The sequence below is a fragment of the Polypterus senegalus genome, chromosome 2, assembly GCF_016835505.1.
Source record: "Polypterus senegalus isolate Bchr_013 chromosome 2, ASM1683550v1, whole genome shotgun sequence".
Taxonomy (NCBI): Eukaryota; Metazoa; Chordata; class Cladistia; order Polypteriformes; family Polypteridae; genus Polypterus; species Polypterus senegalus.
Window position 1 is genome coordinate 80280313 of NC_053155.1, and position 288358 is coordinate 80568670.

Here is a 288358-nt window from a genome sequence, read left to right on the forward strand (position 1 = left end):
ACACAAAAGCAGCCCAGAACCCTTCACTGGCTTGTTCAGAAGAGGCAATCTGACCTACCAGTTTCACAGGCAGGCTTAAGCCTAACGAAACCCAAAAATGGAGAGCAGGCTTTTAAAGTACAAAATTACATGAATGTCCCAAAAATAAATGAAAATATCAAAAATGCCTTGTAAGGTAGGGAATTAAAAAAGAACCTTGGCTTGTAAAGAAAATCTGAATTGTTATAAATGAAACTTTTATTACTAGAGGAAAAAAAAGCAAAAATGCTCAACTGAGCAAAAAGAGATTTTCTTGAAAGTAATTGGAAGCAAACAAATCACCATATGCAATGCAATATCAAAAATCCAAAGACAGAGCAGAATAATCACAAAAAACTTTCACATTTAAAGTAATACTTAAACAAAAAAATGGCTTAACCACACTTAATGAACTACTGCTGGAACATTTATTTTGGCTGACTTATAAAGCCAGAGTTAGGACTCAGCAGCAGTGATGTCAAGGTGGATCCGTGTCATTGGGTATCAGCAACAAATTATACAGAATGGCCACACATTTAAAAAACATAGACATAAAAACATAGTCCATAATTAATAAATAATGAGGAAAATGGATAGAAATAACACAAAAACATGAGAGAAATGAGAATTAAAAACTGACAAAAACACCAATAAAACAGAAAATCAACATAAAGCCAGGGAATAAGTTCTGGCTACTACATAATAGTTAGGAGTCCAGGCCACCATTATGCCTAGATAACCTGGTGGCTTTTCATCTTTGCATGAAGAGTCCTTTGTTCTTATTTATAGTTTATAGTGCTTCTTATCTGCCGGGTGGTCAATAGCACTGGTGTAGCCGTTGGAGTGTATGGGGTAGAGGGGGTGTCCACCCCGGGTGGCACTTTTTTAGGGGCACACTTTATAATAAACTTCAGTACTAGACTTTTTAAACTTTTTTGATAATTTTGTTTGATAGGGCTTTGGCAAGCTAACATGTGTTATCTATTTCAAAGTATTTAATGTTTAAAAACTACAAATACATATGTTGCAAAGTTATATTTTACAAATGCCAATCTTGACCAATTCAGCAACTTACTCCAACTTTAGACTCTTTCCATCGACTTATTCTGACTGAAAGGGATGAACCCTTCAGTCTCATTATTAATATTTTACTATTCTCTCAATCTCAAGATGAAGCTAACAAAAGAGAGTGGTACTGCTTGTAGCTGCTGGTAAGTAAGGCAGGATCAAGCACGGGTCAAACGCATGCAGAATGAAATCTCTCAGTCCAAAAGTTTGTTTTAAAATATTTAGTGAAAATTCAAATCAAACAGCCCACACAAGAGTAAAGAAAAAAGGTTGCTACACACGTAGAATAAAAAGCAAAAAAAATTGGAAAAAATGTCTCTTCTATAAACTTGTCAAACTTCAGTTATTTCTATACTTAAAGATGCTTTACTTCACCTTCAGTATGCTCTTAACGTATGGCACTGCACATTCAATAAAGCAAGTTGCGTTACATACTATTGAGCACGTAAGGCCAGGTTTGAAATCATATGCCCTCCATGCCTTATTTACAGCAAGGCAGGTCACTAACTGAGACTAATTTGTAGTCAGAAAGACAAGAAGCAGTTAGAATATACCAATTCAATTCAGTTTGTGGAGTATATAAGAACCTCCCATAGACTATACACTAATATATAGGCAAACATCTAATATAACTTAGCAAACACTTCTATCTACTTGACATAACCTAAATAACTAGCCTTGGCTCTTATACTGCTTTCAGAAAAAAGAAAAAGGCAGGGGAAGAAGAATTTAAAAAGAATGAGGGGGCATTATCTAAATACCTCAGCCTTCTTCTTCTTCTTTCAGCTGCTCCCGTTAATTAATAATTAAAAGTTTAGTTTAAATTTTTGACATTTTAATTTTTTGTTTGATATGAATTATGTTTTATTTAATAAGTGGTTTTGGCAAACTCAAAGGCCATCCCGGGTGACATAAACTCTAGCTACGTCACTGGTGAATAGAGCAAGGTTCTCCAGTATGGGAGTCCCAGAATGGCATCAATTCCAAAAAGCACTTCCAATAATGCCTGTTAATGGGGGATTTATCATCAAAACCCTGGCTAGACACAAAAAGTCCCTCAAGGAATCTTTATAAAATAAAAGATTTATCTTTCTATTATAAAAGGAAATCCTGGGATGAGACTTTCTCTGAGCTAATTTCATCTCCCGGGAGAGGTAATTTCAGGTCCTGCAAGACAAGACTTTTTTGCCAAGAGATTTTGACATGTCCCGCCCTCCTCTCAAACATTTACAACCACGCCCACGGTCAAATCACTTTTCATTCATGTGAATGCTATTGTCAGACACAGCTCCAAGCAGGGTTGGAAATAAAAGACAAAGAGTAGAAGACAAAGTAGAATGTCATAAAGAGGTTCAAAATCATTGGCGTGATACGCACGCAGAGGTTAGAGATTATTAAAATATTAAAATTTGAAAGTCTCAAAAAACTGATAGTAAAGGTAGAATTAGCGCTAACAAATGGAAATTATTACTCAGTGAAATAATGGAACAGCAAAAAGAGATATATGGACATAGGTGATATGACAGATGTATGTGGATATTGTTTGGCTTTAAACGTTAAGTCAGAGACTTGTAGATCATCTAATTCATGTTGTCATCAGGGAAAAGTAGTGTTCCTTCCCAATGAAGACGCTTATCCTTCGAGAATTAAAAGATTATGCTTGGTGAAAGTGAAATCCACATACATGAGTGGCTGGGGCGTAGTGCAGCCCCCTAGTTTTTTACAAAAATCTGCTATGAGGAGCACAGAAACAAATTGCTTATACTGTCCCAATATAGAAATCAAAAACAAAATAAAAAATCCAGTATACTTAAATGGTATAAGACACAATAAAAACACAAGTACAACGAAAATAAGTACTCTACTCCCTAGTGCACTTGAATTGAACCACCAGAAACTATTTATAGGGCAGTTCCTGGTGATGATCGGCAGGTGGACCTGCCTCTTGGGGGGACCACCCACAAAACACAAGGGACATAACCGAGACATAGATAAATAGACAAAATGAAAAACAAAGAATACAAATATTAAACACGAGCAACATTAACGTAAAAAAAAGAATTGAAAATGAACAAAGATTTGAATCATGGCCAGAGCAGGAACACTGGCTGCAACATGACTGTTAGGTCAGAGAGAGTCTGGTCATTCTAGTATATGATTATAAACTTAGTTAACAATATAAAGGAAGTGCCTTCTTTCAAGCCACACATTCAGACTCATCCTTTAAAGGCATTGTAGAGACATTTATCATAAATGCTTGATTTTACAAATATACAGGAACAAAGTGAAACAACAGCAAAAGAAAAATTAAGAAATCAATGTTTCAGAAAACACATTTTGTGCAGTCCTTAACTCAGTTGATTTTTCTTCATTCCTGAATGTAATTTTAATTCCCATTACAGATATCCATTAAAGCGATGAATGTCTTTTCCTAAAGAAAGACAACTCAACTCAGAAACTCCACTTTTGTGTTGTAATCTATGAACTTGAGATTGCTTGCTTTTAAATACTACTAGTGGTCCTCAAATAAAAGACACTTGAAAAATGATAAAGTTGAATGTGACTTGTGAACATTATAACGTTGCTGGTCTTGTGTGAAGTCAGTTCTGAAATACTTTGTAACTTCCTGAATGTGACTGTATGCTTTTAATGTTTTTCTTATTTTTCAGCTTGTCTCATATTTTTAAATGCTTGAGCGTAAGGATTGTTATCGTCAATTAAATCTTGAAGTGTGTGAATTAAATCAGGACAGATATCTGAATTTTCCAGTCTGGAAAGTCTCTGCCTAAGGTCTTCATCAGGGTCTATAATGTAAAAGTTGGCATAGGCTGGAGGTTGACTTTTGCTGGGGTGTAATCCACCAGTATAATAATAAACTTGATAATGAATTCTGAATATGTAGGCATCACGTCCTTTGCATTTTGGCAACATAGTCTTTTGTTTTTCCCCCTTTGTAAATATAGCCCAAAAGTGAGGACATACAGTAACTGATCCAACTTGACCAAGTAGCGTCCTGCTAAAAAACATTGGGTATGACTGGTGAATAGAGACAGCCAATGTTGAAATGCGAATCCCGGAGGTTACACGTCCTGACGTCACTACAGTGATGTTTTAAAAGCTGGCTTCACACACTCCCGCTCATCCAATATTGAATTCGCAAAAGAAAATAGTGTTACTTTTGAAGATTATTTTTTCTGTCCTCTGATTAAGATTTATGCCTCGTGTTTCTTGGCTTTGAATAAAGGTATAATATTTGGCTAACAACTTGCAACTCTGTCCGTTGACTATGATTCCTGAGATTTGTTGATTTAACTAATGTCTCGCCGGTTATGACCCCTGTGTGAATGTCTCTACCATCTTTCAGATTCTGTTGTCTCTCAAAACTAACGTGCAAACAATACAATCTGTTGGACTTTTGGCAGTTACGATTGGATTAGAATGGTGTTTTGCTTTGGCTCTTGTTTTCAGTGTATAGACCAATGGAACTGTTAGAAATTTATTTTGAAAGGACTGGGAGAAAATCATAGTCAGGAAAGAACAAGGCAAGGTCAATAATAGAAGATGATAAGAAGGTTTAGATTTTTATCAATAAACAAAAACCCAAGAAAAAAGTAAAAAAAGATGGCAAATCATAACATTCAGGTTTTCAATTGTTGTTGTTTGTTGGTTGTTTTTTGTGTGACATCCTCTTTCTTTTTATTCTTTTGTTTCATTTTGCCTCTCTTTTGAAAATTGTTATATTTAGTCATCTTAATTTGAATTCAGTTCCTTTTGAAATTTGGGAAGATTTTTGGGAAGATTTCTGAATTTTTTTTATTGTTTTGGACTTCCTTAATTTAATTAAAAATAATTTAAATATTAATAGCATTGTGTTTGGGCAAGATGTTTTTCAGCTGTTTTGTAATTTCTTGTCAGATTAAGATCATAACAATCATGTAATGCCATTTCAAAATCATTTAAACAAATTCAGAAAGGGTTCTGCGCTGTACTCATTGATGTAGCCCCTGTGGCCCTGAATTGAAATAATTAAATTTGAGAATATTATATTATGTTAGACTCACAACAGTCGTGATACGTATGCTACAATGGCAATACTATGGTGCCGTAGCAACTAAAAAAACAACTATTGTTTAATACTTTTCATCTGTCATACATAGAGCAGTTTAAAAGACAAAGCCTAAAAGGTCTGGGTGTAGTTAAAATAGGTAGGAGGTAGAAGAAGACAGCATACAAAATGAATGAACAAATAAAATAAAGATAAGAGACCCACATGCTGCACTCATGCCCCTTTAAAGAAAACCAAAAAACATGATACCAGTAAGAAAAGAAGAAAAAAAAAAGCAGGTCCTTAACTCATAAGAAAATAAAACTTGGTGTGAAAGCGCTTCTGTGTTTTTGAAATATTGTCAGCTCCAGTGATCGGGGTCCAGATACTGGCCAGGTGACTGTCTCTACCGATCGCATGTTCTTTCTTTGGACACTCAGTTTTCTTTTAACATTCTAAAGACATGTGAGGTGTATTATGGGACATCTCCAAAGTGACCCGGTGTAAGCAGGTGTTTCACGCTGTGCTGTTTAAAACCGGACACTTTCTGGCTCCTTTCCCATGCCTCTGAACTTGGTTCAGTGGGTATGATTATATATGGAGAGAATACATAATCTAAGGGCTAAACTATGTACTCTATTGGCACGTGTGCAATGAAAAGGGAACTGCATTTCTTTTAATATAATAATTGACACATTAACTAGCAAGCAAGACATGTGCCAAGAAGCAAAACTGTTCAAAAACTTAATAAGTAACAGTGTTTCTAAAGGGCTAAATCGCAGTGGATGTTCATCGACTTGCAAATGATTTATTCATCAGTTCCTTCCACTAAACGGTGCGAAGCCTTTCTGGTAATCACACACCTAATACATTATGTTTTAAGCATTTAAATGTGTAAGCACACCAAGTCCCGGTTTGCCTTTCATCTGCAAGAGGAATCTTTGCATATCTGGCTTGTCACCAGAAGTAAATACAAATGTGCCAGCACACTGATCTCTTTCTTCACTTTGACACTTTTCATACTCTTTGTACTTTGTAAATACACCCCCTCAAGAGCAGTGGGTTTGGATAATTTTTTGCTAGCATTACAGAAGTGTAGAAAAAGACAATTGACATCACATATCCTGCTATTGAAACAAATGTCTGTCCTGCTAGATAACTTTTCAGTGAATCTGAAGCTAAATCAAAGGTTACCTTCTTAAAATGAGACACGTACTCATTCACCCTGCTCTTAGTTCAGAATGCACTGAAGGCTCCCAATCACCAATTTAATAGAAGCTAGCTGTACATGTTGAAATGTGTGATGGTGCAATCTTTATATAAACCATGTAAAAAAAAAAAAGTAAAACTGAGTAGTAGTGGAAGATGGAAATGTTTCCAAGGTTAAGAGGAATGAACATGCTTTAGAAAGGCACCCTCGTTGGTGTAGACCTTATTAGTCACGTGAGCCAATGGGCTTCTCTTTTGGCTTGATTGGCTGTGATGGTTGCTCTTTACTCCAAGCACAGAGGATGCAACATAGACTCTCTTCTTTTTGATTCACCCTCATAAATGTATGGCTTAGGTTGATTTCACTGTCTTTTTATGTAGCAAACAATCTGGGACTCAACTTACATAAACAGAAGTGATTGCTTGAGGTGGTGGCATTCAGTAGGCCACATTTTTTCAGTATGCTCTCTATCTCTGAGACTTGGTATGAGTTTATTTTAAATATAATAAATGAGACATATCTGCATCCAGCTTCTGGAGTTCAGTTCCTCTGACACGTCCTAATAAAGAATGGAAAGCCTCGGATCCATCAATAAGCAAGCTCTTGCTCCTCTCTTAGTGTCTTCTTCAGTTTTATCAACTTAGGCTGATGTTGTGGAGTTACATTGTTCATCACAACTGGAAGAGGAATGACTTTTTCAGGTCTCAGACTAGAAATGGACCTTCATGGATGCAGTAAACTTTCTAATACTCTCAAGAACTTCCATGCGTGTGTCCTTCTTTAGCGATTTCTAGTACTTTCCTTAAAAGAGAGAATAACATTTTGAGGCATCTATAGTTCCTCATCCTCTCACTCTGGGTTTTTCCTGTGCTTTTAACTCGAACTCACTGGAAAATGGAGCGAATTGTGACACAAGCAATAATGGGAGCAAAAGAAAAACCCTGGCAAAAACACATTAAGTAGTTACCAAAAAAGCTATGCTGACAGCTTCAATTTCTTACATGTCAATGGTCTTTCCTTTCCAAGGTGTAGACAAGAAGCAGAAGTCATTTCTGTCCTCATATAAAATACCAATGGTGATGCTGGTGGCTTAAAATACACTGATACTATCAACGGTAACCACATTGCCAACAACTGCAGCAAATATAAAATATAAACAAAACTAAGATTCAACAAAACTACTCCAAAATTACACAAGTCACATGTGAATCATGACAGTGACTTTACTCAAGTTCAGCTCAGCTCCACTGAGTACAGGATCAGAGCACCTATACAAATGTAGAAATATAATGAGGCAACAGGAAATACATACCCTGTGATATTTACACACACCAACACACATATCTTGAAGGATACAATACCACAGAAAACAATGGGATGGATTAAAAGATATCTGAAGGCAAGGCAGAGGACATTCCAGCTAATAAAACATGTGGTGAATTGGCAGTGGAGGAGAGGAATACATAAAAATCTCATTCACAGGACCCCTGCAGAAAGTAAACCTCTAGGCTGACGTGTGCTTTGCAAACGCTAGAGTCTGTTGAGAGTGTTGGTTTGTTCTGTGGTGTGAGATTTAAATAAAAATATACATTTTGCTCTTAAAAACTTGGGTTTTGGTTGCCTCTAAGGAACCGTGTGGGAATTTTTAAAGCTTTTTTTCCCTTTAGAAGGGTTTTTTTTTTTTCGCCCGCACAAGAGCAAAAGTAGCTGGGTGTTTGGAAGTGCGCTTGGAAAAGTTATTTGTACTTGTTCTTTTTCTTGTTATCTGTATTTGAATTAGCATCGAGGCGGCAGGGTAGAAAGCAGCAGTAACTGATATCGGCATTTGTAAATAAATAACCGCGTCGTCGTAACAGCGATTCCTTAGTTTAAAGGAAAAGAAAAAAAGGCCGCGGCTGACTTCAAAGCAGTAAAAGGTGGAAACTCAGTAGTGCGCAGGTAAGCGGCCTGCGTTAAGACACCGATCAGGCACAAGGAGCAGTAGGAGCAAATAAGGTAGTAAAGTTTTATTTATTTGTTTATTTTAGATTAAACAGTCCTTAGCGGTCCAGAGGCAGAACAGTTAAGTGGGCGACAGCGTATTGGTTCATTAATACGGGGGAATACAAACAGTGCGAGTGAAGAGCTTATAAGTAAGAAGAGCGCAAAGCTAGAAGAGACAGAGAAAAGTAAAGTTAACCTCATAGAAAGGCAGGCAGCTGAGAGGGAGAACAGTACAGGAGCTTAAGGGGGAAAAGGTGTAAAATATCTGTAGCAGATCTTAGTGTTACCATTTAAGTTAAGGAGCAGCTGAAAGAAGAAGAAATTTAATTTTAAGAAAAAAAAAAAAATATATAGTTAAGGCAGCTTAGTAATCCCAAATCAAATTTTAATAATGAGGCCAGTGCAATGCAAGTCCTGTTGGATGTTGGACTTTTTAGATGATGGTTTGGAAGAGCCAGTTGTCTATGAGGGCTACATCTGCAAGAGATGCCAGCTGATCCAGCACCTCGAGCTCAGGGTCGCTGAACTGGAGGAGGAGTTGGCTGACCTGCGTTGTAATAGAGAATTGGCGGACTTGGCCCAGGTGTCCTTTAGAGATAGTGTGCACCCCTAAGGTGGCGGGAGGAGATTCCAGACCAGACAGGTAGGAATAGGTGGGTCACGGTCGCAAGGCGTAAGGTAAAGGGTGCACACTGTCCGGGGGCATCAACCCCAGAATTAGAAGTGTCTAACGTTATCATGGCCTGGCGGAGCTGGACGGTGACTCTGATAATTCTGAGGTGGTAGGCAGGGTTGAGGAGCCCCAACGGGCCACCTCAAAACCAGTTCCCAAAGAGAGAGGTAGTGATAGTTGGGGACTCAATCATTAGGGGATTGAAGCGCAGGTGTGCTCCAGAGAGAGAGAGTCTCGACGGTGTGTTGCCTTCCGGGAGCACAGGTGGGAGACCTCCTGGAAGGGTGGATAGGCTCTTGGCCAGAGCGGGTGGATCCAGTTGTCATTGTCCACGTTGGAACAAATGACATACATAAGGGTAGTCTGTCAGTTCTGCGATCCAAATTCAAAGAGTTAGGTACCAAGCTGAGGAGCAGAACTGACAAGGTAGTCTTCTCCGAAGTTCTGCCTGTGCCACGCGCCAGTCCAGGTAAGATTGAGGAGATTAGAAGGCTTAACGCGTGGCTCAAATCTTGGTGCAGGGTAGAAGGGTATAGGTTTATGGGGCATTGGGACTCCTTTTGGAACAGATGGGACCTGTTCCGCCGTGACGGGTTACATCTGAACCGGAGGGGCACCAATGTATTGGGGAGGCGTATGTGTAGGCTAGTCGAGGATTGTTTAAACTAGGGAATGGGGGCAGGGAGTTTAGGACAGGCCAGATTTAGATCTATACATGGAAGAACAAACAATGGTGTAGAAATAAAAATGCATAGTAATGTAAATTTTAAGCAAACACGTAAAGATAGAAGGATTAACACATTAAAAATAGCTTGCCTTAATGCTAGAAGTATCAAAAATAAGGTAAGTGAGTTGGAGTTGTATGTAGCAGAGCACAATTATGATATTATAGCAATAACGGAAACCTGGCTAAATAACAAAGATGGGGATGAGTGTAACATAGAGGGATACACATTTTTTAGGAAGGATAGACAGAACAGAAAAGGAGGTGGGGTTGCTGTTTATGCCAAACAGGAATTAAATGTAAGTCATCTTCAGTTGGATGATGAGCCCCATCTTAGTGAGGACATGTGGCTTCGCCTGGAAAATATTAGGGAAAAGGTCTTATTTTAGGAGTGTGTTATAGACCACCCAATTCAGACAGTAATTTCAACACACATCTTTTTAGTAATATCAAAAAGGCAAGTTTACAGGGGATATTATAGTCATGGGGACTTTAATTATCCAAATATTAACTGGGATAACCTTACAGATGGAGGAGCACAAGAGCAGGAGTTTTTAGAAGTAATCGGCGACTGTTTTTTAACACAGCATGTTAAAGCACCAACAAGGGGTGAAGCCTATCTGGATTTAGTATTCTGTAATAATCAGGATAGAATTGAGGGTGTAGAGGTGATTGAACCACTAGGGTCAAGTGACCATAATGTAATACAATTCTCAGTATTTTGTAAGAGTACAGATGCAAAGACTAAAATTGTTAAGTTGAACTTTAGTAGGGCTAATTTTGAGCAGATGCGACAAAGTCTAAGTAGGATAGACTGGGATAAGCTTTTAAATGTGGAGACAGTCGAGGAGCAGTGGAACAGGTTTAAAATGTTTTACATGTAATGCAGGACAGATACATACCTAAATTTGGAAGTAATAGGAAACTAAAAAAATCTCCACGATGGATTAATAAAGATTTAAAAAGAAGTTGCAAAGGAAAAACTGCTGTATAAGGCATATAAGACTAATGACTGCAAAGAGAACCGTAGCGTATGAGAACATGAGGGCAACCATTAAGAAGGATATCAGAGAGGCTAAAAGACAGTTGGAGAGGAATATAGCAGATAAGGCGAAAGAAGACCCCAAGAGATTCTTTCAGTATTTTAGTAGTAAAAGAACAGTTAAGGAGGAGGTCAAGTTCATCAGGAATAGTAAAGGGAATTAAAAGATACAGACAATGAAATAGCAGATGCCCTAAACTTACATTTTTCTGAGGTGTTTACAAGTGAGCAAGTGGATAACCTGCCAGAGGTAAACACAACTACTAAGGAGGTACTGAGGGATTTGGAAATTGTAGAGGGAGAAGTGCTGCTCAGATTAAATAAGATGAAATCAAACAAATCACCAGGCCCAGATAATATTTATCCTCGTGTTCTTAAGGAGGCTAGTGAGTACATATATAAACCCTTGACACATATTTTTAGGAAGTCACTGTGCACTGGAGAGATTCCAAAGGACTGGAAAATGGCAAATATCATCCCATTATATAAAAAGGGTGACAGGGCAGATCCAAGCAACTATAGGCCAGTAAGCTTAACAAGCATCACAGGAAAATTAATGGAAGGAATTATTAAGGATAAGATTGAGCAACACATGACAAGGACAGGAGTTATTCTGAACAGTCAGCATGGGTTCAGAAGGGGAGGTCGTGTTTTACTAACATGTTGGAATTCTATGAGGAGGCAACAAAAGGATACGATCAAAGTGGAGCTTATGATATTATTTATCTGGACTTTCAGAAAGCATTTGATAAGGTGCCACATGAGAGGTTGGGCATCAAGTTAAAAGAAGTGGGAATTCAGGGTGATGTTTTTAGATGGGTGCAGAATTGGCTCAGACACAGGAAGCAGAGGGTGATGGTGCGAGGAACCTCATCAGAACTGGCTGATGTTAAGAGTGGTGTTCCACAGGGGTCAGTGCTAGGGCCGCTGCTATTTTTAATATATATAAATGATTTAGATAGGAATATAAGTAACAAGCTGGTTAAGTTTGCAGATGATACCAAGATAGGTGGATTAGCAGATAATTTGGAATCCGTTATATCATTACAGAAGGACTTGGATAGCATACAGGCTTGGGCAGATTTGTGGCAGATGAAATTTAATGTCAGTAAATGTAAAGTATTACACATAGGAAGTAAAAATATTAGGTTTGAATACACAATGGGCGGTCGAAAAATCGAGAGTACACCTTATGAGAAGGATTTAGGAGTCATAGTGGACTCCAAGCTATCAACTTCCAAACAGTGTTCAGAAGCCATTAAGAAGGCTAACAGAATGTTAGGTTATATAGCACGATCTGTGGAGTACAAGTCCAAGGAGGTTATGCTCAACCTTTATAATGCACTGGTGAGGCCTCATCTTGAGTACTGTGTGCAGTTTTGGTCTCCAGGCTACAAAAAGGACATAGCAGCACTAGAAAAGGTCCAGAGAAGAGCGACTAGGCTGATTCCAGGTCTACAGGGGTTGAATTATGAGGAAAGATTAAAAGAGCTGAGCCTTTACAGTTTAAGCAAAAGAAGATTAAGAGGTGACATGATTGAAGTGTTTAAAATTATGAAGGGAATTAGTACAGTGGATCGAGACTTGTATTTTAAAATGAGCTCATCAAGAACACGGGGACACAGTTGGAAACTTGTTAAGGGTAAATTTCGCACAAACATTAGGAAGTTTTTCTTTACACAAAGAACGATAGACACTTGGAATAAGTTACCAAGTAGTGTGGTAGACAGTAAGACGTTAGGGACTTTCAAAACTCGACTTGATGTTTTCTTGGAGGAAGCAAGTGGATAGGACTGGCGAGCTTTGTTGGGCTGAATGGCCTGTTCTCGTCTAGATTGTTCTAATTTAACTGTAGTATAATTAATCAACTTTTAACTATTCATTTCTGAGGTTCCCAATCACTCTGCTATGTTGATTCGTTGACAGGAAAAGCATCTGGTCAAGCTAGAAGTTGCAACAGGTTCTAAGCAGGATGCAGAAAATATATAAAAAAACTGAAACATGTAAACAGTTGCAAAAGTTTTGCTTTGTTTCAACCAAAAAAGTTTTAGGCAATGTGAGCAGCTACTCAGCAGCTTAAACAGAGTATGCTGGACTAAAGTAGAGTCTTCAGCCTGAATTTAAATGCCGAGACTGAAGGCGCATGTCTTATACAGACAGGCAGCCTGGGCCCAGGGCTTTGAGTCCTGTAGCTGAAGGCACAGCATCTCATGGTAGTTTTGTTTAGCCTTAGAACGTCAAAAAACATTAATCTTACTATCATAATATGCAGTCTGGAATGTATTAATATATTTTGTTAAATAGCAGGTGGGCAAAGTCCTTTAAAGGTTTACATGTTAGATGGAATCTTTTGAAATTGGGCCTAAAACTAACTGGAAGCCAGTGCAGAGCTGTAAGCACAGGAGTTACATGGTCTTACTTGCTAGTTCTAATACAGTAGCACCTTGTGCCCAGAGGGGACTGGGTGGTCTCATGGTCTGGAATCCCTACAGATTTTATTTTTTCTCCAGCTGTCTGGAGTTTTTTTTTGTTTTTTCTGTCCACCCTGGCCATCGGACCTTACTCTTATTCTATGTTAATTAATGTTGATTTATGTTATTTTCTTACTGTGTCTTTTATTATTCTATTCCAGGGGTCCTCAATCACGGTCCTGGAGAGCCGCAGTGGCTGCAGGTTTTTGCTCCAACCCAGTTGCTTAATAAAAAGCACTTATTGCTAAAGTAACACTTCTGCTTCACTTTAGTGATTTTGAGCCCTTATTGCTTAATTTTGTCTTAAACAGCTATTTTAATTGCTCCTTATTATCAATAACATGCAAATGACAAGAGAGAGCAGCATTTCTCCATTTAGCTTATTTACATTTACACCTGTGTGTATTTATCTGCACTATGTGGGTTTAATTAAATACTTGGAAGAAAAATGAAGAGAAAAAAGTGAAGGACTGAGAATTACTCGTCCATTTTAGCCTTCAAATCATTTGCATGATAGAAAGGGAAAGAAAATCTAGGATATGAGAATGACCTGACATAGCAGAGTTAATTTAATTTCATAGCTTGTTAGTGCTTTATTGGCAAGAATTGCTTTCTAATTAAGCAACCAGGTCAGAACAAAAACCTGTAGCCACTGTGGCTCTCCAGGACTGGGATTAAGGACCCCTGTTCTATTCTTTAATATGTAAAACACTTTGAGCTACATTTTTTTGTATGAAATGTGCTATATAAATAAATGTTGTTGTTGCTGTTGTCTTACACAATTAGTAAATTCTAAGGAATGGCATTGTTACAGTTTGTGGCACCACTGGTCAAGCTTTCTCATCATGGTAAGCAGTAGCCCCCAATAGCAGGCTGAGCTCACCCTTGTCTCCCTCCTTCTACTCCCTCCACCAGATCGTTTCACCACACCACCGCACCTACACACACCACCAGTTAAATGCAAGTCACAAAACCACTTGTTTTAGTCTAGGAATTCACTTTGTGGTGCCTCTTGCCTAGTACTGCACCTCAATCACAAAGCAACAACCTTTGGGTTTCCAAGACGCAAAGCTGCTGTCTCATCATGGACAACAACAGGAGAACCCCCATTCTCCTGCAGATGAAACAATTTTGAAGCTCCTGTGTGAGCTGCCGGATGGCTTTAAGCATATAGTGGAAAAATCATGTACAGTAAAATTTCCCAAGGCAGTCATTCACATAGCGTCTACATTACAAACAAAACCAATATGTATTAATATCAGTAGCTCTAAAGACAAATGCACATCAACAGCTTTAAACACAGTATACCTGTGCACAGTAAAATTATTTTAGGACCGATTCAGGTTCCAGGCATGAGGCTTCAATAGAAGCAGGCCTAACATCTCTTTTAAATCAGTAGAACAGAAGACTATTTCACAAAAATCCCAGTTAGCCAGACAAGATCTACGTATGAGAAGATCCAATGTGAGAACATTGAAGGAGTATGTCCCACTCTTTCGTAAAGCAACATGCATTGTGGTGAGCGAGACACAGCAAGAGTACAAGAGGAGAGCATATTATACTTATTTTTGCCGTACAAGAAGAAAAATTTAAAAATGTTCTTCTTCATTTTCCTTCTTTTTCACATGCACTGTTAGTTTGTGGAGAGCTGAATCCTCATAAGACGAGGTAGCAATGTTCCTTGTGGCAGCATTTTAAATTATCTGAAAGTTAGAAATGCAATGATTTTAGTAGCCTGTGAATAATGTGCACAGTAGTCATCACTGCTGGAAATACTGTAAATGCAGGAATTCACTTCATTGCATCCAGCATAATAAGTAAGCACCTTAGTTTTCTGTGTATCTCTTACATGAGAGAAGCAGTTCTTGGGCTGTACAGTAACAGATACTGTAATGTGAAAGACAATGCTCATGTTTCATGTGATTTAGAAAAAAACTGATGTCAGGGTACTCTGAATTAAAAGGTGACAGCATCTTGACATTGTCTGTTTCACTGTCTATTAAAAGAGAATTACTTACTACTCATCCAGCATTCTAACTGATTCAAACAATTAAATGAAGACACAATAGAAATATTTAGTTCAGTGGCATTCTTTACTGAAGAAAGGCTTAGAATGCTTCCATGTATTTACAGCTATAATGCACGAATGGTACATTATTACACCATGCTACATCTATATATTCACTGTATATCTATGTAACTTTCTCAAGCCAAATGAACTCAATTCATACGCACAATTTCTTCAGAGATTTTTCCAGTAACATCAGGAACCAGACCCAGATGGTGTGCCATTCTATTGCAGGGTTCACACATATCCACACTCACATTTGGCCAGTTTAGGAAGACCAACAGACTTAACAGGCATGTCTTTGGGAAACATGGGAGGAAAACCCACATAGACACAGGGAGAAAGCGCAAACTTCATGCAGAAAATGACCAGACTGGAAAATGTTGGGGCACCAGCATGGTTATCTCTGTTTAATTTCAAACAAAATATTTGATATTAACTCAATGGAAATTAGATTCGCTATGCATACAAACAGAAAAAAGCTTCCGAAACAAGATTGCTGTCAGGCTAAGTAACAGAAAGGCAGTTAGGAAGGAACTCTGCTCTGTGCTAGGCTTGGTGAAATGCTGAAGATCTCCTCCTGGCAGGGTCATCTTAAAGTATGGGCACTGGTGGAAGGCCCCAGGAGCATAGGGGCCCGTGGTGTTTCTGATGCCTATGTATGCTTCTGTTTTGTTATCAAAACAGGGGCCCCAGTGCACTACTTTGACCAGAGGCTTATGATGCTGTTAAGATGGCCCTGCCTTCCACCAGAAGTGGTTGTCAGTTGAGGGAACAAGAAAGGATAAAATTAGTGTCAGCACCCCCTCTCGACCCAGGGCAATATTACATACTTCAGATGAACCAGAAGGGTGGTCCGCAGACATGCAATTTTTTTGTCATTAAAAACACACAGTAAACCACTGGGGGTAAATAGTTAGCTATAAGAGAAAAACTCATAGATCTGATAAGGTTGACCAACTGTCAGACCCCTACCATCTGATCTCTACATCAAAAGTGTGCACTGGACAGCATAATAAAAATACTCATCACTTACTGTTTAATCTGCAGGCTCCTAGGTCTCTGATGTCACCTTCCATGGATGGGAGTAGCAGTTTGGCTTTCTCTAGTTCTTGCACTAACAACACCAATTTATTTCTTGTATTGTATAAAATCACACAAGGAATGCCTCAATGAGCTTTAAAAAAGACCTTTTTTTAAGAAAGCCTTGACTAACTCCCTAAGAAGAGAAGAAAAACAAAAAACTTTTAGGGAAAAAAATAGAAGAAATCTTGGGAATGGCAATTCAGAGAGAGACCCCCTTCCAGTGGCTCTCATTCACAAAACGTGAGCAGAATGAATTTGTTCGTAAAGCGTTCATAGAGGGAAAATCTGGTGTTGATCAAGGTTTTGTAAAAACAAACGAATCTTACACATGCTTAGGACCAAGCGTAGTGCATGTGTAAATAATAAAAAGCATGATCTATGAATGTCATTTGTGCAAAATAACACATTTAAATGAATAAAATTAAATAAATGCTGTATAAATATGTGAATTATAAATTACAAGATATCACATCCTTCAACGAAATCGCTGTAAAATTAGCTGCTTAGCCTGATGAGTATTCAACAACAAAGGGGCCTTGCTTTGTTTTTCAGTAAACACATCTCACAGCTCTGTACATAATTGAGTTTATTTTCCTATAAACGGGCATTGATTTGAACCTGATTTGATTGAACGTAGCAGTGGCTGATCTCGCACTCCTGCATGATTTGGCCCATCAGGGCTCACTGAGGAGACACTGTAGATTCCAGGATCGCGCTGATGTGTTGGCAGAGAGTGATGAGTGGTTGATTACCCTACTCAGACCCATTCTGCTTCATTTATCCACCATTATGGATTCTGTTTTGAAAACAGCAACAAGAAGAAGCCGTGCCATACCTGTATATCCATATCTCCTGTCGATACTTAGCTTTTTGGCTACAGAGACATTTCAGATGGAGACTGCATGCAGGTCTGGGATTTCTCTGCCATCTATGAGCTGCATAACTACCTGCAGTACTTAACGGCATATTAACACTAATGTGGGATTATATCCAGTTCTCGCATTTGGGAAAGGCAAGTGGAAGTTAGTCGAGGGTTTTACGAGCTGGCCCACCCACCAATGTCAGTGGTTCCACAGACTGCACACCTGTACTCGTCAAAGCTCCATCAAATGATGCGTTTGCATATATGAATAGAAAGTCCTTCCATTCTATCAGCATGCAACTTACAGTATGAGTAAGCTGTTTATACCCATAGGACACAGGGCTTAACCATTGAAGACAGGCTCATGAGATGTCTAAACAACCCATACACACCACAGGATTGAGTTTATAAGAATGCACAGGCAACAGCGAGGGCTGTAATCGACCTCACATTTGTTAAGTTCTGTTAAAAGTGCCTCGATCTCCGCTTCTTTGGAGTTTTTTTTGATATTTTGGCAGATCCTGTGCACTTGTCGCAGTACATCCTTATATGGTAAAATTTGGGGCATTGATGGGAGTGGATTATGACAATGAACTGGCAAAATACACGTGCCTGATTTACGATCGATTGGTATTTATGAACCTCTTCAGGGTTTTAAGAAAAAAATCACAATTTTACTGTTGGTTTGTGAGTGTGGCGTAAGATTTTAGGGTAAGTCATGGGTTATAACTTCACTCCTTGACCCAGATAGTTCTTGTGAAGAACTAAGCTCAATAGTGATGGCCTTTTAGATCAGTGATTCTTAGCCTTTTTTGAGTCACGGACCCCTTTAAGAATCTGACGAAAGCTATGGACCCCTTCCCCAGAAATATTCACATAAACACAACTATGCATGCAATTAATATAATGTACTTTATTTATCAAGATTTGATTGTCTCATACATATATGACGTTCACAAAGTATTGTAGTGACCTCCGCGTCAGAAAAAAACAGATGGATGAAGTAAAGCTCACAAAACAGTTTACTTGAACAATAAAGAAGAAAAAAACACAGGGTTGTAACAGAAAAAAAATGAACGTCTTTGACTTTGAACTATATACAGTCTCCTATATTTCTCTCATATGTGTGGTCCTGAGATACACCGTTAAAGAAAAGCAAAAACAGAAAAAGAAAAACACTGACTTTGTAACCTCACAACACAACCTTGTAGCCCCTTCTCCAATCAACCTCTCCACCCTCCTCCTGTCCCGGGTAGCCCCACCCCTTTCCACGTCAATCATACCCCCGCTGTCAGTCCTCCGCGCTGTACTCCGCTCTCCCTCAATCGGACCCAACAGTCACTCCAAAAGGCCTTCAACCTGGTTGGGACGCTACAGTATTAGTAAACTTTAAAGTAAACAATCTAAAAAAACACTTGTTTATGCAAAAAGTAATGGCCACTCTTTATAATTATGAAATACAAGCCTCTTGTGCAAATTAAAACAAATCTACCACTACTACCACATCTGCTCTAAATCAACAGTATAGTGTATAGTGAATACAAATGTTAATTTTTATCTGACCCTCACGGACCTCCTGAAACCCATCCATGGACGCCCTAGGGGTCCACGGACCTCAGGTTAAGAACCCCTGCTCTAGAAGTTATACTTAACGACATTGGAAACTTCGCGACAGAAGTAATGTTTCAAAAGTAATTACAAATCAGATTTTCCGTATGTTTTATCTTGGTAGAGTAATATATATTGCTCTACTTTCCCCTATTGTATTATTAATATGTAGCCTTAGAATGCCTAATCTCACAGACTTACCACTGTATATAACTTATCCCCACCTTCCCTTCTATATCTATAACCTCAGGCAATTAGATGTAGTAAAAAGACAAGCAGGAGTTAAGTTACACATAAAATAATGTATTACTGATAATATTCATAAATAATAACAAAATGCAAAGTACATTTGAATATTGGCAACCATACAACCTGATAAACTTGTAGTTACTTAAAATGTCTCTAGTTAAGGCATCATTGGTGCTCAGCTTTCAGCCACATGTCTGTTCAATATGGCTGCTGAGCTGTGCTCTTCAATGTGTTGTCTTCATCCTCACAGGTTAGCAAGAGAGATGCTTCTTCCATCATATGTTGGTGAGAGAGAGAGAATGTGGTTGAGCAAGCAGATTTATAGGTTTTCTGTCCAACTCCCTACAGCGAATAGGATATCATGGTACTTGAAGGCCTCTGAGACAAGCCAATTCCAAACAGCCATATCTCAGACCAATGGGTGAAATAGAACATCTTATCTCCTGCCCCCCCAAGACCATATATTACACTAACCTGGCTTTGTGTGGGGGATGGGAGAAAAGACTTTAGCAAAGAAACACTCATCAAACTGGTTTAAGACACATCCCCCAAATCCTGTCGTAAAATTACAAAGAAAAGTCGTAAACATGGGGGGGATAAACAAGAATGCCTCTCACCAAGGTACCACTAAATTACATTGCTTTGCCTAAATTATAAATAAAGACATACAAAACATTTATCAAGTTATATGCAAAATCTTACATCACAACACCGTATTCTTGTTTTTGTTTTGTAAATAAACGAATGTAAAAAACAATGACGTTTTTCTCTTTTTCTCTGTGCCTGTGGTGTGGTTTCATTAAATTTGCCTTTTATGCGCAAATGTGCTCGTTAATTTACAAATGTTTCATGGATGAAACCCACAGTTTGTTAAAAATGCAACAGAGTGCTTGTCACTCTAAAGATGGGCGGGTTCTGGACAGGTGATTGACAGCAGGGCATTCATAGGTTTCTCGTTATACCTTTGAAGTCGAAGAAGGCAGGCGGAGACTCCAATGACATTATTTACACAACTTTGCAGATAATAACAAGGGTAACTGGGGAAAGGGACACGACACGAGACGCTGGACGACGATCGGGAACACTGCGAGAGTGGAACAGCCTGCCTAGCGAAGTGACTGTTATTTTTACAGGGCTTGTGCCAGTTTCATTCTGCTAGATGACTGCTGTAAATTACTTGTTGTTAGTGAGCTTAACTTCCTTTCGGTGTGTGTCTCTGTCTTTACCATTTGGTGTTCGTTAAAATGCCATACAGAACTATCACATGTAAGGATGCAGATTTGTTTGAATACATCAAAATCAAAGTAGAAATGAATGAACAAAACTATGGAACCACAATATTTGTAAGTTATTCTTTAACTCTGTTGTTATGTATTTAGAATTATGTATTTAGTAAGATGCTGCAGATGTTCTACCAGACGGTTGTGGCGAGTGCCCTCTTCTACGCGGTGGTGTGCTGGGGTGGCAGCATAAAGATGAAAGACGCCTCACACCTGGACAAACTTGTTAAGAAGGCAGGCTCCATTGTAGGATTAAAGTTGGACAGTGTAACATCTGTGGCAGAGCGACGGGCACTAAGCAAACTCCTGTCAATCATAAAGAATCCACTGCATCCACTGAACAGTGTCATCTCCAGGCAGAGGAGTAGCTTCAGTGACAGACTTTTGTCACTGTCCTGTTCCACTGACAGACTGAGGAGATCGTTCCTCCCCCACGCTATGCGACTCTTCAATTCCACCCGGGGGAGTAAATGCCAACATTAATTTTATTTGAATTCTTTTCATTTTTATTATTATTTAATTTAATATTGTTTCTTTGTATCAGTATACTGCTGCTGGATTATGTGAATTTCCCCTTGGGATTAATAAAGTATCTATCTATCTATCTATCTATCTATCTATCTATCTATCTAGAATAATAAAATTCTTAGTAATGGTCCACGTACAGAGTCCTGTAAGACACCACACCTAAAAACAGATCATACCAATCGGGTATAATTGTATCATTTATATTCATATTTGATATGTATGAGGCAATGAGGCAAGCACAGTGCCAGAGAGTCCAGCTTCATTTCCAAGTTTATGTCTGGTCAATAGTGTCAAAAGCTTCAATGAAATTGAACAGCACAATAACTCTATCAGAGAACATGAGGATGTCTTTGGAAAGACAAGTGCTGTGACTGGTGGGGAAGACTGAAATGTTTTAAGTAAGTTCACATGCTTCACATGCGGCTGAAGCTGCACTGTATACTTATGAAGCAGATTTAAATCCATATCTGATAGGCTCAATAAACATGTACCGGTAATGATTGCCTCTTTTAATACCTCATGTGTTTTGCCTCTCCATTAAGAATCTGTTGATGATGTTAAGAATGGGTGCTGCAAAAACCATAATTATCTTCTTAAGTTTGTTGTGTCTATGTCTCAACTTTGGTACTCAATTTCAGTTTAGAAATCAAAAGTAGAATTCTCTGTACTGCTAATATTAGGTAGCAACATTTTTGTACGTGACCCTCAGCACCTTGGAATGTGAATTGCTTCCTTAACAAAGGAGTCGCACCACTGTGGATGTATCTGTTTTCCATCGGCTTTGTGCCTCTAATGTACTGTATTCACATGCTTTCACATCAGACATAATTGGTTTCTACCAAATAGTTCTCTTTATTATCCATACTATAGTGGAGTTTTCTCAGGGTTTTTGTCTACAATGTTTCAGGAATTGGAAACGTCACCGAACATGAGTTATAGAAACGGAAGTAAAGAGCAGTGGTAATTTTGCCATGAAAATTCTGTTGAAGCCACATTGACCTTAGAGAGATGCTGCTAAGGCATTAACAGACCATCAAATGGATCAGAACAATCTGGATGAGTTGGCCATAAAAAGAGTCTGGGAAAAGGCTATGTGTGTGTGTGTGAGAGAGAGATAGAGAAAGTGAGAGATGGCTGAGCACATTAAAGAGCAGCGTTTATGAGACCTGCTTCGCTACATTGTTTTCTCCATTTCACTGTTTTGTGCTCATCGTTTACAGCTACTGGCTCAGTAAAGGTCATGTGCGATTCATGTCATGTGATGTGGCAGCATGCATGTTGTATGTTGTGCTCACATGTTTTCGGACAGACGGTAAATCCTAGTCCGAATTTTCACGTGAACACCCTATGAACTCTGGGCCAAAAGTTTGACAATTCAGAGAAAACATAGCTACCCTAATTCTCTGAGCTGGAATGCCATGCTGACCTTTCACTTTAGTCAGTTGTGTAGAATGAAAAATATAATCCGGTTTGCCAAAAATGACTTTTTGTGGTACAATTGCATTTGAAGTAAAGTTTCATTGATTTCTTGCAGACCAAGTAACAAGCAAATAGCAAATGTTTCTTTCTCTGAATAGTTCAACCAGCAATTGGTGTGAATGAAAGAATCACAAGTCGGAGCTACGAATATTCCAATAGGACATGAATGCAAGATTAATATCCTTACTTTGGATCTCAATTTGAAATATAAAGTTTACAGTAGTGGTAGTTGGGCATAAGAAACCAAAGGCAGTTTTAATATTTTCTGATTTTGAATCTTCACATGTTGGACTTTCTATTTATTTTGGTCTTTTTGCTTTTGATCTTTGCTTGTCTCATGATTACTAATCTGTCTCTTCACACTGTTGGAGATCTGGTCCTATTTTCTGATCTAAATTACAGGATATTCCTTCACAATGTCATTAACTGTCTTTATCCTTTTGATAGCATTTTGAAAGATGGTGTAACTTTGGTGGGTCTGATGTTGGTGCTTCTCTCTGCCATTAGATGGAGAGGGGCAGTCGGAACGTCCCAAAATGTTATATCAGTGATGACTGCACCTGCATTGGGTGATTCAGTAAGATGTTCTTGGTGATAATTGATGCCAAGCTTAAGTGATAGTGAAAGATTTAACGGACAGGGTCAAAGGGTCTTCATCTGTGCTAAATATCCTGCTAGAAGCTATGATGACTGACAAAAAAACATGGAGTTTGTTATATTTCCTAAAATGCATTGTACTGAATAATTAATCTTTGTGTGAAGTTTCCTACTTTGCAATTAGTACTTTATACATTCTGTAGTGCTTGATCTCTTGTTAAAGTAGAAAACATATCCAAAATGAGCTAAAATGAGGAAGTATGCTCTTAACAGATATGAAAAAGAATTGCAAAACAGGAAACTCTACAAGTTGTAATTTTGTAGCCTGTAACTGTCATTTTTATGTCAAAATGGATATAAAAAAGAGATACTGTAAATGGACATGATGAAAGAAAACACTGCCCGACCTCCTGAATAGTGAACCTGCAAACTTGGCATGTGTCTAATGGAGACCTGTTTTAAAGGGCACCAGGGATTGGAGAAAAGGCTTGAACTAGTAAATTCACTAACATTTCCGTTCATATCCCCAGGCACAAGGAAATCACACTTAAGGAACAACGATGCTTGAAGTGAAAAGTTTTTTGGTAAAAATGAAGAGTGCAGCACACAGAACCATAGTCAGATGGGAGCAGAGTATCCAGAACAGAGTTGGCCAACAGTAGGGTATATGTGGGGCAGACAAGAAGTCAAAAGGATAAAAATCTTTAATTGGGAGGTTGCAGAAGGGGAACATGGTTAAAAATTTTTCTTAAGTTGCCAAAACAAAAGGTGGAAATGAAAAAATGAAAAAACTGGAAAAATTTTTAAGCCCCCAAAAAAAGAACCAAAAACCAAACCTTTCCCCCCTTTAAACCCTTGGTTTTTAAAAAAAAACTAAATTTTTTTAATTTTTTTAAAAAAATTTGGGTTTAAAATTTTTTTTTAAAAAAACCTTAAAAAACAATTTTTTTAAAAACAGAAATTGAAAAATTTTGGGGGAAAAACCCCCCCCCAAAATACCATCCCGGGCCTTTTGGGAAAAAAATAAGGGGGTTTTCCCAAAATCTTTTACCCTCCAAAGTGCCCTTGTTTTTTGGGGAAAACATTAAAAAAGGGGGTTTTGGTTCAGGGCCCAGGGAAACCCTTTTAAAGTTTAATTTTTTAAAATTTTTTTAAAATTTTAAAAAGAATTTAATTCCCCTTTTTAAAAAAAGGTTTTTCCCCTTTTTCTTTCCTTAAACCCCCATTTAAAACCCAAAAAGGCCTTTTTTTCCCCCTTTTTTGGGCCCGTTATTTTTTTTTACCAAAAACCCATCCAAAAATTAAAATGAATAACTTTAAACATTTGCTTTTAAAAACATGAAAAAGGAATGGTTAACTTAAATTTTAAAATCCCTAAAGTTGAAAGTCCCAAATATGGGTTTTTGGAAAGGGATTTTGGGGGGGAAAAAAGAATTTTCCCCCGGGAGCACGAGAAAAAAAAGAAAAATCCCGGGGTTTAATGGATTTAGGAAAGGGTTTAAAAGCGGAAAGGAAATTTTTGGGGGGGGGGTTTAATTTTTATTTCCCTCCTCTGCAAAAAAAAGCCCAAAACCAAACTTTAAAAAAACCCCCCCAAGGGTGATTTTTAAAAATCCCCCAAATTTTTATCCCAAATACTTTTTTTTTTTGGGCCCAAAATTTTAAAAAATTTTTACCACTCATTACCAAAAAAAATTTTAATATGATTTTTAAAATTGCGGGCCCGGTTTTAAAACCTGAATTTCAATTTTTTATAAAACGTTGGGGGGGCTTTTTTTGGGGGGGGGGGACATTTTGGGGGTTGGGGAACAAAAAAAAAAAATAAAATTAAAAAAATTGGGGCCCAAATTTTCCCAAAATTTAAGAAAAAAACCAAAAAAACGGGTCCAAAGGGCGGAAAAAAAGGCGTTTGGCCCGTGGGCCCCAAAAGGGCCCTTTTGGGGGGAAAAAAATGACACAAGGGAGAAAGGGGGGCCAGGCCAAGGGGAAAAAAAGAACGCAACCCAAAACCCCCCGCGTCTAACAAAAGCCCAAGTTTAACGTGGGTACAAAATTTAAAAAACCGTTTCCAACTGTTTAAACCCCCCGGGTCAGAGTCTTTGGTTTTCCCCCCAAAACAAAAATAAAAAGTGGAAAATTGCCTTTATAAGTGAAAAATTTTCCCCCAACTTTTTCATTTATTTTTAAAAAACCTGGGGGTTTTTTGGGGTTTTAAACCCCTTTTAAAAAAGACTTTTGAAAAAGGGAACCCTTAAAGGAAATTTCCAAATATTAAAACTTTCAATTTAAAAATTTCCCAAAATTCCCTCCACCCCCACCAAAAAGGCCTGTTACAAAATCCCGAAAACACAGGGAAAGGGAAAAAAATTGGGGGCCAACCAGCTGGGAAAACCCAAAACCCCCGCGTTTGGGGAAACCTGCATTAACCAAAATTTCGGGGGGGAAAAGGGCCCGGAGGAAACCCCAAAAAAAAGGGGGAAAAGGGGAAAAAAAAAAAACCCCTGGCACGGGGGCATGCCCCGGATTTTAAATGTTATGAAAAATTTTTTAAGTAAAAAAAGGTTTGGGGCGGGGGCCCAAAAAATATATGGTGGCCAACCCCCTAAGGGCTAAAGCACCTACCGGGGGTGTTAAAAACAATTTTGGGGGGGGGGGGAAAAAAAAAACCTGAATATCTTTTGGGTATTTAAAAACTGCCTAGAGTGGGCCATCCCCAAAACCTGAGTGATTGTGAAAGAAGAAGACTAGTGGAAGAGGCCACCAAGAGACCTATGGAAAGGCCGAAGGAGTTACCAGCTATACTGGATGAGACTGGAGAAACTGTGCATTGTGGACTATGGTCGGCCATTCATCCCGGCCAAATACACCCAGGCCACCAGAGGGAGCACTTCCTGTGACATGGAGATGCCACGAATTCCAGCAGGGCATCATGAACTATGGAGTTTTCCTGTACATGGTTAACATCGGGACCACCAGGGGTCTCTGCAGGGAGACCCAGGGACTATTATTTGCCCTACGCCCTGGAAGTACGTCCGAGTCACATGGACAAGAGGAATGACGTGCTTCCGGGGTGAAGAAAAGGACTTTTTATCTGATCCGGAAGTGATAAGGAATCATGGACTGAAAGATGGGAAACACTTCCGGGTCAGGGACTATAAAAGACTTTATAAGGAACACCAGAGCATCGAGCTGAGCTGGGTGGAAGGGTGGCAATGCGTCTGGGAGAGTGGAGGAACTGATTATTGAGAATTATATTTTTATTTATGAGTATTGTGGAGAGGAGGGTGCTTTGTGCACTGCTTAATAATAAAAAGTCATATATTTACCTGGTGTCTAGAGTCAAGTCTGAGGGTTCAAGGGAGTGATAGCGCCCCCTATCTGTCACAGCATACAACAAGTGCTGCCCGAGTGCTTTACCATTCACAACTTTATGGAAGAGCTGCATAAAGAAAGCTGCTTTTAAAAATAAAAACACACATGACATATCTACTAGAGTTTGCCAGTAGACACATGAGAGACTCTGAAGTCAGCTGGAAGAAGGTTCTGTGATCTGATGAGATCAAAGCTGAGCTTGTTGGCTAACAGACTAAACACTATGTGTGAATGCTGCCCATTATCAAAACACACCATCCCCACTGTGAAGCACTGTGGTGCCAGCAATATATTGAGGTGGAGGCTTCTTTTCAGCTGGTCCTGTAAGGCTTGCGAGGGTTTAGGGTCAAAGGATTGCAGCAAATACAGGAAAATCCTGGAAGAAAACCCGCCACAGTCTGCAAGAAAACAACTCCTTATGTGAAGATTTGTTTTCCGGCCAGACAACGGCCCAAAGCATTAAGTCAAAGTGCCACAGCAAAGGCTTAAAAACAACAGTAAATGTCCAGAAGTGTCTGAGTTGGAGTCCAGATCTCAATACAATTCAGAATGTATAACTGAACTTGAAAAAGGCTTTTTACTCACGATCCTTATGCAACCTGACAGAGCTTGAGCAGTTTTTATACAGAAGAATGGGGAAAGAGTGCAGAGTCCAGATATATAACGCTTATAGAGACCTGTGCATGCAGATTCATGGCTGCTAACATTTCATCTACTAAACAGTGACTTGAAGGGGTGAATACTTAAGTGATTTGTGGTTTATATTAATTTAGACCACTTTGCCAAGATCTGTTTTAACTTTTGTATCAAAGACTCTTTTTCTGTTGAAAAATGGCTAAAAAGTGAAATTAAATCACCCGTCATTCAATGCTGCACAATAATAAAATGTGAAAACTTTTTACAGACGCTGTATATGATTTAAGGGATCTGCTCAGAGTCACACAATGAATCAGTGCCAGGGACTGAACTGGCATCATTATGCAGTCCAGTCCAGCACACTTATGTCTTTTAGAGTTGGCAATCTCTGAAACCTGAGAGGGAAAAAGGGACGAATGTGACCACTGCATACACAAACCTCACGGCTGGGTGTTAAACCTGCCAGTGGGAGATTTTCCAAAAATGCACGTTTCCTTTGGACTTAATGTTTGGACAGTTTGTTTCTCTCAACTTTTCTTTCTGAACCAGAATTTGACTAAAAAGTGAAATAGAGAATAGAGAATGATAGACTTGGTGCATAATTGGGATCAGTTTTACCTTAACATTCAAACTGACGGTTTAATGAAAAGCTGGTGGGTTTTTTATGACACTTTTTAAATCGGCATTACAAGTTTTACATAATTCAGAACATCATGTGGTTTATTCAAAGTGAAAAAAAAAGTTTTAATTGTCTAAATGATGAATACCCCGGATTTTTAATAGCTTTTTGTTTGTAATGAATACAAAATGTAACTGTAAGGTGAATTTTCATGGCATATTTGATGTTTTTTGTTTCTTTGCAGATGTGGCGTTTTCTCCACCCCAGCCCTCTTCTTATAAATACATTTATGCTTTGCAGTGTTTTGGCAACACTTATGAATTTTTAATTTACATTTATCACATTTTATTTTAGAGTGGTTTGAAGTTTTTTTTTTTCTTGAGTACACTGCTAATGTGGATTTCAGAGTGATAATGTTGTGTATGTTAATTGGTGGTTTTTATTGTTTTACAAAAAAAAAAAAAAGATGAAGAACAGAAAAAAGAAATACACACCTTTGGTCCAGCAGTCACTTTGTCTGTATGATCTGGTAACACATTAACACCAAACCAAAATAAGTTTGACAAAAATACCACCAGCTCTCCCCAATGCCCAGGGAACAGTGACATTCTATAGTGCAGCACTCGCCTCACACATGGTGGCACACACACCTCAGAGGGGGTTTCTTGTTAGTTCCTTTCACTGGTGAAACTCACAGTGTCACCATCTTTCATTTTTATTTTATGTTTTAACTATCTTAACAGTGTTTAAAATACATGACTGTAAACTACAAGGCTGAAGGTTCACTAATCCCCAACATGCCAATGCTTGGTGTTCTTCTCTGCCACTATAGCTCCAGATTCATCCATTTTCACAGTTTAGCATTTTCTCTTCCCAACATCAGACTGTTTTCAGGCTCCTCTAAATAATATTGCTTGCACCTTTTATTTGTGCTATATGATACACTCAGTGCCAGTGCTAGGTTATTTTGCACCCGAGGCAAAGCTTATTAATGCGCCAAACAACTGTTCTGTAGTTAACTCGTGTGACTTGGTTTTATGATGTGCACCCAGGGCAAATGCCCAATTCACCTTAATGGTGGCACTGGCCATGGATACAGTTCAGGTTGAAATCTCACAGGGGGCTTACAGGAGGATGAGAAGTAAGAATTTGTTGGAGATGGTGGAGTTCTTACTGTATTATTCTGAGTGAGGAGTGATGGTGTTCACAATAAGGCAGGATTCTCATGAAGGATCTTGTCATGTTCATTCACAATCTCACAGAGAAGCAATTAGTCTTTCAGATATCTTAATTTAGGTATTTTACCAAATCCAGTGTGGTACCTTAAAGATCCAGTGTCATTGTCCTTGCAGAGCTTGCACATTCTCCCAATACCTGTTGTAAGTACCCTAAGGGACGGACTGGCACTCCATCAAGTCCTGGCCCAGATGGGAGGCCATACTGGATGGACACTATATATGGAGTCATGACCAATCCAGGTTGGTGCTAGATTATTTCCCAGTTGGGGTGGAAGATTAATGAAGGGACTGGGGGAAGTTGTCAGTCAAGAGCAGTTCGTTCCGCAGTAGTATAGATGGCAGTGCCCATCTGGAATGGCCACATTAAGGACACCCTTAGGGATCCATGGGATTTGTAGTTTTGAGGGACAAACCTGTTGAGGTCCTTGAGTACCACCAAAGGGTGCTGCAGAGAGAAGAACTCTCTGTTTTGTGGGGCTTCCATCATTCAGTGCTACGGCAGTCCTCGGTCCAACATAAAAGAAGCTGCTTGACCTCATGTTGAAGTCAGGTGGAAGAAGAACAAGTCTCAAAAAGAAAGGGGAAGAATATGTGTGTTTATGCCACTTTTGAAGCCTTTCTGTAAGGTATTTGTGCAAATAAACCTTTTATTTAAACCAGGACTTGTGTCCATGTCTGGGGTTTGGGGTGCTGCAATCAATGCTCCCTACTGGTCACACTGTTTTTCTCCAACATCCCCAAAAATGTGTGTATGGTCAGTAAATAAGTGATAGACTGGCATCCTGCCCATGGCTGTTTCTTATCTTGTGCCCTATGCTGCAGGCTTGAGACACTGATGTTATGAAGAGGGTCCGTGTCACTATCATGTCAGAGCAGGTCATTCATGAAGCTAAGTATGTTCAAGGCAGACCAGTACTTGGATGGTAGACCCACCAGGAAAAGCTTGGGTTGCTGCTGGTAAGTGGTGTTATCTAAGCCAGAAGGGGGCACCTACCCCGTGGTCTGTATGTGAGTCCCAATGCCCCAGTGCAGTGATTGAGACACTGTGCTGTAAAAATGCCGTCATCCTTTGAATGAGATATAATAGATAGATAGATAGAAAATGGCAAAAATGGCTGCCATTGCATCATCCAGGGGGATGCTACACATTATTGGTGGTTGAAGTGGCCCCCCACTCACTATGTAAAACATTTTGAGTGGTAAAAAAAGTGCTATATAAATGTAAAGAATTATTATTATTATTATTATTATTATTATTAGGAGGGGTGTGAGTTTGGTTGCACGCAAGTCAATAATGCACAAATCCCTTACCTTTCATATTAACAACTCAAATATGTCACACCTCACTCAAACTTTAAAAAAGTGCACAATACACTCTGCAGCCACAACGTGAATCATCACACACAAAAAACAAGCAATATTAAATACCATAAACATGAATACATACATAATAAGCAGTAGTGCAGCGTTTCTCAACTTTTAAGTATTTGCGACCCGACTTTTCATAACAGTTTTAATCGCGCCCCCCCACAACATTTTTTTGAAATGTAGATGCATATTTTATTATACTTAACTTTTATTGACATATTTATTTATTGTTCTAGTATCAGAATATAGTTTAAGTTAATTTGTTTTGGTTTCAACAGATGTTTTTTTCATAATTTTGATTCTCGTTTTCTTTTTTTCACATCTTCAAGCCCCTCAAGGGGGGCCCACCTCACAGGTTGAGAACCACTGCAGTAGCTAATATAACCCTGCAGTGTCTTGCATGGGATGAAAGGACAAACAGAAACACTGGGACACAAAGCAGACCTGGGCTTAGACCTGTAAAGGGCTCTCTTTATTGAACCAAAGCAGCAGCATCTCCCACTGATCCAGCCTCAGGAGACACCATAAAGAAAGCAGCACACATGTGCTTAAATCGCTCATACTGTTTCCCCAAGCAATTCCACTCTTGAGCACAGCCTCCACAGACACTCGCCTTCCCAACATCCCGACATTAACTGACACCACGACCTTCCTGAGGGCTCCAATTTAATGTCCTTATCCTCCCTCCAGCCTCGTCCCAGATCTGTGGTACTGGCTGTCACCAGTGACTCCTGTCCATCAAACACCTAACAGTGTCAGTAAATTGGGTGTAAGTGGCACGCTTGGCTTGTACCTTAGTAGTAAACTGTGATGACATTTAATGTTAGTGAAACATACACTTAGTTCTTTGACATCTTCTTTTCTAAGACAGCTGTAGTTGTCTAACATTTTTACTTAATAAATTGACTGCTATTATTTAGACTTCTGGAAATGATGAAGATGGGTGTGTCATGAGTAGACTTCAGTGATCACAAAGTGCAGTTAGATGGTTTAGTCTAATAATAATAGACGTCCTGTTAGATATTGAATAGTCTAACAAAACTGCAACTAGCACCTGCTATTGAATATTGAGTTAAACTGCGCAGTTCTGGAATCACTTTAGCTTAGGTGTCAATGATTACGCTGTAGTTACTATGTACAGTAATTACCTGCATAATTACAGAGTAACTAGGTGTTATTACCTTGTACTTACTGTGTAATATAGTTAAATGCTATTATTAAGTACTCAGTTGTAAATTTTATTACATAATTTTTATAAGTACGTATATAAATTGTGAAATAACAATTACAATTGAGCACTTAAGTATAGGGTTCCACTGCATTACACAGTAAGTACAATATAATAACACATAGTGTAATAAGAGACAACAACAAACATAATGGTTTGGGGATAGCGTCCCTGTATACTTGAAGAATGTGATGGATTAATAACGATCTTTACAGAATGGAGTCCAAAACAGAACTGAGTGTGTTAGCAAAAATGGCGGATTTATAATTGAGGAACAGGAAGAGGAGGGATCTTGGGGATGAACTGGACATGATGTCATCAGCCTGATGGGAGGTGGGTTCTTCTGATGGACTGCAGAAGGTGCCAACTGCTGGTTTGTTGGAGAAACAACTTACAGTTGAGCCTGCAAACCGTCTCCTATGCGCACGTGTGTGACACTAGTTACTCTGTAAGTATGCAGGTAATTACATAGTAAGTACACCGTGTTAGGAACACCTAAAGTAATAATAATCAATATAATACACAAATTAGCTGTGATCTTGTAACTAAACCATATTTGATCTATGCTTACTTAGTGATCATTTATCTTTGTATTGTTTTATAATGTTTATTGTCTACAAATTATTACGTTCCTGCAATAATTCATGTGAACAGATGTGGTTTAAAACTCATAGTTCATATTGTTAGTCATAAAAAAAATTATTTGATCTCATCGCAGTTATGATAAGTTGTATGTACTGACCTGGATCAGGTGCCATTGCTGTCATGGTCAATTGAAAAGGGACCTGCTGTGGTGTTTTTCATCAGCACAGATGCCAAGACTATGATTTACCCTTTCAAATGTTGATACCTGAGTCTGTAAGACACCAAAGTTGTTCCAGCTAAAAATCCTCGGCACAGCATCAATCTAAACTGTATGTACTCCTCAGATTTGAAAGAAAGGCTACAAACATTAGTGCTGTATCACAAAAGCTAGTTCATGTTGGTCTTTTTTGATGGCTTTTATCAAATTCTCGCCTTTGTTTCATCAGTGATAATGGTGGGTAAAATCAGTCAAGGAAGGTTGTATTCCAAATTTGAACATAGAGAGACGCTATAAAAGCTCTTGTTTTGTGATTCTGTCATTGGAAAACTCATCAACACGCCAACCAGCAAGTGCAAAAAGGGCTTGTTTCTCTACAATAACATCATGTCAAGTTTTGTAGGTCCCTAAAGTCCTTCTTGTCCACCACATTGAATGCAGTGAGTTCCCTGCACAGTCAATGTGGAGAATAAATGACAGCAGTTGGGTTGACTGGGAGGGGAGAAGAAGATAGAAAGTTGAAAGATGGAAAGGGCAGCAGAGAAGTTAGAGGCCAAGCAGAGTTGAGCAGTGATTGGATATCACTGCTGACATGCCAGGGTCAAAATGCCTGATGAATGCTGGGTTGGAGTGACAAATAAAAACTGTTGTAGTCACTGCAACCACTGACAAAGGAGTGCATCCACAGATGTATATAAGAAGTAAACGTGTGTTATTTGAGTACTAACTCTTTTCATTCTGATGCTATATTGTAGTTCTTTATTTGTGATCAAAGTTTTATTGATAAAATGAAAAGGAACACAGTAAAAAGAAATCAACAATAACAACAACAACATTTATTTATATACCACATTTTCATACAAATTATGTAGCTCAAAGTGCTTTACAAGATGAAGAAAGAAAAAATAAAAATAAGATTAGGCAATACTAAGTAAAAAGTAAAGTAAAGTAAAGTAAGGTCCAGTGGCCAGGACAGAAAACAAAAAAAAAAACAAAAAACTCCAGGGGGCTGGAGAAAAAAAAATCTGCAGGGTTACCGAGGCCACGAGACCTCCAAGCCCACTGCCCACTGGGCATTCCACCTAACATCAATGATGTCAATCACTCCTCATGGTTTACAGGCTTCACATGGAAGAATTAGATGAAATAACTTAATTTTGGTCCACCACCAATGTCCTCCCCCCCATCTGTTCCTTTTAGGGGGCGATAGCTCCCCTAGTTGGAATAAGTTCTTTTGTAACTGCGGCATTTTAAGTAACCCAAAACTATATAGATATAATGTGAAAAAGGCGATATCCCTCCTATAGTGATACAGCAGTAAAAATCACATAAGAGAAAATAACTTAGCTTTCTTTAATGCCGATTTACGCGGCATAACAGACGAGGAAGCCATGACAACACTTTGTGTATAGTTTGTCATCTTCGTCACTGTGCTGAAAGGATTTTCAGGACAGATGACGTTATCACCAAACTGTCCATCGGCTTTAACTCTTTGAGGGCTGAATATTGTTTTCTGAAAAGCAAGTCAAACGTCTGTTGCTATGTGCTGCGGCTGCTGTTGACACATGTTCGGCATCTCTGGCAGCAGTGGCTAAGCAGGGTGCACCTCGATGGTCAGCAAGAATGCACAGAGGGGAGAAAGCGTGGCTGTCTTCACACATCAGGTGGGTGGCGGTGGAGGTCTCAGAGTGACACAATATGGTTTGTACTTCTTGTCATCATAAGAGGTGGACCTCCCAGGAAAACACTGCTTTAGGCACATCAGCTACACGAACGTGTTCAGCACCACAATCAGCTGGGGACTGATCAGCTGATGCCAGTACCTCACTTTCATTTTCGATATCCATCTCCAGATCACTTGCATCAAACTCAGAGTCCGACAAGTCAGAGTCCTGTTCAACGAAATTACGTAAAACATCCATTGAGTATTTTGCTTTGCACATTTGCTTTGGTCTCTCACCAGATGGCGATGCCATTGTAGAGGTTGTTTGCTCTTCACTACTCCTGCACGCATAGGGAATCGAAGTGAAATCAACAAAGCTATGTAATTTTCCTTCTAGCAAAGAGATTTGAACTAAAACATAAGGACGAGTTTTGTCGCAGTTTACAGCTGATTACCGTCCTCCACCCCTGAATTATGACAAAAGTCGACATCAGCCCTGAAAGAGTTAAAGTTTTTGGCTGATGTCCAAGTCTTTTATACTGGTTCCTCCACATGCAGGCCCCCACGTCGGCAAATAGTTAATTTCCAAACAGGGAAAGAAGATTTTGTGCTGACTTTTAACAGAGGATAAAATAGTATACACGTGTCTTTTGGCTGACTATACATTCCTCCAACTGTCTTTGTCTATCTTGTCCTATGCTTGGCCCAGCAATTCTAAATACTGAGAGCCCCTGTGTGCTAACTTCGGCCTGACCTGTATATGTGAGTGGATTTATAAAATTATTTTTGTACAGAGCACAGTGACATTAAACTTATTTTCTGATTACACCATCCCACCCCACCTGAGATTGCTACATAAACAGAAACACAATAAGAAGAAAAAAAAGAGTCAGCAGGTATGCTAGTGCACACACACACCTCCCATATTGGAGTGCAAGGCTAAGTAAGAGAAAAAAAAAAAGAAAAAAATGAGGAAGAGTGGACAGGAGAAACTGCCTCATGGAGCAACCTGTAACCAGCTCTTTACTATCTGAACAGTGTGAAGCCAATTGTGGATAACGGAGCCCAAAGGGTCGCTGATCCGAGATGCAGAAAGTTCAGGAAGGGTAACATTGTGATATGAAGACTTCCGGATTGCAGGAGAGATGAGGCCAGGAGATTTCCAGTAAGATGCTAAAAGCAACTGAGCTGTAATTGTTGCAGTCATTAAAAGCCTCTTTTGGGAGAGTGAAATGGAAAGAGAAAAAAGGTCTGAGAGGAGAAGGGCTTGAGGGGACAAAGGAATAGGGAAAGAAAGAATTGAAAAGTGTGTTGCAGTTCTGTTGTTCTATAGAGTTCCTTGTTATGGTGGATACTGTGAATAGAGGTTAGGAGCACGCACTGATACAGCACATTGCCACACCGACCACACGCCAAACCAGCTCAGGATCCAGATTAGCACCCGAGTGCAGCCATGCAACGGGTGACACCTCAGCACCGCACTAGCTCAGATGGAGTGGGAACAGTGTGAGGTTTCTTTGGTGGCTGGAGTGTCAATTCTGCCATATACCCCAAGATTTTTCCCTGCAGGTAGGAGGGCCTAAATGCAGGGCTGGATGAAGGTTAATGTCATACCCAGGGCCGAGCAATTGCAGGTTAAGGGCATTGCTCAAGGGTCCAACAGAGCAGAGTCCCTTTTGGCATTTATGGGATTCAAACTGGCAAACTTCCGATTGCCAGTGCAGATCCCTAGCCTCAGAGCCACCACTCCGCCCATATGTAAATATCATTATAAAATGCAGATTGATAGAATTACTGAAAGAACATTTTCTGTAAAATCACTAATCTGTCCATTTTATAACCCTCCATAGTCCACCTCTAGGTCAAGGGGGCTGGCACATGGCTTGTGTGGAGTACTGTGAAGTCAAGTCATGTCACTTGTCACATCACTTAACAGAAATGTACAGATGAGTGCAAAACCTGTTTCCGAACTCCTCAACTATAACAGAGCAGATGCATTACAAACACATTTAAATATCAATACAGTCACATACAGTACACTCTTAAAAAGAATCGTTCTTTAATGGCATTTTATTGTTCTTTACTGGGTTGTGTGGTTCCTCGGGGGCTCCATTGATTCACAAAGAACCATTTCACTCTTTGCATATGAAGTTGAAGTGTGATTTGAAGAACATCCTAATATGCAGAAACCAAAACAAAATCTTTCATGTATGGCAGTCTGCTGGACACTCAAAAGATTAAGAAAACCGGGCCTGTGTTACTGGTCACATGCAGTATGAGTCCTTTAAAACATCACGAGCCATTGGTATTTCACAAATCTGTTACCATCCATTCACGGTTGTTTACTGTATGGAGCCTGTTATGGATCTTGGTGTCATTTTTGATTCCTCCCTTTCTTATTTAGCCCACATAAATCACATTAAGAAACATTCTTACTTTCACCTCTGTAACATATCCCGTGTTCGCTCTTTTCTCTCCTTTTCTGATGCTGAGAAACTTGTCCATGCTTTTATCACATTCCACATCGATTATTGTAACTCGCTGCTGGCAGGTGCCCCTTCTAATCTTATATCACAGCTCCAGCTTATTCAAAACTCAGCTGCAAGAGTCCTTACTCGAACCAGCAGCAGCGAGCACATCACACCCATCCTGCTCTGTCTTCACTGGCTCCCTTGTGTCTTACAGAATCGAATATAAAATCCTACTAATAACCTACAAAGCCTTAAATAACCTCGCGCCAAACTACATCAGTGACCTTCTCCATCACTATGTGCCTGCCCGCCAACTACAGTCCTCTGATTCTGGCAATCTTGTTGTGCCCCACACTAATCTACACTCCATGGGTGACAGGGCCTTCAGCTGTATAGCACCGACTCTGGAATGACCTACCAAAATTAATCAGATCTGCTGACTCCATGAATTCTTTTAAAAAACAACTCAAAGCTCATCTGTTCAGGAAGGCTTTCAGCTCTACCTGACTTTATTACCCTTCTCTCGGTTTTCCTCTCTGTCAAGATGCTCATGTAACCTGTGTGCGTGTGGTAGATCATCAATTATGTTGTCTGTTAGGCTTTTCCTCTGAATTTACTATCTTACTCTTCTTTATTTATTTATCTGGTTTAGTACAATGCTATATACTGTATATCCTACCATTCTTTCTTAAACTCTGTGAAGTGCCTTGAGCATGGGAAAGGTGCTATATAAATAAAATGTATTATTATTATTATTAAATAAATGTTTTGTTTGGGGTCTTCATATGGATGGTTCTAAAAATGGTTCCCCTAAGGCAGGGGTGTCCAAACTGCGGCCCCTGGTCCATTTTTAATGACCCGCAGCTAATTCTAAAAATATAATGAAATATGGCCCACACACGAAACTTATTCTCAACTGCATTGTACTTTTTAGGTTTAACACAAAGCGGAGCTACTGTCTTGATCAAGGCAGCATCTTCACAAACAAGCACAACCAAAGAACAATTTTTGCTATGGGTGACCAAAAATGGCAGAACCAAAGAAATGCATAATAGCAAGAGGGTACAGAAAATTTCAAACACAGTGGGAAAATGAATATTTCTTCCTAGAGGTCAAGGGCAAGTGTATCTATCTGATTTGCAAAGAAACTATTGCAGTGATGAAAGAGTATAATGTGTGTCGACACTACCAAACCAAACATCCAACCTACATGTCCTACACTGGTGCCGAGTGAGAACAGAAAGTTAAGGAAATGGCAGCTAGTCTGCTAGCTCAATAACAGGATTTTTTCCATTCTAACAAAACACAAGAAAATACCACATTAGCCAGTTACGAGGTAGCACAACTCATTGCCCGTCATGGGAAACCTTTCTCAGATGGTGACTTCAAAAAATAGTGCCTCACTGAAGTCGCAGGAATAATGTTCTTGGAGAAAATGTAGGAATTCCACAACGTTTGCTTGTCCAGAAACACAGTCGTGTGGCAAATTGAAGATTTGTCAGCTAATTTAAATCATCAAGTGTCACATAAAGCTTGTGCTTTTGATTTTTACTCAATTGCATGTGATAAGACCACTTTGTAAAGTATCTATCTATCTATTTTATAATACAATAAATGAAAACCCATTAATGGAGAGTGGTGATGCTGTTTTTTCTTTAAGCATATTCAATTATGAAGCATAATTTACCTACTGTATATTTGATTGATTTTGCTAGCTTAATACACATGAAGTGATGCAATATATCTCACCTCAAATGGGTGGCCCATCCCTTCATTTATTTCTCTGTATGTGGTCCCCAGTTTGGACACCCCTGCCCTAAGGCATTGCTCTGAAGAACCTCTCAGGCACCTTTATTTTAAAGAGTGTATTGTGAAAAAATAAACACATTACATAAGCAAACACTTAGAGCTCAGCATCATAAGAAATAAGATGTATCCGATTCTTGTGGTCTGGAGCACCATTTTACAGTAGATAATGATGTGAACAGTTCACTTCTGGGGACACTGATGATTTTCAGGGCTTTCTTTACACATCGCCAGACACCTATGACTTATAGGTTAGGAACCACACCTGTAATGATTTGTTAGGTACAATGCACTACCCTCTGCAAGGCTTTGAGATTGAGGGCAGTGAAGTTCCCATACAAGACAATGATGCAGGATCCAGGATGCTTTCAATGGCGCAGGTATATAATAACCAGCACAGTGTCATACCAAACCTCATCAACAGTCTGAGATAACAGGTATTTCTGTGCCTTCTTCACTACGTCTTTAGTGTGAGCAGTCCACGTTGGGTCTTCGTTGATGAGCATGCCGAGGAACTCAAAACTGCTCACCCATTCCACAATAGTTCCATTAATGGTGATAGGGGAGTCTTTGTTGCTTGGTTCCTGAAGTCCACTATTATCTCAATGGTCTGTGGCCACACTGATGTTGAGACAGTTTTCCTGGCATCTGTGGGTCAGGGCTCTGATTTTGTCTCTGTATTTAGTTTCATCACCATTGGAAAGAAGACCCTGCACTGTTGTGTCATCTGCAAATTTCAAAATGATGTTAGACCTGTTCCTAGCCATGCAGTCATAAGTATAAATGTATTTTTTTTATTAATATAAGCTTATAAATAACTACAAATAGAAAGGCCTGGCAGTTATGCCAAGAAGAAAAATAATAATACAAGCAATACATTAAGGTAAAGTTTTGATTTGTATGTTTCTGAGTCATCTGTTTCTCCATTTGCAAGGTCACTATGCACTTGTCCTCCAGACTTTTTTTTTACCAGACAGGTATGTTTTTACATCATGTATTTACTTATACTGAAGGTTAAGGCCTTATAATTACAGTGTATTTTGCTACTGGCTTCTTCTGTTATAAGAATGCTTTCAGAGGGGCAGACATTTGCTGTGGTGACTTGTGCACTCACATATGTGTTTCAAATAAATGGTACCTGGATGAACTGTGGGTACTGTTGTCAATATTCCCTGACACTTGACAGCATTGGGCTCAAAAGCAGGATGCCTAGTCCATTGCAGTAGTTTAGAAATCTCCATTTTGTCTTCCTGAAAGCTACCCATGAAGTCCCCTCTCCTCTGCTTTTCCCTCCATATTTATCTTTCCTCAGTCCTTTTAAATGTGATCTGTTGACTGCTGTCCTCTAATCATATTTCATAACAATCATGATGTCTTTTTCAGCTCCTTTTCCTCATAACCACCAATAATGCAATAAAGTCGCCAGCAACAATTCTTTCCTCCTTCGTATTTTATTACGTTTGATGTCTTCAGTAGCTCTAGCCCCTCATTTTTCCTGTTTACGCATTAATGATGTTATGTTTGTGCCTTGAGGTTTTAAATTTAAAATAGCTTCTGTAGGTAGCCTTGAATAATTGTTTCAGATTGGTGAATACTGAATGAATTATTTTTCATTATAAATTCTCTTCTGTTATCTATATTTGGATCTCAAAAACATTTTCTTTACATCTCATTCTGTTTTTCTACATTTAGAATACAGATCTGTAAAAGGCAGATGTCACATTTCTGAGATGGTGACCAGCAGGAAAGCAGCAAGTACACCTGCGGCGTGGGTATCCCAGGGCCGACCTAACACCTGCGGTAGCAGACCTGTGTGACAAAGAGAGCCACTTCAGCCATAGGGCGGCCCAGTACTTACCGATGTACAGACACAGGACCACCAGCACGTAGTACACTGTATGCGTGCTGTGTGTCCAGCACAAGGGAGAGTGGCAGAGAGATGGCCTGGGTAAAAACTTGCATTACTCCCCACTGTGCCCAGGACTCTACATGGCAGGAGGTGCTGGTCTTTTAGATGAAGAGAGACTGAGGCCAGGAAGGACATGTCAGAGGTGGCAATACATCTTGGTAGCTAGAAGGCCCAAGATCTCAAAACTAAACTTGTGGGGCTGTGCTGTTCTTCTAAGAGCCAGTGTGGTGGGGTACCTAGACACGTACATGCTGCAGAAAGCACAAGAAAACCAATGGCTAGCTGGGACTGACCCCAGAACTGATAACAACGTGTGTACTGAAGTGATCCTGGACGTTGTTTAAGCATTATGGACAGAAGCTTATTGAATCTGGAGTTAGAATGAGAGAAGATGGATACTCATTTCCCAGGAGGAAGACAGGCCAGGATCTGGAGACAGAACGACAAATAGAGAGAGAGAGAGGGAAAAGGATGGGTATAGAAGCAGCTGCTTGGGAAATAGTTTTGAGTTTTACAGTAAGTCTGTACCGCTTCCCCGGGAGAACAACTAAACCCCGGGTTACCGCACGATTAAAAAACCGCTGGTGTAAAGCAGTTCAATATCGAAAATCTATCGGGCAACGTGTCTAACGCTCGTCCTTTTATTGACCCCTCATCACAAGTCCCAACTCAGCATTAACAGCAAGCCATATCACAAAAAAGAAGAAGCAAAAGAATAACACATATATATTTTACATTAAAAAAAAAAAAAACCAAGCAAACAAATACATAACAATCGAAACCCCCCTTCTTGGTTTAAGTGCGCGATGTTCATTAATACATAAATAAAGAAACCAGTTTGTCCAAATGGGTTTACTGTCCTTATTGTGCAGGGCAAAGAGAAACCCTACTGGAATACAACGGCCATCAAGCCGATATCAACAAAATGAAATCCTACCGGTCTAAGTATTCCTCAGAGAAATCAAAGGAAAAAAAAAAAAGTCTGTCTTTAGAGACACGTCTCCCTTGTATCGCCGAGTCTTCAAAAAACAGAACTTTTTCCAGCAGATCCTTTACTTGGCGCTACCTCGTCTCTTCTCTTTGCTCCACCACAAGATGTCTCTCTTTCTCCCCTTCTTTTCCGTTTTTTGAGTTTTTAACCTCAACCTCCCTGACTGAGTTATGACCTCCCCCTTAAAGGTGTATTTACAGCATTCTTCTTCCCTGCAATGCACCCAAAGAGGCAGCAAACCGCCCACGGAATAACAGCACACGTGGCATCCTCTACAAGTCTTGTGTAGAAACCATGTTTTTCATGTCTGGATATGCATCCTTCTTGAACTATGAGAAATTTCTCCAGCCACAAGTTTTACATTCTAAGGAAACACAACCATTTTTATTGACTCAGTGCTCCTGTTTGCCAAAGACCACATCCAAGTATTGTATTCAAACTTGGCTTTATTCTTTTCACATCTGTCTCAACTAAAACACTATAACTGAACGCTGTCTGCAAGGTTTGCACAGAGACTTTAAAAAACAAACAATATGCCAGGTTATATGGTAAAAACTGTTGAATATAAATCAACGTGTGTTATGCTCCCGGGACTTAAGGACATGTCCTACTGTGACAGACGTAGACAATCAAACCTGTTTAGTCTCGAGCAGAGGAGACTGCACGGGGAACTAATACAGGTATTCGTAATCCTCAAAGGCATTGATAAAGCACATGCAGCATCATTCTTTCAGCTTAAGGGTTATTCACGCACTCGAGAACATCAGTTGGAAAATAAGGGTAAGTGCATTTAAAACTGAAGCCATGAAGTACTTCTTTACACAAAGAGTTGTGTAAATCCGGAAAAAACTACCAAGACATGTAGTTGAAGAAGAAACATTGGCAACACCTTAATAAGAATCTGGATGAAATATTGGGACAGCTTCGCTATTAGCTGTACAAACAGGCTTAACGGACTGAATGGTCTGCTCTCATTTGTCAAATTTCTTAGGTTTCTCAGGCTGAAAAGACAAAATAAAAATTTAAGTTGCCACTGAGGTCAAGGCTTATCTTATCTTTCTTTTGTGTAATTACATATTATTTTCAAATTATTGTTGAGCCAAAAAGGGTACATCAAGGCTCGAAGGTGCTGTAACAATTTTAAAAACATACTATAAAAAGATCAGGTCTTTTGAAATTCTTTAAAGATGTATCTGCTAGATTAGAATCTTAGTGTTCTGCTGCAATTGACTAGGACAGGGATTCCCAAACTTTTTAAAGTTGAGGTCCCTCAAAACATTGTGCCAATGGTCAGGGTCCCCCGTAATACACACCCAATGGTGCAAAGTAGAGCCTGATCCTGGATTCTTGGTTAATGCTAATAGCAGTCACACAGTATGATTTTATGTAATAGTAGACCTAGTAATCAAAATAAATACAGTAGACCACTGATACATATGTGATTAAATGTTGGGTGATACCATAGGCCAGGGGTTCTCAATCTTTACTCTTGGCAAATACCTCTAAAATATCACAATTTGCTCAGTCATAAATTGTTAAGTACTTTACTCTTATTGGGAAAAAACAACTAAAGGTGACATGTCTTCATTCCCCTATTCTTAATATTGAATTTTGGGATTTTAATTGATAGATTTTTGTGTGGGAGTGCATTTTTTAATTTTTTTATGTAAGACAATTGCTTTTCTAATGAGTTCTTTTTTCATTTTATGGAAGTTATTAAAAGCAAGTAACAATCCATACAAGCAAGTCAAACTTCAGAAAACTAAATTCAATTCAACCCCCACTCATGATAAAGAGTGGAAGGCCAACAGCCAGAGTAAAACTTAAAGAGTTAAAAAAAGGGGTTGAGAGAATCCTTTTCCCCAAAGTGAGAATTTTTTTTTTTTTTTTAATTTCAAATAGTATATAACAACAGTTAGCCACTAGCTTAAAAGAGGAGAGTTAGGATTCTTCCAGTTGAGCAAGGGTAAGCCTACGTGCTAATAGTGAAGTAAAGGCAATTACAGTTTGTTTGTCCTTCTCCACTCGAAGCCCATCAGGGACTACACCAAACACAGCTGTTAATGGGTTAGGAGGGATTGTGACACCAAGGCTGTCTGAAAGGCGTTTAAAGATTTTGGTCCAGATTGATGTTAATTTAGTGCATGCCCAAAACATGTGACCCAATGAGTCTGGAGCTCGATTGCAACATTCGCAGGTTGGATCTTGACCTGTAAACATTTTGGACAATTTTAAATGAGAGAGATGTGCTTGATTAAAGATTTCAAAACGAATAATTGTATGCTTTCCGCATATGGAGCTAGAGTGAATTCTGTGCATGGCTGCCTTCGACTCCTTTTCTAAAATGGTGAGTATCAGATCCTTTTCCCACTGTACTCTGGGATCTTTGAAAGTTCAAAATGTTTTTATATTACATATTACAGAAATGCTGTCCGAGTCCTCAAGACTGATTAATATTTCTTCCAGAATAGAAGTAGGTGGGAGGTGAGGAAAACTGGGCAGATTTTGTTTAGCAAAGTTTCTAATTTGGAGATAATGGAAAAATTGTGTTGATGGGAAGCTACATTTGGAGTGGAATTGTTCATAGGATGTAACGATATTATCTGTGTACAAATCTCTAAGTGATTTAATGCCACATGTCCCATATATTTTCCAAACTTTAAAAACTATACAAGTTTGAGAGGGTGGAAAAAAGGTGGTTATCATTTAGAGGTGCCACAGATAAAATATTCTCTAACTTGAAGTGCTTCCTACATTGGTTCCATATTCTGAGTGAATGAAGCACAATTGGGTTGTTAGTAAATTGACATAACTTGTATTTACTGGGGCACAAAGCAAGAAATATGAAGAAGTACTGCAGAATTTTTTTTCTATTGTAGACCAAGCTTGTGTGTGTTCATCTATTTGTATCAGTGACCAGGGGCCTCATGCATAAACGATGCGTACGCACAGAAGTGTTGCGTAAGAACGTTTCCACGTTCAAATCGCGATGTATAAAACCTACACTTGGCGTAAAGCCACGCACTTTTCCACGGTACCTCATGCCTTGTCGTACGCAAGTTCTCCACTCAGTTTTGCAGACTGGCGGCACCCAGCGTCAAAGCAGTGCTACAGTTCCTGTGTGGTTACTCTTTATTTTCCTGACACGGCTTTATAAATACACTGAAACTAACCGCATATTGTTTATTAGTGTAATGCATCTGATTGCAATTAACTTGTAACAATATAATGGTCCAGGGAACACCCATAGTATTCCAAATACCATAACTGCTTTAGCGTTGTTACTCTCACTGCACCATCTTCTTCTTCTTTCAGCTGCTCCCTTTAAGGGTTGCCACAGCGGATCATCTTTTTCCATATTACTCTCACTGCACCACTCAGAGTATTTATATCACTGTATCTGAGTGTGAATCAGAGCAGCAGCTGATCAGAAAGAGAATTATCAGTATTACAGCATCAAGCACACGCTGCCTCAGCCACGGCAAAACATTTCAAAGCCTTTCCTGTATGGACCTCGCGGTTCAGAAACAGTTTCATCCCAAGAACTATAAACGCACGTACTTATAAGTACAATCACCCCACTGTAAACTTGCACTACAGTTATAATATTGCACAACCTGCCCCACTTTATAAAGCGCGTATTTACATATGATGACGATATCATTTGTAAGATGAAATGCAGCAAAATACGTTGATTATATTATACAGATAAAACTTTAACTTCATTTAAATAATCTGTATTGGTAATAATTAAACATGTGAGGACATGGGGCTGCAGCGCTAGCAAGTTCACGTATTGTTCCTGCCTCACGCTGTATATTTGCTGAGGCTGACGCGACACTGGAAGGATAGATGGATAGAATAATTAAACACGTATTATGAAGATATTTCAATGTTCCTTAAAAGTTTTGAAGAATCATTGTTGTAAGCTTACAGATGGCTTAACGTCTATTACAGAGCTGATTGTGTGGCAACTGGGTATTTGGGGAAAGAAAAGTAAGGACAGAAATTGAAGTTTAGTACGTTTGAAAAAGACAGTACTGCTACAATAAATTATTTCATCGAAGGTCGCGCATGGCACAGCAGCATCTTGTGTGAGACATGAACAATCACTGAACCATTGTGTTTCCATGTTTAATAACATGCTTTCATTCCAATCATCATGAAAATTATACCACGTATACATCTCAGTATTTTAATTATTCAGAGAGCTGTAATATCACGAATGTAATGGATTCTGTGTCCTGTCGGAGAAAGAGAAAGAACGGAAGCACGTAGTGATTCACACACATAGAGCACATAGAAGATCAAATACATAACAAAGCATTTAACATGTTACTTTAGTTACGATGGGATTTGAGAAACTGCTAAATTAAACGATTTTAGGATGAAGTTTATGATGTTCTACTTTAATGACAAAATAACCTATGTGATTAAAGTGGAAATTTCAAGATTAAAGTTGACATTTCATGCTTTTTTCCCACTGTGTGCCTATTTTTTTTTTTGTCTGTACCCTAATAAGCTCAGAATGTGGGCTACAACTCACCTTTTCACTGCGACTTTGATATGTGACTTCTGTTTTATTTTGGCACTGTGCAACTTTGTGAACGTGAGCTTTCGAGTTTCTCCGACACGCTATGTCACTCGATCAACTTTCTTTTGTTGATTATACCACTATTTAAATCAACAAATAGTATGCTCTTCCTTTGCCTCCACTTGGTATTCGCTGAAATTCTTATATTTCCCCCCGTGCTTTTCCCATTGTCTTTTCACAGAAGGCTGAGCTTAAGGGCAATTTATATTGATTTGCATAAATCATAGTGGTGTAATTCTGGGAGGAGTTGGGGGCGGGACAGAAGGCACGTGCACGAGCATTACTTTTCACGCTGACCAGGATTTATGGAGCGGAAGAACGTGGAAGTTGGAGTACGCACAGATTCCTGCATCTAGATTTTTCTGTGCGTGAGGCCCCAGGTTTTTATAGCTTGTATATTTGCTTCCCAGTAATAAAATTGAAGGTTAGGTAGTACCATGCCACCTTCTGCCTTAAGTCTTTGTAGGATCGCCCTTTGGATGTGTGGATGTTTTGAATTCCAAATAAATGAGATTATAATTGAGTCTAATTTCTTAAAAAATGATTTGTTAATGTGCAGTGAAGCATTAAGTTGGTTCAGAATTAAATTACAACCACTACACACATCTTATCAGAGAATGGATGAAGATATCCAAATTCTATTTATTAATTTCTTCCAAAGTTATATAAATGTTAAGGTATGGTCTAAATAAAATAATAAACATAAATTAGCTATCACATTTTCTTACTCTTAAATGTGTCAATGTTAACATTAGTTATTAACAGAGTATTTATCCTCTAGATGGCGTACTACACTCAAGATAACATCAACATTAGGAAACTGCTAAAACATTAAACCTTAAAGTATTTACTCAACTTAAATAAGTAAATTATTCTTAACATATATACATATTATAAATGAGGAAACTGTAATTATATAATTAACAATATGTGTGTAACTCCAAATAGCGTTCTGTTCAACTGTGCTTTAGCTTCCTCAAAATGTCTATATTTTAGAAACTGTACTAAAATATTATATATACCCAAATTACAAACTTAAACACATAAACAATATACTTTATGGACAATTAAATTCCACTTACTTTATATATATAATTATGGAGACTTTCACATTTAACAAATGAAGCTTCTACTCTACTGTTAAGATGCCACCAAACTAATCTATAAGGTTCAAAGTGAAACCTTGTGATTGGCCAAGTTCCAACTCAGCACAGACCAATACAATAACAATTCAAGGTGGACGACAACTAATTAAAGGGAAACAACACATAAATCCTATATTGCCTTTTCAACAAAATGTATATGGGGATGCTTTGAAATATAAAAAGAAGCTTAAGAAGAATTTTAATCTTGACAGTGTTAATTCTTCCTGCAAAAGTGAGGTGGAGGGTAGACCATATATGCAAATCTTGCTTAAGTTGTTCCATACAAAGAACAAAATTATTTTGGAAAAAAGCTTTATGTTTACTTGTGATGTTTTCCCCTAGGTATTTAAATTGATCTGCAATGCTAAAAGGGAAGGTGTTCAATCTAATATTGTGTGGATCTGAGATATATATATATATATATATATATATATATATATATATATATATATATATATAGTACCATCTGCATATAGTAATATTTTCTGTTCAAGTCCTTCTCTGATAATCCCCTTTATCTCAGAAGCATTTCGAAAGTGAACTGCCAATGGCTCAATGGTGATTGCAAATAGCAGTGGTGACTGGGTGCATCCTTGTCTAGTACCACATTCTAGTTTGAAGTAGTCTGAAACAATGTTGTTAATACAAATTGAAGCTTCTGAACTGATACACAGTAGTTTGATCAATGCACATATGTTCAGCCCAAACCCAAATTTGTGTAATGTAGTGAAAAGACAGTCCCATTCAACCATATTAAATGCTTTTTTTAATCCAACGATAGTAAGACCTCCTGGGTGTTAGACTTTGTGGGTGAATATACTACATTAAATAGGCATTGAAGATTGGAAGCCAAGTGTCTGCCATTAATAAATCCAGTTTAGTCTTGTGATATTACCAAAGGAAGCACTTTCTCAATCCTTTTAACTAGAACTTTGTAATCTTAACATCATAATTCAGAAGTGAGATTGGTCTGTATGATGCACATTGTAAGAAGTCCTTATTTTTCTTAGGAAAGATGGTAATTAATGCTTAGGGAAAAGTTTGAAGTTGAATTGTAGTGTCTCTGGCTTCTGTAAATGTTGCTAATTAAAAGGGGCGCTAACTTAATTGAATTTTATTTATAAAATTTGGCATGGTAGCCATTAGGGCCTGCTGCTTTCCCACTCAGAAGTGAGTTTATATCATCTAGAATTTCTGAGAGTGTCAGAGATTTATCCAATTTCTCTGCATTGAGAGTATCTACTGTAGCTGTGGTATCTGTAATGCTTCAAAAAATGCATTAGATTGTGCCTTGTCTTCTTTAAACTGAGTAGAATTTAGGACTTATATTAGTCTGTGCGTGCACCAACTTCCACATTCTTCCACTACATAAATCCCGGTCAGAGTGAAAAGTAACGAACGTCTACGCACCTGCCGCGACTCCCCAACTACTTCCTCTTTGAATATGCAAATCAATATAAATAGCCCTTAAGCTCAGCGTTCTGTGAAAAGGCAATGGCAAAAGCATGAGGGAAAATAGAAGAATTTCAGTGAATACCAAGTGGAGGCAAGGAAAAATGTACTATTTGTTGGTTTAAACAGCGGTATAAACAAAAAAAGGAAGTTGATCGAGTGACATAGAGTGTCGGAGAAAGTCGGAAACTCAAGTTCACAAAGTTGCACTGTGCCCGAAATAAAAAGAAATTGTCAGATATCAAAGTCGCCGTGAAAAGGCGAGTCATAGCCCATTGTCTGAGTGTCATATGAAAGCTTATTAGGGTACAGAGAAAAGAAAAAAAAAAAAACAGGGACACAATGGGAACAAAGCTCAACATGTGAACTTTAATCTTGAAATTTACTAGTTTACTAGTATACTAGTTTCTCAAATACCATCGTAACTAAGGTAGCATGTTAAATGCTTTGTTTTGTATGTGTTCTTCTATGTGCGTGAATCACACACAAACGGGCATTCTCTTCCTCCGACAGGACACAGAATCCATTAAATTCGTGATATTACAGCTCTCTGAATAATTAAAATACTGAGATATATACTTGATATCATTTTCATGATGATAGGAAATAGACTATGTTAGTAAACATGGGAACACAGTGGCACAGTGATACTGACAAACTGGTGCCCTGTCCAGAGATTGTTCCTGCCTCCTGCAAGATGCTTGCTGCGCCGTGCGCATACCTTCAATGAAATAATTTATTGCAGCAGTTCTGTCTCTTTCAAATGCACTAGCCTCCAATTCCTGCCCTTCCTTTTCTTTCTCCAAGCAACCAATCGCCACACAATCAGCTATGTAATAAACATTAAGCCATCTGTAAGCTTAGAACGCTGATTCTTCAAAACTTTTAAGGAACATTGGAATATCTTTGTAGTACATGTTTAATTATTCTATCCATCTATCCTTCCAGTGTTGTGCCAGCCCCAGCAAGAATACATTGTGAGGCAGGAACAATCCGTGAACGGAGTGCCAGCTCTTTGCTAGTGCTGTGGCACCGTGTCCTCACATGTTTAATTATTAACAATATTGATTATTTAAATGAAGTTAAAGTTTTATCTTTATAATATAATAAACATATTTTGCTGCATTTCATCTTAAAAATGATATTGTCATCATATGTAAATACACGCTTTATAAAGTGGCTCAGGTTTTGCAATATTATAACAGTATTGCAAGTTTACAGTGAGATGATTGTACTTATAAGTACAAACAGTTCTACAAGGAGCACTTGATGGACTGAGTGCATTTATAGTTCTTGTGATGAAACTGTTTCTGAACTGTGAGGTCAGTACAGGAAAGACTCTGAAGCGTTTGTCGTATGAGAGCAGTTCAATAGACAGCATGGCTGAGGCAGCGTGTGCTTGATGCTGTATACCAATAATTCTCTTTCTGATCAACTTCTGTAGAGCTGTGATTCACACTCAGATACAGTGATATAAATACTCTGAGTAGTGCAGTGAGAGTAATATGGAAAAAGATGATCCGCTGTGGCAACCTCTAACGGGAGCAGCTGAAAGAAGAAGAAGGAGAGTAACAACGCTAAAGCAACTATTGTACTTAGAACAGTTCCAGACCATTCTGTGGACCATTATATTGTTGCAGGTTAATTACAATCAGATGCATTAAACTAATAAATAATATGCAGTTAATTTCAGTGTTTTTATAAAGCCGCATCAGGAATGTAGATCTAAAAAAGAAAGGGAAACCACACAGGAACAGTAGCACTGCTTTGACGCTGGGTGCTGCCAGTTTGCAAAACTGAGTGGAGAACTTGCGTACGCCAAGCATTTAGCTATTGTGAAAATGTGCGTAGCTTTACGCCAAGTTTAGGTTTTATGCATAAAGATTTGAGCGTAGAAACGGGCTTACGCAACATTTATGTGCATATGCACCATTTATACATGAGGCCCCTGGAGACCTCAGCAATCAAGCTGCCTCCCCCTATTGGCCATTCCACAGCTGAGTCAGTGCTGAGACAGCCAATCCGATGAAAGGACCCCTCTTTCCCATGATTCCTGCGATCCTCCATCAGAGATGATTTTACCTTAGTCAGGCAAAACAACTTGGCAGGTGGGCAGTGGCACCAAGTACCACATTTGAATACTGAGAAGAAATCCAGAATAGGCGAGGGCTAGTAACAAATTATAATGTATTGTATATTAGTATAGTATATATTTATATAGGATAGAACGTGCTGAATGTATTAAGTAAAGCATAGACAAATACCTCATTCTTAAGTTTAGAAAACAACTGAAGTTTAACAAGAAAAAGGTAAGTTTAAGGGAGAAACATTTTTTCCTTTTTGCGTTTTATTCTATGTGTGTAAAAACTTTTTTTTACTATTCTTGTGTGAACTGTTTACTTTGAATTTTCATTAAACGTTTTTTAAAATGAACTTTATTGGACTGAGAATTTTCTTTTGGTACACATTTGATTCATGCTTGATCCTGCCTTACCAACTTAACAGATACAGAATCCTTTAAACTCAAAGCAAAACTTGTAGGACTCAAGTCTCCAACTAACACACACTCTCAGCAACATTTTGATGTATTCACAATTTTGGACAATGAGAATTCTATGACAACTACCTTTGCTTTGTGGTGCTAGTGAGGTCATGGATTGCAACTTTCAGGTATATACCTGCCAGCAGCGAGTTGGTGTATCAAAACAAAGAGATCACATAATGACATTGTGATAATTTCAGAACAAAAAAATAGAATTATTAAAGCTTGAACAAAAATATTCTTCAAAAACATAATTAAGTATGAACTTTTGAAGTTGTAAAGATGAAAAGTATCGGACCATAAATAAAAGGAAGCACAATGCTTAGGATTATTGACCTTTACTAGTTCAATGATAAATGTATTTTGTGAATTGGAATTTCAGATTTAATTGTTTTGAGTTTAGAATTTAATTATTTTCAGTTATAAAATTTTGCTTTGACCTTTTCTCTTTGTTTTTTTAGAATTTCTGTATAGGATTTGAGTATTTGGCTTGTTAATTAGGAGTTGCCACAACTGGGAAGAGAAAAGTGTCAAAAAACCCTGACTAATACCAAAGTATTCATTATTTAATGTATTAAAGAAAGATTAAATACAATATATTTTTCAGCTTTTAAAGGATAAGGTGGGAAATCCAATTGAAAAATGAAAGGCTAATTATTAGAAAAATAAAAATAATAAGTACAAAAAGAAACAAACTGTTACCAAAAGTGGTAAGGAGACCAAAAACAAAATACAAAACACCTTTAAATAAAAGTCAAAGCTAAAACTAAAAAATTTGAATACTAAATCCCAGAAACTAATCCAAAATTCCAAAAAGCAGAAGGAGCCAAAACTAAATGGTCAAGATTAGGAAAGTGAAAAGAGCAAATGGCATACATACACTACCCTGTGGTGGTGGCCATAGGAATCTTAAATAGTCCTGTTGTGCACTGTTACCTAAGGGTCTCAGCTACCATCTCCACTATCAAATATTACACTACATTAAACGTGATGAAGAAGGCAATAAGTTCAACTAGTGATGCACCATATTTTCAATCAACAAAAATATTTAACCAAAAATACAAAAAATAAGTAAAAACTGCAAATTTATGGGCTCAATATGACATCCTTTCTGGTGCTCTCCTGCCTTAGTTATAGAAAATGATTCCAGACTGTATTCTGTTTGTTTCCTTTAGAAGCAAAAGCTCCCTTGTTGGAATAAGTTCTTTTAAATTGCGGCATTTTAAGTAACCTAAAATATAGAGATATAATATTAAAAGGCGATATCCCTCCCATAGTGATTACAGTGGTACAAACAAAGAATCACATGAGAGAATTATACTTAGCTTTCTTTAATGACGGTTTTACGCGAAATAACAGACGAACGGAAGACAATATCAAGGTATGATCTTGATCTATAGAGTCTGCCATTTTCTTCACTGCGCTGAAAGGTTTTTTCCGGACAGATGACATCATCCATCCATAGGCTTCCAAGGGTTTGGCAGCAGTTCAAGCCTTATATACTGTCTGCTTCATGTGCTGGTCTTCTCTGGTCTCCAAACAAGGACAGTAAAAGCTGAAATACCACCTCCAACAAGAATACCACAATGCTCACACTGCAGTTTGTCTCATTCTCCAAACTGCTAGGCTAATGGCTTCTAAATGCAGCCTAGCCACTGTGTACCATACTTTGGGCTGCCTGTGTGAATGAATCCATAACAGTGTGCAAAGAGACAGTGACATTAAACTTAATATTATAACACTGTTCAATGGGGAATAAGTGATATTTCACATCACATTGGATTGTGGTGTGTGAACATCAGCGACATCTTTAGAGAGCTGTATTGGTTTGTTTGCATTGATGAACAGCAGTAGAAGTAGCAAACTGCTTGAAACTGCAACATTTTTTGAAAGCAAAAGCATGTGTGCAAAAGTAAGGAGAAAAAGGAAAAGGGATCGAATCAGGACACAAAGCAACACTTTTTACACAAGTTGAGCCTAACAAGCTATGTGGATCCATATCGTTGTGAAAGAATGAACCAAACACCTCAACAAGCTAACTTGGCTAATGCACATTGACATTATAAAGTGCCATGATACATTATACACAAGTTTAATAAGTCATTGGAAGCACCAAAACAATTTATTACAAACTGACAAAGCAGCAAACTGCAAGAGCAGAGTCGTTCTAGCCAAGGCAAGTTGGCCAAGCTGTTGGAACTTTCACGCTGGTTGAAGCTTCAAAGTGTTCATTGGTTGGTGGACTTAATAATGCAGCATTGTTTATTGCTTACCAAGCTGTATTTTGTACTGTCGTTATTTCTTTATTCATTCATTTATTTATCTGTTTTCAATTTTTTTTTTTAAATATGTTTATTGTTTTGACTTTTTTTGGACTCTGAGTCACATTAATGTATTAAGATGTCATCCCCAGTTATGAAGCACTTCTTAAATTCCTTCGTCCAAATGCATTACTTCAAAATTCCTCATGGAGCACTGGATGCCATGATGTTTTATTTCAGTATTCAAAACCCAGGGCACCCACCATGCAGAGATCTTGTTCTTGCTCATCTAAATGTTCATGAAGAATGAATTCATGCTGGCCCATAATTATTAGCCATAATCACGCACTGTCACACTTCAGTTCTTCTTTATGAATAATGCCACTCCAGGAACTTTATCTGCTTTCTTAAATGGTGACAGACCGATCGGACTCAAGTCACCTTCAGGAAACCTCCTGCTGGCTCATGTGAAGGGGACTAGGCATGAATGAATCTCTGAAAGTGTATTGTTCTCTAGTATTAGAAAGTCTGTGAAAGTACGATTTCTAAATAGGTGACTGAATGACTTTTAGCATCCATGTTGAACTCATAATGAGACAAGAAATATGCATATAGAACAGAAATGTGAGGAACCCAGAATTTCCTATGGATTTCCAAGTTGGGAAGGTTAAAATTCTAAAAGCCGACCCAAAATTAAGATCTGCCAATATTTAATATAATAAATATATTAACTAAATAATTAATTAACATAATAAAGCAATAATCAAAGTAGTTTAAAAGGACAGTATGGAAACAAAAGAAGTGACATTTGTATAACAGTTTAAACAAATAAAAATGACAGCAAATGATAATTATCCACTGTCACACACATCCACATATGGAACAACTTAAGGGCTCTAGTAATACCCTGCTTCTCCAAGGGCTGGCACTGTGTAGATATTTCCTTACTTCCTCCTCCTGCAGACCAGAAGATTGATGTCTTTACCCCCAATGATGTCAGTTCCGGTGTCCGTCTGCCAGGACCCACCTCTTCCTGCTAGACGTCCTCAAAGCTGGAAAATCCACCATCTTAGTTCAGTTCATGTTGATAACTCATGCCTGCAAATAAAGTGTGTATTTTGTTGCATATTTTTGCTTTCAATGTTGCATTGGGATGTTCCCCAACTCTTTATAGTTGTTTGTCCGGTCTCTTAAACCATTTATACAAAAACATGAAGAAAGAATTAATGAAAATTAAAATTCTCACTTAACAAACCCAAAAAAAAATATTGAAAAATAAAAATCTTAAACACCCAAATAAAGATTAAAGCCAAAAATCCAAACCTAGCAATAAAGACAAGGATCTACTCAAGAGACGAATGTCACAACACACATGTGTTTTTATAGGCTTCTTGAGTAAATGCAGCCTTAGTGACCTCAATATCTGACAACCCTGATTTGAGGTGAAAATTGACTTCTGTGAATCCAAGGCACAATTGTGAGAAACACGCCAGGACAAAACAAAATCCTGTAAAAAAAACAAAGGCAGGGCCTGAGGTGCAGAAGGAAAAATAAAACTCCCAAGAAAAAGAAACATATACGAGGTACTGGAACAGTCCTGGCAGTAATCCGTATATTTTAATACACAGAAACCAGTGATTGGCTACTTACAAAATCTGTAGAATGCCCTCTTCAGCTTCAGGTTCAACACATTTTGATCCAAAGAAGGTACGAATGTTTACTAATCTCTACTATTCTCTGCTGTCTTTTCCGGTTCTTCTGTGGCGGTGATCTATGCCCCGCACCACCTAATCAAGGCACCCAGAAACCCCCTGAAATGACGGAATAAAGGCAAGCATCTCAGCCTTCCCTGAGACCAACTTCATCATGTAATGCATGAAAGCAAAGAAGACTGATTTTGAAACTTTTATGTTAGGTAGAATGCCCAGTGGGGGCTTGTCGCGCATTACCAAATTTAAGTTGAAGCAGCCTTGAAATCAAAGCAGTGACATTTATATGGTTGTAAGGGAGAGCACTTATCGTTTGTGTGTTGAGGGCGCTGTCGCGGGAACGCGGGGCCGTCTAGCGGGTGAACGCTGTGAGACGCGGTGTCTCTGAACACACGAGGAGCCGGTATAATGGCCACCAGTACGGGCTCCTCCGCATGTGTTCATTTTTACACGCCGGTGTCCTCGCAGACTGACAAGTGCAGGCGGTTGAAATTGCGGCGCGCCTAAAAGAGAAAGCCGGCATTTGATTGAGTCAGAGATCGGGGTTCCATAACGTTACAAAAAATGGTTTTACTTACTGGTGAGTCAGCAACGGGTGTGCTTGAGGTCAGCATATCTGTTGGCCGTCCCGGAGGGTTTATACGCGCGCGACCCGCAGGAGTTCGGTTTTAAATACATAGTTGCCCGGGGCGTGTCGCGGCGCGTGGCGTGAACGCGCTAGCGTCTACCTGGATAGGTGCGCGAGGTAGACGGGGTGACATATTGGCAGGACAATCTTGCCGGTCATATTTTGTAGGAGCAATTGTGATTTTGGCGGCTTTTGTATATAGAGTGATATATATCCTAGTGATCGTTTTGGTGGAGGCATATATACTTATTTGGGGTTGGGATAGTTTCTGATTTTGGGTTTGCAGCAATTATTTTTGTATATACACACACTTGTTTTTGTGCATTTTTCTTTCCTGCTGGAAATCTTGAGCCAGGGATAAAAGAAGACAACCTTCATTATTGGAGTGTGTGTGTAGTTTTTGTAGGAGTGCACTGTTTTTGTAAATACACTATTTTTTCCTTTGTGATTGTTTTTATTTATTTCAGAAGTGTCAGTGTTGAAGGACTGTGTCTCAAAGCCCACCTGACACTACTGCATTTTTGTTGTACAGCACTCTTGTAAATAAACTTGCACCATTCACCCTTCAATTTCGGTTCATGAACTATCAGATGTCCAGAGCGGTTGGGGCCACTTTCCTATACACGGGATATCACAGGGCTGGGTGGTCTTTTTGGCCTTGAAACCCCTGCAGACACTTTTACTCTCTAAATAGTATATTCATTTAGTAATAGTAAGGTGAGAAGCATCGACATCCGTGTGAGGCTTGGAGTACAGCCTCTGAACCTCTGCATTGACTGTGTGAAGAAACAAACCTGTATAAGGTATTTGTGGCAATAACTCTGTATCTATTTATTTGCACCCAGAACTGTGTCTGTGCTGTTGTGTCTGAGGTTTAGGGTGATGCAACAATCCCTAGTGGTCCACATGGTTAAATCTCTTTGAAACTGAACTGACATATAAAGTACAGTACACTGTTTCATTTCCAGCATTTGAGTATATATTGTTATAAGCATGCATAGGGGACAGCCGAAGGGCCCTAGTGAATGCAGTTCTCCCAGCACGCTAAGGGTTGGCGCTGTGTCCTAATGCCTCTCTCTCCACTGACATCACTTCCAGGGTTTCTGTCCAGCTGGACCTGCCTCTTCCTGTCAGACAGGCCCAAAACCAGAAGCTCCACCTTCTTGGGATAGGACAACCACACCTCAGAGGATGAAGGAAACATTTGGCTGGAAGCCACACGCAGTGAGGTCTAGGAAAGGCTGATTCTGGTGCCATCACTTGGAGAATCGGAGAAGCCCAGGCAATTCACATCTGGCTACAAATAGAGGGCTTGACTCCACCCAGTGATAGGAGTAAAGTCAGTATACCATGGGATACAATCCAAAAAAAAAGGATAAAAATACAGACTTGTGCTAAAGATTTTAGAACTTGGTGATCACAATTGAAAGATATGACAGTTACAGGTTAAGGGCTCTGTTAGCACCTAGAGATGGCTCTTACCTACAGAATGAAGATAATGTCACAGTATAATAAGTGAAAGCAAGGGAACCATTAACAGCGGCTCCTTTAAAAATTTCCAATTGAGTGTGATTTCCTGTTTTCCCTGTCTCATATTTATTACAGTGATTTTCAGTGTCATCAGTGCACTAACACAGTGCACTAACACAGTGCAATAACAGTTGCCATTTAAACTATTGTTTATTTTAATATGTTGGGTGAACCTCAACACAACAAACTTCCAGTATAAAACCAGTGCTTGCAAACTACAGAAATTCTCAGATGTCCCGACCGTCATAGGCCTTATTATTAATTGAATCAAGTTGGAGTACAAGAGACTTGAGGAGGACATTGTCTTGTAGTGCAACATCATCATCTCATCACCAGAAAGAGAAAACAGCTGGTGGTGGACTTCTGACATGCTAAGGAGCATCTGAGACCTGTCATCATTCAGTGGAGGAGCATAGAAGTGGTTCAGAGCTACAAGTATTTATCGGGGTCACACAAAAAAACAAACTAGACTGGTCTGACAACACACTGGTGCTGTACAAGAATGGCCAGAACAGACTGGACCTCCAGAAAAAGACATGGGTCCTTTGATGCATGCCACAAGCTGTTGGAGATGTTCTACCAGTCCATAGTAGTCAGGGCATTGTTCTACACTGTAGTCTCCTGGGGAAGCAACTTGAGTGTAAAAGACACATAATTCCAGAATAAATTTATTAGGAAAGCCTACTTCATCACAGGGTTAAACCTGGACACACAAGAAGCAGTTGTTGGGGAAGGGAATGGTGGCAAAATCAAATGCTATCATGAAAATCCCCAACATCCCCTCCAGGGGAAACTCTCTTGTAGTACCTTTAGCCACAGGCTCATTCCACAATGGTGTGCTAAGAAGTGCCTCTGGGGGTCTTTTTTGGCCACTGCTATCAGGAAATTCAATGCTTCATCCCAACATCTCAACCTAAATGCTCATACCCTTCAATTTCATTTTGCAATTTCTGCACAAAATAAATCTATCTATCTATCTATCTATCTATCTATCTATCTATCTATCTATCTATCTATCTATCTATCTATCTATCTATCTGCTGATTGTTTGTATTACTTGTGCTGTTAGTTTCTGCTACTGCATTCGTCAAAATTTCCCCTTGGGATTAATAAAGTTTATCTAATCTAATCTAATCTAATCAAGTGAGACGATGATTAAAGTGGCAGTTCTCTACTGTACTTAGCCAGGGTTTTTAGAGGTACGCTGTATGCTCAATGCAGTACTTTAATTTAATATAAAATCTTTCTTCAGCGAACACCACTTGAAGACCTTTATGATTACTCCTTCAGAGTACCACTGCTTACTGATATTTTTGAATTTTTATTTACAGGAGCGTCAAGTGGCTTCTTGGGTCAGTGCATTGCAGCTAGAACTAAACTGGGAGTGCTGTGGTGTAAAGTCCAGAGCCATACACTCTATAACACACTGCCTGACAGGACAGATGAAAGCATCCCAAGAGTGTAATAGTGGTGTCAGATTTTGCAGTAACAAACATTTTCTTAATTTGAGGTCATCTTTCAAACGTTAATTGACATTAGTCTCAAACATTGGAAATAATACCAGTTACACTTATTTATTTTCATTCAGAAAGATGCTCATTGTTATCACCCTTTTTAGGAAGCAAGATTTGTTTTTCTTTATTTTTGTTTAGTTGATTGTCTTCTTGTTAATTTTTTTTTTTTAAATCAGAAGCCAATTAACAATAAAGCAAAAGCAGCTAACTTGATCTCCTTTGCACCTGTGTGGGTGTTGTCACAAAGTAATTGAATAGAAACTTAGAACTGAAAAATAGAACAAATGTTGGAACTAACAAGGGTTACAAATCTATGCTCCTGAAATTATTTTGTTAATTTTCTCCAACCACTAAAATGCACACTGGAAAGAGTTTCTGGTGTAGCAGAATGAGAATAAGTAGGAACAAGCCACGTAACTACAAAAGAAGTTCAGTAAACAGACAGATGCGTGTCTAATTACAGTAAGAAAGTGGTGTGAAGAAAACACTCAGGACCATGGATAGCTACCCCTGTAGTACACTGTGTTAAGGTTACGTGAGCCTCTGAAGATGCAACTTTCTGCTTTGATCAAGCCTTTAATTAAAACTAGCATTTTCCTAAATTTTGAAGGGAGTTTCTTTTTTAAATTTTGAACAAAACAGTGGATGTTTTAGTGACAGAGATATGCCAGTTCTCCAGAACATTTAAACTTTTAAAGACACTACTTATTAAGAAACACATAATTGTCAATGAATGATCCAAAACAGACATTATGTGTTCCTAATGCCGATCTTTGTTATATGTCACCTTTAAAATATTTAGCTAAAGCAGGGAATGAATATCTTCGAAGTCAAACCTTTGAACAATAAAGGAATGTACATACTCTTACTAACATCTAAAGGAAAACAGATAGATGACCAAAAATATTGGCGCCATCTTAATAAAGATCACCTCTGTTTATTGCAGGATTTATATTTGCATTGTTCAAATGGTGTGCAAACACACCGCCAGTGACTACAATCAGACATTCTAATAGGTGGGGTGGAGGAGTTGTTTTCATCTTGTTTTAAGACCCTAGTGAAATGAACTAGAAGATGTTTATAGAGAGCCAGAATGATTCATTGTTAAGTTAACAGACAAATCATTCCCCTGCTATTTATTCCAACTCCCTTCAGTGGCTCCTTCATCTTAGTCTATGTAAGCTCATTCCATTTCTTTTCTTATAATAAATGACTGTTGACTAACTCTGATGGCACTGAGCCTTCCAAAATCACGAGCAGATGCACTTCAGTGGCAGTTTAGTAGATGTTGCTGCACACATCCCTACACTACTCCTTGCGTGGATACTTTTGTTTCTTCTTTACTACACTAGAAAATGACACACAGTAAAAAAAAAAAAGTTGGTGTGTGGGTTGCAAGAGATGAACACTTGGCAGAAATTTGCTTTCTGCTGTCTGGCTAAAGGATGTTTGTGTTTCTATCCTATCAATTCTGAAAATCAGCTCTACTCCTACTCCACTATCAAATGGTATGTTAAAATACAATTAAAAATTCACATTCATCATCTGACTTGTTCTAGCCATTATGTGGGTTTTGTCCATTTTCATAGTGTTGTTCTTTTGGATTTGGATATTCTTTATGTAAATTTTTTGGCAACATTGTTCCTGGTTTTGCAGATATCACCATTTTGTGTTGTTTTTCATGGCTGTAGCCATTCTGTCTATGACCATGTGACTGGCAGTGGCATAGAGCGGATCATCTTGCCACAATAAATTGTTGCAAGTAGATTGAAAAGCTCACTATTTTGTTTTATAATGAGGACTAGGAATTAATGGAATTCAGAGGACAAGATCAAGGGTAGTCAATAAGGGCAGAGCAGGCTCTTTTTTCTTTAGAGATTGTATTCCTATAATATGGGAAGTGACATCCTTCACATCTTCTGTGAGTCTGTGATGGTAACATCACTTCAAGAGAGGCCCACTGAGTCAATAATTATCAGTAATTTAAGGGGTTAACTCAGTTATGGGATGCACTCTGGACTCCTGGAGGTCATAGCAAAGGACGGGATTAAAATAAAACTGAGCGCCATTATGAACAATACTACACAGTCTCTCTCTGTGACAAACTAACACTGAGGACTTTCAGCCAATGAATTTTTCAGCAGAAGTGTGTCAACAAACACTACAGTGGCTCCTTTACACCAACATCAATACTCCTACATAATGCCTCACTGTGACTGCTCTCTTATGTTTAGCCAAATAAGAAGTTTTTTGTTTTGTAATTCTTAGGGATGTTTGAGAGGGATTGCTGTTGCAGTTAATTGTAATACTTCTATCTATCTATCTATCTATCTATCTATCTATCTATCTATCTATCTATCTATCTAACTGGCAAGGTCTGAACTAAAGGAAGACTAAAGATGTTAGTGTCTGAACAAAATACACAAAGCAAACATAAACCAAAAGCAAAAGTTCTGACCAGATTAATTAATTAGTAGAGATGCTTGTTGAAAGTTTTTTAAATATCCAGAAACTTGGATGCTGAAGTTACCGCAAGGCCATATTAAGAATCCGTTGCAATCTTGATGTCATATGCAATTCTGCTGTCAGTTACGTGACCAGCAACTTGTGCCATTTCTACAACAAAACTTCTTCAATAACAACAACAACATTTATTTATATAGCACATTTTCATACAAAAGAATGTAGGTCAAAGTGCTTTACATAATAAAGAATAGAAAAATAAGAGACATAGTAAGAAAATAAAACAAGTCAACATTAATTAACATAGAATAAGAGTAAGGTCCAATGGCCAGGGGGGGCAGAAAAACCAAAAAAAAAAACTCCAGACGGCCGGAGAAAAAAATAAAATCTGCAGGGATTCCAGGCCATGAGACCGCCCAGTCCCCTCTAGGCAATCTACCTAACATAAATGAAACAGTCCTCTTTGGATTTATGGTTTTCACGGAAGGACTTGATGAGGAGAATGTGGACAAAAAATTGTGATGTAGTAATAGTACCAAAAAAAAAAAAGGGAGAAATCAACTCAACAATGAATACACTAAGATGTTGTGCTGGTCATTTAGCTTTTTCATTTAAAAAATGTTCACTCAGTCTTTGGCAAAATGTGAACACCCTGTCTGCATCAATGAATCCACAATCATGTCTATGGCCATGCAGAAACATGCATTCCATCTAAATGGTTACAGGCCAATGGCACTAACCTTTGTAATTATGAAGACATGTGAATATCTCATTCTTCAGTATCTCAAATCTGTCACAAATTCTCTCCTTGATGCACTACAGCTTGCTGATGATGGCAATATGTCAGTTGAGAATGCAGTGAAGATGGCTGCCCACTATGCCAGGATCTTATTTGTGGGGTTCTGTTGTGCATTTGATAAAATCATACCAGAGCTTCTCCATACAAACTTCTGTGTATGAATGTAGAGCAGAGTATGCCACATGGGTATCTCTGGATCTCTGACTTTCTAAGTAATGGACTTCATAGAGAGGAGATGGGCAGTTATCAGTCAGAGCCTCTGACCCTGAGCACAGGGTCTCTTCAGAGCTGAATTCTGCCTCCTCTCCTTTTCTCTCTGTGCACAGATAACTGTACCTCCATGACCCATCTTATAAATATCTGAGGGAGTTGGATTGGCTGGCCAGCTGGTACATCCCCAACAATCTTAACCTGAATTCCTTGAAAACAGTGGACATGTTCATGGATTTTAGCAGACACTCCTCTCCTCCTACTCCCTTTGTTATCAATGCTTTCACTGTCAACAGGGTGGTGTCATTAAATTCCTAGGCACAATTATCACTCACAGTCTGAACTGGGAGGAAAGCATAACTCGTCTTACCAGAAAAGCTCAGCAGTTGATGTTTTGTCTTGGGCATCTCACAAAGTTTAACCTGCTCCAACAAGTGTTGGTACAGGTTTATAGAGCTGCCATTGCAACCTTCCTCATATTCTCCATAAGAGTTTGGTATGGCGATGCATCTGCTCACTCGAAACATAAAAGTTCTGACAGAAGAGAATATTGTAGGCCAGACACAAGACTGCTTTGAGGTCAGGGAATGTTCCGGAAGTGGGATTAAAGACTACATTGCACTCACCTAGGTAAACATCTCTTTCAGTTATTACCATTGAGAGAATATTACTGGTCACTAAACTTCTAGAAGTGCAAATGGGTTCTTTATTACTGAAGTCACTACAGTCAAACACAGTGTTTTCTCCTGAAGTTCTTCTCTCCTAACTAAATTATGTTACTTTTGTGATTATTTTGTAATGATTTTTTGTTGGACAGGAGTTTAATTCTGCTTTATTATATTGTTTCATATATTTGTGTTTGTGATCAATATACGTTTTCACTATTACTGTACAGTATATAATGTGGTGAGGGTGCCATGCATTGCAAGTTGTGTTGTTTAATTGTATTTACCTTGCTATATGTATGTATATGTATATGTATATAACACCAATAGAAATTCCTAGCAACTATGGTGCCTGGCAATAACGTTTAAGTTCATGTTCAAATATTTGCTTAAAACTGAAAATAACCTGACTTGCCGCAAAGAGCTCAAAATATAACATAAATATGTCAGCTTACATTTGTCAGGCATTTTTGCTCGCTTGTTTTTACTAATCTCTTTAGTTATGAAGGAAAGTAAAATGAGAGTCCAACAAGGCTGCAGTGTTAGGGTTTTGTTTTCTCAGCTTCATTTAAACTTTGTATATTGGGTTTTGCAAAATAGTTCTTAGCTTGAGTCTCCATGTTCTGTCCTACTGTATTTCTCTCGACTGTTATTCTGTCACAATCTCCTTGTCTGTTTCTAAAATTCTACAGGGCACTTCCTCCAGAACCACTTCTTTAACAGATTTCACATTTGACAGTGAATATATTATAGTTTTGTGCTACAGGAAATGTTAAAAACATCAAAAATCCTATATCACAGGTGAGTTTTTGCTCTCATATTTTACTACACTTGGCAAATCAAGAATAATATTATGGAAAAGGATCAGGAGAAGGGACTAAAACTTTACGTGATAAACAAAGTGAAAGGTCAAAACCATGAAGTCAAACAACAGTGCTTCTAAGCCAAGATGATGAGCCAAACTCAAAATCCAGTAAATACAAAGCAAACGCCGTAGCCCCAAATTCTCCTTCTAACTCACAATCTCAGAATTTTTTTTAAGTATCCGCAATCTTGGACAATGAGAAATCCGTGAAGCCGACTCTTACGCTATTGAACCAGTCACACTACAGGTTTGCCGCATCATGTGAATTTCTGTTTGGGATTAATAAAGTATCTATCTATCTATCTATCTATCTATCTATCTATCTATCTATCTATCTATCTATCTATCTATCTAGTAACGACACAACAATGGCATTTTTATTTTTATAGCACATTTTTATGCAAAGAATATTACTCATATTGCTTTGCCAGAAATCAGAGAAAAAACTTTCAAGAAAAGAAAAACAAATTAAAAATAGGTAAGAAAAGGAATGGTGGCAGTTGTGGGCATTTTAGAGAAGCCTGACGGTTTTGGTGCACTTGACAAGAGGCTCGTCAGAGCCAAGCTTGGTGTAAACTGGGAAAAGCACAAACACCATAACATCTTAGATTGGAAGACATGGAATTGTTAAGAATAAAAAAAAAGAAACATGGATTGTTAGGAATAAAGCACTTCTCAAAACTGAAATAAAACCAACTGATAACCTCTTTGAAAGCTAACCTACATTAAAATTCTTTTCAACAGAATTTCATCCAGTCAATCAATGCCATACTTATATCAGAAGGTTGATGACATCACTGATGGTGGTGATTGTGGTCATGTGGCATTGTCCCAATGCAAAGAAAGTAGTGGCGAATGAAAAGGTTTTGCAATAATAAAACAAGACAATAAAAAATATCACACGGTTTAAATGAATCCAAAACTCAAAAGCAGTAGTAAAAATGAATCTAAATAATAAAAGAAATGAGGACAAGAAAAGTCTAGTCTACAAAATAAATCTATTAAATAAAAAAATAAATACAAAGAAAGGAATAACAAAATCAAAACAGCGTCACTGTAAGAAAAACAAAATGACATTGCAATAAATAAAACAAAAGACAAAGTAAAGACAAAGACATTAAACAAAATATTAGATCTTAAATTGCAATGTTTAACAGACAATTACATTTTTCAAATGAATCATAACATCAGGGTCCCATCCCTCTGCATTTCATGTCCTCACACAGTGAAACTGACCGTAAACTGAGGGCCTTCGGGTCAGTAAGCAGCACACAGATAACCTGCTGTCTGCTTGCAAATGAAATGCTGGCTTTTCTTCTCTACTTCTCTAAAAATTCTGTCTACATGCAAATACACACACACACGGCTACAATGCTGGGGTTTTAAGGAAACATCTCGGGGTGCTGGCCTGGAAATGTTTGAAAACTGCTGATCTAAGGTGTTATGATGCTGCCACTTTTATTTGTTGTGATTGTTTTGTGCACTCGCTTGTCGCTGTAAGCAGTGACATCCCATTACCGCACAAGTCATCTGTGATGCTAAGATGAAACTGATAAACACTTTGGCTTGGTGGCGACTTGTCGATGGTGCTATTGTTGATGGCAGGCTTTTGGTAAGGTAGCTGGCTGAACCCTCAGTTTCCTATACGGCCTGTACTGTTCATTGTAACAACAATCATGGCTTTATATGTGACTAGCAAAATACCTGCGATTCGCAGCGGCGAAGTACTGCCTTAAAATTTCTATTAAGAAGAAAATTAAACCTTTTTAAACTGAGGGAAAATATACCAATAATTATTTGTTAAGGATCTCTTTGTATACCACATTGTGAGTTCGGCCCTCTGGTTTTAATATGAGCAAGCTGTGCACTGAGCTTACTCTTGAGCATGCAACGTACAGTTGGCCATGTGAACAGTAATCTTGTTTTAAATCCCACAGCTTGGATTTCTGCTGTCAAAATCGGTTTGAGTTTCATGGTTTGTTTCAATTGCGACAGTATTTGTAGGACTTGTGTTGAAGAAACATACGGCATCTGTCAAGCCTTGTAAGTATACAACCAGTTTCATCGATAACTTCACATCCAGCTTTTGAGAGTTTAAACATTCATAAACATCAAATTGTCCACTACTCAAATTGTCACCTGTCAATCTAAGATGTTTAAGAGGCATTGGCGGTTGTTGAAAGGTGTAAAATATTTGGCCTTTTCGGTACACTTGAAAGCGACAACCGAACAATTCAGCGGCAGCCAGCAACTCACATGCAGAACCATAGGTGAAGGGCTTAAGCATTTCACTCTTATACTGCTCCTGTGTAGTATAATTTTATTTTATTAAAATTTATTTTATTTATTTATTTATTTAAATTTATTTATTTTATTTTTTTTCTCCGGCCGTCTGGAGTTTTTTTTTTTCTGTCCACCCTGGCCATTGGACCTTACTCTTATTCTATGTTAATTAATGTTGACTTATTTTCTTTTCTTACTGTGTCTCTTATTTTTCTATTCTTCATTATGTAAAGCACTTTGAGCTACATTTTTTTGTATGAAAATGTGCTATATAAATAAATGTTGTTGTTGTTATAATTATCTCCTGTACCGTCATCAGTCCACACCTTGAACCTGTCCCAGTCATTCAATACATAAGACACAATGTTCCTCCAGATATCAAGAGTGAGCCTGATATGTCCGTGCAATATTTAACAAGGAGAATAGAAAAGGTAGGTGCCATCTCCGGGCATGGAAACCACTTGGTAAGTAACAGTTCTTTGATTGATGGTGATCACCTTGAAAGACATGTTAATGGGGGTACGGTTGGAATGATAAAGGAAATGTGCACCTGAACAAAGTAAAGTAAGTCTAAAATATCTACACACTAACTATAATCGTAATAAACGAACAATAAAACAGCGGAGACGTGGATTAAATAAAAAGGCTGTAGTTATCAGCAGGGAGACGTGAATCCCGTGGCGAAGCAAGGAAGGTAATGTAGAGACTGGAGCGATGGATGGCCTTATATAGGCAGGCAGCCAACAACGTGGGAGGCGTTGGGATGGGGGACCCAACACCACCTCACACGGTGACTGAGCTGCAGGCTATGGACATATATATGTACGTAAGTAGGATTCAGTTAGCGTTGGGAACCCGCGTACCAAATTTCTTGAAGATGGGCCCATAAGTAACAAAGACTGTTGAAAAGTTCAATATGGCGGCCGACAGTGGCATCATACCACCGAAATAAGTATGTACATTGGTTTCTGTTAGCTCAGGGAAGCCGCCTACCAAATTTCGTGAAGATTGGGCCATAAATAAGAAAGTTCAACATGGCGTACGATGTTGACCGTTATGCATAGAATTTCGAAATGAAACCTGCTTAACCTTTATAAGTAAGCTGTAAGGAATGAGCCTGCCAAATTTCAGCCTCCTACCTACTCGGGAAGTTGGAGAATTAATGACGTTGGAAAGTTCAATATGGCGGCTGACAGTGGCATCATACCACCGAAATAAGTACGTACATCGGTTTTGGTTAGCGCAGGGAAGCCACCTACAAAATTTCGGGAAGATGGGGTCAGCCTTCTACCTACACGGGAAATTGGAGAATTAGTGACGTTGGAAAGTTCAATATGGCGGCCGACAGTGGCGTCATACCATCAAAATAAGTACGTACATTGGTTTCGGTTAGCGCAGGGAAGCCGCCTACCAAATTTCGTGAAGATGGGGCCATAAATAAGAAAGTTCAACATGGCAGACGTTGCCGACCGTTATCGATCGTTATGACCATTACGTGTAGAATTTCGAAATGAAACCTGCTTAACTTTTGTAAGTAAGCTGTAAGGAATAAGCCTTTTTCAGCCTTCTACCTACACGGGAAGTTGGAGAATTAGTGATGAGTGAGTGAGTGACTGAGTGAGGGCTTTGCCTTTTATTAGTATAGATAGTGGCTACCCGCTAAGGTGATGGTGCCTTACGCCTTTCCCTAACTCAGAGTACAGAGGAAAGGCCCTTCAATGCAGTGCAGAGCTCACCATAAGTGTCCACTCTTCAGATGCAGTTGGTGGTGTCTGGATGTGTTAGGTGGGAGGTGACTCTATCAGCCAATGAAGGTCTGCCGCGTTCTAATTGGATATTACGAGGCTGATCAGCAAAGCCTTTGTGTGGTTGTGTCAGGGTGGCAACTGGGCAGGATTCGAGGCACGTTCACATACTGTGTACACATTTACAAGACAATGTGTATACACCAAGTTTTATGCATCAGATTTTATTTTTGTATATAAGCATTTTCCTGGTTTTTGGCATATGCATATTTTCATGCTTGAATCCATGGAGAGTTTTATGTATGAGACCCCTGGTCCTTATACTCCACTAATAAAAGGAAATTATCCAGAGTTAGACATGGGTGTTTATTACCCCCTACAGTACCATTGAAACCCAAAGGCTTGCTGTCCCTGGATGAGGTACAAGCTTTTGATAAAATAGAACGGGAATTTCTGTTTACTATGCAAATTTGGTTTTGGACCTGATCTAGTATCAGCAGTAGTTGTATTGTCTCATGCAGAGAGTACCGTGAAATTCTTCCTGGCAGCAGGCTCGCACTCTCCAGTGCCGGTTTAAACAAGAATATATTAAAATACAGAACTTTATATTGCTTACTAGAAAATGCAAATCAGCTTTACACATGTATTCCTTAGCTAATATGTGTCAGTCAACCAGTCATTCCCAAACCTGCTTAATCCATGACAGGGTCACAGTGGTTGGAGTTTATTCTGGCAACACTGGACACAAGTAAAAGACCTGGATAATTTACCATTGCATTTTATTATTCCCTCACACTCAGGCTAGAACACATTTTGTAGAAAACCCGTGTGCAGACACTGGAAGAACATTAAAGCTCTTCTTGTGTAACAACCAGGTATGGCAATTGAGTACAGGATGGCAGATTAATAAAGCAGCTGCACTAACCACTGTACCACTTTTCCCCTCAATATACAATATATTCTAGTCCAGAAGATTCCATCTCAACAACAATGGCAATTTATTTCTTGGATGCCCCCCAAACTCACATTACCAGTGCCTCAATAGTCTTTAACCAGCCATGATTTTGACAGTCCTCCCCAGCTTTGACTCCCTGAGAAGAGAAGAAAAAACTCCATAACCCTCCAAAAAACCTTGAAAGGAAAAAAGGAAAGCATTTTGGGAAGAGCAATTCAGAAAGAGACCCCCTTCCAGGTAGATTGGGTGTGTAATGGGTATCAAAAATGTGGTAAATACAACACACAAAACAGAATACAAGTAATCCTCTTCACAGAGCTAGATGGCTGATCTATCATTGCCACCTCAGATATACACTACAAGAGGACAAACTACTTTGTTTTTGCACAGAGCTCCTCACCAAGTGCAGGCGCAGAACATCATGACAACTCTCAATGCAAAACGTAAGAATAGATTATACCACTCACTAAATACAGAGCTATCAGATATGAGGATATAGATTTGTTCAATACATCCATCCATCCATCCATCCATTACCAAACCTGCTATATCCTAACTACAGGGTCACGGAGGTCTGCTGGAGCCAATCCCAGCCAAAACAGGGCACAAGGCAGGAAACAAACCCTGGGCAGGGTGCCATCCCACCACAGTGTTCAATACATCAAACATAAAGTAGAAACTATTTAACACAAATGAAAAACAACACTATCTGTTGTAATAAGTGGAGACCAGAGACGCGGAAAGGTTTGGGGCAGCCACCCGTTTATTACGGTTTCCCGGCTGCAAAAGTCGTTGAGGCATTGCAATAGTAGTTTACACAACAGAGTCCAAAACAGAACTGCCTGCCTAAGCAAGGCAGTGAGCTTTATAGCAGAGGGCGGAAATGATGTCGCCCTCTGGGCGGAACTGGAAGTGACATCATCCTTGGGGCCGGAACCGAAGTGACCTCATTCTTGGGGCCGGAACCGGAAGTGATGTGTCCTTCCTGGAAATGGCGGTTCCTGGTGGGATTTCCCGGGTAAGACCTGTAGAGAACTCAGAAAGAGCGTCAGTGCACCCGCCCCCCCCGGGCAGATGTATAAACAATATTTCCTAAGCCCTTCAGCTGCTTCCCATGCACACGTGTGTGACAAGACTCCCCCCTCAGCCCAGACCCGTCGGGTTGGGCGACCTGCACCGAGAGGTCGTGGGCCCGGGAGAGGGCATCGGCGTTGGCATGAAGAGACCCCTGTCGATGAACGAGCGTATACTTGTACTGCTGCAGGTCAAGAAACCACCTCGTGACCCGTGGATTCGACTCCCTGTGAAGGGCCATCCACTTCAGAGGTGCATGATCCGTCACCAGAGTGAACACGCGACCCAAGAGGTAGTACCGCAGCTGCGTTACTGCCCATTTGATCGCCAGAGCCTCTTTCTCCACCGCCGCGTACCTGGTCTCCCTGTCCAACAGTTTCCGCTCAGGTACATAACGGGTGTTCAACACCGCCGACGCTTTGGCTCAACACGCACCCAAGCCTGTGTCCGGCGTCCGCCTGGAGGATAAAAGGGAGAGAGAAGTTAGGGGAGATCAAGATAGGTGCTGAAGTCAGAGCCCTTTTTAAGTCACTGAATGCAGCCCCCGCTTTATCAGACCATACCACCGTATTAGGAGCTCTTTTCTTTGTCAAGTCGGTCAAGGCGCCGCTCTCGGAGAAGCGAGGCACAAACCGGCGGTAGTACCCGCCAAACCGAGAAAGGATTGGACTTGCCGCTTGGTTTTGGACGGGCCAGGCCATTATGGCTTGCAACTTGGAACACTGTGGCCTCACAGTACCCCGCCCACTAGGTAGCCCAAATATTTGGCTTCCCTCAATCCAAAGAAACATTTCTTGGGGTTGATTCGGAGCCCGGCCTCTCCCAGTGTCCGTAATACTGCTGTGACCTGCTGTATGTGTTCCTTCCAGGTGCTGGAATAGATGACACGCCATCCAGATAGGCAGCACAGAACGAGTTATGGGGCCGGAGCACTTTGTCCACCAGACGCTGAAAAGTCGCAGGCCCGTAACCCGAATGGAAGGACACGATACTGCCAGTGTCCGCTAGGAGTGCTAAACGCGTTTTTCCTTCGGACTCCGTTAAAGGAACCTGCCAGTACCCCTTTGTCATGTCAAGTGTAGTCAAGAATTTGGCTGGTCCCAGTCTCGAGGAGGTCATCCACGCGAGGCATGGGATAAGCATCAATTGGAAACTTGGTTAAGCCGACGGAAGTCATTGCAAAACCTCCAACTGCCGTCAGGCTTAGCAATCAAGGCGATGGGACTGGACCAGGGACTACTACTTTCCTCGATTACTCCTAGTGCCAGCATTCGCTTGATTTCCAGTTCCACTTCTACTTTCTTTGCCTCCGGAGTCTGTAGGGTCGCCACGGACGATCACCCCGGTCAGTCAATATGTCATGCGCAATCAGAGAGGTCCGACCGGTTTTCACTTACCACCTCTGGGACAGAGCGGATAGCTGCTTGAGTCTTGTTTCTGCCTGGGGATAGCTGCTCGCCGAAATTAAGGGAACTTACTTCCAAGAGAGAGCAGGGCTGTCCGGAGGAGGGATCGGGCCCTCTCCTTCCACGGTTTCAGCAGGTTTACATGATATATTCGCTCAGCTGGTCGGCGATTGGGCTGTTTCACCAAATAGTCAACCAATCCCTTCCTTTCCTTAATTTCAGAGGGGCCTAGCCAATGGGCGAGCAGTTTAGAGTGAGAAGTTGGTACCAATACCATGACGCGATCCCCGGTTGGAACTCCCGGAGAGTCGTACACGGTCATAAAGGCGGGCCTGTGCTGATTGCGCCTCTCTATATGACTTTTAGAATCGGTCTTATTGCATCAAATCTACGCGCAATTGGGCGATATATTCCAAAATATTAGTGGAGGGCTGTGCCTCCCCTTCCCAGCCCTCTTTTAAAATATCCAATAAACCCCGGGGTTGTCTTCCGTACAGTAATTCAAATGGAGAGAACCCCGTAGAGGCTTGAGGAACTTCCCGATATGCAAAGAGGACAAGGGGGAGGAGTTGGTCCCAATCCCTCCCATCCTTGCTGACTACCTTACGTAGCATTTGCTTGAGAGTTTGATTAAATCTCTCCACCAGGCCATCGGTTTGAGGATGATACACCAGGTCTTTAAATGCTTTATTTTCAGTAACTTGGCAGTCTCCTTGAACGTTTCCGAGGTAAAAGGCGTTCCTTGGTCCGTCAGGACTTCTCTAGGAATGCCTACTCTGAAAAGACTCCTACTAGTTCCCGTGCAATATTTTTGTGGTAGCCGGCAACGGAACGGCTTCAGGGAATCGGGTAGCATAATCCACGAGGACGAGTATATATTTATATCCTCGGCTGAGGGTTCTAGGGGTCCTACTATGTCAACCCCAATCCTATCAAAGGGAACATCAATAAGGGGAAGGGGAACCAGAGGAGCACGGTCCTCCTAGGAATTTGCCGCAGTTGACATTCCGGACAGGAAAGCAAAGCGCGAACCTCCTCATTAATCCCCGGCCAGAAAAAACGGAGCTTAATTCGCTCTAATGTTTTATCGGAGCCGAGATGGCCTCCAAGAAGGTGGGAGTGTGCTAACTCGCAAACCTGCCGCCGGTAGGTCCGCGGGATTAGCAACAACTTCCGGACCTTCCCCTCATGTTCAGCGACCCGATACAACAAGTCATTATCAACGACAAAGTGAGGTCCCTGTGGCATGGGCAAATGCGTGCGTTGGCCATTAACGAGAACCACTGCATTCTTTATGTGTTTCAGAGAGTCGCCATTCCACTGTTCTCTCTTGAAAGAAGCGGCGTCGCTCTAAACTGAAAGTGCAACTCAGAGAGCGGGTCGGTCTGACCTCAAGGGCGGAGATTCCTCCTCGCTGCCGGGCGCTAGTGGATGACGTAGTAGCCCGCGACGGTCCGGGAGTGTCTTCGTCACTCTCTTGGCCTACCGCCCCACTCCCTGTCGGCTGATTACACGGTGTGGAAGCAACTTGAGATGAATCGTTGTCATCTATAACGAGGCCATAAGTTTTTCGGGGAATGCTTACTAAACTACCCCGTTACTATCAGACCAGTCTCGCCCGAGGATTACGGAAACGGAGGATCCGGATGCACCGCCACGGTAAGCTGTCGAAGGGTTCCTCCAGACATATGTAACACCGGGCGGTATTGTATGCGAGCGGATATCTCCGTATACATTTTAGACTGGTCTTCTTTTAATCCACTGTTGCGGTAGAATAAAGCGGCGAGCAACGACAGACACGTTACTGCCGGAATCGAACAGCGCTGTTATCTTATGTCCATTAATAAGAAGCTCCCCCGTATGTTTATCCGCCAGGGGATTGCTAAGGGCACACAAACAACCCCGCCATTGTCCCCTACGGTCCGCCTTGTTCCCTGACAGGTCGCAAGCCAGACGGCCCGGCGACTTCGGAACAAGCTCTGGAATGCGTGGAAGGGACTGCTTTAGTGGGACATAGCTCCCGGTAGTCCACAGAGCGGCTGTTCTGCCCTCCCAGGTTTCACAGCCGGCCTCTGGGTTTGCAAGAGCTGCAGCAGCTCGTCCATAGAATGGAATTCGCCCCAGGCGGCTGGGCAAATTCCTGGGGTAGTATTTTCAGCAGCAGAAAACAGGCCACTTGCTGCACTATTTGTAAGGGGTTAACTCGAATGGCGTAGCCACTCACCCACCTGTTGCCAGAGAGCCATAGCCTGCTCTGACAGCCCTTTGCTTGGGTTAAACTCCCAGTTTATGATTTCTTCACCTGCCGGCCTGGGGACAACCCATCGCTAACTGGGACCTTGGTCCCGATGGGCAGCTCGGCTTTCCTGCCAAGGAGAGCATACTGAGCCACTCGTGTGTGTTCCCCAGAAGCCAGCCCACGCCTGTGGGTCCCCTCTACGTTCTCCACGAGATGGGTGGTCCCCACCGAGTTATGCTCATGGAGCAGAGCCTGCACCGCCCTTCCTGACCCTCTGGCGCACTCCCCGCCCTGAAACTCGGCCCGGTACTCACCCACCTGGTTCCATGATAGTTCGTGTCCCGGTTCATCGGGACACCATCCTGCCGACTACGCCACTGTAATAAGTGGAGACCAGAGACGCGGAAAGGTTTGGGGCAGCCACCCGTTTATTACGGTTTCCGCTGCAAAAGTCTTTGAGGCATTGCAATAGTTGTTTACACAACAGAGTCCAAAACAGAACTGCCTGCCTAAGCCAAGGCAGTGAGCTTTATAGTGCAGAGGGCGGAAATGATGTCGTCCTCTGGGCCGGAACTGGAAGTGACATCATCCTTGGGGCGGAACCGAAGTGACCTCATTCTTGGGGCCGGAACCGGAAGTGATGTGTCCTTCCTGGAAATGGCGGTTCCTGGTGGGATTTCCCGGGTAAGACCTGTAGAGAACTCAGAAAGAGCGTCAGTGCACCCCGCCCCCCCCTGGGCAGATGTATAAACAATATTTCCTAAGCCCTTCAGCTGCTTCCCATGCACACGTGTGTGACACTGTCTAACAGCTAATTGTAGAACCACTGCCAGATTGTAGAGAAGGAGTCAGAGACAAGTCAGACCCTGTCAGAGTCCTGGAGACCTCAGCCAACAAGCTGTCTCCCCCATTGGCCATTCTACATCTGAGTCAGTACTGGGCTGGCCAATTTGATGACAGGACCCTTCTAACCGATAATTTGAGTGCTTCTTTATCTGAGATGACTTTTCCATGGCAGGTAAACAGCTTGGTGGTAGAGCAGTGGCACCAAGTGCCTCATGAAGATACCAAGTAGATAAACAGAATATCCCCTAGTAACATTTTATTAATATTATATTACTTATATTGTTGTACTAATGACTAACCACAGAGATGCAACATGCCGAGCTTATCAGCAGCTCTAGTCATGGTACACTAACCTGAAGTAGAAAGTCTTCAGCCTAGACATTCCACAGGTTTGGGGCTCTGTAACTAAAAGCTCAACTTCTCAATCTGTATCATCTTGAGAGCTGAATGTGTGCTCAGATTAGTAAGTAATGATAAGTTCAGATAAGTAGGGCCTTGACAATTTAAAGCTTTTTATGTTAAAAAAGATTTTTGAAATGAGGACTTGAGAACTGGAATTATTTTTTCATACTGTTTTGCTATTGTAATAATTCTTGCAGCAACATTTTGAATTAATTGAAATCTGGTTAAAGAACAAATTGGTTTAAGAATATTAATTGTGACTATTTCACATTATAAGGTAGAATCCGACAGAACTATCCATGATAGCCAAAGTTTTTTGCAATAGTAGAGATCAGTCATCCTTAATTTGGTTGTCAGTAAGCCAATGGGTATTCATGTGACTCACAGCTATAGATGTACACAGGCCTGAATGCCTGATTCATACATGGTGGTGATGTGGTTTAGGTCCACAGATTCCCAAGGTAAATGCTAATAAATACAAAGAAATGTTGATGCTTAATTTATATTATCTATTTGTTAGCTTTATTGCATAGTCTCGTGGCAATTTAGGGAACATTTCTCTACATATTGTACTTTTAAAACCGCATATGAAACAAATGTATCGCGTTCATCCTGTGATGATTTCCATGCTGACGGTAATGAAATCTTATAGGATGAACATTTGTGGGAGATTCTATAGTGATGTGTGAGATGGTGTTTTCTAACAGTAGCATCAAAACTCCAAATGATGAGTGGTTCCCCATTGTCACCTAGCCATAGTTTAACAATTAATTCATGAACAGCAAATGTTAGGCTCCATTTATGTTAATCAGTGTTGTTTCCTTTCTATTTAAACAGATGTATACCTTTATGTGTACTCCTTTTGTAAATTTGTAAAGTTTGCATTTGTATCTATCTGTGAATTTGTCACAGCACTCTGTGCCTGCACTCAGCAAAGAGTGCTAAACACGAATAAACTGAATATAATTGTCACATCAGAGTATACTCAAAATAGCCTATAACTCCCAGCAGCCCCGGCTGTATTACGCTATTGTAAAGATTTGGAGGACGTAGGGGTTGCTGGGTAAGAAGATTGATCAAGCAGGCTCTTTAAAAAAGAGCCAAAAAGACACTGAGAAGATTACGAGCATCTGTCTTTGTTTCCGCTCATCACACACACTTCTTCTTGCTTGGCTCCTTCTTTGTCTGGGGAGCACTCCCAATCACATCACATCTCCAAGCTGCAACAGGAACCTTTTAGGACAAAACTTTCCATTTCTTTCAGTGAGCTATTCACAGGGTTTTTTATTCAACTCCCCATTATCATCTTCGGGGGGCAGCAGTAGCTCAGTCGGTAGAGCGGGTTGTCCAGCAATCGGAGGGTCGCAGGTTCGATCCTGGCTTCCGGCATGAGAGTGCAGCTGTTGTGTCCTTGGGCAAGACACTTAACCTACCTTGCCTGCTGGTGGTGGTCGGAAGGATTGGTGGCGCCAGTGTGTTCGGCAGCCTCACTTCTGTCAGTGTGCCCCAGGGCAGCTGTGGCTACATAGTAGCTTATCATCACCAGCGTATGAATGTGTGTGTGAATGGGTGAATGACTGTTGTGTTGTAAAGCGCCTAGGGGGGTTCTTGAACTCTAGTTAGGCGCTATATCAAATACAGGCCATTTACCATTCTTCAGCTGTAATAGACTATGTTGGACTTTGATGTTAGTGTTTATTGTTTATTGTGTAGTATGTGAAAATACTATACAGTATTTATCACCATCAGTGAACTGAGGAGGGCAATAGAGTATGTGTATTATTGTATGTGTACATCTTGCCTGAAGAAGGGACCTCGACAGCTTGCATATTGTAATCTTTTTAGTTAGCCAATAAAAGGTGTTATTTTGCTTGAGTTCTCACTACATTCATAATGACTAACATGGTACAACACCCTAGTACTACAGCATGTCTATATAGAAATAAGGTGTTTAAGCAAATGGGTAAAAAAAAAATGAACATTTCTACATAATTATTCTTTTATATTCTAATGAATAAAGTTATTTTAAGAACCCTGTCAAACATGCTCAGAAGTTCCTAGTGGTTTGTTGCAAGATATAAATCTGTCATTGCCACCACTGTTTTGTCATCTCATTCTCAGACATGTTTAATCCAGTACAGGGTTGTGGAGATGCTGTAGCCTATCTTATCAGCACAAGGTCTCTGAACCTGGCACTTGTCCACCAAGGGGCACATTGATATATATATACATAAATATATATATAAATATATATATATATATATATATATATATATATATATATATATATATATATATATATATATATATATATATATATATTCACAAACGTGTGATTAGAAGGAAGCTGAGTGGACCAAGTGGAGGTAATTACCCACCAGGCCAGGGGGTGCCAGAGTGTGCCAAACCTGCTTCTGTTATCTCTGCTGGCCAAATATGGAAAAACCAATCTGATTCCGGCCTTAGATGACAGCACATCCGGTTTTGGTTGAGGTTATGTATATATATATATATATATATATATATATATGGTTTGTGGTTATGTATATATATATATCTTGTGGAGGACTGCCTTAAAATTTTTATTAAGAAGAAAATTAAACCATTTTAAACTGAGGGAAAATATACCAATAATTATTTGTTAAGCATCTCTTTGTATACCACATTGTGAGTTTGGCCCTCCGGTTGTAAAATGACCAAGTTGTGTGCCGAGCTTACTCTTGAGCATGCAGCGTACAGTTGGCCATGTGAACAGTAATCTTGTTTCAAATCTCACAGCTTGGATTGCTGCTGTCATAATCGGTTTGAGTTTCATGGTTTGTTTAAATTATGACAGTATTTGTAGGACTTGTGTTGAAGTGGCATTCGGCATCTGTCAACCGTTGTAAGTATACAACCGGTTTCATTGATAACTTCACATCCAGCTTTTGAGAGTTTAAACATTCATAAACATCAAAGTGTCCACTACTGAAATTGTCACCTGTCAATCTAAGGTGTTTAAGAGGCATTGGCTGTTGTTGAAAGGTGTTAAATATTTGGCCATTTCGGTACACTTGAAAGCGACAACCGAACAATTCAGCGGCAGCCATCAACTCACATGCAGATGCATAGGTGAAGGGCTTAAGCATTTCACTCTTCTACTGCTCCTGTATAGTATAATTATCTCCTGTATTCATGAATATATACAGGATTACTTGGAGCCTAACTGGCATCTGTTTAGTGATGGGGGAGGAATCCTGGAGTGCCCAGAGGGGAACCCATGCAGGCAAAACTCCACATTAACAATGTCCAGACACAAGAGCTGAACCAGGGAAGCTGAACCAAGGAGGCAGCTGTACTATGTACTAAGCCAGCTTTGTTTTGACTTGATTGCTACAAAATGTTGTAGTAGTTACTGGAATAGGGAAGATGGATACTATATTCCTACAATGTTATTTATAAAGATTTGGCTCCCTCAAGTGGGACAAATCAAAAATGGTGCAAGAAGAATGGGGATTATTTTTCTTCTTTACCATTTTAATTGCAGCTGCCTGGACTCTATGCGTTTCCCCTTGTCTGTCTAAGTCAGTGTCTTAGCTGAAATTAAGAAGAGAACAGAGGGAATGCTGGTGAAGCTAAGTGGGTTTGGGAAAGAAGGGATGGTGGGGGGCATTCTAAAGTTCCCAATTTGATATTTCAGTGTTTCTTATGAACCATATCAAACAAACTCATCAATTAAAGTGCATAATGGTGGGATGATTATTGAATTAACTGATTATTGTAGGCCTTGAACTACTGGATGTGCATCTTTATAGACAAAGGACTCTGTAGAAGATGATGACAGTCATTTTGCCAGAGGCAGTTGTCTAAAATGAGGTGGTTTACTATTAAAGTGTGTTTGGGAAAATAGCCCAAAGAGCCCCCTTATCATTATCTTCTATGCTGACAAATGCCAAACACTACTATCAGAAGCCATCCCTAGCACACCTTTTCCAGTCCACTCTGGTCTAAAAAGATTGTGGAGGTAGTATAGAATTTTATGCCTGGCCTAAAGTAGGTCTCAGCTAACATTTCACTCAGTTAAAGATCATTTTGAGATCCTTTCGTATGAGAGGTGGCACAATGGCAGCACTGCTGCCTCGCAGTAAGTATACCTGGGTTTGATTCTGCCAGCATGGACTTTACATGTTCTCCCCATGTCTGCATGGGTTTCCTCTGGGGGCTCCAGTTACCTTCCACTGATGTAAAACAGGTTAGGTGAGCTGGCAACACTAAATTAGTCATAGTGTGGGTGTGTGTGTCCCTGCCTTGCACATTACGCTAGCTGGTGTAGGCTCTAACAACCCTGATTTGGATTAAGCAGAATAGAAAATGACGCAACTTTTTAATGGTATTGAAGCAGGACATGTAGATGATTTCATTTATTCTGAAGTTCTCATTCAAAAGATAAACCCCAACCCCATATGATCAACTTGTCCTGTACTAAAATACTAAATGTCTCAATGTTTATATTTTGTTCTGCAGCCTGGCTTCTCTATATCAATGTGTAGAGTCCTGATCAACATAACATAACATAACATAACATAACATAACATAACATAACATAACATAACATAACATAACATAACATAACATAACATAATCAAACCTGTTTGATCCTACATCTGCATTATAGTGAAACATATGTACAAGTTTTAGTATTTGTGGAAAGCTGCTTTAAACAAAATGATTTTTCTGTGCATCTGCTTTATAGTGCCTCATGAGTATGGATTACCCACACGTGGACAGCTGCTTCAAGACTTACAAACTTGGCATAAGCAAGCTGAACAGTTTCCTTCAGACCTTGTTGTCACTCAACACTTGTGCCACTTGCCAAAGCAGGTGCCCACTCACTATGCTGCTTTCTATTAAAGGCGTCCTTTCTCAGCTGCTAACCCCAGTGGGAAAATGGCAATCAACCACACTAGATGCAATAACCACCATATCTTGGACTGAAACAATATAAATGTAATATTGCAATGAAGCAAAATAAAAAAAAAATTAAACATAGTAAAAACAATAGTAGCAAAAGTAGGAAATGTACTTAAAAGATTATTTTCTATGCACATTAAGAATACAGATGATGATGAAGATTATTGCATCACAAATTGTGCTCTTTTTCCCAGGCTGAGGCCTTTGCTAATACTAATTACCACCGGCTAAAAAATTAGGTTGTTGTTTTCTTTCACATTCTAGAAATATGTCTACCATTCTTTTTTTAGGATTCCAAAAGGATAATGTAAAAAATACAACGTTCAAGTCAAGAATTTAGTAGTCTGGAATATCATCATTTAAAAATTGTAAATATTTTAACACAGGAGTTTGTTAAATATTTATACACTTCAATCTGGTGTGTTTGAAAAGCAATAACCGAGTTTGTTTTGATGGCAAATGGTTAATCAGTTTTGACGTTTTATGGCATTCCGTGAAACTCCCAGTTTGAATTTGGGTTGTTTAAAATATTTCCAGTTAAAGTTTCTCTGTTACAGTTCTTTTTTACATATATTTTAATTCATAGTTCAGTATTGTGAGTTTGATCTTTTAATAAAACAATCTTTGTTTGTGATGAGAGTACATTTGAGCTGGGGGTTGGCTCTTGTCTTGTTGTAAGAGGGTTTGATAGTCAAAGGATGGGTTTGTAGCCACTAGAGGGCCATAGAGTGCTGCTAAACTAAAGAGTGTGGACTATGACCCGGACACAGACAGGCAGACACGTTTGAACCACCCCACACACGTTTATTATACATTCTATTATTTACAATTCAGTGCTCACAAACCCCTAGAGTCCCCAAAGTCCTGGCCAACACCACACAATGCCTTCACTCTTCAGGCCGCCTCCACGTCTCCTGCCAGACCTTGTCCTTCCTTCTCTCCCGACTCCAGCCCAAAATGAAGGGAGGCGGCCCCTTTTATCCACATCCTGATGTGCTCCAGGTGCTTCCCGGTAATCTCCCGCCGACACTGGAGTGGCGGAAGTGCTGAGGTCCAGGGCTCTCCAAGGCATCCCGGCCGGGTCGTCCCCCCAGCCATCTGTGACAAGAGTTAAGCTGAGTCAATGGCTGACAGGTTATCATGGAGCATGCTCTTTTCTGTTAAGTTGATGTTTTTATCCAAAACGACTAACAAACCATGAATGTATGATACAGATAATTCTATATTTCTACAGTTTTGACACCACTGGGCAGTTTAAATGACTTCTTCAAAGACATTGGTGGGGATTAATTCAGCTGTCTCTAAGGGGTGACAATGTCTTTGTAATTATACAGGGTGGTCCAGATCTAATTATGCAGATCCAAATTGTCAGGACCACTTTGATTTATGCGGGGATGATTCCAGTTCGGCGCGAAGACGATTCTTCATGTCGTCAGTTCACACACTTCTCGATGGCTTGGGATTTTTCAGGTGATTTTCTACAGTAAGTCATAGCGAAATGAAAATTGCATAATTAGATATGGACCACCCTATACAGCTAAAAGTCCATTACATGATACTCTTTCCCAGAGCTTTAACTTACAAATTAAATTGTATTTGTGTTTTTAAAATTGAAAGACGGACAGGTCACACCCGAGTCACGCAAGGAGTCAATGCTGGAACTGAACCCATAAATTCCTTGGGGTGTGTAGACCAAAACACCTTCGCTACTAGAGGACAGCAATGTGCATCCACATAAGGTACTAAAGTGGCATTGTATTTGTGTTTTTGCTTATTTAAGTAGCTGAATTTATTTAAATGGACTTACTTAACAACAGTATGCAGTAAGCAGTATTTGTAAAAAACTGACAGGTTAAGTGCCTTGCTCAGTGTCACACAGGGAGTCAGCTTAGGGGGCTTACTATCCATTACTCTAATCAGTAGGCCACACTGCCTTGACCTGCTGTGATATACACAAATGCTGTTACAAGCTATTCTATACCACAAAAGCATTGGGGAACAGAACCCTCTGCTTGTATTTACATTTGATCCTAATGTGGCGGCTGGGCAATGTCAAAACAAAAAGGTCATTGGGAATTCTAAGTGCATGCTGCAACTTTATCCGTTGCTACATCTCCACTCTTAGATGCAGACAGATCAGGGGCAGGCATCTCAGTCTGACCTCCTAATGGCGTCGACCACTCCTGGAAATATTTGATTGAGTTTACAAGTTAAAGTGTACTCTGGAGCAGGACATCGAGACAAGTCCTCAGCCCTCTCATTCATTAATTCTCAGAATTTGAACGCACTGACTTGTACTGTGTCCGTATTGGTGTTGCAGTTTTAAACCCCTAATAGTTTTAAGTGATTTGTCTGTTGTAATTTCACATGGTGCAACATATATCACAGTTGTTAATGATCAAACAAGGCTCCGTTGCAATTTGAAAATATATCAGACAATTAGTATTTTAAAATACTAACAAAAATGAAATGAAAGAAACCATACAATGGAACTTAGAGGGTCCTGCTGTTCTATCCTTTTGGACCCATGTAATCCAGTTCAGAGTTATGGGGTCCGTGGCGTGTCTTCGCTGGTTCTAACCAGTCTTTTACCGGACACACTCACTCGAGCACACTGACCACCCATCTGTAATTGGACTCAGGATGATCCTGGCTGGTTGACCTCAGATTGTTTTGCTTGTGGTGTACACGTCCAATGGTCCTATGCTGATGTTCACGGCACAGGGATGTGTGCTCATCTTACTGCTGGTTTCCTTTTTTATGCACAGTTGCATCACATAGCATGGCACAAACCCAATCACCAAGTATTCAAATGACATAACAGTTGGGGGTCCGATTACCAACAATGATGAGGAAGGAAGTTAAAATTGGCAAAGAATAGCATGAGAACAACAATCTGGCTTTTAATGGCATTGATGGACTGTGGAGATGTTGAAAGGGTCATGTGTCCTTTGACTTTGCTTTGGAAAAGGTGAGTAGTCAAATCAGTCATGGATCTCACATCTAACTCATTAAAGAGGCTCATCAGCATCCTCACTTTGTAAGGGACCCTTCAGAAAGTGAATGCGTCTGCTCATTAAAATCTACAGCCGACACCATGGAGTGCATAGTGGCCACCTGCCTCACAGTCCTATAGGGCAGCAGCACTGAGACCAAACATGGCTCCGCTGACCACCCATCAGAACAAGAGATGCCTGAACCCATTTCTGTTTTGATTAACCCCATACACATCTAACGTTTAGCAAACGTTCAATATTGTACCACCAAACTCTCAAAAATGTTTGTGCCCCCAGTCCATTAAAGAGTTGACTCCAACACAACACCAACTTGACTTGTGACCCAAGCCTCCAATATGTAAACACCTACACTACCAATAAGGTGATTCAGCGTTACCAAATGACTCGTGTTGTCCGTTTGTCAGTGCTGCACTCTTGTTTGAACCTCTGTTACACTCATTTTTGAAATGCCATTACACTTAACAGGGTGACACATGCAGTCTTATTTGTTTCCAAAAGCACCTTGGGATGCTTCATATTTTCCATCCATCCTTCTTCAATCAATTTTCTACTCCGGGTACCCCCTTTAAGAGGGTCCCTTTTGTGTTTCTGCCTTGATCCTGCTGCTACAAGAAGGGGCTCGAAGCCTGGTGGCACCCTAAAGTTGGTAGTTCAACTTAAAGAAAGAAAAATAGATAGATAGATAGATAGATAGATACTTTATTAATCTCAAGGGGAAATTCACATACTCCAACAGCAGCATACTGATAAAAAACAATATTAAATTAAAGAGTGATAAAAATGCAGGTATAACAGACAATAACTTTGTATAATATTAGCTTTTACCCCCCCCGGGTGGAACTGAAGAGTCGCATAGTGTGGGGGAGGAACGATCTCCTCAGTCTGTCAGCGGAGCAGGACAGTGATGGCAGTCTGTCGCTGAAGCTGCTCTTCTGTCTGGAGATGATCCTGTTCAGTGGATGCAGTGGATTCTCCATGATTGACAGGAGCCTGCTTAGCACCCGTCGCTCTGCCACAGATGTTAAATTGTCCGAAATGACTGGTGGTTTACTGAGCATCGACCGTGACTTGTCGGTGTGCCCTGCAGCTGGTGGGCACTGATGGTGACTGAATCCCTCAATTTTTCCTTTTTATTTCCAGCGTTGTGTTTGAAGCATTTGTACATCTGACCTAAGATTTCTATATGAACTATACCTCCTCAATTAAAACAGCTTTGCTGCTTTTGGTTCAGCTTTTCACTCCTGTGCTAAGTGGGAAGCATTTTCTCTGCTCATAGAAATATGCACTATATAAATTATATTATTCTGCTCATAAGAATTACTCACTAATCACTTAAGTGTTGTTGTTTTGTCCGGAGCCTCCTGACCCGTGGGTTTGAGAAAACCATGATATTCCACCTAACTGATCTTAATGTTTAGTTGTGTAAGATGGTAAGGTTTTTAGGGTTCCACCTGTTTTTGGACCTCTAGACCCCAAATCCATCCTTTTAGGCCCTTATGATAAAAAATAAAACAATAGGCACATTCAGCAAAAAGGATCATAAGGACCTGAAGTTATGTCACATCAGCTCCTAATGGGGTACGAAGGGTCAAATTTGGTCCTTTTTACACAACTTCAGAAAATGGGGATTGGTGACATAGACAAGTGGAGGGTCACTTTTGGCTGTTTTTAGGTGGCTGATCAGGAATATGATAATATTTTGGATATGTGACTCTTTAGCAGTGGTCCTAGCCCTCGAGGAGCCACTCTCAGAAGGTTAAAAAATGGCAAATTACAAACCTAAGCATGTAGGGTATCGTTTTATACTATTTCAAGGTCAGTGATTACAAATGTGATGTTATTTTTGATATTCTACTAGTGATGTAGCCCTCCATGGACCGCTAACAGAGGGTGAAAAATGACAGATTTCTATTGCAACTGATAACATTTAGACTTTAAAATGAAGTGCACTTTTGAATATTTCAAATATTTGTCAAAGCTATTCTGGTTTATTATGTATCTCTACCTCAGGAAGCAAATCATTATGTTTTTTATGAACACCCCATATTAAAGCGGCTTATGCTAATTCTGGCATTTTAAATTTCTAATAGAGAAGCCAACAGAGTAATAAATACACCCTACCATAGATCTCTCTTGCGTGCACTAGTACTTTGTTCCCTCTTAAAACTATATGTTTCTTTTATCTCTTACTTATGGAAACTTTCTCCATCGAACACATCCCTATACAGTAATGTTCAATGTGTTAATAAATTATTAGTTTTATTCTCATGCCGCAGGCATGAGTGTTAGATTAAATGGTGCCTTTCCACTCGCCCAGTGTGGGTGGTAACAGACACACTCAGCTGATTCCTTCCTTAAAGATGATGCTGACAGGACAAGCACTGGTGCTCCTCTTACCCTGAACTGGCTTCATCTGGTTTGATCTTATTATTAGCACTACTGCCAGGTGGGACAGCCCAGCAGACTTCTAGAACTCGTGGTTAGACTGTCCCCTTGGCCTCTAGATGGCAGCACCACACTGAGAAGAAGTAGCTTGAGGCCTTTTTCTGGAGTTCACTAAATGTAGAAGTGGAAGGACCACCTCTGTCAGTCTCAAATGCCGTTGTGTCTTTTTCAAATGGCTTTCATTGCAAACTAGGCTTCACTTCCAGCCTGTAACTGAATTGCTAGTTGGCTTAAACCAGTGGCTCTCAACCTGTGGGGTTGGCCCCCCAAGGGGGGCGTGAAGTAACATAAAGGGGGGCGCGAAGATGTGAAAAAAAGAAAACAAGAATCAAAAATATGAAAAAAAACATCTGTTGAAACCAAAACAAATTAACTTAAACTACATTCTGATACTAGAACAATAAATATAGAGTTAGATAAATGTCGATAAAAGTTAAGTAAGTATAATAAAATATGCATCTACATTTCAAAAAAATATTAGGTGGGGCGCGATTAAAACTGTTATGAAAACTCGGGTCGCAAATACATAAAGGTTGAGAAACGCTGGCCTAAACTTATTTTCCTCTTTGAATTCAGTTCAGAAATTCCCAGTATGCACATAAGCAAATCACTTTTTCATTTCAGGGTTACAGAATGATGATGTCTTTTCTGGCTGCTTTTGGTGAATATTAGGAACCAATCCTAGATGGGAATGCTTATCTTTTAAAATTCTTTTCAAAGGTGCACTGCTGTGGATTTCCACTATAACAATCCATCCATCCATTTTCTAACCCGCTGAATCCGAATACAGGGTCACGGGGGTCTGCTGGAGCCAATCCCAGCCAACACAGGGCACAAGGCAGGAACCAATCCTGGGCAGGGTGCCAACCCACTGAAGGACACACACAAACACACCCACACACCAAGGCCAATTTAGTAACGCCAATCCACCTAACCTGCATGTCTTTGGATTGTGGGAGGAAACCGGAGCGCCCGGAGGAAACCCACGCAGACACAGGGAGAACATGCAAACTCCACGCAGGGAGGACCTGGGAAGCGAACCCGGGTCTCCTAACTGCGAGGCAGCAGCGCCACCGTGCTGCCCCACTATAACAATGAGTATGAGAAAAGAAGAAATCTGCCTTATCAAATTAAACAAAACTAGATGATGTTTCCAAGTTGAATTTAGTGGAGGCAGAGCCAGCCCCAGGATTTCTGGCACCCTAGACAAGATAATTAAATGAGAGAGACATTCAGGATGCTGACAGAGCGTGAATCGTATGACTGAGAAGGAGTATTCACGTTTTCCACAGAGCAGCTAAAGCGTCCAGTCTATTCAAAAATGATACAAGTTGCCTCAACGTTTTGGTTTTCATTTGGTTTCTATTCTATTAGAATTGTTTAAATTTAGAGCAGAAAAACAATTTTTAAACTCAACATCCTCCATAGATCACATACCAGTTAGCTCTGCACCATGCAGACTCCTTTTAGTTACACTGTGATATTGCTTATTATTTATCAGGTAGGCCTATAAACTGCCCTTTTACTGACATGGCAGGAATACGTTTTGCACTTTGTGGTGTGCGAATTCTTTAACCAGCTCCTTAAGATCAACTTCTTGAGCTATTTGAGTTGTCAAGCCATTTAAATCGTCTTGATACATAAAACTAAATATACGATGGCTATAGTCATATGTCTATGGTTATATGTCTTATCCAATGGGCCGTTCAACTGAGCCTTTCCATCTAATAAACAGAATGAAATGGCATAATCTTTGCCCAACTTTTTTTTCAGATGGTCATTAAATGAGCAGCGTGAAGTTTTATTGAGCATTAAGCTGCACTGCTATAGTGGTGTAACAAGGGTTCTCAATGTTCTTCTCTTCTAGTATGTCAATGTTTCATCATAAATGTGAGAAGTGGTAGAAATCCTTTTGCTCTTCCACTTTCCACCTATTCCAGAAGGCACTCAGGGGAGCTCCTTCTCTGCACTTCCATAACCTCACTACTTTACAGTTGAGTTTTGTTGTCACTGATGTCAACAGGAACAATTTTATTTGTTGAATGCACCATAAGGAACTTTCATTTTGTGGTGAACCGATGGTGGTCTAATTGAAAAAATGATTTTGCAGAGACTGGAGACTTTTGAAAGTTAGTTGTAAATAACAGAGGAACTGGGCACATCTTTAAACCTTTACCAAATTAGGTGTTACCACTTATGAGGTAGCTGATAAGGGTGTGCAACTGAAAATTTTATTTTATGTTAGATGTAAGCACAGTTAAAAATAAAAAAATACTGTATATACTCATGTTTAAGTCGAGTTTTGAAACCTGAAAAATCAATCATAAAATCATACCGCAAATTATATGCCCGTTCAAAAATACGACACTTGGTTTTTTTTTTTTACATCTTCTTGCCTCCTCCAATCTCGCACCAGTTTCTCAGACACATCGAATTTTGTTGCAGCAGCGCAGTTACCAATTTTGTTTGCCACTTCAACGACTTTTAATTTAAAACCAGCTTCATATTTTCTTCTGATCGAATGCTCCATCATAGATAAGGGATGCTCTTATGATAAAGGTGTATGAGGGTGTGAGAGACAAAAAGCACAAAACAGTGCAAACGTTGCTTTGGAATAGTTTGGGTATTACCGTGCAGTTACGTAGGCACAATACATAGAAAAAAAGGCAGTGAGTGTACCCCATGGTTACTCTCTCAGGTTGGCGTTAGCATATCATAATCTCTTGGACCAACAGCGTGAGTTTTCTGCATTGAATTTATTCAACCGACATTATAAAATACCAGAAATTATACGGTAAAATCAAGCCCCAACTTATCCGTGAGAGAACTTAAACACAAATATATAAGGTAGATGTTAACACAAAAAACATTGTTTAGCAGAATATGATTTTTTGCTGATACACTTTATTAATACCCCAAGGGGAAACTGTCTTTGCTTAAATTTAGATTTAAGATAGATAGATAGATAGATAGATAGATAGATAGATAGATAGATAGATAGATAGATAGATAGATACTTTATTAATCCCAAGGGGAAATTCACATCATTAATTAAAAAAGCAGCCCTGCCTTGTTTTTGACAACTCTCTTGCTTGGGCCAGGCCCTTAGTGTAGTTCATTTAGTGCCATCAACTTGAACCCCTGAAATGAAAAATGAAAGCAGCTCACTCAGTGGTGGGAAATGTTCAATCTTCCTTGCCTGCATTTCACAGTTCAGTCCTTCAAAATGAATGTCTCCTGTAATGCTGGGCACACACTTTAGATGCAACATTTGATTTAGTGTAGCAGCAAGCAATACTGGGGTCCTGATTGGAAGACCATCACCTCTCCGGCCCCTCCCTTTACAGTGTCCATGACTGGCTACTCTTTCTAAGGAATGGACACTTAACTCCATGTATTTGTGAACGCCTGCCACAATGAAGCACACAAAAAGGGGGCAGCCCTCCACAAACCCACAGACAGCTCAGAGTAACTCAGATACATGTCTGCACCCCAGGAATAGCCCTCACCCCAGGCAGCCTAGCCCCCACTCAAACAGCAGGTTTTCTGGCCTGTACTTGGCCAAAGTGGGGTAAACCAGAAAATTCACAAACAAAAAACAAAAGTAAAGTGAAGGAAACCAGATGAAACTGTTATGTTCCTGGCTGGGGTTCAAATTCTTGTTTAAGTTGTTTGTTTTTTTTTTTATTCTTTTGTTTGTGCAAATGTTGTTAGTTTCTCCATTTCTTTGTATCTCTTGTTATGATCCATGTGTTTTGTGGGTGGTTCCTCAAGAGGCAGGGCCACCTTCCTATCACTACCAGGGACTGCCTTCAACCCTATAAAGGAGAGAGTTTCCCACAGTTTCTGGTTGTTCATCTTGAATGTGATAGGGAGTGGTGAGTGGTGTTGTGTTCTACTGTGCTTTTGTGATTATTCTGGATTACTACATTTTTTTGGTCTGTTCTTGACCATTCTCTAGATTTCATATTGGAAATTTGCTCACCTTGGATTGCCATTGCCTTTTCATGCAATTCATTTTTGCCTTTTGTTCCGCAAAGAGCTTCTTGTCAGGTTAAGAGCATCATTTTTTGTGAAGAATTAATCTTGTTATTCATAATGACTCTGTGTCTGCCCTTGTTACAAGCTGGGTTTCGTGATTTCCCCCTATAGTGGGAAATTTTTGAGACTTGGTATCCTTTCCCTAAAGTCCCATGCCAGTTGGATGCTTCTGAAGTGTAACAAAAACAATGCCAAAGCTGAAAAGAGAACTTCCATCTCCATTAATAGCAGTTGGTACAGTGCTCCAGCTGTATCATTAAGGGGGCCTGCCTCCTTGGGTTCCAAATAAAGAAGACAGGGAACAAAAAAGTATGACATAAATACTTAACATAATATAAAATAGAAAAAAATAATACATTACATCATATTAAATAAAGAAAATATATAACAAAAAACAAAAATATAACATTCAACATTATATTTAAATAATAACAAAAATACATAAAATAAATATAACAATAAATAAATAAACAATAAAGGTCATTTGATTTCTGCCTTTGGTTTCTGGTTATAATCCATCCCAGGATTTTTTGGTTTATCAAATCTTCTCGGCTTGACTTGTTGTGATATGTGTTCACCACCAAGCCCAACATTATGTTGTGGAAGACATGAAAGTTTTCTTGGGTCAGACAGTAATGAGGGATGTGGTTACATCCTGTTATGATACGCTACTGCTGCTATATCACTGTGTGTTCTGCTCACCCCATGTTCATGTCTGTTGTGGCATTGTCAACTAAACCCTGGGCAGAAGATGGTTGCTCTTGAGCCTTAGGCCTTGGATATAAGTGAGAGGCCAGCTGTATTTTGAAATGATAATGAAGATAAATTAGGTGATTAGTTAATTAATTAATAAATAGTATGAAGAAATAAAAACATACAAAGTTTCAATTAGATCAGCCATTCAATCTCATAAAAGTGAGTACAGGTGAGCATGAAATCAAAAAACCTGCACACATCAAAATCCAAACTGGCAACATGTCATTATCATTTTTCTTTTCCTGTAAAACAGATCAATATGGAATTGAAAAGTCAGAGCTGCAGAGAGTTTTAAGGACAATCCAAAACTGTGGTCAGGCATAGCAAATGTCAAAACAGAAGAAAGTAATAATTGGTAAAGTAGTTAACGTGACTAGTCAAAACTTGAAGTGGTGGAAAAAATATTGTTAAAGTCTCGGACTATTCCTCGTAGCCCTGCCAGAAGTCCATGAACTCGAACCCGTTTAGTTTACCATGCGTCTTGTCTTTAAATGGCCACCATAACATCACACAAGCTACACTATGCATGTCCTATAGACTGAGAAACATTTAGTGTTATAATGATGATCACTCTGATGATTGTAATAATAAATTATCACTAAAAACAGTAAAACACTTGAAAATAAAAACATCACATGAAATAACGTTTATTTCTTGAATCTTGATGCTTGGTGCAATGTAGAATGAATAAAAAACTAACCGCTTATAAAGAACACAAGCATACCAACTAATACCATAGTGACAAAATATTTCAATAAGCCCAAAAATAATTAACATACAGAATCCAGAAAAGACTTCCAAAGTTCCCATAACTCACCAGCAAACAGGCAACATCTGATGACTGTTAGATAATTGCAGTTGTCAAGCAACTGCAAGCACAACTTGGATCAAAAAATATGCATGTCATGATAGGTGACACACAACATGAGAAAGGTGTGACTAAAGGCAGGCATTGTATGGGAAGAGTGGCCCAAGTCATGCTGATGGCTGTGGCATGTTATATTTCCAAACTTATTTTGCTTGTTAAACAATAAGATCTCTGCCCATCTCCCACTGCTGTTCCCATTTTCAATGGTCTTGGAGGCCTGTGTGGCTCTATAAAACAGTAATGAGAAAGAAGGGAGCCAGGCCTTTGCATCCCTTTACATCCACATGCTCTCATTCCAATGGACATATTGCTGAGGCTTCATATTCTCCCTTATCTCAGTATTGCCATCATCTTCTAAATATTCCAGAGGCTCAGTTTTTCACTAAATGAATTTTTGCACATTTCCACGTCCATTTAAATTGTATTAAGTCATTCACTGTCCATTAAATGGCCTTTAAGGTCATCAAGTTGTTTTTTTTAAAGATATTGATGTGCACATCTCCCGTCTTTTTAACCATTAAGCTTCGCAAATAATTAGGTGGCAAAGTACATTTTCTTAATACTTTAAACCAACAGAATTATTCATTAATGTAATTGGTCATTTAGCATCCTCTTCATTGCTCATTAGAGGAATTTTCACCTTCAGGTTCAGTAGCCATTAAGGAACTGTCCATCACCACTACTCCAAGGGCTGCAGTGTCTCTTAGATATTCCGCCAAACCACCCCACATCTGATAGATATTCCATTCACACCCCAAGATGATTCTTGATCAGTGCCAAAACACAAACTGTTTATCCTTCGATATTTTTTTGTTCATCCAACCTGTAACTCCTTCCCTGTGTCCATTTCAACCCAAACTTTAAACCAGCCTGGGTTTTTATTTTAATAGAAAGACAAAGCCAACTTGAAATCTGCTTGACTTGAGCTGTGGTGACTCCAACTCACAACAATCAAAAGAAATCTATGGTGGGCATGTTTGGATCACATCCAGCTGTGCCTCAGTATGGTTTATCAGTTTTGAAATTCATTTATGAGCAAAGTGGGGCCTGTAGACTGATCACCTGGAAACTTCATTCACTTCACGTGGTCATGATGAACAGGCACTTCATACTTAGTTTCTGCTTTCTGCCTAATGTTGTTGGATTAGGCTCTGGCTTTCTAAGACCCTGAACTGGCTTACGTGAGTCTGAGTGGACAGTTACAAGGGTTGGACCGACTTTTTGTAAGATGGCACTGTGACAGGGGAGTACACCACACTTTCTGCTGCTACCTACTTGTGCAATCTCCTTCTTGATGTTTCCCATGTTCATCAAGGGGTAAATTCCTGGATTTGTGCTGATACACCCTGGTGCTACTGTATGGATTTTCATCCTGTTGCATGCAATTGAGTTGGGAGAATCCTAGCAATATTTCCAAAGAAAGAATATAAAGATCAGCTTCTGGGGAAATACGATCACTAATGGCCTCTTCTCTTTCACCTTTAATGGATGAAGCTTTGCTACCACTGATACCACTTCCGGCTTGGTCCCGCATGTCCCACCTTTTCTTCCCACTATTTCTACCTCAACGGCTACTTAAATGATCATGACACCAGAAGTCAGTATTCACTTGTGGACCTGATAGCAGCAAGTAATGAGCTGTGCTTCCTAAAATGAGAGGCCTCCTGTACAAAGTGTCACGTCCCCAGCACTTTTTGTTACAACCTTTTTTGTTTTCCTTTTCTGCAATCAAACAAATTAAACGGGGTACCGGCTGGTCCTCAGCACTTTGTTATATCTCTTGTAGGTGGCACATGAGATGGATGGGCATCCCAACAAAGAATCGGGAAGATAACCTTACCCAGATGGGAGGCCCTGAGTGGACTGAAAGGCATCCCGGCCAAGAGACGGAAGGAAGTGGCACCTGGACAAGGCTTCCCTAATGGATGGATAGACATCCCAGCCAGAGGAGATGATGGTTCCTTTCTCAGTGGGAAACCCCAGACAAATGGACAGACGTCCCAACCAGACATGTGTGTAGCACCTTCTCTGGCTGGGATGGAAGAGGAGGACAGGGAGGGACTGTCTCTGAGGGGTGTTTATTCCCCCCCATGCTCCAAATGGGAACCAGCAGGCATTGCCGGGAATTGTAGTCCTGCAGTGCAGCCCTTCTGGGGTCCATGGGTGCTGCAAGAAGGGGCTGCAGGGAGATGTGCTCTTTGTTATGTGGGACTTCAGTGAGAAGCCCTGGCACTGGACATACTCCTGGGTCTTCAATTAAAGGGGCTGCACTGCCTAGTCCAGGTGAGTCGGAGCTGGGAGGAGGATGAGCAGGAGAGAGGAGAGATGGTGGGAAGAAACATAAATTGTGCTTTGGAAGATTTTTTTGGAGGTATTTGTGCAAAAAAATGCCAGTTTGTTTGAACTCGGGACTGTCTTGGTGTGCTTGTGTTGGGGTTTGAGGCTTTTTGACACCCCTTTGCCTTCCACACTCTCTAGTATGTCCTTTTGTTAAATCCAAAACAGCCTTTAGCACATCAGACAAACTTTCTAATTTCTGTATAGAAGAGAAATTGTGTTCATGGAAGATTACATTTGTTGAATAACAGTTCAAAGGATGCAGCTACATTAGGGTCACCATCCCTAATGACTTCCACAGATTGAATACTGCATAGATTAAAGAGAGGCAGAAACACAGTTATCGTGTAATGGGGTAGCTTCTTTGCCCTAAAATGTGTCCTGCATTCGTCCAAACTTTTATTAAATGGTGAACCACTGGATTCCTAGTAAACAGACGATAATTGATGTTGACTGTGGTGCACAGCAGAGTAAGATTTCATTTCCCTGGTTAACCAAGCAGGTACAATTTCATGGACTTCTGACACTTTCAATGCCTTTGTAACAGAACTGAAAGTTAGATTCGAACTTCTGGGTCAAGCAGCAGGTGGCAGTGCGTGGCTTCCCCAGCTCATTTGCGCTCTCTGATGGGTCTTTTCTATTTATTATAAACATTTTGGTTATGGTTGACATTTCCAGAAATTAATTTCCCTGGCAGCTGGGAATTCTAACCTTTTAAGTGTAAAGGGGAAAAGGGTTAGTGGTTTAGAGATGAGAGTCAATACATCAAGCGTGTGTACCAATACACCAGCGTGAGGTCAGCCATAGTTGGGAATTTGACTCTACCAGCGTCCCTCTCAGCTCAGCAAGTGTGTCTCAGCTGAATAAAGCATTGTGCTAATGGGCTGTCACATGGTGGTGGAGGGTAAATCCTGCCGCCTAAACCTTTAATTAATCAGCTCAACTTTCATTAGGAGGGAGAAGTGTGACCAGGCACAGTATGTGCTTTTCTCTTTCCTGTCCCACCCCCACAATCGGGACCCTATTTATGTGATCTTATTCCATTTCCTTTTGATAATCTTGTGGCCTTCTTGCACACACACACACTCACACACATCTCTCTCTTTCGCTTTCTAAGAATTCTTGAGAGAGCCAGTCTGTTTGTGTTCCACCTGCAATGTGACTAATGTTGTTCTGGGGTGGCATGCCCTACCACCTGTGATCTGCTATTCCAGTTCACCCTGCAAAATGCTGTATTAAAATGAACGTTTCCACAACAGCTTCAGGCCCCATTTTGTAGGGATGCAAATAACCCGTTTTCTAATTTGTTGCTAAGCTGGTATTCCAGTGCGCCCCTTCAGTGAGGACATTCCCTTTTCACTTTCTCCCATCCTTGTGTTTCACTTATTACTTTAAGAAACCACACTGAAAGCTGGTCTACAGCAGCATGGCACTGATGTCTCACAGCTCCAGAAGACTAGGTTTGATTTACTGCCTGATCTGGATTTTTCATAATTTCTCTGTCTTCATATGCCTTCTTTTATTCATCTACTCCATTTTCCCTTCCACATTCCAAAATTGTCCTAATTGAGCTCTTCAGGTTCATTGCCATGTTATATTTGGCCTAGGGTGTGGGTGAGTGTGCCCTGTGATGAACTCCCAGTGTGCCCCATCCCAATGCAGTCACCCCTCATGACTCTGAGCTGGATTAAGAACATTTAAACTACATGGATGGGTAATGGAAGAATGAACCACAACTGCAACATCGCACACATCACTTCAAGAAGACATCCAACTTCTTCTCTGGTTGTTGACGTTGGTTAGCCCTTAGAATTGGCCTTTTGGTCAGTTACAGGTGCTTTGCTGAGGCGTTACTTACAATGGTCTCAACAAGCAAGTCATTTGAAGGCGACTAACACTTCTAAGCTTTCTTGTTATGGCCCTATAATGTTATACTGTATATGATTTTGGCAATTTTTAAAATATTTTCTTTTCATCATCCTCCTGTATTTCTGTCAATTCTAAATGCCAGAAGTGACTTGACTCCATTGGGCCCTTGAGCAAGGCCCTTAATCTACAATTGCTCTGTTTTAGGTATGATGTTAATCTGCATCCAGCCCTGCAGGCAGGTCCTCCAACTAACAGGGAAAACTTTGGGCTTGGTGGCAGGCCACTCCAGCCACCGTAAAAAACCTCGGCGGATGTGCCAATGTGCTATCACCAGTCTGTTTTAGTTGATCTGCAGATCTCAGAAGTTTATGTGAATCATGATACAGTAATCCCTCCTCGACCGTGGGGGTTGCGTTCCAGAACCCCCCGCGACAGATGAAAATCCGCGAAGTAGAAACCATATGTTTGTATTGTTATTTTTATATATTTTAAGCCCTTATAAACTCTCCCACACTGTTAACATTATCAGAGCCCTCTAGACATGAAATAACACCCTTTAGTCAAAAGTTTAAACTGTGCTCCATGACAAGACAGAGATGACAGTTCTTTCTCACAATTAAAAGAATGCAAACATATCTTCTCTTCAAAGAATGTGTGTCAGGAGCAGAGAATGTCAGAGAGAGAGAACGTGAGAGAAAAGCAAACGATCAAAAAATCAGTACGTGCTTTTGTGATTTTAAGTATGCCGAAGCACCGCGATAAAGCGGCATTTTTTAGAGGAGCGTCCGTATCTTCTAAGCAAACAGCCTCTGTGCAAACAGCCCCTCTGCTCACACCCCCTCTGTCAGGCAGAGTTTATTTAATATGTAATACATGCTCTGATTGGGTAGCTTCTAAGCCACCCACCAATAGCGTCCCTTGTATGAAATCAACTGGGCAAACAAACTGAGGAAGCATGTACTTTAAATTAAAAGACCCATTGTCCGCAGAAATCCGCGAACCAGTGAAAAATCCGTGATATATATTTAGATATGCTTATATTTAAAATCCGCGATGGAGTGAAGCCGCAAAAGTCGAAGAGCGATATAGCGAGGGATCACTGTATTAATGTCTGAAGGATTCTACTAATGATCAGATAATAGCTTATGGCCTAATGGTTTCTGGAGAGATGTATGATACTTTACAGAAGTCTTTAGTAAATTATGATAATTTTTTCCCCCACATCCTTCATCCATTTTTCAAATTTTTAATCCAATATAGAGTTGTGGGGGTGGCCACAGGGCAGATAATAACCCAGAACAGGTTCATCTGCTTTGGAGTCATCAATCAGCCTCATTTGCACTTTTTGGGGATTTCGGAGGAAATCCAATCAATAAGACACTTGGGGAACATTCATTCAGGCTGCACACAGATGATGACCAGGGACCTCATGTATAAACGGTGCGTACACACAAAAATGTTGCGTGTGAACGTTTCACATGTATAAAAACCTAAACTTGGCGTATAGCCACTCACATTTCCACGGTAGCTCATGTCCTGGTGTACACAAGTTCTGAGCTCGGTTTTGCAGACTGGCAGCACCCAGCGTCAAAGTAGTGCTACTGTTCCAATGTGGTTTCCCTTTCTTTTTTTAGATCCACATCCCTGACTCGGCTTTATAAATACACTGAAATTAACCGCATATTGTTTATTAGTTTAATGCATCTGATTATAATTAACCTGTAACAATATAATGGTCCACAGAATGGTCAAACTATTCCAAATACCATAACTGCTTTAGCGTTGTTACTCTCACTGGACCTTCTTCTTCTTCTTCTTCTTCTTCTTTCAGCTGCTCCCGTTAGGGGTTGACACAGCGGATCATCTTTTTCCATATTACTCTCACTGCACCACTTGGAGTATTTATATCACTGTATCTGAGTGGGGAATCACAGCAGCAGCTGATCAGAAAGAGAATTATCGGTATACAGCTTCAAGCACACGCTCCCTCAGCCATGTTGTCTATTCAACTGCTCTCATACGACAAACGCTTTAGAGCCTTTCCTGTACAGACCTCGCGGTTCAGAAACAGTTTCATCCCAAGAACTGTAAACGCACTCAATCAGTCCATCAAGTGCTCATTGTAGAACTGTTTGTACTTATAAGTACAATCTTCTCACTGTAAACGTGCGATACAATTATAATATTGCACAACCTGAGCCACTTTATAAAGCGCGTATTTACATATGATGACAATATCATTTTTAAGATGAAATGCAGCAAAATATGTTTATTATATTATACAGATAAAACTTTAACTTAATTTAAATAATCCATATTGTTAATAAACAAACATGTGAGAACACAGTGTCACAGTGCTAGCAAGGAGCTGGCGCTCTGTTCACGGATTGCTCCTGCCTCGCTTTGTATTCTTGCTGGGACTGGCGCGATACTCGAAGGATAGATGGATAGAATAATTAAACATGTACTACGAAGATATTTCAGTGTTCCTTAAATGTTTTGAAGAATCTGTGTTCTAAGCTTACAGATGGCTTAACGTCTATTACAGAGCTGATCGTGTGGCAATTGGGTATTTGGAGAAAGAAAAGTAAGGACATGAATTGGAGGTTAGTACGTTTGAAAAAGACAGTACTGCTACAATAAAGTATTTCATTGAAAGTCGCGCATGGCACAGCAAACATCTTGCGTGAGGCATGAACTATCACTGTGCCACTGTGTTCCCATGTTTAATAACTTGCTTTAACTCCTGTCATCATGAAAATGATATCAAGTATACATCTCAGTATTTAAATTATTCAGAGAGCTGTCATATCACGAATGTAATGGATTCTGTGTCCTGTCAGAGGAAGAGAAAGCCTGTTTAAGAAGTACGTAGTGATTCACACACATAGAGCACATAGAAGATCAAATACAAAACAAAGCATTTAACGTGCTACTTTAGTTATGATGGGATTTGAGAAACTAGTAAATTAAATGATTTTAAGATGAAGTTTATGATGTTCTACTTTAATTAAAATAAACTATATGATTAAAGTGGAAATTTCAAAATTAAAGTTGACATTTCATGTTTTTTTCCCACTGTGTACCTTTTTTTTCTCTGTACCCTAATAAGCTTTCATATGACACTCAGACAGTGGGCTATGACTTGCCTTTTCACGCCAACTTTTATATGTGGCAACTTCTTTTTTATTTCAGGCACTGTGCAACTTTGTGAACTTGAGCTTTTGAGTTTCTCTTACATGCTATGTCACTAAATCAAAATCCTTTTGTTGTTTATACCACTGTTTAAACCAACAAATAGTATGTTTTTCTTTGCCTCCACTTGGTATTTGCTGAAATTCTTCTGTTCCCCCATACCCCCACCGTGGTTTTGCCATTGCCTTTTCACAGAACACTGAGCTTAAGGGCTATTTATATTGATTTGCATATTCAAAGAAGCGTAATTCTGGGAGGAGTCAGGGCGGGACAGCAGGTGCGTGCATGTGCGTTATTTTTCACACTGACGAGAATTTATGTAGTGGAAGAACGTGGAAGTTGGCGAACGCACAGATTTATGCATCTGGATTTTTTTGCGCATAAGCACATTTCTGTTTTTGTCCATACGCCATGTTATAGTGTGAATTCTTCATACGGCATTATGCATGAGGCCCCTATGTCAGGACATGAATTCTGCAGGACCTCAGGTGCCATCCATGCCTTCTGTTAACTCTTTAGCAGATTTTGGAAGTGTCTTCTGCCCCTTCCAAAAAACCTTTTTGCTAATCTTCATAAGGATTCTTTTCAAGAAATACTACTGTGCCCAAACTGGTGACACTTCCAGTGCACAGAGCTCTGCTGTAAATGAGGTCCCTGCTTATGGTGGTAGCTGAATAGTGGTATAAAACCTTGTCCTTACCATGTAGGAGATGAAAGGTGGAATGTATTGTTTTAATTGTATGCTAGGCAGATGCCTTCATTTAAGATGACATACAAGGTTAGGATTGAGCCAAATTGGTCATGTACATTTTTACAACTGGAGTTGAAGCGGGATACATGGCCTGTTCAGAATCACACAGTGTAATGGCAGCCCTGTGGTTTAAAGTCCAAAGCCCATGCCACCTGTCAGGAGTTTGTTCAGCTGGAGTTTGTATCAGAGGGTCCAATATGAGCTTGGAGTGAAACAGTGCAGGCAGACAAATTTGTCTATTGGAGTCTTCTTAAGATAAGCTGCACGCCTACATGTGTAGGGCACCAAATAGCAGCAGAATATTTGGAGAAAATTCTTGGTGTCTCAGATTTTGGACTGGTTGCTGATACAGATAACTGTCTTTGCTTTTCCTTCAAAAACCCTGTTTGTACCTCTTCCATATTTTATCCTCATATGTTGTCCTTTTCTGATCCTGAACTATGCAGACTCCCCAAACCTTTCCACCATTCACAGGGTGTCTGAAGCATTTTCTTCCCTGAAATGATATAGGAAAAACTATACTGAAGACAGGAACATTTGGTGGATGGGACAGATGCCAGTCCACCTCAGACCATTCTCTCATACACTTGTAAATCAGATGTTGATGGAAACCTGGAGTTCCTGGAAAAATCCAAATGGACACAGGTAGCCTATACAAACTCCACATGGCCAGTTGCCAGACCATGAATCAAATCCATGTGCCTAGAGCTGGAAAGTCTGCAGCAATGACTGCTGTACCTTGGGGCCACCTTGCACAGATCTGACTTCCTCTGATTCTCTGGAGTAGAAAATATACTACAAGAGTTATTTTTAAAGATAAACATTTCTGCTCAGATCTCAAAATCATAAACTAATCAGAACTGATAACTCCTCTATTCCAAAATGCCATCTTCTGCATGTGATATAGAATATCTAGTGATCTCCATTTGCTTCACACAAACACCTCACAAAAGTCTTGTCCTCCATAGCCTAACCACTCTACCTACAGTAAGTTCTGTGAGTCCATCAGTTCTGTCTATGAAGCCCACTTCAGATCTATATTTCTTAATATACGGTATATTCCATGAGAGCACACTTTTGAAAAGAAGCTGGCCAAAGTCCATGCGTCCCGCCATTTTGTTATTTGCCCTGTGTTTTCCTGAGAATATCTGTGTGATCTCTTTGACAGCTTTCCTCTACACCAGGGGTGTCCAAACATTTTGCAAAGAGAGACAGATTTGGTGAGGTGAAAATGTGTGGGGGCCAACCATTCAGCCTGACATTCTTTGAACCATTAACATTAAATGCAAATGAACTATTTTATGGATTTTTTATTACAAATGGCATACTTTTCTTTTCTTCACACAGAACACAAATAAATCTAAACAAGTTTTTACCAAAATCACTCTGTCTTTCATATTTGAAGATCACATAAAATGAAGAAAAAGTCTGTCTGGAGGAAAAACATTCAGGAAGATTAAACATATCTAGTATTATTTGAAACATCACATATTATTCACTATTAAATGCTCACTGTAAACTTCTAAATTCAGAACATGTGAACGGGAAAATAACACTAACAGTTATCTTATTCAGAAGTACAAAACATTGAGGGCCATATGAATCCATGTATCACTCATTCTTTCATTTTTCAATTGACCATCAAAAATCAAAAAATGAAATATCTCATTTGTTATGCCGGACCGAATTTGATTTTAATATTTAATTTGTCAGGTTTGTGAGACCTGGTTTGATTGTCAATTGAAAAACAAAACAACAAATGATACCCGGGTTGAAAAGACTGTGGTTTTGATCATCACAAAAAAAATCAATTAACTGAGATTTTAGAATTTATTCACCTCAGAAGACTAAACAAATAACTTGCCTGCACTAATGTGAAGGGTGATACTGAGATCTCGTCTGCAGTAAATAGGCCAGATCTGACTCAAAAACAGTGCTTTTGATGCGCAAGATGTCACACAGTTGTTTCATATTTCAGTGAAAAAAATACCCCAATTTCCACTTGTCCTGGAAGCGGTGGCCCTCGATGTCAACCTTCCTTTTATTAGTTACAGTTGCCATTTTAGAAATGGACTAGAAAGGATCACATAAAGGTCACACGGCGAGAGTGTGGCCACAGGTCTACTGCCATCTTCTGGTGAAATATAAAATAGCTTTTTTGTACACGTATATTTTATACTGTGGTCAACAGTGCTGGCAGGCCACATATTATTGATATTATGACAGAGGCTGCGGGCCGGTGGAAATTTGAACACAGGCTGCAACTGGCCCTCGGGCCGGACTCTACACTATAATGTTCATTTGTATTTGCCTTCTCATACTAATACTACTCACACAACAGGAGCTCAAGATAAAAATATGAATTTTCCCCTGAAGGTGCGTTCTGACCTGGCAATATTATGAAAGACTCATTTTGTGTAACAAGATAGTGACTGGCTACTTGCTGCAACTTTTTTGCCCCATCAGCAATATTTTCAAAATCTAAGCTGTGGATGAACTCTTCGGCTGCTTTCAGGTGACTATTTCTGGAAGAGCAGGGCCCCATTTTCACTGGCTTCATGTTGGAGTTTCTCATCAAAATGTATGTATTTCATATGGTGAGTGCTGCAGGGGATTGATGATGTCTCAGGGGGTGATTCTTTGCCTGGATGGGATGCCACACTAAAGGAGATTGGAGGGACAGGCCTTCTGACTGGAACATGAATCCTAACCTGCCAGGGAGGTCAATACATTGGAAGGAATCAGGGAGACAACAACATGTAGATGCTAGGGGGTCCACTTCTGATCCCAACAGGGCATGATGGAAGTTGGAGTGCCAGAGTGCAGCCCTGCTGGGTTTCATGGTTGCCGCTAGGGAGTGCTGCAGGAAGATGCAGTTTCTACTTTATGGGACTTCCTGTCTGATGTACTTACGACGGACCATGTCCTAGCCTTGGAAGTACTCCTGGGTCAAAGATAAAAGAGCCGCTCCACCTTGCCCAGAGAATCAACGTTGGGAAGCAGAGCATGAAGATTTAGGGGAAGTGAAAGGAGAGTGGAGGAATTGTACATTAACCGTGGCTTTGATTCTGTTACTGTGCTTACCTGTCCAATGAGTCTATGAGTAATACAATTGGCATTATTTGGACCTGTGGTTGTAAGGAGTTTGAATGTGTCTGGTCATTGGGGCTCAGTGATGCCTGCTACCTTTTATAGTATGTTGGCCTGTCAATTTCAGCTTCTCTTGAAAAGCACTCAAAGCTTTTAAGTAGAACAGCATTTCTTAACCTTTAAGTATTTGCAACCCGAGTTTTCATAACAGTTTTAATCGCGCCCCCCCTAACATTTTTTTGAAATATAGATGCATATTTTATTATACCTACTTAACTTTTATCGACATTTATCTAACTCTATATTTATTGTTCTAGTATCAGAATGTAGTTTAAGTTCATTTGTTTTAGTTTCAACCCATGTTTTTTTCATATTTTTGATTCTTGTTTTCTTTTTTTCACATCTTCGCGGCCCCCTTTTTGTTACTTTGTGCCCCCCTAGGGCACATTGAGAACCAATGAAGTAAAAGCATTATCAATGGAGCAGCATGGCATCCACTGGAGATCTCTGGAGACTCCTGGGGACCCTGGGAGAAAGCAGATGGGACACCAACTGGCAGAAATGGTGATCGATTGGCTGTACATCATGTCCTCATGCCATGAACAAGCTGCAGACTAATTCTGAGCTGCACTGGTCAAAATAGGCGCTGTCAAAATAAAGCTCTGGATTGATGAAGAGGTATTAACTGGCATCTGTCATTCCAATCCATCTTTATACACCTTTACATGTCCTGGTAAAATGTGAGACAATTTATTAGTAGAATTAAACTTTTTGGAAATGGAGGTGAGGGGGTTGCATACAGTTTCACTTCTGCCAACATGTTTTTCATTTTTTGTCTATTTTGAAAAGGTACAAATATAAAAATACAACAGGACAGATCTACAGAAACAGACATTTCAAGCAAATAAGCCAATGCAAGTGTATTAACTTTTTTGTGGCTCTAAGTGGATAAAGGCTAAACCCCACAGTACTACAGTTGATGTCAAGATTAAAAAAAGACAAGGCATAACTATAGGCTAAATGGGGACTTGGTTTCATTTGCATGTATTTCATCATCTTAGGGTGATGTTATGTGAGCTTGAATTTCAGTAGGATTACAAAGAATGTCTGGGAAAGATCTGTCCATGGTGCTGAAGTCTGAAGCACCTCAGTGTTCTGTTTTAGCCAGGGTTTTCTTCAATGTAATATTTTACCTTTCTTCTGAATATTTTGTCTTTCCTTTTATGTCAAATTATAGTTTTTATTAAAGCTAATGAAACAAGTGGACTTACAGTCCCAAAGTAAAATGCAAATAAATACCAAGGTAACAACAAGGAGTTGTTGATACTTGTTGTGTTTTCAAAGTAGTTCCTTCCTTCTGTTCCTGTAGAAGTCATAATATATTTTATTATTATGCTGGTGGCTCGTCTAGAGCAAGTGGAACTATTTTGGCCTCACATTTTTTTGTTTTCAGCATGAAGAAATACATTAATTACATTGCTGATGTAAATTTCATAAGATGTGTTCTCTACAGAAACAATAATGTAAGGATGTAAAAGCAATGCTTTCGTATAATCATAACCATCAATTATTTGACAATCTCAATTGTTACCATTCATTTTTGTCTCTGGGAGTTCCTATATTATGTAACCTTCTCTTTGTCTTGCCTCTACTATGACCCACCATGTTTGTGTGCTACTCAATTGCTCTTCTTCTTTTTGCTTGTCATCTTTTTCAGTCTTCATCACTTCATCACCTTCTACAATTTTCTTACTCCTCAGCAGATGCTGCTATTTTTCTTTCTGTTGTTATGGTGGTTCTCATTTGGTTTCTTGATCACTTTGCTATAAACATAAAACTACAAGTAACTTTGCACTCTTTAAGGCCATCACGTTGCCACTACCAAAGAGTTTATACACAGAATTACTTCTTGCTTGTCTATGTGTTTCAACATCTTGTCTTCTTAGCCTTGTTCATTCTTCATCACTTACTGTACTTGCCTTGTTTCTGAATCACATTGCCACAAACACACAACTACAGGTCATTGTTACCAGGCTGTCACTACCTAAATTTGCTTACTTCTTTCAGTTCATTGTCATTCTTAAATTCTGTATCCCATGATTGATGCTCAGTATTTTTCTCCTTCATATTTTGGTGTTTTTTGACACATAGTTGGCTTCCATCAAGATAAGATGTCACTCTTCTTTTTCTTTCTTGGTTTTGCAATCACTTCGCCATAATAAACAAGACAACTACAGGTCACTCTGCAGAGGTTGCTGATACTAAATTGTTTTGAATTTCCAGAACATATCAGGTCATAAGCTTTCGATTAAGACCAAGATCAAGGTTCTAGCCTCAGCAGTTCATGAGTAATTGGCAGATGGACAGGATGACAGATCTTAGCATTTCATATATAGATTGCTTTTATTTATTATTTTGCTTTTCTGTATTATGTTAATCATTGATGCTTTAGTGTTAATTATCCACCTTGCTTGCATTAAGTGGAGGACCACCTGATGATGTAACTGGGGTCATAAAATGAGAAGCTTCAATTTATACTGATCTTCTGGTATTGTGATTGTGGTTTATACTTTGCTTTTTGTAATTTTTTGCTATTTGTTATGGATTTTCCGCTGTCTTTAAAAGTGCCATTATTGGATGTATATTGTTGGTTTTGTTTGCCTATTTTTGCTCCTTTTTCTTGCTTGGGCTTATTTATAAACAAACTTTGGGCACAAGGTTTGACCGTGTTCCTCCTGTCTCTTTTTAGATTATTTTTGAGTATTATTCATCTTTAAAACTTGTGCCCCATATTGGGCCTGTGAAAGCCAAAGCCTGCATGTTGATTTCTGGGATAGGCCTTCTGTAGTGAAGCCTACCTTAACAGCCAGACTTGAGTGAAATTCTGGCCTGACTTGTGGTTTTTTAGAGACCTGTTCTCATTTTTGTACTTTATCCATCCATCCATTTTCTAACCCACTGAATCCGAATACAGGGTCACGGGGGTCTGCTGGAGCCAACCCCAGCCAACACAGGGCACAAGGCAGGAACCAATCATGGGCAGGGTGCCAACCCACCACAGTTTTTGTACTTTAGTGTGGTTGTAAATCATAACTCTCTGCATATCTCACTCTCTTTCATTTTTTTCCTTGTGATGGATTGCCTAGTAGGCCAGGAGATGTAACTGAGAAGATGGCATCCCAGGATAGAGAAGAAATCCTGATGAAAATCAGCATGCCAGTTAAAAAAGCAAGGCATTGTCAAGGGAAGGGTAACTAAATGCTTGGAAGCACAACAGACACTGAAGAAAAAAGAAAGAGACTAGCAACGTTTGAAAAAGCAGAAAATAGTCCCTCAGGACACCAAATTGAAGACAATATGCCACTCAAAGTAAAGAGTGGACAAGGCCAAGGAGGGCTGGCAGGATACCAAACTCCTTAAGGATGATTGGAGGCATCGTAATTGTTTGTCATGGCACAGAGAAGTGGCAATACATTGCATGTGGGTTAGACGTACAAGTAGAAATTTCACTGTACTTTGTACGACAGACAGACAGACAGACAGACAGATAGATAGATAGATAGATAGATAGATAGATAGATAGATAGATAGATAGATAGATAGATAGATAGATAGATAGATAGATAGATAGATAGGTAGCTGTATAGTAAAATATGTGAAGGATGTCACTCCCCACATTAAAGGGATGCTGCCTCCTACAGAAAAAGAGATTCCTCTGCCCTTTCTTATATAGTTCCTCTGTGTTATGGGATCAGTCCAACCTGTCATTGATGTGGACCCCCAAGTACTTGTAGTGGTGCCCAATTTTCACATCCACCCCCTGAATAGTGGCACTACTGATTATTTGGGAACACATGGTGTTCAAAATACTGGTTCTTAAAGGCATTTTATGGGTCTTTACTGGGTTGTGTGGTTCCTGGTAGAACCATTGTTTGACTAAGCACAATTTCCTTCTTAGAAGGGTTCTTTGCACATGAAGTTGGTTCTTTGTGCTTTGAAAAACTTCCTAATATGTAGAAAAAAAGCAGCAATCTTTGATGTTTGGTAGGCTACCTAGCAGAACACTAACAGATGACAAAAGACTGAAATTAGCTTGTGTAATTGTATGCAGCAAGAATCCTTTTAGAATCATGAGCCAATGCTATTTCACAAATCTCTTACCACTTTACTGTATGGAGCCTGTTATGGATCTTTTTTCTGGACCTTCTTTTGGGAGTCAAAAATGCTTCCCATATGGCATTACTGCTAAAGAACCACTTTAGCACTTTTATTTTTAAGAGAGTACTCTCACCTTTATGTAATCAGCATCATCTGCTTTTTATGTCATCCGACTATTGTGTTTCCCAGGTAGAGAACACTTCTAGTCAGAGTGGTGGTTGGAGTTTAGTTAAGGATAAGAGTTTAAAGACTACATTGGATGAAGCACACACATTAGACTTTGGAGATAATTACATATTGTAGCCCTCCAGGGGGCGCACCAGCCACCCTACCAGAGACAGACAGGTAAAGACACAAGTGCAGGTGTAACACACTTTTATTTTTCTTTTTTCCTGTGGGAAACACCTTCCCCCATTTCCCACGCGTACAGCACAGTTCGGCACTACATAAAAGCACAAACACACTTCTCTTCTTCTTTTCTTTCTTTCTCTTCTTTTTTTGCCTTCACTTCTCCTCCAGCAAGCTTCATCCTCTTCCACGTGACTCTGGCTCCCGGAGTAGTGGCTGCTGGCTCCTTTTATAAGGCACCTGGAAGTGCTTCAGGTGCTCAATGACCTAAATATGGCAGCACTTGTGGGTGTGGCTGATGAACTGTCCATAAGGGCTCAGCAGCAGCTGCAGCACCCCCGGGCAGCGCACATGGAAACCAACAGGGCTGCACCAAACTCCAGCTCCCATGGAGCCTTGTGGGAGTCCAAGGCAACACTGCAACCCAATGGCGCTGCCACATAGCACTCTGGGAGAGGTAATGCTCTGGATACGCTCCCTTCCACGGTCCTTCCAGTGTAGAGGTGTCCCGGCTGGGCAAGGGCCCAGCCGTATGCCACAACATTCACTGTAAAGTGTGGTTTATAGTCTCACATAATATTTACAAGACAGCGTATCCCACGATAAGTATTAGACTGTGGGTCTAGAATTTAAATATAAGTGCAAAAGTGTCAGGCAAGTTTCCTTTAACTGTAAAAAAAAACACCTTTTACCTGAACACAATCTTCCTTGAACTGCAGCTGCCAGATAAACAGGAATCAGTGTATATTATACACATTATCAGCAATTTGGCAGACACCTGTGTCAATGTAGACTAATAAGATTAAAATTCATCACATGTATTTACTGTATATATGCTGTGACCACAAGGGGCCACCACTGAGCCCCAAATCCCAGACACAATTGGGCTAGATACAATTGCAAGTTTAAATAAAAGTCACCATACCTATTTCTGTTGTATAAAGTCCAAACACCACAATCAAAAATAACAGTGTTTTCCTTTTTATTCTCCTTCTCCTTCTCCAGGTGAATATTGCCCTGTTCCTCCCATCTCTGACTCGCCTGGATATTGAAAAGTATCTCCTTTTATGCAAAACCTAGGATTACTTCTGGTGTCAGGGCATAGGAAGCACTTCTGGGTCAGAGAGAAGCTCCTCAAAGTAGGGAGAACTTTTCTCAGCAGCACCCCTCTGGTATCTCCCAGGGACCCCGACAGGATTGCCCTTCCAAACTACAGGTACCATGATGCCCTATGGGTGTCCAAACTGGGACCGAACCAGATAAGCACTGTCACCTCCCATTTTGGTGGATAAACTGTCCCAGTCCATCCATTATAGCCCAGGTGTCCCGACTGAGATAGGAGGCATTGGTTATCATGGCCAGGGTGCTTCTCCATTTGTGTTATCCATCCATTATGGCCAACCAACCAAGTAAGACATTACTCTCTGTCCAAGATGGGATGCTACTGCGTCCACTCCGGTGCTTATAATGACTTTACACCTGGTTTCCATGTGCGCTGCCCGGGGGTGCTGCAGCTGCTGCTGAGCCCTTATGGACAGTTCATCAGCCACACCCACAAGTGCTGCCATATTTAGGTCATTGAGCACCTGAAGCACTTCCAGGTGCCTTATAAAAGGAGCCAGCAGCCACTACTCCGGGAGCCAGAGTCACGTGGAAGAGGATGAAGCTTGCTGGAGGAGAAGTGAAGGCAAAAAAAGAAGAGAAAGAAAGAAAAGAAGAAGAGAAGTGTGTTTGTGCTTTTATGTAGTGCCGAACTGTGCTGTACTTTGCTGGGAGTCAAACAGTGAATCCATAGCAGCGGCCTTGTGGTTTAAAGCCCAAAGCCCGTGCTGAATAGTACAGTGAATTTTAAGGTGATTTCCTTCTCACTCCTGTGTATAATATATCATCTTTCTCAGAGGTCATCAAAGTAAAAAAAAAATTTAAAAGAGTTCTGGGAATAGAACAATACATGCTAGATATTTGCTGTCATCTGGTGATGCAGATCATTGAGGGATTACTCAGTTTTGATTTAAGATGATCAGCTGTTGTGTTTGATTTTCCTTTTTTTATAGTTAATAATGTTTGCAGTTGATACATCATTTTAAGTAAATATGATTGGGGCAGGGCCAACTTTATTCAATTTCCTGTATGTAAAGCCTGTAAGAGTATGTAAGCCTAAATTCTAAACATTAAGGAGTTGTCTAGATTTAGCACTAATCCAGCTGAAGCCTCTTGAAGATCAGGCGCAGGATTCCTGAGATTGGGGCGCCCCCTAAAGACAACACTCATCAATTGGAGAGTTCTATCTGAACACTGTGGTCAGGGGTGGCAACGACAGACTCGAGAGCAAACAATTTTTAGGACACCAACTGGGTCATCCCCTTTATTTGTTCAAGTATGAGAGAAAGAAAAATAACTTGATAAGTAACTTAAAGAGTGCATTTTCACACAAGACCTGCAATGGGAGTTAGTATAAAGGCTTCTTTTGAGGGTCTGGCTTTTAGTGCTCAGGCCAGATGCCTCCTTCTGGGACGGCTGGGTTTTGAGTTTGCGGGACCAATAGGGTCATTGCGTCTACAGGCAGCCATAATAGAGCCAATTGAGCAGGGGAAAAGAATACAAAGTCCACAGAAAACTGGGATGAAGCCAAACTGAACCGCTGCAGAAAGGTTGGAAAGCCCAACCATGGATATGAGGTGAACAACAGGAGGACCTGATGACTGCTTAAGTGAGCTCCATTAGACCAACATCCGCACATGGCTCATAGTCTCCAGACAGAGGGCATCAAACAGCAGTCAGTGTGGATGGCTTATAACAGAACAAGCCTGAAAGAGTTAAGCGATGACATCGTGAATCAAAGGCATCGCTGTAGGCTTCTGAGAGGCTGTTTGCACCTAGGAGACGGCACGATAGAAAGATGCCTCATTAAAAAAGACATCCCGAGAGTGACCAACATGCAAGACAGATTGTGGTGATCTAACGCAAAGCGCCAGCTGACATCATCCTCAGACTGTCACTCTGATGGGAAATGCAAATGCAGGCCAGAGATCAGGCATGAGTCACTTCTGTCGAAAAGCCCACGTCTAATGAGTTGCGCTTCACTTCACCCGCTGGTAAGACTGAACAAATTGCCCGGCCGGGTAGAGAGAACGAGCAAATGAAAGCACACATCTAGGCGAGCTGATGACACTGTGGCAGCCATGCGGGGGCAGGTCACGCACATGAACTTCAAAGGGGCTTCGGACACCTCTTCATGTTCCTCCTGCTATCTTATTTCAAAACTTGTGCTGTTTGAAGAAACTCAGAGTCACAATCCCGACAGAAAACTCCCAATGCTTTAATCGTTTCTGCTCAAAGGTATGAGTGCGGAGTAACCAAGGGGCAGTGAGGCACAACCACCGAAAAAGATCATCAGCGGACCGTTTAGTTATATGGGACAAAAACTATAATCAATACAGAAATGGAAGAAGAAGAAGAAGAATAGGGTGTTTGAAAATGTGCCACCATAGCATCCTACCTCATTAGGTACAACTAGTGCCACTTATTTCATTTCATTCTAAAATCTTTTTATAGATTTGAATGCATAAACAGATTTAGGAGCAGTGGATTTAGAAAGTATTCAGTCTTCTTCACTTTGTGCACACTTCATTGTGTTGTAGATTTAATTTTGAATAGATACATTTGCCATTTTTGCCTCTCAAACTACAACAACCAATTCCAATGAAGTTGGGACGTTGTGTAAAACATAAATAAAAACAGAATACAATGATTTGCAAATAATTTTTAACCTGTATTCAATTGAATACACTACGAAGACAAGATATGCCCCCTGGGACCTTCCACACGGCCTCAACCTCCTCTACAAAACAGAACTTTTATACATGAAAACCACTATCCTGCAAAGAACTGAAAATCTCATACTGACCTCTAAGGATTTATGAAACATTCTGACCTGTCATTGTTTACACACGTCTTAAACAACTATTATCATACACTGATAATTTCTGTATTATCTATATCTATTATTTATTATTTATTTACTTATTATATTACATATCTTACACATCAATATTGCTGCTACTTGTTTGTCCTATCTTTGCACAATGTCTTGTCTTGTTTGTTTGTGTTTTAATTATAAATTTAAAAATTTTTATTCTATTTTTAATTTACTATTTGCACATCATGTTGTTACACTGTGGACCCTGAGCTTCGCAATTTCGTCTATCTGTATACTTGTATATGGTTGAGATGACAATAAAGTTCACTTTGACTTTGACTTTGATATCTAATGTTCAAACTGTTAAACTTTATCGTTGTTTTGCAAATCTTCACTCATTTTGAATTTGATGCCTTCAAAACATTTTGAAAAAAGCTGGGACAGGGGCAGCAAAAGACTGGGAAAGTTGAGGAATGTTAAAAAACAAACCTGTTTTGAACATTCACAGGTGAACAGGTTAATTGGAAACAGGTCTTTGTCATGATTGGGTATAAAAGGAGCATCCCCAAAAGGCTCAGTCGTTCACAAGCAAGGATAGAGCGAGGTTCACCACTTTGTGAACAACTGTGTGGGCAAATAGTCCAGCAGTTTAAGAATAAAGTTTCTCAATGTACAATTGCAAGGAATTTCGGGATTTCATCATCTACTGTCCATAATATCATCAAAAGATTCAGAGAATCTGGGGAAATCTCTGCACGCAAGCAGCAAGGCCGAATACCAACACTGGATGCCTGTGACCTTCGATCCCTCAGGCGGCTCTACATTAAAAACCAACATCATTCTGTAAAGGATATTATCACGTGGGCTCAGGAATACTTCAGAAAACCATTGTCAGTTAACACAGTCGCTACATCTACAAGTGCAAGTTAAAACTCTACCATGCAAACAACACCCAGAAACGCCGCCGGCTTCTCTGGGCCCGAGCTCATCTGAGATGGACTGACGCAAAGTGGAAAAGTGTGCTGCGGTCTGACGAGTCCACATTTCAAATTGTTTTTGGAAAACATGGATGTCGTGTCCTCCGGGCCAAAGAGGAAAAGGACCATCCGGATTGTTATCAGTGCAAAGTTCAAAAGCCAGCATCTGTGATGGTATGGGGGTGTGTTAGTGCCCATGGCATGGGTAACTTGCACATCTGTGAAGGCACCATTAATGCTGAAAGGTACATACACGTTTTGGATCAACATATGCTGCCATCCAAGCGACGTCTTTTTCAGGGACGTCCCTGCTTATTTCAGCAGGACAATGCAAAGCCACATTCTGCATGTGTTACAACAGCGTGGCTTTGTAGTAAAAGAGTGCGGGTACTAGACTGGCCTGCCTGCAGTCCAGACCTGTCTCCCATTGAAAATGTGTGGCGCATTATGAAGCGCAAAATACAACAACGGAGACCCCGGACTGTTGAGCAGCTGAAGTTGTACATCAAGCAAGAATGGGAAAGAATTCCACCTACACAGCTTCAATAATTAGTGTCCTCAGTTCCCAAACGCTTATTGAGTGTTGTTAAAAGGAACGGTGATATAACTCAGTGGTAAACATGTCCCTGTCCCAGCTTTTCTGGAACGTGTTGCAGGCATCAAATTCAAAATGAGTGAAGATTTGCAAAACAGCAATAAAGTTTATCAGTTTGAACATTCGATATCTTGTCTTTGTAGCGTATTCAATTGAATATAGGTTGAAAAGGATTTGCAAATCATTGTACTGGGGGGTCCTCGGGTTACAACGTGTCGACATACAACGTTTTGAGTTTACAACGCTCACTCCCATAAAAACTTTTTAAAAAATTGAGACGTGAGAAGGAATAAAGGTAAGGATTTTGTTTTACACTCATTTTTTCTGTTACTATAATACAGTTTACAGTACAGTATATTTATGTCCTTTTCCTTTTTCTGCGGCTTAGTTGTGTTTTTATGTTCTAGATTATGATTTTGCAAATGTATTAGGATAGGTAAGTGACTTAGGCTAGGGGGTGTTTCGACTTACACCAAAATTCGGGTTACATCACTGTTGTAGGAACGGAACTGTGTCATAACCCGAGGACCCTCTGTATTCTGTTTTTATTTACGTTTTACACAACGTCCCAACTTCATTGGAATTGGGGTTGTATACTCAATAACCAATGATTCAGGGCTGTCTTAACGCATGGGTACAGTGGGTACTGGCCGGGGGCCCACGATGTTTCTGACGCCTATGTATGTTTCTGTTTTTCTGTCAAAACAGGGGTCCCAGTGCAGTACTTCACCCGGGGGACTATGGTGCTGTTAAGATGGCCCTGCCACAATGACATAGTGGAAACATGTTTTCAGAAAGGTTAGTAAATTTACTAACAATTAAAAACTGGAATCTCTCGTTCATGTAAGTATTCAGACCAGATGTATTGTTTGGATTTTCTTTATTCCCCCTTTGAAGTTGAAGTTCTATCTATTATGCTGGTGCTGGTAGTGGTGGTGGTGTTTGCACTTTGGTGTTTCCCCATAGCCTTTCATGCTATGAATCAAATAGGATAGATAATAACATCATGGGCTTGAAATTGTTCCTGTACATTCCTAAAGGAGACCAGGGGCTTGGCACAATAGATCTGGGGCTGAAGCCTCTGATGTGTCACCCTCCCTCTCAACTACACCATTGATTCAAACTTTATAGAAGCCCCTTTGGCAGCAACTTCAGTCTTCTTGAGTAAGTCCCTATAAACTTTTGTCACCTGGATTTAGGCCGTTTCTCCCATTCTTCCTGTCAGATCCTCTCAAGCTCCATTAGACTGGATGGGAAGCTTCTGTAAACTGCCATCTTCAGGTCTCTTCACAGATGGTCTATGGGGTTAAGTCTGGGCTTTGTTGTGACCACTCAAGAACAGTCAGAGACTTCCACCAAAGCTACCCCAGTGTTCTCTTGGCTCTATGCTTCAGGTCATTGTCGTGCTGAAAAATGAGCCGTCTCCATAGTCTGAGGTCATGTGAAATCTGGAGCAGGTTTTCTTCAAGGACCGCATTCATCATTTCCTCAATTCTGGCCAGTCTCCCTATCCCTACTGCTGAGAAGCATCCCATAGCACGATGATGCCCCCTCCACACTTCACCATAAGCATGGTATTAGGCAGGAGATGAATTGTGCTTGGTCTATGACAGACATAGTGCTTGGAGTCCTGCCCAAAGAATTACATTTTTGAGTCTTTTTCTTCATACACTTAGAATCCTTTAAATGCCATTTGGCAAACTCCAAGTGGGCTGTCCTAAGCCTTTTACTAAATAGTGGCTTCCATGCGACCACTCTGCCATAAATGCCTGCTACTAAAATGGTCACCATTTCTATAGGTTCAGAGGATTTCCGAAGCTCTGTCAGAGTAACCAGTGAGTTCTTGGTCAATTCGTTGACAAGGCCCTTCTTACTGATTACTCAGTTTGGCCGGATGACCAACTTTAGGAAGGGTCCTTGTGGTGTCAAGCGTTTTTCATTTCACAGTTATTGAGGTCATTGTGCTCCTGGAAAAGTCAAAGCTTTAGAAATCGTTTTATCCCCTTACCCTGATCTATACCTCACCACAGTTCAATGGAGGGGGGTCTTCAGAGAGTTTCTTGGGCTTCACGTCTCGGTGGTTGTCCTGATATGCAGTGTGAATTGTGGGACCCTCTATACACAGGTGTGTGCCTTTCTCAGCAACGTCCAATCAGTTCAGTTTGCCACAGGTGGATTCCAATCAAGTTCAAGACACATCTCAAGGAGAATTAAAACAAACAGGATACACCTGACCATAGTGTGGAGTGCCACAACAAAGGGGGCTGAATACCTACATGAATATGTTTTTGATTTTTAATACATTTGCAAACCTTTCTGAAAATGATTGAGTGTAGATTGATGTCAAATGTATCCATTTAAAATTAAATCTACATCACAGGAAAGTGTGCAGAATGTGAAGGAGTCTGGATACTTTATGAATTCACTGTATGTACGGAAAAACGTGCATCTACTAAAATGCCCATTAACAGAGCTATTTCTATTTCGCAGATACTGTGCTGTAACTGGACTTTGAACCAGAAGGTTGCTGGTTCAGTTCTTCCTCTGCCTTCCTGTGTGGACCTTATCAAGTATGCATACAGTATATCATAAAGGTACCTGAATAAAATTTATAAACTGTTGTCAGGGATGCCAGGGGCGACGACCCGGCTGGGACGCCTTGAGGGATCCCCATCTGGGATCACGTGGGGGCCGCCACCCTGGTTGCTTTGGGGGCCACGGGTTGGGGGCTTGGAAGCCCAACCCTGTAGGGGCCCGTGGTCACCCTGGACCTCAGTACTTCCGCCACACCAGGAAGTGCTGGGGGTAAGAGGAGCAGGAACACCCGGAATGCTTCCGGGAGTACAGCCGGCACTTCCGCCACACAGGGGCGTGTCAGCGGGTGATTGCCGGGGAGCACCTGGAGCATATCCGGGTAAGGATAAAAGGGGCCGTCTCCCTTCATTCGAGGCTGGAGTCGGGTGGAGGCAGGACAAAGCAGAAGAGGGTGTGGAGGCGGCTCGAAGAAGAAGGCATTGAGTGGCCAGGACTTTGTGGGGTTTGTGTGTGCACTGAAGATTGTAAATGGACCTTGTAAATAAACGTTTGGTGGTGGAAAAACAACATGTCTGCCTGTCTGTGCATGGGTAACGGTCACACTGTTTTAAAAGAACAATCGACTAAAAGGAAATTAGTCCATTTGCATTGTAACGTGAAACATATGCGCCAACAGACAATGAGCAATCACCACCCCAACATAAAGTAGACCAGTGATATGTGCTTATTATAAGCAGAACAGCAGTCAAATTTAGCCAAGTGGGTGCCCACCAGAAGACAAGCAATGAGAGAAGCCATCTGATATGTTAGGCTGGGTAGTTGCATGCTAAATAAGCACCAAGGGCTTAAGTTCCAGGGCATCGGATAGATCACGTTATTGGAGATCATCCAGCTTGAGTTTCAAACTGGTGCTGTTTAATTTTTCCAGGTGGTGCAGTGATTAATGCTGCAGTTTCTTACTGGTCCAGAAGCCTGCATTCTGATCGCAGAAAAAGTCAGTGTGGAGTTCTTCTCATGTCTGGGTTGCTTCTCCTCCACGTGCACCAGTTCTCCTCACATATCTCCAAATCCAGTACTTAGCTCATTGTAGGCTGGTGTGTGAGTGAGCCCTGGGATGGACTGGCACTGTTGGCTCCTGAGTTGTACGCATTGATTCTAAATCAGTCCCGTCCCTATGTTCCTTAACTGGATTTAGCAGGTTTAATTGGATTGTTTCTCTTAAACTGTAATAGTAAGTTGCACCACATGGATGCAGCACTGCTAGACTGCTACAACACTTGAAAATTTGTAAGTTTCAGTTTGTGGAACTGAAAAACAAAATAATAACAATTCTTTAAATTTATATAGGGCTTTTCTCACTACTCAAATCACTTTCCACACAGGAAGGACCGAGATTGTGAACCCATGATCTACCACTGCACCACCTTGCATCAGGATCATGAACAACAGCTCTTTATAAGTCAGGGGGTGAATCTGCAGATATGGGTGGGAGGGAGGAAGCTTAAGTGTGACCTTTGGCTAGGCATCGTTGAGCCTACTGTCTGAGGATCCTCATGTGGCACTGTTGTTGGCACATGTAGTTGGAGAGAGGATTCTACTGCTTTTCTGCACGTTGGTTGAGTCATCAGGATGGTTTAGGCATGGCACCCAAGTAAACTAAAGACCATGTCACATTATGTCCCTTGGCTAGAGATTTTCAGTCAAAGCCTTTGCTTACCTGATCTTAGCATGCCAGTCACGTTATGTGACATACCCAGCGACTCACTTCAACTAGTCCACAACCTGATTTTTATTTTGTCTTTAGTCACTGTGGTGGGCTCAGTGTGTATGCTCATGCTCATCTGGCAGCACGATGCAGATGATGCAGTGACGAGGAATAAGGAACGCAGGTGTTTTGGGCGACACAAACAGACGAAAAGTTCAGCTGCCTGATGTCTTGGGTTTTACGTACCACAGCAGCAGAGTGGGAAAAAAAAAATTAAACGATGCCAAGATTTAGGCTGAACTCATTATGCCTGTTAACTTTTCATACATCAGGCAGCACACTGGAAAGTCATCACGCAGTCACTAAATTAAACAGAACCAGAGATTTTCAGATGTGGTCAGTGCTGAGATCAGCAACCCCAGCCTGACAAGCCATGGCTAGAAGTCACTTAACCTGACATTGGCTTTAGGATTTATTTTTTTCTTCCCTGTTTTTGCCACACTAGATAAGCAAAATGGAGGTTGGAGAAGTGCAGTGGGGTAACATTGCCAGCTCTATACATTTAGATCCTCCCTTGATTCCTGATAATGCACGTGTGTATTTGTGTGATGGACCAGAATCCTGCACAAGGCTTGTTTTTCTCTGGTGCCAGTTCACCTCTGCCGTTTCATCTCCCTGTAAGTCTATACCGATTCAAGTGTGTTCAATATATGGATGGCATGCCTTCACTGGGTTAACATGCACAATTTTAGAGTTTTACTGCCCCACACTGAGGTGATGTCTTTATCAGCAGCCTCAAAACACATGACCACTGTTTACAACTGGAGCCCAGACAGTTTTAGTGACTCGCTCAGGGTCACAGGAAGGATTTTGAACTAACAACCTTGGTGGTTAATGTCCGGTGACTTAAGTAACACATCAGGGAGTCGAATTTACTTGGAGTACCCTTAGAAAACCCTGAAGGGAAACTGAACACAGAGCCTTGGAGTTGCTGTGAGGCAGCAGGACTAACCACTCTGCCATCTGGTCACCCAGGCCAATTCATTCATTTTCCACACCTGATACACAAGGAACAATATTAGGCTCAAGGCTGGAGCCAAATCTAACAGTTTGCCAGTCTACCACAGGATATTTGCACCCACACTTTGCCAACCTACATTCACCCACACTGCATTAAATAAACTCCACCCACCAGCACCCCGAACCGTGTTTAGAATGTGTGAGGTAACCAGGGTACACAGAGATGGGCAGAACAAACACCACACAGACAGTAATTTGTTCCCAGGTGCCAATGCCACCCTGCTCAAATCTTGCTTGTGCTAATTACTGTTGCTCGGATTATCAATGGTTAAGTAGACTGACAGCTCTAAAACTGCCCTTGTAAATGTTGATCATTGCTTTGCAAGTCTTGAGTCTTGTGTTGCAGCAACTGTTGCTAAGGTAAACATAACCTGTGATTAAGCAGGTTTGGAAATGGATCGTGGTTAGGCGAATTGGCCTTTGTGTGTGTTTGCATGCTCACCCCGTGATTGTTCCTACCTTGCACCGGATGATCGCAAAAACGGGCGAAAGTTTTATCCATAACCCTGCCCTGGATAAGAGATAAGGAAGATGGACGAATCAATGGATAGTTCGATTGATAATATGAGGGATTAGAAACACAGGTGTTTATTTATTTATCCTATTTTCTTATGTAAGAATTTCAAAATTCATTGCTCTTCAGGGACGTGCCTTTGCAATACTGTAATTTAAGGGCTCAAACTGCAGTCTATGTTATTCCAGCAGGTGCCACTAGAAGACGCACATTTTGCCAGCTCTCTGGAACCATCCCCGTCGTGCCCACGAGATCGGTAATTTTATACGATTGCAACTAACACTTTATCCAAAGTAAGATAAAAATCAATATTATATATATATATATATGTTCTTTTTTGCCTTTATTTTAGCACGTTGACAGGCGAAGTTACATGCTAGGGTTCACATACTGGGACTATAGTAAGGATTGAATTTACGCATTTTTGTTTTACAGTTCAAGCCACACTTTTAGCGATACGCACGAATACATCGGCGTAATAAAGAGCGAATTAAAAAAAAATCCCCCAGTCAGGTTTAAAACGCACTAGCGCCCAATTGCGGAGTTTCACCACCTTGTATCTGTCTGACTTGATGAATGCTCCGTGGAAGAGTGAGGGGGCGGTCAGTAGTAATTTCCGGAGCCGGGTCCCCAAGAGTTTTCATTCCTTCTCGTTTGAGATCTAAACTTTCCAGCTGAGCGCCGGGCTGCTTTATTGAGCAGACGGTCTCTGCGGATGTTTTTCCCATGCTGGGATTTGCCCTGGCGGCTTCCAGCGGAGCTCGCTGTTAAACAAGTAGCGCTGATGTGACGGGCTGTGAAGCGCGTCTGGCGCTCGGGCATCAGGTGCATGGCGGGCTCCTCCAGGACTCCTGAGCTGGGAGGCAGGCGGCGTCTGGGAGATGCAGGAACAGCAGTTAGTGCTTGGCAGAGTTTGAATGTCTACCAGACACGCGACTGCGAGGTGTGCCGGGCTTCTGGTAAGGAAATACTGATACCACGGATTGGCATTTAAAAGTTCAGTTACCTCCTGAACTAAAGAAACGTTCATTTAGTCCGGTCAGGCCATTTCTCGCCGATGTATGAGGCGTCGAGTCTGTACGTGAAGGAGGGGCTTGGTCTGTGAAATAAAACACACCCAACGGCGATTGGACGGCAGCATTTGTCGGCTTTTTCCTACGTCTGTTATTTTTCTGTCCAAAAGAGCTTGGACAAGAATCTTCTCAAATTGATTTTTTTTTTGTAATAGTGAGGGCGGCCTGGCTGCATCCTTACGAAAATTCGCAGTGGAGTGCAAAATTGAGCCGCTTCTTTGCAACGGGCGCGCACCACCGTCGGGGGTTTAGCATCGAAATTCATTAATGTCGAAAGCATTCGATTAAATTTATGGGCGGCGACGAAACTGCAAACAGTGTTTCGGATTAAACTTCACTTTTGGTTTATTCGTATTTGGTGAACTTCGCCGATGAAAGACTGATACCGTACACTGTTAGAAATAAAGGAGCCAGTGATTCCTCAAAGCGATGCCATAGCATAGGGGAACCATTTTGGGTCCCAAAAGACCCCTCCATGTGAAGATTCCAGAAAGAACGCTTATTTATTTCGATCTGGAACAAGTTCCTTACAGGAAATAACCATGCATAGATAGTAACGGATTTGTGAAATCTAATGGGTCACGATATAAAAAGAACGCCCTGTGCATACATAAAGTCCAGGTTTTCGTAATCTGTTAGAGTCCTGCTAGATAGCCTACCATACTTCACATTTTTCTACATAAAGTTTTTCAAAGCACAAAGAACCAACTTCATATGCAAAGAACACTTCCCAGAATGAAATGGTGTTTTGTTTGTCAATCAGAAGTTCTTCAATAAACCACAAAACCCAGTAAAGAACCAAGAAGTGTGATTAAAGAACGAGCATTTTTAGGAGTTATAAGTGCTGATCTGGAAGGTTCATAGCGTACAGTAAAATTGCTAACATGCTATGACGTTATATCTAATACCAGTAACGGCGCACTGCACGGAATACACTTGACTTGAACATTCGTGGTTTTCATCCTCTTTCTGTGTATGTTTAGCATTTGTTTGCTCAGAGGTTGATGCGATTGCTACTTCCTGAGCAGCTCTTCTTTTCTCCACCCTATCGGACCGCTTCTCTTCTTTCGTCAGCATCTTTTCGTTTTAAAACTGATTAAGTCAGTATTTTTGTTGCAATTACTTAGTACGTTTTCCATAATTTTTCACTTAAATCTTCAATCTGCCTCAAGAATGATTTAAGATATGAAGAGGTAGGGGAAGTGACGGTGAAGGTGGCCCTGCTGACCACTGCCGAGAGTTGATTCTACAATAAATCCATCCATCCATTTTCTAACCCGCTGAATCTGAACACAGGGTCACGGGGGGGTCTGCTGGAGGCAATCCCAGCCAACACAGGGCACAAGGCAGGAACCAATCCCAGGCAGGGTGCCAAACCATCGCAGGACTCACACAAACACACCCACACACCAGGGCCAATTTAGAATCTCCAATCCACCTAACCTGCATGTCTTTGGACTGTGGGAGGAAACCCACGCAGACACAGGGAGAACATGCAAACTCCACGCAGGGAGGACCCGGGAAGCGAACCTGGGTCTCCTAACTGTGAGGCAGCAGCGCTACCACTGCGCCACCGTGCTGCCCGATTCTACAATACAATACAATACAATACAATACAATACAATACAATACAATACAATACAATACAATACAATACAATACAATACAATACAATACAATACAATACAATACAAATAAAAATTGGAATAACCTTGGAGGTCAATCATCCCTGGATCAAAGCGGATAGTAGACGTCATGTAGTATATGTGTAGCAAATTTCAGGTCAATAGTTCAAACAATTTGCGAGCTACAGGTGATTTAAAATTATGTACAGTCAAACAGACAGCCACACTAGCTTATTATAATAAAGACCATACATTAAATGACAATATCATATCCTATTTTATTATATCATGCATATATGTGACATATCACTGCATAAAATGAAGGTTCCTGTCATATCATATCTCATATATTTACACTTATTTGTTAGCAGACAGGCGGCATGGTGGCACAGTGGTAGCGCTGCTGCCTCACAGTTAGGAGACCCAGGTTCACTTCCCAGGTCCTCCCTGCGTGGAGTTTGCATGTTCTCCCTGTGTCTGCGTGGGTTTCCTCCCACAGTCCAAAGACATGCAGGTTAGGTGGATTGGCGATTCTAAATTGGTCCTAGTGTGTGTTTGTATGTGTCCTGCGGTGGGTTGGCACCCTGCCTGGGATTGGATTCCTGCCTTGTGCCCTGGGATTGGCTCCAGCAGACCCCCGTGACCCTGTGTTCGGATTCAGCGGGTTGGAAAATGGATGGATGTTAGCAGACACTTATATCCAAAGAGACTTATGAAAAAGGTAAACATAATTAAGTAATATCAGACCTTTTGAGAACAAATGTTACAGGACAAGAGTAGAAACTGATCCTCATAAATGAAGAGCTTGGAACAAAATACAAAAGAGTTACAATTCCCAGATTTATCAAACCTATTCACTTAGACAGAAATTCAGCAAACAAGAGAGTCTTCAAATGCTTCTTAAACACATCGAGGTGGCCAGAATTTCAAATGAAGTTGTGCTTTGCAGCTAGCTAGACATGAAAAGAGTCAAGACTGAGATTTGGTACCACGCAGAGGAGGCCTCACCAGACAGCATTCGTCAGCAGAGCTGAGTGGTCGACGAAGAGCATTGGACTTCATGCACATCTCCATATATATAAGTGGAGACCCTGCTGACTACTCTGTGGGCAAGAATCAAGTTTTTGAACTTAATATGTGCCACTAAGCCAGTGCAGTATACCATACAACACACACAGCATAGTACTGTATATGATATCATGCATATTATGAACATATCATTGCATCACATGATGTCCTCTTACTGCATAATCCAATACAGGATCACAGAGGACCACAGCCATGACTTGAACAGCTGCATACCAACGGTGTTTGCCACATATTGGCCCACACATAGCATTAAGATTTCTCCCATTATCTGATCACTGATCTAATATAAGTATATCTCTGTGCTCTAAACTCCAAGGGGGAACCGTCATCTGACTCTATCAAACGTCCACCACACTATAAATAAATCAGACATAAACAGAAAGTACAGACACTTCTGTGTCTCTATTTCAGGCGCCGACCAGAACTCTTCATGCCAGCATCAGACACAACCCAGAATGAAGTGCCAGTCAGTCAGAGGGCACACTCACTCACACACACCTAAACGCGCACTTATGCTGACACTCTCACAGAGCCCAATAAAGGAACCCTCCACTCAGAACTGATAGGTTACTTACCCCATATACTGGGTAGTGGAGGCCAAGAAAAAAATGTAACTACGTGCTTACATCCAGGATGGAGGAGAGAAAGAAGTTTATGTCGTAATAGAAGCCAATAGTTGTTATATATTGTGTTAATGGATCTACTTTTTGTTGGGTGTGTATAATGTTAACCGTGATTTTTGCATATGTGCATTGATAAAAGGTCTCTCAGGAACAGAGCAAGATACAAAAAAGAGTTGTACAATAAAAGCATTGAAAAGAGCTTACCTTGCAGCATTTCTCCATTCTATTTAAAAAAAAAAATTATGGAAGACACAACAATAGCGACCAGTGTTGAACAACAGCAAACAATGGGGAAAAAAGAAAAAAAAAACTTCTGTCGCATAATCCACATGTCAGATATCCAGTCGCTTGTTCAAAATGTTTTTGCTAAAATATTGTTAAATAGTTCCTTCTGGAATTATCAGTGGACATCATAAACAGGAGACCTAAAGCCTTGTAGAAGGACTTTTTGAATCAAACAGAAGACTCTTGGCCGAGAAATGAGGGCAAAAGGGGGGTCTTCAATTCAAAAAGTAATTTTTGAGATTTTATTTTTTTTAAATTTTCACATTGTTTGCCATTGTAGAGCACTGGCCGCTATTAAGCTCCGTCATGTAATAAACTTCCTTCTCTCTGTTCTGCATGAAAACACAGGATTTTACTCTGCCATTACTACAAAGGACATGAGGTATGTAACATATAAAAAATATCATTTTTGGGTGGAGTATTCATTTAACTTTACACATATCTTTTGGATGTAGGAGGACAAGTGGAACACCCAGAGAAAAATTTATGGACACAAGGTGAGCAGTAAACTGCACACAAACAGTGATCGGCCACAATATGACAATGCTGTAAATCCATAATCCAGAAAATAAAAGAAAAAAGAAAAGCACAGCAGTCCTATTGGATGCATTGGAATATTACAGAAGGCCTCAAACATCCATCAACTCACGCTTGATTACAGGATCACACCATGGCAGCATCTTTTACAAGGTAGGAACCAGCCTTAGGCTGGACGCCAATTTATTGCCACTCAAAACGACTCACACTTACACAGTTTAGATAGATAGAAAGTGTTGACAACAAACCAAACCTGCATGTCTTTGCAGGTTTGTAAAAACTCTACAAGAGCATCAGAAAAGGGTATTAACTCCATACATAAAGAGACCAGGCCACCATTTGAATGCAAGATGCTGATGCCATGATTCTACTTCTTCTTCTTCTTTCGGCTGCTCCTGTTAGGGGTTGCCACCATGGATCATCTTCTTCCATATCTTTCTGTCCTCTGCATCTTGTTCTGTTACACCCATTACCTGCATGTCCTCTCTCACATCACATCCTTAAACCTTCTCTTAGGCCTTCCTCTTTTCCTCTTCCCTGGTAGCTCTATCCTTAGCATCCTTCTCCCAATATACTCAGCATCTCTCCTCTGCTCATGTTCAAACCAAAGTAATCTCACCATGATTCAGCAATGCTAAAACCAAGCTGTACTGAATTCTTTTGAACCATGTTATATGAACATAACAAATTTGACAAATGAAAGGAGACCATTCAGTTCATGAAGCCTGTTTATTCAGCTAATAGCTAAGCTGTCTCAGTATCTCATCCAGATTCTTCTTAAAGGTTGTTGATGTTTCTTCTTCAACTACAACTGTCTCAGTGGTTTGTTCCAGAGTCACACAACTCTTTGTGTAAATAAGTGTTTCCTGGCTTCCATTTTAAATGCACTTCCCCTTATTTTTCAATGATGTCCTCGAGTGTGTGAATAACCCTTAAGCTGATACTGGATCTGCTTTATCAATGCCTTTGAAGATTCTGAATACCTGGATTAGGTCCCCACGTAGTCTCCTCTGCTCGAGACTAAATAGCTTTAATTCTTTGAGTCTGTCAAAGTCCTGGGATGCACCTGGTTGCTCTGCACAGTTTCAAGTTCTGTTATATCTTATTTGTAGCAGCCACACCCAATTTACAATCTGATTTTATGGCTATGCCTGAGTGCAAAGCACAAAAAAGTCAATTTTAAGGTACACACACTTACTCATATCAAACCAAATAGGAATCAGAATTTAAAGGTAAATACTGTACATTTTGAAACCAAGTCTAAAGAAATCAGGGTCTTTTCCTCCACTGCAGTGCCTGGCCCACTGACTGAATGAACAGGTGGTGGGTAACCCTACCTGCACTATTAAACGACTGGTGAAGTGTGCCTACAGACACCAGGCTGGCAATGTGTCATGATGGTGGTCTCCAGGTGCCCAGTGCTTCAAGGATATGCTGCACTGTTATCAGGTGGGGGTTCCTGTAGAGTTGCAGAGGCTTGCAAGGCTCTTCACCCTCTGAAAGTCTGAAGGTTTGCCTGACTGGGAGGGTTTCCAGATTTGCAGCTTTGTGTTTCATGCCATTTCCTACGTCTTCATTAATTTGCACCTCAGGGAGCAGCCTGTGAGAATTGCTCTGATTTTTATTTCCTTTGTCCTGTGGCTTTGGCAGTGGAATTAAACAAGCAGAACGCTGCAGGGGTTCTGCCCAGGGGGCAGTCACACGCCTGCTGTAATGTATGCTTATGCATTTTTGTGGCATTGTTAAGCAGTGAAAAGCCTTAATGAAATATCACAAACCACACTCCAGCTCCCACCAGAACTAATCCTAATGCACTCAGTGCTGCTGGTTCGGAACTGGTCCAATAATGGATGGATGGTCTTTAATGTGGTGACTGCACCCGTCTGAAAGCCAGCCACAGAACCCCTTTATTTCTCAATTTTCTTGCAGTCAGAATAATAACTGAACACCTGCTGCTTTTGAAGATACACATCTAATTGCATATGACAGACTGGCAGCAGGCAACTTGGCACTGCTTCCTCCTTTGCCAAGCAGGAGCCACTGCAAACTTTCTTCTGGCAACTGCTTTCAAGATGGGTGTGGCTCAGCTTGGCTCTGTCTCCGCGCTCTCTTTTAATTGGGTTCCCATCCTGACACCATGGCAACCATATGGCGCACATACTGACTCCAAAGAAATGCTGTTGCTATAGTAACAGGGATGTGCCTGTGGAGCTGAAGGCTTGGCTTTCTATGCAACAAACTATGAAAAAGAAGAAACCCTCCTCGCTTGGCGTGCTTTTCATTGATCTGCGGCGCCGCCGCCGATTTCAAGGAAATATTATTGACTCACACAGTTTGCGTACTTAAAAAAAAAAACAAAAAAAAACCAGATTTTTACTTTTGTCTTTAAGAATGCTAAAATTATGCACATCAAGGCAGCAACATAATGGCTATTCCTGTGGGTGTCGCTAAACTAATCAGCAGCAAAAGGGGGTGAGTGTGGATCTCTGAGTTCTGGGAGCACACATCCAGACAAGGCAGTCGGATGCATTTGAATGAGGAGATTGACGACATAGCCTTAGGAGGGTAGTGAAAAAAAAAACACCAAGCAGGGGGACGCAGTAAGATTTGAATGAGGAGAGGGATAAAAATGTATGATAGTATCCACCCTTGCTGCAAGGCAGTATGGGTAAAAGTGGCTGATGTGTGTAGCTGGCATACTGACCAGGGTGTGGTCTTGTATTGCAGTTAATGTGGTACCCATCTGCCCCCCTTTAGAGTGAGTAGGAGCTGTGCTCATCATCCACCTGTCTCTCCATTTTCTGGCACACCTATCCTATTCTGGATCAGAGGTAGTCCAGGTGCAAGGGCAGCTTTACACATCTACACCAATTAATCATTCATTATCTACATAAATTAAAAAAACATCCAAGGGTCTTAAAAAGGCCACTATGAAAAGAAAGACATCTCAGTAGGGTGAAGCTCTGATAATTCTGCTCAAGTGAGCTTTAGGGAAGGGAGCTTTATAGCCTGACTGCTCCATGAATTTACAAAGACTCACCTCTATGGAGAGCTACATGTGATGGTCCTGGGGTGGCACAGAGTCAAGGATGTTTGGGATCTGGAAGGAAGGACCACTTTCACAGAGGTCATTATTTTTGACTTTAAAGTGGTTATGTGCTGCATTTTATTTTTCCAGATTATGTGTGAAAAAGTTTGCTCTCCATTGGACTGGCACCCTAGCCAGCGTTGGTTCCTGCCATGTGCCTTGTGCTGCTAGGACAGGTTCAGCCTCCTCACAAGCCTGATAAAGAGATGATTAGACTCCAAATACAGTTGTTGAAGAAATAAAAGTAAGAAAAATAGCAGAAACCAATGTGCATGATGCAAAATGTGACAACAGAGGCACTATATTATATTAAAGCTCTCAAGCATCTAGACACTCTCACTCATAAATGTTTTGTAAAGCTGTTGTAATGTTTTGCCTACCTTTTGTTCAAACATATGCCAGGTATGCTAGTAGGGTATGCCCAGGGAAATTGCCAAGTCAGGGGTACCACATCCTGATTTACTAAGATAGCTGACATTCCATTCTTCACTGTACCTTCTGAGTTACAAAGTGTACCCTGGCACCACTAGGCACAAGACAGGAACTAATGCTGGATTGGTCAATAGGCACCACAGACTCTCATGCACTCCCAAGGGGCAAATGCAAATGCCCAGTGTGCCTAATAGCAGTCTCTGGGGTCTTCAACCAAACATTAATGGTCATAGAGCATGGACAGTGTGTTGTGGGGCTAGTGGGCACTGTAGCAGTAAAAGCAGCTCAGTCATTTGCAGCCCCTTCTATCAAACACAACAATGCAGCGGTGACTCACTGAAGGAGCATGCCAAGGTCTCTTTCCTCATAGGTTGGGTGCGTTCTGGTGGTACTTGAGATTGTGTGCATCCATTGCAGAGTGGGCAGCAGGTTTTTTATTTGTCAGCCTTGCTTGCTATGGAGTTATACAAAATAAAAAAATAAATGAATATGAAAATAAATTTATTGTGAAATGTGATAATAAATAAATTAGAACAGAAAGAGATGTGATCATAAACAATTAAATAACATTTGTCATTTTGTGACCCACCTAATCCAGACCAGGGTCACAAAGTCATGAAGGAGCTGGAGCCAATCCCAGCAAGCATAAAACAGGAACAAACTCCGGGCAGAGTACTAGTTCATCACAGGGCGAACACTCACACACAGAGTTTAGGGCCAATTTAGCATTTCTAATTCACCTAACCTGCATGTCTTAGGATAGTGGAAGGAAACTGGAGAACTCAGAGGAAATGCGTGCAGACACCAGGGGCCTCATGTATAACGCCGTGCGTAGAACTCGCACTATAACATGGCGTAAGCACAAAAGCCGAAATGTGTTTACGCACAGAAAAATCCAGATGCAGGAATCTGTGCGTACTCCAACTTCCACGTTCTTCCGCTACATAAATCCCGACCAGCGTGAAAACTAACGCTCGTGCACGTGCATTTTGTAACGCCCCAAATCCTCCCAGAATTACGCCTATTTGAATATGCAAATCAATATAAATCGCCCTTAAGCGCAGCCTTCTGTGAAAAGACAATGGGAAAAGCACGGGGGGAAACATAAGAATTTCAGCGAATACCAAGTGGAGGCAAAGGAAAAACATACTATTTGTTCAAATAAGCCGTGGTATAATCAACAAAATGAAGTTGATCGAGTGACACAGCGTGTTGAAGAAACTTGAAAGCTCACATTCACAAAATCGCACAGTGCCGGACATAAAAAAGAAGTCACATATCAAAGTTGCCGTGGAAAGAAGAGTTGTAGCCCACTGTCTTAGTGTCATGTGAAAGCTTATTAGGGTACAGAGAAAAAAGGCACACGGTGGGGAAAAAGCACGAAATGTCAACTTTAATCTCGACATTTCCACTTTAATCACGTTATTTATTTTGTCATTAAAGCAGAACATCATAAAATTCATCTTAAAATTGTTTAATTAACCAGTTTCTAAAATCACATCGTAATTAAAGTAGCACGTTAAATGCTTTGTTTTGTATTTGATTTTCTATGTGCTCTGTGTGTGACTCACTACTTGCTTCTTAAACCGGCTCTCTTCCTCCAACTGGACACAGAGTCCATTACATTCGTGATATTACAGTTCTCTGAATAACTAAAATACTGTGATGTATACGTGATGTCATTTTCATGATGATAGGAGTTAAAGCACGTTATTAAACATGTGTTTCACTTCGATGAAATAATTTATTGCAGCAGTACTGTCAGGGGCGGCTCTAAGCTTGTGGTGGCACTGGGCAGAGGAAGAATCGGTGGCTCCTTCGCCCGCCAATGTCATGCACGGTGGATGACCACGTATGTTGCAGACACTAGCCGCCTCGTGCTCATGACACAAGCATTTAACTTCTGCCGAAATTTTTCGCTGCGTTTTTAGCTGTGTTGTTATTTTATCTTTCTGTTTTATATTCAATATATATTGGCGTAGCCGTCACTGCAGTCAGTGCTTTTCTTTCCCCAAGTAACCGATCGCCATACAATCAGCTCTGTAGTAGACGTTAAGCCATCTGTAAGCTTAGCGCCGATTCTTCAAAACGTTTAAAGAACATTGAAATATCTTCGTAGTACATGTTTAATTATTCTATCCTTCACGACACTCCCAGTGAAGAATATAGATTATTTAAATGAAGTTAAAGTTTTATCTGTATAATATAATAAACATATTTTGCTGCATTTCACCTTAAAAATGGTATTGTCATCATATGTAAATACGCGCTTTATAAAGTGGCTCAGGTTGTGAGATATTATAACTATAGTGCAAGTTTACAGTGGGGTGAATGTACTTATAAGTACAAACAGTTCTACAAGGAGCACTTGATTGGCTGCATTTAAAGTTCTTGGGATTAAACTGTTTTGAACCGCGAGGTCCGTACAGGAAAGGCTTTGAAACGTTTTGCCGTGGCAGAGACAGCGTGTGCTTAATGCCGTATACCGATAATTCTCTTTCCGATCAGCTGCTGCTGTGATTCACACTCAGATACAGTGATATAAATACTCCGAGTGGTGCAGTGAGAGAAATATGGAAAAAGATGATCCGCTGTGGCAACTCCTAACGGGAGCAGCTGAAAGAAGAAGAAGGTGCAGTGAGAGTAACAACACTAAAGCAGTTATGGTATTTGGAATACTATGGCTGTTCCCTGGACCATTATATTGTTACGAGTTAATTACAATCAGATGCATTACACTAATAAACAATATGCGGTTAGTTTCGTGTATTTATAAAGCCGCGTCATGAAAATAATGAGTAATCACACAAGAACAGTACCATTGCTTTGACGCTGGGTGCCGCCAGTTTGCAAAACCGAGCGGAGAACTTGCGTACGACAAGACATGAGGTACCGTGGAAAAGTGCGTGGCTTTACGCCAAGTGTAGGTTTTATACATCGCGATTTGAACGTGGAAAAGTTCTTACACAACATTTCTGTGCGTACGCACCGTTTATACATGAGGCCCCATGTGAACATGCAGACTTCACACATGGAGAACCTGGGACACGAACACTGGTCTCCTTACAGCAAAGCAGCAGTGCTACTACTGCACCATCCATACTTAAATGTGTCACAAGATATATATATATATAGAGAGAAGTATATATAGAGAAGTATCCCAACAGACTCAAGGCTGTTATTAAAGCAAAAGGAGGTTCAACAAAATATTGACATGGGTTTCATTTAAGGCTGTAAAGCAAACAAAATGGGAATATTTCGAAGGGGGTGATTCTTTTCTGTATATATATATATATATATTGTCAGGGATGCCAGGGGCAACGACCCAGCCGGGACGCCACGAGGGACCGGAAGAGGGTCAAAGCCCACCCTGGATCACGTGGGGGCCACCTTCCTGGTTGCTCTGGGGGCCACATGTACAGGGCATGGAAGCTCCACCCTGTAGGTACCCGTGGTCACTGCCAGGAGGCCCCCCTATGCCTTGGGGACCTGTTACCCCAGCACTTACCAGGAAGTGCTGGGGGGAAGATTTAGGACGGCACCTGGAGAGCTGCCGGGAGGACAGCCGGCACTTCCGCCACGCTGGGGCGTGGCCAAGAGAGGAATGCCGGGAACACCTGGGGCTCATCCGGGAAGTGGATAAAAGGGTCCGTCTCCATTCATTCAGAGCTAGAGTCGGGTGGAAGAAGGACAAGGCGGAGAGGAGAGTGGAGGCGGCCCAAAGAAAGGCATTGAGTGGCCAGGACTGTATTGGGGTTTGTGCATTTTGAACTGGGTCTGAGTGACTGTATTATTGTAAATATTTGTAAAATAAACGTGTGGTGGTTTGAAAACAACATGTCCGCCTGTCTGTGTCCAGGTCGGCTCCACAATATATATATATATATATATATATATATATATATATATATATATATATATATATATCATTGATTTGCTTGATTATTTCTTTCTTTATTTTAGTGACTCCACATGAAACATGAAATATGCCTTGAGATGAAAAGTTTCATTTGAACTCCTCAAAGTTGAGAGGACGGGCACTGGATGTTATGTTTTAGCCAGGATTCCCTCCGTGGCTTATGTTTAAATTCCTTTTTATTGTCTTTTTTATTGACTGTTTTTTCTGTAATTACTAGCCTTTATGTTAATATCACTATTTATTCATTTTTGTCTAATTTTGTACTCTATGTCAATTTTATCTTGTTCTCCTGTGTTCCTTGTATTTAATAGCTGGGCTCTTCTAGAGGTGGGGCCATCAGACTTCATTGCTAGGGACCGTCCACAGTCCCATAATAGTAAGACCGAGAATTAAAGTCCCTTGCGGTTCATTGAATGTGTTTTGGTTAGTGTTGGTGTTTTTGTAACCTTTGCCATTGCCTTTAGATTTATTGTTTTTATTTTTACTCCTAATGTTTCTGCCTAAGGATTTTAATTTCTTATTTTGTATTTGGTCCTGTTTGCTTTCCGAATGCCTTGTTAGCAACTCCTTTTGAGCATTTTGTTGTATTTTCTGATTCTTGCAAATGAATCTCCTTTAAGTTTCTTATATCACCCATCTTTCTACAAGACAGAGTTTACAGTAATCCTCTCCCTTGTTGAGGGCATTTTAAATATATTTTTGACTTTCCATACATATATTGTTGAACTTTACAAGCCAAAACCCATTTGGCTAATTGTAGGTTGAGCCACCCTATAAAGTACGAATTATGGTCTGCTTTTTAGATATATTCTTTGCAGGCCTTGCACCCCTTCGGCTGTTTCATGGCCTACACTCATAACACTAGTAAATAATGTGTTTTGATTGGTGAGTTGGTACAGGGGTCATAAATCTTCAGCCATTAAGAGCAACATTTACAACAGATTCCTGATGATGTTTTCAGAACTTCTTCAATTAAAGTAGCCACTTCAGGGCAACATTTTCTGGCACTCACATCTGCCAAAGGTGCCAACAATCATGACTCTGACCACAGGCTTAGATTGTCTTGCAAAAAATGACCTACAAGGTGCCAATCTATCAAAGGGTTCCAGTATTATCACACAAATAAGTAGTAGTAGGGTGCTGTACCATGTTAGCCATTACGGATGCAATGAGAAGTCAAGCAAAATGACACATTTTGTTGTCTAACTGAACAGATTACAATATGCAAGCTTTCAAGGCAGCTAAGGCCCGTTCTTCAGGCTAGATCAGTGGCTGGCTCTGCTTCCTTACATCTGCAGAGTCTAACTTGTCTAATTTGGGTGTGGAGTTTGTTCCAAATATTTTTAAGTGGGCATCACCTCCAAAAATCTAACAGACACAAATTAAAACCTGCTGCCTAATCTACAATAGATGCCTTGAGCACACCATCTTGTGTACCACCAGAAGCTGCATGAATGCACCCAACCTAAGAGGAGAGAGACCTTGACATGCTCCTTCAGTGAGTCACAGGCTCCCTTGTTTCTACAGTAACAGCAGATGCTGCCATGATAGGTTCAGTTTCTCTGTGACCTTATGATAGAAGAAATGATTTCAGAAAGCTCTCAGATAAATGGAAGGTTTAAACTGAGTTGGTAATGCAAATTTATTTGAGGTGCTGTGCACCCAGAATGCCCAGCACTCACATGTGGCATCTGCTAGGCTGAAGTACACGTCAAAGTGTTGACAGACCTCCATAAGTAAAATAATGATATGCGTGCAAGACGTAATAGAAAACCAAGACCAGCTCAATTAAAACTATTAAAACAGTGTGAAGAAATTGTCAAAAGATATATTATGTAAATTATGCTGACATAAAAGAGCTATTAAAAACACAGATTTGGCACTCACTTCAAAACAAATAATGCAGAAACATTAATGAATATATTTGATTTCTGACAGCCTTGATTATATTACTTAGAAGTTTTTCATTATTTAAAGTGATTCATCCAACTTCCAAAAAACAGAAAAAAAAAATAAAAAAACAGAGCAGCTCCTACAAAGTAATTTGGCAAGGAGGTCCATTATGGAGCTGTTGGGAGCTAGAACCATCACTGGCAAGGCAACACAAGAACCTGCAGGGAGCAAGCAGACTCACACACTTACTCATAGCTGGTGTAAAAGAGACACAAAGACAGAAAAAGTTTTGGGGGGATCCACCCCATAATTAGTGCAAGACAACAACAAAAATTTTGTGACAATTCTGCAGAGTAGTCTGACTGAGTCTCCAAGAAAAGACTGAAAACAAAGATAATGCGGGTTGTTTAAATAGCCAAAAAGAAGGACGAGGTGAGATAATAAGGTAACTGCCAGAAATGAGGTCATCATGGGCGTGGTGAGGAACAGGGAGAGGTCTGGCTATTCTCTTCAGAGGATCTGAAAAAGGGGCAAGAAATGTTAGTCCACTCATTTATCCCCTGTCCCGGCAAGTTAATCTTAGATAGACTCTCATGCTGCCTCGAAAGCACACGTGTGTGACACTGGCTAATTTAAAGACATAATCTATCCATTTCATATTTTTTATTTTAGAAAAACAAAGGTGCAAGGGAATTAAGGAGTCCCAATCCTGCAGTATTGGGTGTGTGGCAGAAAACATCTATGAGTACATTGCAGTTACATTACAGAACATAATCATTTATTTCACTTACTTATACTAGGCTGAATTACAATCATCTGTCCATCTCACAAGCTCACATTTTTAATTCAGGGTAACTGGAATCTTTCACTGCAGCAGACCATTATGACATCTGTGAACGAACACACACACACACACACTCACTCACTCACACACACACTCACTCACACACACTCATTCACTCACTCACTCACTCACTCACTCACTCACTCACTCACTCACTCACTCACTCACTCACTCACTCACTCACTCACTCACTCACTCACTCACTCAACCAACCAACCACATGGCCACCCTCAAGAGCCCTGCAATAGACAGCCATCTTGTCAGGGGATGGTTTTTACCTGGACACTCTCTTGCCTTCATTAACCCTACTATGGATTTTCTAATGGATAGATAAATGAGGGAAGAAGCAAATGTGCCCGAGGAACAGGTCTATGGAAACTGGAAGAATGTGTACAACAGGAGGCGATTAGGTCAGAAATCGACCCCTGGTACATAGAGCTGCAAGAACCCAGCATTAACTGCAGCACTGCAATATCAGCCTGTGAGTAATAATAGTTTGCACCAAGTAAGGACTTCACAATTCTATGGTTTCCACAATAGAGTGTAAAATAAATACTGCAGTCCTGCTTTAAAAAGAATAATGCATAGAAATTATAAACATTTTCATCATTCTAAATCATTTTGTAAAGCAGTTTGAGCTACAGCATTTGTATGAAAATGTGCTATAGAAATAAATATTGTTATTGTTGTAAAATGAGCAGATGCATCTGTTGATACTTCTGTACATATCCTCATTGATGCTCCCGGACATTTTGGGTGTCTCAGGTCTTTTAACACCATACACCCTCCTCCAGGTGACCCACTTGAGGCTGATCAAACCTCATCTTGTGTCCAGATGGCTAGATGGCTACGTTGCCCCACAGTTCTCCTCTTTTGAGCCACAGATGCTCTCTCCACTGTTTGGGTGGTATCACAGATGGTTGTTCTCCTTCCCTGCTCTTCAATGCCCAACTCCCTGGAAGCACTTGCCAAAGATTACACTGTGATAAACCTGCCACCGATTTGTATCTGGTGACATCTTGCCCTCCACCCACCTTCACTGCACTCACTGACTAACACCTCAACTTTCCTTTCTAAGGTTTTACCCAAGTGATCTTCCCAGGTGACTGTTAATTCCAGCAAGATAACTTGCTTGTTGGATTTAAGTAGGGAAGATGTCTGGTCTCACGGTGGTGAGCCTGATATGCCTTGGGAATTTGAGCTGCTTCTCCAGGTGAACAAGTAGCTGACAAAAAACTCTGCAAAGCAATAAAGTGCCATTTCTTATAGTCATCACTCCACAAGTGAATCAGATGCCGAACCATCACAGGGCACATTCATGCACACGTAATGTAACATCTTTGGGATGTAAGTGGAACACTTTAGTGCTTGGAGAGAAGCCAGCAGAGACATGAACATGATAAAATGACTCCACCCAGACCAGGGGGAGTATTCCAGTGTTCCCAGTCTTCTGCAAGGATGATGCCTCTTCTTTGCTGCTTGACTATACTTTAATAGATTGAAGCAACTAGTGGCTATCTCTTGTGCCTCCATTAGATGCTTACTGCTATGTAAGAAGCACTTCACAAAGGTTGTATTGGGTCTTAAAAGACTTACAAAACCCCAGCTAATGGACTGTTCATATTTTTTTTGGGAATGAGACTGAATAAGTCTAAGTAAATCAAAATAAAGCTTCTCTTTAGAATCTGATAAATACTGTATAATAGTGTTCTCCTATACATCCTAAAGTCCATTTGTTGGCTACACATTACAGACCAAGTCTTCATTAAAAGTTTAATAAAAATAAGCAAGAATGAAGAATGTGATTAGACAGGAATTAAAATTAAATTTCTGTAATTAGTTTTTTTTTAATAATAGGTTTAACAAGAATGTACACTTCAGGCCGAGGGATGTAAAGTAGTTTTCAAGTAACCAACAAATGACTGATAGGCCATTTACTATAGTAACTTCACTTTGGGCTTTCCTCCCACAACACCAAAGATGTTCAGGTTAGGCTAACTGGTGATTCCAAATGGCCAGTCTGAGTGGGTATGTGTGTGTGAATGGACCCCTTGATGGACTGGCAATGTATCCAGGGTTTGTGTGCAGGGTTGCCAGGACCTTGAATTGGATTAATTGGATTTGAGAGGGTTTTAACATGGAATGGAATGGCAGTTTCACCTTGTAGTGGGCACAGGAGGCTTATGTGGGACATGATTGCCCCTTTATATTTAGTATGAACATGCACTTTAATGATCCAATCACAACTAAACAGCACTTGACCGTAATATACACCAGCTGTAAATGCACTTGTGATCAGATCACTCAGTGGTCAGAAATGAATGGCTGCCAAATGTGAATGCAAATGCATGAGAATCAAAATTAAATTTGTGAGGGGAAAGTGACGTCAGGTCTCTGCCCAGGTACAATATGGGAGATGCACAATAATGCCAGGTGTAAATGTAAAGGGGCTAAACTATATCTGGATACAGTGCCCACAAAAAGCATTCTCTCCATTTAAAGTTTTCATATTTTACTCTTATAGGTATGTGCATACATCTTCTGATGCCACAGCTGGACCCATCTTCAATGATATTCTTGGAATCCTCTGGAGCTTCACGTCTTGCAGCATCATACTCTCATCCTCTGGCAACCCAGCCGGGGCTGAGTTGACTCTTGCTTGTGTGCAGCTGGCAAGAAGCTAATTACGCCGAGCCTGAGGTTCTGTTCTTTTGAGCCACAGCCAAGTTGAGGCTCTCTCTGCTGCATTGGTGCTTTCACAGATGGCTCTTCACTGTGACTGTTCATGAAGGCTCAATTTGGTGAAGGCTCTGGCTAGCAACTGTGTCACAATCACCCCACATACAAGTTCACCTGGCAAGCACTTCCTTGCTCTCCTTCTACACTGCCAACACAAAAGGGATTAGCCCTTTGTACTTGGAGAAATTCCTTTCAAAGACTTCTTGAAGGTGGTCTGGCCAAGGCACTGTGAGCTCCACTAAGGTACAACATTGAATCACAGTGGACTTAATTTGGCTTTTTTGACACTTATTAACAGAAAAATACTGTTTAATAATGGGGAAACATCTCTTCAAAGTGATCTAAATAATTATAAAATATAAAACAACTATCACATAAATATTCACTTTTTCAAGTCAGTTGTAGAAGTCGCACAAAAATAAAGAGTTGGGGAATGACCCCGTATATTGTAGTGTGGAGTAATCACAAAGGACTACTAACAATCTGATGTGCTGTAAAACAACAAAAGACAATAAAAAAATGAATGGGTAAGATTTTAAATTATGGCAGCAGGAGGTGAGCTTGAGGTATGGCGTGAGGTCATAGAGGCGGGATGGAAAAGATCTCATAAGGTTTGGGTGGTAGTGAGGTCATCCGAAAAGGGATGGAAGTGAGGAAAATGTACTTACAACTCTGTGGGAAGAAAGAGAGAAGGTATTAGTACTCCTTACTAACCCTTTTTCCAGTGTTTTCACACCCTGAATTGGACCCTTTGGCTGTCCCTAATTGTACGTGTGTGACAAAATATTTAATAGATGCAGCTTTGGCAGTAATGACATCCTTGAGTCTGTGTGCACAGGTCTCAGTTAGCTTTGAGAACTGGACACTGCTGTTTTTCTCAGTTCTTCTTTGCAAAACTGCTGAAGATCTGTCAGGTTGCATGGGGATTGTAGATGAACAGCTTTTTTAAAGATCAGCCGCAAATTCTCAATTGGATTGATAACCAGACACTGGCTCAGCCACTCTAGGACATTAACATGGTTGTTTCTGAGCCATTCTTGTGTCGCTTTGGCTTTAAGCTTGGGTTGTTGTCTTGCTAGAAAACAAATCTTCTCCAAAGGCGCAGATTTCTGCCTCAGGTTTTCTACCAGGATTTCCATGTATTTTATTGCATTCATTGGACCCTCACAAGCCTTCCAAGGTCTGCTGCAGAGAAGTAGCCGACATCACGATGCTGCCACCACCATGGTTCATGGTGGAGATGGTGTGTTTTTGGTAATGTGCAGTGTTTGGTTTTTATCAAATATGGCCTTTACTTGGCTGTTTAAAAAAGCTACATTTTGATCTAATTGGAAAACAGAACCTTTTACTATCTGACTTCTGAGCCTCTCATATGCCTTCTGGTAAACTCTAGCCAAGATTTCTGCCAGTCTCCCATAAAGATGTAACTGGTGAAATACCCGGGCCACAATCGTTGTTTCCACAGACCTGCCCATCTTACCTACAGTAGCTTGTAACTCCTTTAGAATTTTCATAGGTGGCCTCTCTCACTAGTCTCCTTCTTACATGATCACTGTGTTTTTATGGACGGCCATCTCCATGCAGGTTTATAGCTGTGCCTTACTCTTTCCATTAATGATCGACGAAACTGGACACCAAGGGGTATTCAGTGACTTGGTTATTTTATTGTATTCATCCTCTGACTTGTGTGTTTCAATCACCTTTTCACTCTGCTGTTTGGAGTGTCCTTTTGTCTTCATTGTGTAGGTAAGGGCACAATACTAACTCACCACAAGCTGGACCCTCCAGATAAGATGCATTTATACTACGATCAATTGAAACCCCTTGACTTTAGGCAGGTGGTCTTTATTGAACGAATTATGTGACTTCTAAAACCAATTAGCCGCACCAGTGACAATTTAGGTGTGTCATACTACAGGGGTGAATACTTATCTCATCACATCTTCCCATCTGATTTTACTGGCAAGGGTCATGGTGTGAATACTTATGAGATCAATTTTTTGTGTTTTATATTTTTCATTAATTTAGACCTCTTTGCACAAATCACTTGACTTTCACTTGAACATTACAGAGCCTTTTTTCTGTTGATCAATGTCAAAAAGGCCAAATTAAGCCCAATCCACTGTGACTCAGTGTTGTATAACAATGAAATTTATAAACATTCAAGGAGTGAATACTTTTATGATCACTGCACTACACAAATTCAAAAAGTATTTTATTGTCAGGTGTAAAGGAGGAAATAATGAACTTCCTCAGTGAACTGGATATTGTTGAGTTTCTGAAGTTCTCTTCTCTCCGTCATTTACTCAAGAACAACAGAAACCCGACATATGACTTTGACTTTCCATAGTCCATCCTCAAACCTGTGAGATCTTAATGTATAAGACCAAATAAGATCTTCCTATTGACAAGTTGTTCTATTACTAGATACTGTAGCTAGTTCTTAAACAGATAATACATCTGGGAAGACCGAGGAATTTTTGATGAATCTACAAAGCCCCTATTCTGAAGAGCTGCTAGTCATTGGCTGAGGTGTTGCCAAACGTTTTCAGGCCAAACTTTTTAGATAGTGTAATGTGCTCATCAATAGACCACCTGCCAGAATCACACGATTAGGGCACAAAAGATTTCTTCTGGCATTCTATTGTGCGCATTGTTGGAGGTTGCTGGGAAGTGTGTTGAGGTTTCTAGCTCTGCAGACAAATAAGGCACAGATAATTCTAATCAGTCATACTATAGTAATGGATGGCCGGGACACCAGACTAAATCCATCAACAGCAACCTGGGGCCTTGCTGGGCTATAGGAGTGCATTTGTGCTGTTTGCGAATGCGAGTCTGCCTCTTGCAAGTGGCTCTCAGAGCAGTCTTGCTTTCTTGTGGTTTTGATAATAGACCACATCCGGGCTTTTCCAGTTAGGCAGTGTGCTGACTTGCCATGTCATTTCCAACCACCCTGCATGGACTTGCTTTCTCTCTCAGCTGCTCTTCTTTGTGTCTTGATAAAGAGTGCATTTTAATGCACTGTAAAGTCAATAGCATCACCTCTTTGGCCCTCGGGAACCCATTACGCATATTCTGTGTGCCGAGTCAGTGCTGGGGGACTTGGGCTGCAGTGAACACATGTTTGCTGTCAAAATATCATTGTGCTCTTAAATAAACCTTTCTAACAATTACCACATGTAACTGCAGTCCTCTAGGCTTTAAAAAGAATGCACTGTGTGACTGGGCATGTTGGATGGAATGAGATCTTAACAAAAATGGAGCAAGAGGCCGTATAGAAAGCTGCACAATTAATGATGGGTCACCCACAAATGTCTCATTTTTGGTGAATGTGGGAACACATCTAAAATGGAGCCTCCCAATTAACCTTTCCATTTAAGTATTGATATCTTCTGAGGTAATCATCCCTTTGAACACTGTGTAGCATTTACTGGCATCCCGAAAAGGATAAACCCCATCCTCTTACCTGGCAAAGAGGCCAGGATAATGGATATACAGGGGGAGACAGCCTTCAAAAGTTCATACTTCCCCAACACACTGGGTAGCAGCATTCTTGGGCTGGTATTCCTATTTATACACCTGGAGGGCATGCTGGAAGTTGCAGTCCTGTGGGGAAGTCCTGCTGGGTTCCAGGGGAAGCTGCAAGGGAGGGCTGTCCCTACTCTTTGGGGACCTTGGAGTGCTGCCTCCTGATAATGTTCTGACACCCAAAATACTTCTGGATGAGGCATAAAATTCAATCGGAAAGTTAGAGTTGGGAGGAGGATGACAGCACTTGCCTGGGAGTTGTGGATGAAATCAGAAGAAAAGAAAAAGAAACAAATAATAGTAAGATATTATGGAGTATTAAGTCTGTGAAAACTTACTCTGTGAATAAAATATCCCTTGTTTTTATCCAGATCTGCTATTGCAACAGTTGTGTCTGAGGTTTGGGGCAGCATTGACATGATAGCATCATGCAGTTGCTGTTCCCGTTCCTCCACATCCCAAAGTTGCACTATTGGATAGAGATCTGGTGACTTTAGAGGCCATTTGAGTACAGTAAACTAATTGTCATGTTCAAGAAACTAATTTGAGATGATATGAGCTTTGTGACATGGTGCGTTATCCTGCTGAAAGTAGCCTTCAAAAGATGGGTACACTGCGGTCATAAAGGGATGGGCATGGTAAACAACAATACTCAGGTAGGCTGTGGCATTTAAATGATGCTCAATTGGTACTTAGGGGTCCAAAGTGTGCCATGAATATTCATCCATCCATCCATTGTCTAACCCGCTGAATCCAAATACAGGGTCACGGGGGTCTGCCGGAGCCAATCCCAGCCAACACAGGGCACAAGGCAGGAACCAATCCTGGGCAGGGTGCAAACCCACTGCAGGACACATACAAACACCAATTTAGAATCGCCAATCCACCTAACCTGCATGTCTTTGGACTGTGGGAGGAAACCGGAGCGCCCGGAGGAAACCCACGCAGACACGGGGAGAACATACAAACTCCACGCAGGGAGGACCCGGGAAGCGAACCCGGGTCTCCTAACTGCGAGGCAGCAGCGCTACCACTGCGCCACCATGCCGCCCTCGCCATGAATATTCCCCCCATACCATTACACCACCACCAGAAGCCTGAACCATTGCTACAAGGCAGGATAGAGCCATGCTTTCATGTTGTTGACTACAAATTCTGACCCTATGACCCGAATGTTGCAGCAGAAATTGAGACTCTGACCATGCAACATTTTTCCAATCTTCTATTGTCCAATTTTGGTGAGCTGTGCAAATTGTAGCATCATTTGCCTGTTCCTAGTTGACAGGAGTGGCACCTGGCATGGTCTGCTGCTGCTGTAGCCCACCTGCTTCAAGGATCGACATGTTGTGCATTCAGAGATGCTCTTCTGCATAACTCAGTTATAAGTAGGGGTTATGTGACTTACTGTTGCTCTTCTATCAGATCAAACCAGTCTGGCCATTCTCCTCTGACCTCTAGTATCAACAAGGCATTTTTGCCAAGCGAACTGCTGCTCACTGGATATTTTCTCCTTTATGGACCATTCTCTGTAAACCCTAGAGATGGTTGTGAATTAAAATGCCAGTAGATGAGCAATTTCTGAAATACTAAGACCTGCCCATCTGGCACCAACAACCATGCCACGTTCAAAGTCACTTAAATCTTTCTTTCCAATTCTGATGCTCAGTTTGAACTTCAGCAGGTCGTATTCACAATGTCTACATGCCTAAATGCATGTAGTTGCTGCCATGTGATTGGCTGGTTAGATATTTGTGTCAACAAGCAGTTGAACAGGTGTACCTAATTAAGTGGCCAGTGAGTATAAGTGAGACAAAGAAAGAACCAAGCCTGGGTGGAATGTCATTCCAGCACAGTTATAGTTGCCAGAAATGAGCCCACCGAATTCCCACTGAGACATGCTGTGAGAAGATCATGTAGACAATGACAGGACATGAGATTTGAACTTAGGATGCCGGATTAGGGAGAAAGCAGTACTAAGCTCTTTGCCACCACATCATTGCTGTTTATTTATTTGAAAGATACTCTGACCATCTGTGAAAGATGTAATGGGGAGCTCTTTTTAAAACATACTGTAACATCTGGCAATGCAGGCTGAGTTTTTGTCTGTTCAGAAGATTCATGAGATGAGGATGAGGAGCCAAATGATTCATCTCACCAAAATGACATGTAAGGCCCATTGGTACCTGAAATACATTCAACTTTAAATCTTGACAGCATCTCTTGTTTTAAAATCACCTGGGTTTAGAAACCTATCTCAAATCTCAAAATGGCGCTGATGATCATGCCAACTCCAAGGAAATGGTCATGAATGCAAGCAGGAATGAGAATCCATCCTCAGATTTCCTCTGCCAGTTGGTGTGTAGTCATAGTATTATCAGTATTGTCAATTGTAGTGTTGTAAAGTGAAATTATTACCTGCATGCCTGACCAACATACAACACATTGCGACTGTATAAAGGTAATCAGAGAGCAAGTGCTGCGTCGAACATGATGGCCACGGATATTTCCTTAATTTCCAATTTTTGCTGTGGCATAGTGTTTAGTGTTGCTGTCACCCAACTTCAGGAGACTGGATTTGTTTCCTTGGCTATTCATTGTAATGTTGGAATGATCTTTTCCAATGTTTCTGTGAGTTTTCCCCTTGGTGCTTCATTTTTCTTCCCATTTTACAAAACCATGAGTGTTAAATTGATTTGTTTCTCTTCAGCTGGCTAGTGCAAGAGAGTGTGCCCTGTAAAAGGTTGGCACCCTATCCCGCCTTGACTCCCTTTGACCCCAAATGGGTTAAGCAGATTGTAATAATGAATGAATGGGTTACAAAACACACATGAAGGTGTCAACATATTGTGGGTGTGTGCATTGGTATGCTCTACTATGGATTGGCACCTCACCAACAACTGGTCCCTGCCTTGTGTCCAGTGCTGTTGAGAGCTCCAAACTGAACGCACAGGTCATAAAATGTGCAGAGGAAGGATGAGACCATAACAGGCAACAATACAACTCTTAACAAGATACACTCACTCTGAGTCATTCTCACTTTGTTTTCCACCTTTTCATCTGAGTGTGTACATGAATGTACCTAGTGACAGACTATTGCCTGGTCCATAATTGATTCCTGCCTTGCATTTGATGCCCCGTGATAGGCCCTGGCTCCAGATGATTCTGATCGGACATGCAGGGATGCGTTTGGAAATTACATACAAAGGTGTCAAGAGCTATTGGTAGACAAAAACTACTGTAGGTAACATTATTCAGATTAACCTGAACCCAAGCACACGGTGCCACACATGCGTACATGGGAGACAGTTGACAGGCCTGACTAAATGTGTTGTTACGCCAGACTGAGGGTTGGCAGTGCACACTAATGCCTTTTCTCCCACCTCTACATGTCCTCCAAAGGAAAATATGTCTGATCCACTTTCCAGCTCCTTCTGTAGTTCCGCTTTTGATGTCACTTCTGGCTTCTCCACAGATCTCCCATCCAACCCCATCACTGACCTCACTTCCGGGTGTTCTGTTTCAAACCCTGTCTAGTTTTTGTGACTCAGTCCCAAGACACTAATCGTTCTACTCTTTAAATTATAAGTGCTATTTTTTCAAGTATACAGGGTGGATCCACTAATATTTATCTTGTCTTATCTTATTTTCTGTCTCATATGGTTTGTCACAGCTGTCTTCCACTATTTAACACTAGTATCTCCACTGACCCCTCACCAACTCTTTAAAGTTAATTTTTTGAAATCTCAATTTCCACAACAGGATCACGAAGGAGCCATAAATTAGCTCACCAGGACCAGGATCCTTTGATAGGATGCTGGTCAATTGTTGCCTTATTTTCATGTTGGAGTGTGCATGAATAAGACAGCTGCTTTACATATTTTTGAAATCAATGCTAAGCAATACCTGCTCACCTGGCATCATCGGACAAACTTTCAACTTCAAAAGTACCTGCTACTTAGAGAGTCTTAGAGAGTCGCTTTGTATTTGTAATTGGTCTCAAAAAGAAGTGACAGCTAAACTTCATCACCCATTAGGAAGATGGAAGTTTTTAAGGAAGGTTGCCACCATCAAACCCCTTGTTCTGCTCCCTCTAATCCCAAAACAATGACAGCAAGAGCAGTAAATCAGAAACAAATACATATTTTAACATGCACTGTACTTACACAAACAACCAAGATTATACATAATTACCAAAAAAGGTATAGTGTACACTTCTGGTGACCTGTTCTTCTCATGGACGCACACCCTCCTGAACAATCTAATTAATTCTTCCATAAACAGAACACGCACATGCTGACATTAATATGCATAGACAAACAAAAAAGAAGAAGGAAAAAAATAGCATACACCATATTGACTGCCATTCGCTAATATAATGGATGAATGTCCAGTACTATTATCTTAGAGACAGGGTTTTTGGAATCGGATGATGGTCAGCAAATGTATATATTTAGCTCAGCTCTACTCCAATTAAATATAATCAAGTTCATCCATCCATCCATCCATCCATCCTCTTCCGCTTATCCGAGGTCGTGTCGCGGGGGCAGCAGCTTAAGCAGAGAGGCCCAGACTTCCCTCTCCCCGGCCACTTCTTCCAGCTCTTCCGGGAGAATCCCAAGGCGTTCCCAGGCCAGCCGGGAGACATAGTCCCTCCAGCGTGTCCTGGGTCTTCCCCGGGGCCTCCTCCCGGTTGGACGTGCCCGGAACACCTCACCAGGGAGGCGTCCAGGAGGCATCCTGATCAGATGCCGAGCCACCTCATCTGACTCCTCTCGATGCGGAGGAGCAGCGGCTCTACTCTGAGCCCCTCCCGGATGACTGAGCTTCTCACCCTATCTTTAAGGGAAAGCCCAGACACCTTGCGGAGGAAACTCATTTCAGCCGCTTGTATTCGCGATCTCGTTCTTTCGGTCACTACCCATAGCTCATGACCATAGGTGAGGGTAGGAGCGTAGATCGACTGGTAAATTGACAGCTTTGCCTTAAGGCTCAGCTCCTTTTTCACCACGACAGACCGATGCAGAGCCCGCATCACTGCGGACGCTGCACCGATCCGCCTGTCGATCTCACGCTCCATTCTTCCCTCACTCGTGAACAAGACCCCGAGATACTTGAACTCCTCCACTTGGGGCAGGATCTCTCCCCCAACCCTGAGAGGGCACTCCACCCTTTTCCGGCTGAGGACCATGCTCTCGGATTTGGAGGTGCTGATTCTCATCCCAGCCGCTTCACACTCAGCTGCGAACCGATCCAGAGAGCTGAAGATCACGCCTGATGAAGCAAACAGGACAACATCATCTGCAAAAAGCAGTGACCCAATCCTGAGTCCACTAAACCGAACCCCTTCAATGCCCTGGCTGTGCCTAGAAATTCTGTCCATAAAAGTTATGAACAGAATCGGTGACAAAGGGCAGCCCTGGCGGAGTCCAACTCTCACTGGAAATGGGCTCGACTTACTGCCGGCAATGCGGGCCAAGCTCTGACACCGGTTGTACAGGGACCGAACAGCCCTTATCAGGGGTCCGTACCCCATACTCCCGGAGCACCCCCCACAGGATTCCCGAGGGACACGGTCGAATGCCTTTTCCAAGTCCACAAAACACATGTAGACCGGTCGGGCAAACTCCCATGCACCCTCCAGGACTCTGCTAAGGGTGAAGAGCTGGTAATCAAGTTCAACTCAACCAAATGGGGTCAACACAAGAATAACAGAGCCTTGTACAAAGTCCCAAATTCTTTCCTCTTTGGGCATTCATCGGCTTAACCATTTTCTGGTTGTCTCTGGGTGAAGCTCACCTTATGTGTACATGCATGTACCCAGTGCCAAACTACTACCTGGTCCATAACTGGCTCCTGTCTTGCACCTGATGCCCCTGTGATAGGCTCTGGCTCCCTATCATTCTGATGAACGGACACACAGGCATACATTCGGGAATCTAGGTTTTCCTAATTAGCTCTGGTAGCTGCCTCCTTGTTCTGTTTCTCATAATTTTCTGTCTTCTCAGTTAGCACTCATCATTTGAAAGCAAAATTGTTCCTGCTAGAAATGCCACATCACTTACTCTATGGCAACATGATGCAAACCCCAGGCAGCTATCAAACAGGGTTCTCCAAACTTAGCAATTGTCTCCAGTGCCTGTATTAATTCTGCAAACACCCGGAAGCTGATGATCAGAAAGAAGATGAACCTGAATTTTCCCGTCAACCTATTTAGCCTTGCTACCCACCTTACACGTATAGGCACACAAATCCTCAGGCTACCGGAAAAATTTGGTTAGGCCTTTAGTATTTTATTTGCACGTAGTGCACAATTTGCGTGATTTTCTATCATCATATTCACAGGGTAATTTGCTAGCTCTTTTCTTCTCCCAATGAAGACATGGGACAGGAGATGAGAGCAAAATGTAATGAGAAAGAAGAGGGGATCTGAAGACAAATGGATCATGAACCAAAGCAGGAAAACACAATATGGAAACCAAAAATCTAAGTCAAATAGAATGTGAGAAAACCTTTGCGGCCTGAATAGATTATGAAGTAACTAATCACAACATGCAAATTCACACTGTATGCACAAGCTTGGATGTTGGATGTTGGGAACGGCATGACACCAGCTTAAATAGAGTCTTACAAATCACATCAACCATCAGCGATGGCAATGGGGTGCCATCAATAACAGCTATGTGGTCACAGCCATTCAACAGTACACAAAATGGCAGTGCCTGCTATTTAAAATGATAAATGCAGGCAACATATGGCATGGAAACAATGTTACAAAAAATGTTGGCAAAAATAACAATGTCAGAAGGAATTGCTGAGTGAAAAACAAGTGCAAAATGGGATTCTTCATTACACAAAACTTACGAATGGTAGATAACCATGTAGGTTAATGAGTTTTTAGAAATGAGCGAGAACTGAAGTTTGTAAATGAGAGGAGGATCAGTAGCAATGAGTAGTGAGAGCAGACTGCAAAGACACACTGACCTATGCTGGTGTGTTTGGTTATGTATAATTGCTGGTCTACAAAGTCTACAAAGTCATGTCAAAGTGGCTTTGGGTTGTTGCTTAGTAAATAGAAAGTGCTGGAAAGCTGGAGCATCACTTTCAATTGCCAGTGTGGACTGCTCTCCCATAATAAAAAACTTCTAGAGCACCACTTCCTAAGATGGAGCTTTATATCCTACTCACAGTTCTCATTTATTGATCCAGGTGTGAGGAGGGGTTGGGTGTTCATTTGGCATTAGAAACCCTGCAGATTATGTCTCTTTCTCCAGTTTAACTGGAGTTTTTATTTTTTCTGACCTTATTGTCGGACTCATCTTTCAAGACTTAAAATACGATCTTTCATATAAGAACTTTTTTATTAGTTATATATCTGCTAGCTGTGTGTGATCTTCAGGACAATAAATAACCCCCTAGCAGTTGTACTATATTTGTGAACTTGGAGAGGCATCAGCTAACTCTTAAGAATTACCCAGGACAGAGGATGTGGACCCACCTGTGCTTGCTGCCTTACTGGCTTACGTAATAAGACACTGGCGATACCATATCTTAGTCATATCGCTGGCATATCTTTGTCTCGAGAAAATACCTCCAGATAGACAATGTTTTTAGTGAAAACTTCAAGCTTTTTACCCATTGCTGAGGTATTTCACTTCCATGCAATACAACACAATTTATTTTTGTATAGCCCAAAATTACACAAGAAGTGCCGCAATGGGCTCTAACAGGCTCTGCCTCTTGACAGCCCCCCAGCCTTGATTCTCTGAGAAGACAAGAAAAAACTCCCTAAAAACCCTTGTAGGGAAAAAATGAAAGAAACCTTGGGAAAGGCAGTTCAAAGAGAGACCCCTTTCCAGGTAGGTTGGGCATGCAGTGGGTGTCAAAAAGAAGGGGGTCAATACAATACAGTACAATACACAGAACAGAACAAATCCTCAATACAGTATAAAAATAAAAATGTTACAAGTACGGACCAGAATTTAACAGTAGATGATATCACATAATATGATTGGGATTTGTTTAGAGTCCTGGAGACCTCAGCCATCAAGCTGCCTCCCCTATTTGGCCATTCCACAGCTGAAACAGCGCTGGGCCGGCCAATCCGATGAAAGGACCCCTCTACCCCAAGATTCCTGCAATCCTCCATCAGGGATGACTTTACCTTAGGCAGGCAAAACAACTTGGCAGGTGGGTCATGGTACCGAGTGCCATGTTTAAGTACCGAGAAGAGAAACAGAATAGTAAGTAACTATCATGTTACTTATGTTTTAGTGCTAATGACTGACAACAAAGATGCAGTCAGATACAGTTAATCAGCAGCTCTAGTCAGGATATGCTAAACTGAAGTAGTGAGTCTTCAGCTAGGATTTAAAAGCTGAGACTGAAGGGGCATCTCTTATAGTAGCAGAAAGACCATTCCAGAGTTTATGGGCCCTGTAACTAAAAGCTTGACCTCCCACTGTTATTTTATTAATCCATGGAATCATAAGCCGACCGGCATCTTGAGATCTTAATGTGCTCTCAGGTTTGTAAGTCATGATAAGTTCAGACAAGTAAGCCAGACCTCGGCCATTTAAAGCTTTATATGTTAACAGGAGGATTTTGAAATCTGCCCTAAACTTAACCGGGAGCCTCGTGTAAGGATTTAAGAACTGGAGTTATATGTTCATACTTTTGTTTTTCTTGTAATAATTCTTGCAGCAGCATTTTGGATTAACTGGAGGCTGTATAAAGAACAGTTTGAACATCCAGTGAACACCGCATTGCAGTAGTTAATCCTACTAGAAATAAATGCATTAATTAATTTCTCAGAATCATGTCTATTTAGAAAGCACCTTAATTTTTCCAACATTTTTAAGACGGAAGAAACATGATTTGGACAGCTTTGTAATATGCGCTTTAAATGACATGCTAGAGTCAAAGATAACTCCTGGATTGCGGGTTGATTCAGTAAAATTAATGGGGATTCCAACTGAGTTAAATGATGCCATAATATTATTGTGATCAGCGTCATTCCCTCCAACAATTAACATCTCTGTTTTATTTGTGTTTAAAGGCAAGTAGTTCTCATCCATCCACTACTTTAATTCACTAACACAACTAATTAAAGACAACATCGGAGAAACTTCATTTGATCTAAATGAAAGGTATAACTGGGTGACATCTGCATACAAGTGAAAATTAACATTATATTTCCTAACGATAGATCCTAGTGGAAGCATGTAAACTGAAAACAGTAAAGGTCCCAGTACTGAGTCCTGCGCGACACCATATCTAACTTCTGAGTATAATGATATAGTACTTTCAGCACCTTTCTGTATATATTGGAATCGATTTGATAAATAAGAACTAAACCAAGTGAGCACAGTGCCTGTAAGCCCAACATCATTTTCTAGCCTGTGCAGTAAAATAGAATGGTCAATGGTGTCAAATGCTGCACTTAAGTCTAACAACATAATTACAGTGGAGTTTCCTTCATCAGAGGATATCAGAATGTTGTTTACAACCTGCGTTAGTGCCGTTTCTGTACTATGACCAGTGTGGAAGCCAGACTGGAGTTTCTCAAGTAAATTGTAATGCGTAAGGTGTGACTGAAGTTGATTAGCAACTACTTTCTAGTATTTTAGCAAGAAAGGGTAAATTTGAAATAGGCCTATAATTATTTAGTATGTTTGGGTTTAGGTCTGACTTTTTAAATAATGGTTTAATGACTGACACTTTTAGTGCATGAGGTACTGTGCCATGCAATAATGAACTATTGATAATGGTTGGAACAGGTGCTGCAAGAACATCCATTGCACTTTTTATTAGTTTTGTTAGCACTGGATCTAGGGAACAAGAAGTGGGTTTCATTTTAGAAATTAAAGTTAAGACTTCCTGCTCAGTTACAGGACTAAAATTACTAAAGTGCTAAATGCAATGTGAGACAGGGCCTGCTAAGCTAGTATTTGGTTTATACTCTGATGCTGAGATCTGGGATCTTATATTTTTAATTTTCTCATTGAAGAAGTTTATAAAGTCTGTACTGCTAATATCTGTTGGTATTTTGCACTGTAGATCTGAATTCCCATTTGTTAATTTGACAATCGTTCTAAACAGTACCCAAGGATTTTTATTATTGCTATCTATTATTTTTGAATAGTATTATGAGCGAGCGTTAAAGAGAGCTTTTTTATATTTTTTAACACTCTCTGTCCATGCAATTTGAAAGACATGCAGCTTTGTTGTTCTCCATCTGCACTCCAATTTTCGACACTCTAATTCAAGAGCTCAAGTGTTTTCATTAAACCAGGGAGAGTTTCTATGTGCTTTGATCACTTTTGTTTCAAGGGGAGCCACTGCGTCCAGAGCAGCTCTCAAGGTCACATTATAATGTGATGTTAGCTGCCCTACTGGCTTTTGTAAGAAGACACTGGCGATACTATATCTTAGCCATATCGTTGGCATATCTTTGTCTCGAGAAAATACCTCCAGATAGACAATGTCTATCATGTCTTTCATGTTCTTGAGCTTCGGAGTTTGCTTCCTTTTGATGTTGTGTCTCTTCATCTATGTCATCAGCACGATGTTGTTGTTGCCCAGTGGTGTTTGCTGCACACATGTCTTTTGTAGTGAGGTGCGTGCAAGTGCTGAAAAAATGCACCATCTAGTGGCTGTGGTTGAGCACGAGCAGAGCGGACTGCTCCATACACACACAGGTCTTTCATTTATATATGATACATGTTATGTAAGCTTGTATTGATTTCTTTTTTTATTATTTATGCATTATTATTCTTGACACAATTTCTTGTAACTATTTCTTTGAGATCTTTGATCTACATCCTGTGCATGAAAATGTGCTATAGAAATAAACATTGTTATTGTTGTTGACTTATTAGAAGTACCTGGCAACCTGTCAATAGTTGGTTTCTGCCTTTCTCCCAATGCTCCTGGGATATGCTTTGACCCCCATGACTCTAACATGGATCAGATGTGTTCAGTAGGGATAGATGGAATAAATGGGTTTCTTTTACACTGAGCTCATTGATTTTTACATTTACTCAAAACGAGACACTGGCATGTCTGATGAGCATTTCATTTAATTTTACCTAGATGTCAAGCATTCTTGTTTTTAAGGTACTGGTTGTGAAAAGCACAATATAAATAGTTCAGTGGTTTCATTGCGGGACATTTTGTTTGAATGTCATGTGGATACACTTTAGAAGAGTGGCCTTAAGGACTGGCGGTAGTGCATCTGCTACGGCTTCATAACACAAAGGCTTTGTAAAGGTCTTGTTACGATTAATGCAAGCATTATAGGTCACTGCTATTCTGAAGCATTGCCATTCGTTCTTTGTAAGCCTTATAAAGACCAACCAATGTCTTCATTAAAGTCTTGATACATATCATGAGGTGACAAACGGATGCACTATAAGTGGCCTCAAACGCAAAGTGGTGCTTTTATAAGTCTTATTAGGGCTAAATAAAGCTTCTTTGTTACGCAGCAGTAAGCAAATAATAGACACAATAAAAGTATCTCGTCATTAGCACTTTCTAAATCTTATTAAGCCCAAGCAAAGTGCTTGTTAAGGTCTTGGTTCATAGCAGTGATGCCATCAGGTAGCCTCTATTCTAAACACTTGTTATATTTTTGCTTCTCTAATGTGTGTTATTTTGGTTTTTTTTTAACAAATAACACTGTATCTATAATGAGTGTGTAGGCCACTGAGCTTATTAGTGGAAGTGTGCTTTGTAAGAATAAAACAAATGTTCTTGGATCAAGACCTGCCGTATGGTGGATCTTCAACTCTTTATTCATTTTAACGATTGAAATCAAATGAAGTGTTTCAGTCACCTACAGAGTGTGAAAATAGCAGGTTGAGGGCGACCTTTGTCTTTCCAGTTTTCTGTGTTGCTAAATTGTACAAAGAAACATTCTTCTTTCAGTATGTAAACCTTTTGGCCATCATGTTATGGCATGTAGTTGGCACTCTGTTCCTCTCCTAACCTTGGTCCTGTAGCTTTGACCAGTCCAGCATGTTTATTGTAGTTATGGCAGATGGCTTCTTGCCACATTTTGTGTTAAATTTCACATTTTCCAATCCTGGCATATTAGGGCCCTTCAGAACATAATTCAGACATTTCTTTTGAAGTGCTGTTGTTTTGCAGCCGTACTTATGACCCATCTGCCTCGCATTGAGAAAGGCTCCACTACACTGGAGTTTCTTTAATAATGCAATTAACGTCCAGTAGATCTATTAAGTGAATGCCCTCGAGAAGTGTTCTGAGTGTGCAGGTCAACGGTCATCTTCCTGTACTGCTGAGAATAATAAAGAGGCCCCCTGCCCACTCAGTGGTAAGCTGCTGCTACTACACCTTTTGCATACATAAATATGCTGTCCATTATGAAGATTTTATATTACATGAATAAGAAAGGAGCAATCTGTCATTGTTCAGCCAGGTTGAACTGCTCAGTCTTAAAGAAGTGTAAGCTCAGGGACTTTGAAATGTCTTCCCCTTTAGTCAGGGAGTGATTTTACTTTTCTTGCACAATTTAGGTGAGATATGGCTTCTGTAACATTCATGGAAAATTCTCAATTTGAAGCAGAAAATGCTACAGTGAGCACTTTGCTTTCATGTTTAAGCACCTTTTGATGATTTCAGGGGCAACGGGGACAGGGCATTACCATAGCATTGACAGTTCCAATTATCATTTTGTCTTCATAGGGTAATAGAGTCAAAGGGGGGCACAGTCAAGTCTTAGCCTTCATGGTTCTAACCTCAATGTTATCCTTTATGTTATTTTGGGTTCAACCCATCCTCAACATTGATGGGCATAAACATTACCTTGGACTTCTCAGATATTTTGGGGCCAAAGGTGGGTGGTGGCATTGCTTTAACATTTATATGGAAGACACCACTTTGTCTTCCTGCAAGATTTCAGACTCAAAGTGGGTGTAATATATCTTTGATGTTGTGACCTATAGGGGGCCAATCAGCACCCCAAAACTCTGACACAACTTCACAGATAATTTTACTGAATCAACCCGAGTTCAAATTAGAGTTTATTTTAAGATATACCTCGACAAATGCTTCTTCACAGGGTTCACAGCCACAATAAAATTCTTCTCTTCTTCTTGTTCCTTTTTCCTCCACTCATCCCAGGTAAGTTTTGTCCTTCCTCTACACCCGACTCCAATCACCTGGGTGCCGCAGAGAGGCTTACTTTATGCCAGACCCAGGAAGCACTTTCTGTCTAGGTGAAACCTCCATTAAATGTGGAATGCTCCCTCGTGCAGCTCCACCTGCTGCCTCCCAAGGAACCCAGCAGGGCCTCCCATTGATACTACAACTCCCATGTAACCCTGCAGGTGTGCACAGAGGAGATCACCAGAGGGATGCTGCAACGCATCACACTGGGGGAGCGCATGGCCCCAGAAGGCTGCTTCTCTCCATTTATCCACTATAAAGGCTTCCCAGCCAGGTAAGGAACCACCTATTCCAGCCAGGATGCCACCCAGTCCTTATCCTCTGTGGCAATGTTTCTCTGTCTAAGCACTGGTTTGCCTCACCTGAAAACTTCAAAGGGAAAAGGGCATGTCCTAGCCAGAACATTTATGAATCTTATTAGGGCCTTGTCCCCTGTCAGGATTTCAGGTGGCATGCCTAGATTCAACATTAATGGATGTAAACATCATTTCATGGCATGTACGGGTCTGGCCTGGCCTTGGCATCTACAGGTCCAAACAACACGTTGTCCTTCTAAGTTATTTTGGAGCCATGTTGGCTGTGCCATAGACTCTGGATTTACAGAAGTAATCATCTTGGTGGTTTCATAGCTAAAAGGATTGAGGCCTAGACTCTACATTTGTGTATCTAAACATCACCTTGTTCTTTTCAGGAAGCCAACTGGGTCAAGCATTATTTTGGTATTGATGCATGTAGGTATCATCTTGCCCTTTAGGATTCCAGAGGGAAATCATGCATGGCCTAGCCTCAGTTTATATTTGCCTTAACAAGGCGCTGTAGTTCTTTTTGGATTTCAGAGGCCCAGCCTCATCATTTACATTTTTTTTTTTACATTTTTACATTTTCACATTGTCTAAGATTTTAGATGTAAAGTAATGGATATATATTTGTCTCTTTTTTGTCTAAGCATTATTTTATTCTTTTTAGAGAATTCATAGGATATAGAGGCTTAGTCTACCTGCAGCATTTAATTTCTATTTATTGTCCTGTTCTGTTTATGGATTTCGGAGCCATGTGGTATGGCATACTCTTGGTATTTATGTGTCTCAGCATTGCTTTTCTTTACAACATTTTGTTTTGTTTGGGGATTTCAAAATGGAAGCCATGTGACCTTGCCCTGCCATCTTGGGTTAGTTACACATTCAGTATGTAAGGTTAGAGGACCATGTGTGTGACTTGCTCTAAAAAAATGAAACAAATCATTTTTTAAAAGTACAAAGTTGAATGTATTTTTCAGCTTAAAGGATACATTGATTGCATGCTCTGCTTGTGGCTGGGAGAGCTACAGAGTTGTGGCTGCTCCTGTTTCCCACTTTAAACATGCGCACTGCTATGGCCATCATGTAAGTAGGAAGCATAGAGCTCTTCTGGCTGACACAGCTGAGAGACACGGCAGAAAAAGCAGCAAATCTCTCCTTTTTTGACCTTTTCTTCCAGCTGAATGCTGAGCATATAAACTAGTCAAGAAGTAGTTTAGAACCTCTTCACTCATTAAACACTTTTAAAATGTGCTGTATTCGGCTCATCTTATTAGCGGATAAGAGCAAATGAAGAATTTCCACACTGCAGTTTTCCACAATTTTTGTCCACTTGGTAGATTTGTTTTCTGAGTTTATTCAGTGAAATATGTTAAGAAGGTTAAATATTGTGAGAGGGCTGTACTCATCATTGAGGGGCATGATGGCAGTACTGGGGTTAAAATAATGCCTTATACATTATATGGTAGTAAGTCTTAAAATTTGTGATCTGTGTGATGTGTTAATATTGGAAGATAGGATTATTTAGATAACATGCATCTTTTAAGTGAATAGAATGTAATTGTGGAGCTCATAGGAAAAAGCTAAAGAATTTAACAAAGCTGGGATGAGTTACTATTCTCCAGGGAGAAAGCAGGTTGAGGGCTGATGGGATGTATATATGTGGAGTGTTAGATAGGCTGAAGGAATATTTGCAAATACCTAAAAACCTCCTATAGCATCTGCTGATATAATATTATTGTTAATGGATTGTTTGAGGATAGGATAAAACAATGTGTATTGGCTTATAGAAGATATCTCTCTATTATAAAAGAAAATCTTGAGACGAGACAGGACTATTGCCAAGAGATTTTTTCAAGTCCCACCCTCCTCTCAACCACTTATGGTTAACGGCCCACACCCACGGTCCAATCATATCTCATTCATGTGAATGTTTTTGTCAGACACAGTTCCTGCGCTCTCAGCTCTTATAAATTTTTACATTTTCCTCGCTTTAAGTTCCCCAAAAAAGAAGACTTACTATATTTACTCGTGTACCACGTGCCCTCATGTAAGACGTGCACCCTAATTTTTACAAAGAAAATCGCGAAAATCGTTTTGCCCCATGTACAACGCACATTGTGATTGTATAGGAAGCGTTTAGAGAGAGAGAGCATGAGTGAGAAAGAGTGCGAAAGAGTGAGCGAGAGAGATAGAGTGCGAGTGTGCGAGAGAGAGAGAGCGAGTTCACGAGCAAGCGAGCAAGAGAGAGAGAGAGAGTGCGAGTGCGCAAGCAAGCGAGCGAGAGAGAGAGAGAGCACGAGCAAGCAAGCAAGCCCAAGCAGAAGAAGCAAACATTACAGAATTCCATTTCCTCGTGTATGAAGCGCACCTGATTTTCTAATGCTAATTTTCGGGAAAAAATGTGTGCGTGGTACACGCGTAAATATGGTATTATGTCCAAATCTTATTGAAGGGTTATCAACAGAAGAAATGAGTACAAGGACAATCCTAGCACCAAGAAACAATAATTAATCGGTTATACGACAAATTGGTTAAATGCGTATCAATAGACTATGCTGAAATAGTTGGTGGTGCTGGTGCGGAAGATGAAAACATCAGCTTACAATATCCCATAGAATATCTACAACCATTAACACTATCCGGTCTTCCACCGACCGAATTACTGTTTAAAGAAGGGTGTATCACAATGTTATTGCGTAATTTATGTATGAGTGATGGACTATGCAATAGGACAAGATTAGACACTAAAGGAGATCTTGATATACAGTACCATTCGTATTAAAACATTTACAGTTTACCGTTAGATTAGCGTTTGCTATGACAATTAACAAATCACAGGGACAAACATTTGAAAAAGTCGGTGTATTTATTAGAGAGAAAGAAACAATATTCACTCTCGGGCAGTGAAACGTTGTGTTGTCAAGAAAAGTGGCCAAACATGGAATCAAAATTCAAGGCAATACTGATGAAAAGTTCATTCCAAATATTGTTTTTACTGAAGTTTAACAGTAATAGTGTAAATTCAAAAAGTATTTGCTTGTTAATTTCAAAGCCAAACAGAACAAACATGCATAATGAAACAAATACCTCTAACACAACATGAAACATAATTTTCTTTCAATTTATTATCTTTTACTATTTTTTACCATGGTTAATTACTCACGGTAATGTTAAATAGTTAGTTCTATTAAACATATGTAACTATTCCCATGAAAATAACAATCTGTTTAAATTGTACATCCACTTCCCCATATGCGAGTGGCAGAGCCGCGAAGTGGCTAGTGCATAGCGCCCGTCCGGTGGTTGGTGAGCAAAGTGAGCAGGGGGGCAGAACCCTCCTAGTAAGATAAGTGATTGAGACCTTTTTCAGTTAGTATATCTTTCTATTAGCTACGTAAAAATGTTTGATTGTAAATACCTCAATCCAAAGTTATGTTATTCAAGTATTAACATGATTCAACTATTGCTTTATTTCTGAAAATCATACATGGTCAGCCTTCACATCTTCATATAAAACAAAGAGTTTTAGAGCATCTCATGTTCTTCTTCTTTGAGCTCTTTGGTTTTCCTGACACAAAGCTTGCCATGTGGTTATTCTGATGATTCTTCAGGTTCTATCTATTTTTGAAACTTAACGCCTGCAAAGACTCATCTGCTTTTCTGGCCTTCATCTACTCTTCTGGCCACCAACAACCCTCACTCCACTTTATAACTTCTCAAAGCGAACAGCCTGATATAAAGTTTGCTGTGTGACATTGATTTGAATCTTTCAAATTGTATATTCTCATCCATTTTTACTCCTAGTGTTTGATATGTTTATAGTATCACTAAGTGAAAAGGATTCACTGCTTTGTGGACAATACCACAAAATGTTTTCATAATCACTAAGAGGAATAAAACAAGGTTGCTTTGGAAATTGGGGCACTCAGTAATAGAGTGTCCAACCCAATCTCTATATATATAAAACATCCAATGTCTGTCTGTCTGTATGTCTGTCCGCTTTCACCAGAGAACTACTAAGTATCATAGTTTGCTTGTGGTACCGATTTATTTGCATGAATCCAAGAGAGATGCAGCGGGCTGATGGGAGAGCGGCGGGGTGCTCCTCACTCACGTGCCAGCCTCGGGGCGTATCTTATATCTGCTTAGCTAGCAAACAAGAGAGCTACTTAACGGATTTAGATCAGGCTTTTATCTAGAATATGCTTGAACATTCCAGTTGATTTTGCGACTTCTCTCATTGCCCTAAGAATCATAGTTCGCTTGCAGGAGCGATATATTTGCGCTAATCGAAGACAGAGGCTGCGGGCCAAGGGGGGGGAGCTGTCCTGTTCACTATTACGCGGGCGAAGCTGCAGAGGATGGTTAGTTTAATATATAAAAAATATATGTCAAACTCACAGCTGTTGGTGGCAATACAGAGAGCATGATTAATATTATGGCTTCTTGGGGACCAAAAGATCCTCCAACAAGCCTTCCAAATTAATATAGAAAATACTTTTCCTTTATTGTTACCTTATTGAGACAAAGTAATAATTAGGCCACAAGAGAGATAGAGTGCCTCATGCAGAGAGCAGCAATTTATGAAATGGAAGGCTCTGATGCAAACCAAGAATACCAGTTGATGGCAAAAGGCTTTTAACATCAGAAGGAAGTATGGGCACAACCTTTGCACTTCTAATGTGCTCCTTAAGAGAACATCAATGACAGTAGTGCTGATGTGTTCTGAAGGGAACTTTGACACCTACTGTTCAGCACAAGTACTGCCTACTGGATAAATCAACAGGACGACATTGTGCACATGAGCATGTAGCTGGGAAAATGGTCATGTAATGACTCTTATCTTGGAGGAGAATGTCATTGGCAACCAGTAACTCTGGGTAAGGTAATGATACTATTGAATAATCTGATCATAGCCAGGTACAATACAGTACATTTGCAAAACCAATAAAACTACAGGTAGTCCCTGGGTTACGTATGAGATAGGGACTGTAGGTTTGTACTTAATTTTAATTTCTATGTAAGTCGGAACAGGTACATTATTTTAATAAATGCTGTTGTTGACTGACTGTAACCAAATGCTCTGCCAATGAATGATGGAGTTGCACCTCTCTCTGACCTTTTTATTATTTCTACTTTATTTTTCAATGGTGATGGTTTTTCTCTTCTTTACTATATCACCAGCACTTGCATCAAATTTGTGTTTCAGAGACATTGTTGAAGGGTGAAGACAAAAGATTAAGATGAGCTCTTCTGCACAACACTGTACACGCTATCACAGCAGGAAGGCACCTGTCGTCAACATGTCTGATGTACTGACAAGAGACAACTTCCTGCTATGTGCGTAACAGTACAAGCAGGCTTGCTATTGAGAATGAATTGGGACAGCGAAGGCGATTCACCATTCGCCCACCACACAGTCACCTCCACTACAGTTATGCTGCCTGCAGCATCCGCCCAATGAGAATGAACACAGTGCGGCCAAAGGCGGTAGTGAATCACCCACCACTGCCCCCATTCAACAGGCAGCCACCGGAGGCACACTACAATGCTGCCCCCCGCTGCCCCGTTCACCATCAATGGCATCCGTTCAGCTACAACCGGGTCACCACTTGCAGCATTACCAGCTGCCCGCCGAGAATGAACGGGGCAGCCGTGTGTGGTGGGTGGGCAGTGAAACATCCCCATCCTCTCCATCCAGCCTGTATCCAGTCAGGAGCAGTACCTGCGGCGGCGTAGTGGGCGGGCAGTGAACCGCCCCATCATGCCTCTGTTCTGCACACAAGTGATAGCTGTGGCACCAGTGACTATGGACCACGGGTCACCACTTGGCGCCGGGAGCCGCCCGAGGGACACTACACTGCGCGAACAGCGAAATCGCCCCCCTCCTGCCACCGCTTGCAGCATCCCCAGGCCGAAGATGACAGAGCAGCTGTTACTGAGGTGCATGCGTCGCAGCTGCAGCACCATTCGTAAGTCGTAGGTCAGATGTCCGTAACCTGGGGACTTCCTGCACTTTATTACTTTAACCCAATATTGATAATAATAAATTATAATAATAATAATACATTTTATTTGTATAGCATCTTTCCCATGCTGAAGGTGCTTAAAAAGGTATGGAACTGGTCTACAGTTGATAATGTTCAGTTGCCACATCTAGAACCTCCTAAGTATGGGGAAATTTACAGAAGCACATTTTTGAGATTTCTATGAGGGAAAATGTTACTAATGCCACTTTGACACACATGATTACAGAACTTGAAGCTGACAGTAGTGTAGTGAAAATTGTTGAGGAAATTAAATCAACTTGAAGTCATAGCTGGTGGGACTGTTTTGGAAATTGGTCACCAATAGGTGTAGACTGGTTTAGCGTCCCATTGTGTTTTCAGCAGTTGTATATGTGCTGCAATTGTGGATCAAGGGAATTCACTTTAAGAAAGGGGCGGTTTGGGCTGTTTTTCTAAGGAATCGGCAGCTAGGCAAAATGAAGCAATTAAATATTTTCTAAATCTTATAACCAAAATTATGGAATGTATCGGGGTTAAAATAATGCTTTAAGTGTTATGTGGTAAAGAGACTTGTAATATGTAATCTGTGTGATGTGTTAATGTTGGAAAATAGGATTATTTAGATAAGATGTAGCTTTCAAATTGAATGGAATAAAAATGTAGAGCTCAAATGGAAAAGCTAAAGAATTTAACAGGGCTGGGGTGAGTAAGTGTTTTCCAAGGAAAAAGTAGTTTGAGGGCTGATGAGATGTATAAATAGAAACTTATGAAACAGATGACAATGTGTGTATATATATATATATATATATATATATATATATATATATATATATATATATATATATATATATATATATGTAAATACCAAAAAGCCTTCTTAAGCATTGACTTGCATAATGCTATGGGTAATAGACTGTTCAAACTTTAAGCTTAAGATCAACAGTGTGTATAGCCTTGTAGAATACATAAGATAAAAATTTGAGATATGATATATTATTGAATTAGATGCATAGTAATGTGTAAGACCAATTGCATGATTATTGATTAATTATCAGTTGTCCAAGTTTTATAGTGATGCAACTAATACTTTGTTCCTGTAATCCACCAAGGCACTCTATAAAAGGGAGAGTTTTAGAGATTCTTCTTCTTCTTCATGCTCTTTGGATCATCAATTGAAAAGAACCGAAGATGGTAGTACAGTGCCTTTCAGGACAATATGACAGTTTTCATAATAAAACCTTTGCACACTAAAGTGGAAGGTTTTTATTGATTATCATTGACCCACCCAGTTGAGGAAGTCACATTGAGGGCTTGGGCTGATCAGGAGGAAGGTTGACTGAAGATAATAAATGTACTGATGAGATCCTGGGACAGGCTTAACTATCCATAGGAGGCTATAGGGGTGGTGGCCAGATGGAGGATCGAAACTGAAACTGACCCTGTGAGTCTCACTCTCCCCGTATTTCTGAATGTTTAGGTAGATGTCCTTCCTCACATATGTAAAGGATGAATGGTTTTATATTTTTCTGTTATTTGCATCTTTCACCTTTACCCTTCTTCACAGAATTGTGCTATATAAGCAAAAACTGAATTAAATATAATTTTCTGGAATCATCTAGTGATGAGTGGATGACCGGAGCAGAGAATGCTGAAATGGAGCAGAAGTATGGTGATCAACACAGAAGAGTTAGGGTGCAGGGGCCATGGACGTTGTGTTTTTGTTTTGTGCATGAAGACAGGGGATGAAGACCAATCTGTTCATGTAGTCAAATCATTAAAAAGATGGTGGATGATGATAAGCAAGCTAGGGAGCTCTTAAGACTCTTATTTTTTTTTAAAGTTAGCTGGTAAATGAACATTACTTTTAACCTTTCTATCCATATCACTATAGGAGTCATATTTGGTAGGAAGCATGCTACAAACTACATTCACTTAGACCTGGTCCATTCAAAATATCTCTCTCTTATGCCATGTCTGTATTCTTAAGGGGAAATCCATTTGAACATACTGTCAGAGATGGCTGGGGTGGCGACCAGGCCGAGATGCCCAGGAGGACCGGAGGAGGGCTTGTGCCTTCCCCAGACCATGTGGGAGCAACCGCCCTGGTACCTTTGGGGGCCACAGCTACATAGCTTTGAAGCTTCACCCTGTTGGCGCCCGTGGTCACTGCCAGGGGCTGCCCCTATGCCTTTGGAGCCCTGGACCTCAGCACTTCTGCCACACCCAGAAGTGCTGGGGGGGAAGAAGACTCAGGACACCCGGAGTGTTTCCAGGTACGCAGCTGGCACTTCCGCCACACTGGGGCGTGTCGGTGGGAGATTGCCGGGAAGCACCTGGAGCACACCCGGGTGGCTACAAAAGGGGCCGCCTCCATTCGTACAATGGCTGGAGTCGGGAGAGTAGAGAAGACAAGGTCTTAGGAGGAGGCAAAGAGGCGGCCTGAAGGAGAGAAGACATTGTGTAGTGGCCAGGACTTTTGTGGGGTTTGTGCACCTTGTACATAATGGCACTTATAAATAAACATGTTGTGGGTGACATTGACGTGTCTGCCTGTCTGTGTCCGGGCCAGCTTCCACAATACATACATTCATGCTTTCTCCAACTTCCTTATTTCAAGTTCGAGTTACACAGTAAACATACATGCCAGAAAGGAACCATTCTACACATCATTGGATATTAAATGGCCAACATGGTGGTTAGCACTGCAGAATCACAACTTGAGGATCATGGATTCAAATCCTGCCCCAGACACTATCTACTGTATGTGGAGCTGACAGTCATTGTGGATTATGTCAATTCTTTTTCCACATCCCAAAGATGTGTGCATCAGATTAATTGGCCATTCTTAACTGGCACCATTTGAGTGTGGCCAGGCCCTGCCCAGTTTGTGCCAGGGATGTTACCTTCTTAGCTTCTTTCTACTAATTATAGTAGTATTGCCCAAGAAGAGAGTCCAGTGAAGTTCTTACAAGCATGTCAGGCAAACATGAAACATGTCACCACTGTCCAGCACCATGATAAACAGGACTGTATTAAAATGCAGGTCTGACAGACCAGTTCAGCTTACCTGGTATATTCCTTACGTCTGTTTCCCTGCCACTTTTTTAACAAATTTGACTGTTCAGTTAGTGTCAACTGGATCAAAGGAAGGATGGATGGCTATACATAACTATATTAATTGTGTAAATTTCCTTTATAACCTTATCTTTTGTAAGAAAATACTTAGCTAATTATACTCTTTTCTCCATTGTCTTTAGATTGGCTGCCACCTGCTATTTTGGCAGTTCCTAGAAAGTGAATAAGGTTACCTTTAAGCTTTAAGCCTATTAATTCTCCACTAATTCTTAATCCAGTGCCAGCCATGACATTCTGAACTGAAAGGGAAATAATTTATATTGTATTGTGTAATGAATTCCTGCTGGGAACTAACACGTTTAGGTTTAAAATATACACTCCTTCAATCTCTAAAGCTTCTTTATTCAAAATGCAGTATCTCGGAGCCACAGTGTATCCAGGGAACAGCGGGCCAGGAGAACCAGCGCTGGAGGGCACCATTGAATCACAGGGCACACTTACACACTCATGCACACACCACTCAGCCCAACTGCATGTCACAGGAAGACCATGTGAGGACACAGAAAACACACACATTCTTCAGTGAAGGTACCCAGCCTTGGAGCGAAGTAAAAAATGTGTCTTAAATGTTTTATGATGTCGGTGGTGATGCCCTCATAATAGGACTTGAGGATTATCTGTGTTTCAGTGGCGGGTGACTGTGATATCCCGTGTAGTGAGAAGTGGCCCCAGCCTACACTCTGGACATCTGATAGTTCATGAACCGAACGGGATCAAATGGAGAGATGAGACACAGACAAAAATTGAAGGGTGAATGGTGCAAATTTATTTACAAGAGTGCTGTACACAAAGAAATATAGTAGTGTCAGGTGGGCTTTAAGACACAGTCCTTCAACCCTGACTCTTCAAAAATAAATGAAAACAAACAAAAAGGAAAAATATGGTGTATTTACAAAAACAGTGCACTCCTACAAAAACTACACACACACGCTCCAATAATGAAGGTTGTCTTCTTTTATCCCTGGTTCAAGACGTTCCTCCAGCAGGAAAGAAATATGCACAAAACAAGTGTGTGTATATACAAAAATAAAACAATTGCACCAAACCCAAAATCAAAAACTATCCCAGCACCAAATAAGTATATATACCTCCACCAAAAATAATCACTAGGAGATATATAACTCTATATACAAAAAGAATATATACAAAAGAATATATGCAAAAGCCGCCAAAATTACAACTGCTCCTACAAATAGCTCAGCAGTGCTTATTCCTACCTCGCTCTTAGGTCCACTGACGACCCCTGTTGGCCGGTAACTCTTTAAATATAACCGGCAAGATTGTCCAGCCAATCTGCCAACATGTCTACCTCATGCACCTATCCCGGTAGACGGTAGCGCATTCACGCCACACGCCGCGACACGCCCCGAGCAACTATGTATTTAAAACCAAACTCCTGCGGGTCGCGCGCGCGTATAAGCCCTCCGGTACAGCCAACGGCTATGCTGAGCTCAAGCACGACCGTGGTTGACTCACCAGTAAGTAAAATCATTTCTCTTACATTATGGGATCCCCATCTCTGACTCAATCAATCAAATGCCGGCTTTCTCTTTTAGGCGCGCCGCACTTTAAACCGCCTGCACTAGGCAGGCTGCGAGGACACCGGAGCGTAAAAATGAACACATGCGGCGGAGCCCGTACTGGCCATTATACCGGCCCCACATGTGTCCAACACCCCGCGCCTCACAGCGCTCACCCGCTAGACGGCCCCGCGTTCCCGCGACAACGCCTTGAACACACCAATGGTAAGTGCACTTTCATATAGCGAATATAAATGCTGCTACATACTTAAATTTGGTAAGACGCGACCCGCGCATTACCACACACCCTCCCCCTTAAGATTACAGGTCGCAAAGTCGGGACAAATAATCCGCCACGAGATTTTTCTTTCCCGACACATAGCGTACCTGAAATTTATAAGGCTGGAGCGACAAATACCAACGGGCCACACGTGCGTTTGAATGTCTCATTCGCTGCATCCATTGCAAAGCCCTATGGTCACTCTCAACTACAAACTCTGTTGACAAAAGGTAATATTTTAAACTATCTATTGCCCATTTAATAGCCAGTCCCTCCTTTTCCAACACTGCATATTTCTTTTCTCTATCAAATAGCTTCCGACTGATAAACAAAATAGGTCTCCTTTCTTCTCCTTCCCCCTGCATTAAAGCGGCGCCCAAACCTTCCCCTGAGGCGTCGACCTGTAAAATAAAAGGTTTGGAAAAGTCAGGACAGTGCAGTAATACATTTTCACAGAAAACTTTTTTCAATGTATTAAAAGCATGTTCACATGTCTCTGTCCATTTGATGTTTCTAGGGGCTTGGTTTTTCAGGAGGTCAGATAGGGGTGCTGCAATGCTTGAAAAGTTCGGAATGAACCGACGGTACCACCCACTAGTCCCAGAAAGGAACGGACCTGTCTTTTTGTTGCTGGCTGCAGACGATTCTGGATGGCAGCCACTTTGTCAACCTGAGGACGAATAATACCGCCCCCTATGGTGTAACCCAGGTATTGCACCTCGTCCTTACACAAAACTGTTTTTTCTGGGTTTATCACCAAACCAGCATCTTTTAGACGGTCGAAAACTTCAGCAAGGTGCTTTAAGTGGTCTTCCCATGATTGACTAAACACTACCACATCATCAATATATGCTCTAGCGTAGCCTTCTGCTCCTTGCAGCACTTTGTCCATCAGCGTTGGAAATTGGCAGCTGCCCCATGTAAACCAAATGGCATTACGGTGAACTGGTATAGGCCTCCAGGGCCAAATGCGGTAAGTGGCTTTGACTCTTCTGTCAGTGGTATCTGCCAATAACCTTTACATAAATCAATAGTTGTTAAAAATTTAGCAGGACCCAACTGCTCCACTAATTCATCTACCCTTGGCATGGGGTAGGCATCAAAAGCAGATATTGCATTAACTTTTGAATAGTCTACACAAAATCGCATTTGTCCATTTTTCTTTGGGACGAGTACAACAGGACTACACCATTCACTCACCGATGGTTCAACTATTCCAAGTTGTTTCATTTGCTCCAATTCCTCCTTGAAGACCTCCTGCAAACGTGCGGGATGCGGAAATACGCAGTTCTCACTGGACCTGGGGAGGTAAGTCTTATATTATGTTGAATGAGCTCAGTCTTACCAGGCAGAGCTCCAAACAAACCCTCTGGAATGATCTGTTGGATTTCCTGTCTTTGTCTGTCACTCAGGTGTTCCAATGAGGGCAACAGTACAGCATCTGGTCTGGATGGCAAATACTGTTCCTCTGCCTCATCCTCCTCCAAGACACTTCGAATGAGAAACTGGAATGAAGGGTTAGTATTCTCATGCCAAGCCTTTAACATATTGATATGAAATGTCTGTTTTGGCTTCCGTGGATGGTCAGGCATCTCAATCTCATAAGTGACTGGACCTTTCTGTGCTGTCACCGTATAAGGCCCCTGCCACTTAGCTAGTAAGCTGCTCTCAGTAGTAGGCAGCAGTAAAAGTACCTTTTGTCCAACAGCGAGGTTACGTTCTCTTGCGGCTTTGTCATACCACGACTTCTGTTTGGTTTGTGCCTTCTCCATATTTTCTTTCACCATCTGGGATAGGTAAGCAAATTTTTCCTGTAAGTTGAGCACAAAAGTTAGCACATTCTTCGATTCTGCTCTGTCTTTATCTCCTTCTAGAGTCTCTCTTAGAACACTGAGAGGACCGTGAACGTATCGACCATATAGCAGTTCAAATGGGGAGAATCCAGTTGATGACTGCGGAACCTCTCGATATGCGAAAAGCAGGTAAGGTAACCATTGGTCCCAATCAGACCCAGTCTCATTCACAAACTTGCGCAACATCTGCTTCAATGTAGCATTGTATCTTTCTACAAGCCCGTCAGTCTGCGGATGATAGGGTGTGGTCCTTAATCCCCTGATTCCTAACAAACTATTTACTTGTTTCATCAGTTTGGAAGTCAGATTGGACCCTGATCAGTCAGAAGCTCTCTGGGAATCCCTACCCTGGAGAATAGCTGTATAAGCGTCCTAGCTATACTACTGGCATTGGTCTTCTTGAGGGGAAAGGCTTCAGGGAACCGTGTCGCATAATCACACACTACTAAAATGTATTTATAACCAGTGCGGCTCCGCTCTAAAGGCCCGACCAGATCGACTGCAATCCTGGAGAATGGCTCTTCAACAACTGGCAGTGGTATTAAGGGCACCTTATCTCCCCTTTTCACAGGTCCTACTTTTTGGCACTCGGCACATTCTTTAATGTATTTTGCCACATCTTTTGTCCAACCCGGCCAATAAAAATGTCTAGCAAGCCGTTCTGATGTCTTTACTTGCCCCATATGTCCAGACCAAGGGCTGCTATGACTAAGAAAAAGCACTTGCTCTCTCAGATTCTTCGGCAACACAAGTCTCTGTCCACTCTCATCTTGGTGGTAAAGTATGTCATGCTCTATGACAAACTTTTCTCCGGTTTTAGCCTGGAGTCCCCTCGCAGCCTTGTCAAAACAAACACGCAAGCTCGGGTCATCACGCTGAGCGGCGGCCACATCACTCGGGATGTCAAAGGCATCACCTGGAAGAATAGTAGGAGGTACAAAGTTACCAGCCTTCTGGGAACGCCCCAGAGCTTCTCTTGCCTCCTCTGACTCCGGGCTTTATGGTACGTGCGCGGGCTCTCAGTTATTGAAAAGGGCAGCTCATCCCAATTGTCATGGGATCTCTCCTTCTGCTTGGCTGCTTGAGCCCGTGTAACCACAAGTGCCTCTGCCTGCAGAGCACTCTGCAGCAAGTCTTCTATACCCGGCACGTCCAACCCTAAAAGTACTGGGTATGGCATGTTATCAACGATTCCCATTGGCAACTCGTAACCTACACCTTTTATCTCCAGGTTTATCCTTACCAGAGGATAGGTGACCTCTTCACCGTGAACACACCTCAGAACTACGCTCTGCCCGACTCAACCACTTGGCCCTCCAGACACTCTCGTCTCACCAAAGACTGGGTGCTTCCCGTATCTATCAGTGCTTTGTACTGCCGTCCAGCTATAGCAACCCTCACCATCTTCTCCCGGTTTACTAAAGGAGTCTTCTTTGTGGGCAGGGGACAGGGTTCAAAACAAAGCTTTGTCTCTCTCTTCTTGGGGCAATTCCTATGAATGTGGCCTTTTTGGTTACAACCGTAGCAAATCACTCCTTCCCTATAAACTCTTCTCTCAGGTAGGTGGACTGCACTAACTGGACCACGACCCGTATCAACCCGAGACATACCTTTGGGCTGTTCCATCGGTCTAGGTTTCATGCTGACTTTGTCTTCTCTTCGCAGATTCCTCGGACGATGAGCGGCCAAAAACACCTCTGCAAGGTCTGCAGCTTCCTTGGAGGTTTTAGGTCGATGTTCCTCCACCCAGGTCCCAGTCTGCCATCGAACACCTGTAAAAGTTGTTCTAATAAAACAAAGTCAATTATTTGATCCACAGTGTGTTTATCAGGTTGTAACCATTTTGTACAAAGTTCTTTTAGGAGTGCCAGCAGCTCCTTCGGAGACTGTCCATGTTCCCACTCTACAGAGCGAAATCTAATTCTATAAGTTTCTGTGCTAATTTCAAATTTTTCTAGGATGGCCCCTTTAAGGCTGTCGTACCTCAAAGACTCCTCCGCTGGCATGGCCAAAAATGCTGCTCTGGCTCTCCCTGTCAGCAAGGGTACCAAACGGACTGCCCATTCCGACTTTGGCCAGCCACATACTGTCGCCATCCTTTCAAAGGTTGTTAAATAGTGCTCAATGTCCTCAGGCTCGGCAAACGGCATCAGGCGAGGATAATCCATGATTCTCACTGGTGAACCTCTGCTCCTCTCTGCAGGTTCTTCTGAGACTTGCGACCGTGACTGCTGTACTAGATCCACTTGTCCCTGGAGCTGGGTGAATTGGTGTTGGAGGCTCTTGAAACGATGTTCCAACCGCCGATCCTTGTCCTCCTGGACAGCTATGAACTGACGCAAGAGTGTTTCCACAACTCTGATGTCACCGGTGCTGGTGGTATCCTCTGTAGCCTGAGCTGTACTGGAGTCAACTCCATGTCCCCGATCAGGAGTTTCCACTCCAACCTGTTTTTTTGGAGCCATACTGTATCCACAGTCTTCGTCTGTGCTCAAAAAAAAAATGTTCTCTCTCTCTCCAACTTGATCTATCCCACCGCTGCCACCAAACTGTGATATCCCGTGTAGTGAGAAGTGGCCCCAGCCTACACTCTGGACATCTGATAGTTCATGAACCGAACGGGATCAAATGGAGAGATGAGACACAGACAAAAATTGAAGGGTGAATGGTGCAAATTTATTTACAAGAGTGCTGTACACAAAAAATATAGTAGTGTCAGGTGGGCTTTAAGACACAGTCCTTCAACCCTGACTCTTCAAAAATAAATAAAAACAAACAAAAAGGAAAAATATGGTGTATTTACAAAAACAGTGCACTCCTACAAAACTACACACACACGCTCCAATAATGAAGGTTGTCTTCTTTTATCCCTGGTTCAAGACGTTCCTCCAGCAGGAAAGAAATATGCACAAAAACAAGTGTGTGTATATACAAAAATAAAACAATTGCACCAAACCCAAAATCAAAAACTATCCCAGCACCAAATAAGTATATATACCTCCACCAAAAATAATCACTAGGAGATATATAACTCTATATACAAAAAGAATATATACAAAAGAATATATGCAAAAGCCGCCAAAATTACAACTGCTCCTACAAATAGCTCAGCAGTGCTTATTCCTACCTCGCTCTTAGGTCCACTGACGACCCCTGTTGGCCGGTAACTCTTTAAATATAACCGGCAAGATTGTCCAGCCAATCTGCCAACATGTCTACCTCATGCACCTATCCCGGTAGACGGTAGCGCATTCACGCCACACGCCGCGACACGCCCCGAGCAACTATGTATTTAAAACCAAACTCCTGCGGGTCGCGCGCGCGTATAAGCCCTCCGGTACAGCCAACGGCTATGCTGAGCTCAAGCACGACCGTGGTTGACTCACCAGTAAGTAAAATCATTTCTCTTACATTATGGGATCCCCATCTCTGACTCAATCAATCAAATGCCGGCTTTCTCTTTTAGGCGCGCCGCACTTTAAACCGCCTGCACTAGGCAGGCTGCGAGGACACCGGAGCGTAAAAATGAACACATGCGGCGGAGCCCGTACTGGCCATTATACCGGCCCCACATGTGTCCAACACCCCGCGCCTCACAGCGCTCACCTGCTAGACGGCCCCGCGTTCCCGCGACAACGCCTTGAACACACCAATGGTAAGTGCACTTTCATATAGCGAATATAAATGCTGCTACATACTTAAATTTGGTAAGACGCGACCCGCGCATTACCACAGTGACACAAAGACACAGTGGTTAGTGTCGCTGCCTCACAGATTCTGTGTCCTCACCCTTACATGAAACAAAAATGTGTTGAGTGACTGATGGGGCAGCACAGTGGTTACACCTGCTGTCCATAGCTTGAATGTCGTGGGCTTCAGTGACAACCCAACCCCATTCAAAGTCTACACCATACATAGACTCCTGCCTTCTGTGGCCATATAGTAAAATGAGAGGATATTGGAAATGGATGGATAAATGATTAATATCTCCAACCAATAAAAATATTTTCTCTCATGTGTGACTCCAACCTCTACCACCTCTGTTAGTTTTCTGTTATGTCAGGACACCCAGTCCAGCCCTTTAGTTCCTTTACTTTTTGGGCAGTGGCTAAGATGTAGAATCAGTTTGAGGCTGGCTCTGTCTTGTGTGTCCTTTCACTCAGGACCACCTTCAGGGACATGAGGCGCTGGTCTGTTCTTAACCCTTTTTAACAGTGAGTGGTGAGCAGGGTTACTAGGGGAGAGAGGCTGTTTAAAGAAGAAGTGACCTCATAACTGTCCTGTGTTTGCATCCACTGGTTGTGCATTTCTTTGGGGGGCTGTTAACCTGAGACCTCTAGTAGCTGGTCCTAATTGTCTACCCATCAAACTACATTAGGGATAACAAGGTAGGGAATTTTGGGAGTCCGCTGACTATATCTAAAGATTTCCCTCTAAGTGGAATGAGCACATCAGCCAGTTTTTTTCGCTGATGTGGCCTCTTGGGGGAACCTAAATATAAGTCTGTAGTGACAAGTGTTGGCAGCATCTGAAGTGGTTAAGAGGCACAAAGTCAATGTGGGTGTTCCACGCTGCATTGTGGTAAGGTGCATGAACCTACCTGAGAAGGGGCTTGGGTACACAGATAAAACTGAAATGGGTTGCTCTCATGCTACATCATGCTTCAATAAATGTGTGTGTGGGTCTTATGGCACCACCCTGTTTGGTCTAGTCAGTTGCTACATGGTCTATACACAATGGCAGGTGGGGCAGGGTGCTCACCATACAGGGAAGGTGGAAATGAAGATGGGGTGGGCTGTAAGTCACATAAGCCTCCTTCTAGCCACACTGCAGCCAGGAGATTTTATTACAGTCATTTGTCACGAGGGTGAGCTCTGAGCTCCCGTAGTCCAGGAAACCAAATCATCTCTCGTAAAACACATTCATCCACATGGGCTTTCTGTCCTTGAAAGAAAAAAAAACAGGATATAAAGCCTGACAAAGGTGAAATAAAAGAAGAGCTTGGGGGGAAGAGGAGGCATGTGCCTGATTCTCACTTTTCTGGGGTGTATGTTAGATGTGTGGTAACTCTTCTTGTGTGCAGCCCTACACGTGGCATAGGGTGGCACTGAGCCCCCTCAGGCATGTTCGCCTCCCACATCTTCACATTTTCATTGCCTCCCACTGGGCTTTATAAAGGGAAGCGAGATGTAGCCTGGGGGCCTACAGGTCAATACTGATAACAGAGAGGGCAATTATGCGGCTTTTTCTTGAGGTCGCCTAATTGCCCTTTAGCCCACATCCTCATGTGCTAGGCAGTAAAGTAAATCTGTGCTCATATTAAGGAGGAAAGACAAAAGGAGGAAAAAAAAAGATGCAGCTGCTTACAATTCAGCCTCCCGCTGCTGTCTGTGTGACCTGCTACACACCCGGCCTAACCTCTGACCTTACCGCATGCATTATATTTCAGGTTTGCTTTGACATCAGATTGTATCTTGTGCTCTGAAAATTACCTCTGGCTGCATGATAAATCGATTGGAGCGATGAGGCTGATCGGTTTTTAAAAGGTTGCACTGTGAATCATTTGCAATTGGACATTATGGATGTAAAATGTCCATAAGTTGACAGTAAGTTGGTGCTGAGAATTTGAGGATTGATAATTGTTCATGTGCCTTTACTTGAATGCCTTGTGCTGATTGTGCAGCAGGTTTCTAACCATCAGGGTCTTAAATTTATGAAGAATTTGTGCCAGCTCCTATTGTCCTAGTGTCCACTGGGGATCTACAATCTGAGTGCACTGGACAGGGCTTCCTACCCTTATGGAATGAGTTTCTACAGCAAAAGCTGGTTCTTCTTTGCAGTTTGAACCCATGGCTGCACTTTGTCTGCACCTAAATGAACAACTGGCTTGGTAGACTAAACAAAAATTCTCTTTATTATGGGGCAGGAAATGTGACTCCAAGAGCGGGAGGTTCCAACAAGATGGTTTTTCATCTCCAGTTATTAAAACTGTCAATGGCCATAGGTGGATGCATGGAATACTGATCTTTAACTGACTGCTTTTTCAGAAGGCCACTCCAGCAGCCATTAAGATTCCCATTTTATTAAAAATCCAAAGGGAGTTGCAGAGGTGCAAGATTCTTTAAGCTGTCAACACATCTATCATTAATTGAACCAAAAGGTTAGGCTTCATTGATTTAACTGTGCTGGGCTATCCATCCATTCATTCTTATATTCATGTTCTGAATTTGGGAATCCATTACAGAATTATTGGGAGCCTGACTCTCTGCACTGTACACAAGGTAGAAGCCAGCCCTAAATGGGATGCCAGACTAATAAATTTCACGTTTGCCCACATACACTCTCTCAGTCACAAAGCCAACTTGATGTCCCCAAGTGAGAAATAACTGAAGACTCCATTTGCAGCCGTCAGTTCTAAGGATTTTCAAAACTCGAATGTAAAGTGAATACCATTGTCTGACTAGGTACTCCTTCCTTCACAGATAAAAGCAAAGTTTCCACAGAGGTTTTTAGTCCCCATGTATTCTCCAGGTGGTGATTGTACTTACTGTTTTCCCTTGATAGACAATAACCAAGGGGTTCTCATCCCATTCTCTGCTACAACATCCTCCTATGCAAAAATAGTCAGTTCACAGCTCAGCATAGTGAGGGATGGGCCTGAACCATTAAATGGGCTACTTAGGAAATTGTGGTGCAGAACAATCAGCAATCACCAGGCGTTGTTATATCCTGAATAATTCTATGAGTCTGATGAAGAGTGTGGCCAATAGGGGAGCACGTGAGATGTCTCTGAACCTAGAGTGACCCCAACTTACAGGAACAAAGTAGTTTATTAACACAATCTAAGAGGCACAGGGGATATTAATTACAGAAGGAGCGGGACAAGTAGTAAACCTAGTTCCTCTCTAGGCCTGCTACACAAATAAGACACATGCCCATGTGACATTCTTTGTATGCATTCAGCCCTACCTCCCAATATTTCATTCCAAATACCCCCCCACCACCTCCAGTTGTCCACCTAACTCCAAGCAAAATAGTCATCTGGCTGAGAGCTGTTTCAGGGACCAGTTCATGGGTACCTCAGGGGTCACTTCTGCACCACCACCAGCTTGTGGTGTTTGTTATCCCTGCTAGCCCACAGGGGTTTGCGAGATACAAATAATTTGATCTCCAGCATCCCCAGGTGAAGAATTAATCAGATGGACTAAGCCAAAAAGTGCAGGTGTTGAAGCAGGTGAAGAGTAGGCAGGATAGCTGCCCTCTTTCCAAGTATAAAGGCACTCAGCAACTGTTTAGAAAAGGCATATATTCTAGGTGTTCTGTCTGTTATTTCCTCTCTCATTCCCCCTCCATGTCACTTTTTCTTCTATAAATAAAAGTCTTACTTTTTGTAATCCTCTGGTGTCTCTCTATCCATGTTAGTATTCAAGGGTTGTGGTGCGGTTTTGCGTCATTCTGCTTTCTCTTGAGAATCCAAAGCTTAAGAGTTGCCTCACTGGGCAGTGACATACAAAGAGACCCTGTAGCACGTCTGCTTATTGCTCTTTATTATTCTGTGAAGGGCTTCAGTCAGCAGCAACACACAGAAGAAAGAGAAAACTCCCTTCTGACATGTTCTGAGCCGCCTTTATCAGCTGTTTTGTTGAACGCCGGTGCATAATACGTAAAGGGCTTTATTTCCAAAAGAGGTGTTGTGCATTAGACTCTTTCCTATTTTAGAGATAATTACACGATGCTGGACGCTTCAGGTGAGGAAGACATGAAGAGGAGGAATGGGCTTGAATTTACATAGTGACTGATGTAATACAACAAATTTCATTTGTATTCCTCATAATTGTGTGTGTTAAATGAGGACTATAAAGTGTTTGAGTTGTCCCTGCTATCTATAAAACTCTGTGGAGAACCCTCCCTTAATAGCAGATAACTTAATATAGCATAACATAACTTTCTCAAGCCAGGCTCATGGTGGGACATGCGACGTGTCACACTTGCAAGGCAGAGGATCACTCTCCAAGTTCTTCCCAGGTATGTGATACCACCCCAGGCAGAGAGAGGACACTGCCACTAACTGTCTTGTCTACTTCTTCCTCCACAGTACAAAGAAACTGCCCAGTGAGGGCAACTGACTCTGCCACTTTCGGTCCCTGAGCAATAAAAACATGACCGCCAAGAAGGATGCAGCACTTCTACCTAGAACTACCAGGATTAATGGGCTCTGTGACTTTCTGAAGGCAGATGAGAAAATCCTTATTGATGGTAGCCATTTTATTTTCGTGGTGATAGTTTTGTTTTCCTTATACACCATCATGAGTTTGTTTTTGTTTGGACAACGAAGTAAAAGGGGACATCTGGACTGGCACCCTAAAATTCTCTTTCTTTGAAGCCTGTTATTCCCTCGGATGACTGGAAGTGCAAACCAGTGTTGAACAGGGCAGCAGTCCACTGCAGCTCCCTCACATTCCTAGACTGGCATGGCACAAGTAGTCATGCTATTTACTTCCCAAATTCAGATACCTGATTATGATTTTATTATCAGCATGCAAGCCTATTATGTGTTTATTATCCTTTTACTGCACAGGACCACTTTATTGGTTGTGCTATGAAATACCTATCTTTGAATCTGCAGTGTAGTCTAAAAGCTGGGAATGTTAATGTGGCTCCACTCAATGGGGCATTTGGTCACCATATATTGTCATGAATCTGTATTTGGCAATGCTTATTTTCACATTTTATTGCATTAAAGTTCTATCTATCTATCTATCTATCTATCTATCTATCTATCTATCTATCTATCTATCTATCTATCTATCTATCTATCTATCTATCGTATTATGATTTTTTACACCTACTATGTGACACAGTTTTTCAATTATTTGATTTGGGTGCCACCACTTGGTGATGTGTTAATTCATGGATGCAGAAGTATGGTTGTTGGTAATGGTATATGTGGCCAAGCACATGTTCTGATGTTCACACAATCATGAGTTTAGCACACAGAAACTATTGAAGATGGTGGCACACATTAACAAGTGTTCAAGTGTTTCACATAAAAATTGAAAACCAGAAAAATACCTGCAGGTAGCGATTTCACTTTGGTTAGGGACACTGAACATTTAGAAATGGCTGTGATCTTTTGATCATTGTTATTTTTGATCTCAAGTGTTAAAGCTTGTGTTGGTTTTTGAAGATGCCTACTCTTGTTTCTCTGGCCTTCAGGTGCCTGCTATGTTTCAGACTACTCCTTTGAGTGCCCCTGTTGGATATAAGCCTTAAAAGTCCCATTTTTTATGTGATCTTTTGACCAGCTATTTGTCTATCTGGTTACTATATACTGAATATATAGTCAGAAAAGCTTGTGTGTGCCGAGACATACAAATGGAGACATATTACACTGAAAACCATAGGCACATGGAGTAAGTTACCAAGTATTGTGGTAGACAGTAGAACTTTAGGGACATTTTAAACTCAACTTGATGTTTTTTTGGAGGAATTATGTGGATATGAGTTTGTTGAGCTAAATGGCTTGTTCTTTTTTTCTAATGTTATAATTAAATAAGTAATATACCCTTACTGGGGTATTTTACTGGTGAGTTACTGTGTTACAGGCTTGGCCAGATAAAATGACTGTGTTCATGAGCATCGGCTTTGAATGACATGATTGCTTTATTTAAAATCCTAACTATAAATGTCCAAGTCGACTTAATATGGAATTTTATAAATGGCTATGGTTAGTTTGAAAACAGTTTGACATACACTCTCTGAATATATTAAGTTTATATACTTCATAAAAGTTACAATGTTTTAGATTCTCCTCTGAATACTTTTGCTTGTTATCACAGTACAGAAATGAATATTGCTTAGAAACTGCTTAGTAGGAAATATAATATATAAATGCCAATCTAAAGAAACTAGTAACAGTAAGGATCTAAATGATATGTATGTTTATATGGCACTGTTACTTAAAATAGCACTATAATTTTCTCCCTTTGTAGAATTTACCACAATCTGCAATTTTGTGAGAACAACGTGGCTCCAATCATTCCTGTGAAAGTCTATCAGCTCAAGTGTTTTTTGCTGATGTAGAGAACACTATTAGAGATGTTCTTTCAGTGTGTCTCATAGATGTTTGACTAGGTTCATATCTGTTGATTATCTAAACCATGGCACATGAACAGTTTTATTGTCATGCTCATTAGATAGATAGATAGATAGATAGATAGAACAGTGGACTGACTACATAAGCGCTACCACTAGGGGCAGAATCCTTTTGGATGACACTATAGGTGACAAGGTAATACATTCTGCAGCCCAGATGCGACAGATCACTCAGAATCATTACATAGTCATCACAACTGACCCTGACTACTAATGCAATGGAAGCACCTAAATGAAGTCTCAAGCCAGTAGGCTTTCTGTGGTGCGTGTGTGTTTATGAAGAATATAAAAGATGCATTATCTGAATGGATTCTGGACAGCAGCATCACACCCTCCATGTGGACCCTCAACACAGGCACACCACACTGTGCTGTGCCCCCTTATGCACTCGTCGTTCACATATGACTGCGTGACCAAGCGCAAATCCAACTATAAATTTACTGATGGTACCACCATCACAAGCCTGATCACCAACAATGATGAGACAGCTTACAAAGAACCTGTTTGCCTGCTTAATAAGTGGTGCCATGATATCAGTCTCACCCTTCGGGTCAGAAAAAACAAGGAGCTGGTCATTGACTTCAGAAAGCAGAAGGCAGACCACACTGACATCTTTATCAGAAGGAGGGGCAGCTTTAAATTTCTTGGATTACTAACGAACTGAACTGAAGTGGACACAATACATTTTATTTCTTGTTTAGGCAGCTCTCCTGGTGCCTTTAACTCTTCAGACATCTGGGAAAATCCTGGATTTTTCCATTTGTTCTCAATAACTTCTTCTGGTGCACAGTAGAGTCTGTCCTCACCACTTACCTAAAATCAAGGTATAGCACCTGTTTGGCCCACGATTGTATTATGGCAGAGGGAGGTAACAGTTGTACAGAATGTTACCAGGCACCCAAATGCCTTTTTTTGAGGGCAGATGAAAGACTCACTGCCTTAGAAAGGCAAACAGGATTAATAAAGACTTGAGCCATCCTGCACAGCCACTTTTTTCTGGCTAATGGTACCAGAACATTGGTACCCCTACCAGTAGATTCATATCTACAAAAATGAAATATATTGTGAAAGATAAAACACAGGAGAGCGATAAAAATGTTGGGGCACCTTAAAGGCGATCTCTGTATATTTTGGCAAAACAAAAGGAAAACTGCAAAAACAAGTGCCCCGTCTTTCAATGCACGAGTCATTACTTAGACTGACACAAGATGGTGGTGGAACCCCTTAAGAGGAAACCAGATTAGAATGGGAGTGTCCAAGGAACTGTGACCTGGTAATGATGTAACTGTTGCTGACATCAGGTTCATCTGATCTGAAAGGGAGAATGGAGGAGAAACATTAGGCAACAGCGCTAAACCTCAACTCGGGGTGGAATTACAATTAGGTAAGTCATCAAAAATTCTCCCAAGTGCACCTGTGAGATGATTGCAATATATATACAAAAACATGTGGACATATCTTTTAGTATAATGAAAATACGTTGTATATGTACATCAAATATATATTTTTAAGGTGTCATTTTGCTTGGCTTTTCTCTAAGATTATATCTGAAATATAATGAAACATATTTTGCTTAATATATTGTAATGAACATATTTCCAAATATATTGTGTATAAGACACATAGTATACTGGCATTCAAATCCGTGTTTCAGACTGCTATGCCCCATACACACCACATACCTCACAGCTGTCATCATGTAGTCATACAGAGGAAAACCAGGGTGAGTGAGAGAGAGTCACAGACAAGCCAACAAAAATATGCAGTTCTTCATTAAAATCAAAATATAATTTTTTTTCCACATTTAGATTGTACAACATGACGTAAATTTTCAAATACCTGTGCAAATGTGATGTTGAGAATACAGCAGTATCATGAGCACTAGCAGGTAACCCAACACAAATGGCCCTGATCATTACTCTGTCATCAATAACTGCTTGCAGAACAACAGATATCCAGACATTCCTGTTAACATAATATTTTACTAATTCTAGTAATATGTGAGCTGTCGATTGTACCATACACCCAAGGTATTTTGAGTGTCTCATAATTGAGCTGCAAATCTGCTATGCCTCTCTCGCATCAAGTAAAGTGTATTTCCCCATTAGTTTGGAAAATATGGCCTGATGCACCCCACACTTGTGAACAGTGAATTTGCTCACACAAAAAGTCCCAGCAACAACACTGTACTCTGCACAGGTAGTCACTTTATAAAGAGCAACATGTACACTATGGCAGAGGACACAAGAGAGCCTATAGTGCTGCATAATTCCATGAATGTTGAATTTATCATCCTAAAATGTTAACCCAAGAGGGCCTATAGCGCTGCATAATTCCATGAATGTTTAATTTATCATCCTAAAATGTTAGCCCATAGCTCCTCAGTAAAATCATTGTGGACAGTTTCAAGGAAATCCCTAAAATGTGGCCTCTGCCAAGTATAGGGAGTTTGCCTTCTCTTTATTATATTCCATCGCTTTTGTCACTTCCAATTAAAAACAAACATGGCCATTTTAGACATAATTGAAATAACACAGCCAACACCCATCATTATTAATTTCTGGTGATTAAACAAACTTTATTCGCATTTTTCACATTTGTGTTTTTTTGACTTTTCAGGAGTATCAGTTCTATTTTGTGCACAATGGAAACACAGCTTCTGACGTCCATCGTCTCCTTTTTATACGCCTGTGGAATCTTTCCCCTGATCCCAACAGTTGCCTCAACCAGCCCTTTGAATTACCTAGGATGTCACACAGTCTGCTCTACACACCATAACTCAGAAGGAAGAAAGCCCATTAACACTAGAATCTCTGAAGTATACGAACAAACCCATAATCCCTGGAAACCTTAAATTCCTTCACACCTCTCCATTAACATCTTTTGTTTTGCATAACTTGGAAAAAGTTTCTGTTTTAGGTATGTATTCAGCATTTCATTTCATCCTACACTTACACAGATCGTTGAAATGCATGTATTTCAAATAACAATATATTATTTACCCTATACAACTCCAGGCAACTCATATTTGAGCTGGGAGAAGTTTGCGACAAACCTCTGCCCCGTCAGCTGGGGGATGGGATAGCAGGCTGCTTGATGTTTGTGCTGATCAACACATTTGCAAAATAAAAGACGCTGATGGAGACGTGAAAATGAATTTAAGGTGTGCCGGGATTACAAGTTTTTTCACAGGTTTATACTTTAATAGTATTTGAAAATGAACAGCGTCAGATCATGAAATGCATGTGTTCCAAATAACAATTTATTAAACCACTCTAAAACTCCAGCAGTTCACTCCCAGATAATCAAACAAGGCGTGAGCTGGGAGAACTTAGTGAACGTTCTGCAACGGTGGGGGATGGAATATAGCAGGCTGCTTGCTGCTTGTCTTAATCGGCACATTTACAGGACAAAAGACGCTGGCGGAGAGGTGCGAACGAATTTAAGGTGGGCCAGATTTACGAGTTTTCTCGTTGGCTCTGGTAATTCTAGTGTTAACCCTCCTTAGCATTATGTGTACCATGAAAAAGGAATAAAAAATGTAGAATTCTTTTTTAACAAAAGATGATTTTATGCATAACAGAATCATGTAAACATTAAAATATTAATAATTACAGTAGGAAAGATATATCTAGTGTCTACTGTTATGCTGATGCAGATTTAGTACATGTCCTTCATGTCAAATGTTTTGAAGAACTCATCAACACACATCCAGACATTACAATCAGAACGATAGAAGTGTGTTTCTTTGAGCACTTTTCTCATAATATATTTTCTGTTGCTTTCGCATGAGATTATTAAATAACAGTACCTGAACTGCAGGCTATCACAGCACAAGACTTGGTGACTTCCACATTTCCCCTGACCCAAACATTGACAATTGTTGCACAGTACTTAGTGTGCTAATATCTTTTTTGTCTTTTAATTTAATCTCAATCATTTTTTCTTTTGCTTTGCACCTACTGGCACCCTTTTGCACTTTTATGCAACTGAAGTCACCAGGCATATCACGATACTTTGGTCATACAGTGCATCAGTTTCACTATTCATATCAACATCTGATGATCAATTCACATTGTCAATTCCTATCGCCTGTTTCTGCTAATGGTTAAGCTTCAGTTTGTTCTACATCTGGCTTTACAACTCCTTGTTAACAAGTCATAGTGTTTTGGCTGAAATCTCCTTCCCACCCATGAATATCAATGAGCTATGCATGGGAATATTCATGATTTTTTTTTGCAGCATGATGTTATTGTATCCATTACATGAAAGCAGTATATTGTCCAGAGAGTTATTTGGGCTTTAAACTGTAAAAGCAGATTACCATTACTGTCACCCCGAGTCTGACTTGGGAATAACCATATATAGTATTCAATGTACAAATAATGATGGGGGTTTATGCCAAGGAAGTCAACCCACACTGAAATGGCTTCACTAACATCTATTCACTCTCTTACAGCTTGGCATCTTGGACCAGGCTTGAACAGCTTGTAGCTCTCCATGAACCTCCATCAAACTGCCTCGGCTGCCTCAGAACTATTTAACCAAAAAGTAATTAGTTACACACACAAAAGCTGAAATGAAGCCAACGCTGTAGTGTAACTCACCATTGTTAATTTATTTCACTTACCTTTTTGCCTTGAAAAAAATTAAACACTGTGTCCCCATTGAATCAATTTTATTTTGAACTCTCTGTAAATCACTAAAAGAAGTTCATGTAGGTAGTTACATCCTGCTGCAATGTATTCTGCGCTGAAACAAATGAGTATGCTATCTTTGGTTTTCAGGAAATACCTTTCTTGTTCCCCACTAAGAGTATTCAAATTAGACAGTAAATAAGAACAATTAAAACTGTAAAGGGACACAGTGTGAGCTGCAATGGATTTCACTCTGCCCCATATGGGTGAACGTGTACTTCACGGCAGGAATCATATAACAGAAGGCTGGATGAAGTATGTTAATATTTCATTCCCCATATGAGTGGCTGGCAGTAAAGCAGGAGGGTGCTACTGATATTAGTCAGGCTTGTCTGTTTAAAGAAAAACTAATATTTAAGGCTGGAGTAATACCCCAGACTATCAGGGGAACTCCAGCCCTTGACATGGGCAGTTTTACAGACCTGACAGTGTTTCTTTGGAGTAATCCAGGGACACTGGAAGTACAACCAGGCCAGGCTGTTAAGATCTTCCACTCCTAATGGCTGCAGTAAAGTGGGAAACTGGAAGTAAGTGTTCACTTGATGTAGTGAAGAGGAAAGAAACCACTAGTTTGGAAGAAGGTCTTGGGAACATTGAAAGATTACAGCTAGATGGCGTGGTGGACTAGCCACAGTGAGGTCAGACAAAGATAAATATGTGTATGTTGTGAGGGATTGCCAGCCGTGTATCCCGGCCAACACCCCCAAACCGCCAGATGGAGCCATCCCTGCAAAATGGAAGGGCCCCGAATTCCAGCAGGGCATCATGGAAATTGGAGTCTTTCGTCACAGCCTTGCTGGATACCATGGGGATCACGGGAGGATGCTGCAGGGAGGCTCGGGAACTTATACTTTCCTTATAGCCCGAAAGTAATTCACAATTACGGAAACGGAAGAAATGATATACTTCCGGGCTGAAGAAGAGAGGAGTTTTGATCTGACCTGGAAGTGCTAGGAATCACATAGACTGGGAAGATCAGAAGCACTTCCGGGTCAAAGGCTTTAAAAGGACTCTGGGAAATCTCAGCAGTGAGCTGAGTTGGGAGGCAGGGTGGCTAATCGTCTGGGAGTGGAGGATTGATTGGGATTATTGTGTTTATTGAGAATAGTGGAGTGGTGGTGCTTTGTGCACTTTATTATTATAATAAATAATAATTATTGGACTTATACCTGGTATCTAACGTGTGGTCTGAGGGTACAGGGGAGCAAGACAGCCCTAATCTGTCACAATGTACATGTGTTAATCCTTCTGCTGGTAATCCTTTTGTGTCTTTTTGCTGGTATTATATTGCTGCCAATATTCTTAAGAGACATGCAAGTAAGAATTTCATTATATTGTACTACAAACATAGCAATAAATCTGAACTTGAAATTGTGTTGTGGGTAATAATGAATGGTCAGTGCATATTAGGCATTTCCAAGGGTCTACCTCCTCACCCTCACTTTGCTTGCCCATCCTGTTACTTACTAATTATACGTTAGGACAAACAGAAAACAAAAATGGAAGCCCACCTACGGGCCCTGCTTGAACTTATAATGAGTGTGATTGTAGTTTTAGGAAGATGCTTCTTGGGTCCTCTAATGATAAACTGAGTGTTATCACTTCATGTGAAATGTATGTATAGTCAGTGGATAGAGAAGAGCCTCCAGGAAACACAATTATGGACCCTAGCTTTCCAGAATAAACCCATGAGAAGAGCTAACGATATTATCATGCTTCCAAACCTCACTTTACAAAGGGTGTTTAAAATGTTTTCAGCAGGGACCTTAAGGGGGTATTTTACAGTACTGTTTTTTGTAAGTGGACAAAGATCAGCTCATGCTGACTAAAATACATGACTTACAACTTTCTAGTATATATGGTCTCTAGCATATGGCTTTTCTTTGCACAATTCAAATATTATGCAATCATTGAATTTCTCAGAGAAGGTGTGCTTCATACATCATTAAGAGCCAGAGTCTAAACACCATTGGAAACATGTTGATTCTCCAACACCAAAGGAGTTCTAGGTCTAGGCCTGTGCCAACAGATGGAGTTTTTTATATGGTTGGGAATTTTCACATAACCAGTCAATACTATGCCAATTTGGTTTAGTGTTTTTGGCAGTTAATTACTGAAAAAGTGGTGAGGAAATCTGCCAACCACCCTTCTGCTTCAGAAGAGTGTGAATCTGAAGAATTGGCAAACCAACATTTTCCTCCAAACCTGAATTAGATGACATATTTAGAAGGGCTACCTACATTGGACATGTTATACTAATGATGAAGATGCCAAGTCAGCTACGGATGAATGGTTTTTACAAGCACTCAAAATATTTTATCTGAGTGGCACAGAAGAGCTCTGTATTAGTGTTTATTAGACCTTGAAGTGGGTTGGTAGGTAACTGCATTAATTTTATTTCAGCTGTTAAATACCCGCAGTATATGGTTATGTACCAGTGCAAAACAACACCTCACATTCTGACCCCTCCAAGGAGGACCTGACTTGATTCAAGATATATATGCAAAATTTCTAACTCCTCATGAAAAGGGACAAGAAGCCAACAAAACCAGAAAGCACTGGCAATTATTTGTTTCCATTTCAAGTATTGCCATTCATGGGAAATTTTTGAAAAATTTGTATTTGGTTGTATTGGGGTGTCAGGTTCAAACATATTAATTAACCCTTCACTATGCTGAAATAGGCAAGTGGTGTATTTCCTGATTATTAGCCAGTGGTGAAAGTAAAAGTGGCAAAAACACAAAATAGTCACATTTGTTAGTTAATCTTTTCAGGAAGTCATTAAATCTTTCAACCAAATTCTTTCAGAGACAAAAAACAAAAGCAAAACTATAATCTAAACTGAAACTCTGTTTCTAAATTTGTTTAGCAGACTTCTTGTGTGCTTGTCTCTCATAAGGTATTTCCTTTACAAATAAAATTAGAACTTTTAATTCATGGCTTCCAAAATGTCACTTGTCATAGCCACATTGAATCATACTGGCAAAGAACTCTGAAAGGTAGCCCCACAGGAGAACAAATACATAAAACTGTGACACACCATAATGATGGTAAAAATATTAACCAAAGGAAACATAAAACTAATGATAAAAAACAAAAGCAAAACACATATATGTGGTGGTCAGGGCAAACCTGCTGATTCCTACTATATCGTTTAGCCACACCACTGAAATGTTACAAAGTCTCTGCTTTCTTCGTTCCCAGGAGACAACAGACAGAAAAGATCAGCAGTTGGGCAAAATACTATAAAAAACAAAGAAAACAAACAGTAAAAAGTAAGCCAAAAAGTAAAAACCAGCTGATTTCCCCTGATGACACCTTTCTATAAACAGTAACAACCTGCCGACTATCAAGATGTGGCTGGGCTTCTGTCCTTTTGCCACTCCTTTTATCTGCAAATTGCCCTTGACTCCTCCTATCAGGGTCTGTTGCCATGCAACATTATCAGGCTAAAGTCACATGATTGGTGGGTCATGGTAAATAACAAAAGGAGTCAAGCATTACTTATCTTGCAATGGTTTTGTTCTACTGAATGGAGTTAGCAGAGTAAAGATTGAATGTCCAAAGTCAGGAGACACTAAATAACTTGTGGTCAGAGGTAGGTAATAGCCAAAAAGAAAGAAAGAACCAAGAAACCAAAACCAAAATGCAAATCAAACTTGTAGTAATGTCTCTCTATTATAAAAAAAAATCCTGGGAGAGAAAGACTAGGGAGACGAGACATGATCTTCACGTGAAGATCAAAGAAGACACTTAAAAGACCCGCAAGATGAAAGAAATTGGCCATGGAGCATCTCACGGGAACCTTAAACATGAGACTTTGTGCCGAGATTGACCCAGGACCGTCTCAGGTGGACGTAGAACATGAGATTCTTGCAAGACACGCCCTACTTACAACCAATATTCCTCAGTAAAATCATTGTGGACAATTTCAAGGAAATCGTATAGGGAGTATGCCTTCCCTTTATTGTATTCCATCGCTCTTGTCACTTAAAAACAAACATGGCCAATTAGACATAATTGAAATAACAGAACCAACATCCATCATTATTAATTTCTGGTTATTAAACAAAATTTCTTGCAAGACATTCCCTACTTACAACCAATATCAAATAAGACCATGGGCAGCAAAACACTCAGTCGTGTCAAGGCTTTGAGCACATACACATCCAGGGCTCTCAGCGCATATAAAGCATATAAGGACAATACATTTTACATGAAACGTTGACGACTAAGCGAAGAAGAAAGAGCAGCGTGGAGAAAAGGGACTCAAAAGCGTTGAAGAGAAAAAAAATGCAAAAAAGAATAATCTAGGTGTAAATTCAGAAAATAAGGAAAGTGATACACAGCCCAGAACAAGTGGATTTGAAAAAAAAGCATGTCCAATCAGGCTCAGAATTAAAAGACAAAGAGTAAAAGACAAAGTAGAACTTCATAAAGATGTTCAAAAACGTTGGCGCTATACACATGCAGAGCAGGTTAGAGATTATAAAAGCAGTGGAATTTGAAAGGCTCAAAAAAAAAATGTTGGCGCGATACAAATGCCTAACTTGCTCCCAGCTTTTAAAACAATGACAAGAGACAAGCAAAACACACAGCACAACAGCAGCAGAAAGACATCAGATGATCCGATGGCTTCTCCTTAGCATGCGTTCAGCCGCACCATCCTTGAGAACGCGAACAGTGTTATACGTCCTGTGAGAAAGAGATTTTACTAGGCCCGGGGACGGAAATAAAGGACAAGTGTTGTTTTTACAACGTCACGTGAGACAAGGCAGTGAGAGATCATTTAAAACAAGTTCACGGACATCTAACCTAGCAGTTGTTGGATTGCTGTTGGCAGACACGCTTCATGTACTCCCAGCTCTTAAAACAACGGCAAGTGATAAGCAAAACACACAGCTCGCCAGATGCAGAAAGCCAGAGGATGATCCGACCGCTTCTCCTTAGCATGCGTTCAGCCGCACCCCCTTCACAACACGAGCAGCGTTATACGTCTGGTGAGAAAGAGATGTAACCATGGCCAAGACCGGAAATAAAGGACAAGTATTGTTTTTACAAAAGTTTTAATGTAAAAGTGAAAATAATGCATATGTAACAATTCCCATGAAACTAACACTCTTTTTGAATTGTTTATCCAAACCCGTGGGTGGGCGAGCAAAGCGAGCAGGGGGCAGAGCCCCTAGTTTTTAAATGCAAGTCCTAATTCCCTGTAAGTCTTTAGAATAGTTAACAGATATGAAGGTCTTTCAGTATTGAATACAAAATCTTAGACAAGCAGTGGCATGCTGCCATTTTAAATACACTGTAGGCATTGCTTTAGCCCAGATAACCCAAAATGGCTGATCCAGCAACAACTAAGTTAGACACTGAAAAAAGAAATGAGCTCATCAAAATGGCATCATTAGCAGTACTACAGATTAATGAACTCCATTTTCCAGCTCCCCTAAGGGTATTTCCCTGATTGGACATCTGCAATGGGTGCAGGGTCTGCTGGGGACAAGAACGGCCGGCAGGAATTTTAAAAGGGAGTCATCTAAGCAGCAAAATGAGCCTGCTGTCTGTGTTTGTGTTCACCCGTTTGTCTGGTCTGCTATAAGTCCTGTGGAATATCGTTTATACCTTGCGTTGTGAACCTTTTGGGATGAATGGGCTGTCTCATGAGTGCCTGTCGTGTGAGTAATATTGGATTGGTCATTGTGCTTCATCGGAAGGAGTGCTCCCCAAATTTCATCACCCCTCACCGCGTCAGGACTACTGGTAGGACTGCTTAAACTTACTTACGGAATGCTGTTCCCGGGATTGCCATCTTTTACTCCATACCACATCTTCCATTACTGCTGCATTGGCACAGTGTTAAGGACTTGGTTGTGAGTGTTTATTGTTAGGTGTTCATTGTTGTGTGTATTTCTTATCCCAGTAGGGTAAGGGGTGGGTTACCTGTTTGTTACATTCAATATATCGCATAGTTATTTATTTGACTTGCTGTTAATTAGTGTCTCTGTGTGTGAGTGGTGCAACTCAGGCCAAGGCTGGGTGAATTCCTGGAATCCTCACCAAGACAAATAGACAAATTACTGTTCTGTTCAAGGTGTGAATCAGAGTGGCACCGGACCGCTACAAAATTAAATAGTAAAAAAGTGAAAAACAAGTAAAAGAAATTAATTTACGCCATTTTAAGCCCCAGAATCATAACAGATATTTTGTTTCAAGTGATTATTGTTTCGTGCCTGTTTTTGAATTATGATTTGACCTTGTGTCTTATTGGATTCCTTTTTCCTCGTCCCATTCCATCTGCCTGCTTATATTTAAATCATTGGCTTCATTAATAAACATTAATGATTTTTGCTTTACCATTTCCTCAGGTCTCATCCAGATCTGCACTTTAGGTTCCCTCTGACAGTATCACTTTACAGGTAGCAGCTTGACTTTTTTAGTGGGAAAGCCGACCCTGCCAAGAGGCCTTGTACATGGTGCCACTATGAACATTAAATCAGTGTGTGTTACAAAGGACACTCATTGCAGGTGCCTATCAAGAACATTGCGCTCCGAGCAGCAAGCTGAAAGGCAACACATTTAGAGATGACCCAGAGTGTCATCAGACAGGGAAGAGTGTCTGTGGTGAAAATAAGACATAATAGGATTGTGTATCTTACAAACCACTCTAGCAAAAGTAACATTTTTTCAAAAGTGTGGCTGATTTTTCAATTTTTCATTTAAAATTTAAAGTGGGGGATTATTGATTGATCGCTGAATTCTTAATAATTCTAACCAATCCTTTTATCATGAATAATGTGCTTTATCTGTCTTCTTGCTGTTGAGAGTAGTTGTATCTGGTTTATTGTTGGCCATTTGCTTGCTTTACAATATCTGATTTTTGCTGACCTATATGCATTTTGCCAGCTTCTAATATTTTTGTTTTCCTGCTGACTGTAACATTTGACTTAATAATTTAATATCTTCTATCACTATGATCACAAATCCAAATCCACCTTGTGGCGGACAGCCGGATTCCATGCTTGGCCAGGACACCCCTTCGACACTTGGTCCGGGAGAACAGTTGTAGCCCCCCTGGGTTGCGCTGGGGCCACAGATATGGAACTCTGGAGCTCAGCCCTGTTGCACTCCGTGGCCACCGCCAGGGGGAGCTGCATGGCTTCCTGAGCCCGTATGGATGGGAATGCAGGTGGGCTATAAAGGGAGCCAGCAGCCACCATTGGCAGCGAGAATTAGGAGGAGGAGTAGGACAAAGCTTGCTGGGAGGAGTGGTGGTGAAGACTGTATGTGCTTTATATTTGGACTTGTGTGCTTTGTGGGACTGTGTTAGGGCTGAGGGATACGGGGAAGATGTGGCCCCAGCTGAAGAAAAATAAATAGTGTTTATTTTCATGTGTGCCGGTTCAGGCAGCAATATAACACCTTGTATCACAACTTATACTGTAGTATGCACCAGTCTTTAGTTTTAGGCAGTTGGCTTACCTTGGTGAGGTGGCTATCTAGAGTGCCCATGATCGGGCAGCGCAGCCTAATGACATTGTCCTCTAGAGAAATTTTCATGGACTGATCTGACTTCATTGATGACCTGGCTGTCCACTCCCATACTAAACAACACATGCAGGAAGATACCAGTGTCATTGCAGACCATTCTTCTTTCTTGGGACTTAACATCCATAAAAGAAAGTGCAAGGCCCCCAAGGTCAACTGTTTGTACATCCCACCACATGTTAAAAGGCAAAGAGCTAGAAGAGATTGAAAGCTTAACATACCTTGGCAGCATCACTGACAAGCAAAGTAGGGTGGAGGCCAGTGTTTATGCCAGGATCAGCAAGACTTGGGACGTTTTCCTCCAACTGAAGAACTGGAATCCAGGGACCTGTCCTTTGCCACCAAGATCAGGCTCTTTAATTCATTTGTAAAGTTAGTCCTACTGTACACAGTACACCAAACCACCACCGAAAAGGTTCAGAATCCTCTGGGTTCACTGGCGTTATATCATAAGAAAGTAAGAAATGTGGCAGTGTACAAAACAAAAGCCAGTAGAGGAGAAGATTCTAAAGCAACGTTGGAGGTGGAGAAGCCACACATTCCATAAACCTCTCAAGTATTACAAGGCAAGCCCTCACATGAAATCCCCAGGGAAAGAGAAAAAGTGGCCGGCCAAGAAACACCTGGCAGTGGGACCTTGAAGCAGATACCAAAAGGATGGGAACAATTGGAGAGACTGGCCAAAGACAGTGATGCCTGGAGAATTCTTGTTGGTGGCATATGCCCTATGAAGGGTGACAGACATTAAGTTAGGAAGATCTCAACCAGCTGCTGACTGCCAAAGAGAGGAATTTTCATTTCCCACTCTGTTACTGTACATTGGATTTCAATTGAAACACTGAGGTTGTGATTTGAGAGTACATTCTTATGGTCATTGGTGCTCATTGCTGATGATGCCCTTCCATTCTCTTAGACACCATCCCTCAACAAGCTTAGTTGTCTTCATCAAGGAATCTCTTGCCACAAATTCCAATGTTTAGACCTTTTTCAAAGTCCCAGAGGTCTCAAGGATAGGCCCCACATATTTTTAAATGACCCTCTGCATTTCTGGATGTAACTCAGTGAACAATCACTTACTTTAAATACACATTTTGTTTCTCTTTCATCTTTTGGCCACAATTTATATTTGTAGACATCGATCCGTGATTTTGGTCTTTCAGCTAGCCTGCTGAAACTTTGATTCCCAGAGCTTTATGCATGCTGACAGTCAGCCATTCCATGAGGGCACACTGCTGAGATGACTGAGAAGACAGGGTCTGCTAGTGCATTTCATTCGCAGCTGTACACTTGCACATGCCTCCGACAGCTAAGACAGCAGGTCTCAGGAGCATTCAAGAGGCTGCTGGGAATTCCCTGTTTGATCGTCCCTAATTATAAGCAAGTGAGTGTGGCTTGCTGCTCACATTCACTGAGCAAAAACGCAGAGCATTAAAGTTTCATGCAACCAAGGTCAACAGCATGTACTACAAGACTGGGAATCCCCCCCTAGGCAGTCACTAAAAGTTGATTAGAAAGCATTTGATGTCAATGGAAGGCACTAAATATTTTGAGAAAGACAATCTGTTGGTTATGCAGTGTAGTACATTCCTTGGAGGAGATTACAGTTTGGCTGTTTGGAAAATCCTACATGCTGAAGTCGTTTTAATTTCTCTAGAAAGATGTCTTTCTTTCGGTCTCCTGAAACAGCCAGTAACTTTCCAAATCTCACTTGTAATTAGTTTAGTCTGTTCTGGATTCTGGGTTGCCTTTGCTTTATGGGAAATTTCCCATCTTATTTTTGCATTAAATGACATCCACTAATGGCCTGGTCTTCATGGCGACATATTCTGAACTCAGATAATTTGTCTGGGTTCCAGATTGTCAGGAAAATGCAAATAATACACCATTGTTTTTCATCATTTATTTATTTATTTTTCCCTGCTTTTTCAGTGAAATCACTTTGTTACCAATTTGAAAATTTATTTAGTGTATTTGTTTATATGGGTGCTGCCATTTTGGTATCTAGGTTTTTCAAAGTTAATTCAAAAGCTTGGACTGCAATGTTACTCGTATGTAACTGGCATCATACATCCTTGCCATAGACAGTATGGTTGCTACACTAAAACATAGGTCTCAAAAACAATGACTATTTTTAAACATAATGATGAACATGAATACTGTGAAATGAATGCTGACACTCTCAAAGAAAGTTCACAGCAGTGGTAGGCTTCACTGGGGTCACATTTGGCATAGCAATGTCTAGAGACACCAGGTGGAAACACTTTCAAAAAGTAATGATTCTTTTGGGTTTGTAATACCAGTACTGGAGTGAATCCTGCTATATTCTCCAGGGGGTTAGTGAATGATCTCTGAACCTTTTAAATCATTGAAATGGTGGAAAATGGGATAGTTGATCTCCATGAAATATACTAGAGGACAGTTTGGGGCACCAGTGCAGTGAGCTTGTTCTCCTGTTTGTCAATGAGCCTGTTTGTAAATATATCCACAGAAGAATTTGACTGCTCAATGGATGATCTTTGATGGTTCATGAGACTCGAAAAAGATTCTTATTTATGTTTCAATTAGGAATCATCTTTACCATCAGTGTCCCTCCTAAAATTCATTAGGATAAGGGAGACATGAGATACAATTGAGGTAAAAGGAGTCAAAAATTGAGAATTTGGTTTGAAAAGCACGGTATATTTTGTGAGATCTTCTAGATGTTGTTTAAATCTCTTTGAAACTTTATATTTTTTACTTATTTTTGGACTGATACCTTTATCCAGGTGACTTGCAACATTTGAGATGACTTTCTCATGATCACCAAATGGTGTGAGAAGTGGGATTTAAACCACTTTTTAACCTCTTTGCCACACTGCCTGCCTTTTCTTCAAGAATGAGTGTGGTCTATTTGGAGAACAGCAATATAAATTAGAGCAACTAATAGAATTATTCAGAAGCATTGACTACAGTTTACATAATCCTAGTAAGGTGTTGTATTACAGAGCATACAATGCAAAGAATTGTCAAGACACTATTTGGAAAATTTGAGCCCATTGTATGACTTTGCTGCTGAAACTCTGGAGGATACCCTTATGTGAATTCCGGGGGATTTTTTTCTCAGGAGAAATGTCCGAGAAGCATAAGGCAAAAGGAAATGTCTCCATTTTAATTCTTTTTAATCGTATTGTTGTCTAGGAGAAACCAAACAGATTTAAAGGAGAACTCTTTTGTGATTTTTCATTCCTATTGGTAGTAGTTAAGCAATGGAATTGAACACCTAGTGCTTAGTGTTGTGACTAGTAATGGGCAAAACAATTCATATGAAATTCTCAAAATAAGAAAAAAAAATCATTGAACTGCATTATGGCTTCCAACCAAAAGGACAATTGATAGTGTCACCACATTGAAAACTCTACCAGCAAATCGGAACAAGTAACAAAAGGAAACACAGCTGTGTTTCATTGACATTGTTAAGGCATTTGATCAAATCGGACATGACATCCTCATAGAAGCCATCTTCAAAAGAGGTGTCTGTGAAAAGATATCAGTCTCATAGCTAGTAAGATGGATATCTAACGAGAATATCCAATAACAGTACAAAGAACCTTAAGGCAAGGATGTGTTCTGTCTCCACTGCTATTCAACACTTAAACATACTGAGCTTTTATGGTATGTGCAAAGGAGTTGGAATTCCAGCACGTGAATCTAAGACGAGCTACACAGATGATATGGTTTTGTGCACAATTTAGAAGGAAGACCTCAACCGAGTTCTTAATAAGATAGCAGAAAAGCGTAAAGAAGACACATTCTAAGTAAACATGCAAAAGACAAAAAGCAGGGCACAAAGAAGTAAAACTAATACTAGAAAATGAAAGAATAAAACAAGTACCCAACTTCCAAAATCTTGGAATATAGAGAAATGAAAATCTGAAGAATGATGTTAAGGTCAGAGTTGGAATTGCCAAGGCAAAACAAGGTTTTTGGAGAAACAAAAAGCTGATAAGGAACAATCTCCTTCTAAGCATGAAGAAAAGCAAGTCTTGCCTGTTCTCAGGTATGCTGCAGAAACATTACATCCCTTACAATGTCTCTTAAAAAAGAAGATCACAATCTTTGAATTATGGTGCTATAGGAGTTTCTTAAAAATTAGCTGGATAGACACGGTCATGAATGAGGAGGTGCTACAAAGAGTCAGTGTTGTGAAACCACTTATGTTGGAAATAACATTGATCAGAAAGTGATAATTCTTCATCTATACTGCAAGAAACTCAGCTAAAGAGGAGTTAATGCAGGACTGTGGAAGAGAGCAAGATGTAGAAATGGACAGGGAGAAGGACATGGATGACATCCAGGAAATGACAGGCAGTCATGATGTGAAGGAGAACATTAATCTGGCAAATACAAAGTCAAGTGGAAACAGATGATGGTAGCAATTTTCCAGGTTTGAAATAAGCGGACATGGTAGTGGATAGATGGAATTGCATTTTATTTCCAGTGTTTCATTTCAGTCTAGAAGTGTTTCCATGAATTAATTTTGACTTAAATAAAGATCTGTAGTGAAAATAAAAAAATAAAGAATCTTGGTTAAGGCTAGGTAAAATGAGTTGGGGTGGCAGCAGTGACTTTCTGTGTTCTGAATTTTCTTATGGTGAAAACACAGTAATTTGCACAATGCTGCATTTTGGCGTGTTTTCATGCAGAAAATGCTGTGGTGATGTGAACAAGAGCCATGAATAGAATTGATTTTATTGGTGTAGTACCAATTACATGGTTCATGCAGCCCCAAACAAGAACAAAGGATAACACTGAAATGAAGGGAGCAGAATTTCTTGTTTTTACCAGAAATAAAAAAATATATTTTTAAAGTTTAAAAATCTCTTTAATATGTTTTGTGTTTCAGAAATGTGAAATAATTTCCAATGAAAAAAATTTTAGTGTCGGTTTTGTGAAGCTGTCTGTAAATTGAAGCTTACCTGCGTTACTCCTCAAAAGCCAAGGCATGAAAGAAGAATTTGCTTCTAGTTGTAGGCCTCAAGGCTGCTATGTGGCCTAGAATCTATACAAGCCTTCCCCCAAAATCAAGAAATAGGCCTTTTGGCTTGCAAAGGTCAACACAGGAATAGATGTTTGTAAATCTTGAAAACACAGGAGATAGGGTAACTGTAATCCCCCTAGTCCACACTAACAAAAACAATATTCCTTTATATTTAGAGAATTTATTTCCAAAATATTCCCAGAAAAAAACTCAAAAATGTAGCAAGAGGGTATGCCTAAAGATAAACCAAAGCAATCTGTAAAAGAGCAACAGTTCAGTACACTAAAATGAGAATCAAAATAAGTATTTACAGAGATGTATCCAGAATCCAAAAAATAGAGCCAATAAACAGAAGTGTACTATAAACTAATGCCACAGCTTTTGTCATGTACAGTAGCTTTTGCAGGCCTATAAAGGCCTGGGACCAATTCTGCAACTGGGGTGTCAGGGGGCCCCATCCCCTTTGGCTCAACATAAAAAGGACAAGGCACATAATGCAAAGAACAAATATTTTCACATAGTCAACAGAACACAATAATATAACATTAAAAACAGTATTAGCAAAGAAGAAATACATGAAAAGTCAAAAACATAATGAATAACCAACTAAAAAATAATAAATAAAGGCAACAAAAAGGTTAAATATAAAGAAAGTACACTTAAGCCAAGGATGAGACGCTGGCTATTTTCTAATAACTAGAGGTAGCTCTAGGCTTAATGCCCTGGGGCCTCATGCATAACGCAGTGCGTAGAATTCACAGTAAAACATGGCATATGGACAAAAGTGGAAATGTGCGTATGCACAAAAAATCCAGATGCATAAATCTGTGCGTACAGCAACTTCCAAATTTTTCCGCTACATAAATCCCGGTCAGTGTGAAAAGTAACGCACGTGCCCGCACCTGCCACCACTCCCCAGCTCCTCCCAGAATTACGCCTCTTTGAATATGCAAATCAATATAAATTGAACCTTAATCTCAGCATTCTGTGAAAAGGCAATGGCGAAAGCATGGGGGAAAACAGAAGAATATCAGTGAATACCAAGTGGAGGCAAGGAAAAACTTACTATTTGTTGGTTTAAACCAATAGTTCCCAAACTTTTTTTGGCCGCAGACCCCTTTACCAAAAACTTTTAAAACTGTCGACCCCATAGTCATTTACGTTTCTTACTCAAATTAATAAATTTGTAAAATACTTGATAGTAAATATTTCACTAGATATCAAACTTTTCATTTTAATCACTTGTAATTAATGATTGAAAAAGATAAAAGGACTATGGAATATGGCATTATCTTGTGCAACATTTAATATCAAAACCTGCACTAACGAAAATTAAAGCAAAAAATACGAGTAGAGTTTTTTTTACATTTTGACATATATGAAATAAATATGTAAATTAAAAATAAGTACAAATAGTCCAAGATGTACTGTCTGTATTTCTTTTTTGGATCAGTCATTTTATTATCTGAAGAAATAAAAACTTTTATTAACAAACAATTTCGACAGTCCTTGTGATAAAAAAAAACAATAAAGTATGTACTTACTTGAAACAGAAGATTTTTGTTCAAACTCGAATAAATAAACTGTGTCCTCTGATTTTCTTTTTTGTAGTACTGCTCTTCAATATATAATTATATTCAGAGTTCAAATCACTAATAAGTACATGTCACATCAAACAAACCAATTAATAGTGTTTTATGAAAGCATGACCGTACAAGACTGATAGATTCTGCTAATATCGAAGATATGTCGTCTCGTCCCACCGCAAACAAGTGCGAACATTCAACGTTTTTCCATGTCCGCACTTGCTTTGATACGTTCAATAAGACAATGCAGAGATATGTTGTGCTAATGTATTTTCATGCATTCTTACGTGTGACTCTTTTAATGACACATCTTACCTTTTCGTTTGCAAGTTTGGTATGTAATGTGTTTTAATCAAATAAGTGTTGTTATTTTGAATTATTTTACTTCTTAATAAGGTACCTATTGGATTCATAGATATTTTGAAGTAACAAACAAATAGCAGTAGTAAGGGGATCTATTTTTGCTGTCGTCAACCCCTAAATTTTTCTATTGAAACTATCAACCCCTAGAAAGTTCAAATCAAATCCAAAGGGTCGATATCGACCACTTCGGGAATTCTTGGTTTAAACAGTGGTATAAACAACAAAAGGAAGTTGATCGGGTGACATAGAGTGTCAGAGAAACTCGAAAGGTCAAGTTCACAAAGTCGCACAGTGCCTGAAATAAAAAAGAATTTGTCAGATATCAAAGTCACCGTGAAAAAGCGAGTCGTAGCCCACCGTCTGAGAGCCATATAGAAGCTTATTAGGGAACAGAAAAAAGAAAAAAAATAGGGACACAGTGGGGAAAAAAGTGCAAAACTTTAATCTCAAAATTTCCACTTTAATCACGTAGTTTATTTTGTCATTAAAGGAGAAAATCATAAACTTCATCTTAAAATCATTTAATTTACTAGTTTCTCAACTCTCATCATAACTAAAGTAGCATGTTAAATACTTTGTTTTGTATTTGTTCTTCTATGTGCTCTATGTGTGTGAATCACTATGTGCTTCTTGAACGGGCTTTCTCTTTCTCCGACAGGACACAGAATCCATTACATTCGTGATATTACAGCTCTCTGAATAATTTAAATAGTGAGATGTATACTTGATATTATTTTAATGATGATAGGAATTAAAGCATGTGATTAAACATGGGAACGCAGTGGCGCAGTGAAATTGACGAGCTGGTGCCCTGTCCAGAGATTGTTCATACCTCACGTAAGATGCTTGCTGCGTGTTGCGTGACCTTCGATGAAATAATTTATTGCAGCAGTGCTGTCTCTTTCAAATGTACTAAACCTCAATTCTTGTCCTTCCTTGTCTTTCTCCAAGTATCCACTCTCCACACAATCAGCTCTGTAATAGAAGTCAAGCCATCTGTAAGCTTAGAGCACTGATTCTTCTAATCTTTAAAGGAACATTGAAATATCTTTGTAGTACATGTTTAATTATTCTATGCATCCAGTGTCGTGCCAATCCCAGCAAGAATACAGCGCGAAGTAGGAACAATCCCTGAATGGGGTGCCAGCTTGTCACTAGCGCTGTGACACTGTGTCCTCACATGTTTAATTATTAACAATACAGAAGTTAAAGTTTTATCTGTATAATATAATAAACATATTTTGCTGCATTTCATCGTAAAAATGATATTGTCATCATATATAAATAAGCACTTTATAAAGTGGCTCAGGTTGTGCAATATTATAACTGTATCGCACGTTTACAGTGAGGTGATTGTACTTATAAGTACAAAGTGTTCTACAAGAAGGACTTGATGGTTTAGAGTTCTTGGGATGAAACTGTTTCTGAACCTCAAGATCCGTACAGAAAAGGCTCAGCATGGCTGAGGCAGCATGTGCTTGATGCTGTATACCGATAATTCTCTTTCCGATCAGCTGCTGAAGAGCTATGATTCCACACTCAGATACAGTGGGATAAATACTTGAGAGTAGCAATGCTAAAGCAGCTATAGTATTTGGAATAGTTTGGCCATTTCGTGGACAATTATATTGTTACAGGTTAATTGTAATCAGATGCCTTAAACTAATAAACAATATGCAATTAATTTCAGTGTATTTGATAAAGTTGCATCAATGATGTGGATCTAAAAAAGAAAGGGAAAGCACACTGGAACGAAAGCACTGCTTTAAAGCTGGGTGCCGGAAGTTTGCAAAACTAAGCGAAGAACTTGCATACGGCAGGGATTGAGCTGGCATGAGAATGTGTGTGACTTTACGCCAAGTTAAGATTTTATACATCGTGATGTGAGCGTGGAATCAGGCGTACATAACATTTTTGTGCGTACACACCGTTTATCCATGAGGCCCCTGGTGTTTATTCTGCCAGTTACAGAAGCATGACAGGGAAAATATTTTTCTTAAAAAAAAAAAAAGAATAAATAAACAAATAATTAACAATGTCGGACCAGAGATCTAGCAGTTCAGTTGTCCCACAGCATAAGCAAAGCCCATCTGCTTTTTTCGTGACAAACTTTCCTTTTAGCTGTCAACTAAAAAAATAAAAAATAGGAGATGTAACATTGTTAAAAAGAACACATCCAAATATCAAACCACCACTGTTCCTGTCAATTATATAACACTAATATTACACTGCTTTGTCTAAGTTACAAATAAAAACATACAAAATATTTATCAACTGGTATACAAAAATTTACACCACAATATTAGTGTGTATGCAGATACTCTACACACACACACACACACACACCTTTCATGCAGTGAATGACAGACCACATGTATACACAGAAGACAGGCTACATTACTGGTCTGAGAGACCTATGGCTCTAGAAAGATCAAGAAAAGTAGAATAGGTGAAACTACCTCATGCAGCAACCCCCAACCAACCCTTTACTATCTGCAAAGAATGAAGCCAGTTGTGGATAGCAGACTTGGAAGAGTTGATGTGAGATACAGAAAGTTCAACAATGCTAATATTATAAAATAGAGACTTCAGGACTGAGGGAGAGACAAGGCCAGGAGATTTCCAATGAGAGGCTGAAAGCAGTTTGTCTGAATTGGTTGCAATCATTAAGAGCCTAGGAGGAGAAGAACTTGAAGGAGCAAATGAATGGGGAGAGAAAAAGTTGTGGACAGGGATTCAGTCACATAGAGATGCAGCATAGGACATTCCCATAATAGCTGGAGGAATGTGCCAAGGTCTTTAAGAGGGCAAAGATGACATAAGGAATCTAGTTCTAGTCCCATTACATGATGTCTCAGGGTGGTAGGGCACAGTCTTTGGACAGATTTAAATCTGGTGATGTGCTGGTGATTGTGATTATTAGAGCATTTCTTGATATTTAGAAAGATGGTTTGCCAGGACAATACAATGGATGGGAAAAGGTCTGTTAGCCAATTAGTTATGACAGAGATAGCTTTGAGAGATGCTTTGTGGAGGAGGGAATAGAAACTCGAGAGAAAGCAAATGAAGCAAATGACTACATAGGGTGAATTGGAAACAGTGGGGCTCCACATGTCCTGAGCACACACCTCAACTACAAATAGAAAACTGTTTTCAAGTTTATAAAACTTTAGATTTGCTATTTTTTGGACTGCCTTGAATTGTCTTTGTTTTTTTTTTCAATCATCTTTGTCCTTGGATCACAGTTTTTTATGCTTTTCCTCTCTTCATTTCTGTGACCATTTAACATTCTTTGGATTTTAAAAGCATTTGCATCATTTCTGGGAGCAGGCTGCTTTGAAGCCGGCCTTTGGATTGGGGTTAGGCTGCCATGTGGTGAGACCTATTCAGTAGGCTCAGACATGAAAAACAGGCATGTCTGACCTTTTTAGGTGTTTTTGATTTGGAGGTCTGTACTCTTTTTTTATGTGGGAGGATTTCATAACAGGAGGTGAGTGATTGACCAACAGCTCATCTGGTGGGATATAGACTGAGGAAGGTGAGCAAGGAGTACTTGTAGAGTACTAGTAGTAAAATGGACTAGCTACCAGTCCGAAATTGTAAAGGCAGTCATACAGAATTACTTTGCTTTTTGTATTTTTCCTCTTATATTATCATTCCATTATTATAAACCCGTTCTTCGTAAGTATTTATCTTGTCTTGACTCAAGGAACTCTCAAGAGCCTCCCTCTATTTGACAAATTCAGAACTAACTGGTTTGAAGTGGCAATATGGAATCGGGTGAACAACTTTGTCCCTTTGACCACCCTTGAGAATTAGGGGTCATTGGCAGGGAAGCAGCACTCCCACTGAGAAACAGGAATGAAACAAAGAAAGGAGGTGAAATCCCGGAGGCCATGCTGATGCTCACAGTGTCTGTGCTCTCTGCTTAGCTAGTGGAACAAAAAAAGCATTATTCGTTAAATGTAGCTTAGCACTGGCATTTCTGGAAACCCCCCTCACCAAAATACGCAAAGACTCTTTTGTCAGGCCTTTATTAAACAGAAGAAGAACCATTATAATTTTCAATTTTCTGTATTGAAGTAAATGAGATGTTTCAATGCGACGTGTAATTACACATGACAGTGACATTCGGTTCGCTGTGATACCATTTCACAACACTCCTGCCCCCATGAGAGTGTGAAAGGTGTAGGCAAGAAAAAAGACAGGCTTAACACCTACCACTGATGTACATATTTTGAAATAGATTTTAATGATGCGGAGGTGGTGCAACTTCTGGTTTACAGACAAATATCACCCACCTCAGCTCATCAGACTTCTGTTGGAAGAGATCCAGTGCCTCGAGGGAGTGCTTTCAGATGAGCTTTCATTTTTTTTAGCCAGCGTTTATTTAATTAGATGGCTCTATAGATGGTGCTTCCCAAAGGGCAGAGATGACCCGGGGCATAGCAAGGTGAGGCCATTTTGGGGGTTTGGGGGGTTATTAGGCTGCATTAGGCTTTTGTCTGGTGGAAGCCTAGCCCTTCAGAAAGTTAGCAAACCCAACACCCTGCTGTTTAATAAAGCTGCCATGTCTTTTTAAAGAAAACGTATATTTTCTATTAATATGTTCTCTGTAAGGATTTTAGTGATGATTCTTCTCATGCAAGGTTCTTTACAAAATAAAGAATTAATGGCATAAGCTGGGACAGCATATTGGTGCAGCAGTTAGGGCTGCACATCACAGCTGGATGAGGAGGCCAAATTCAGATTACTGACTTGATCATACCTGTGTGGAGCTTGCATGTTGTTTTATCCTGTAAGGGAGTTTGAAATAGGTGCTTTAGCCTCTAAGGTTTTTTTATATTGCAGGACAAGTCAATAACAGAAATGCCTAAATTATTAGTCTTGATTTACTTGATTTTGACGTACACGCTCACAATACTTACTTACTTACAGTATATGACATTCACTCATCACTTTTTCTTATCATATGCTGCAAGGGTTGAGGCTGGCTACCTCAGTGTCAGTATCTAAATGATGGGTGAGTCTGGCTACCGCAGCATTAATACTTTAGCAAGGGCCACATGTCACTCCACTCACAAGCTCCACTCCTGTCAGGCAGTGTCGGCTCAAGTTCCTTTGCTGCCCTAGGCAAAAGGTAAAAGGTTGTGCCCAAACTACAGAGCCTTATTGGCTGTAGCTATACATATTAGTTCCAGGAAGAGAGGGAAAGGACTGCTCTCGCAAGTCATACATGTATGTTCAGATCAAAGTATAGGGGTGGAGTGTTGGGAAAAGGGATGGCACGCCCAGGAAAATAAGATGCTGGGTCTCCCCCACCTCCACCAAAAAGCTTGGTTGTTTGCAGTGCACCTACAAGGCAGAGCCTGCCCTACTGTCAGGACATCTGAATCGCCACCCCTGAATGGGCTACCAAAATTTCATACTACCTTAGCAAAGGTCATGATTCGCTCTAAGAGCTGTACTTCTACTGCAATTCACAGATGAGACACTCAGTTTCCAGATCACTACCTTTGAAAAGGCTGCCCAAATCTAACATATTTGCAATATGGCAAATTTGGCTACCTCAGCTTCAAAACCTTAGCAGGAGCCAGAAGCTGGTTACCTCATTGTTACCCCTGAAAGGGCTGCACAATTGTAAGCATACAAGACATGCTCCGACAAGGCCAGGATATTCTACTGCAAGGTTATCCTTATGCTTCAGTTTCACTAGGGCAGATGATATCAATTAACAAGGCAAGTTTCAGTGAGATAATATTCAAACTTTAATTGAATCATTTCTTTTATGTTTATTTTTGGAGGATCCAGGCATTAAATACTAAAAGTCAAAAGCAGAAGAAAAGATCCAACCTGAATGATTCAAGTCAACATCCAAACAGTAAGCTTTGCTTCAGTGTGACCAAGACAGAGGTGTCCATATAATTTAAAGAGTCTGTTGTTCTTAATCCAGCTAAGATATTCTTTATAAGTAAGCACTGCCATGGTATCTTTTATTTATTAATTAAATCTTTTATCTTTTCATTTTGAAGGTGGTGGTATATATTTTTCCTCATACAGCGGAGTGTTATGCATCTGTTTTTAAAAGCCAAATGTCATCTGCTTCACTTCTGCATCTCTCAAAAGCCATATACCTTCTGCCACACACCAATAAAGGTGCTTTCTTTTAAACTGTGGCTTGGGGGCTATTTTTAGTAGGTTACCTTAGTCAAAAATGGAAGACTGAGAATTTACTCTTGGTCTTGACTGGGATTTTACACTTGGTCTTTGTTACCTGTCACCCTGAAGTTAGCTTTAGTTAATTCTGAGATATAAGCTAAACAACTAAGTCCCCAAAAGGCCCTATTTCAAACCTTCTTACAAGTATATACACTCTGGTTAGTTTTTATAGTTTAAATATAAACATTTAAATAGCTGAAAACAATTCTTCTTACCTTTTGCTATAAATTTGCATTTCCTTCCCATAATTCTTACCTCATTTATATCCCAGAATTCAATACTCTGTTTAAACACTTCACTGTTTGTTCAGTTGATGGTTCAAAAGAAGAACAGATCTAATGGACCCTTTTCTCAAGTGGTGTCAAACATGGCCCAAAACCTTTCCATCTCTCACTAGATCAGCCTCTGCATCTTCTCTGTACATTTCCCAGCTGTCCCTCATAGTAGGATGTCATTAAGCTGATGACATGCATATCCTGCCCTGTGCCTGCATTTTCCTACTCCTTAATGTCTGCTAAACTCTTGTTTAAATACACACAATTAAAGTAAAGCTAGTTTTCCCTTATATGCTCTATAATATAAGTATAGTCTTGGTCACACAGCTTATTCACTTACAAGTTACATCTAAACAATCCTAAATCAAAGCATACAAGTTAAATAGTACACGTTTTATTTAAAAAACTGAAAGCAATTAATTTCATTCTCTTTATATGTTCTCCCCTTATTTGTGTGCATTTTTCTTCCAATTTCTTGTTACATGAAGAAAATGGGAAATGTATGTTTAAGGATTAGTGGCTCTAAAACGTCCCAACAAGACTCAGAATAATAGGTTTCTGGAGCTTGTGGTTGAGTGGGCTCTCTGATGGGCTGATGGTCCTTGTGAATCGGATTTAATGGATCTGATAAATGATGGGTAGGTAATTTAAGGGGCACTGCTCCTCATCAGATTTCTATCGACAGAAAGGCAATGTTGCCTCCTCTAAGCACCGAGGCTATTTCCTTCTACCAAACAGAAACCAGCAAAATGTTTTTAGGAGCAGAGCTGGACCACCCAGTGTTAATATTTACATAATCAAGTCTGGTCCTACTTTTAAAGAATGGAGGTCCTTCTGTCCATAATCCCATAGAAGACAGATCAGGTATAAAAGTCTATGACCTCTGTGCACATATACATTCTAATTAGCGTGTGGAACAAATCATCTCACTTAGACGTACTCTTGATTCCATTTTCCTTTCTGTTTTTTTCTGTTTGTTATAATGCCCCATAATACATAAATGGTAGAATAAAAGTATATACTGATATATTCAAGTTTATCTTAAAACGTGTAGTTTGATGAAAAACTGCCAGTCACTATACACAAAGCGAACAATGGCCAAATTTAGAAGATCTGCAAGACTCATTGATTTTAATAAAAATTTAATAAAGGGTATTCAGCTAAAGACAGAGCCTTGAAGATCCCCAAAAGGCTTTCTGCCTTCAGGCGGCCCCCAGTTCCATATTAAAAAGCTGTCACCTGCTCCATTCCGGCATTTCCATGTTATTTAAATGAAAAATGGGTCGACTCAAGATTATTTAATACTGTCAATGGGGGGGGGGGGGTTTGGGGGGGTGTGTCAGTAAATGATTGCTTTTTCTTCAAAATCCAGTTGACGGAGAAGCAAGCCTATCCATTTGCCCTCCCACCCTGGAATTCAATTCAGATGAGCCATGTCTGAGATTTGCGCTGCATTTTCACATTCCGATGAAAGATATGAAATCATAAAAATGACACTTCAGTGATGTTTGTCACAGATATGACCCCAGCTGTGACAGAAAACAGAGCTACACAAGGTATTCAGAGGCCTATTAAATATGGGGATAATTTTCCAAGACACAAGGCACTTCTGTAAAAGCAAAGCAGTGTTCCTGGAACAAGAGCATCAAGAGGAAACACAGTAAGGACACCTCAGCTCACTTTCTGAAGACCTCCTCATAAGGCATCTGTGGGGATGGAATCGTGGAGGTCGTTTTCAGAGAGAGGTTCTGGGACACTGCCAAGAAGCCGTTATATTACCTTACCCTTTAGGTATGGCAATAACGCCCAGGGGAGAGAGAGAGATGCCAGGGCCCTCATAAGCAATTTAGTGAGTGCAGAAGTACAATATGGCCAGGGGCTGCCAAAGGACATTATTACTTGGTGAATACCTAAGACTAACTATGACTATGTACCCAAGTACGAGTGGCCATTGGGTGCCAGAGCTCACTGATTCAAAGGTGAGGCAGCTTTACAGGAGAGAAATGAAATTGAGAATGCAGGGGAGAGGAGATGTAATGAAAAGGGGAAAGCTGGCAGTTGCCCGGAAGGCATGTAGAACACAGGCAGATCAGAGCAGATGGATGTTGTGTTATTTCTATGGGCTAACCTTCTTTTAGCCCTCCTTTTAAATAAAAGCAAACCCTTTATATGTCTACTTAGTATTGATTTTTACCATGTTGGAGTGACACCATCACACTTTGTGTCTACCCTGCTGCAGATAATGACTCTGCATTATCCGTGATGTGCTCACAAATAAGTCTAACTTACCATCAACAGATCTAATCAATAATTAGTATAACACTGTGATTCATGCTCAACATAGTCATGCAGGCATATGTGATATTTAATTATTTTTACTTAATTTATATCTAAATGCAACTTACTTGTACATTATCCATAGATACTAAGTATGTTATGACTGGTACACAAAATAGGCCTCAAACTTCAACAGACCTGAAAAACACTAAGTAGACTTCAATAAATACAAGGTAGGCTCACCAACCCAAAACTCAAGAAATAGGCTTTGTGGCCTGCACACTATAAAAGGGACATAGCTTACAATTCACCAAAAACAAAATTAGAGGAGCACCATGGTACAAAATAACACAAGCAATGATTCTCAATAACAAAAAAGTATTAACAAAAGACTAAAATAAATAAAAGCTAGAGAAAGAATATGCAAAAGATGGTCTACAGAAAAAAAACATGTCCATAATGCAATATTGAAACCAGAAATGCAAGCAAGACTGCAAAAAACAATATAATCAAAAAAGAGCAATTAAAAAAAAAATCAAGGAACCTAAATTTTACCAAACAAGATACAGTATATAAACTAATACCTCAGCAGTGGTGCTGAGCCAACTCAGGCTTTATATATTCTGATGGCAGTTCCCTAGCTACAGTATCAGAGGGCCTTGCCCCTTGGGGCTCAATATAAAGAACACAAGGACAACACAATCTCTACTGTGATGATCGCACTCAATTCACTAATAGAGTCAAACTATGGATCTCCAGAGCTCCACTAGTAGAGCTGTTGTTGAATTTGATTGACCATCAGATCTGCTCACAATGTCACCAGTGTGCTGCAATACGCTTCTCAAACTGCATCCTACTGCAAGAACATGATGAATGTTGACTATTTGAAATTCAAAATGCACTATATAAGTGATAGATAGATAGATAGATAGATAGATACATTGATAGATGGACAGAACTTTTTTTTGTCCCCATGGAGATATTTGCCATTCAAAGAAACTCTTAAAATAAATAAATGCATAAATAGGTAAAAAGTAAGTAAATAAATGAATAAACAAATATACACATATACTTTGGTATGAACACACAAATGAATTACATGCTCCAGTAGATTAAGTGACAGTTTCTATCCAAACATAATAAGGTTAATAAACAGCTAATCATTACAACAAATATTACAACATAAAAACAGTATGTTTAAATGGATAATAATTGCAGATACCTACTGTATATATCGTATATGGTTTTATACACACACACACACATATATGTGTAGATTTTAGTGACAGTGCAGGCAGACCACAAGGAATCAGGGAGAATTACTGATGACACCAACTAGACATCCCCATTCATAAACAACCAAATAAACACAAAGGAGCAATGTGGCACAACTGAAAAGGTAGTTGCAAAGAAACCAGCCCAAACAAAAGATTCTCTGACATGAGTGTTTCGTTAACAGAGGAGCTCTGTCTGATTTGTGATCAGGATCAAGAGTGAGGTGCCACCTTTCATTTTTTATAAAGCCCTGACGGGAGAATTATAGGCAGGGTTAGGTGCTCTCCCTGGATCTCTTCTCAGAGCTGTTGGAGTTAGAGAAGAGACAGTTAGCAACAGTCCCTCCTCTCCTCCTGGAGTGTTATCACTTGACTTTAACTTAGTCAGGAAGATAATCCCCAGGAGCACATCTGTGACTCTATATGTATACATACATACATACTCTCTCTCTCTCACACACACACACACACACACATATATATATATATATATATATATATATATATATATATATATATATATATATATATATATATATATATATATATATATATATATATATATATATATATATATATATATATATATATATACCATGCTAAGTATACTTTTAATTGATTGAATTTCTTATGTTTTTGTCAACTTGACCTGACTATTCTTGTCTGTATTTTGATCTCCACCACCTGTTTTGATATGTTTGTTGGTAAGTTTTTCATTTAGAATTAAACTAAGACATAAAAGAATTAATTTTACTGGGAGTATGTGTCTCCTGTAGCATACATTCATCATGGAGTGTTAAAGAGTTTGGCACATACTGATAACAGAACTGCTTCTACACCAAAGAATAGATATTAAGATATAATCACTAACAGTAAGTCATGCATGCACAATACAGTTAATGGATGACTTGATAACATAATTCATAGTATGTTAATGGACAGATGTTTAAATTAACATGAAGGAAAACAAATAACTAATTTAAAGGAAATGTCCAGCCTTTTTTGTGTGTATAATACAAATATACAGATATATCAGAGTTACACATTTTAGATTTTCAGATTGGACTGCCTGGCCTTTCAGTTTATGATCAGTAAGTGTCTAGTCTTTTACAGCTGCTAGTACAGGATTTAGTAGGATCACAACCTTGCTCCCCACAGTATCAGGATCCTGCCACAGTTGATGTTAATTGTGTTTCACTGGTGGAAGCGCCAGGACCACAGGTGCTAAATTACCCACCAAACCAACATTAAGGCAGTATACCTCCTCGGGGCTTGCAACAATTGAAATTTAGCACCAAATTCTTTTCAAACGTCAAAATCAATTTTCTCACTTCCAACACCAGTGTGCTGTTGATTCTCACTTGGCTTTATTCCTAAGGCACTAACCCTACCAGGATGGGTTGAAAGCATGGGGCATAGCTACTAGTGTAGTCTACTCCAGGTGGCCTGCACTTTAGTTAAATGGGTAAATCCTGCTGTGTTATTAACTCTTAGTGACATCCAATTTAGGACAGACAACGGGGGCTGAGGCCTACTTGAGAGCCTTTCTCCAGCTCAGAATTCCATTAAGTAGCTGGATTCCTTTCTTTTATTTTTCAGTATTCATTCATGAGCCTTGACCTCATCCTTCTGGGACCCTTTGGACCCAGCGCCCCTTTGACATGTTTGCTCTTATCAGTTAGGACATATTGTTAATATATAAGATGAGAAGTCAATATCCTGAAAATATATGTAATATATGCTGTGGTCTAACTCAAAAAGCTCTGGATTAAAGTGATTAGAGCTAGAGTCTGACAGCTACAGAAAAAATTGACTCATTCTCCCTAAATCTTCAGTTTAATTTTGGACTTTTATGGTTTCCTATTAGATCGTAAAACTGTGATGTTAGGTCAGTTGGACCAATATGCACAAGGCTGTGTGTGCCCTGAATGTGTCCTCTGATGGACTGACCTTTTTTCTAGTTGTGGTTTCTTCCTGTTCCCTGATTCTGCTATAACGAGTAATTCCATGGCTTACATGTATTTCTACAGTTTCAGCGGTTTTGTGACTTTTAACATTCAACTTTTGCGTATTTTTCAATTTTTGATTTTCTGCTTAATGGACTTTGTTTAAGTGATTTACATTTTGGGATCTCAGACTGCCTTGTGTACTTAAGGCCTACCTTTTAGACATGTCTTTATGATTCTGTTTTGCTTTTTTTTTTTTAACTCTCTTAATATTAAGGATCTACAGTATGTCATTGAATTTTGGGCACAGGGTTTTTAATGTTCCCCTCTTCCTTTAAGGCTTTACCTCTTTTGTGTAGGCTTTTTAAAAAATATTTTATGTTTTATCACAATGCCATGATTGTTTATTATGAGTGTAGCCATCAATTGTTCAACTTCTTTGCAGTTGCTATGGATTTTTTGACAAATGGGAGTGAATGGCTTGTGATGTCATCAACACAACCGTTCATAAGGTCAGTGCCGTTCACTTCCTGATCATCCAAGTGTTAGTTTTCAGCAAAGGTTTCTCCCCTAGCTTGTGTTCAGATTCCTTTTTTATGTCTTGTTTTATTCATGTTTGATTCTTTTGTTCTGTTAATATTGTTATTTTTATTTATTATTTGAATTTTTCTGTGTCTTAATTAGCTTTGTATAGTATTTGATTTCTATGTGCCCATGCTTCCATTTTCCTTCTATTTTCTGGGTGGTTCACTAAGAGGTGGGGCCATCTGTCCATCACCATCAAGGGACCGCCCTCAGCTTTATAAAGGCAGAGGGAACACACAGTTGTGTGTGTAAGGGCTTGTTTATACATCATGCTCAGAACACGTATGCACCCACCTCATGGCTGCCACGCATTCCCAGCATTCATTTGATGTATCCACTGAGCAGGTCCTCAGAAATTAACGTGATGCGTGCTCGAGTTGCAGTACCAGCAAAAAGTCAGGGGACGCAGTGTGATAAAAATTGGAATGTGACGTCAGAGTCTCTGTTTACTATCTACATGTGACAGAAAGCCGCTTTGCGGACCCTACGAGATCGGTGTGCTCACTTCGATGTTTGATGAATGATTTGATGTGGTGAAGCAATATGCCGACATACAAATGTATTCGTGGTGCTTTTATATTCAAGTGTCGCATATTCCTGATCGTAAAGACACGATACATTTCAAAAGCCTCACATACCGTCTTCTGTGCCTTCTTTTTTTCTAGGGCTTCCTCCGGCCCTGACAGCAGTAGATCGCCAGCAATAGATCACCACACTGCGCACATTAAATGTATGATATTCCAGCTCTCTGCACATTTAGAATCCTTAGATTTATATTTGATATCACTTTCATGATGAAATGCATTAAAGTATGCACGTTACATTTTACAGATAAATCAGTAATTTCGTTGAAATAATTAATACTGTTAATAATTACATACATGGGGTGACATGGTGGCAGAGCGTTAGCGCTGCTGTCTTGCAGGGAGTCACGTCGCTGATATTCCCTGCCTGGAGTTTACATGTTTTCCCGCTGGGTTTCCTTCCAAATATATGCAGATTTGGTTACACTAACATGGCGCTAGTGTATGTGAGTGTTTGTATTCACCTTGCGATGAGCTGATGCCTAGTCCAGGGATTGTTTCTGCCTCGTGCCCAATGCTAGCTGAAATGGACAAATCCCTGGACTGATGGATTTAATCATTAAACATCCTTTTCAGAGATATTGTGGTAAGGTGTCATCGGAATTTAATGGTTGTTCCAGGCAATTCACAACACAGCGAAGCCAAACCTATTCTCACTGTGATAATATCTTGCACTACCACCTGGTGGAATCTTCCAGATTTACGTAAAGTACGCGCGTAGGTATAAACAGTAAAATGCTTGTGTAGCAGGAGCATCACGTCGCGTAAAGCATAACCCCGGCCTTAGGTGTTGGTGAGTTCTCGTCCATTATTGCTGTGTTTTTCTTGTATTAACAGATTTTTGATTTATCTGCTATGTTTTTGACCTCTCTTTGCTTGTTTGCCACTGGATTGTCTATTTTGTGAAAGCAAACTGCTTCTTGGCCTTTTGTGCTCCCGAGAGCTTCTTGTGTTACAGAGCATTTTGTGAAACAGATCTTTTATTCTACAAAGATTCTTTATTTGCCCATTTAGTGATACAAGTCTAAGGTTGACAGTGACCCTTCCTCTTGTGAAGCTTTTCACAACGGATTTTGGGACTACTTCGCAGGCTTCATTTTGGGATTTTCAAATCATGACACTAAGACTACACATAATTTAAACAAAGCTCTCTTTGTGATGTGCTGTTTTTTGAAGGTATTATTTGGCTTTCAGCTCCTGGCTAGTCCTGACTTTAACTATTTAGTTATCATTTTAGAACTCAAAAAGTTCATAGTAGGACTGTTTGTCTGGCCTCAAACCAGTACTATGTTTCATATTCCACTCTTATCTTTGCTTGTTCATTCAATCATTTATTCTCACATCTGCTTAATCCAGTTAAGGATCATAGGGAGATGGAGCTTATGCTAGCAGTACTAGATGCAAGGCAGGCACCAACTCTAGACTAGCCGCCAGTCCATCTTGGGACCACTCGCATATGCACCAAACCCTGGTCCAATATGGAGTTGTTAATTAAGCATTCCTGCACATCTCTGAGGATGTAGGAGGAAGTCCAGAGTAAAACCTTTGCAGAAAAGGATTAGAACCTGCCAACCGCACCTTGACAAAGAACAGGCTGTGGGATACAAAACCAGAACTCTCGGTCTATCAAACAGCTGCACAAACCACTGTGCTGACCTTCATTACACCTTAAGTGTCACTGAGTGTTACACTTGGACAAGGCCACCAAGTAAGTGCCACATGAACTAAAAATTAGCTGACTAACCTAATTCAGATCATTTGATTTGTAGAGGCAAGTAGCTTCCATGAGTCCCATTTCATTCTGCTAGAACTCCCTGGGCTGCAAGCTAATTGATCCCAATGATGTTCTGCTTTAATACCACAGTGGGCTGCATTGGAATAAGTATCACTTTCTAAGCGATCAGTCAGTATACAGTAGACTCGTTCCTGTACCCTGAATTATTAGGTCGATTTTCTTCTTGCTGAGCCCATAGATCTTTCAAGTATTCTGTTTCTTTCAAGGTAAAGCAGCGCACAGGGAAAGTTTATTATTGGAAAATTGATGGCTCGTAACAAACCAGTTGATTTGTTTTTACAGGAAATCTATTGCAGAGTGTTAAATTCCTTATGCTACACATTTGTCATCTGAATATGCAATATTCAAACACCAAAAAAAAAAAATCTAAACCAGAAGAAATACATGTATACAGAGGCTTGACGGAAAAGCAGCAGGGGGTCAAAGGACCAGTCCTAAAATCAAATCTTCACATTCCTCTCACACATTCACATCCCTCTGGCCTCTAGGAGCCTCCATATCTGCATGAGCCCACCCAAAGCTCAACTGCCTGCTAACCATCCACCCCTGTTTAATCTGGCTATGGCCTAAGAATGGTAGGCCAGGCTTCCCTTTCCCCATTACCAAATTTCAGTGCCACCTGGGGAATCTAAATATCAGATAAGATGTGAAATTTAAACCATTAGTTGTGACTGAACATTTCATTGCTACTATGCCACACACCAAATTAAACTTGATTTTTAAAATGGTAAGCAGGAATGAGGACTGGCGACTCTCAGATTGTCCAACATAATGCTGAGGTCCATTACTGTTGCAAATGAATGGTCACCAAGCTCTGTAGAAATCAATATCAGCCCACCCCCTCACAGAACACAAATTTAATATGTCCTGTAACAGTGGAGCTGTTTAGATCAACATAGGTTCAAGCCAGTCAGGTGACATTTAAGATACTAAAAACAGGGTGATGTCAGCCGCAAGTCCCAGGACTGGCCACACTTACAGTAAATACTTCAGATTGCTCATTCTTTTTCCATAATTCGGTGAGGATATGACGCATCGCCAGTAAATCAGCTATAACGCCTTGCTGAAACAAATCAATACCTTACAAGCAGAAAGTGGCAAATACACCCAGATGGGGGGCTGCTCAGCTCTGGCGTGAAGGGGCTTTTTCTGTCATTCTCTAAGGACATTTTGAAATAATGGAGGAGTTATTAGGTCAGCAGACCGAGATATTAGTCCCCAGAGAGATGCAGTGTGCCCTAGGCTGCATGTTGTATGGAGAATAGACTAGTTGCAGTAAAATACGGACCCCATTAGACATGGGTGTGGGCTCACTCATTACTGGAGGTACAGGCTGAACATAGCACTGAGTGCAGTAATCCACCAGGTCTGTCCAGAGCGTGCATTTACAGCAGTATTCAGAGTTGAGATGCATGGTAAATGCAGCATGCAAGAGAGTGAATCCCACACAAGGCGTACTTGCAGGGTGCACACTCCAGCTTGGCCAGTTTTGTTTCAGTGAGAGGGGGTTAAGCGAGCGTCATATTTGATCCTATCTTTAGCTAACATGTATTGGAGTGCACGTGAAAATACAATATACTGTACTGTACCCTTTAACATTCTAACTATCAATGCATTTCATCGAATTTATTCAAATCTTGGTAGCCCAGTGCTGCAGTGGTTAGTGCTGCTGCCTCACAAATCCAGATCCCCGAGATTGAATCTTGGCCTGGTAATTGTCTGTGGAGATACTGCGTGGTTTTCCCTGGAGTGTGTTTTTCATCATACATCTTAAGATATGTGTGCTAGGTGGACTATTGATTGCAAATTGGTCCTTTGTGGACAGGTACATGAGCAGCCCTGAGATAGACTGGTGCTCCCTGTGACGGAGCGGGTAGGCTCCATGCTCCCACTTCTGTTTGGGACCCTCTTGAACCTGCCACTGTCAATAGTCATAAATGAGATAAGCTGAGCAAATGAGGATACATAAATCCAGACAGGTTTTGGTGCTCATATTAAAATCAATCCCAAGATCAAGCAATGATCCAAAAGTGCAGTGTTAAAGTCCAATAAAGAAATAATCCGATAAAAGTCAAAGTGATTGAGGAGGTTAAAAAAATTCATTATAAATAAATAGACATTAAAATTGAGGTTAAAATCACTGTATATGATGCAGTCTCCTAAAACTCAGTTACTGGTGGATCCCTTTGAAACAGACATCTCCTCTGCTCACCCTACAAACAGAGGAGACAGCCTACCAACAGGCATGGCCAACCTTCTCTCCCAGGTTCAGGTCCTTGCTATCCATGACTTCCAGCATGGCGCTGCGTCAAACCTCATTTCTCCTAGGGTCAAGTCCCTGCTGCTATCTGTGGACCTGGCAGGATGCTGCGCCAAGCCACCTTGACTCCTGCTGCCCCTCCTCGGTCTTATGTGGAAGCGTCACTCCAGCTTTGTACACACACTCAGCTGGAGCGATCCCCTTCAGTCCCCTGAGTGGCAGCCATATGCTCCTCTAAGGGGATCTCCTCTCGGCTGCCTGCGTTCTTTCCCCAGCACTGGCTCTCTCCCATTTCTGCCTTTGTCTTCCTCACTTAATCTCCGTTTTTTCCTTCTTTCTTCTTTTTTTTAGTTTTCCATTTGATGTTTTTTTTTTTTTTACTTTCTCCTTTCTCTGCTGTGTGGTCTCCCCTTTTACTCTGCCATCCTAATTGGGTGCACGTGTAAAGCACCGCTCCCTCCCGTGGCAGTAATGAGGCACCTGACTGATGCTCGTATTCACATGTGCACATGCAATCAGCCAGGCACCCCAACCATCCCCAGAGTGAAGCGCATTTGCGCACACTATTGTCATTTTTATTTATTTAAAATTTTCCCACTGCTATGAACCATTTGTCACACTGCCTCTCAAATAATAGGCTCTGGGCCCATGAGCCAAACTGAATAAACTGGTTGGAGAATGCTCTATTATATTATGTTAGTAGAATTTCTGTTTTCTCAAATTCAGAAATCTCTCTGGACATATAACGAGGGTGTAATGCCAGACCAAACCAACTATAACAGGCTGTTCCTGGTGATCCAGCTCACTGACTTCAAGCTCACAACAGGCCAGGTCACCTTGTCAATCCACTCCTCACCATCTGCTCAGCCAAATACAGCTTTATAGATAGTTAGATTGCTACGTTTCACCCTTGCTGGATGGCAATAATTTTAAGGTGTGCCCAAGTTTGAAGGCTTCATTTTGAAATCCTCGTGAGAATTCTCTGTGTTCTGTTTCAGAAGTGATGCTATTTTTATAGCCCATCATGCATTAGAAAATTAGAAGAAATTTGACTAGCACAGGCCATTCAGCCCAACAAAGCTCACCAGTCCTATCCTTTGAGTTCCATCAAAATAACATCAAATCGCGTTATGAAAGTTCCTAAAGTCCTAATGTCTACCACACTACATGGTTGCTTACACTGTTTGGCTATATGTGAAAAATACCTACTAATTTTTGTGTAAAGTGAACTCTTAACAAGTTTCCAAATGTCTTCCCCCATGTTCATGATAAAATAACAGTCTCGATCCACTGTATTAATTCCCTTCATAATTTTAAACACTTCAATCATGTCACCTCTTAATCTTTTTTTGCATAAACTGAAAGGCTCTTTTAATCTTTCTTCATAATTCATCCCCTGTAGCCCTGGAATCAGCCTAGTTGCTCTTCTATGCACTTTTACTAGCATTGCTATGTCCTTTTCGTATTCCAGAGACCAAAACTGTACACAGTACACCAGATGAGGCCTCACCGGTGCGTTATAAAAATTGAGCATCACCTCATTAGACTTGTACTCCACAAATCAGGGTGTTATATATCCTCACATTCTGTTAGCCTTCTTAATCGCTTATAAACACTGTCTCAGAGCTGATAATGTAGAGTCCCCAACAACTCCTAAATCCTTCTTACAAGTTGTAGTTTTGATTTTCAGACTTTCCGTTGCTCCTCCTTGAACCGTCACCTTATCGTGGTGGAGGGGTTTGCGTGTCCCAATGATCCTAGGAGTTATGTTGTCCGGGGCTTTATGCCCCTGGTAGGGCCACCCAAGGCAAACTGGTCCTGGGTGAGGGATGAGACAAAGAGCGGTTCAATAAACCTCCAATGAAAAATAAAAACTGTGGACAACGTTTTCCCTTGCCGGACGCTGGTCACGGGCCCCATCTGGAGCCAGGCCTGGAGGTGGGGCTCGATGGCGGCGCCTGGTGCCGGGCCTGCACCCATGGGGCTGGGCCGGGCACAGCCCGAAGAGGTAATGTGGGTCCTCCTCCCCATGGGCTCACCACCTATGGGAGAGGCCAAGGAGGTTGGGTGCAATGTGAGTTGGGTGGTGGCCGAAGGCGGGACCTTGGCGGTCTGATCCTCGGCTACAGAAACTGGCTCTTGGGACGTGGAATGTCACCTCTCTGAAGGGGAAGGAGCCTGAGCTAGTGCGCGAGGTGGAGAGGTTCCGGCTAGATATAGTCGGACTCACCTCGATGCACAGCTTGGACTCTGGAACCAATCTCCTTGAGAGGGGAGGGACTCTCTACCACTCTGGAGTTGCCCCTGGTGAGAGGCGCCGAGCAGGTGTGGGCATACTTATTGCCCCCGACTCGGAGCCTGTGCATTGGGGTTTACCCGGTGGGCGAGGGTGGCCTCCCTCCGCCGGGTGGGGAAGGGTCCTGACTGTTGTTTGTGCGTATGTGCGAACAGCAGTTTGGAGTATCCACCCTTTTTGGAGTCTCTGGAGGGGTTGCTAGAGGGCATACCTTCTGCGGATTCCCTCGTTTTGCTGGGAGACTTCAATGCTCACGTGGGCAATGACAGTGAGACCTGGAAGGGCGTGATTGGGAGGAATGGCCCCCCCGATCTGAACCTGAGCGGTGTTTTGTTATTGGACTTCTGTGCTCGTCACGGATTGTCCATAACGAACACCATGTTCAAGCATAAGGGTGTTCATATGTGCACTTGGCACCAGGACACCCTAGGCCTCAGGTCGATGATCGACTTTGTGGTCGTGTCGTCGGACTTGCGGCCATATGTCTTGGACACTCGGGTGAAGAGAGGGGCGGAGCTGTCAACTGATCACCACCTGGTGGTGAGTTGGCTTTGATGGTGGGGGAAGATGCCGGTCAGACCCGGTAGGCCCAAACGTGTTGTGAGGGTCTGCTGGGAACGGCTGGCAGAGTCTCCTGTCAGAAGTAGCTTCACCTTCCACCTCCGGCAGAACTTCAATCACGTCCCGAGGGAGGTGGGGGACATTGAGTCCGAATGGGCCATGTTCCGTGCCTCTATTGTTGAGGTGGCTGACCGGCTGTGGCGCAAGGTGGTCGGTGCCTGTCGTGGCGGCAATCCCGAACCCGTTGGTGGACACCGGCGGTGAGGATGCCGTCAAGCTGAAGAAGGAGTCCTATAGGACTTTTTGTCCTGTGGGTCTCTGGAGGCAGCTGATAGGTACCGGCAGGCCAAGCGAACGCGGCTTCGGTTGTTGCTGAGGCAAAAACTTCGGGCATGGGAGGAGTTTGAGAGGCCATGGAGAACGACTTTCGGACGGCTTCGAGGAGATTCTGGTCCACCGTCCAGCGTCTCAGGAGGGGGAAGCAGTGCAGTGTCAACACCGTATATAGTGGGGATGGTGCGCTGCTGACCTCGACTCGGGACGTTGTGGGTCGGTGGGAGAAGTACTTGGACTCCGCCAGGGCTGCCCTTTGTCACCGATTCTGTTCATAACTTTTATGGACAGAATTTCTAGGCGCAGCCAGGGTGTTGAAGGGGTCCGGTTTGGTGGACTCAGGATTGGGTCACTGCTTTTGCAGATGATGTTGTCCTGTTTGCTTCATCAGGCCGTGATCTTCAGCTCTCTCTGGATCGGTTCGCAGCTGAGTGTGAAGCGGCTGGGATGAGAATCAGCACCTCCAAATCCGAGAGCATGGTCCTCAGCGGAAAAGGGTGGAGTGCCCTCTCAGGGCTGGGGGAGAGATCCTGCCCCAAGTGGAGGAGTTCAAGTATCTCGGGGTCTTGTTCACGAGTGAGGGAAGAATGGAGCGTGAGATCGACAGGCGGATCGGTGCGGCATCCGCAGTGATGCGGGCTCTGCATCGGTCTGTCGTGGTGAAAAAGGAGCTGAGCCGTAAGGCAAAGCTCTCAATTTACCAGTCGATCTACCTTCCTACCCTCACCTATGGTCATGAGCTATGGGTAGTGACCGAAAGAACGAGATCGCGAATACAAGCGGCTGAAATGAGTTTCCTCCAGGGTGTCTGGGCTTTCCTTAAAGATAGGGTGAGAAGCTCAGTCATCCGGGAGGGGCTCAGAGTAGAGCTGCTGCTCCTCCGCATCGAGAGGAGTCAGATGAGGTGGCTCGGGCATCTGATCAGGATGCCTCCTGGACGCCTCCCTGGTGAGGTGTTCCGGGCACGTCCAACCGGGAGGAGGCCCCGGGGAAGACCCAGGACACGCTGGAGGGACTATGTCTCCCGGCTGGCCTGGGAAGCATTTGGGATTCTCCCGGAAGAGCTGGAAGAAGTGGCGGGAGAGGGAAGTCTGGGCCTCTCTGCTTAAGCTGCTGCCCCCGCGACCCGACCTCGGATAAGCGGAAGAGAATGGATGGATGGATGGATGGACTTTCCGTTGTGTATTCAGATCTTCCATTTTTAATTCCTATGTGTAATTCATTTACTTACATTACATTTCATCTGCCACCAATCTGCCCAGGCCTGTATGCTGTCCAAGTCCCTCTGTGACGATTCAACAAATTCCAGATTATCTGCCAGTTCACCGAGCTTGGTATCATCTGCAAACTTAACCAGCTTGTTGTTGATATTCCTATCCAACTCCGTCAATCAATCAATCAATCAATCAACATTTATTTATATAGCACATTTTCATACAAAATAATGTAGCTCAAAGTGCTTTACAAAATGAATAGAAAAATAGAAGACACAATAAAAATAAACATAAGTCAACATTAATTAACATAGAATAAGTAAGGTCCGATGGCCAGGGTGGACAGAAAAACAAAAAAACTCCAAAGCTGGGAAAAAAATAAAATCTGTAGGGTTCCAGACCAAGAGACCGCCCAGTCCCCTCTGGGCAATCTACCTAACATAAATCAAACAGTCCTCTTTGTATTTAGGGTTTTCATGGAAGGACCTGATGATGATGGTCACGTAGACTTCTGGCTTTCAGTCCATCAATGTTGGAACATCATGATGCTTTGAGTAGGTGGTGGTGGCAGGCCGCCACCACAAAGAAACCGGAAAAGAAACAGAAGAGAGAGTAGGGGTCAGTATGGATTTTGAGCCACATGAATAGTTATTATGAAGAATTGAACATACAGAGTATCAGTATTAAGTTAAAGTGAAGTTATAAAAAGGCCATGTTAAAGTAATGTGTTTTCAGCAGTGTTTTAAAGTGCTCTACTGTATTTGCCTGGCGAATTCCTATTGGCAGGCTATTCCAGATTTTAGGTGCATAACAGCAGAAGGCCGCCTCACCACTTCTTTTAAGTTTAGCTTTTGGAATTATAAGGAGACACTCATTTGAAGATCTAAGGTTACGATTTGGAATATAACGTGTCAGGCATTCCGATATATAAGATGGAGAGATTATTTAAGGCTTTATAAACCATAAGCAGTATTTTAAAGTCAATCCTGAATGACACAGGCAACCAGTGTAGTGACATCAAAACTGGAGAAATGTGTTCGGATTTTCTTTTCCCAGTTAGGATTCTAGCAGCTGCATTCTGCACTCGTTGCAAGTGATTTATGTCTTTTTTGGGTAGTCCTGAGAGGAGTGCGTTACAGTAATCTAGTCTACTGAAAACAAAAGCGTGAATTAATTTCTCAGCATCTTTCAATGATATAAGAGGTCTAACTTTTGCTATGTTTCTTAAGTGAAAAATGCTGTCCTAGTGGTCTGATGAATATGCGATTTAAAATTCAGATTACAGTCAACAGTTACCCCTAAATTTTTACTTCCGTCTTAACTTTTAATCCTAATGCATCAAGTTTATTTCTGATAACCTCATTGAATCCATTATTGCCAATTACTAAAATTTCAGTTTTCTCTTTATTTAGTTTGAGAAAATTACTATTCATCCATTCAGAAATACCAGTAAGACATTGTGTTAGTGTATCGAAAGAGTCGGAGTCATCAGGTGCTATTGATAAGTACAGCTGTGTGTCATCAGCATAGCTGTGGTAGCTCACGTTGTAACCTGAGATAATCTGACCTAACGGAAGCATGTAGATTGAGAATAACAGCGGACCCAGGATAGAGCCTTGTGGAACACCATATGGATATCATGTGTCTTTGAGATTTGATTACCACAACTCACAAAGAATTTTCTCCCTGCCAGGTAGGATTCAAACCAATTTAAGACACTGCCAGAGAGGCCCACCCATTGACTAAGGCGATTTCTAAGAATATTATGATCAATGGTGTCAAATGCAGCACTCAGATCTAAGAGGATGAGAACAGATAAATGGCCTCTGTCTGCATTTACCCCAAGTCATTTACTACTTTAACGAGTGCAGTTTCTGTGCTGTGATTTGTTCTGAAGCCTGACTGAAAGTATCAAGAATAGCATGTTTATTGAGGTGGTCATTTAACTGCATAATGACTGCCTTCTCTAGAATTTTACTTAAGAAGGGCAGGTTTAGAGATGGGTCTAAAATTTTCAAAGGCAGAGGGGTCAAGATTATTTTCTTGAGCAGGGGTTTAACTACAGCAGTCTTAAGACAGTCTGGAAAGACCCCGTATCTAATGACAATTACTATGTCCAGAATATTGTCAATTAGCACGCCTGATATTTCTTTGAAAAACCTGGTTGGTATTGGGTCAAGGACGCAGGTGGAGGGTTTCAGTTGAGAGATTATACTATGTAATTCAGGTAAATCTATCCTGGTGAAAGCATTTAATTTGTTTATAATGGAGTACCGGGGCTTTGGAGGTTCTGCAGTGTTGGGGAGATATACTATGTTATCTCTAATATCATTAATTTTTTGATTGAAAAATACAGCAATGTTCTCACAGGTTTCACTGGAAGTATTCTGGGGGCATTCCTTTGTGTTACCTGGGTTTAACAGACGGTCAATTGTTGAAAATAAGACTCTGGGATTACTAGCATTGTTATTTATAATATTAGAGAAATAGCAACGCCTCTCAAGACGGACTGTGTTATTGTATTCTGTTATTTTAACCTTCAATATCTCATAATGGATAGTTAGTTTAGTTTTCCTCCATTTACGCTCAGCTCTACGACATGTTCTTTTTAAATCAGACACTCTTTGGGTCTTCCATGGAATAACAATACTAGAAGATTTTTAACTGTCTTTTCAGGTGCAACTATGTCAACAGCAGTTCTTACTTTAGAATTAAAGTTTTCCACTTTACTATTTACATTATCATCGCTATTATAGTTGGCATTATAAACGGACTGATTGCTTAGAATGTTTGTAAGTTTTAAAGCTGCTGATGAGTCAAAGAAGCGTTTTTTAACAAAATGCTTCTCATGAGTGTTTTCCATCTTTATTTCTATATTAAATAGTAGAAGGAAATGGTCTGATAGACCAATATCAATGACCTGCTTTAAATCAACTTTAAGTCCTTTAGCAATCACTAAGTCTAACGTATGACCTGCTTTATGTGTAGGCTGATTAACGAGCTGTCTCAAATCAAAAGAGTCCAGGAGGTTCATGAATTCCTTTACTTTTTGGTCACACTGATTGTCGATATGAAAGTTAAAGTCGCTGACTATTAAGAGTGTGTCATAGTTTGTAATTAAAATTGACATTAAGTCAGAGCATTCCTCAGATGACTCCAGATGAATGAATCAATAATGTTTATTGCCTTTGCCCCCATTCCATCCTTAAGTGATTATATAGCACCTTTCACAGAGCACACCACCACAAGATACTTTGTAAAACACATAAAAATTAAAATATGTGGTGTCAATATACATGTAAGGGATTAAAGTTAAAAAATTCTGCTTACAACACTGTCATTGTGCATGTTGATCATCCGTGGGCCACATATTTCAGAATATCCATTTGAGAGACAGCTCAATTCAATTCATTTTAAATTTGTATAGTGTTTTGTATTGTATTACTAGAAAGGCAAACACTAAGCTAACAAGGTGAACCAGTGGACTAAAGAATAGCAGGGCTGAACACCAAAATGACAAACAACTATGTGACCAACCCCAAAATGTAACTGAGAAACAAAGTCTGAAAAACCTAGCCAAGAAATCTTTAAAATGAAAAATCTTTGAAAGAAACAAGCAAACTTAGACAACTGCAAACAGTGTGTCATCATTTTTACAGACAATCTGCTGACGTAATATGCAACATCTTCTGGAAGTCACATGATGGCAATGGCCATCGTTACCACTGACAAACTGCACACCATCAAGGTGCATTTTACCAAAACAGAATAAGGTAAGGACAGACATCTCCTAAACAAAAGGAAGTCATTTTGGCTGCCAAGTCTGTTTGACCCCTGGCCTTTTGTCCAGCAATACAGAACATGGCGCACAGCCCATTCCATACTTCCTTGACTCCTTGGGTTTCTGAAGCAACAGGCAGAAGTGATTAGGGTAACAACATGAGAAATGTTAATGTAAGACAGGATAAGGTTAAAACCTGCTGATCAGAAATCTTTTGTCACAGTTCAAAATGCTAACATAATTGAAAATCGTTATTCGCAGCCAGAATTACGTTTCCCTAAATACTTTAAAGAAGCACATTAACTCACAAACTTGGAATCCACAATTTTGGACAAGTTGGAAGTTGCTGACCTTTATACTGGAGCAATTATGACATCACATATTACACTCTTCCTGTCATCATGCGGTAGCAACCAGAGCGGCAACTGCAAACAAAACTTCACAGGAATGTGGGGCTTCCAGGAAACAAAATGGCATCAAAAAAACAGCTGTCCCAAGATGAAACCAAAAGTAAATACAAATGACAGAAATCAAACAAATCCCCTAAGTGGAACAGTAACACATGAAAACACACAAGGAGGAGTGCAAAATTAAATAACGTTGGAACATCACACTTAGATAAAGAACCACTTCTTCCTCAATATTCTATCATGTCTTTGAAGCAAGTCTCCTCGGATTGGAAAAAGATCTTTCAAAGAAGGGGGCTCCATGTCCACTAGGAGTATTGTCTTATGTGCAGAGTACAGTGAAATTCTTACGTTCATGTCTGACCAACACATTGTCACTCTCTGGTGGCATGAAATACAAAAATGCATTATTTGTTGAACTGAATGCACACCCAACCTACTTGTTGTACTCTTTACCCCACTTTCCATATCATTTGTGCCCAAAAACAGGCTTATAGCTAAAAAGACGTTGCCTTCTCACACTGATGCTCTGTGTTGAATTGCAGGTTTAATCAGAAATAGTTTTGGGTCCATTACCGAGGTACATACTCTATGACAGTAGAGAATTCTCTGGGGCATCAAATTAAGGGATATGCCCCAGTGACCACAGTGGTGCTTGGCTTGTGCCCTTAGCATTAAGTGATACATTATTTACTTTTTATGGTGGAAGGCAGTTCTGGGAATCTAGTTATTTCTAAATAAACCAGGGAATGGGAGTTCAATAGCCAACTGGGCCACCTTCTGAGACCTGAAGAAAGTTACTTAAAATAGTCACATTGGCATTGTTTTTATTTCCTTGTATTCTGCACATCCATTTATTTTCTGAACGTGTTTACCTCAACACAGGTTCATTAGAAGCCGCAGCATATCCGGTTCCAATACAGTAGGTCCTATGGAAGAATCTCATCTGTTTTGCGTTGTCATTCAAACTGATGCATTTTTAAGAAATATGATGCTATGAAAGTCTTTGGTTTTGGTGTAGAATGGAATTTCGATGTAGTTTAGACCAATGAGGGAATCCATGAGTTTTGTGAAGTAGGAGTATTTGACACAAGAACTCCAAGACTGCTCTGACTTAGCAAGCACTGGGGTTTTTGTGTAGGTAAATGAAAGGTTAAATCAGCCTGTTACATTTTTATCCATCCATCCATTTGGTAACCTTCTTATCCAGTTCAGGGCCATGTAGATCTGGTGCCTATCCCATTGTGCACAACCCTGACTGGTGTGCCTGTCCATCAAAGTGCACACTTGCATGTCCTCCTACACTCATCCAATCATTTAATAATTATGACAGTCACCATGTCATTGGAATGACAACAAACCAGAAGAAGACCCCAATAACATGGGTAGGTCATTCAAACTGCAAACATAGGACACCCTAGGGTGCATACACTATAATGAACCACCACTACCTCTGATGTCATTACGTCACCCTGCTTTCACCCATATTACTAATCCAGAAAGAACTGCTTGAGCAGTGTAGTGATACAGAAGGAGACATGTTCTCAGTAGGCAGCTCACATCTGCCATTATTTAAATATACTGACTTCCATCCAGTGTAGTGGCTCCCAGCCCATGACATTACAGAATGAATTTAATATCATAATACGTAAGTGAATTTTAAATTATTCAAGTATATTACTAAATAAGGTAAAATGAGCGAAACAAAATGTACATGTGAATAACAGCGACAGATTTATCATTGCTGCCTCGCCTCTCTTTTCATTGTGTCAGTCAGATTCCCTTCCCCTGAGGCACCAGATAAAACTCTTCCAGATGTTAACACAATTAAATTTGATGACCTATATGGTGTTTAAAGGAATGAATTTATTGGTTTTTTTTTTCATGTATTTGTGTGTGTGTGTGTGTGTGTTTCTTTTTTTGGAGTATTAAACAGTCTTATTAAATGCCTTTTGTTTTTTTCCTGTAAGTGTGTGCCAGTTGTACCCACTGCTTGTCTCCTAAGTAGAATGATAAAGACACTCCTGTCTGAGGTTGCCAGAGGTTGTCAGCTGTCAAACACAATTCTTGACTATGTTAATAAACATTTTACTTACTCTTTAAGGGCTAAGTTGCATTTCAAGCCAGACGATGCCTAAGGTTTGCACCAGATGTGATATACACAGGACAGATTTTCTCCTCCACTGTTATATCCATTCTTTCATTGGCTTCAATTTGCTCAATTAAACCGGCAGGCCTTAAGTGATGTCTTTATTGCATGCTACTCTTCTGTGTCTGACAGGCACTAACGGAAATAAAGCAAATGACTTTGATGTCAGTGAGTGAGAGGACCATAGAGAGTGTTACCTGCACAGCCTGGTGGTGGCGCTATTAAGGCATACCTAGCTTGAATCAAGCATTTATCAAACTGCCACCTCAATGATAGTTGACTCCACGACTGAAAATGGGCATCCCATACAAACAATAGGGCAGTATTGGAAAAGGGTAGAGGCCCCCAAAGCCCCCAAGCAGGGTGATGCTTGTAGCAGTGCCTCATCTTCTGTATGGGCTAATTTTCTCACACAACAGCGTCTGTTTCATTTTAAAGTGCTAAAGGAGTAGGAGGGCATGTGGGACTCCCTTGAAAGTGAGCTATTTTTTATATTTCAATCACATCCATCTCAATACAAATTTCAAAGGATAAGTGTGGTGTTTCTGATGTTGAAATTATTTCTTTGCAGTCATGGTATATACTAGTTCTCCACATAAACTTGTGTTGTAGGGTGAAGATTTTTTCATAAATTAAAAAAAAAACATCTCCTAGTGTTCACCTACATTTTACAATGGAGGTCATGGGGTTCTGAAGCCCATAATATGATGACATAATTCTGAGTTGACGTTTTTTTCAGTGATTATTATGCAGTTGTCTACATAATTGTGTACATCTCTTGTGAAAAGTAATGCTTCAGAAAGACCCAGACATAGAGCCAAACATCTAAAGCAAGCCAAAGTGCAGTCTTTAGAAAAAAACGGCCAACGAAGGAGGCAAGAACAAAACATTAGACAAAACTTGTAATCAAAAGGATGATTGCAAAAATATAAAAAGCTAGGAAATTTTGCATTTCGCGTTAAGAAGAATGTGGAAAGTATTCAATAGATTTGCTCACAAACTTGGATGATGGCTTTGAGCCATTGCAGTAAATAAGCTATGGACGACATCATCAAAATGAGCTGCACATGAACACCACATGACAGTCCCCATGGAAATGAGTCAGAGCCAAATGAACTTTACAAGAAATGGCAGTGAAAGAAGAAGTAAGCAAAGGTACAGAATGGCGGCATTAACTTTAGTTAAATCAACAACATTATTCTTAATTCAAAACGGAACAAGTCTTCAAAACATACATGAAACCCCTTGTTAAATAGCTCACTGGTGTAACAATCATGACAAGCAGAGATGGCAATTCATATCTGGATATCAACATTCAACACCACCAGCAACAGCACTTGGAGGTGACTTTTGAAGTGAACTTGCATCCTTGTGGGTGAAAGGTTACTGCAAGGTGAAGCACAGAGCCAGTGTCCTTTTAAAATGGCCGAATCTCACAAAAATGTTTTGCTTTTTCTCATAGTGTGCCCACTTCATCCCATTAAAGAAACTCCCTTCAGCAAGAGAATACACTTATACAGAGTATTCATTAGGGAGGTAGTGAGGTTACATGGTTTTTCTTCTTTGATAATTACTGGTTTTATGTCTCCCTTTTGCCATTGCTTTTGTGAAAAGGTGGGTCTCGAGGTGAATTTAAGGCCAAACGGAGAGAGTGAATCAGAAAATAGAGAAGTTTCTTTGATGTACCATTGATTTTTGCCAGCCTGACTGGCTGCATTTATATGGAATGTGTTTTGTGGACGCTAGAGGTGCTGTTGTCCCATTGAACCCACCAGACAGATGTCCAGGATGCATGTTTAAAAGCACCAAGAATAATTCTTTAATAGTTTCTTCAATAAAGTGCACAAAGCACTGCACATTCCACAATTCTCTAATCAATAATAATAAATAATAATCAATAATCACAATAATCCTCTTCTCCACCCAGCAGCTCCGTCACTCTACCACCCAACTCCGGCTCAATCTGCTGGGTTTCCCACAGTCCTTTTAAAGTTCATGACCTGGAAGTATTCCTTCTCCGGGTCAAACGCCTTCTTCAAGTATCCCGGAAGTACTGCAGGTTTCCGTCCTTGTGACTCTGAAGTACTTCCTGGATAGAGTCACGGTAATAGTGCCCAGATTCTTAATGAGCTCCCCCTGGCGGCACCCTCAGCATTCAACAGGGCTGAAGAAACGGACTCCATGTCCCATGCTGCCCTGGAGGAATCCGGGGAATGATTAAAATCCAGGGGAGCTGCCATCTAGCGTCCTGGGGGATGTAGTGCCCTAAAAAGGCTGCTTTTCTCTGTTGAGGGACGGCCCGGCCGGACAGCTCCATCACAGCTACATCATTCATGACTAAAAATACCTCATTTTGAAAGCCTATATGGGTACTAGTCAAGCTTGTTCATTTACATTTACTTGTTTGACTGACGCCTTTATCCAAGCAGATTTACAACATTCATGATACAACTGGTTACATTTCTTTAGGTTTTCCAATTGGAGCACAGGCAGGTCAAGTGACTTGTTTGTGTTCACACAGCGGCAGTAGTGGGATTTGAACCCACAACCTCAGGGTTTGAAGTCCAGAGTCTTAATCACACTGTTCAAATCCACTTTATATATGAAACTGGTTTATAACAGTCCACATTATAGACTGAGCGCTGCTCCTACTCCAGTTCAAGTGGAGGAAGGCGAGTACCATGAAGTGCAGTGGTTTAAAGACTCTACAGTAGATCGCTTGGTACCCATGTTAAATATTTTATACATTGGCAAGGTTACGGTCTCAAGGACTGCTCTTGGGTCAGAGTACGCTATTGAGGAACTGTCATCACAGGAACCCTGACAAGCCTGATGGGCACACTTGGAAGTCGTGTCTTAGGAGTAATTAGCTAAACTAGGTGCAGCAGGAGTTCATAGACACAAAATCAGGCTGAATTAGACAAAGCTGCTGAAATTTGAAACAAAAAGCTGGACTCAAAAACAGGCATACACAGCTGAGATATGCAAAACACTCGATAAAATCATGAATCAGAAAACAAGTCAGAAAAGGTTAAAAGTTACCAAAAAACAATAGAACAATAGGCTTCATAATGGGTGTTGCTTATCAACACTCACAAATTGGACTGGCTCAGGCAAAATGACATCCAGAAGGAGAGAACAAGGGCAGGGCTTCAGCCATTTTCTGGGCTCATTACATTAAGAGAATTCTGAAACAAGTGGGGGAATACTTGAGAAGTTTACGGAAAGTGCTAATTATGATAGACAGATAGATAGATAGTATGAAGAATAAAGACAGATAAACAACAAAAGAAGGGCTGGGGGAATTCCCCATATAATGTCGGTTGTCCAAATAGTCAATAAAGATTGATTCAACGGTCAAAACTAAAAAATACATTTGACAATCAAGTAATTCTTTCATGGGTCTTTTATAGAATGGTGGCAGGAAGGAAATTAGGATCAGAAAGGAAAGGGTAGTGTTCTTGAAGAAAGTGACTTCATCGCTGTGTGTTGGAGATGATGTCGTCTTGAGGAGCCGGAAGTGACGTCATCAGAAGGGGGCCGGAAGTGACATCATCGCGGGAAGCTGAAAGTGATATTGTTTGCGTGGGACTGTGGTGAGAAACTTGGAATTAGTCTTCTGTTGGTCTGTTGGAAGAAGAAGAAAGGCATTAGTACTCTGTTCCAATCCCTTGTCTCTTGCTATTTCACGCTTATTTGTATGTTAAAATTATTGGATGCTATGGTGTTGTCTTGAATAACTTGCCCTTTCAATGTTGAACGGAAAGGTGGGGACAGTACCTCAGGGGCTAACTTATTAAAAAGGATGATAACACAAATATCTTTCAAATATCCTAAACCTCAAACATTCAGGGAAAGTTTATACTAGTCTGTCAAAACTGAGTGTTTAGTCTGTAACTGAATCACCATAGAGGTGTAATTCAGTTTTCCCCTGTCTGTTGTGAATGTGAGGGGGTGCCATTAAGCCCCAAACCCCAAACAGGAACACACAAGACAGTCCTGGTTTCAAACACAGGGTATTTTATTACACAAATACCTTGTATACATAAGCAGCAAAATAAGTTGATTTTTTCCTCTTTCTCTCCTCTCCTCTACTGCACTGCTCTCCTCCAGTTGAGTGTTGCCTTCCTTCCTCCCAGCTCCGACTCACCTGGACAAGGCAGTGCAGTCCCTTTTATTAAGGATTTGGGATTACCTCTGGTGCTAGGGCTCCGGCCCACTGGAAGCACTTCTGGGTTTTATGGAAGTCCCAAATAACAGAGAGTGTATCTATCTGCAGAGCCCTCTTGAGGCACCCCTGGATCCCAGCATGGCTACGCTACCAGACTAAAATACCTGACATTCCCTGCTGGTGTCCCAAATAGGCACCGCTATCCAGGGCTGCAGTCATCTAGCATTCTGGGGGAATGAACATCCCTTAGAGCCAGCTCTTCCCTGTCCTTCCCTTTCATCCTGGCCAGGGAAGGTACTACAAACATGTCCAGTTAGGATGCTTGTCCATCTGCCTGGGTAAGGAATCTTCTTTCATTGTCAGGATGTTCATCCATCCACCCAAGAAATCTCTTTCAGGTCTGGCACCATTCTTTCCCTTGGCCAGGATTCCTGTCTGTCCTTTTGGAAACTCCTGGTCAGGATGCCTGTCCATCCTGTGTGTCACTTACACCATATATTAATCTTTCTGCATGGATATTTCAGGAGTCATGAGAGTTTGTCAGTCCCATCAACAACAGTTTCCTAGGCATTGTAAACTTATGAGCCTTCTTCTTCTTCTTCTTTCAAATGATCCTGTTAGGATCATCTTTTTCCATATCTTCCTGTCCTCTACATCTTGCTCTGTTACTCTCATCACTTGCATGCCCTCTCTCACCACATCCATAAACCTTTTCTTATGCCTTCCTGTTTTCCTCTTGCCTGGCAGCTCTATCCTTAACATCCTTCTCCCAATATACCCAGCATCTCTTCTCTGCACATGTTCAAACCAAGGCACTCTTCCCTCTCTGACTTTGTCTCCCAACCGTCCAACTTGAGCTGACCCTCTAATGTACTCTTCTCTAATCCTGTCCATCCTCGTCACACCCAGTGCAAATCTTAGCATCTTTAACTCTGCCACCTCCAGCTCTGTCTGCTGCTTTCTGGTCAGTCCCACCATCTCCAACCCATATAACATAACTGGTCTCACTACCATCCTGTAGACCTTCCCTATCACTATTGCTGATATTCGTCTGTCACAAATCACTCCTGACACTCTTCTCCACCCATTCCACCGTGCCTGCACTCTCTTTTCCACCTCTCTTCCACACTCCCCATTACTCTGTACTGTTGATCCCAAATATTTAAACTCATCCACCTTCGCCAACACTACTCCCTGCATCCTCACCATTCCACTGACCTCCCTCTCATTTTCACACAAGTAGTCTGTCTTGTTCCTACTGACCTTCATTCCTCTCCTCTCTAGAGCATATCTCCACCCCTCCAGCGTCTCCTCAACCTGCTCCCTACTCTCGCTACAGATCACAATGTCACAATGTAGACTTATGACCCTAAGGATTTATTATTGAAAATGCCACAAAAATTTGAGGTTCTGGAATCACAGGCATGTGCCATTCAGAGACTGCATTTGCAGAGCAGGGTTTGTATTGTTATATCAGAAGAATATGCGCAGCTACATCCAGGCATGAATAAGCCTGTACTATAAATCTTTGTGAAGCAAGACACATTCAGTAGACCTTCCTCTTTATAATTAACTTGATTGGGCAAGTTGTCTGTTATCAGCTTTCATTAATGAAGTTATTTACTGTCCTTCCCAAGATGCACCCTGTAGGCTTGTAAACAAGCTCACCTTTAAAGATGTGGGCCATGTTTTGTAATTAAGATGATCAAAGTATAAAACTATCATGTCACCTTGACTCTCTGGAAGGACCTAATGCCTGCACCTCTGCTGGTTATGAATCATGTTTCCCTCCTGTTCTCAGCCGATCATGATGCCAGCTATGCCCTGGCGTTCATGGCCGTGTGTCAAAGCTGGGATGAGAATTAGAACCTACAAATCTGAGGTTCTACTTCTCCATTTGAAAACATTGGCTTGCACTCTACCAGATAGGCACCTTCCTCAAGTGCAGTTCAAATACTTTGTGTTTTTGCTTATGACTGAAGGTGGTGATGTTTTTGTGAAGTTGATTAATAAATTTGTAAAATGGTGGCAGTTTTATGAACATTGTACCAGACCTTCATTGTGAAACAAGAATTAAATCATCAAAAGAAACTTTGATTTACTGGTCAGTCTAGATTTGCATTTGCTAGAGTCACAAGCTCTGGATAGTGGCAGAATTAACTAAAAACAAAATGAGGTTACTAAACAGACTCAGTTTGAGGTGGAGACATTACCTAGGACAAGGTGACTTGGTCTGTCCAATGTGGTCTTTTGCCACCACAACCTATACATAATTCTTTTTGTTTGTTTGTTTTTTGTTGAAAAGGAAGGATTGGAGATGAAGGACTGAAACAATACTGATAAATAAAACAGGCATTAACACCAGTAACACAAATGACTGTGCACCTTATCCTTAATGATAAAACCAGAAGTTGGAAGTCTAACCTCAAAACTGAAGTCTTTGCCTTAAGTAATCTGACGAAAACACACTTAGCTGTCACAGCGATTTAAAATAACCACCAAGTTTAACAATCAGGAAGTGCACAACTCTGACTTTCATACTGTGGTAATGATGACATCACACATTGCACATTTGTTTTTGTCATAGATGGCTACAGCTAAGGCAGTAATCATAAACAGAAGGTTACAAAATTGTGGTGCCCATGAAAACAAAACGGTGTCACTTTATAATCTATAGTACAGTAAATATAAAGGTAATAAATTAGAAATTACAATTGTCTATTTTTAAACAACCCCAAAATAAATTCAAAATGTTTCTAATAGTAACCAAGAACTTGCAAGGAAATAAATAGATAATGCATTCATAACACCAGGAAAGCAAAAGCAGAATGAGCAAGTGTGAAAGCAAGTGATCAAGTAAGAGGAAGTTTTACATCGCAGTTTGTCATTGTTATGTCAGCAAGCCAACACATTTGAAAAAGGCAACAGACAGAAAAAGGGTCAGAACGGAGAGATGGAGAAAACCGAAGCACCAAAACCAAAATAAAATATCTGAGTCTATGAACGTAGCTAAAGTGAGAAAACCAGAGATCAAAAAATAAATGTTGTTTAGGAAGGCACAAAGCCGGGTTTGTTATCTGCAGCTTGGATGAAAACACACTGAATTGTGGCACCTAAAAAACCTTATTGCTATAATCACCTGTAGGTTACACCCTTGGGGGGGACACCCCTAGCTCCACCCCCTAGCCACACCCCCTAGTCACAGAAAAGGTACAAGGAAACAGCCAGAAACAAAAGAAAAGCCTGAAATATAACAGTTATTTATTTTTCTAAATAAAATACATTGGATGTGTATGTTGTGTTTGGAATACTATTTGGGCCAGAAAAAGTAACAGTTTTTTTGAAGATTATTCATGCTTACATTAGATGATTGTTAGACTTTAGGTAATTTAGGTGTTTTCTATCTTTATTCTTATTTCTGGCATTCTAATTTAAATGAGAATATTGCATGATTATGCTATTCTGATGGTTAATATCACTGTCTCAAATTCACTTCAAACACTAAAACCTGTAAGATGATACAGACTGCACTGCTCTTAAAGATCAATTTGAGCTCCTCACACTATGAATGAATTATGATGTGCTGTTGTCGGACGGCAGTCACACTGTTGTGGCTAGACCCGCAGTTACTAGAAAGGGCAGGGGCATATTAACATTAATTAAAAATTGATATTATATCATTTCATAAAGACTAAAATATTTTGACTCTTTATTCTATGAGTAATAAACAGGTTTTATTGCAATGTGTCAAAATTTCAAAACCCCTCATTGTTAAGCACAGATTAAAAATTCTTGCTGAGGCCATCAATTTCTGTATTATGAGAATATTCAGATAATGCCCATCAAGATTATATACTGACTCGCAAGAGACAGGAGAAAGGAAATGAAAACGACCAGGAGAATTGTATGTCAGAGAACGGGCTAAAGGTCAAAACCAGCAGTCGGGGGAATCTTTTGTCAAAGCCAGAATGCAATTGGAAAATTCTGAGTGAAAAAAAAATAATGTGGATTCGAAAAACCAGAAAGACTAAATAATGATCTTCATATTCACTGAAACAAGGTGTATCCATCAAGCTTGGATAGTCTAGAATTCCCTGGGGTGTCTTTTGTATCATCACCCTGGGGAAATCTAGACAATATTCCTATGGAGATGGCAGAAACTGAAACTTAACAAAGTGGTGCCTAAATGGGAAACTAAAATGGTATTGTGAATAATAAACTTTCTCAAAATAGCTCCTTGACAAAATCAAACCTCCTATTTGAATTCCTTGAGTCTGAAAAGCATATAATCCCTGTAGAGACTGATGGAAGATGCACAGAAATTTACTCAAAAAAAAAATCATTAAAACTAGAATCCCTGAAGCCTACGAAAAAAGTTGTAATGCCGGGCCACCTTAAATTCCTTTGCACCTCCTCATCAGTGTTTTTATTTTGCAAATGTGTCAATCAGCACAAGCAATAAGCGGCCTGCTCACTCATTCCCAATCAACGCAGTTGAAATGAGACGCTAATTTCTGAGAGCTCAAGTCTGTTTATCTGGGTATGATATGGAATTGTAGAGGGTAGATAATATATCTTTCTTTGGAATACATACATTTCATGTGTGTTCTGCGTCTACAATGATCTATGTAAATGTAGGATGATAGGAAATGTAAAGCAAGAAATGTTAACAACATAACTAAAACAGAAACTTTTTCATGTTATAGTAATGACAAAATGCTGACGTGAAGTGTATAATGTGTGAAGACTGAAGTCCAAATATCAAGAAAAAACTTTCACAAATGGTAAAACAAAACAAGTGCGCTTTTATTCAAGTAGTCATTCAGTTTACATGTTGCTGACAATATGTATAAACCGGAGCCCACATATCAATTGCATGGCTGGTGTAGAGGTAAGAAGAGCTGCTAAATCAATAGGTTACGGGTTCAATCCCAGGTCTTCCCCCTCATTTACCATTATGAGTAGTGAGCTGCTGTTATTATTACTATTATACAGTATAATAAAAACATACACATTTGCTTTGAGCCTGTAACACCCTTTGTAAATTTTTGCTACTTGTAAAAGTTAGTTCTTTTGAACTTCTGGTTTTGACTTTTGCTACATTTAAGGTTGCGATACATTGCCTCATCCCATTTTGCCAGATTGTTTTTGTAGCAGTGACGTTTGGATTTAAAAAAGCAGGTGGGCTTCGCCTATGCTGTCACCCAGCTGAACTGCTAGTTCTTCTTTCTGACACTTATTGATTTTTCTGCATTTTTTCCTCCATAGCAGTACAGTAGACATCCAAGCTTTTGGAAATTCTATACATATCTGTGGTGGTGTGTTTTGCTTAGGGAAAAGCCGTTTAGTTAAATACTTCATCGTCTGTGTTTGTGTATGTTTTACATTTTGGGCTTTGTTTGCTGGTTCTAGAAGACCTTTTTGGCCCAGACCGCTGTCTGTTTTTTTATTTTTTTGCCTTTCCTTTGTTTATTCCCCCTGGCTCTTACATTCCAGTGATCTTTGTTATGATCTTTTGATGATAAAAAAATGAGTAAATGTCTAAGCAACATTATCATTACAAAAACAAACCAGCTTACTTCAACTCAAGTCTGCATTGTGGGAACTCAGGGCAGGAAACAGGCCTCTAGAGGGCGCTCTCACCCAAAGCCACACGCTCACAGTTAGATTGGATTTGACAAGAGAATGACTTGCAAGTCTTGGGCGATGTGGGAGGAAAACCAGAGTACCCAGCCCTAAACCCACTCAGCAAAAAGGTGAAAGGTACAAACCCTGAAAGCTTTAAAACGTTTTAAAGAGTTTGCTGTACTGAGGATGGCTTTGTATGAATCTTTGTTTTGAAGAATTTTTGTTGTACCAAAAAAACAAGGGAAAGGTGCTATATAAATAAAAAGTTCTATTATTATTAGTATTATTAAGGCCATTAAAACTTGAACATGAATTTGAAACTCAGCTTTTATATGAAACAAATTATAATACAGAATACTGTGGTAGAAGATCTGATGTTACATTAAGGACTGATTATAATCTATGGAGCTTTGAGTTTATATACAGTTAATTTTGAAGCTGTGACATAAACCAACTTTTTAGATTATCTTTAACTAGAATTGAGGGATATACACAGACAAAAATTATCCATGAGGTGACATATGACCTGGAGTTTAATGTCACAAAGCTGCAGAGTGTTTGGTGTACTTACTGTATGGGTGGTATGAGTGAGCACTGTTTTTATTCAAGTCTGATGGTTGTTATGTATCTTAGTGTTGTTATACGGAGAATTCAATTCAGCTATTATCTTTTACTTTTCATTTAGTTTTAGCACAGTTAGCATTATTTAACATTATGCTTTATTTTGTTTTTTCAAGCATCACTATTTTGACCAATTTTGTGTATGGTTACTACCATGGTTGCTATCATATAACAACTGACAGTGTGATGTCTTTGTTGCAGTGGCATAAAGGCCAGCATTGTTCACTTCCAGATTGTCTAATACTTTGATAAAACATTAAAATGTTACTGCTTTGCTGTTCCCATTTTGATTTTAAGGTTGCAACAAACATTTTTTGACTTTGAGTATTATCTAACAATTTAGATTTCAGTGCACTACGTTTTTTACATCTGTCAGTGGAGCAGGACAGTGATGGCAGTCTGTCGCTGAAGCTGCTCCTCTGTCTGGAGATGATCCTATTCAGTGGATGCAGTGGATTCTCCATTATTGACAGGAGCCTGCTCAGCGCCCATCGCTCTGCCACGGATGTCAAACTGTCCAGCTCCGTGCCTACAATAGAGCCTGCCTTCCTCACCAGTTTGTCCAGTCGTGAGGTGTCCCTCTTCTTTATGCTGCCTCCCCAGCACACCACCGTGTAGAAGAGGGCGCTCACCACAACCATCTGCAGCATCTTATTGCAGATGTTGAAGGACGCCAGCCTTTTAAGGAAGTATAGTCAGCTCTGTCCTCTCTTGCACAGAGCATCAGTATTGGCAGTCCAGTCCAATTTATCATCCAGCTGCACTCCCAGGTATTTATAGGTCTGTACCCTCTGCACACAGTCACCTCTGATGATCACGGGGTCCATGAAGGGCCTGGGCCTCCTAAAATCCACCACCAGATCCTTGGATTTGCTGGTGTTCAGGTGTAGGTGGTTTGAGTCGCACCATTTAACAAAGTCCTTGATTAGGTTCCTATTCTCTTCCTCCTGCCCACTCCTGATGCAGTCCATGTTAGCAGTGTCGTCAGCGAACTTTTGCATGTGGCTGGACTCCGAGTTGTATTGGAAGTCCGATGTATAAAGGCTGAGCAGGACCGGAGAAAGTACAGTCCCCTGCGCTGCTCCTGTGTTGCTGACCACAATGTCAGACCTGCAGTTCCCGAGACGCACATACTGAGGTCTGTCTGTAAGATAGTCCACAATTCATGCCACCAGGTATAAATCTTCTCCCATCTCTGTCAGTTTGTCCCTAAGCAGCAGAGGTTGGATGGTGTTAAAGGCACTAGAGAAGTCCAGAAACATAATTCTTACAGCACCACTGCCTCTGTCCAAGTGGGAGAGGGATCGGTGTAGCATATAGATGATGGCATCCTCCACTCCCACCTTCTCATTGTATGCGAGCTGCAGAGGGTCGAGGGCATGGCGGACGTGTGGCCTCAGGTGGTGAAGCAGCAGCAGCTCCATGGTCTTCATCACATGTGATGTCAGATTGACAGGCCGGAAGTCATTCAGCTCACTAGGACGTGATACCTTTGGAACTTGGAACTACGTGAACTCACCAGCTTGTGACCTTTCACCTAAGTCAATAATATGAAACAAAAAATAACCTGCTCAGTCAGATATTTAAATTTTATGGTCAAATTGTATAAATAGTGATACAATACACGGGTAATTTGTTTTGCTTTATATATTCATGAACAAACTACAGCTTATCTTTAATTGCTTTCTTTGCAGACCGACTAATAAATCAACAGTGACTTTGTATTTACCATATATACTTGTGAATAAGTTCTCCCGCAGATAAGTCGGGACTTGATTTTACCATATAATTTCTGGTATTTTAGAATATCGGTTGTATAAGTCGAATGCAGAAAACTCACGCTATTGGTCGTAAGAGAGTAACCACAGAGCACACTGCCTTTCTTCCTATGTATTGTGCCTATGTGACCACACAGTTATACCCGAAATATTCTGAAGCAACGTTTTTCACTGTTGTGTGTTTTTTGTATCTCATACCCTCATATACCTTTATCGTAAGAGCATCCCTTATCTACGATGGAGCGTTCAATTAAAAGAAAATATGGTTATAAATTAAAAGTCGTTGAAGTGGCGAAAGAAATTGGTAACTGCACTGCTGCAACCAAATTCAATGTAAGAAACTGATGCGAGATTGGAGGAAGCAAGAAGATTTAAAAAAAAAATTAATTAAGTGTCGCATTTTTGAATGGGTGTATAAGTCAGGGTCTGATTTTATGATCGATTTTTCGGGTTTCAAGATCCAACTTATATGTGAGCGTATATGGTATTCCAAAGATCCACTTGGAAATTCACATGAACACAATGAAGGATGAGGGTGAAATGTCCCAAGCGGTAACTCCAAAAACTCAATAATGCAGCACATAAGGGCCAAAATTCAAAACCAAAATCATAGCTGAGACATCATTACAATCACAACAGTGAGTTTTTTTTACCCCAAATATGACTAACAAACTTTAATTAAAAGAGTGTTCAATCCAATAAACGAATGTCTGTCAACACCTCCATCTTTCAATCGAAAACACACGGTGAAGTCACATCGCATGAACATGGCAGTCATTTGACTAGCAACGGAGCGTATTGACCACAAACAGAGTGGCAGCAGGCATCTAAAATGCATGCAAAACATCAAGACACAATAAAACAAAACGGTGATGACAAAAACATCGCTGATTTAATGGTAAATTATGCCAATTAGCACACAAATAAATAATACATACTTGAAAGTCACAAAAGTGTGTTGAAACAATTTAAATGCTCAGAATACAGCAATGTATAATCTTAATAAGGGATCTTTAACTAATCTTTGATGGCTGCATATTCTTTTATTTTTAAACTGTTGGAATGCAAGGAACTTATAAGAAATGTCTAAGTTAGTGAAAGCTAACAAATACAAATAAAGGTGCTACTTTCATTTCTGAGAAGGAAATGGCTGAAGCTTCACAATTTGAATGCTTTACTGGACAGGGATTAAGGCTTGGTGGGCATTCTGGGAGCTAGGAGCTTTATGATAATGGCACATTTAATAACATAATGAACCATAACATTGCATACGTGGCACTTTTTATCTTATAAAAAGAGAGGGGAGTAATTCCGTTCTTAATGTAGTGTGCTGGAATCATTTTTGTATATTGTGCCTTTCATAAGGGAGATGTTTAGATTATTTTTTCTGTTGTATACATACAGGTAATGAGGTTAAAATATTGGGAAATGGTACAGTGCTGCTGCTACACAGAGCTGCATATTCTTTAACTGAAATTAGTGTGGGACTTGGAAGCACATGCATTGTTCAATTCTGTTAGACTTTTTTCTGTCTTCTTTAAATATTTTTCTGATATTAACGCATTGCAGTTTAAGTTGCTAAGTATCTTTGGGTTAAAGTATTATACTCTATAAGCAGAGCAAAATCAAGTACCTTGCTAGTCTCCCTTTTTTCCTCACCATGCGTAAGTCCATTGGCTCATAGCCTTGCTCAGCCCCTGCCTCTTTGGATGTGCACACTCACCTGTCTGAGGACTCCATGCTGGCCTGGCACGAGGGAGTGAGTGTGGGTGCGTGCAATTTACTTAGACTAGTGAACTTTCCACGGTGGATTCCTGCCTGCCTTGGTCTCAGGGTCTCTGGCTTAAATGTGTTAAGAAAATGGATGACATGTGTCTCTAACGTGCCTGTCATCCAACGTGGCATCTTGCCAGACCATCTTCCTGTTTCTTGAGGGAGAGAACCCACAGTATAGCAACCTTTTAATTTATATAGAATTAAACAAATTCAAATCATATTATGTGATATCATCTACTGTTAAATTCTGCTCCGAACTTGTAAAATTGTTTTTTTTATACTGTATTGAGGATTTGTTCTGTTCTGTATATTGTATTGTATTGTATTGACCCCTTTTTTTGACACCCACTGCATGCCCAGCCTACCTGGAAAGGGGTCTCTCTTTGAACTGCCTTTCCTAAGGTTTCTTCCATTTTTTCCCTACAAGAGTTTTTTTGGGAGTTTTTCCTTGTCTTCTTAGAGAATCAAGGCTGGGGGGCTGTCAAGAGGCAGGACCTGTTAAAGCCCATTGCTGCACTTCTTGTGTGATTTTTGGGCTATACAAAATTAAATTGTATTGTATTTTACTGTGCTGTATATAGAGTCTGTTTTTGGATTGTTTTTTATTCTCTTCCACTCTTCAACCAGCACTTGGCTCTTTAGCTTTAAGTTCTCCAGCCCACCAAAGTCCTGACCCTGAAAGACATACCTTGATTTTTTTTTTTTCCTGTGGCAGAAATGCAATCCCACCACCTTCTGGTCAGGGTTTGCCCTCACTGTCTGCCCTTCATTGAATCCATGTTATAGCCTTAAATACTGAGTTGGTTGGTGGATGGTTGCATTTACAACCAAAATGTACTGCTCTCAGTTTAATTTGGCACTAAATGAAATTACTTCAATCAAACTGTCGTTCTGATTTATCACAAGGCTTACTCTTCTGTAAGGAATGAATAGCTGAAACATATCAGGTGTGTTTTATTTGTCTTTTTTATAGCCAGAAGATAAGAATAGCAGGATTGTGATTTCCCTTCTTAAAGTGAATATTTGTTGTCTGTTAGCTTTAATGCTTCATTAGCTGACAGCAGGGTGCAGAATGTGAAGCTGGAAGGGAAGCCCTGCAATAAGAGGCAACCCCTACTTAAACTCAAAGAGAGGAAAAAGATTTTTTTTTTCTTTTCCTGTAATCTGACATTTGCAAATTCAAGCCATGACAGGAAACAAGTATGAAATAGATAAGTCCTCATTAACAAACCAATTGTATGATCAAATTTGTGCATAAGCCATTTATATGTTCATTTATACCCCCTGCCTTAAACTCCTTTGGTGTCCTGGATGTGGAGTCTAGACAGGTAGATTTAGACTGAAATGGTACCGGATTTATGAATCTCAACAAAATCCTTATCAGATCCATGGTATGCTCACATTCCAGCTTTTGGGAATGCCATATTCTTACCAGATCACCCTAAAAAATCTTCAGTGTGTCAGTGCAGGACCTGGCATGAATAGTTCAAGCTGCTCCAACAGTGAGCGTATCTTAAGACAACTACCTATGGACTACTAAACATGACCCAGAAAGCACAGCTAATGGGCTAATGGTCCAGTTTTTTAAATGAAACAAATTCTAAAATAATTATTGAATGAAAAAAAAACAAAAAAAAAACAAAGTTGACAGATTGGCAGCCAGCAGGAGACCAATAGAGTAATCCACTGAGTGGTCACTTTATATGGGACACCTTCCCTGCCGCTTAACTGCCTGTTCAATCAGTGATAACAGCATATGTGCACACATTGCTATTTAAAGTAGGTAGAAGTGTAACGATAGGTTATGTTTGTGTGTGTGTGTGTGTGAAATTTACAGGGAGAATGAGCAAGACTAAGTAGCTTTGACAGCAACATGCTAGTGGACGCCAGACATGCTGGCATTGGTGTGATGGAAAGAGGAATCCTGCTGAGGTTTTCACTGATAACAGATGTATCAAGAAAGGCAGTCACCCAAAAAAACATCCAACCAATGACGGCCCTGTGGTCAGAAAAATTAATGAATGATAAATCGTGCAAAGTAGCAGACAAGCTGCAGACAGCCACCTAAGCGGTGTAATACTGGTGCCACAAAAGGAATACCACAATGCACTACTTATTGGATCTTCTCCTAGATGGGATAGAGCAGCAGGCAATTCAAATGAATTCCACTTGTCTCAAAGATAAACAAGATGCTCTGGCAGCAGAAGGTTAATGAGCCCAAAAATATGAAAATGAAAAAACAACCTGATGAAATTCGTATCCTGTGGATCCAAGGTAAAATCTGAGGATTTGTCCTGCTGGGAGTCAACAGTGCAGGCTAGGACTGGCAGTTTTAATCACGTGGGTTATGTTTTCACATCAACAGCAACAATAAAAACAACTTATTTCTTGTATAGCACAAAATTACACCTCAATGGCCTTTAACAGGCCTTGTTTTTGAGTTCTCTCAGACTTGACTTCCCAAGAAGACAAGAAAAAAAACCCAAAAAAAGAAATCAAAGAAAGGCAATTCAGAGAGAGACCTCCATGCAGGTAGTCTGGGCATGCAATGGGTGTAAAAAAATGTGGTAAATACAACACACAAAACAGGACACAAGTAATCCTCTTCACAGAGCTAGATGGCTGATCTATCATTGCCACCTCAGATATACACTACAAGAGGACAAAGTACTGTGTTCTTGCACAGATCTCCTCACCAAGTGCAGGCGCAGAGCATCGTGACAACTCTCAATGCAAAACATAAGAATAGATTATACCACTCACTAAATACAGAGCTATCAGATATGAGGATATAGATTTGTTCAATATTTCAAAAATATAGTAGAAACTAGTTAAGATAAATGAAAACTAACGCTATCTGTCCATCAGCTAATTGTAGAACTGCTGCCAGATTGTAGAGAAGGAGTCAGAAGCAAGCCAGTCGCAATCAGAGTCCTGGAGACCTCAGCTAGCAAACTGCCTTCGCCCATTGGCCATTCTACATCTGAGTCAGTACTGGACCGGCCAGTCTGATGACAGGAACCTTCTACTGGATAAGTCCAGTGCTCCTTTATCTGAGATGACTTTTCTTTTTCTATGGCAAGCATACAATTTGGCAGTAGAGCCAAGCCAAGAGGATACTGAGAAGAGCAACAGAACAGAGGAAGGTTAATAATATTTTATAAATATATCATTTATATTTTAGTACTAATGACTAATCATAGAGATGCAGCATGCAGAGCTAATCAGCAGCTCTAAACAGGGTATGCTAAACTAAAGTAGTGAGTTTTCAGCCTGGATTTAAAAGCTGAGAGTGAAGGACAACCTCTTATAGTAGCAGTCAAACCATTCCACAGCTTTGGTGTACTGTAACTAAAAGCTCAACCTCCCACTATTAGTTTATCAATCTTTGGAATCATAAGCAGGCTGGCATCTTGAGATCTTAATGTGTGCTCAGGTTTGTAAGTAAGTATTTCAGATAAGTAAGCAGGGTGTTGGTCATTTAAAGCTTTATATGTTAAAAGGAGGCTGTTGAAATCTGCCCTAAATGTGACTGGGGTACAGTGTAAGGACTTCAAAACAGCAGTTATGTGTTCCTACTTTCAGCAGCATTTTGAATTAGCTGAAAGCTCTATAAAGAATGTTTTGAGCAGCCAGTCAACATCAAGCATTGCATCCACTGGTATGAGTAGAGCAATGCTACTATTTAAAATAGAATTTCTTCATTGTTAGTGATCAGGTGTATCACTTTAAGGCAAGCAGTTTGCCCATTTGAGGGGATGTCCTGAAAAAGATCCAGTAAAATGACAGTAGATTCATTTTAATATAATGGCATCACCAGTGAAGTAGTCTGACATGGGCTGAACACTGGAGTTTGAAGTAGAGGTTCACTACTACTCTGGGTCATCATCATGCTCACCCCTTGACATTTTAAGTTCATACTTTGATGAATTCCTTCCCTTTTGATGGCAAACGTGGAGTCAGCTTGTTATTAATTAGACATAGCCAATTAAATCATTCAGTCATTGTAATAAAGACATTAATTAATTGCCTATGGTGGCACTCAGAAAAACCAATAGAAAAGACATCAAGACATCAGGCATAATATGAAAGCAAGGCTAAGCTAAGGTTTATTTATAGATGTGGGTACTACTATTGGGGATTTAAGCTTTTGTGTTATATTCTAGAGTGTCCAGGTAGTATGTGTCGGATTGAATGTGCACTTTGTATCTTGTTTTGCACTTTTTCATATTGTGTTATCTGGCTAGCAATCTTCAGTTGACTTCTGGGATCCAAAATGGCTTTAGCATCATAATATGAAGGGGGCATGGCTCACCACTGTTTTAGGTGCATAGTGACGTCATTGTCACATTTTTGGATGACATCTGTTTGACTCAGAACTGCCAGCACTGCAGCGGGTAAAGTCAGCACAGACAATTACTGGCACACGGCTTGCCTTTGGTTCTGTGTAGCTATGACATGGTTTGCCATGATCTCTCCCTTTTAAGAGGATGCCCTTTCTGATCTTCTCTGACATGTACTGTGTCTTTCATCACTTTTGATAAATCATTTAAATTATATTTTCCATTTGTACAGTGATTTGTGCATTGTTTTTTCCTAAATGTGAGCACTTTTATTTGTTGTCTTGTTTTTGTGTTCACATTGTGGCAGTCATGCCCTTTTAGGGTTAGTTAATGTTAGGAGATAGGCCAGCCCTTATGTACCTGATTTAATGCCTTCAAGATCCTTTTTCTGATTAGCTCTAGAGCACTAGGTTCTCCGTTCTTTTTTGTTTCTATCACAGCAAATAAAATTTGGGTGACTCAGCAGCATGTTTTGTGCATAGTAATATTTTTATTTTTACATGCAAGTGTGACAATCCAGAGTAGCCTCTTATGCAGAATTCCCATTCATTTCAGATTCAGGAACAAACACCTCCTTTTATAGCCCTGCTCACAAACTTAATCAGAAAACTTGGCCCTTGTTAAGTCATCCCACTTTTCATTTATTTTTCCTGAGACATGCCTTTAGACCTTTGTCTTCTGGCTTCTTCCTGAGGAGAAACATGACCAGACTTGGGGGACATCTAGAGCTCTTAAAACCCTTTTCAGTATTCCCTGTGTTCTCCAGCTACCTGGCAGGAATATGTAGAGCGAACTGTGACAGTAGGTATAAAGGTACAAAAACATTTTGACAGTACCAATTCATGCACCGTGACAGGCTGAGCTTTAATCCTGTCTGTCTATCTCTTTCTTTCAGAAATGGTTATGACACACAACAAACTGGGTTTTACAGGAAAATGCCTGAGGACACTTTCATTTTAAATTTCTTGTCCTGCATCATCACACCCTACAGACTGTTCAGGTTGGAGGACATCATCGAAACAATGAAGGTGTAAGGAAGCTTGTCCTGTCCTTCTCTCCCATCATGTTCTCTCTTTGTAGACCTGCTCACCTGCTTTGTCCTTCACTACTTGTTCATTTTCAGCAACTCCTGTTGTGCTCTGCCTATTGCTCAGTCTGCTGTTCAGGACCATGGTCAGCTCCAATCAGACCATTTTTTTAATTTCTCCTTTTATGTCCTCTATAGACAATGTGTGTTGGAAGGTCCTGTTCCGTGATGTGGTCAGAAAATATGTTAAAGTGTGAAATTAAACAAGATTAAACTTGTATGCACAACCATTTTTGTGTAACATTAGCTTTGATGCAAACTGACCATGACTTCACTTGGTATGATAAACACAAATAAAAGACACATTCTAAGAAAAGTGCTTTATGACTAGTGATTGGCTAATTCTGCATATCATCAAATTTTGTGTTGCTTATTCATAACATAATATTCTCAAACCTACTTAATCATATTCAGGGTGACATTGCTTGTCTAAATATAACACACAAGTCCACCCAAGCTGATTTCTCTGATGTTTTTATTTGGAACTTGATTAAGAACAAGAACAATGAAAGAGCTACACTGCATTAATGTCAATGTCCTGCCACAGACTGTCAAAGATATGGCAGGTCACCTGGGCAGTGACCAAGAGATAAGTGTAAGTCAAAAATACCAGACCAAAAGTCAAGAACCAGAGAGTCAAAAATAACTTTCACTGAACCGACACTGTTAATCAAAAGTCATACTCAGAAATTGATTTAATTTTGTCAAGTTTGACTGGCTTGCATGGAATTTACTTGCTTTTAATAAATTCAATAAAATGTTAAAAAAAAAAGACAGCAACAGCTATAAATTAAAAACTGATGAACCGTCAAAACACACACACACTGTTATTTGTGTCTATCCACAATCTTGGACATCCAATTCTTCTTGTATTCTCATAATAACATGGTAGCAACTGCTAGAGATCTAAACACAAAACGGTGGTACCCATAATAATTATAGTGTTTCAGGGAGATATGAACATTTTTTGACACCTTGAAGACGAAACCAAATGTAAAAATGACCGACAAAAACATATTCTACACCATAAAAATACAGTAATAGGAAACAAACTCCTACTAAGGAAGAACATAGAAAAAATAGACAACAGTGCCTAATCATAAGAGCCCATTTTCTGCACTGTTGAGCTTACGGAGCTAATTGTAGTGATGGCAGCTTCGAAGTATCTCCTGGTCAAATAGGACACCAACTGAATGTGTTCTTATGTTAACTGCTCAGAATTCCGCCTCTGCAACATGTATACAAGCAAATGATAGGTGCCCCTTTAATTGAGATCAGTATTAAAGGTGCCAGGGCCTATAATGGAAGCATTGGGTACAAGGCAGGAACTTTGAGGACAGAGTTGTTTATTACCCCAGAAATTCGATAGACATATAGAGAGACAATACTTTATTTGTTCTAAGTGTAAAATTGAGCTGTTTTACAGAACCTCAAAGAATATTTACATAAACAACAATAACCCCTCAAATACACTCAAGGACTAAAAAAAATGTAAAAAAAAATTTCTGACTTGGCTGATGATAAACGAGTAGTCAAAGGAACCTCAGTAGCATTTCTTGACACACTTCTGCTGGTGATTTTGCTTGCTAAATGTCCTTAATGACTTAATGGCACTGTGTCAGAGAGCAGGCACGCAGCATTGTTCATAATGGTACTCAGTTTTGATTTCATTCTCCCCTCCACTGCAATCTCCAGAGGGGGTCCATAGTGTTTCCCACAAATGAGACTGCCTTTTTAATCAGCTTGTTTATGCTGTTGACCTCTCTTGAAGTGATGTGTCTGGTCCAGCACACCACAGCGTTGGAAAATCACACTGGCCATTACAGAGTTACAAAAAACGTGAAGGATGTCACTAACTACATTAAAAGAACGTTATTATATACATTATACTGTACATTAGTTCATTATATACAAGGTGAAACACAATATTAACCGGATTGGTAAAACAAATGAATTACAGCATTCTAAACATTGTCACCTTCTATATACTCCCCCTCCTGATCTCTACACCGCTCCATACATATCTTCCATTGATTGAAACAGTGCTGGAAGTCTTCTTGCTTGAGGCTCTTCAACGGGCTTGCCATTTTTGTCATCACTTCATCCATTGAAGAAAAATGTGCTCCCTTCAGGTCACTTTTCATTTTCGGGAACAAGTAAAAATCACAGGGATCTAAATCGGGCGAACAGAGAGGATGATCGAGGGCAGGAATGTTTTCGTCAATCAAAAACTGCTTTACGGAAAAAGGGAAAATTTGCGAGAAATTTGATGTTAATTAACTGTTCGATTTTTTTCACCCAACATTATCCCCGGCTATTCAAAGGATAGACCTAGCCAGTCGGTGGTTTGAGAGGGTATGTAGGAGGAGATATAGTTCTATGATTCACATCCAGCCGACCTCCAGGTCCTGGTTTTCCAGGAAAGCCCCAAGCCCAGTCTGGTTATTTTTGTATCTCATCTCATAGTACCTCCATGTTCTTCTGCTCAGTCTAGCCTGTCATTAATGTGGACCCCCCCAAGTACTTGTAGCAGTGCACCACCTCCACATGCACTCCCTAAACACTAACCAGGTGTAGAGGCTCTTTGATGTTGGGAAAAACTAAACAATTCTATTAGCAACAGTGCCCCCTCTCACCCCGGGTGGTATTGCTCACCTCATATAAGTCCGAAAGGTGATCTTCTGATGCGCATGCATAAAAAGTGTACATTTGACTTCTCATTTATGATACTTTGCTTCCCTTTTGGTTCATGTCTCTTCATCTGGTCCCTTATTAAAAAAATAAATTCTGTTAACTCTTCAGTGACAGAACACTTGATTGGCAAAATGACATAAAAAGTAGAGTTTAGATACCCAAAGAGATCATTCAGTCCTTCTTGCATATTTGATTGGATAATACCTAACTTATCCAAGTATCTAATTCAGGCATTTCTTATTTGATGACCACATATTGGTAATTTGTCCTGATGTGTTCCATGAACATGATTTACCCACCATTACACCACCCCACCAACTTGCAGCATTGACACCTGGCTGAATGGATCTATGGATTCATAGGATTTTCACCATATCCTCATCCTTCCATTACCACATATCAGCAGGAGCTGGGTTTCATTAAACTGGATAATGTTTTCCTGTATCTCAAGGCTCTATACTCCTTAGATAAACTGAAACTATACCTTGTTGTTTTTTGCTGTCAGAAGGCAACCTCTGCTGGAGTGTTGGTTTCCATAACAAACAAGGTATGCATTCAATTACACCTCTTTGTAAGGAAGTGGACATCCACAGTTTTGTGATTTCACTGTTGGGAATAATATGGTGACTTTAAAGATTCTGAGTATCAGACTACTTGAGGTTGTGCAAGTTGAAACGGAGACCCAAAGTTAAGGGGATTGATAGTAAATGGTCAATAATGATGAACTCCCAGTGGCCGTCACGGCAACAGGATTTTCTAGCCAATTGGAAGAGACTAATTTCAGAGCAATAGTAAGACAGCAGAGCTTTTGATTCCCTTAAGCTTCATGCTAAGGGGCAATGAACTGGGCATCTACTACTTTGGGAGACTGAGGTAAGCCTCTAGTCAAATTTAGACACTTCTTGTTAGAAATGAAAATGCAATTTTATTTATTTATTTTTTAAAGAACTAAATGAAAGAAAGCTGCCCCAAGGGGGGCAAATGTGTGTCCCTAATGCAGTGCACACCTTGCCAGACTGTTTCTTTCCTGCCTCTTTCATCTTCCATATCTTGACTGTCAACGCAGCCAGCTGCTCTGCTGCATCTCCATGGCAACACTGGCGTGATGTAGTGAGCTGCACAAAGAAGGGAGAGAGAGAGAGAAAAGAGGTGGGAGCGGAATAAAGAGAAATGCATCCTGGGAATTGCTGAGGAAAATTCCTGGTACCCTTTTCACATAATTAGCAATTTAGCACTCTGCAGCGAGTACCGATCAGGGCCAGAAAAAGAGAGAAGAAGAAGAGAAAGGCAAGGGAGGCAGCTACGTCACCTAGCATGCCAGAGATTAAAGAGAGTCGGGGGAGCTCACAGTCTGAACCCGGCCGTTGCTGCTCCAGAGAATTAGCAGCTCTTCACAGCTTCTGTGGCTCCTATAGCGGAAAATGACGCAGCGTTAACACAGTGAGGCTGACCACAGCAGAGCTGATAACAGGGCCAGAACCTGCAGCCTGAAGGCATCAGCTGACTTGATAAAAACATTACCCAGGAAAGTGAGAGTCAATAAAATGAGGCTTTCAGGAACAACACTTAGCCAAGCTGGCAAAGCTTCCAAAGATGGAAAAAGAGACAAGAAAACTGTCAATCAGTCCATTGCTCTTGACATGTGAGGCCACATTTCATAATCACATTGTCTTTTCAGTCTTCACATTTGAATCACTGTTTCCTGGCACTTGACTCCCAGCTTTTTACTTTGCTGAGGGAAGCAGTGGTGGCGATAGGGAGGTCAGCAGAGCTTTATAGAGAGGATAGTGTGCTACTGGCACAGCCTTCTCCTCACCAGTGTTCCTACTTTCTCAGGTGCCATACTCACTAACTGAAGCAGAAGAGGGATGAAGAGATCAGACCAGCCATTAATTATGGTGCTTCCCAAGTGGCCCAGGTTGGTGTGCTCCAAGGCTGTGACATGCTTATGTTGTACAGATGGTTCCTAATATGTGAGAAGCTGTCACTTTAAAGAGCTGCCAGCACAAAGCAGCAGATTTTCTTTTTCAAGACTTGGACACTAATAAATAGATTGATATCTGCATGACTAAAGACTACTTTAACACTGATGTTAATGGGCTCCGTTTCTTTATAATGAGGCCAAGTGTCCCCTTTTACAAGACTTGGTCCCAGTATGCTTAGATTGAGGACAAGTGCAACCTGTTCAGAGTATCTAAGTTCACACTGATCCACAAGCTACATCCAACTTGGCATGGCCTACATGTATTGTAGAACTCGTCACGTTGTCAACTTCCAAGAAACAGAAGAAACAAAAGTTGACAATTATGAACCTAAGTGTGGTTAGAAAAACATGCCAAGGCGGCATGGCTCTACCTAACTTCCAGTTTTATTACTGGGCGGCAAATATACAGGCGATAAGAACCTGGACACAAATAGAAGAACATACACAGGCTTGGACCGCAATAGAAGTAAAATCTTGTAGTACTTCTTTGTATTCCTTGCTCTGTGCTCCAATAAACACACATTATCGGCAATACACTAATAACCCAATTGTGCTCCACTCACTTAGAATCTGGAACCAATGTAGAAAGCATTTTAAGACGGAGAAGCTTCTTTCTGTGGCACCTCTGCAAGAGAACCACCTCTTTCAACCTTCACAAACATATGCAGTTTTTAATATCTGGAAAAAATTTGGAATTAACTTGCTTAGAGATCTTTATATAGACAACGTCTTTGCATCCTATGAACAATTACATTCCAAATTTAACATTCCAGCTACAAATTTCTTTCACTATCTTCAAATCAAATTTGGACTTCTCTAGCGCCTTCAACACCATCCAACCTCTGCTCCTTAGGGATAAGCTGACTGAGATGGGAGTAGATTCACACCTTGTGGCATGGATTGTGGACTATCTTATAGACAGACCTCAATATGTGTGACTGCAGGTCTGACATTGTGGACAGCAACACAGGAGCGCCACAGAGGACTGTACTTTCTCTGGTCCTGTTTAGCCTATATACATCAGACTTCCAATATGACTCGGAGTCCTGCCATGTGCAAATGTTCGCTGATGACACTGCTATTGTGGGCTGCATCAGGATTGGCAGGAGGAGGAGTACAGGAAGCTAATCAAAGACTTTGTTAAATGGTGCGACTCAAACCACTTACACCTGAAAACCAGCAAGACCAAGGAACTGGTGGTGGATTTTAGGAGGCCCAGGCCCCTCATGGACCCCGTGATCATCAGAGGATACTGTGTGCAGGGTACAGACCTATAAATACCTGGGAGTGCAGCTGTATGACAAATTGGACTGGACTGCCAATACTGATGCTCTATGTAAGAAAGCTCAGAGCAGAATATACTTTCTGAGAAGGTTGGCATCCTTCAACATCTGCAGTAAGATGCTGCAGATGTTCTACCAGACGGTTGTGGCGAGTGCCCTCTTTTACGCGGTGGTGTGCTGGGGTGGCAGCATAAAGATGAAAGACGCCTCACGCCTGGACAAACTTGTTAAGAAGGCAGGCTCCATTGTAGGATTAAAGTTGGACAGTTTAACATCTGTGGCAGAGCGACGGGCACTAAGCAAACTCCTGTCAATCATGAAAAATCCACCGCATCCACTGAACAGTGTCCTCTCCAGACAGAGGAGTAGCTTCAGTGACAGACTTTTGTCACTGTCCTGTTCCACTGACAGACTAAAGAGATCGTTCCTCCCCCACACTATGCGACTCTTCAATTCCACCCGGGGGAGCAAATGCAAACATTAATTTTATTTTAATTCTTTTCATTTTTATTACTATTTAATTTAATATTGTTTCTTTGTATCAGTATACTGCTGCTGGATTATGTGAATTTCCCCTTGGGATTAATAAAGTATCTATCTATCTATCTATCTATCTATCTATCTATCTATCTATCTATCTATCTATCTATCTATCTATCTATCTATCTATCTATCTAAATCAGGAACTTTGTTAAACAAAACCTTCCAGATTTTCCTCATCTTGCACCCTCATCCACGCTGGAAAAAATATTGCTCAATTTTGAGGAATTAGACTCCATCTCTACAATATATAAAATCATTTTACAATCCCTTCCTTTCAAAGATCCAAGAGGACACTGGGAAAATGACCTCTCAATTAATATATCAGAAAGGAGTGGAAAGTAGCAATGCAGAGAATTCACTCGAGCTCCATATGCGCAAAGCATACAATTATACAACTCAAAATTATATATCGAGCACATCTGTCTCGACTAAAACTCTCCAAAATGTATCCAGGGCATGATCCAACCTGTGAACGCTGCAAACTAGTTCCAGCCTCACTAGGTCACATGTTCTGGGCCTGCACCAAATTAACATTATTCTGGACAAACATTTTTAAATACCTTTCAGACAGCCTTGGACTCACAATCCCTCCTAACCCATTAACAGCTGTGTTTGGGGTTCTTCCAGAGGGTCTTAAAGTGGAGAAGGACAAACAAATTGTGATTGCATTCACTACACTGTTGGCACGCAGACTTATTCTGATAAACTGGAAGAATCCAAACTCTCCTCTTTTAAGTCAGTGGGAAACTGATGTGTTATATTATTTAAAATTGGAAAAAATCAAATACTCAGTTAGAGGATCTGTACAGACTTTTTTCAAAACATGGCAGGATCTAATCAGTAATATTTTAAAATAAGTTTATAAAGCACAGAGAATTTATTAATTTAGGTATTTTTACAAGCCTTAAATTTTACACCATTTGGCTTGCTCTCTCTCTCAGGGGTGGGGATCGATCTGTTCTTAACATAATTCTTTTTTTTGTAAAAACTTGATTGCTATGTATTGATTGTAATAAAATTAATAAAAAAAAAAAAAAGAAAAACATGCCAATACAGATTAGTGGAAATCTATTTGGACACCAAAATGGCTGTTTCCATTACTTTCTAAGCATAAAATTCTAATCTTTTCTGAAACAAAAAACACTTTACACCTCCAACAGCGTAAAGCATATTACTCTAAAACTCCTCAAAGGCATTCTCAGCACTGGTGCAACATAATTATGAAAATTATATGTAAGTGTCTTATTCCAACACAACAGTACAGTATGTAGTAGAGTTGATACGTGAGTATGACATGATTTTGGTTATTACACAGCAAAACAATTACAAGGCCTGAAATAGCAGCATAAATGTAATTAAAGTCAAACAATTAAACACCACCCTTACTGATAGCAGAAAATGGTGGGAATGCCAAGAGTATAAATTAAATACCACCAGGGGATATACAAAAAAGATACTTCCAGGGGAGGACGAGTTCCAAAACTAATGAAGTAATATCTACCCCAGCTTGTTCATTTATTAAAATTGAAGGCAAGCAGTACTCCAAGTTGGGAAATTCCATGTACATGCTCCATGTTCTTTTTTGTTGTTGTTGTGATTTTGGAAAGTGCTAATGTACCCAATGTACCCAGCATCATATTATCCATCTCAGTTTTGTTTTCATTCTCTCCTTTATGACAACCACCACAGGGTCCAGATTCTGACCCACAAATGAGGCGGCCTTTCTAATCAGCTTGTTGATGCTGTGGGCCTCTCTTGATGTAATGTTAGAAAGAAGTCCAGCACAGCATGGCATAGAAACATCTCACTGGACATCACAAAGTTATAGAAAATGTGAAGGTTGCCACTGCCTACATTAAAGAAATATAGTCTCCAAAGCCTGTGCCTGAAAGCGATTTGTGGGATTACCAACCATCCATTCATCCATTGATCTTCCAAGCCCTCTTATCCAGGACAGTGTCACCTATCCCAGCAGTCATCAGGCACAAGGTGGGAACAACACATTGAATTACCCTGCAAGTGAATCCTGGCTGGAGCTCCATTAAGTCTGGATGTTGTGTCTCAGTAAGAAAGTTTTATTAAAAGGAGCAGGAGATGACGTGTGAGAGAAAAAACATAAGAAGGGTTGAAAACAAAAACACAAACGGATTTTTTGCTAACCTAGAAATGTAAGACAAGTATCAGAAACCACTGAACGAAAAGAAAGTCAAATCACTGAGAAAAGTAAGACACATAGAATTGCACATAAAATGTATTTATCTAAAACACTGGTAAATGAGAATGGCCCAAGTCAGAACATAAAGGTCATATATATGATGACACACACTCCCAGGGAACTCTGGGAGCATTGCCTAGGCAACACCTCATGCTCCCACTACAAATTACTGGTGCCTATGAGCAATCAAAAATAGTATCACGGGAAGACACTAAAATTATTACGTTTTAAAGGGAGTAAGAAAGAGAAAATGTAATATAAAAATGGGATTCCCTGGGTAAAAAAAAAATCACTGCTTAGATGGATAGATCACCGAAGAATACAAAGTGAAATGCACAAAAAAATAATAAGATGTACAAATCACTCACTATAATTCAATTAATCTGGAATGGAGAGGTGTGCACTGGAAAATTAGAGCACATTGATAAAAGCATGGAAGATAAGAAAGGATGGCCTGGTTATTTTGTCATAAGTTTGCCAGAGACTCCAACAATATTTATTTTGTCGTTCATTGCGTTCATCGCCTTGCTTTATATCATTAAAAATGACTCCCTTTTTAAAACTCCTCAGGGTTAGTTCTGGATTAGGAGACAGTTCAAGAGTGCTTCCTGCTTTCCACAGCTGCCCGGCAAGAAGGTTGGTGGTGACGAAATGCTGGAACTGGAGTGAATTCAAAACCTGAAGCTAGCGAGATTACATGAAGTCGAAACACGGAGTTACAGTCCAATTTTCTATGTTCTTCTCGATCAAAGCTGTTGGCATATGAAAAGACTTAATAAAACAAAAAAATGAAATGTTGGCTTTAAAGGCCTTTTTCTGATTTTTCTGCATCTGTCATCAAATGCTGTTTATTTTTATTAATTTAAAGTTTCCCTTTGGCCTCTGGAAATGATTAAAATTTCTTTTTGGAGGTTTTAGAGGGCAAAAAAGGTGGTCGTCACATTGGTTTTAGACTGAGATGTATTTTTAATAGTGTTCAAAATGAATTGTGATTTACCGCATGAAGTATTAATCTGATTTATACGTGTTTTTTTGTCTGCCTAGGGGTTCTGATTTATGAGGAATCCTATTTCCGTGTTAATTTATGATTGGTCTGGAAACAAAAAAGTGTATTTTTGTTGCTCTCTTGCATTTCTTTACTTATGTGATACTTGGGGAGTTGTTCATGTTACTGTGTTTGTCAGGCTAATGACATCACAAGAAGTGACAATTTAAATATGGTGTCGAATACACACTGCCTTATTCCCTGGTGGATGTTAAACCTTTCATTTTTTATAGAGTTTGTTAGGCCCTAGCTCTAGGGTTTGTCATCTGATTGTGGTCTCTTTTCCGTATTTGCCCCTTCAGGTCCTGATTTTTCAGTTTCAGTTGTTTTTCTTGGTTTTGTGACCATTGTTTATTGATACTTTATTTATCTTCTAGTTTTTGTGCGCTCGTAATAATCTTTACATGTCCATAACATGGTGGCTTGTCTTGTTTTTGCTAGGGGCAATGACATTTTGTAAATTGCGTTTGCTTGATTGTCGGAGGCTGCTTGGCAGAATGAATAGGAGTGAACAAATTATGATGTCATTACTGCGACTTTATAAAGATCAGTACTCTACATTTTCTAATTATATGATTTTCCTTAAATGCCTAGCATTATTGTTTTAGTATTTCCCAAAGATATGTGGTTTTTAAAGTCTTTTCGACCAAGAATTGCTTCTAACATTTTGGCTCAGGCTTTATTCACTGTATTAGTTTTTGCCCCTCTCTCTACCTTTCCCCACCTTTGATTCTTGTCTCATTTCCTGGGCTGTGTTTACTAAATCTTATTTTGACAAGTTATTAATTACAGTCCAATCTTCTGATTTATCTCAATTCAAAGTGATTGCTGCCCCATGCAGTCACTACAGCACCAAGTTAGCATTGTCGGTACTTCAGAACAGTTCAGACAGTCCAAGAAAACTGCAGAATGTGTTCTTCTTTCTAAACACAGGTTGCAATGTCTTCAGGATCATAAATCTGTAAATATCTGGATACCCAATTTTCTCAATGACAGTTTCTTGGATCAGTGCGGTTAAACAGACACTTCTATGAGAGGAGTTCCAAAGCTAATGAAGCAATAGCCATCCCACCGTGTTCATTTCTAAAAATGATCCTGTTTTGGAAATTCCACGTACAGTTCTATCATCTGAACAATCACTGATGGTTTTGTTGTTTTTGGTAATTTTGCAGAGTACTTATGTACACCACCTGTCCTCTGTGCAAAGAGTATGTTTGTTTGCCTTTGCCATTAAGACTGTCCTGGCCAGGAGATGGTCCTTTTTGTCTGAAGAATCCTTCAAGCTGACACCACAGTGATACTACATGGAGCTTGAGCTTGTGCGAAGCACACACTCAGTAATACTGCTGTCTAGATCAAGGTGCAAAACTAAATAATTGAATGACCCTCAATCATCTTATTGCTAAATTGGATCTAACAGTTTCATCAAGAGCTGAGCTCTTGGTGAAGGATACAGTGGATTCAGAACCCTCATTACAAAGCATGAAGGCAATTGACCACAAAGCAGAAGAGAAACTGAGAAGATTTGTTAGATGCCATGTTCTCCACAAACAGACAACTATTCATGTGTAGGACTCTCAAAATGGAGCCAGTTGGGTCACAGTGGTTGATCACAGCCAAGCAGTGTGATTTGTTGCTTCTGTAAAGTTGTGGGTTGTGGATTCTTCTTAAATAGTGAAGATTCTCCCATTATCCAAGAACCCAAGTCAGTCATAAGCATCACTTAAGGTGGCTGAGATGTGTTATCTACCATCAGGGTGTCATTCATGAGAACTGTCCTCCTATTCACTTGGCATGGCCTGATAGGCACCAGATATGACCCCATTGAAAAACTTAAGAATTTATTTTCCAACTCCATTAACAAGGCACAATTTAAAGAATTTCATCCAAACCTAAATAGATTTAAAAGCATGGATGGTTAAAAAAATGCATAAAGATGAAGGTGGAAGGGATAAGGCCAAGAAGGAGGCTAAGGTGAAGGGTTGGTGTCTGATGATATGAGAAGAGTGGGTATCTCCTTAAAGAATACCCAGGACCACAAGAAGTGGAGGAAAAAAATCCAAGGGACATCCTGGTCTAACCTGGAAATGGCTATTAATCTGATGATGATGATGATTCAACATTTAAACTAGTAAATTCTACATGTTGTCACTTTACTTCAGGCAGGTTACACTTTTAACTGTTAACTCCTCCATGGATTTGTTTTTGTTCATTTTTGTCCTACGTTTTGATGCTGCAACCGTTTTTGACAATTGGTTGGGCCAGGATTATCTTACCAAGAAATCCACCTGCTGACAACAATGCTTATTTAATTTTCGGATAAAGCCATAAAACCATCTGTGCTCTCTTTTCTCCAAACTGTAAGAGCAATTCCTGCTCACCACTGAGAGCCCTCACCCCCCGCCTTTTATTTGTTATTGTAATCCCATTTTTTAGAAAAATGTACTGCTTCTCATGCTGTCCCTCACAGCAAAACAAGGTAGAATGAATTGACTTAAGGCTTACAGCAGACAAAGGCAGCCGTCTTCAGTAGAACCATTCAAATTAAAGATATCAAACTCATTGACCCCTGGTACTTTAAAACGTCATTGTAGATTTTTGGAAATTCTTCATTCTGGAAATTATACAATTAGATAAATTGTGATAAAGTGTTCTGATTTTGGACCTTTACTTGTAATTGAAAACAAAGAGGCAAACACCAGTCCTAGACTTCAATGAGCCATCTTCAGTCTTACAAAGACATTTCAGACCACTGTACACAGCAAGCTCCACTTCTTACTACATGTGTGCTGCGTACAATGTGGGGTGGCACTGGGCACAGCTCCTGTCTCACAGCTCCAGAGTCCTGGGTTCATATCCAAGCTGTGGAGCCTGCATGATCTCCACATACCTATATGGGTGTTACCTACACATTCCTATGACAGTCTTGTGTATTTTTTTGTAAAACCTAAATTATTCCGGTATAAGCAAATATGAGTGAGTTCTGCAGGGAATGTTAGCTCCACCAATTGACCATGTGCATTACTGGGACAAAAGCTCCTCAAAGCCACAATAATGACAAAGTTACAACCAACAAAAATCATAACACAAATAATCATGCTATACATAGCTTATACAGTGGTACCTTGAGATACAAGTTTAATTCATTCCATGACCAAGCTCGTAAATCAAAATGCTCGTACTGTATCTCAAATCAGTTTTCCCTATTGAAATGAATTGAAATGATTGATTGGTTGATAATTCATGCCAGCCAACAAAAAACCACCCCAATTTTTTGTTAAATGTTTTCAATATAAGAAAAATGTATTTATAATGAACAACTATTGTATACAAACAAAATAAAACCTAATACATAAAAGAAAATCAATAGATAGATAGATACTTTATTAATCTCAAGGGGAAATTCACATACTCCAGCAGAAGCATACTGATAAAAAAACAATATTAAATTAAAGAGTGATAAAAATGCAGGTATAACAGCCTATAATCTTGTGTAGTGTTAACGTTTACCCCCCTGGGTGGAATTGAAGAGCCGCATAGTATGAGGGAGGAACGATCTTCTCAGTCTGTCAGTGGAGCAGGACAGTGATGGCAGTCTGTTGCTGAAGCTGCTCCTCTGTCTGGAGATGATCTTGTTCAGTGGATGCAGTGCATTCTCCATGATTGACAGGAGCCTGCTCAGCGCCCGTCTCTCTGCCACAGATGTCAAACTGTCCAGCTCCGTGCCTACAATAGAGCCTGCCTTCCTCACCAGTTTGTCCAGGTGTGAGGCGTCCTTCTTCTTTATGCTGCCTCCCCAGCACCCCACCACGTAGAAGAGGGAGCTCGCCACAATCGTCTGATAGAACATCTGCAGCATCTTATTGAAAAATAAGATATAGAAATATAAACCTGTCCAAGGAGCTGTGTTTCTTCCTCCCCTTCAGAATGTTTCTGAAATGAGTTAAGCAAGTGTCATTAAATAGCACCACTGCACGACTAGTTGCAACTTTTTCAGGGTGTTTCTTTTCAATAAAGTCTGAAACTTTTTCCCACATTGCCAACACTTCCTTTATCTCACTTGAAGAGATAACCTCCTCCGCCTCTGGTTGCTGTGCGATACCAGTCTCCTGCAGAACCTCCATATGTTGCTGCGTCTGTAGTTCCGTGGACTCCTCCATTGTCAGTTCCTCGAAATGTGCAGCAACAAGCTCTTTGATGGGTCATACCTTGAATTTTGTTTCATAACTCAAGGGAAAAAATCAACCTAGTGATGTCTCGTATCTCAAAAAACCCGTATGTTGGGGCAATCGTATCTCAAGGTACCACTGTATTACAGAATTTTCTAGCACTGCTTTGTATTGCTTGTAGCATGGATACCAAAACTGTACACAGTACTCCAGAGGAGGCCTCACCAGTGCATCAGGTTATGTGCAGTATATGAGCTTAAAAAAGAAACAGAGCACAGTGAAGTATTGCATATTGGTTGAACTTCCCTGCTGCCTACAACGAGCCTATGTGTCATGTTGTCCTGTGATGGACTGTCACCCAGCCCGGCAGTGGATATGATACTGCTCTAAAGGGTGACACTGAATTGTGTTAATCACATTTGAAAAATGGACCTTGTAGTTCAGTTTCACTGTTGTGCTAATCTCTCTTTTACTTGCTGTTATTTTCCAAGGTTGTGTGTACTTAGTTACTCATATCAGTACAAAATGAAATTGAAACAAGCTGGAATATACATATTGATTTAGTTTGCCCTCACTTACACAACTTGTTTTAATAGTTTACATCTTGTTGAGATGTGAGATTTTACATATAACTTGATAAATGTTTTGTATGTCTTTATTTATAATTTAGGCAAACCAATGTAATTTAGTGGTTCCTTGGTGAGAGGTATTCTTGTTTATCCCCCCATGTTTACGACTTTTCTTTGTAATTTTACGACAGGATTTGGGGGATGTGTCTTAAACCAGTTTGATGAGCATTTCTTTGCTAAAGTCTTTTCTCCCATCCCCCACACAAAGCCAGGTTAGTGTAATATATGGTCTTGGGGGGGCAGGAGATAAGATGTTCTATTTCACCCATTGGTCTGAGGTAGGGCTGTTTGGAATTGGCTTGTCTCAGAGGCCTTTAAGTACCATGATGTCCTATTGGTTCTAGGAATTGGAGAGAACATCTATAAATGTACTTGCTCAACCACATTCTCTCTCTCTGACCCACATATGATGAAGAAGCATCTCTCTCACTAACCAACATATGATGAAGAAGCATCTCTCTTGCTAACCTGTGATGATGAAGACAACACAATGAAGAGCACAGCTCAGCAGCCATATTGAACAGACATGTGGCTGAAAGCTGAGCACCAATGATGCCTTAACTAGAGACATTTTAAGTAACTGCAAGTCTGTGTGCCACCTGAATTACACATCACCATTTTATCAGGTTGTATGGTTGCCAATATTCAAATGTACTTTGCATTTTGTTATTATTTATGAATATTATCAGTAATACATTATTTTATGTGTAACTTAACTCCTGCTTGTCTTTTTACTACATTTAATTGCCTGAGGTTATAGATATAGAAGGGAAGGTGGGGAGAAGTTATATAATAATATATAAACAGTGGTAAGTCTGTGAGATTAGGTATTCTAAGGCTACATATTAATAATACAATAGGGGAAAGTAGAGCAATACATATATTACTCTACCAAGATAAAACAATTGGCGTAGTCGGCAGGATTTTGGGGTAACCAAGTTTTGCACCCTGTTTGCAAATACTGTTTTGATGTATGTGTTTGTTTATGTATGTGAATTTTAGGGCACCCAGTGTACAAATGCGGTGGAAGTAAAACATTGTTTGGTTGCTGAATGGAATATAACCAACAAAGTGTAGAGACTTCATGTGTGTCACAAGGACACCCGCATGTTTGTTAGTGCTGGTGGTAGTGAGTCCCTAATTAAAGTGCTAGGGAGTGGTGAAAGATGCATGCGTCATTCATACGGCATTTAAGTGGTTAAAGTGCTAGGGAGTGATGGGACATGCATTCGTCATTCATACGGTACTTATTCGTTTAGGATCTTTGTGTATGTATGTGTATGTTTGCTTACAGGGGCAAAAGTAGGCCAACCCATAACGAATTTGGCAAATTGTATTAGAGTGAATTGTAGACTAAGTTCATTTTAAAGTCAGCCATCTTCCAGTGGAGTGGCAGAGGGAAGCAGGCTAAAGCTAGGAAACCTGTAGTTCAGGTAGAGAAAGCAGAAGCTGAGCTGAGTGTGCCACAAAATGGAAGGGGGCTGGAAGGATTAAAAGCAAGAAAACAGAGATCAGGTTTAAAGAAGACAGCTGCTGTTATAAGAGGTATACTAGCTTGTATTATTGGTAATAAGGAAGATCAGCAAAGTGAATGAAAGTTATGGAATGTTGAGTGAGAGTTTTGAAAGATGTAACAGTTGGTGTGATAATTGTGAAGTGTTAGCATGTAGAACACCCACTGCTAAAGTAGAAAGCAGTGAAAGAAGTGGAAAAAAGAAATGTAAACCGCCCATGGTGAAAGTTAGGGCAATAGTAACCAGATCGGACTGGAACCCTAAAACATGGGTGGGTGACTTACATGAGACAGATGTGTGCTCAGATAAAGAGTGGGAATGTGAGTGTGAGGAAAAGGAGAGAGATGAAAGGAAGGGAAAACAGCAAGGGTGTTTTCTTCCTTTATTCTCCACTGCACCACAATCTCCATGTAATTCTGCGGCCTGACCAGTATTTAAAGAGCATGCTACACTGATAGATATTTCACCACTGTTAGGAAAGGTAACCAGTGCTGCATTGAAATTTGATTTAGGACAAAGAGATCAGATAGAAGGCAGAGGAGCTGGTGAGTGTGAATGGCAATTGTTGACTAGAGGGCATGAAATGGATATTGGCTTAAGGATACTGAGTAAAGAAAGTGTGGAATTTAAACAAGAACAATGGAAATGAAAGGAATTCAAGTGCTTGTGTGTGAAAGGTCTGAATGTGCTAGTGCAAGAATGGCTGAGTTGGAAAGAAAGTGCACCAGTTTAGGAGTTGGTTTGAATGGATCAGGACAAGCCAAAGAACAAAGGATGGGGGATGGTGCAGCAGGAAGCTCAGGCAGGAAGCCAGGAATGCACAGGGGTGTGAAGGTCCTAACAGCTGTGCTAGGGCCAGCAGTAGTTAAAAGCACACACACTTAGGTTCAGTAATTCGAAACCTGACTGACCAGTTGTTTAAAAAGACAGCCTATGAATCTCCATGCAATAAAATGGAGAAAAGTGAGCTGGTCTTTAGTAAAGAGCACAGGTCAGTTTTAAGAGAGATGCTGGATTTAGAACTTGGGTTCTGGAGAGGTTTCAGCCCACACTTTCAGGTAGTAGTTACCATACAATAAAAAAAAAGGACACACAGGCAATGAAAAAAATAGAAGGGTAGCGCAGGAAGACAGGGAAGGAAAACAGTTATTTCTGTTTCAATTTTCTGGCCTTTTGCAATAGTGCTACTTCTATTGTAAGGTTTTTATGGACTTTGGTTTGGTGCAGGTAATAAATAGTGAAGGCAATTAGCAGAGTAAAATCCATGCAGGAGATCGGGTTACCATTGGCACATTGGAGTGGCATGGCACTAGTGCCAAGCTGTTCCAATGAATGCCTGGAAGCAAAGTTTGAGTTTTGGCACCAGGTCGACAACCAAGAAAATGAGATGGACAGAAACTGCTTTGTCACCTTCCATTTTGCAGACCTGCCTACATAGTGGAATGAAAAAAAAAAAGAAAGAGGAAACGACAAAGACAAAAAGCAAAGACTAAAGACAAAGACATGAAGAAGAACTGAAGAGACAGCAAGGAAAAGACACTTACTGGGGTTTAAGTGAGTAACAAGTCCACAAGTCATGCAATAATAGGACTAGTCACAATAGCTATAGTTTAAAAGGAAAGGTTTGTTCATTACTGCAGCAAATTTATATTCCAAGGGGTGGAAACTGAACAAACCAGTTAGGAATGCCAAAATAAGGGGATTACTTTTGTGCTCATAAAGTATACATTCTGGGTATTAATTAATTAAGTGGGATAATTAATATAATTAATAATATTAAGGAAAATGTATACTAAGAAAATTGGTGAACTTTTCAGGAAAGCAGCTGCAGCTGATACATTTGCAAGACATATGGGCTTCGATGTTTAGGTATAATCTAATTGGGAAAATACGGAAGCCCTGCTGAGATTGTCGGCTGTGGTGCAGGCACAGGACCAGTGGGCCAATTCTGAACTGAGGTGTTTAGCACAATGAGTATGCATATGGTGAGCAAACAACTCTAGGGGTGGCCTACGGGGGGAATGATGAGAGTTGCATAGCTTTGATGTCTCATGGTGGTGATGCCAGCCTATACTGGTAAAGGCTGATGGCAGTCAAGAGTTGCACCATGGGTAGGAAAGCACAAGAGGCAACTAAGTCAACCCCAAATGTGTGCAGAGGGGCCACAAATGTTGGTTTGTGAACAGTTTATGCAGTGGCACATGGCTGTCACTTGGGCAGAAGTGGTTGTACTGGCACCTGTGGCATGTTACCTTTCAAATTTTGATGTTAATTGTACAGCTGCATATGCTTAAACAGATAGTTTGGGACAGGGGTCTAATTAGCAGTTAGACAGAGAACAAGTACAGATTAAAAATTCACACAATAGACTAAATTGTAGTGGGCTAGTTTAGTGGAAGGTGTGGACTTGTCTCATTTTGAACCACCAGATCTGATGACATATGAAGACTGCAGAAAGAGTTGACGCAAGCTGGAGCAGATACAAGTCATCGGAGCGCTTCCAAGTTCTTCAGATTGTCTTTGAAATAAAGAAGATATGTAATGGACAAATGGTCACGGACAACTTTTAACACTGGGAGAGCAAATACTGCCAATCAATGCATAAGTTATGCATCAGACTCTTGAAACAATTTAAAGACATTGTTTATAAAGACATTGTACAAAACATTCATCGGGGTGGAGTGTTGTGATGTGAGATTTTGCATATAACTTGATAAATGTTTTGTATGTCTTTATTTATAATTTAGGCAAACCAATGTAATTTAGTGGTACCTTGGTGAGAGGTATTCTTGTTTATCCCCCCATGTTTACGACTTTTCTTTGTAATTTTACGACAGGATTTGGGGGATGTGTCTTAAACCAGTTTGATGAGCATTTCTTTGCTAAAGTCTTTTCTCCCATCCCCCACACAAAGCCAGGTTAGTGTAATATATGGTCTTGGGGGGGCAGGAGATAAGATGTTCTATTTCACCCATTGGTCTGAGGTAGGGCTGTTTGGAATTGGCTTGTCTCAGAGGCCTTTAAGTACCATGATGTCCTATTGGTTCTAGGAATTGGAGAGAACATCTATAAATGTACTTGCTCAACCACATTCTCTCTCTCACCAACATATGATGGAAGAAGCATCTCTCTTGCTAACCTGTGATGATGAAGACAACACAATGAAGAGCACAGCTCAGCAGCCATATTGAACAGACATGTGGCTGAAAGCTGAGCACCAATGATGCCTTAACTAGAGACATTTTAAGTAACTGCAAGTCTGTGTGCCACCTGAATTACACATCACCATTTTATCAGGTTGTATGGTTGCCAATATTCAAATGTACTTTGCATTTTGTTATTATTTATGAATATTATCAGTAATACATTATTTTATGTGTAACTTAACTCCTGCTTCTCTTTTTACTACATCTAATTGCCTGAGGTTATAGATATAGAGGGGAAGGTGGGGAGAAGTTATATAAAATAATACCTTATAAACAGTGGTAAGTCTGTAAGATTAGGCATTCTAAGGCTGCATATTAATAATACAATAGGGGAAAGTAGAGCAATATATATATTACTCTACCAAGATAAAACAGTCTACTACATATTTCATTGCCAGAGTTCTTCCAGGTTAAATAACTCACTCACAATTACACAGTAAAGTTGTGGAGGCTGAACCAGCACAGTATAACAGGTAACCCAATGCTTACTCCACCCAGTAGTGTTTATAATCTGAGACAAATGAAGAACTTCTGCATCACATCAATCAACTGCGGCTCAAATGCTGTTTATGCTTAATGTTACAAAGTTGCATCTGACCGAGATCTGAATTTTTACATTTTCCTATTCTTAATAAGATCCAACTCTATTTCAATATCCATCCTTAAAAAATGTTAAATGAACATTTTTCCCTATAACAATGGTTCTCAACCTGTGGGGCGGGCCCCCTTAGGGGGGCGCAAAGTAACAAAAAGTGGGACGCGAACATGTGAAAAAAAGAAAACAAGAATCGAAAATATGAAAAATTCAATTGAAACCAAAAAAAATTTACTTAAACTACATTCTGATACTAGGAAAATAAATATAGAGTTAGATAAATGTCGATAAAAGTTAAGTAGGTATAATAAAATATGACATATCATTAATTAAAAAAGAACAAATTGGTATTAATGGGCTCCTTTTAAAGAAACGTTAGGGGGGCGCAATTAAAACTGTTATGAAAACTCGGGTCGCAAATACTTAAAGGTTGAGAAACGCTGCTCTATAACATAATGGTTAGAAGCAGGGCTGGCGCCATCATTAAGGAGAATTAGCCATTTGATAGATAGATAGGTAGATAGATAGATAGATAAAAGAGTGATAAAAATGCAGGTATAACAGAAAATAACTTTGTATAATGTTAGCGTTTACATCCCCCCCCCCTGGGTGGAATTGAAGAGTCACATAGTGTGGGGAGGAACAATCTCCTCAGTCTGTCAGTGGAGCAGGGCAGTGACAGCAGTCTGTCGCTAAAGCTGCTCCTCTGTCTGGAGATGATACTGCCTAGATATGTGAGGATATTTGCTTACAGTGCAAATCATAATGAGGGGAAAACTCAGCCACAAGGGTTAGCTACGTGCACTTATAAGCTTGGCCTAGGGCACAAAATAACCTAGCCCTAGCACTGAGTAGAAGTGAACCACAGTCTTTAGGTCAAAACAACTTAAGTCCTACTTGATAATGGCTTCAGTGATGTCATTCATAAATTAATTGTGAAGGCAGAGATCCAGCCCTAATACTTCACCTAAGCCTGCACTTTAATCGTGCCATAAACAGCCGGGGTTAGGCTGCAGTCCTGTTACTAAAGATAGCATAACACTTGCACAAGTGGACGAGCAACTATGAGAAACAGACAAGTAGGCCACACCGTGATTCTCTTGAGAAAGACTCACTCCAAATTTTATAAATACAGGCACACCATTGGTACTGTAGATGCAACAATATCACTCACAGAATAAGTGGCAGAACACATTAGATAGTAAAGAACAGGTCACTCCCTTGGTACCTTATGTGGGTCCTGATCTTTCATATTGAAATGGAAAAACAAAGTCCCACAACAAACCTGTTATTTTAGCCAAGATGAAATCTGGGATGCCCAAAAGGATAAAAAATAATATTTAACAAAAGACTAGGACATGAAGATCAAATGAATGCAAGAGTAGTCTAAGAGCTTTGCCAGGGTCAGAATCCTGAAGATCTAATAAAACTAAAATGATAATCAAAAGTACAAATAAACAATGCAAAAAGGTTCAAACCTTAATAAGTAAATGTCTTCCTAACTAAGCACTGATCTTGCATTTTTATATCTATACAGCACGCCACCATCTTAAATAGTATTGGCTTGACGACATCAGAAACAGGGCCGATATCAAATCACCAAACCAGTCGATAATGTAAGCCACATAATCATGAAAGAAATGGCAATGCAATGCCATAAACAAAATAATAATGGTTAATGATTGTAAGAAATTTTCTTTTAAAGTTAAAATTATAGAACAAAAAAGAAAGCAATGATGAATAAATGGGTTCACAACACCTGTCTGGAACACAAATTTATGGCATGTTATACAGTACAGTAGTCTACCAAGGTCTCTCTTTATAAAATTTGGCCACTCTCATCAACAGCACTGATCAGGGATGAGTTTCCCAAAAAGGAGAGATTAACAAGCTAGTTCCCAATGCATACACGTCCCATGGACTTCTAGTTCCAAGAGTGAGTGACTTCTTTGTCAATCTTTGTTAACCCCTTTGCTGAACTCTTTGTTAGCCTGCACCCCTAATGCATCACAAGTCGGTTGACAACTAACTGATTGACAATTCCTTCAATAAATTATGTTGTTTTGAAAAGTACTCTGCAGTAAGTATGACAGCAATAAAGTGCTGTTTTTAGTAAGTCAGCCTTTCCAACAGCAAGAAGAAGCAAAAGTTGGATGAAATAGCAAAGAGAGTCAGTGCCTGCACATCACAGCCTGGCTTTGTTCTCTTTTCTGACACACCTCTTGTTTCTGTATATATTTAATTCATATATTCAGTAATTTTTCTATAATTCTTAAAAGAATATAAGTAAATACATTCCATTATGTTTTAAAAATTCCCCAACCCCTACAGACTGTGTTTATTCTCAAATATGTTGTAAATGGGAAATAATTCAAGGACAACCAAGTGCAAAGTCTTTCATTTAGAAACCAATGAACAAAATGAAATAAGTTTGTTAGAATAGTAGTGATGATGGCCTGCCTTGTCTCCACTGCAGCCTGGTTGACATCCTCTGCTCTGATGAGAAATTATGAAGTTTTCATCCTTCATCCCTATCTTTGTTATGCAGGAGTGTGCCATCCCTACCAGTCATTTGCTGCATACATAATCACCACAGAACCACACTGGTGAGCTGAAAATTGGACTTCCACACACCTAAACTGCCTGCCCTCATGCTGCAGGTTCGCTGAAGTGTTGTATTGTTCTACAGCCATCGGCTGGGTTTAGTTAATATTGTCAACTGGTCTGCACACGTGGGAATACCCGCCATCACCCAGTTGCCATCCACCTCCACCCAATTGCCATTTTTTGCCTTCCATCACTTTGCTGAGCTGGCCCAAATGAACACATTGTTGAGGCTAACAGGCATCTTTCCCACAACCAGTCCTTGGTGATTGCAAATCAATGCACAGAACATTTTATGGCAGGTGTAACTAGGCTTTAAGTGAGAGGCAGGGAAAAGAATTCATATCAGCTACAGTCCAATGATTTTACTTACAGTAAATAACGCATTGCTGCATTTCATCATGAAAATGATATCATCTAGTCAATTATAAATCTTAGTATTGTAAAAGTTCAGGGGACTGTCATGATGTGAATTTAATCTGCTCACTCTGAGGTTGCCAAATTAAGACACCCTTTGTGGGATGCATAGATTATGAAGGATTGAGTGTGCCAACTTAGTTGGGATGAGTTTTCGAGAACATTTGAAAATTAATGATTTATCTTACAATAGAGTTTGCAAAGTTCTTAGCACTACAATGCTTTCTGGAAACTCATGTATACATAAACTGCATGGGTGTGTGTCAGACTACCACTGTCATGAGCTTTTATATTGTTAACTCAGTGGCAGAGAACACAAAAGACAACAGAAATGGAGGGATTTTCCTAACAATGGTCATAAATGAGAGCAATACAGCATACAATAAAAACTATTGCAAGAGTTCTGAAGGGAAGAATAAAGCCAACACAAAACCACAACCAAGCAAAAATCTGCCTAAAATATTGGTATATTGGTTAAGACTGGTCTTTTGCAAAGTTGCTCCTATAGAGATTAAAAAGTTCAGATACTTGTGCAGCATGAGCAGCCATCACATCTATCCTGGTCACCATGGTGTCATGGGTCACACAGCATGTGCGTCAAGTGCCCACCAACCACACAGTATCATAGCCACCAGACACTCAAAAAGGCAATGCAATGACTTCTCCAAAATGGTTGTCAGAAAATATAAACAAATAAAGAGAAAAATGAATAACACATAGAACCGCAAGGGGAAAAATAATGTGCATACTGTGATCCTGACAACTTTACTTTTCTCTGTAGTATAATTGCATGTTAACTCTTCAGATTCTTTAACTTTTATCACAATACTATTTTCATTGTAAAGGTTTTTCCTTTAACACCCTTGAATTACTCCAAAGGTGACAGCATCATGATCAAGACTTATCTCAAAAGACATGGCAACAGCCATCACAGTCCTCATTTAATCCTACTAGGATTATGAATACAGCACTGCAAAATGATGTTGCATAAGAATAGAAAGAAAAGACCAAAAGATGAGATATAGTCAATCCACTGGGCCGTGAAGTCAAAATAACCAGTCATCAGTGCTAAAATGCATCTATCGGAAAACAAAAATGGATTATGAAATTACATGAAGTAACTTCTATTATTAAAAAATTTTATCAAAACTAGAAACAAATAAAAGAATGTTTTTCTATGACCTACAAAATATTAACAAAGTGCAAAAATGTTCAAGAAGAGTACAGGGGAAAGAAAGAAAAGATCAAAACAAGACCCAATTCATAACAGATACACATGACAGTCTTGAGTTACCTCAAAAGACGTGGTGTAGCTTGTCGCCAGTCTGGCAAGACAGTGGCAGGAATTAAAGGGTCAGAAAGTGGGAAGAAAATCGATGTTGGGTCATTCATTAAGCGAGCTCACAATAGCAGCTATGAGCATTTTGATAGCCATTAGAGGACTGGCTAACTCTAAAAAGAGGGATCCTCAGGCAAGACATCCTGGATATCCATCCTCTCGAGGAAAGTCCTAGTAGTAATCACTCTGCAGGTGCTAGACTGTTAAATACTGTAGATTTTAGGGGTGGACAGAACACCAGGGGTCTCATGCATAATGGTGTGCGTAAAATTCACACTATAACATGATGTAAGCATAAAAGCCGAAATGTGCTTACACACAGAAAAATCCAGATGCAGGAATCTGTGCATTCGCCACCTTCCACGTTCTTCCGTTACATAAATCCCGGTCGGCATGAAAAGTAACGCATGTGCACACGCGTGCTGTCCCGCCCCAATTCCATCCAGAATTACGCCTCTTTGAATATGCATATCAATATAAATAGCCCTTAAACTCAGCGTTCTGTGAAAAGACAATGGGAAAAGCATGAGGGAAAATATAAGAATTTCAACAAATACCAAGTGGAGGCTATGGAAAAACATACAGTACTATTTGTTGATTTAAACAGTGGAATAAACAGCAAAAGGGAGTTAAACGAGTGACATAGCGTGTCGGAGAAACTCGAAAGCTCAAGTTCACAAAGTCGCACAGTGCCAAAATAAAAAAGATGTCACATATCAAAGTCACAGTGAAAAGGTGAGTCGTAGCCCAACATCTGAGTGTATTAGAAAGCTTATTAGGGTACAGGCAAAAAAAAAAAAGTAGGCACACAGTGGGGAAAAAGCACGAAATGTCTAAAATGTTAACTTTAATCTCGAAATTTCCACTTTAATCACGTAGTTTATTTTGTCTTAAAGTAGAACATCATAAACTTTATCTTAAAAATGATGATTGGAATGAAAGCATGTTATTAAACATGGGAACACGATGGTGCAGTGATTGTTCATGTCTCACACAAGATGCTGCTGCTCTATGCACGACCTTCGATGAAATAATTTATTGTAGCAGTACTGTCTCTTTCAAATGTACTAACCTCCAATTCCTGTCTTCACTTTTCTTTCTCCAAATACCCAATCGCCACACAATCAGTTCTGTAGTAGACGCTAAGCCATCTGTAAGCTTACAACGATGATTCTTCAAAATTTTTAAGGAACATTGAGATATCTTCATGGTACGTGTTTAATTATTCTATCCGTCTATCCTTCCAGTGTCGCGCCAGCCTCAGTAAATATACAGCGCGAGGCAGGAACAATACGTGAACTTGCTAGCGCTGCGGCAACGTGTCCTCGCATGTTGAATTATTAACAATACAGATTATTTAAATGATGTTAAACTTTTATCTGTATAATATAATCAACATATTTTGCTGCATTTCATCTTAAAAATGATATCGTCATTATATGTAAATACGCATTTTATAAAGTGGCGTAAGTTGTGCAATATTATAACTGTAGTGCAAGTTTACAGTGGGATAATTGTACTTATAAGTACAAACAGTTCTACAAGGAGCAATTGAATGAGTTTGTTTATAGTTATGGGATGAAACTGTTTCTGAACCGCGAGGTCTGTACAGGAAAGGCTTTGAAACATTTTGCCGTGGCTGAGGCCTGCGTTTGCTTTATGCTGTATACCGATAATTCTCTTTCTGATCAGCTGCTGCTGTGATTCCCCACTCAGATGCAGGGATATAAATACTCCGAGTCGTGCAGTGAGAGTAATATGGAAAAAGATGATCCGCTGTGGCAACTCCTAACGGGAACAGCTGAAAGAAGAAGAAGAAGGTGCAGTAAGAGTAACAATGTTAAAGCAGTTCAATCAATCAATCAACATTTATTTATATAGCACATATTCATACAAAACAATGTAGCTCAAAGTGCTTTATAAAATGAATAGTATAATAGAAGACACAATAAAAAATAAACATAAGGCAACATTAATTAACATAGAATAAGTAAGGTCCGATGGCCTGGGTGGACAGAAAAAACAAAAAAAAAAACTCCAAAAGCTGGAGAAAAAAAATAAAATCTGTAGGGGTTCCAGACCACGAGACCGCCCAGTCCCCTCTGGGCAATCTACCTAGCATAAGTCAAACAGTCATCTTTGTATTTAGGGTTTTCATGGAAGGACCTGATGATGATGGTCCAGTTGTCTTCCAGTTATGGTATTTGGAATAGTTTGACCATTCTGTGGACCATTATATTGTTACAGGAAAATTACAATCAGATGCATTAAACTAATAAACAATATGCGTTTAATTTCAGTGTATTTATGACCTGAAAAAGAAAGATAAACCACACAGGAACAGTAGCATTGCTTTGACGCTGGGTGCCGCCAGTCTGCAAAATCGAGCAGAGAACTTGCGTACAACAGGGTATGAGGTACTGTGGAAATGTGCGTGGCTTAACGCCAAGTTTAGGTTTTATACATTGCGATTTGAACGTGGAAACGTTCTTACGCAACATTTCTGTGCGTATGCACCGTTTATATATGAGGCCCCAGGAGAGTCCACTAAACCATTAGAAGGTATCAGTGGTATTGAACAGGTGAGATCCTTCTACATTGTACAGGGCAGAGGTGTGAAGCTCAGAAATGTAGGGAAATCAGTACTGTCTCAGACAGGCCATATGAGAAGGCCAAAGGATGTTCTGAAGATGTTCCTGCTCTTGGAAATTGCCACAGAAGTATTGTAGCTTCTGTAAGGTCGCCCTTTTGCCAAAGGACCTTTAAACTAAGGGTTAGGCTAGGACTTAGACGGTAGTAGTGCAGCCAGAGTTCAGAGGCAGTAATGGGTAGGGAGGTTTGGATATGTATGGAGAAACTGTTTGAGTGATGAACAGCCTCACCTGGTATAAAAAGTCCAAAGCTCTTAATAAAAGTTAAGTCAACAGCTAGGACTTCTTTTTCTGTTATCCCCTTCCATATCCTTTCTGTGGGTTAATTTTTGGTAGAAAAAGTAAATCATTTAAGATAATGAACTTTATCTGTTTCATTTTGTTCCAGCAAAGTTGGCACTAATGTTGGGGGTAATGCATTAACACTAGAATTACCAGAGCCTACTAAAAAACACGTAGATCCGGCACACCTTAAATCACATCGCACCTCTCCGTCAGCATCTTTTGTCCTGTAAATCTGCCGATAAAGACAAGCAGCAAGCAGGCTACTATTCCATCCGCCCACCACTGCAGAATGTGCACAAAGTTCTCCCAATTTATTCCTTGATTATCTGGGAGTGAAGTGCTAGAGTTTTAGAGTGTAAATAATAGATCATTATTTGGAATGCATGCATTTCATGTGTGTTCCGTTTCTACAATAATCTGTGTAAACACATTGTTAAAACAAAAACGTTTTTCATATTTTAGTAGTAAATGACAAAATGTTGGTATAAACTATATAATGTATGAAGCCTAAAGTCCAAAGATCAAATAAACACTTTCACAAAAGGTTCAAGGATAAGACAACAGCTTCTGTGGTGTAGCAGTAAGATTTGCTGACTTGTAATCAAGAGTCCCCGGTTCAATTCTGACTGCCTCCTATATTTGCCATTTTCAATAGTGAGCTGCTCTTACTGTTAATATTATACAATAAACACATACATTTGGTTTGTGTCTGTAACAGCTGGTGTACATTTATAGGACTTGTAAAAGTTACCGTTTTTTTTCACTTTTATTCTCTCAGTCACAATCACGATACATACTACTGCCCTAGGGATCTTACGCTGTTAGTTTTTATTTTAAACTGTGAATAAGTGTGGCTGTGAATGGTGTTTTGAGGCAATGGAACTGGACATTCTCTGATCTGGAGGGATAAAAGCTGACACACAAACGCTGGTGAATCTGTCTTCTTCATATCTCACCTTCACTTGATTTCTTTTTTATTCAGTTTTATTGAGTGTTCCTGCTCAAGCTGAATTAGTATGCACCTTATGGTCTATATGGTCTGGGTGCAAGGTAAGAAGCAAATATGGTGGACAGTAAAGTGGTCTTTAGCAGGGTACAATTGCACAGCCAATCAAAAAAGAGTGAAACGTATTAATAAGATGTCACGTTAGTTTAAATCTAACTATTTGCTGTATATATTTTGAAACACTGTGGTGGCGCATTATCCAGGCTTCATACTTCAAATCTTCAGGTGCTGATGTTGGGGATGGAAAAAGGGGATGAATGTTATTTAATTCACAGCACACAAAGAACTAAACATATTTATAAAATGCAAGACAGCTATCAAATCTGACAGTGTTTCTGATCAATTTCATTTGTGGGCTTGGGACTTATTCACAAATTCTGGCCAGTGCAATGTACAGTTTTTTATACAAAAGAAGAAAAAGTAATGCAAAAGTAATTCATTAGATTTTATAATAAATAACTATATTACATATTTAGTTCCTTTTTTGTAAGTAATGAGTAATTTAACTAAATTACTTTTAAAAGTAATCACCTGTTGTTGTCTTCATTTACCACCAAGAACATAGATACAGCAATGATCTCAGTCTTTATTTACCCCCATGGATATGTACATGTTTATATGCCTTACTTTGAAAAGCATTGCAACACCCAAATGATTTTGGTTTGCCACAGTAGACACCTATAAACCTATCGTGGCACTGACGTGGCTACATCCATCATGGTGTTGATTTGCCATTAACTGCATCATTGCATCTGTCATTTACCTGTTTAACCATTAAGAATATGAATACATTCTTCATGTCCTTGACATAATCTTAAAGATGTGGACAATAGTATTGACTTTACATAGATAGATAGATAGATAGATAGATAGATAGACAGATAGATAGATAGATAGATAGTTTATTTGTTCTGAAGGGAAAATTTAGTTTTTAAAGAAGCACACAAATAATATAGCAGATAACAACAATCAACCCTCAGGTACACACAAGAAATACAAATAAAAAGAAAACTTGGCCAAAGTTAAAAGAACATTCACAGTGAGGCATTAAAAAGATGTATTGCTGCATATTCAGAGTCCAGAGAAGGTATTTTTTTGTTTAGCCAGTAAGATACATCATCGTCCTTCCTGAGGTTGGGTTAATGGGTCTGAAATTCTTTGGAAAACATACTTTAGCCAGGACAATTAAAAATGAATCCCATCCTTCTGTCAGAATTTAAATGTCCGGTCTCTTACCAAATTGTAAAGAGGTGAACATGTTCTATGATACAGCTGGTTAAAGACCTGGGGCCTCATGTATAACGCCGTGCGTAGAACTCGCACTATAACATGGCGTAAGCACAAAAGCCGAAATGTTATTTATGCACAGAAAAATCCAGATGCAGGAATCTGTGCGTACTCCAACTTCCACGTTCTTCCGCTACATAAATCCTGATCAGCGTGAAAACTAACGCTCGTGCACGTGCATTATGTAACGCCCCAAATCCTCCCAGAATTACGCCTATTTGAATATGCAAATCAATATAAATCGCCCTTAAGCGCAGCCTTCTGTGAAAAGACAATGGGAAAAGCACGGGGATAATATAAGAATTTCAGCGAATACCAAGTGGAGGCAAAGGAAAAACATACTATTTGTTCAAATAAACTGTGGTATAATCAACAAAAGGAAGTTGATCGAGTGACATAGCGTGTTGGAGAAACTTGAAAGCTCACATTCACAAAATCGCACAGTGCCGGACATAAAAAAGAAGTCACATATCAAAGTTGCCGTGAAAAGAAGAGTTGTAAGCCCACTGTCTGAGTGTCATATGAAAGCTTATTAGGGTACAGAGAAAAAAGGCACACGGTGGGGAAAAAGCACGAAATGTCAACTTCAATCTCGACATTTCCACTTTAATCACGTAGTTTATTTTGTCATTTAGTAGAACATTATAAACTTCATCTTAAAATCGTTTAATTAACCAGTTTCTCAAATCACATCGTAATTAAAGTAGCACGTTAAATGCTTTGTTTTGTATTTGATCTTCTACTCGTATGTGCTCTATGTGCGTGAATCACTACTTGCTTTTTAAACCGGCTCTCTTCCTCCAACTGGACACAGAGTCCATGACATTTGTGATATTACAGCTCTCTGAATAACTAAAATACTGAGATGTATACGTGATATCATTTTAATGATGATAGGAGCTAAAGCACGTTATTAAACATGAGTTTCATGAGCCTCGTGCTCATGACAAGCATTTATCTTTTGTCGAAATTTGTCGCTGCATTTTTTGGCTGTGTTGTTATTTTCTCTTTCTGTTTTATATTCAATATATATTGGCGTGGCCGCCCCAAGAGTCCTTGCTTTTCTTTCCCCAAGTAACCGATCGCCATACAATCAGCTCTGTAATAGACGTTAAGCCATCTGTAAGCTTAGCGCCGATTCATCAAAACGTTTAAAGAACATTGAAATATCTTCGTAGTACATGTTTAATTATTCTATCCTTCACGACACTCCCAGTGAAGAATATAGATTATTTATATGAAGTTAAAGTTTTATGTGTATAATTTAACAAACATATTTTGCTGCATTTCACCTTAAAAATGATATCGTCATCATATGTAAATACGCGCTTTATAAAGCGTCTCAGGTTGTGAGATATAACTGTAGTGCAAGTTTACAGTGAGGTGATTGTACTTATAAGTACAAACCGTTCTACAAGGAGCAATTGATTGAGTGCATTTAAAGTTCTTGGGATTAAACTGTTTCTGAACCGCGAGGTCCGTACAGGAAAGGCTTTGAAACGTTTTGCCGTGGCAGAGACAGCGTGTGCTTAATGCCGTATACCGATAATTCTCTTTCCGATCAGCTGCTGCTGTGATTCACACTCAGATACAGTGATATAAATACTCTGAGTGGTGCAGTGAGAGTAATATGGAAAAAGATGATCCGCTGTGGCAACTCCTAACGGGAGGAGCTGAAAGAAGAAGAAGAAGAAGGAGAAGTGAGAGTAACAACGCTAAAGCAGTTATGGTATTTGGAATACTATGGCTGTTCCCTGGACCATTATATTGTTACGAGTTAATTACAATCAGATGCATTACACTAATAAACAATATGCGGTTAGTTTCAGCGTATTTATAAAGCCGCGTCAGTAAAATAAAGAGTAATCACACAAGAACAGTACCATTGCTTTGACGCTGGGTGCCGCCAGTTTGCAAAACCGAGCGGAGAACTTGCGTACGACAAGGCATGAGGTACCGTGGAAAAGTGCGTGGCTTTACGCCAAGTGTAGGTTTTATACATCGCGATTTGAATGTGGAAAAGTTCTTACGCAACATTTCTGTGCGTACGCACCGTTTATACATGAGGCCCCTGGGGTGCAAATAAAATCACATCATTTAGTAATAATTGGGATGATTTTATGGAAAGGGCTGGATTTTTTAAAATATATGGTCTTCACCCTAACTGAAGGAGATCTTTGATTTTATCAAAAATATGGCAGGAAAAATGTCTGGCTGACTAATCAGAGCACCATCTTGGCTGTTCTTTATCCTATTTGTTAATAATATGTAGCTTTTACCTAGAATTCTTGTTGTGGTGCATCTTATAAATTTGATCATTAAGCAAAATCTAAATTAATTAATAACCATAAAGAGCATAATTAGACCTAAAGTTGAAATCAGATCCTCCACTGGGGTACCAAAATTCATAACTAAATTCAAAGTAAAACAAAAGTATAATGCCAGCTCAGTAAAACACTGTGAGCTTTAAATTTGTTTGGGTAAACTATATTATATTAAGTACAAAATCTGATTTGTGTTTTCTTACTGAAACCTGACTTAGTAAATCTGACAGCATTCCATTAGCATAGGCAGCACCAAATGGATTTAGATTTCTTCTTACATCACAAGATATTGGTCAAAGAGGTGGCCACAGGAAATTTTGCTTAAAGAACTGTAAACTACCTTCTAAAATTTCGGCAAATTTACATAATTGGAGGCATTTTTTTTTTACCTAAATTTTTTATTGATACATTAAATACAGCAAGTTTTAACAAGCGTGACAGTGTCCCAACTCATTTTCATAATTATATATTACATCTAATTAATACTTACAGAGTTTAAATATTAGTCCAATAAATTAATTTGTATCTGATCACTACTTTATTGTGTTTGATTTGCTTTTGCCCTTACCAATACAATCACATTTTAAAGGAAGTACAGTGTGACATCTAGATTGTAACTCTGCATTTAAAATGTATAGATGTTTTAAGAAACTCAAACTTAATTATGTAAAAGTACCTACGTCAGCTGACATCTAATTATGACTTGGAGAGATACCTTGGATACAGTAGTTCTGCTTAAACAAAAGTGATTAAAATATTTAGAAGCTTGGTTTAATGAGAGTACTCACCCCCTTAAATTTGAATGCCTTAAACCTCAAGTGTAGGTGGAGAGCAACAAAACTGCAAAAAAAAAAAAAAAAATCTTGTGCTGTAAATGACATTCTAATATCCTCTGATGAAGGAAATTCAGCAATAATTGTATTGTTAGATTTATGAAATTAATTTTACTATGTATAGAAATGTGCTGACCTACTCAGTCATTACATTTAGAAGTGAAATATGGTGTCTCATTTCTCAGGTCCTTACTGATTTCACTTTACATGCTTCTATCATTAGAAAAAAAATTATTTATCTTCACTCTAATGCAGACAATACTTGAATATACCTTTTTTTATTAGACCAAATGACATTTCTATGATAGTATTGTTAATTAACTCTGTCAAGTTTAAGTTAAAAGAGTGGATAGACAATAAATACTTGACTCTGAATACAGATGAAAACAAATTTATTTGCGGAAGTGATGCAGACCACAGCAATATTCTGTAATTTTTTAACTCAGTTGGCCTAAACATTAGTTTTACTGAATCAGAGTGCAACAAAACTACCTAAAACCTGTTTGATCCAGCTACAAATACTGGAAATGTATGATGGGTCTAAATATAGAGGGTGCTGGAAAAATGAATTCATACATTTATTTCTAGTAGGACAGGACTGTTCAAACTGTCCTACATGCTGCTTTCAGTTAGTTCAAAATACTGCTGCAAGAATCATTACAAAAAATAGAAAGTAAGACCACATCACTTTGGTTCTGAAGTTATGACACTGGCTTCCAGTTAAGCCTGAGGCTAATTTCAAAACCCTTTTTCTTAGATTTGAAGCAATAAATAGCCAAGACCCTGCTTACTTTCTGAACTTACCATTACTTACAAGGAGCACATATTAAGATCTCAAAATGCTGACCTACTAAAGAGTCCAAATATTAATAAAATAACAATGGGAGGTTGAATGTTTAGCAAAAGGGTGCCAAAACTATGTAATGCTCTGCCTGCTTACTGTATATAAGAGATGCTGTCAGTCTCAGCTTTTATATCCCAGCTGAAGACTCACTACTTTAGTCTAGCACACCCTGATTAGAGCTGCTGATTAGCAGTGCATATTGCAACTCATTTGTGTAAAAAATATAAGCAATACTATAATTTTGAACAATTACTAATTTTCCTCTATTCTGTTTCGTCTGTGTCCTGCTGTGTCTTTTGGTGCCACTGCTCTACTTCCAAAATGTTTTCCTGCCTATGGAAAGACATTTGAGATTCTAGAAGTCTTGGAATATTTAGATGGAAAGATTCTGTTGTCATATTAGTCAGCTCACCAGAGAGTTTACTGTAGAATATTCAGGTGGGGTGGATGATCAGTTGCCCTTCATCTACAGGACTGTAACTTTGTGTTATATGGGAAACTTACCTTGGACCCTCAACAGATATATTTTCCTCCAGAGATGCTACTGACTGGAGTGTTTATTGTCCTTTCCTCCATTCTCAACTGGCCCTATTTCAATGATATTGTTAATAGATATTGTTAGGTTCCATTTATGTTGCTCAGCTTTGAACTGCTCTTCGATACAACATTGACAATAATGAAACTATAAAAAAATAAAGACAGTCAACCTTCACAATTGACTGGGTGCAAGACAGCATCCAAGTTTGTATGACATGTTAGTGTATCACAGGACACATTCATGTACACTCCAGCAGGGCCAGAATAGAGCCCACAATTAACCTAACATGTACGATACATCCTTCAAGATGCAAGAGGGAAATTGGTGTATCAACTAAGACAGGGATACAGCCTGCAACTTCTCACATACGATGATTGTGATCAGGATTCAAACCTAGGATGCTGGATTTGTGAAGTGGCAGCATGAATCACAGTAAAGCAGGTGGTACTGTATATCTTACATGGAATGTTTTATGATCATCACCATCAGAAATGAGCCTAGACAACAAATCTACACAAGCAATATGTAAACTTGGCATGATCTACTCAAAGGATGGCACTAAACAGGAGAACTGGCCTGATGCACCTCTGCTTGACAGATTAGATATGACATTGGCAAACTAGCACATCTGAATGACAACCTCAATATAACAATGAAGATGAACTCTAGACTTAAGGAGAGAAAATGCTAATGGACATGGTGGGGCCTAAGAGAAAGCCCCAACCACAATCAGAAGGGCAAATTCACAGGAAACATGCACTTTGCTTCTCCACAATAAATCATGGGGGTCTGTTTGTCAAGCCTGGTAGACAGGTCTGCGCAAATGGCTTTTTAATTTGTGCATCTGACTTCTCTTCTGCCTCATTGTTGCTCTGAGTGATCTGAATCTATCAGCAGTGTAGTAAACATTTCCATTGCTTTAGCAGATATCTATATTTTTGAAAATATTATTTCTTTTAAATGGCAAGTAGCAATACTGATTGAAGGGAATGATACCTGAAGGGCTTCAGAATAGATTATCACTCAGAGCCACCCACAGTGCGGTTCCTCACCCCAATCAATATTTTTATTACAAAGTGCTTTACTGAATAAACTCAAGCTACACTTAACTGGCATGTCTTCAAAGATAGACCCCATTCCAGAAACAGATATGCCTTTAGAAACACATCATTACCTTCATTGTTAAATATGCACATCATTTAGGCACAGTGCATACTTTCTGTTCAAAGGCACAGGCAGCCGGGTGGTCCCCCATCCTCACATATCATTGTCATGTGTGGACATTTATTCAAAAAGCTCAGCTCAGAGCTGAGGGTTTCACAAGGCTTGTTTACATTCAGAAATGTGCATAAGCCATTTCATACGCAAAAGCCAGGATTTATAAAATAATTAACTTGACGTGGAACTTGGTGGAAAGTTCCGGAAAGTTTTGACTGCCTAAAAGTCCTATGCACACTTTTTTGTTTTTGACATTGTAGCAATGCCAGACAGCAAGACAATGAACTGAGTAGAAAATTACATTTCATTCTGATGTCTATCCATCCATCCATCCATTTTGCAAGCAGTTGTTCTAAACCTGTAACGGAAAAGAGATTGCATGATGGTCCCTGTAATGTAGGTTCCAATTCATTGCACAAATCCAAGAGGATGGCTCTAAAACATCTAAATTGGCTTATAAGTTGGTCATCTTTATGAAAAAGGGCACAAATTACCAACATTTACATGACAGAAAAAGTTGAGCTTTTAAATTTGTTTGTCCATGTATTTCAATGGTGGCAAAATAAGCATTGTTTTATTTTAAGAAGTTAGAAAATCTATGCATTGGATATCAGTCGGGTGTGACTTAGTTAACTGATATGAAAATTAGAAATGTCTTCTGCTACTTGTTTGCTTCATCAAAGAGAAATATACAGTATCATATTTTTATTTTGCAGCAGTGAAATATGATGGAGATGCGACAATCACCGCTGTTTATACAGGCCGGCATAGGCACTGAACATGCAAGTACCACCTTTTCAATCGCTGAACTGCCAAGAGCAACTTCTACTCGGCAAGTAAAAGAGGAGAATACCTTATACAACATATTCAAATTAAAATAACCTCCTTCAAGTTAAATCTGAGACAGAGAAATAATCTGTGATTGAATTTGTACAGAGTATTATTTTTGTCTGTTTTAAGGTTTGGAGATGCGCAAGTGAGAGTTACTTTGGGCAGGAAAAATTGCAATAATGTGTTGATCCATCTGCCCTCTAAACCCACCTTTTAGACTAGATTTTATCAGATTAGATTAGGCTAAATTAGGTTAGATTAGTTTAGGTTAGGTTAGATTTGATTGAAATTAGAGGGAACTTTTTTTGTCTCTGGGGGAATCTTGGCTTTGTACAGAAGCTCTTTTAATAAATAAATAAATAGGCAAACACACACACACTTTGACCTTGAACTCACAACAGAATGAATGCAAAGAAAGAATATTAAAAAGAAAGAAAAGTTCTGATTTGGCAGTTTCCGTCACAGTAAAGCATTATGCAGGCGTATTGCTGTTGGCAATAAGAAGCCCCCATAGCGTTTCTTGACACACCTTTGCTGAATGATTCGTTGGCTGAAAGTCCTCAGTGTTAGTGTGTCAGAGACAGGATGTGCAGCACTTTTCAGGGCCGGGGACAGCTCATGCCTATCCTAGCAAGCAATGGGCGCAGGCAGAAACAACTCCTGGACAGCCCATTGCATGGTAAACACACACACACACACACACACATCAGGTGATGATTTTGCATTGCCAGTTCAGCTGCATCTCTTTAGACTGTGAAAGTAAACAGGAGCAAACACGGAGACCCAAATGGAAACTCCCAAGCATCCTGGACATGATCCCTAGAGTCCTTACTAAAAGCAGCCACACTACTGCTGTATCACCATGCACTCAATTCATTTATTATCATATTCACATTAACTATTGCCATAAAAATGGAGGAAAAAAATACCCTTCACTTGAGGCTTATTTTAGTAATATAGTGCATATGTGTGGGGAGGAGGACGCAAGTCCCCCTGGCAACTTCTTAAACTCAAGTTCACATGCAGTGACATTTCATTTTCTGTGTGTTTCCATGGTTTGAAAAGTAAAGGCATCACTCCGGAACGTTATGAATATTCAAAATGTTTTTTAATGCCTTACATGTGTGACCACCAGGGGGCGCTCCAGCACCCCAAACAGGTACGGACACAAGTTAAAAGCCCAAAGAGTTCTTATTTGTGGGAAAACTCTTCTTTTTAAAGCATGTCTCACCACCACAGCCACAAATACAACAAGCACCGTATAGCACAAAATAGTTCTTTGTCTTTCTCTGTCTTCTTCTGCCTCCTCCTCACAAGCTTTGTCCACCTTCCTCCCAACTCTGGCTCATCTTTGTGAGGCAGGCAGCTTCTTTTATTTCCTACCCAGGAGTACTTCCGGTTGTCCATACACGTGATCTGAAAGCACTTCCAGGTCAGACAGAAACCCCTTGATGTAGGGCACTCCAGTCCCTGCAGCACCCCCTGGCAGCACCTTTGGAACCCATCAGGACTGAGTTGAGGAACTGCCCTGTGGAAATCCAAGGCCCTGCTGCAACCCGGGGGGCTGGCACCTACCGCTCTAGCATTGTGTACGCTCTATACCCCTGACGTTTCATTCTGAAGGCGTCCCGACCTGGTAAGTCTGCCTGCCATCCCTAACGCATGATAATTGGTGGAAGGTGGCAGAAAGCGGCTAAAAGCATGTGCATAATTGCATAGTGTTAAATTAATCTGAGATTTATAAACAAACTTGGCATGGGATCTACCATATGTTTAGTTTTATGAAACTGATTTTTTTTTTGTCCATATGAGATTTTTGCCTTTTAAACCTAAGCAAAATTTTAGTATGGAATCTAAGCAAGGTTTTATACCTGAGGCCCCAGGCAGGCATTGTTTCAGATGCTCAGCTGAAATCTGATTGCTATATATGACAGGTGAAAATTAAAGAAAAACAAGCTAGGGTTTCTTCTGGTCAGATCCAGAGCTCTCAGAGTGCCCACTGTTGCAGTGCCTTGCTGAGGACAGGGATGCTTTGACTGTGTTCTAGTCCCTTACCAGTATGTCGCCATGGTGTCAGTTTTTCAGTAAGACAAGAAAGTGACATCTCAGTAGGCCGCTCTAGTAGTGGAGGGGCACATCCCTCTGGGGCCATCCCTGAAGAATAGTGCCGCTTATCCCTTTGGGAACACAGTTTCTCACCATTTCTTTGAAAGGCAGGAACGGAAATGGGTGGGTGCAAACTGGGTCAGCTACTGCAATGTGGTGAATGGGCACAAAGAAGGCCAGAGAGCTGAGACAAACACTCGGAAGAAAAAATGATCTGCTAGCGAGGCTTAATGAGAAGCTCCAGCTGTGACTGAGAAATGGAACCGCGTGAGAGAGGGGAAGGCCGCCAGACCATTATTGGCAGGAGCTGGGCACTTATGTGCTTCCTAATTTGCTATGAAACAAAGCGCGTTTCATTACAGATTATATGGTTTTGTGCCTAACAAGCAGATGCATTACTGCTGGTGTCAGAATTGCCCAGCAAAAGTGAGCCATGTCTTCCCACTGGACTATAAAAGGTTTCCTTAATGAAGATAATGACAAATTTCTCCTGAATTTCCTTGAACCTAAGACTGTATAGACACAATTACAAGACAGTACACTGAATATGTGGGTTGATATGTTTCAATAAAGAACATATATTCAATTTTTCTCTTGTCTGGCTAACATTCTAAAACTCTAATTTGAAAAACAGAGAGAAACGAACATGTTAAGGTAATTGGTGGCTCCAATTTATCTCAGTGGGTGTGAGTGCAAGTGTGCCCTGCAATAGATTGACATCTTGGCCATGGTCAGTTCCTGCCTTCCTCTGGAAGGGTCTGGCCTATCTCTTCTCATGTCGCTAAAATTGGATTAGACAGGATTAATTAATAGAGAGATGGATGAACTATAAGAGCATGCTGGAAAACAGAAATGTAGAACATATGCATGTCACTCTATAATATGATAGACCAACAGATAACTAATAAAGACGACAGACCAGCTTATCTTGCTAGGACATTGCATCACTACCATGTACAGTATGAGGAGGCAGCATTTGGATGGGGAGAGCTTTATGCAGAGAATATATGGTATAAACAAATGGAACATTAAAAGGGAATCAGCCTGGACCTGTTAAGCTGCGTGGAACTGTGTGACTGAATAGACATCTTTATCCAACTAATCACAAATTAATAAGTAGAAACAATTAGAATTCAAACATGTACAATTAGAAAAAATATAGAGTAGAAAAACAGTTAAAATAAAGTGAGCTCCACAATGCTAAATGAGATAAGCATCTCGAGAAATTGATGAATGGATGGCTATTATAAAATGATAACATGTACTGTATGTTATGACAGATCAAAACCAATACAATTCAAAAATACCTGCAAGTAAAGCTTTATTATGTGGAACACATACAATATTTCAAAGTAAAAAATACACCCAAACTGCACCTACATCCATCCATCCATCCATCCATTATCCAACCCACTAACTACAGGGTCACGGGGTCTGCTGGGGCCAATCCAAGCCAACATAGGGCGCAAGGCATGAAAAAAACACTGGGCAGGGCATAATAATTAATAAATAATTATAAATATATAATGTAAATTTTATAATATAAATAATGAAATGAATCATTAAAATGTTTTTGTTGTTTATTTTTTTATGCCTTTATTTATTTCAGTGACACCATATGCAACATGAAATATGTCTTGAAATTAAAGGTGACATTTACACCCTTCAAAGCTGAGGGTTGGGCTGTAGCAAGTACTGTGTTTTGATTGGTGAATCATCAGTAGATTGCACATAAATCTCTGGTCAGCAAATGCTACATTTATAGGCAGACACCATACGTCATGTGCAGGCTCCTGTTAGGAGCATGAATTCAGAGCTTCTTCAATTACAGTAGCTGCTTCATGTAGCAATTCTGGGCATTTTTTTTTTCACTTGTAAGAGATGGCATGCCAGGATTGGACAGGAATCCTTACCTGGTCGGGAGGACAGTATAATGGAAGGACTGGGGTGGACAACTTGTTCAAGACAATTTCTTCCCCCATACATTAGGTGGCAGCTTCCTTGGTTCAGGATCCCCACATGGACTTCCGCACAGAATGCTGGGAGTTGTAGTGGCAAAGAGCAGCCCTGTAAGTTTTCATGGTGGCCATCAGGGGCAGCTGAAGGGGTTAACATTTCCTACTAGATGGGACTTTTGATGGGCCCAGAGGTGCTCCCAATGGGCCATGCCCTGGCACCGGAAGGACTCCCGGGTCCAAGATAAAAGGAACCACCCTGCCACATCTGGGTAAGTCAGAGCTGGAAGCAAGGAAGGCAACACTCAAGGAAAGGCAGGAGGGAGATGGATGGAGAGAGAGAAAAGAGAGACAGAAGAGCAAGTATTTATATTGTGTATTGGCTGTGTTAATTGTCCTTTTAAGAGTTGAGAGCTGCGTGGAACAAAAGTTCTTTTATTGAACCAGAGCGGTGTTTGGTCTTGCGATTCTGAGGTTTGGAAGGCTGTAGCACCCCGTGTTGGTGACAAGTGGCATAGTCAGCAGGATTTCTTGGCTGTTTGCTTGGCAGGAACCAGTTTCACAAAAGTTATTGTGAACATCTCTTGCACACTCATCTCCACCACCACCATGCACAAGTCTGAGCAGGGGCTTTGCTTACCTTGGGAATGCTGTGGCTCATAGGCATGTGCAGATCTGTGACTGAGAGTGTCCCTTCTACTGACGATTCACCAGTCAAAACACAGTAATCACTAGAACCCACTCTCTTAACTTTGATGGGTGAAAATGACAGTTTTAATTTCAAGCCATATTTTATGATGTGTGTGGTGTGGTGTGTGTGGTAAATAAATGAAAAAAATATATAAATACTGTATAAACATAAATAAATAAGCAACAAAAACATTTAATTACACATGTGATTAATTATGCTCATATTTCATTGTATTGTTATCTATTTATTGCCACGTTTTATGATTTATTTGTTTATTTGCATATTTACATATTTAATTTTATCTGAAATATTCCCCTATAGGACAGGTCCAAAAAGTGTTAAAAATTTTTAAAATATGCTAGTGTTAAAAAAAAAACTTGTAATATACAGTATAATCCATATAGATTAGATGTTCACTGTCTGTATTTTGGGCATAGCACTGTGTCTTGTTCATTACATCTATCTATCTATCTATCACCTTTCGTGTCTGTATATCATATAGTGCTTTTCATTTCTATTTATCTTTTTGTTATATTTTTAGATTTATGTCTGTCTGTCTATATTGCATCTCTAAACTGCTGCAGAGTTTTTATGGGTATTTTGCAATGTGTGGCCTTGAAAACCAAACCAGAAGAATTCCTGCTCAATCCCAGTTTCTGACTCACTATATCGTTACTCATGCCCCAGCTGCAAAAAATATTGGTGAAAGCTTGTACTGCATCCTAATAATATGTTGTCTTGCCATGTAAAGTTGAAATGAGGTGAGTTAAGGTAAAGTCATTTGAAATTGTAGTAGAAGTTAAAAAAGACAAACTTCCAGTGAAACAGAAAAAGAGGCCTATATTTTGTGATGTCCTGAGCTCTATTAGTTATCCTCATTTTACATGCTACTTGACACTGACCTGCTCATCACTTTGGCCTGACAGATGGTATTAACCATGAGGTGCTAAAATAAATGCTAACATTATTTAAAGTTATTGTCTGCTTTTACATGCATTTTTATTACTATTTAATTTAATATTGTTTTTTGTATCAGTATACTGCTGCTGGATTATATGAATTTCCCCTTGGGATTAATAAAGTATCTATCTATCTATCTATCTATCTATCTATCTATCTATCTATCTATCTATCTATCTATCTATCTAATAGAAGGAGTGGGATAATAAACAGGGAGCACATCTCTTGGGCTGCATTCAAAAAACTGGATTTCTTTTTTGCTTTCTAAACAGTTATTAAGTTTAGTATATCCATGGTTCAAGACTTAATTCAGCAGTGGCTCCTCTAAGTTATAATGTTGGGTTTTTGACTAGGTGGAATTTAATTTGCCCATAATTTCTATGCATAACATCATTTTGATACAGCTATTATTTTTTCATCCAAATCATGGTAGGGTTCTCATGGTTGCAGCCATATTCTTTACTACTGCTGTGCATTATAATAGAGTTTACTTCTTAGGCATACTGAGGTGTTATGTCATTTTCTTTTCTTGGATCTGGGTTCTGCTGTGGTGGAAGTCATGTTTGTAGTGAAGGAGCTGCCTATAAGGCATGGCTGGCCAATGTGAGCACAACAGAATTTAAATGAGCTCGGACCACCAGCCACCCCCTCCACAAACCCCCCGTTTCATACTCTACAAGGCAGGGGTTCTTCAATGTGATGTTTGCAGAATCATATAATGATCTAATGTTGGGTCTGTCACTGGTGTCACCTTTGCTTCCATTTTCTCTGAAGTTCTTCCCAAAGCCAGAATAAGTAATTTGTTCAAAGTAATACTAAGGACATCCTAAGTGCAGGAGACATTGCACGATAGTGAAAGCAAATAAGAAAAGTGGGCAGTAATAATAGTAGTAATACAGAAAGTCAAATTCTGACTTGTATGAACAAACATGCAATATGTTGCCACTCTCTGCTATCATGAGAAACAAGAATATAGCATAATAGCTTTAGGCATCAGTTTATTCTTTTACCTGGTGTAATCATATCTAATATCGCAACAGCTGGTCACAATAATTATCATAATTACAGTTAAAAAATGCAATAATGCAATATGAAAAAGCAATGCCAGCAGCTCAAGGAAGAGTATGCTTTTCTAAACTAATGGGTTTTCAGCTTGGCTTACACTAGCAGGCAGACATGGGGTAGTTACTCAAAGAAAGAAATCCATTACAAATTACTAATTACTTCTCTCAAATTATAACGCAATTATTTCCTGGAAGAAGTAATCACATTACTAATTGCTTTATTTTTTTACATTGCTCTCTAAACACATGGAAACACATACATTATTTAGAAAGTGCAATGATGACACCCGAATGTCCGTTCAGTAATTTATTAAGGAGGAAATGACCAATAAGGGGAATCTAGCAGTTTAACAAGTAAACGAACAGACATATGTTAGCGCTGTGCCATTTCAAACATATGGTATAAACCTTTAGTTCACCAACAGAATCCTTAATACTTTGAGCCCACCTCATCCTGACCAGGGTAGCGGGGGAATACTTCATTAAAAAAAAAACTTTACCACTTGAACTCTTACAAATATGGAGCTGATAAATAGTAATATTTTTGCTAGTTAGTTAATTAGATAAGAGCATTTATTGACTGGGTGGGGTCGTCTATTGGCACGTGTAAAACAATCAGTATGCCTGTGTCTCCATGTCTCTGGAGTCTAGCTGCTGTTTACATATTCGAAAAGGCACATGGCAATCAAAAGGAAAGCATTTACATTTTGTATTAATATTCACTGACAATTAAGAAAGTGTTCAGTTACCTTCCTTGTACACAGAGGTCACCTCCATTTTGGTAGGAATGTAAAAGAAATGGCAAATGCTGCCAGAACAGCCTCAGGACCCATGATCCATTATTAGATCACATGGGTTTAGGAATGTAAGATTATGATATGAAACCTGCTAAAGATAGCAGTGATGACAAAACCAAAATCGTCTTAGCAATTAATGCCAAGAGGTGCCATTTCTGTGGACATGAAGAGGAGAGTACGGTCATCAGAACTCTTCACATGTTGAAAACTATTTGATAAATAGTAGTTACTGTAAATCACATAAAACAGAAAGCATCTGACAGGTGACTTCTAATTGTTGAGCCTGTGCTCATTCATATCAAATGCAAATGCATCGTGCGTTTCTTGTATCAGAGGATATCAAAACACTATCATTATCAATGAACAAAGATGATGAGTCCAGTGAGAAAGGCAGACCAACATTTTTCATAAAGTTAGTGGCTTTTAAAATAAAACTGACATTGAAGATCTGTATTTTTTTTTTTAATTTTCAACCAAATAGGTAAATTTATAAATGTGTTGTAATTCTTACAAACAATTAGGTAACAGTCTGATTTGTTTAATAAATATCAGAAAGTGGTCACTTTGAAGAAATCAGTAAAATTAATGGATTTTTTTCAGAATTACCTGGACTGTTTCCCCCTTGTGTCCACTGCTCCTGGGATGGGCACTGACTTTAGTTAGAAAATGGAGGATGTGCTCTCAGGTTTAACAAGACAGCGGAAGAGGCAGGTGGCCACATGGCCGAGCTCAAGTAGATTTTGTTGTGCTCATACTGGCCCTTATTTTATAAACTAGCAAAATATCTATACTAATAAAAGGCAAAGCCCTCACTCACTCACTCACTCACTCACTCACTCACTCATCACTAATTCTCCAACTTCCCGTGTAGGTAGAAGGCTGAAATTTGGCAGGCTCATTCCTTACAGCTTACTTACAAAAGTTGGGCAGGTTTCATTACGAAATTCTACGCCTAATGGTCATAACTGGAAGGTATTTTTCTCCATTAACTGTAATGGAGTTGAGCTGGAATGACGTGGGGGGGGCGGAGTTTCGTGTGACATCATCACGCCTCCCACGTAATCACGTGAACTGACTGTCAACGCAGTGCGTAGAAAACCAGGAAGACCTCCAAAAAGCGCTTAAGAAAACATGCATTATATAATTGAGAAGACAGCGAAAAACAATAAGAAGCGAGTGAGTGACATATACTACCATATTCATGAGTGCTGCTACCTCGGAAAGAAAGCAAGGTGTAAACCTAAACTTTAAATTAAGTTCATAGACAGGCTACCGCTGGCGTTTCACATGCCCACAGGTAATGCGGGATACAAGTTTAATGAGAGGACGGGATATAACGAGAGTTTTGATCACTTTGTAACTAAGTTAAAATTGTAGGTGAAGGGTGTGCTTATGCAAATTCCGAGACTGTGTTTGTGGGGATTGACAGTTAAAGGCGGGTGGGGAGTCACGTCATCATCTCCCTCCCATTCATCTCATTTCGCTCTGAGCTGAGCTCCGCGGCTAACGCCGTCTTCCGAAGCAACTTCGTCAGACTGCCACCAAATACTCACAGAAAAATCCACAAGTTAATACACACGCTGTCTCTAGAGTTTCTCCACACTGAATCCTCCAGGCACTACTTACAAAAGGTCACATTGATAATCGTTACGTTATTTTTAAAATCTTTCCTTTTCTTAGCACAAGCACAGCTGAGAAGCTTCAATGCATGTGCTCCATAACGCGTTTAAAAATAATGCATTTAATCACACTTTGCATTACAAGCAAAGGGAGCTTTTGTCAATGCATGATTTCCTGGTACACCGATTACATTGATCAGCGCATCCCGATTCATTTTACCCTCGCACCACCTTAGTTTGAGAAGAAGTATGAAAAAATATGAGGTTAACACAGAAAAACATCACCAATTCAAGCTTTATGAATAATCGATTCGCCATCAATAATTGTTTTGGTAAAGCCATCCTCCTTCCATTTTATAATTTTTCCGCCACTAGCCATGATTAAATGAACAGTAAAAAAGTAAGAGCAAAGCGAGGGTGACTTATTTAGGCAGGCATATATATGACAGCAACACTCATGACAATGTCAATCATGTTATGTTATTATTAAAATGTTTCCTTTTCTTTTTCATTACTTCTTTAACACACTACTTCTCCGCTCTGGTAGCTGGGATTTTGCTATATATATAATATATGAATGACCTCCAAAGAGCTGAGACTTTTGATATCATGAAGCGTGTCTGCAAAACTGGGGTCTCCTGCCCAGCAAAAGTCGAGCAACCAGCGCGTGCATAGCTGTGCCGGCCTTTGAGACGCTGACTGCGCTTCTGCCTTAAGTCAAAGTGAACACTTTTAATTTTTTTCATCCTCCCCCTGCGCTATAGCCCAGACAAGTGCAAACACGGGATCCCTTTTATACACCACGGCAAAATAATATTAAGGCGATTCACACTTTCTTTTGCACGTATACGATTATGAGG